Here is a 248,778-nt window from a genome sequence, read left to right on the forward strand (position 1 = left end):
TACTAAAGGATAAAAAATTAGGGTTACATTTGGAGAAAATAATAAATTGCTAAGCTGACTACATCTTGCTAGATAAGAAGTAAGTAAGAGAGTGAGTGAAGTGAAGTGATGTGAAGTGAACAAAGAGCAATAAAACTTCAGTACATAGCATCAATTAATTGCCCCCAATAAACAGACTGCCCAATAGAAAATCCTAGTCTTACTTCATTATGCTTAGTGACTCCCCTTTCTATGGCGGGAATCTTATTCGAAGCTCTAATGGTTACATTCAAAGTATGTTTACTAATTAAGTAGGTAACACAAACAGTTTAACTCTTTCATGACTGAAATGAAAACACTTGCTAAATTCCTACACAAGGAACCCCCGAAGAGGCATCATTTGCTTTTCCCAGGACATCCATGCTGGGAATTTAGCCAAGGGCCTCATTTCAAATTCTTCTCCATTGGTGGCTTCCCCACATCGTCCTCTGAAATTTTATTAATTTGACCGGGTCGATTATTGATCCTCTTGGCAGGCATTTCCAGACAATTTTTGACACAATTTGCCACATCCTTCAGAATATCCTTGGCAAATCAGATCAAGAGTTCATCTGGTGCATCTTCTTTCCCACAGCAGCCATGCAGGCGTGCATCTTCACGATGGGGTGGAAGATTGCCCCCCCCATATCTGACAACTGGCATCCAGGCTGACCCCTGCCTCTGAACATCGAGGTTCATTACAGCCAATAGCCATGGGTAGACCCATCTTCCATGTATCAATCCTCATCTAATGCAGGGGCAACACTGCAGCTTGTGGCGGTGAGTTTCACATGTTAATTATGCATTGTGTGAAGAAGTGCTTTCTTTTCTGTGTCCTGAATCCCCTGCCATCAATTGCCTTTTGTGACCCTGAATTCTGCAATCATGGCAGAGGGAGGGAAAGTTCTCTCTGTCCACTTTCTTCCCCCCATATATAATGTTATAAGCCCCATCACGGGCATATCTTGCTTCTCAGTAAACAGCAGTCTTGCCTGGGCAGAGGCAGGGCCTGGAGTATGGAAGTGGGAGACTGTGAGCCCCCTGGCTGTTCTTGCTGCCAACCAGCATGCATCAGCTGCCTCGGGATCTCTAGTACTCTGGTTTAAAGCTTCTAAAAAGGAGCCATCCACTCTTCCTTCCAAATCCTGCCTCTATATCAAGTTTATGACCAGTCCCATATTGGCACTACTACAGGAAATGTCCAGCAACAGCAACAGCCTGAGCCTTTAGCAGGAGGGGTCGGGAATGAGAATGTCACTGGGCAGAACCCTGTCAGACTCTCTCCGCAGACGGGAGCTTCCCCGCTCGCAGAAGAGCTTGCACTTTCACCCTTTCCAAAGCAGCCCCTTTTTCCAGAGCTACCTTAGGGTTCCCTTTGTGCCTCCAACCACCCAATGGGCAGGCAGTTGCCAGGCTGCGGCTCCTTCACTGGATGCTCCCAAAGCTTTGGGGAAGCACATCAGCTTTCCACACCGAGGACCCCAAAGCAGCTTGAGATGCACGAAGCGGCTCTTGGAACCCAAGTTCCACTTCCCACCCCAGCAGGAGTCAGCTGCAGCCTCCTTGGCTGCTTTCCAGCCCGGGCACAGGGAAGGTGCTCTGGGGGGAAAGAAGGGCCTGAGCAACAGTCCGAGAGGGCCGAGGGTAGAAGCTTAGCATTCAGATTAACTACAGGAGCCGTTCAAAGGGGCAGCTGGTCAAAGCTGCTTTTGGAAAAAAAGGGCCTTGAGGCATTTCAAAGGAAAAAACTTTTCTTCCAGGACAAGAAAAGGAGGAGGAAAATTAGAGTTGCCTTGACCGGACTAGCTCCAAGCAAAGTTGTTTGTTCAGAATCAAAAGTGCCCGCCCCAGTTCCAGGGCGTCTGTCTTCTGCTTCAGAGAAAAGTTCATCTCAGTTTGGTTTCCGTGTTAAAAGTGGCTGCTAGCATTCTATGGAGGCCAGGGTGCTCGTTGGGTCCTTGGCAGAGAGGGCCTGGGGCCAGCCAGGCATGAACTGGTTTTGCTGGACAGCCTGGAGGGGTCCTTCCTTCAGCACATGCAGCTGCCCCCACCCCATTCCCAGGTGGCTCTCTTCCCTGCTGAAGGGGGCAGCCGCCGGCCAGAGGCAAGCTGTTCTGCTCATACTGACCAAGGCCTGGGGAAGCCCCCTGCTGCACCTGGCCACCCTTCTGGGCTGTCCTTTCCCTCACGCCCTGTTTGGCACACAAACACATGCAGGCTGCAGATGCGGCTGTTGCTTCAGTGGGGTGTGTGGGGAGAGGGAGAGGGGTGCTTCCGGAGGTTCCGTCTCCAGCGACCCCTTTCTCCCTTGACTCATCTGCCAAATGACCCTCAAGCATCTGCCCAGAAACCTTTGGGCACAGGAGAGTATTCTGGGGCGTGCCCGAGGAGTGCGCTTGGCTCCTGTGCGGTGCTGGACGAGCCAGTTGGGCCTTGCGGTCACGACACTCCATGTGAACCAAGCGACCCTCCTCTCTGCCTGCACATCGCAAAGGCATCTTCCTTGGAATCACAGAATCAGAGGGTCGGAAGGGGCCTCCAGGGCCATCTAATCCAACCCCCTGCCCAAGGCAGGAAATGCACAACTTCCTCCCCCACCCCACCCCCCGCCAAGCTTGTCTGCTGTCCTGGACTGTCTTCACTTGGAAGGACTCCAGGATTCTTGACATACAGTTGGGAAATCACTCTTCTGACCACATTTTAGACCCATGAATGTTCTTGCGAGAAAGTGGAGCTGCTCTGCTGGCTGAGCAGGGCGGGCTGCAGCCCGGTGTCTCTGCCAGTTGCTCCATTCAGTTCTCGGGAATATGCCTCAAAGGCTGAAAAAGCATTCATCAGAGAACGAAACTATAGCATGCCTTCCCAGTGGCCCCCCTGCTCATCTCCCTGCCGCTTTTGTTTGCTTCCATAACACTCAAGTGCCACTGCAAAATGACAGTTTTGATCCCCTAACCAAAGGGGGGCCAGCCCAACAGAGATTGCTCCCTCTTCGCTGCAAAATCCAACGAGCAGCAGCTTGCGAGAGATGCTGTTTGAGTGCTCCAAAGAAGGGACATCCTTTAAATTTCCTTGAAGCAGCTGACCTGACGCACCCTTCTCCAAAACACCTGTTCATCACAGGCCTGGTGACCGATAATCCTGCCAAGAGGTGACGGGATTAGGGAGCGTTAGCTGAGCTTCTTGAAGAAGCGATGACCCCTCTGCAGGGCAGGGGAGCAGGAGGGTGGAGGCAGCCAGGAGGGGATCCTGGGGCAAGAGCAGCGTGAATTCACAGGGTCTTCTCAGGGGTGGCTCACAATAGTGACCAGGGCTGAAAACCTGGAATAAAGTCAGAAGCGGATGACGGGCTTGGCTAGGAACTGGTGGCAAAGCAGGAAGAAGCCAGGAGACGGTTTTCAGTTTGTCAGGTGCTCAGGATCACCTGTCTTATTCAATACCCCCCTGCAGCTGGAGCCAGGCAGCCGAAGCTGATGCTCTTGGGGCGGTTCTGTAATTTGAACCCGGGCTGGGAAACTGAGAACAGGAGGTGTTTGTTCCTGTTGTAATCTGGGAGCCAGCCTGACCTTGAGCAGTCCATGAATCACACAGCCTGTTTTTCTGCTTGCAGAGTCAGAGGACTGTTAGGAGAAAGGGGGGAATTAGGAGTAGCCTTGGGGACCCTATTTCTGCTTGATGCTTGTCTGTAGCCGCCAGTCCTAGCAAGGATGGCGTAAGAGCATGAAGCTGGCATCTTAGCAATAAAGAACTTTTACTCCTGAAGTGAAGTCTCTTGAGAGGTGCTTGGCATCCTTACAGAGTTAACCCTTTCATGTTTTGCTTGTTCCGTTCCTGTCTTCCTCTTTTAAAGTCACCCTGATGTCACTGAGAGCCTAAGCTGAGAGCCAGGAAGGCCCCACTTCAAGTCACAGCGCAGTCTCTAATGCTTTGAGTGAGCAAATGTTTCCGCCTCCCCCCACAGCAGAGCACCTTCCTGCCAGGCTGAGGGCTCTTTTCTCTGACTGGCTGCAAGTCTCCAGGCTGTCTGGAAGCCCCAGGTTCTCGGTGCCTGCTCCCTGAGCACCTTGAAACTGAGACCCCCAGGGAGGCTTCTGCAAGCAAAGGAGGGAATGCTGCCCTGCCAGTGCTGTGGTCTTCCCCAGCCAGCAGCCCAGTCCAGTGACACCGGCCAGCGGCCGAGATGCCTCTGGGGACCGACCCCCAGCAGGCCTTATCCGTCCCCTCTCTCTGGAGGCTTGGGGGGGAAGGAAATGGATCTTCTGCATGCAGAGCAGCGTGATGGGCCCTCTGGCTAAAAGCAGACAGGCACAGCTGCGGCCTTCTGTGGGATGCTGCCACTGGTCTCTCTACCCCCATTCTCTGTTTCAGCTTGTAGCAGTGCTACAGGCCTTCCTTTCCCAGACATGACACCAGAGGGGCTTCTAACTGAAGATGCCAGGGACCGAGAGGCAGTGTGGAGTAGTGGTTAGAGTGCTGCACAGAGGTGCGCCAGATTCATGCCCTGACTCAGTTATGAAGCTCACAAAGTGACCGTGAGCCAATCACCTCCTCTCCATCTTATCTAACAGCATGGCTGAGAGGAAAAAACCTGAAACAGTCATCTGCCCTCCCCTGTCTACAATAAGGGGATAACACTTGGCAAGCAGTTACCAGATCCTGAGCATATCATCGTCCAGCTCGCAAAGCTCAGATGCCTTCTGATTTGAGCACCGTTTCCCCTGGAAGTTGTGGTCCGGCTGGGCAGTGGGACGAGCTATGGCCCAGGTGCCATCCCCACCGCCAGCTGCCTGTAGGGCCTGGGGCACCCGTTCGTTCCTCTTTGCCCATCCCCTTTCTCATGGACTGTGAGGAGATGACGGGGCCAGACCCCTTGGCTTGGTGAGTAAATGGGAAGTTGACTCTTTCAGTCTGTGGCAGCCAACCATGTGAGTTGAGAACGGTGCGAAACACGGTGCTGAGCAGATTCTGACTGGCACACTGCGTGGGGACTGCACAGACCGCAGATGATGACTTTGGAATTCTGCGTGAGACACGAGTGCCGGAGCCCAAGCATCACTGCTATCCTTATTGTTAATAACAGACAAGGAGGTAACTTTCCATCTTTGGGACCCTGCAGAGCTTACTGGACTCACCTTTACCACTGCAACGTCCACCATCGGCCAATTATTACTACTACCACTACTACTATTAATATTCCACCTTTCCCACTGAGAACCCAGGTGGGTTACACAGTGAGACATGAGGAATCTCTGGTCTCACAGGAATCCTGCCTGGGGACTCGGACCTTTGGCAGGAGCTCTTCCCCGGAAGCTCTGCTTTCAGAGGGGAAGGGGGTTTCACAACAAGGTTTGCAGCTCCCCCCCCCCCCCCCACACCTGCCTGTTGGGCCCTTCTCTGTTAAGCCAGAGCAGCTGCGCTAGAGGAGGTCAGTGGTCCATTTAGTCCAACACCCTTTCCTACACGGTGGCCAACCAGATGCTACTGGAAGGCCCAAAAGCAGGGCCCAGAGCTCAAGGCCTTCCCCTGTTGAGGTATACTGATCATGTCTGTACTGCCCTGATGTGTCCTGAGCTCACCTGGAATTAGATTAATGGGATCACGTCGACCAATTAAGATGCTTGTCTTGATTCGGTGCCAGAGACATCTGCACCCTAATTTTGGAAGGTGCTGTTTTTCTTTCTTTCTGATGAAAAAAAGTTTCAGTGCTCGTTCTGTAATTACCGTGGGGGAGATGCCAAATCCTTTGACGGCTGGCTTGCTTCAAACCAGATTTCTTCTTCTTACGGTTCCTTTGAACAAGGAAGGCCTTGCTCGTGTCACTGCTGCGACTGCAAAAGAACGGTCCGGAGGCAGGGCAACGGCCCCAGGAGCCCCTGCTGCTACCTTCTCTCTTTTGGGGGGCGTCTGTGTTGGAACAGCCCTTGGCGCTCTGGGCCCAGCCCGTCAGCCCTTCCTGAAATCCTCAAGAGCAGCCCCCACCATTTAGGGAGGTGGGACAGGCTACTTTCAGGTCCAGACTGTCCATTTTCTTCTTGGATTGTCCAGGGGAAGAGGGTCAAAATACCAGACATATAAACGTCTGGTAATTTTGTGCCTGGAGGAGGAGCAGCTGGCCACTGGTGTCCATGTGCTGGTGGTCAGCCTGCCTGCCCAGCCTCCAGAGAGAGAAGTTGCCAGGGGGGTTGCGGGGGAGGCGTGGGGGAGGGATCTTGCCTCTCTCTTGCGTACTCCAGAGCTCTGCCTTGTCACTCCCGGGATGATGTCTTCTTTCTCTCTTTTTCTCTTTGTAGGTTGACAATAGAAAATGGATTTTTTAAAAAAATGGAGTTCAGCGGCCCTTCTTTATTTCCTGCAGAGATTTGTACTGAGCTGAGCTCATCATTCCATACAGCAGTTCAGCTGAAAGCTGCTCAGAACCAAGGGAGCACCCCCCCTGCCCACCCCCCGCGATACGGCTTTTAGGCGGCTGGCTTAGGCAAACTCCCTTCCTCAACAGACGCCGCCAGGTGCATGCCAAGTTTTCCAGCCCCACTAATTTTTAAAGATTCCAATTTTTTTTAAAGTAATCAAGGACATGCTTTTACTTGTTTGTTTTCACATAGAAACAGCCAGCGGCTGAGCAGGTGAGCCGTCCGCCTTCGCTCTGCTTTCGGCCAGGGCTCCTGACAGTTTCATGCCGACCACCTCAGTTAGGACCTCACCGGGCTGCTCTCATCAGGTAGCCTTAAGCTCTCTGAGAGTAAGAAGCAGGTAGACAAAGGGCTTTTCCACAGACAAGTAGAGCCCGTCCCCAATTGCTTGTTCTCAAAGTGACCGGCTAATCCCACCCTGCATACACCCCAACGTCAGTGTCAAATAAACCCGCAGATGCAGACCAAACACCGTGACATTTTAGATTGGTTTCTGGTCCGTGGAAGGGAACTCTTTCTTGGACTGGCTGTACCAACCGGCCTTCTGCCGCTCCCTCTCCTTTGGCCCTCCCAGCCCTTGATGGTCAAGTTCAACACTGCATCTGGCATTACTGGCCACATCGAGTGGTTGGCCACTGGCAGGACCCTCCTTCTCCCTCCCGACTGCTGGGCCACGGTACAAATATCCTGCTTTGCTCCCCTTTCAGCAGACTCTTCCTGGACTCACAGCTGTTGGATGCTCCTCTGGGAAATGTGGCCTGTCATCTCCAGGGCTTGGGGGCAACAAGATACTGTGCAGAGATGGTGCCCCCGTTCCAACAGTCCTTGGGCCTAGTCTTGCCAGCAGTGGCCCATGGGACTCCCTGCAAACAGCCCTCCTAAAGAGAGGCGACGGCAAGGGATGCAATTTCTCTGGCACGGAAAACTCCCGCGCTGCTCTCCCCCGTCCCTCCCCATGCAAGAAGCATCTGTTTCTACGAACGGAAACCAATGGAGTCTCCGAGTCGCAACTGCCACGAGTACAGCTGTGCCAGCATCAAGAGATGGGTTCCGTTTCATGATGCGCAGGAATAATACATGGGGCTATTCGGAGGGAGGGAGGGTGTGGCCTGGGTCCACAAGGGGGCCTTGCACAGCCGGCAGCCAACAGGGCTGCAGGGGAGGTCCTGGGGGGCGGGGTTCCCAGGAGACCCAGGAGCAGCCCTGCCTTGGTAGTAGCCCGGCAATTGCTTGTCCTTGTCTGAAGTGGAGGGCAGCCAACATGGCATGAAATATTAAGCGCTCTAAAACTGGCTGGGGAGACTCGGCTCCTCAAGAGGAGAGGGGGAAGAGCAGATGGCAGGCTACCGTTCCTCAGCTTCAGCCGGCACTTCTGCCTTGCAATGCCTTTCAAGGGCACCAACCTGGAAAGGGTTCCAGGATCTCCCGAATAAGCAGCACGGCACGAGGAGAGGCGTCCTCAGGCACCCTGCATTCTGCTCCCTCCTGTCTTCAGGTCTACTCACTCTTCAGGAGCAGAGGTGGGGAAGCACGTTGGGGTCGCCTAGCAACCTCTGGAGGAGGATGCATTTCCCCAAGCAAAATAACTGGCTGTAGGGGGCGGGGGCTGAACGCGTGGCTAGGGATGACCAGGGTGGAGAGGCGTGCTGCTCGAGCACCGTGCAGGCTCTGCACTCAAAGATCCCCTCCATGCCCCCACGTCAAGCATCGCAGCGAATGGACGGGCCAACCCTGTCTGGGCCCTCCTCTCATGTTTATGTCGGTGTATATATAATTACCCTGACAACGCAAATCAGACAATAAACTGAATTGCACACAAGGGTAGTCTAATCCTTCTGGCAAGCAAACGAAGCTCTTTTTCAAGCCCCGGACCGAGAGGCTTTGTCTCCTTCCTGCCAGGTTGGTTTAATGCTCCATTAGCCTGACCTTTTATCAAAAATTACTTCACTTAAATGTTCGTGTAGGGCTGAGCTCCATTGAAACAATTGTGCCAAGAAACTCAATGAAGCGGTAAAAAAATGAGCCACAAACAATGCCACCCATTATTCCCCATGATCCCAAGCTATCTCATTTTAAAGTCACAATTATTAATATTGTTATTATTTTAAAAGTCCATGGGAAACAGAATCCATAACCAATGCAATGGGTTGCAGCCTCCCCTGACCCCCGCTTCGGTTCCTAACGTGCCATCAGTTTTGATTCTTCATCACAGCTGAGCGTGCCCAGTTTGGACCGTCATGGTTTTGGGGAGCGCTGCTGGGCTGCTCGGCTTCCCCAGCGAGTGACTCCTCTTCCTTGGCTTCTCTGCGGCCCTGGCCATTGAGGGAAGCGGAGACAGAGCCCTGAGCCGATCTGCGTCCCCCGCCGCAAACATTGTGGCTGGGTGGAGAGGAGTCTTGCCCGTTCTCCCTAGGCGAGTGGGAAGCCTGCTCGCGCGGGCAGTCTTTGCTCTTTGCTACCCTCACAGGACTCCAGGGGACGTCCAATTTCAGACATGGACAGTAGACTTTTCTTTTGGACAGGCGAGACTCAGTTGCTGTTGGTCACTGAGCCACCCATGGACTGAAGGATCCACCTGTCCTGGAGGGAGGGGCTTGGACTCCCCCGAAGGTGCTGGTGGATCCTGGCCTACCACTGGAGGTTCAGGTCTCCTTCATGGCTCATAGCTTTAGCTGTTCCTGGAAAAGTGAGATCTGGCCAGTGAGCCATGTTCCAATCACATCCAGGTTAGATTACTGTAATGAGCTCTGCGTGGGGCTGCCTTTGAAAAAGGTCCAGAAATGTCAACTGGTCCAAAATGCAGAATCCAGGCTGCAGTCAGGGGGTGTTACAGAGATCGTACCACCTCAGTGCTGACAGATCTGCTTCTGGGCACAATTCAAGCTGCCTGTTCTTACCTTTAAGGCCCTACCTGGCTTTGGACCAGGGCACCTGAAGGGCTCCCTCTTCCCATACTGTCCAGCCTACCTGTGAAGATCTACCTTTCTATCCGTTGCTTTGAGTATGCGCTACGATGTACTGTCTGTTGCTGTAACTCTGATCCTACTGGGTAGTTCTAGGTTATTTAATATGTCAGGCTTAGAATTGCTTATACTCTGTTTCAGCATTTCTTCAACTCTGCGTTGGATTTCTGCTGATGTTATGTCTTTGCAAATTTGCATTTATATACCTTATTGAATTTTTAATTGAAATGCCCTTGATATTGACTGCACTAATTGCACACTACATAATCGGCCTTGGGTCTCAGTGAGAAAGGCGGACTAGAAATGACATAAGTGAATACAATAAATAAGCCCTGCTCTCTTGCCCTGCCTTCAGGGGTGAGGCCGGTGGCCACCGGGGACAGGGCTTTTCCCATGGCGGCACCTGCCCTCTGGGCGCCCCCCGCCCCCTGGAGGCTCACCTGGCACCTGCGATACCAGGTCAAAACATTTCTTTTATCCAGGCTTCCAAAGGAGGAGTTCCATCTTTTTTAGCTGGTCTTGTGATCTGCCTCTGTGTTCTGACTGCTGTATCTGCGTTTCCAGTTTGGTTGAGAGAAGTGAGAAACATTTTTGAATGGCTGGAGCTGGAGATAACTGCTTGTAGAACACTCTGGAGAAAGCTGGTCCGAAACAGGAGAATTTCCGGCTTCCTGTTGAGCGGTTCTAGGTGGCTGTGAATTCTCCTCCTGCTTCGACTTGTGGGTTCCAGTGGATCCTCCCGCCCGGGAGATGGCATCCATGCCGGCCACTTCCGTCGGTTGGATTCGAGTCTATAGAAGAGCAAGCAAGACGGTATCACTATTGGAATACCTCCCTTGACTCCAAGCCTCAGAATTATACTCCAAAGAAGAAACATTTTTGTGGACTTTATCCTCCTTGCTTACTGATTCTTGGAGGTGAAGGCGTTTATGGTTGGAATGATCTATCATAATTGTGGTTCTTGAATGTGAATGTACTTATCACCTTTTGAGGCACCTTGCGCTTTAAATATTGTTCTACAATTATGCTCTGTTTGAGGTATTAAAATAGATTTAATGCACGGCGCACTTTAAGAACGGATATACTTTTGTCGGCCGGTTGGTTTCTGTGTTCCTCAGTTCCGAGGTCTGCTTGTGGCCTGTTTTAACACCGGTTTCACTCCATGGCTGTCGTTCTTATGATTGTGGTGCTTTGGTTTCGCCCTGTGACCTGCCCTGAGCAGGTGTCTAGAGACGCGGCGTATGCGCCGTCCAAACCGACAGGCCAGGTGCCCGGGAGCAGAGGACTTGTTTGCTGTCCCGCAGAGGAAAGTCGGGAGCCTTTTCTTAAGGTGTTGGCTGGGGCTCAAATGCCCCCCAGCGCCCAGGATTCGCATGCAGAGGTCGGATTTGCTGCCCGGGGCCTGACTGTGGAGGCGGCAGCCGAAGCCCCCCGGCCGGGCCCCGCAGCGCCCCCAAGGCGAACGCCAGCGGCCAAAGGGGCTCCGGCCAAAGGGGCTCCGGCCGGCTGCCCTGGTCAGCCCCGCGAGGGGCCCTCCGCGGCCGGGGCTCGACCTCCCGCGACTTTGTCAGCGCGCAGCTCCCCTGCCCGGGGGGAGCGGTGGTCACCGGGCCGCCCTGCTGCTGCTGCTCCGGGCACGGCCTTCGCCGGCCTCTGGGATCCGCCCGCCCCGCCCGCGCCGCGCTCCGCCCTCCCAGCCGCGCTCGGAACGAGCCCAGCGCCGCCGCCGCACCGGCCCGGGGGGACGCGGCGCCTGCCCGGCGCAGGGAGGGAGGCAGGGAGGGGGGGCGGCCCCTCCGCCGGCAGCCGTTGCCTGGCCCCGCCCCGCCCTCGCGCCGCCGTGGCCCCCCCCCCCCCCCGCAGCCGCAGCCCGGCCCGGCCGCCGAGAGGGGCGCTGAGCGGCGGCGGCGGGCGCAGGGATGGCCCCCCGGGAGTAGCGGCGGCGGCGGCGGCGGCTGGGCAGGGCCGGCAGGCAGACGGGGCGCGGCGCGGCGGCGGCGGCGGCGGCGATGGGCTGAGGCGGCCGGGGCTGCGCGTCCTCGCCGGAGCGTCGCTGGCGGCCGAGCTCGCCCGCTGGCCCGCGGGGGGTCCGGGCCGGGCCGGGCCGAGCCGGGCGGGCCAAGATGGCCGACCTGGAGGCGGTTCTGGCCGACGTGAGTTACCTGATGGCCATGGAGAAGAGCAAGAGCTCCCCCGCCGCCCGCGCCAGCAAGAAGATCGCCCTGCCCGAGCCCAGGTGAGCGCGCCGCCGGCGGGGCGGGCGGGCAGGCGGACTGCCCTCGGCCGGGCGGCGGGCCCCTGCGGGCCTTGCTGCGGGGCGGGGAGCGCTCGGGTTAGCCCCCCGCCCCTGGCGGCCCCGCCGAGCCCTGGGGGAGTCCCCGCGGGACCGGCGCGCCCCTGCATGGGAACCCTTCGGGCTGCCCCCCCCCCAGATCTCGCGCCGCACAACTTGCCAGAGGAGCCCAGCGGCGCCCCCAGAAGCGCCCCCCCCCCCCGCCTGCTCAAGCGGCGCCGCTGCCCCCTTTCCCTGGGGCGCCGGTGCGTGTGTCGCGCCCGGTCCTCCGTGGCTCCGGAGTCCGCGGCGGGAGCCGGTGCGGAGGTGCGCGCGCGCGCGCGCCCCTTCGCCTGCCCTTGGGCTGGCCCCTCCGCTGCCTCTCCTTGGGCTGGCCCCGCAGCCGGGCGCCGGGCAAGAGCGGGCCTCCCGCTGGACCCCGAGCGCCAGCCTCTCTCCTCTCGAAGGGCCAGGCCTGCCCAGGAAGAGGCGAGCCCCGGCTTTCTTCCCCGGCGAAGCCACGGGCATTTTTGCCTCATCTTCTCCAGTTCTTTGGAGTAGATTTCCAGCGGACTCCTTCCACTTGCCTGCCCCCAGCATACGCTTCTGTTCTTCCTCTGGGGTAGAACAACAACCCAGTTACCCCCATCTGTGCCCTCTTACCTGTCTCACATTCCAACAAATGACTTCTTGCATCCTGTCCACGCCAATTGACCCCCCAGTGCACCTGGTGGCACGAACGGGCGAAGATGTTTTTACTGAGTTAGGTGGCAAAGATTTTCCATTTTGCTTCATTGCTGCTGCTGGCACCTGGCTGTCCGCATGGGAGCTTTTTGCATCTCTTTCTCCATTAGCAACGTTTTCATTGCATTTTTCTCCCACTGAGCCACCCAGAGGGCTTTTTGTAAAAAAAGGTAATTGCTTTAGAGCGACAGCAATTACCTGTGTTTTGAAAAAGCCCCCCAGAAAGCTCTCTGGTGGTGCCAGCTGCCAGGGGGGGAATGGAAATAAAATGGCATCAGGGGGTGCAGGACTGTTGAAAATATGCATCCTCCTGTCCGGCTGACGCACAAAGGGGCTTGGACTGTGACACATTGTAGTAAACCAGGTCTGAGAGGGAGCGTGCCGTGGGCAGAGGGAGCCTGGAAGGTCGGGGAGCATCCGCACAGCGCTCCAGTCCGGATGTAAAGGCAGAGAAGGAAGTTTGCCTGGAAGCCGCTTTCGGCCCAGCCCCTTTCTTGCAAATCCCCGTCCAGCGTTGCTTTGCCCCTCTTCTGACACCCCCCCCCTCAAGCACCCCCTCCCTGCATCGACATGACTGTGCACACCTCATACCTCTGGAAACCACCTTTGCCCCCCCTGTGCTGCTCCCTCTGTGTGTGGGGCCGCCTGTCTGAGGGCCCCCTGCTTCTCCTGGGATGCCCACTGGACATCCTGCCCCGGTCTCTCTCTTTCTCCGACGGCAGCTGCATTGGGTGGCAGCGTGGAATGCTGCGGGTGTGGCCATGCCCGCACAGGCTGGCACAAACGAAGGCTTGTATTGGTGTGGATCAGGTCCCCAGACACACACACACACACACGCACACACGCACACACGCACACACGCACACACGCACTGCCTTGTTGCAGGAAGTAGCCCTGTGTGGTTTCAAACCCGTGTGGCTGCAGGAGTCCCGGGGGGTCTCGGGGGGTCTCTGTGCCCCATGCGCTGCAGCTGGCCTCCAGCTGTTTGGTTGCAGAACCTTTCTCTGCGGGGCATTCTCCGTGGGGAGCCACATGCACAGTTCCCTCCCTAACAAGGATGCTGCTGCTCCCAGCCACTCTGGCAAGGGGGAAGTGGGGTTGTGTGAAGGATATTTCCTGGACCCCAGAACAGCCAGGAGCCAGGCCACACTGGACTGGGACGCGATGCTGCCCAGACAGGACCACCCGTGGGGCTTTGAATGCGCACAGTGCCTGGTGTAAAGCGGGCTGCTCTCTGGACCAGCAGCTCTGCCTGCTCAGCACGTCCGAAATTGGTAACCTGGGTTCTGGTGGTATCTTTGGCATGGGGTGGTCGCAGCCCAGTTTAAACAGGACGTCGTGAGAGTGTGGAATCTCTTGTGGAGGTGCCAGCACCTTCTTTAACTCAGGCCTAACAAATGATGGTGGCAAAAAGTTTTGTGGGCTGTGTGGCAAAGTGGACGGTGGTTCACAAATGATGCCGCTCACCTTGAAAGTGTCACAAAGCTCTTTGTCATTTGGGTGGCAACAGACAGATACGGCTCCCCCCTGGGATGCCCATCTTCTGGGAGTCCTCTGGGATACTTGGAGCTCTAGGAGGTTCCCAGCCAGTCTTTGGGTGGGTTTGCCAGAGCTCCTGTGCCTTCCTTGGAGGCTCTCTGGCCTTGTGCTTCTTGCGTTCCTTTGGGACAGATGTTCCACTTTGTGCCCTTGGCCCGTGTTTGTGTGCCCATAGAGGGGGCAGTGAAGATGCAGTCCTTGATAGAGGGCCAGGTGGGGAGGGGAACACAGCCCCTTGTGTTTCTTGTAGTGTGAAGGGATGGGAAGTAGAGGGCCAAACAGCTGCCATGGTGAGGGCTGCAGCTTCCCCCCTGCCCCTTTAGTAGAACAGTTTTTCAGAGATAGTCAGAGGCAAGGAGGAAGGGGCGTCCTCTCCCTTGTCCAAACCCAGAACTTGTTTTCTAAGAGTATAATTTTTTTGTGGTGACCTCCCTGATACCTGTATTTCTGTTACTGCTTGCAAAAATTGTGCAGGAGTTGTGTTCACATTCTGTTGGTGCCTGTGAATGGATTGGAGCTCTAGGTGTGGCAGTCAGCCGCAGTGCTGGGCATTTGCTATAGCTGGGAAGGGAGCTACGGGGAGCAGGGAGAAATAGTGTGCGCTCAAGGTGGAAGCAAGCACTGAGAGCCAAGCTGCAAGTGACGAAGGACACTTGCCTGGCAAGTGAACAGACTCACGTGTATTCCTCCCTGTTCACTTGCCATTCACTTGCGCTCCACTTGTTCAAGTGGAGGGCAAGTGAACAGGGAGGAATACACACGAGTCTGTTCACTTGCCAGGCAAGTGTCATTCGTCACTTGCAGCTTGGCCCTGAGTCAGCAGGGGCGGCCTCCCCCCCCACACACACCTCTTCTGTGCTCAGGCTTGCCTCTCAGATTTTCTGGCTGTGCTTAGAGCGGGAGTCCCGGTGGACTTCCTGTATGTAGGCGCTGATGCCCTGAGGTGAGGCCAGGCTCTTCTAATGCAATTACAGGCAATTATCTCTTGTCCTGGGAAATGGCCCAGGAGGGTTCAGGTGCCCTGAAGACCTCAGAGGCCATCTAAAAAAATGGGGGTGGGGGGAAGCTCTCAGAACCTAACAAAGAGGAGCCTTGAGGTTGTCTTGAGAGCATTGCCTAATGTTTGAAAAGCAAGCGTTTGCATCATACAAAAATCTTCACGGCCGAGGGCACAAATCGACACAAGATTTCTCCTGTACAAGCCACAGTGTAAGGTTGTGCAGGAGAGCTGTGCCTCTCCCACCTACCGGGATTCTGGCCCTTACCTCCAGCACTGCCTCTTGCTGGTGTGTGACTGTCCTTACGGTGACGTGGCTTGTGCTGTGGTCTGTGCGGGCAGGGGAAGACTCAGCATGGCCAAAAGGATGCTGCACTGACCATGTCAGTGTGTCTTTCTCCTGTTGCTGTTGAACCAAAGTGTCAGATATCTTAAATCTAGAGGTGCTTGAAGGGTCCAGAGAGTACCTGCTCATCTCTCCTTTCTGAATCACTGTGTTTTGGGGGGGTAGGCCGCGATTGCCCCTTACACTCCTACTAGTCTTCCCCTTTGAGACACACTGGACTTAAGGATCTACATGAGGGAAGTATTGTCCTGTCTCAGGGACATCTAAGCAAGATTTGATCGTCGTTCTAGAGAAAGGAGAAGGACGTGGACGCTGGGTGGCAAAGAGGAGGGGAACAGGCCGGAACTTCATATCTGAATCCCTCTCTTTCAACTTGTTACTGCCCCTAATAGGAATGTTGGGAGGTTTATTTGGGTCAATGTTCCCTGTGAATTTTGAGAAGATGAGTTTTTAAGGGCCGACAGCAGTTTTGCAACTTTTGTCACGAGGCTGGGAATTACGGCTGAAGGCGCCGTCTGCCGAAGCCCAAAGGAAGCGTTGAGGCATCTGTGGCTGAGAACTTAAGAAGGTTAGATAATGTAATTGAGCCCCAAGGGGGAGAAGAAATCAGGCTAGTGGCCAGCGCTTCCATCCCAGTGACTGAGAAATCCAAAAGTCCTGGGGAATCGCAGAGATCCTCTTTAGACTGAGATGTGATTTAAAAGCATTGGCTTAACTTGGAACTCTGTATGTCAGTAGATGGGGGTCCAAGAGGGATTCTTAGCTTGCTTTTGTCTTGTGGTCCAGCAGACCAGCTTATCTTTTGCTTCAACTGCTGTGATCCTCGTCCTAGTACATGGCTTATTCAGTGTTTCATCCTAGCGATTGAACGGGCTGATGCTGTGAAATGTGCTTTGAGTCTCAGTAAGAAAAGTCGGTTATAAATACATAAAATAAATGCCATTTTTGTTAAGACTGGATGACTAAAACTGCTCATCTTAGTAAATGAACACCCTGGCTTATGGGATTGGCTTTCGAGGTCTGTGTGGCACAGAACTGAGGCTGCTACACTTACTGTTGAGGGAAGCAAATAAGGGACTGAGGGAATTCAGGCTTTTTTGCCCTGAAGTTCTCGGTGAGAAAGGCAGACAACAAAAGCACCTTTGTTGCCTCTTGCTCAGCATCTTGACAGCTCCCCTTAAGATGGTTAGGAGGAGAATTGCTGTTGTTTTTGCTCCAGTAGCAATAGTCAGGTTGGAAAAGGAATTCAGAATTGAATTCTTATGGGACAAAACTGTTGTCATTCATTCATTCATTCATTCATTCATTCATAGTTTGTCTTTGTAGATTACACAGTGCAAATGAATACAATATAATCATCCGCTAGGACTTTGCTGAGCAAACTATGATAGGATCCACAGTTAGGACATTCAGTGAACAGATACAATAGGGCACAGCCCAACACAGAGATGAAACCTTTCTGAACCACAGCATAACTAATTAACATGACACCTTTAGCAATGTGGAAACTACCCAGTAGGAGCATATCTACATCAGCAGACAGTACCCAGTAGCTTAGTCTGCAGCCCCTCTCTCTTATCAAGGCCCCCCTCTCAGCTGTTTCTTATGACACAGCCCTATAATGTGAATAGAAATCCCTCCTGAATAATAATTCGGTTTTGCATAGTTTGCAGCATGCCAGGAGACTGGGAGCCCCCTCCCTTTTCACCAGCATTTCTGGGAAACTTGCTAGCAGCATCATTCCGCGCCCCCCCCCCTGCGCCCCTAATATTGAGTGGACTTTATGAGACTAATTAACTGGAATGAGAGTGTCAGAAGGCTTTCCCTCGGGACGTGTTAATCGAGAGCAAATGATTCCGCCCGTCTCTCTCATTCCGTTCATAAGAGCATCTGAAGAGCCCGGCTGGGCCAGGCCATCAGCGTCCACCTGCTTAAGCATCTCGCTTCACCCAGCGGCCAACCAGTTGCTCGGCAGGGCCAGCAACGGGGCGTAGAGGTCCGTTGCCTGTGAAGCCCTCCCCTGAGGCTGCCTCTTGGCCCTGCTCTGCAGAGGTCCGCTGCCTGTGAATGTAGAACTTCCCTTTAGTCACCGTGGCTAGTCGTCGCTGATGGACCATGAATCTGTTTAATCACATTTTAAGCTTCCATTTTAAAATCACATTTAAAAAACATTTTAAAATTCCACCTCTTCATCACCGGTTGTGTAAAGAAGTCTTCCCTTTTGTCCCTCCGGAATCTACCGCCCCTCCGCTCCATTGGGTGATCTCGAGTTCTGGTGTTATGGGAGAGGGAGAAAACGTCCTCTCTGGCCCGCCCCTCTGCCCCAGGCATAGTTTTATGTGCCTCCGCCGTGTCCCCCCTTCCTTGACTTCTTCCCAGACTGAGAAGTCCCAGACGCTTTAGCCTTTCCTCATAGGAAAGATGTGCCAGCCGCCTAATCAGCTTGGTTGCCATCGTCTATGTTTTGTCCAGCTCCGCATTGTCCTTTTTGGGAGACGGAGTCCAGAACGGCACCCAGCATTCCCAGTGAGGCCGCGCCAGAGATCTATCCAGGGGCATTATAATACTGGCGGTTTTGTTTTCGACCCCTTTCCTAATAATCCTGAGCACACTGGATTGGCATTTAATTGAGCTATCTGCTATGACCTCAGGGTCTCTTCCTCACTCTCAGCAAGTTCAGACCCCGTTAGCGTATACTTGGAAGTCTGGATTTTTGTTCCCGTTCCAGGCTGTTTTGCTGGTCAGCGTGGTCCAGAGGCTGAGCTCAGCCTACATGGGGGAGAGATTGAGATTCGAATTGTAGCCTTGCTGTGCTGGTGGGGTGGGCGTTAGCAGGCATGTGTTGGTTGGCCCGGGTGGTGCTCGGCTTGGTTGGGTGCTCAGACTCGCTCTTGAGCACTCTCTGCTGAGCCCATTTTTACATGTCTGCCCTTTGTGAGCGGGTGGTGCCGGGAGGGGCAGCTATAATGACGTGTCAGAGAACTGGTTCTGTATGGCCGCCAGTGTGCTTTTAATGGCCAGTTCCTGGGCTGGTGGGTCAGTAGCGACGTCTGTTAGAAGGCCAGTCTCTTTTGCAAGGCTGTGTCTTATACCTCAACAGGCTCTGCCTGCGGCATCCAAGGCAGCGGCGCCATGCGAGCTCTGTGTTGGCGGGTGCTGGGTTCAGCTGAGCCAGAAGGCAGGGCAAGGCCTTTGCAGGGCCTTCCCATGGGCAGGTCCTTGGGAATTTCCCCCTCTTCCGGGGCTGTGTAGCTGATGTTTCCTGGGCAGAAGACTGTTGGGAGAGGCCTGAACCTCAGGCAGGCCTGTGGAGCCACGCCCCAGCCTTTTGGCCGGATTGAGCTGTCCATGCAACTTTGAGTACCTCATGTGTTGCGCTGTGCATGATGGACGGTGGCTCAGTGGAGCCTCAGCCGCTTTGCTCGCTCTGTGGTGTGTCTTGGGGGGCCCTTTCCGTCTCTCTCCCTGTCTTCCTTGGATTGCATTGCTCTTCCTCTCCTGTGCTGTCAATAATTTTTGCTCATGCTCCCTTTATTGCCAGTACTGTAAGGAGCCTGATCCTGTGCCTTCAGGGTCAGTAAGCAGACTGACAAAGCCTGACTGTGTGGCCTAAGGGGCCTTCTTTTTAATATCCTGCCCTTGGAAGGCACCCGTGCTGCTTCCCTGATCCAGCCTTGATGTGTTCCCTCCTCCCGCTTGCCTTTTCCAGTCTGTGGCAGAGCTCTGCTTTTCAGAGTGTTTATTCACTCCAAAAGGGGACATTATTCCAGATATGATGTGTAGCTGCAACGGGTGTGCTAGCATTCACATCCCGTTTCTGATATCCTTCTTCCTGGCAGTTCTCAGAATGAAAGATACATCCCCAGCGTGTATCAGGCATGTTCTTTGGGCATACGCTTGGATTGAATAAACACGAGTTTTGTAGATACGGCATAACAGGATTATCTGACTACTTTGTAACTCGAGGCACTGTCACTCTACATCTATAAGCACTGGTCACCTTCTTACTGTTATTGTTATTTATTGCATACAAGCATCTAGCACTTATTGCAGTATTCCACTTTACTATTGTGATCTTGTGACCTATATTGCTATTGTTTATTGATTGATTGTATGTGACGTCCTCTGAGTTCTGTATTGTTATTTTGGCAGTCATTGTGTATGTAAAATGAATATATGAAGTTGAAGATACTGATTAACTATATGAGAAGTCTTTCATTGATATTTATTAGATAGTAATTGCTTCATTTAGTTAGCTGGTCACGGTGCATTGTGCTTTCTTCTCCTGATTCGTCCGTGATTCTCTGTTTTCTGCTTGAGCCTCTCTGTTCAGGCAAGAACATTAATGCAGCCTAGCCGTGGACATCCGTGCTCTGGTGGTTAGATTACAGCAATGTGCTTAGAGTGGGGCTGCCCTTGAGAACCGTTCACAAACTTTCGTTAGTTCCAGGTGGAGCTGGTTGGCCGCATAGAATACTCGTGCTTCAAGGCCTGCGTTGGCTGCCTCTCCATTTTCAGAGGCAATTCAAGGTGCTGGTTTTAACCTATAAAGCCCGCACGTGCTCGCGATGAGGGCACCTGAGGGACCGCTTGCTCCCGCGGGGGCCCTTCTGTGACGAGGGGCTGGGCTTTCCCAGTGATTGCCTCTGGCTTGGGAATTGCCTCCTCCTTTCCCCTGGCGGGGGGTGGGGCGCTTTGGTGGGTCTGTTTTGGCTCCAGGCAAAGACTTTTCTGTGCCAAATGGCTTTCCGTTTATTCGTGTCCCTGTTTGGTTACTTCCTATCCATTTCTTTGTGGCTTTTAAAAAATCTTCTTTGTTTTATTGTTTTCCTGTTGCTGGTTGATTCTTATTTTGGAGTCTATTATTGTTATATTCTGTTTTAGTTTGTTGTTAATTGTAAACCACCAACACTACAACCGGAGAGGTCGTATAACCATTTCAGTTTTTGTAAAAGACCGCAAGGATGCCCAGCCTCCCTCTGCTTCATCTCCTAGTCTGGGCTGAATGAATTCTTTGGCTGAGCAGGAACTGGTCCCTTTGTTTTATAATTTACCTCAGTTCTCCCCTGCCATTCTCCTGATGGGAACCCGAAGAAGCGTCTCTGTCCTTCTCTTTCCTCTCAGCAACCTTGTGAGGTAGGCTAGGCCAAAAGCGTGTGACTGGCCCACGGTCACCCAGCAAGCTTCCATGGCAACGTGAGGATTTCATCCGGGGACTCCTGGTCCCAGTCCAGTATCCTGACCACTGCCCCATACTGGCTCTCGGTACCATCTCCCTGATCTCCACCAGTGGAATTTTCTGGCACTGTCACTCTGTGTTGCAGCAGCCCTTATTTCCTGGGGAAGGCACAGGTCATCCTATGGCAGTAGTGGAAAATCAAATGACCCTGAGGCATCGTTAGCATTTGAGGAACAGCCCCACAGTCTCTCAGGGTCTCACGGGCTTTTCCCCATCATGCAACATTTCCTAGTAGCGCTTGTGGACTCGGTTGAGCATGGGGCTTTCTACAGGTCTGCACGGATCTTTGGCATCTTTGCTGTGGATTCATAGCACTGATTCCAGCAGCCTGCACATGTGGCTCACTGGATCTATAACTGGCCATGCAGTGGCTCAGCCAGGGCACAGATGTGGAGAGCAAATGGTAGCAGCCTTCATTTACTCTAGCAAACGGAGGATGCCTCCATGCAGCTAGTAGGGAAGACTCCTCTCTCTCTGTCCTCATTTCATGGGCTCTTCTGTCTCCCAGGCATGCTGCAGTTGCAAAAACGCATTTAGCCCAATTCCAAATCTTTTCGGATCACCTGCTATTTTTTGGGAGGTGGAATATCAAACCTTGCCAAGCTGGTACTACTTGGCCCCAAGGAGACGATTGGCATTACCCTGGCATTTAAGAAGGGCCACAAAAACCAAGCACTGATGCAACCCCTTCTGCCCTCCCCCTCAAGATCTGCCCAGGTTCACAGCATCAGCATTGCTGTCAGGTGGCCATCTAGCCTCTGCTTAAAAATCTCCAAAGGAGGAGAGCCCACCACCTCCTGAGGAAGCCTGTTCCACTGAGGGACCGCTCGAACTGTCAGGAAGTTCTTCCTAATATTTAGCCTAATATTTTTTTATTTAATTTCAACCCATCAGTTCTGATCCGACCTTCTGGGACAGTGGAAAACAACTCCGCGCCATCCTCTATATGGCAGCCCTTCAAGTACTTGAAGATGGTTATCGTATCACCTCTCAGTCGTCTCCTCTCCCGGCTAAAGATACTGAGCTCCTTCAGTCTTTCCTCACAGGTCTCGGTCTCCAGACCCCTCACTGTCTTCATTGCCCTCCTCTGGACACGTTCCAGCTTGTCTATATCCTTCTTAAATTGTGATGCCCAAAACTGAACACGTTATTCTAGGTGGGGTCTAGCCAGAGCAGAGTAGAGCGATGCCATCACTTCTCGAGATCTGGATGCTGTACTTCCGTGGATACAGCCCAAAACCGCATTTGCCTTTTTAGGTACCACGTCACTCTGCTCACTGATGCTTGCTTCTTATAATTGAAAAACAGGGGGATCCCCAAAGTCAATTCCCTTAATGGGAAGAAGAGAGGCTTGTGGAGCATTTTTTACTCATATCCCTGATCCATCTAGCTGGCCATGCAAGTCGACAGACTCTCTGTGTGGGTGGTGTTCAGACTGCTGCCCTATGTGTGTGTGTGTGGGGGGGTGCTTGAAGGATGGGGGGGAAGCTGGTCCCAGTCCCTTGTGAACCCAGCCTGCCCCCTCCCGTAGCTCTCCAGCCTGGATTCTCTTCCTTGGGTGCGTCAAAGCGCCTGTAGGAAGCATGGTGGAATTTTGCAACTTTCTGTTTGTATACTCATTTTTACCCAGCGATGGGCAGTAAAGATGGCTCTCCTTTCCCATTCTGTCCTTACAACAGCCCTGTGGGGTAGGTGAGGCCAAGAGAGAGTGGCTGCTTACACCCTCTTTCTGTTGCAGATATGAATCGGAATCCACCCCTGTGGGGCCTGAGGGGCTTTGCAGTGGCTCAGACTTGGCCTGGGAGTTCCCTGACTGACGGTGTCTTCATGTCTTGAGCAACAGGCAGCAAGAAGTAATCTCTTTGCCCTGCTTTCTCTTTCAGCATCCGCAGTGTGATGCAAAAGTATTTGGAGGAAAGAGGAGAATTAACCTTTGACAAGATTTTCAATCAGAAGATTGGTAAGTTGCCTCATTGGTGATCAGAACTGCACATCAAAAACCAGCGTTTCTCAACTGCGTGTGGTAATCTGGGGGGCAGTTTTTTTCTTGGTGGAAAACTGTCCTCCGCTCATCCCCTGCCTAACCCTGAGCCTGCACACTAAATGCCTCCAGTGCCAGCTGGGCTTTCTCGCCCAAGGCCCGTTTCAGCTCCTGTTTTGTGCCCCAGACTTTGGGGCTTGTTGCCCTAAATGGACAGAGTGGACCTCTAATGTGGGGAGCCCTGTGGGACCGCCTGCCTGCGTTTTGGGCAGTGCCGGAGTTCTCGTGTGGGTGGTGCAGCGGGTGAATTTGTGGCTTTGTCTCTTGGGTTGACAGCAGAAGGGTGGAAGAGTCTCGCCCACTCTGTACTCAGCCTTAACTGTTGGAGCGGGTTGGGTTGAGCAGGTTCCCAAGCAGGGTGAGATGGCCGGAGATGTCCTTCGTTGTTGCCCTGTCTCAGTAGTATGTATTTATTAAGGACAATGATTTGTTGCCTCTGCAGACACCTCTTTGAGGCAGCTGGTAGGATCTCTTTTTCCTCCGGACAGCCGTTCCTGCCAGTGGCGCTCAAGGCATCTGGGCGAGGGGTGGGCAGGAATCTCCCAGCCTGCTCTCTGGGCGTGGGTCCATAGGCAGAGCGCAGATCCGGTGTTCCCCTGGGAGGCCCTCCAAGTGCGGTAGAGGCACACACACGAAAGCCCCATAAATGACACTGCCTCACCTTTTTTTACCTGGCCCTTTGAACAGTGATGCTGCAGGAATTCAGCTCCTGGGTGTATTGACATCGCAGACTAGTTTAATGATCCTCTTTATCGAAGGGACATTTTGTCTGCATGGCTTGGGGGGATGTGGCCATGGAGAATTTTCAGCCTCTTTAAACTGTAACTCCGAGGATTCAGCTCATGAAAATTAAATGGGTATGTCATAGATCAGGCCTTTTCTGTGGTGGCACCCCAGTCACGGAGCTCCCTCCCTTGTGTCACCTTGAGGGGCCTGGGAAAAATTTGTCCTGTTTAGCCCAGTCACTTGTAGTCAAGCAGGGGAAGAGTGTGGGGGTGGGCACTCCATCTTTTTCTAACTTTTTATTGTTTGTGTTGTAATGCAACTGCTTTTCCTTGGTTGTTTGTTGCTGCTCTTTGGTGTGGCTTTACATTCGTTTTTCTCTTTTGGAATTTACTTTGAATACCTCTTGGGGCAGAAAGGTGGCATAAAACTAGAAAAAAAAACCCATACTGTTTGGCATTAATGTCTGCGTAATGCAGATATACTGTCATCTCTCTGCTGTGGTCTCAGTAAAGGGCCAGCATTCAGCACGGCAGTGGGTGTCCAGGAGGATGGGGGGGCACCAGGGTGTGTCAGGACAGTTTAGCGGAGGTAGCTACGGGGCGTGTCTGGGGACACGTGACCTGTTCGTCTTGCATGTTCCCTGGAATGGTTGTGTTCCAGCTTTCAGTCATGATTACTGCTTGCAAATATTTTGGCATCATCATTCCCAATATCCAAAAAGCAAATGGGAACAGTAATAAATCAGGTTGCATTTGCACACAGAACATTGCAATTAGTTCCCCCCTCCCCCGGAAACCTTTTCCCTAGCTCGCTAATGGATTGTTTGAACTGCTTGCCTGACGTGTGTGTTGGAGAATGAGTCCTGTCAATGCGGTGCGCTTGCTGGTGTGCCGATCTCCCTGATGCGTCGTACCCCCTGCATAATGCGCTGTTGCCTAGCATTGTTCAAATACACACAAGTGCAGCTTCCAACACTGCCACCAAATAAAGAGTTGTTTCAGCTGCAAAGGCCAAATGGCACGTGAGGGTTTTGCACTGAAGGAGCCTCTTCCCCGTCCTTCCTCTGAAACACCTGCCAGGAGAGAGCAGGACAGGGCAGGACAGTCCCTTGTTTGGGCATGGTGTGATGGGGAGGAGTGACCGCCTCCTTAAAGCACTGTGCAAAGAGTCGAGAATGGGGCACCTGGAGCATGAGGAATTAGCGGCCCGCAGGTGCCCTGTCTTGAGCTTGGGGCACATCAACCTGTGTCCCCAGCCGTGCCCAGGCTTCGAATTCCCACGTCAGAGAGAGAGAAGCAGCCCAGGGGTTTCAGTCTGGCAGCCACATTCCCTCCATTCCTCCTCCCTGGCTAACGAGCAAAGACATAGAACCATAGAATCACACAGGGTTGGAAGGGACCTCTAGGGTCATCTAGTCCAACCCCCTGCAAAATGCAGGAAATTCCCAAATGCCTTCCAGCCTGTCTTCGGACTTTGCGAGAAAGACGGACTATAAGTAACATAAATAAGGAAGGGATACGGGCAAGTTTCTGTGCCACGCTCTGATGGCAACTTTGGCTACACCCCCCGTTGCTGTCTGTAAGTGTGGAGGTGCCGTTTCCTTCGGCCCAGAGCAAGCGGCTTCCTCTGACTTGGAGGGGAAACACAACAAGAGATTTCTCTTGGCGCAGGGAACTCTCTTTGGACTCCTCCTGCTCTTTTTACTGCAGGGCGGGCTAGATAACGCAGGGCCTTACACGACGAGCAGAGAGGAGCCAGGCTTCACGGGGACTGGCAGGGCAAGAAAATGTCTGCACTCCTTCCTTGCCCTGGCCTGTGGCCTTCGGGGCAAGGGGGCCATGCAGCACTGGGCAGCTGCCGCTGTCCTGGCACCAAGGGCCTGTCGACCCTGCGGGTTCTCTTTAGCAGGCGGGAAGGAATGAATTGAGGAGGAGAATTTTTAAAAAATTTTAAATACAAACTTTATTCCAAAAACTAAATTGTAACAATCCAACAACTTATATACAATATTAGAGTACAATGCTGAAAGGTTGTATGATAAACATTATACATATACATTAATAACACCGGATGTTACATCATTAGAGGAGGAGAATGTTGATCAGCCAGCCAGTGTGGCTTTGTGGCTGCACTGCTGGGCTTGCACAGGGTGTGTGTGTATGTGTGTGGGGGGGGGGTTCCCTGCTCCCTGTGTGGTCTTGGGCTGGCCTGTGGTCTCTTAGCTTGGGAGGCTACAAGGAGACAATCCCACGGCTACTGCCTGGATCTGCTAAAATGATCTGCCCCCAGAGCCAGATGGATCTGAATGGCTTTCTGATGGCTGGGGTGGGCTCCCCGCAAGCCTTGCTCAGGATGTACCTTCATTTCCATGCGAGATCAATGCTCTAGTGGCTGTGAGCCACAAACAGTGTCCCTGCAGGGTGAGGGCAGCGCCCGCATTTTCCAGCTTGGCAAGGGAGCAGCCCAGCGGCAAAATGGTAGGCCACACGTGGGGCCTGTTTGCTCCCCCCCCCCCCCCCCAGGAAACTTCTTTCTGGGACCTAAGAGCAACTGCACTGGATCAGCCTGATGGTCCTTGCAGCTGAACATCTTGTCTGGCAACAGCCCGTGCTTTGCACAGAGGAGGTCTCGAGTTCAGCTCCCACCATTTCCAGTGAAAGGGATTCAGGGCAAAATCTCCCTTGAGACCCTTGAGAGCTCGGCTGCCAGTCAGAGTAGACCGTACTGAGCGACACGGATGTGTGGGCCAACAGAGGCTCAAGGGGATGTTCCCCAAAGGGCATGGAGGACAAAGCTTCCCCATTGTTCCCGACCCCCCCCCCCGACAAACAGGGAGTTTAACTGGCTGAGGATGTAGGATAAGTATTCTTTGCTTTAAAAAAAAATACCCAGTCCATAGCAGTGATGGTCAGTGTGCACTGTTTCACAACCTAAGCTGCTCTTTAGAAAAGGAAGTAAATATTACTATTTGGACTGAGAGCCAAATTTGAGGGGTGTCTGGGAATCTGGGATGTTTCCCCCCACACCTGGCACAAGTCTCCTTGTATCCGAGGATGTCTTTTGGATTGGGGCCTCTGTGTGCTGGAATGAGGTGAGCACCAGGGCTAGGTTGCCAGTCCCCCTTCCCCTTCTGGCAGGAGGGGAGGAACCTGGCACTTTCCGGGGTGCTCTTCTTGTGCGTGTGCGATGACGTCACTTCCCCAAGTGATGTCCTCGTGCCTTTGGTAGCGCAGCTGCTGTGCGCTGGCCCAGGAGATTTGTGCCTCCTGGGCCCATTCCCCCAGCCAGGTGAGGGCCATCAGGGGGCAGAGGATGGGAGCAGTGGATCGCCCACCCCCACCGGGGGACTGGCAGCCCTAGAGGGGTCTGTCTTCTGTCTGGTGGGGGACACCAGTAAGGTAGAGCTTCCCCTCTTGGATCTGGCTGCATTTGCCTGTTGGGCCCAGTAACTCAGCACGTGTGACAGCTGTGCCTCGGGTTGCCTTTGGAAGTATAAGCAACACCCACGCAAGCTGAAGGAGGGACATTTGCCTGCAGAGCCAGGGCTAAAAGTGGGGCCTTTAAAAAATAACCCACCCCGATTGCTCCTGGGAGTTTTGTCTCCATTAATTCACAAGCTTCCTGTGTTTTTAAGAACAAAAATTAATCTCTGCCTCTTTTTATTTTTGTTCCACTACAGTCATAATGGGATTTAAGCAGTTTGCTGTATCTCCATATCCCACGTTGCTAGAGAGAGTCAACAAGTTGTGTTTTCAGATGTCAGACGTGGTACTTTCGAGGGCTTTTAGATTTCCTGGAAATGGCTAATCCCTTGTTAGAGCAGCAGATGGGATGAGATGCGTGCCGCTCTCTGGAGTTCTCTGAATGCTGCACTTTGTTTTTTCAGAGGCAGCATATCCACGTGCTGGGGGTCCGCTTCTGGACGCACCTGATTCAGGAATTAATTGCACACACCACATGAGTTGCTTTGGCCTGTGCCTTTGAGGTGCCCGTCTGTTCTGTTGCTGAACATTCGGAGCTTTGCTAAGTGAGGTGGAGATGCTGAGAGGGGTGGAGAGGCAGGTCTGAAATGCCGTGCTGTGGGTAGAGATACAAAGGCCTGGGAAAATTTGGTGTGTGTGTTTTCCTGTTTTGTCCAAGGCCTTTTTTTTCAACTTTTCCAATCGAAAAATTGGAAATTTGGGGGTTTACTGAAAAGAAATGTGTATAGAATATTTTCTCTTTTAGAGTGCGTGAAATGCTTTTAAAGATAAGGTGAGCATGATGTAGACATATACAGCTCTTAAATCCAAGATGCATTTCTGCACCTAGAAGGTATGAAAGAGTAGAGAAGCTTGTTTCAATTCGTGCAAACCTCAAGTTTTCCAAAGAGCTGATACTAATTAGAGAGTTGAGGTGCTGATACTTTTATTTTTTAATATGGCTAATTTTGTACATAGTTAAAATGCTGTAATGTGTATGCTGTTAATACACTATTGAATAGTTCAGTGCTTTAATGTTACGAAGTTTAAATACATATCAAAATATGTTATTAGTTTCATTGTGAGCGTGAACTCTTTTTTGACCAAATCATAAATTTTGTGTTATTTACTGCAAATCTTGTGTTTTCTGACTCCTATTTTTTCTACTTTTCAGAAAGCAAAAATTAAGATACATGTGCTAAGGTAGCAATAGGGTGCATCAGCTAGCAGTCAATATGTTTGCCATGTTGCTTGTAGAAAACAAAGGCATTTATAACTTAAATTCCATAAATATGTCAAATATTGCAATTCTATCTGCTAAGTAGGTTATAAATGATGCATTTTATGTTGTTAAAACAGTGGAATTAGTTTAGGTTTGAAAAGACAATAATAATTGCAAATGTTTTAATTTCTCTCCAAATTTCTAGGGATTTTTTTTTCTTGGAGAAAAAACGTTTTTTCCCTGTGGCTTCAAAATTCTGGAAATTTTGTATCTGTAGTTCTGTAACTCACGGTGCTTTTGCTCCCAAAACTCTTGTCCTGGAGCCACGGAGTCCTTGCCAGCGGCCCGGGGCCAGTCCTGTCTACATTGCCCCCCCCATTGGAGAACGTGTCAAATGGTCTTCTCCTGACTCCAACCCCTGGTCCGCCTTGCTTGGCATGTGGCACTGTCTCTGCCGGTGGACTGTGGCTCTCAGGCCAAGAGAGGGGTTTCTTGGTGGCTGTTTCCCCCGAGATCCTTCAACAGGGGCTTGAACCCAGAGCTCTTGGTGTGAAGCGCAGGCATTCGGTCTCTGAGCAGTGGCACCCGCACTCCTTCGGCAGGGTGCACAGCAGCCTCCCAGGAAAAGCGCTGGGAGACTCGGCTACCTTCTCCCTTCCCGGGCAGTGCTCTGCGGAGGGCAGAGGTCACGCACTGCTCGTCTCCTCCTAGGTCAACAGCCTCTCTCTGCTTCCCAGGGGGATTAGCTGGCAGGGCTCTCGTGTTCTGCCAGTCACGGTCTGGGTTTGGTTTAGGTTCACCTTCCTCTCCACTGGGCCCGAAGCCGGGAGCTGCGTTCTGCAGAAACAAGTTGACCGCGTTGCTGCCTGCATGGTGGGGTATCCCAACAGGCCTTGCGGGGAAAGGAGCCCTTAGGCTGCAGCAGAGTTTTTGCTCACTGCTCACCAGGAAGTTTGGGGAATGGGGCCAGGAATACAGTAACGACCCGCCTATCATGGGGGAGACTTAACAGGGTCTTTCCTGATTTTCTGCTGTCTTTGTCGCGGTACCAGGCGGTGGTTTGAACAGGAGCACCTTGTGGATTAGGTGTGGTGAGCCCCTGAGCCCCACGATTAGAGAAGTGAAAATTCTGGATATTATGAAGCCCTGGAAGAAAGAAAAAGTGACCCCCCCCCCCCCTGGTCCCCCGTTGGGAAAAAATGGAAATTTTGGGAAAAATCAAAGCACATGCAATGCTGTTACTTACTTTATTCAACCTAAACTGCCTTTACTGGTTTAACTATATAAAATACGTCATTTCTAACTTAGCATGTAAAATTGTACTATTTGGCATATTTATGGCATTTAAAAGTTTAAACATCTTTTTTTATTTTCTGTAAGAAAAAAGTGAAACTATAAGAGAGTTGCAAGCTGCGCATCCTAGGCTACTATAGCACAGGTATCTTTAATTTTTGCCATCTGAGAGACAGGAAAAAATAAAAACATTGAAGGTAAAAACCCAATTTCTGTAGAAAAGTGTATTATTTGGACAGAAACTAAATCACAATAGATAGGACTACCAGCATGTTAGAATATTTAGCTGAACCATATAATAATTATAATAATAACAGCAACATTTGATTTATATACTGCCCTTCAGGACGACTTAACAGCCACTCAGAGCGGTTTACAAAGTATGTCATTATTATCTCCACAACAACAAACACCCTGTGAGGTGGGTGGGGCTGAGAGAGCTCTGAGAGAGCTGTGACTGGCCCAAGGTCACCCAGCTGGCTTCAAGCGGAGGAGTGGGGAATCAAACCCGGCTCTCCAGATTAGAGGCCTGCGCTCCTAACCACTACACCAAACTGGTGTATAACATTGAAAACACTGAATTCTTTAATAATATATTTATTATTGCCAAAATTATTTATATTTAAACAAAAAATACACCCTCTGCAGTTTATTTCCCCCCGTGTTCCCTCAAATCTCTCAGTTTGAGAAAGTCCTCAGACTCTTTCAGGCTGTACATTTGGACAGCATGGAGTGCTGCGTAAGGCAAGATTTTGCTCGCTCAGAAAGAGTGAGAAAAAAGAGTGAGGGGGGAAAATCAATTTCATAGGAGGTTTTTTTCCCCTGGTGTTCCCCAATTTTTTCAAGTTTTCTGATGGAAAAATTGAAAACAATATCTTGGGGGGAGGGGAACCCCCCCCCCTGCATGTTGCCACCTTTTGCTTGGGCCTTCACACCTCTGCTCGCAGCCCCAGGTGGATCGACTGCCAGAGGTCCCCCTTAATCTCTGGCTGAGCAGAGAGTTCTGGCCTTTTGCAAGATCTGGTTGCTGCCTTGTGTGTCTGTGTAAAGTGCCATCAAGTCGCAACTGACTCCTGGTGGCCACATCAAGGCAAGTGGGGAGCGGAGGTGGCTTGCCGTTCCTCTGCAGAGCAACTCAGGTCTTCCTTGGTGGTCTCCCATCCAAGGTCAAGCGATACTGGCTGGCGCAGTTCACAGTGTATTAAAAGAGACTACGAGGCTCTGGGCAGGAAGGGGAAGGATCTGGGAGCACCAGTTGGGGTTTCATCACCACCTCCTGTTGAGAGCTGCGGCGTAGGAAGAGAGCAGAATACTGGAGATAAATGACGGGCTATGCAGATCGTGTCGTCAGGAAAGGTTTGGTTTCCTGGACCACGGACGATGCTTTTGGGATGAAGTGCTTCTCTTGGGAGATGGTTTGCACCTCACCAGGGTAGGGAAAAATGTGTTTGGCAGGAGCCTAGCAAATCTGAGAAGGAGGGCTTTAAACAAAATGCTGTGGAGAAGGGAGAAAAATCCCCCCCCCCAACTAGTATGATACCAATTACTGGTGATAAGTGCGCTAATGATCAGCGGGTAAGGACAAATATGAAGCACTCCAGGCACATAAACCACAGACTCCGATGTCTCTACACTCATGCACAAAGTATGGGAAACAAACAAAAGGAACTTTAGGTCTCAATTCAGGAAGGGAACTATGACCTAATAGGTATTACTGAAACTTTGTGGGATGAGACACACGGTGGGAATATTAGGATTGCAGGGTACAACTTGTTTAAAGGGAATAGACCAATGAGGAAGGGTGGGAGAGTATTTTTATTCATTATGTCATTTATAGTCCGCCTTTTTCACTCAGACTCAAGCTGGATTACATATTGTGAGATTAGTAGAATCAGTAGCAAGGACATTTTCATACGGTATCAAGGATGTTTCCAAACAGCGTCAAGGACATTTCCATAAACAATGTCATAGGGTTTTACAAAGACATAGAATTAGCAAGGGTCCAATATGGGGTTGAAGCAATGTTGAAACAGAACATAATCAGTTCTAGGACTGTCATTAGAAGCACAAGTAGTATGTAGGAGTACAAATTTAAAGCAACAGATAATATATAAGGCAACATGATGGTAGCACTATATGTCAAGGATGTATATACTTGTGAGGAAATACTTGAATTTGAGCCTGAAAGGTCAATTGAGAGCCTCTGGGTAAAAATAAAAGGAGTAAGAAATAATAGTGATATAATGGTGGGGGTCTGCTACAGACCACCAGCCCAAGCAGAGGGCTTGAATGAGACACTCCTAGACCAGATTACAAAATTTTCAAAGAGATGGGACATAGTCATCCTAGATTTCAATTACGCTGCTTTCTGCTGGAAGACAAAATCTGCAAGAAACATGTCTAATAAATTCCTGACTTCTCTTGCTAATAACTTCATCTTCCAGAAAGTAGGGATGGAAACAAGGGGATCTGCTATTTTGGACTTGATTCTCACCAACAGGGAAGAACTGGTTGATGAGGCAAAAGTAGTGGGCAGCCTGGGTAGTCGTGACCATGTGATTTTGGAGTTTAGGATCTTGGTTAAGGGAAAAGCTGAACATAGACATATAGGTTGGATTTTTAAAAAGCTAATTTTAACAAGCTCAAAGTCATGCTTGGGAGGAGGAAGGCATTCACAATGGGTGGGAGTTTCTTAAAAGCGAGATATTGAAGGCACAATCACAAACTATTCCAATGAGAAAGCAAATTGGGAGGTATCTAAAGAAGCCGGGGGGGGGGGGGCTCCAGAAACAGCTTTCTAAAGTTCTGAAAATTAAAAAAAACACATTTAAGAAATGGAAGGAAGGCTGTCTTACCAAGGATGAATCTAAACAACTTGCCGGTGCTTGCATAGGGAGTCTTAGAAAGGCTAAAGCTCAATATGAGCTTAGGTTAGCGAGAGGTGCTAAAAAACCAAAAAGGGGATCTTGGGTTCTGTTTGGAGCAGGGAAAAGGATAAGGAAGCGTTAGGCCCACAGAGGGGAGAGGAAAGCGAGATTTTAACAGGTGATAAAGAGAGGGCAGAACGGCTCAATTCCTACCTTGCCTCGGTCTTCACTTGTAAGGGGACCTGTGCTCACCTGGCAAAAAGGGAACTCGTGAGGAAGACGTGAAATTGCTGCCTAGGATAGACATAGGGGTGGTACATAAACACCTAGCCTCTTTAAATGAAATCATGTCCTCAGGACCAGATGAATCGCACCCCAGGGCACTACAGGAACTTGCTGATACAGTTGTGGAGCTGCTGTCCATCACCTTTGAGAATTCTTGGAGTACAGGTGAGGTGCCAGAAGACGGGAGGTGGGCAAATGTAATATCCCCATCTTCAAGAAGGGGGAAAAGGAGGAGCCAGGTGGCCTGTCAGCTTGAGGTCCGTCCCTGGAAGGGTCCTGAACAAATCATCAGTCAGTCCTTGAGCATTTAGAAAAGACAGCTGTGATGACTAAGAGCCAGCAAGGGTTCCTCAAGGAGGAGTCGTGTCAGATTAACCTTCTCTCCTTTGTTGAGAGAGTTACCGCTTTGGCGGATCAGGGGAATGCTGTGGACATCGTTTATCTCAATTTCAGTCAGGCTTTTGATAAGGTTCCACCTGATACTCTCGTTGACAAGTTGGTAACCTGTGGTTTGGATCCTGTTAGGTGGATGAATATCTAGCTGATGGATCAAACCCAACGAGTGCTTGTAAAGGGTTCCTCCAGTGACAAGTGGAGTGCCTCAGGGATGTGTCCTGGGCCCTGTGACATTTTTATAAATGACTTGGATGAAGGCGTAGAGGGGCATGCTCATTAAATTTGCAGATGGTACTTAATTAGGAGGGGTTGCAAACAGTAGAAGGCAGAAGCAAGATTCGAGGTGATCTTGGCAGGGTGGGAAACTGGGCTAAAAACTAACAACATGAATTTCGAGAGAGAGAAATGTACAATTCTGCATTTAGGTGGGAAAAATCGAAGGCACGCTTATAGGATGAGGGAGTAGTACACGTGAAAAGGATCTAGAGGTCTTAGTAGATCCTACACTGAACGTGAGTCAGCACTGTGATGCTGCAGCTAAAAAGGCAAACCCAGTTAACCCCAGCAGGCAGGCCGTGGCTGAAGACTTTTGCTGCTCGTTACAGAACTCGAGGCAGTTTACAATATAAACAGGACAGACATAAAAATAATCAAAAACACAGTTTAAAACCATAATTTAAAACTACTAGTACATTAAAAAAACAACAACCTGGGTATCAGTGTCCGGGGGCACCACCCGGGGAAGGCCTCAGGCTCTGTGCTCTGTCCATTTGGCCCCTCCTGGACACCTGGCTGGCTGGCTGCTGTGTAGAAGAGGACGCTGGACTCGTCCGGCAGGGTCTTCTCATGTTCTTCTTGTCCTGTGGTCGTGTTTACCAAGAGCAGGCCTCGCTCTGCTTCTGACGATACCTTGGATTTGTGGGTTTTCCGGGCTGTGTTGCCGTGGTCTTGGCATTGTAGTTCCTGACGTTTCGCCAGCAGCTGTGGCTGGCATCTTCAGAGGTGTAGCACCAAAAGACAGAGATCTCTCAGTGTCACAGTGAGAGACACTGTGAGAGACACTGTGACACTGAGAGAGCTCTGTCTTTTGGTGCTACACCTCTGAAGATGCCAGCCACAGCTGCTGGCGAAACGTCAGGAACTACAATGCCAAGACCACGGCGACACAGCCCGGAAAACCCACAACAACCATCGTTCTCCGGCCGTGAAAGCCTTCGACAATATACCGTGGATTTGTTCAGAACGAAGCAGCCGTCGCTAGACAAGAGGGCCCCAGGGAAAGGTTTTTGCAATCTTGGAGTCAGTCAAACAAGCAGGTGAACATGCGAGGCCTGCCTATGTTTGCCTGGCATACGAGGTGACTGTAGAGCCAGATAGAAATGTGTAAATTTTTGGCTTGGATGTTTTTGTAAGGGGTGGACAAATAGATGCCGTTTCCTTTCGTGTCGTTGTCCAGGTTTTTGACCTGAAATCAGTCAGTTTGAAATGAGTCCGTTAATGGTTTGTTTTATTCGCTTTCACATTGCATGGGTAAATAGCACTTGTCATCTATAACTCTGATGCATAATGATCGTTGCTAGGCATGGGAAGAGTGTGCTGGACCCTGTGGGTCTGTTCGGCTGCTGGTGGCCATTTCCCCTTGTCACAAGGTGGGGGGGGGGGAATGTCACTGTTGAACACGGATTATGATGCAGAGGAAGCTCCGATGGGCTTTGGCTGTCCAGGGTCTCAGGTGGAGGAGGTCTTTCACATCACATCACCTGCCACCTGATCCTTTCCCCCTGGAGATGCTGGGAACTGAACCTAGGAGCTTCTAAATGCAAAGCAGAGGCTCTGTCACGGAGCCATGGCCTCCCCCTTCCGCCGTTAGATCAGATCCAAGGGATGCAACACACTGTTGGAAACTGTGCACATTTTGTGGGGTGGGGGTGGAATTCAGCACGAGGAACAACAGATGGCTCAGAAATAAAGACATGATTCAGTTCGTACCTGGAAGAAGCAACATTGAAATGGGGATTTTTGACTCATTCTAGCCAGCGTGCAAGATTCCACTGCATCTCTAGTTTTGTCTGGGATGGATCGTTTAACTTGTTACTGCTGGAGTATTCATTCACTAGGGCCATTTCAGTGAATTGTACACTTACTATTTACTTACCAGGTTTTCTGCTGTTCAAAGACTTCTGCCTAACTGACATTGAAGAAGGGGTCCCGCAGCTGAAGTTTTATGAAGAGGTAAGGGGCGTTCCCTGGTGGTCAAGCAGTGAGAGTTCTCATTGTTTGCAGGGGCAGGGCAGTTTGGCGGTGTGTGTGTGTGTGTGTGGGGGGGTTCCCTTGCTTTTGTTTGTTTTCAGATCCACCTCTATGAATTCCCAGAAAGGGATACCCTTCGTTCTTATTGCTGTGGAAATGGCTGTAAATCCTAGGAGAGGAAAGGCAAAGGGGTTGCGTTTACTGAGGGTTATGTATGACAAAAAAAATGACCCATTCTGGGTCCCTTCCCCATTGGAAACCTTCAAGTCCACTCAGTGCAGACCTTGGAATAAGCATGGAATCAAATGTGCCTGAACTCCATGAAGAAATGGCAACCACAACAATTGTTGTTGATGAAGAAATGACATCCCTGGTCCCTCTTGTCATCTTTTAAAGATAATTATTTACAGAGGTGTTGAGTGGCATCTTTAGATTAGGATTCAGGGTGCACCTGGGGTGGTTTGGGTAACTGGCATGTGAAATAATAACAACTGCGCTTATATACCACTCTTCTAGACAGATTAGTGCCTCACCCAGAGCGGTGAACAAGTTAGTGTTATTATTATCCCCGCAATACAGCTGGGGAGCTGGGGCTGAGAGGAGTGGCTTGCCCAAGGCCGCCTACTGAGCTCATGGCAGTAGTGGGATTCGAACCAGTAGAGTGCTGATTCACAGCCAAACCACTTAGCCACTGTGCTACAGCAGCTCCCATGCAAGAATCTTGTTAAAACTTCACAGCCTGTTTTCCTCCCTAAAATAAGCAGAGAATCCCATTATGAAAAATGTGATCGGATTAACAGATTGTCAGCTGTGGCAAGGCTCCACACTCGAGGAATCTCATTTGTTGCTTCACGAGTCACGATCAAACACTTACTGGGAATGATTCAGTGGCGGCTGTCAAATGTGTGTGTTGTAAGCTCTTAGGTAACTTGCAAGTTCTAATTTTGGCATTTAAGAAGGTTCTTTGCCAGGCAGCCTTGTGTGGGAAGGGGAGCCAAGAGTCTCCTTTGAATGCCGAGCTCGCAAGGTGCCCCACTGGGAGGGCAAAATACATTCTGGAGGGCTGCTGCAGGCCTCATGGCTTCCCAGGGAATGGCAGCTGCCACTCTGCGCCTTGCTTGCCAGAGAGGAGAGGCAACAGAGTGCTTAAGGTGTGACGCTTCGGAAGAAAGGGTGGGCGTGTGTGTGGTGGTCGTGGGGGTGAATATGCCTGGCCTGTGGATGCAGTTCATACCAGCCCTGAGTCCCAAGAGGAAGCATCCCGATAGCAGTGCCGGGGCACAAAGAAGCAAATGGAAACAAGCGTTTCCCCCAGACTTCTGACAGATGAATTAAAATTGGAGGACACTTCACTCTCATGCCCCAGGCAGCTTACTTTTAGCGTGTGTTGGAGTAAGAATGTTTTATTCTCTGTGCGATTGACAGGGATGAGGCCAGAGCAGCAGCTCACGCAGAGATATGACAGGCAGCCTCCTTGTGGTGGGAGGAGGGGGAGATGATTCTGCATCGAGAGCGAACCAATCATCTGGGATGACTGACTAATCCAGTTGCAACAGATGCAGGGCAACTGGGCAGAATTATATGCCCACATCAGAGGCAGATTGGGAAGAGTCAAGCCGAGATGCATGCATCATGCAGAGACACAGTGGGCAGCCTCTTCCATGAACGTAGTAGGAGCTTTGCACTGGCAGGAGACTTGGAGATAACTTATTTCTCACAGCATTTCTGTGTTAAGAACTGCAGAGAGGTGCGTTATTGCCAACTGAGTCTGAGAATGCTGTGGTAAATGATTAACGTAGATGGCCTGCATCTCCATGGCACGTGGTATCTCCTGAGCCGTCAGTTTCTGCTGGCTTCCCGCCCCCCCCCCCCCCCCGCCCTTGTGCCAGTGCTGCTGTGGACCCGTGTGCATGCAGATGTCTCTTTTCCATGGCAACTGATGAGAGCAATTGGTGGAGGAAGCGGAGTCGAGTCGGTTAAGTGGAAAAAGCTGATTGCAGGCGGTGACCCCCCCCCCTCCCCGGCACTCTCCGGCATTAGGGACGTTCCTGTGGCTGTTCTCAGAGTGGCCCAGAGTCTGCTAGGCAGGGATCTGAGCGGGCCGGGGGCTGGCCTTGGGCGCAACGAAGGACTTGGGGGGGGGGCTGTCAACTGCAGAAATCAGAGCTGACCCCCTGTGCTCTGGGAGAATGCCCTCACGAGAGGGGAGGGGCCTTTGATAGCATATCTGGATGTACAGCTGATCTCCTGTTGCTGCAGGTCAACATTTCTGTAGCTTTGGGAAGGGCTGAGCACGTGGAGCCAAATTTTTACTTGGCTCAGCTAGCGTGAAAATGCAGGGCACAGACTTCTGAACCGCACAGAACTCTGCCAGGCTGCAAAAGATACCTTTGTGCCAGGGCATGTTATTCAGCCCGCTGCCTAGTGGCAGCAGTCGCTTCGTGGCTGAAAGGCTCAACTTCAAAATCTGGCGTCTGTGTTTGGGCCAAGAACCGGGATGTGTGAATTCTGTGTGTTTGTGTTGGTACTTTGGGGCGTCTGGCTGAGAGGATGTGGTTTCTCCCACAAATGGATTGCTAGTAAAGTCTGAAACGGAGACATTCCGGATAAGACGTAAGCCCCAGGAGAGAAGGCAGCCCTGCACACGGCAGCCCCCGGGCTCCCCCCCCCCCCCGCCCCAAAGCGATTGCCTTTTCACGCTTGAATCAGATTCAGAAATGGGGCGGGGGGGGGGCTTGCAGGGCAGCCGGGAATGCTTCTTTGCTGGCAGGACACAAACTGTGCCTAACAGGATGTCGGTAATAGTACAGCTTCTCTTCACAATCTTTGCAAGTGGGTCACCATTGTTCCCAGTTGGCTGGTGTGGGTTAGTCCAGGGCCCCTGCGCAGGCAGAATCTGAACCCCAGACCCACTGCTGATGATCTTTTTCTTGGGTGCTGGATGTGTCTCACCATGACTTCTGTAGCGTAATATTCTTTGGGATTTGGGGAGGCGGTTGGGAGTTGGGGCTTGTGTGTGTGTGTGTGTGTAAGGTGCAGTTAAGTTGCAGCCAACTTGCGGTGACTCCTCTTGGGGTTTTCCACACAAGAGACATTCGGAGGTGCTTTGCCATCATCACCTCCTCCTGCACAGCAAACCCAGTCTCGACTGGTGGACTCCCCTCCAAGTACCATCCAGGGCTGGCCCTGCTTAGCTTCCAAGATCAGATGAGATCCGCCTAGCCTGGGCCAGCCAGGTCAGGGCAAACGGGGCTTGGCAGAGCGGAAATCGGGATTTGGACTTCAGCGCTGTGCCCCGTGGCCCCGATCTCTGGCACTCTGTTTCTGCAGCCGCTTGGCCAGAAATCTGTAAGGGAGGAGAAGTGGCCAAAAGCCATTAAAGGGAGAGCGTTTGTGCCTTGCAGATTAAGGAGTACGAAAAGCTGGACTCGGAGGACGAACGCCTCAGCAGGAGTCGGCAGATCTACGACTCGTATGTCATGAAGGAGCTGCTGTCTTGCTCACACGTAAGTAGCCCAGACCGTCTGGGACGCGGAAGGAAGCAGAGCTCGAAGCCGGACCCAGGCCCGGACCAGTGCTCCAAGGCCAGGAGGCCGGTGGCTGCTCCGTAATCCTCCTTGTTCTGCTTCACCCCCACTCTGGAGCCTCTCCCAGGCCGAGAGGAATCCTGTTTAAAATGCCGCTTTGCCAGAGGAGTCTGGAATGCCAGAGAAAATATCCCGTTGGTTCACTGTGGCGGCCTCACCCAGGGGAGTAGTGCCTTCTTGGGCTCCAGCCACGATGCCCACGGGGAGCCTTGTAAGCGGACATTTGCGTTTGGCCTCGGCCGGGAATGACAGCTTGCAGCCTCCTGGCTCTTCTGAGGGCGAGGCCAGGGCGGCCGCAACTAACTCCCACCCCTCTTGAAGAGCCTTTGGCCATTTTTCGAAAAATGCCCTTTTCCCCACAGTAGAAAAGAGCAAGAGTCCAGTAGCACCTATAAGACTGACACAAGTCGTGGGAGGGGATGAGCCAGCTGTGCCTGAAGAAGTGAGCTGTGGCTTTCGAAAGCTCACACCTTCCCACACGTCCTGTGAGGTTTCTTAGTGCTGCTGGGCTCTTGCTCTTTTCTACCGCCGCAGACAGACCAACACCAGCTCTCCATCTCGGTTTTTCTCCACAGCCTTTCTCGAAGCAAACTGTGGATCACGTGCAAGCGCACCTCGCCAAGAAGCAAGTCCCGCCAAACCTTTTCCAGGTGACTTGAGAGGGCCGCGATCAGGATATCCAAACCCTTGAGTGATGATAACCCTGCAGGAGGCTGACGGTCACGCAGAGGGCGGGTTGGAGCGGATCAGGAGAGATGGGCTCTTCGTGTTTGCAGGAGGAGGCAGCGGCCCTGGAGAGTGTCTTAGAGGCGGCCAGTCATTAATCCTGAAGCGATTTGGCACCTCTGTGGGCCAAGCTACAAGTGACGAATGACAATTGAATGGCAAGTGAACAGACTCACAACCTTGCAGAAGAATGGTAAACAAAGAAGTTGGAACAAAAAAAAAGTGAATTAAATATAACTCCAAACGTGATACAAATGAATGAAACACTGCTATATAATTTAATTCCACGAATGAATGTGCAGAAGTATGATTACAAACATCAATGGTGAGGTTCAGCATATAAATACCATACCCCTATATATATACACATACACAATAAGCTCACGCGTATTCAAGTATGTTAGTATGTTTTATCTCCATGTAGATAGAACCAGAACCAGATGCATTGTGGGATATATTCACACACAGCACTTCCATCAGTGTAGCTGACAAATCCCAAATACCTGTCCCTGCACAAAACAGACCTAACATGAAAAAAAGGAGAAAGACTTTTTTAAAAAAAATTGTCTAGATATTTCATGGGGAACAAAACTAATTAAAAATGTAAAATACATATGATTATAGTAAATAAAAATTACTCACACATTTTATTTAAAAAGTCGTGGAGTAAATGCATTCAGTTCTTCCCACAAAACAGCTTAAAGTGCAGTGTGAGCCACCCATCCAGATGAAAGAGTTTTCCTTTGCGCATAGATCTGAAATGCACCTAAAAATAATGCTCAATAAATCCAACTGTTAAATACAAAGTGGACATAAAAGTTGTCATAAACAATTGTGCTTTGTGTTCTGCTGTGTTTTGTTTGCATGTTCCTGACAGGAGATTCACGGGCAAATGAACATCCTCTGATCTCTGTGACGTGCCCCCATCGGATTCAAAGTTTTTGCGTGGGAGGACTGGAATACATTCGTTCCACAATCGTATATAACACCCTTATGCCCACTTTGTGCATTGACCGGCACTTCGTATTTAATAGTTGTATTTATGGAGTGCATCACATGAGATTATACCAGAGAGGAAGTCCATAGATCAAAGCGCATTTGGTTCTACACATATGGTGATAAACGTACAATAATGCCTGTATATTTGGAAAGTGTTTATTTTAACATATAATGGCATCGTAGTGATATGTTGAACCACATTGTTATTGTTTGTATTATTATTTGGTTAAATTTTTGTACCAGTTCCTTATTGATTTGTACAACATTTGGAGCAATATTTATTTTTGTTAGTTGTAGATTTTCTGGGCTGTATGGCCGCGGTCTTGGCGTACAGCCTGGAAAAGACCACGGCCATACAGCCCGGAAAATCTACAACAACTAACGTTCTCCGGCCATGAAAGCCTTCGACAATTTATTTTTTTTGTCTCAACCTTTTCAGTCACTCTTCTTTTGTTGAGTTGTGTTTCTTTCCTCCTTTTTTTTTCTTTGCAGAATATGTTCCCTTTAGGTACTTCCATCTGTTACTGACAGTCTTAAAACCCAAACTAGAATTAATGTTCAATGCCTGCTACTTGATTTGCTAAAATCGTGATTTTAAAATATTCATGCCTGAGTGTGGATCAGATTTTCTAAAATGGTCCAAAATGTATTTCCACCCCGCTGAAAATCAGTATGCCTTTATAGATAAAAGGATGCTTTGCAGCTGATGTGCTCACTCTGTGAGGGGCTTGAGGGGGGGGGGGATGGAATTCAGGTGTGTCTCTTCACACCTGGATGTGAAAGCTGGGCCGTCATCTGGCTTGACTCAGTGGTGCTTACGTTGACCTGATTGTTTCTTGTGTTTTCTTCCCTAGCCCTACATAGAGGAAATTTGTCAGAGCCTCCGAGGGAGCACTTTCCAGACATTTCTGGAGAGGTACCTGGGGAGGGCCATGCATTCTGTCTGGTAGCCTTGCTTGGGTGGGAGGGGGGGTCTTTCTGGCTTCGGCAGATTCTACCTTGGAATGGGTAGTGGGAAGGCACAGAGGCAGCCTGGGCTAAACAAGGGTTTGGGTGGAAGGCATCCAGGGCTTGGAACCTGCTGATCGACCTGGAGGTGCGACTCGAGGAGCCAGTCCGGAAAGAGTTAGCTTAGTTTAGTTTATTCGGTGTTTAACCCGCCCTCCCCACAAGTGGGCTCAGGACGGGGTACAACAGTCATAAAATACAATTACATAGCAGATTCTACGATAAAATCCAGCAATTAAAATCATATATACACAAAAACCTGATATAGTTGGCTACACATTCCTGCCCCCAGCATACAAAGAGGTGGTAGGCAGACACACGAGCTGTACTCAAATACTGGAGACCTGTGGGAGGCTCAATGATGGTCCTGGCGCTGGCCTCAGCCATAAGCCTGGTGGGACATCTCCATCTTGCAGGCCCGCCAAAATGATACAAGATCCCGGGAGGCCCGAGTGTCCTCAGACAGAGAGTTCCACCAGGTTGGGGCCAGGACCGAAAAGGCCCTGGCCCTGGTCGAGGCCGAATGACCAAAAGAGGCCTGGTAGTGTGCTTGGATTTGCCAGCTCTCCCCATCTAACGTGGAGGCAGTGGACTTGCACACCTCTCCTTCCTGATCTGATCTCCTTTTGAAGGCTTCGACTCCCCCAGGGATTGCTGTTGGCTTTCCTTGGGGCAGATCAGAGCGCATCCCACAGCAGAGGACTTTTCAAAGCAACGCCCTGCACATTTGCAGCCTTCCCCCATTGGTTTTATTTACCTGTGACACTGGATTTCAGGGAAAGGTCTGTGGCTCAATGGCGGAGTGTCTGCCTCGCGTGCAGGAGGCCCCGGGTTCGGTCCCTGGCGGCATCTCCCACCAGAAGCTCTCGGGAGCTGGCAAAGTCTTCTCTGCCGCTTGAGGCTCTGGAGAGCAGCTGCCAGTCAGAGGAAGCTGCCCGGGTCTGATTCAGAGCGGCTCACAAAACCTCTCTTTTTGAGAGGGAAATGTGCAGAGCAGCGATAAGCAAACCAGTCGCTTAGTCAATGCAGCCGAGAGAGATCTGAGTGCACTGCAGCTGGGATGTCATGCTACATAATAAGCAAGGAAGCGGCGGCAGAGAAGGCCTGGCAGATCTCTCCGCAGGGAGGATTCCAGAAGGCTGCAACAGAGCAGGCCAGGCCCAGGGCCAAAGCAGACCTGCTTGTTTTTGAAGAGTGCCCGGAAAACAAACTCCCCCCCTCCCCCAATGCTGTTTTGATACAGGAAAATGGCACGCAGAGCCCTTCCTCCCCCCGGGGTGGCGTTCTGAGCCCAAATGCCCGCCCCTTCATTTTTAATAATCCGGCCCCGCAGCTGCTGTGTGGGGGAGAACCTGGGCCCAGCTCTTTATGAACAATCTCGTCTCCTTTGGCCCTCGGTGTCCCAGAGCAGGCCCCTGCTGCCCACTGGAGGTTGAGGTACCTTTGCTTACCCTGAGGTGGTTCGAGTGCTCCGATCTGAGGCCAGAGGTCAGTGCCTCTGTTCCTGGCTCTACTTGCTTGCATGAAAAATGACGTCCCCTGATGCCGTGCAAAACATGGGAACCTTTGAACCATTATATATGAGAAGAGAGGTGATAATACACGCTCTCCCCTGGCTTTATTGCCCTACCTTGGGGATGAACAATTAATCGTAGGCGTTCCACTAAAAGCCTGTTCCCCTGTTACATCCATTAGCACGAATGTTACTCCTTAATTATTTCAGAGTTCTGTGAAATGTAGAGTTTAATTATTTTTCTTCAGATGTACTTGGGAGTTTTTTTTTAACATGCTGCAAATGAGAGGCTTACAGAAATGAGAAATATTAAGTCATGTTTACTGGAATATTGCCTGGTGCCTTATCTAATTGCTGTCATCGAGAAATCATACCGAAGAACAGTCTTTAATTAACACCTGCTCGCTGAAGATTTGCTGATCAACAGAGCTTTATTAAGCATTAAAAATGGAGCTTTAGCACCACATAAATCACCTGGTGTGCAGTTTTTATTTCCATTACCATGGTGCACTGTACAGTCTGTGCTCCCCTCCCCTTTTTTTTTGCTCTTGTTTTTCAGTGATAAGTTTACTCGGTTTTGTCAGTGGAAGAATGTGGAACTGAATATTCATGTAAGTGCAGCAGGGAATGGGACACATTTCTAAGAGGAGCATGAGCAGAAGAACCCTGCTGGCCAGTCCCCTTGGTTGGTTCTGGGATTTTTGCAGCAAATACTGAGGTCGGCGGGTCTCGGCCTGATTCAGGAAGACAATTTCTTCCATTCGTCAACAAGAGTGCAGGCTGGGATTGCTTGACCCAGATCAGTTCCACCGTAACTGTTAACGGATCTGGAATTTGCACTCTGGTTTTGTAAATTTAAAACCAGTCACCGAACTCCACAGTGCTTGGGAAGTGGTGTGAAGCGGCCCATGCAAGCATGCAATCAACACCGCCCCCCCCCTCCTCCCCGGGTCGCCATTTCAAAGGACTTCTTTTTCTGTGATCTCTTTCCGGGCAAAGAAGGTTCTTTGCTTGGGGTTCTCTTTCCGAGCATCAAAGATGTTGGGACCTGAGCCTCCTTATCCAGGGGCCTTTCCCCCTCCTGTACTGAATTTTGTGATTCCTTCTCAGGGGGAGGGCAGGGCACATCACATGCTCAGAGGCACTCTTGCTTCTCGTCTTCCAGGTGAGATCCGTGTCTGTCACAGGTGGTTCTGGGGCTGGGCCCAGTCCAAACTAAGCCCCGTTCTGTGCTCAGGGCATTGGGGACATGTCCTGCAATTAAAGGAGTTTTTGCACCACTGGAGTTTGCTCTGATTCTCCTAAAACAGTTTGGAGAGGCAGTTTTCTTTCCAGTGGCTTCTGCCGATTTCCTCGTTTTCAGCCTACGTTTCTGTGTTGCAAGGAGTCAGATGCCACTTCTTCCTTGAGTTAACCCCAAGCGTTAGTTCTGGTACTTTCCGCTGAATTTGGCATGGCCCTGGGTCCCCATTGCGACTCAGCACCTGTAACTGGAATGGGCTGCTCTTCTCCCCACACACTCCCTTTTGCCAGAGGGAACTCGACAGAGCAGACCCCTCTGTGCTGCAAAGCGCCAAGCACCTTGACTGCATTCTGTGAACAGGAAGACCGACTTAATGTGTATGTGTGTGTGTGGGGGGGGGGACATGTCAGTCATCAGCTGATGTGGTTTCCATGCCATTCTTTTCCATTGCAGCTGACCATGAATGACTTCAGCGTGCATCGGATCATTGGCCGCGGAGGCTTTGGAGAAGTGTATGGCTGCCGGAAAGCAGACACGGGGAAAATGCAAGTACTTGTTTGTATTTTGATGGAGAGTGGCCTTAATGCGTCTGAGCCAAATCCCAGAGAAGCAGAGCAGTCAGCCCAAGGAGAAGTATTTATTGTCCGGGGTCTGAGGCCCAGCCCCCGGACTTACCAGGAGGAGAGGATGGGAGACAGCCGGGAGGCAGCTGTCCAGCCACCCCAACTGACACCCCGGTCCAAAACCCGACAGCAACAGAGGGAGGGAGAGAAGCACCAAAGCCACAGAGGGTCAGACAGAGCAGGTGGAAGCCAGCTGGCCCCACCCTCTGGTGGGAAGCTAAGAGCCCAGACAGGGAGGGTGGGGACAGCCAGGAGGGGACTGTACCAAAGGGAGAGGGGACAGCCAGCCAGCAGACAGACAGACAGCAACCTTATGGCAGGGGAAGAAAGGCAGCAGAAGCAGCACAGGGCCACGCCCCAACCTGCAAGCAGGGTGGAAGGGAAGAGCAAGGGCCAGGTGAGGCTGGGATCAAGGCAGCCTCAGGTCAGACTGCCTGAGGCAATCAGCAAAGAGAGCCCGGCAGCCAGAAAAGGAGGTGCAGGTGTGGCTGGCCCAAGCAGCCAGCAGAGCGATGCCAGGTGTGGCTGCCTAGCACAGCCTGGGCCTTGGCTAAAGTGCCGGGGGAGGGGGTTGGCAGGTGGAGCCAGGAACAGGTGAAGGGATATAAAGGAAGTTCTCTCACAAGGTGTGATGGTGCGTTAGGAGCACTGAGGAGGAGAGAACGAGAGTGATGGAAGGAGGAAGAGCGAGCGAGAGAGAGGAAGGAGGGAAAGAAAAATGAGCAAGGAGGAGGCGAGGAGGGTGAAGGCTTTGGGAAGCTGGAGGCAGGAGGAAGCAGCCGGGAGTCAGCCAGGTTGAGCAGGCCTGCGAGTGGGTTGAGAGGGAGTGAGGGTGAGGTATACCCCCCCCATTCCACGGAGCGAGGCCCTGCACCGTCCCTGACGGCTTTCTGGAGTCAAAGTCAGGTGCACCGGTGTACAGCACCACTGTGCTGGTGGAGGAACCAGACATTTATTAGTCCCAGTTCCCCGAGGGTTGGAGGAAGAGCATCTCGAGTTGGAAAGCACACCTGTTCTGCATGGGAACCTCCGGCCCGCTGAGAGATGCCCAGAACTGGGATCCCTTGCTGTGCCCTGCCAAGGTGGCCCAGGTTCCCAAGGGCCTGCCTGCTGGCCTAGCATTCGAGGCTCAACTGGGGCTCACAGCTTGAGCTCTGAAGGGGAAAGCAGGTTGTGTTCAGAAAGACTGCTGAGGGACTGTTATACAACAATAACAGGTTTGGGGTGGGGGTGCCGGGAATCTCTATTAAAGCGCCTTCGTCCACCACGCATTTTTCCAGGTATGCAATGAAGTGTTTAGATAAGAAGAGGATAAAGATGAAGCAGGGAGAAACGCTGGCCTTGAATGAAAGGATCATGCTGTCCCTTGTCAGCACTGGCGTAAGTATTCAGCGGCCTTGGCCACCCCCTGGGGAGCGCAGCGTGAACTGAGATGATTTCACACAAGCAGGGACCGACTGCCTCCAGGTGAGGAATGCTGGTGGCTTCGCCGTGGCTGTGTGGATGCTCGCCTGTGTGTGCAGAACGGCAGTTAGCAGAGCCAGAAGTATTGTTGAAGGCTTTCACGGCCGGAGAACGATGGTTGTTGTGGGTTTTCCGGGCTGACCACGGCAATACAGCCCGGAAAACCCACAACAACCAGAGCCAGAAGTGCTTGCAGAGTGGCCCTGACTGGGTTTTCTGTAGAAAGCCTCATTCGGAGCGGAGCCTTCATCAGGCCGCCTTGTAAGACATTGCTTCAAAATGTTCCTGTGTCCCCAAACCCAGGAGTTTGCAGTGTGATGTAGCGTGAGTGAGGTGGGGCCAGTTTTCTCTCTCTGTCTCACCAACTTTGGAGTGTTGTTGTGAAGATAAAGGGGAGGCCAGGGATGCGATACAACTGCCCTGAGTCCTTGGAGGGAGGAAAGGAAGGGAGAAAAATGGAGTCAGAGAGAGAGGTCTGCGTGACTCTTTATGGCTTGCTTGTCTAATTGTTATTTTTTTCCTGTGAGTGGCTTTGGGGCTTCGGTTCGGAGAAAAGCAAGATAGAAGCATTTAAATAAATGAAACCCACAGCAGTGTGCAAATTGTTTTGTACATTCACATAGATATTATATTAAATTCCTATGATGTTACATTAAATCCATTATTTTGTTGGAATATTGGAGCTGGTGGTGCTTTGCAAGGCTTTTTGCTCTGGGCTTCAGCTCCTCTCCCCTGCGCAGCTGCCTTGCAGGTAACGCTTGTGAGAAGGGGTTTCAGTCCCACCACAGACTCTGGGGCCCCCCTGAGAGTCAATGTAGGTTGTGAATAAGGCGCCGTTTCAAAGCGTAAGAATTGCATGCCTGTATTAAGCCTCGGCAGCCGTTGTTGCAGTGGAAAATGCTGCCGAAATGATGGGCTGGAGGGCTACCAGAGACGTGGCACTCTCGGTCTGCTCCACAGTTGTGACGCAGCACAGAGCAAATTGCGAGAGTTACGGATGTAGATCATCCTCTCCCCTCCCCGGCCCAACCAGGGTAGATTAGGAAAGAGATGTTGAAGCGGCAGAACCTCCAGAAAGCAGCTCTTGTTGCCGTGGGTATGTGGGGTGCTGGCAGTGAAGGTGCATTTTTGGTATGGAAGACAGTTCTGTCCCAAATGGAACCAAAAGGGGAATGGAAGACAGGGGCTTTCGGCTCCAGAGGGGACAAAGGGAAAGCCAAGCCCTCCCAGCCATTTCAGCCTGGGCTTCCTTTGCGAACGCTTCCTGAAATAAGGATGTTCAAGCCTCCTCCCTCTGTGCCAGAGGTGGTGTGCCGTAGTAGTGGCGCAGGGCTCGTGTGCTTGGAAAGACAGCCAGAGGACCAGGGGCCAGGGATGGCGACTGCCCAGCCACACGGGCCAGGGTGGGAGAGCTCCTTGCTTCTCGATGGGGCGCCAGCTGTGGTGCTTCCACGCCCCGGGTGGCTGAAGCTGGTTCCTGGGGCTGCAGTGCCCGGGGCTGAGCTCCCCTTCCAACTTTTCATTCCCAGCCTCTGGAACTTCTCTGAACCAGCGGAGCAGAAGACCAGGCCCTGGGCTCGCCCAGCAGTGCTTTTTCACAGTGGCACCTCCCCACCGGAGAGGGGGGTGGACTGTGCAGCAGATCAGTGGAGGGGGCTGAGGCGCCATCGTTCAGGAAGAGGGCTCTTTTGTCAGCTGCAGCAACGTGGGGCAAAATTTGCCCTCCCCACCCCAGGCCCCGCGGTGGGGAGAGAAGCCTTTGTATTCTGGATCCAGGGGCCAAGGGGACTGCTTTGCGCGACTGAGTCGCTGATCCTCAAAAGAGGCCTCCTGAGCTGGGAGACTCCAGTGCCCTGTTGGGCTCACAGGGCTGGTGTGGGCGGCTTTTGAACCCCCGTCATGGCAGGTTCTCCTGTTGATCCGCGCCACCCACCCATTCTGTGAAGGTGACTCCACAAGAGATTCTTGGATGCTCAAAACATCATAAATGTTGGGGGGTGGGGTGAAACCGTGTTATTGTCAACACATACAAGCCCCCCCCCCCGGTCCCTCCCCTCAAGAGGTTCTGTGCCCACGGGGTGCCAGCTGAGCCCGGCCAACTCCATACCTACTGCTGAGAGACACCCGTGAGTGTTCCAGAGAAATGTGGGGTGGTGCCTTTTGTTCAGATTTCATGTGAGGCGCATCATGTCTGTTTGCGCCTGTGGTGGGGTGGGGGGCTGGATCAGTTGGTCTGGCAAGTGGTCTCGGTGGCTTATTGTGCCTTGTAGCTCTGGTCTTTCCTGGCAAATAAATGGGGCTGCCCGTCTCTCCTGGGATGGATTCGCTGCAGTGAAGGGCTTTGTGGAAGCCAGGGCTGGGCTGGGCTGGGCTGGGCTTGGCTGGGCAGCGGTTTTTCTGCTCTGGGGAAGAGGTGATAGTTGGGCTGCACAAGACTCTTCCCAGACAAAGTCAGAGTCCTGATTTTTTTCTGTGGCGTGTTGGTTTTCACAAGCAGAAAGTGTGTGACATATTTGGTCTTGTGAGTAAAGCGCAGAATTGTGTCCATTTTCCACCTCACAAGTGACAAGTACCAGTGATGACCTTGAGGGGGGGCAGGGGGGCCTGGGCAGCCTTCTCCGCCTCTTGCCTCATGAGAACTCTTTGCCTTTGTCTCCCCCCAGGACTGTCCTTTCATAGTGTGCATGACTTACGCCTTCCACACCCCGGACAAGCTGTGCTTCATTCTGGACTTGATGAATGGTAAGGGGGGGGGCGGTTGGGGCTGGAACAAGCAGTCAGCTGGTGGCTTCTGCTGAGGCAGTGACCTCCCCGTCTTCTTCAGTGCCTCAACGTTGTTATACTAGTAAACGTGCAGGCTGGAGGCTACTTTGCCCAAGTGGGAGCTTTGGGGCCCCGTTGCAGAGACCGGGACCGTCAGACCCCAGCAGCAGCACCCACCCACCCCTTTGAAGGAAAGCATGAGGAACTCTGAGGTGCCAATGAGGCGAGTGAGCCATGCTGGCGCTGTGGTGGACTGGAGCCGACTGATTTCTCCTTTCTGAGTTTAATTGCTGGAGCTGACTGGCCTCAACGCGACCTCCTCCTGTGCAGTGGACTAGATGAGGGCAGGAGGCCAGGCTCGAATAATTGGCCCCAGATTTGGCCCGTGGTGGGAGCTGATGTTGCCTGGAGAGGCCCCTGAAGGCTGAGCATGCTCAGGCCCTGCAGGATCCTGACCTCAGGCCACGAGAGTCCCCGTTCAAGCGCCAGAGCCCAAGCGAGAAAGCAAGACGTGCTCAGCCGCTTCGGCAGGGAGGGCGTTGCTTTGAGATCGGAGGGCCCGCTGGGCTGCCTGCCTGCCTGTGGTGACGGCAGTGGCCGTGATCTAATTGCTCGTTCTAGCATTGAAAAACAATTAGTTGGCATTGTTTTCTTTTTCACTAATTAAAACAACGCAGACTTGATTTCTGGCTCTGCAGCATCTGGGGGACCTTCTAAGCAGGACTGGGACTGAGCACGACTTTTAGGAGCGGCTGCGGGGCTCAGCGCTTGGGTAGCTCCCTGACAAAGCAGCAGCAGGATGAATCCTGCCAGCCTGCCCCCGTTTGTGCTGTTGAGGAGAGTCGGGCCTCGCCCTCCCGTTTTCAGCCAAGCGCCTGGGGCTGCCTGCAGTTGTCTACCACAGCACAATAAAGTGACTTAGCCAACCTGAAAAGGGCAAGAGAGCAAAAATCAAAATGGCAGCAGTGCAAAACAGCATCTCACCTCCGTGCCAAAAGCCCTCCCAACAAGCAGGTGTGGAAAGCTAGGAAGGGGCCAGATGAGCTTCTGGTTGCCAGGAGTTCCATAGGCTGGAGGCGGCAGCCCTGCCGTAGGGGTCTGCTGGCCTCGCTTTGGAGAGCGTTGACTCACAGGACAGATCTTGACGCTTAGTCGGTGCACATGGACAAAGGCAGTCTTTCAGAGTCACGGAAAGGAGTCAGGTCGCAGCACTCAGGATTTTGTTTTTCAGCTTGAGAAGCGAACCACTTTTTGCAAAACCTCGGCCTTTGCGCTGCTGAGGAAAAGCTCTTGGAAGCAGAGGGTGTAACTGCTGTCGTGTGGTTCATTCAGAACATGGGCCGTGCACGGGGAAGCTCCCCGCAAATGTCCTTGGTGACCTTGGGCCAGCAGCATTCTCTGCTGTGGCAAAAGAGAGAGTGGATCGGACTGCCCTGCCGCCTGACAGCTCCGTGAGGATGCTTGCTGAGCAGTTTGAAAACATTATTGTTACTGTTGTCATCTAGATGCAGTATGTTGCATGGCCGCAGGATCCATTGGGGCATTGGGAACAAGGATCGGAGGGGAGTTAGAAGTGCTCCCGAAGGATAGTTCTCCTTCCTGGCTCTTGAGCATGTGAAGAGTCACACCATGGATGATCAGGGGTCCAGAGACTGAGCCCTATGAGGAAAGGCTAAGGGCCTTGGGGATGTTTAGTTTGGAGAAGAGGAGATTGGGGGGGGGGACACATGATTGCTCTCTTTAAATATTTGAAAGGCTGTCATTTGGAGGAGGGCAAGGAGCTGTTCCAGTTGGCAGCAGAGGGTAAGACCCGAAACAATGGGCTTAAGTTACAGGCACAAAGGTACCGGCTGGATATTAGGAAGAACTTTTTCACGGTCAGAGTAGTTCAAAAGTGGAATCAGCTGCCTAGGGAGGTGGTGAGCTCCCCCTCACTGGCAGTTTTCAAGAAGAGGCTGGATGAATACTTGTCAGAGATGCTTTAGGCTGATCCTGCACTGGGCAGGGGGCTGGACTAGAAGGTCTGCATGGCCCCTTCCAACTCTTCTGTGATTCTGTGACCATTGGCCCACGTAGCCTAGTATTGCTTGCCCTGGAAGTGGCTCTGCAGGGGCTCCCCTGGCTGCTGCTGACCTCCTGCTTGTCCACTGGGGTCTGAGCCTGGGGCCTTCTGGCATGCACGGGGTCTGCTCTGCTGCTGAGCTTTGGCATCTTCCTGTTTGCTCCCAGGCGGTGATCTGCATTACCATCTCTCACAGCACGGGGTGTTTTCGGAGAAGGAGATGCGTTTTTATGCTGCTGAGATCATCCTCGGCCTGGAGCACATGCACAACCGCTTTGTGGTCTACAGAGATTTGAAGGTAAGGCTGGTTGCCCGAGAGAGCCAGCTGCCTCCGGAGTGCCGGGGCGGTCATAGATGAGAGATGCTGATTGCAGAATGGCCTGGGGAAGGGGGTGGAGAGATGGAGTTTCCTGTTCCTGAGCTGAGCAGACCAGTGAAACTGACGGGTGAGGCCAAGTGTGAAGGAAGGCCATGTTCCTTCTGGTTGGCCACCAGGAGGTTGGAAAAAATCTTCTGCCTCCAGAGAGCAAGTCCCGCTTGCCCTCTGGAGGGTGCCAAAAGCCCACTGGTATCCACTCACTGCCATCAACGACCCTGAGAGTATCTCCACTACTCAGTGGAGTCATACATCTGGAGCTCTGGAGCTGAATTGCTGTTTAAAGGCTCCTCCTAGTTGCTGCGCCTCCTGCTGCCCTTCTGCAAGCAGGCACAAAGGGGCCCCATTGCAATTCTTCATGCTGTAGCTATGGCGCTGCAGGGATGGTGGGTGACCCTGCTGCCCCTCCCCTTACCACACTTCAGACAGCAAGACCAAAGAGGTGTGGGCTGTTTCCAGAGAGCAGACTGAGAGCATTCAAAAATAAAGAAGTTTAATAAATGAACAAAAGAATAAACGTGGTCTGTTCAAATTTTGGGGTTAAGTAAGGGGCAAAAGAAAAGGGGGAAACACACCTTCCCCTTTTCCTGCACAAAGTACTTCGCAAAGGGTGTTTAATTAGGGTAGCATAGCTTTTCTGGTAATTGCAGTAGTTTAAAGTTTATCATTACCTTAGTTCTCATGGTTGGGTCTTTCCTTCATTATCCCTTGCTGTGGGGACAAGATAAGAGCCCCTCAGGAAAAGCGTAGTCCATCATGGCTTCTGCCCCAAAGGGAAGAGCAGTCCTTCCGTGTGTCCTGGGAATTTACAATCTACTCTAGGGCAGTCCTTCTCACCTGGGGGTCATCTGGATCTTCTTGCCCCCAAGAGGAAGATTTTACTTTCTAGCCATTTGGCTCTTTGCAGTCTCTGTCTCTTTGGGATGTGACCTGGCAGCAGCGAGGCAGTGAGCTCTTGTTCTGCTTCGGCCAGACTCATTATTAGCCCAACCAAGAGCTGCTGTCGGCTGGGGGCTGAAGGAGTGGCTCTCAGCTGAGGAGGAATGCTATTTGCTGCCCTCTTGGCCAGGCATGTCGCCTTCCTGGGGCTGGATGGCTCCTCCTCCAGCCCCTCCCTTCTGTCAGCCATCATTTGGCAGCACGTGGACAGAGCAACCGCAGTAAAGGAAATCTTGGGGTGAATCCTTGACTGGAGGCCATTTCTCTACACAGAATGATTTACCGTTCATTGCCAGTGGGCCCTGTAACTCTTGTGATGGGGGTCTGTCTTCTTGTGGCTGCTTACCACAAAGGGCCCAAGTTGTACTCCCCAGGCAGATTGTGTTCTGAAGGGGGGGTGGGGCATGGAGCATGGTGGAGGGGGAAGGGCTGCTGTGCTGCTCCTAGAGGATAAGGCATGCACATCCCAAAAATGATGAGCTGAAGTTGGCAGGGAAGTACGCAAGCTTTGGGATTTCACAGAGTTGTGCCTCTCACTTGTAAAGTGCTGGATCTTGCCAAGTGGCAGTTTCTTAAGAGGCCCCTGATGTATCCACAGAAGAGAGGGTCTTTGGGAATTAGCGAGGCAGGTCCATGTCTTTCTCTTTTTTCCGACCAAGTGGGGTAACTGTTAGACTTACCCCATTGGTGAAACATTTCTTTGTTTCAGTTGCAAAATAACAGGTGCTTCTTGGTGTGCTTCTAGCCGGCAAATATCCTCTTGGATGAGCATGGCCATGTGAGGATATCTGACCTGGGCCTGGCCTGTGATTTCTCCAAGAAAAAGCCTCATGCCAGCGTGTGAGTATCCTGCCTGTGCTATTAAGCTCTGGCAGGCTGCAGGTGTTCTAGAGGCTGTACGCCACGGCAGCCCTGTGTACTCTGAGCCCATTTGCATCCTTGGTCTAATTCTGGATCACTTATTCTGCCCTTTTTGGTATTCTGCTAGGGGCATACAGGGCCCTGGAGTCGCATGCCAACTACCAGAAACCTGTCTTTGCCACCCATTTGGATTCTGAGAGTTGCCTGTACCTTTCCAAGCACAGCCAGGAGCTGGGCAGGAAGCGAACACTGCCATTTGCTCCCTGTGCTTGGGTCTTTGCATGAAGACCAGAAACGCACGGAGAAAGGCTTGCTTGCTGGGGCCTCAGTGCTGGGGCCACACCCCACTGGGACAAGCCAGCACTGAGGACTGCAGAAAGGCTTTGTTTTAATTGCTCAGATTTCTTGCCAGAGTCGGTTCCAGAGGTTCACAGTTTTGTGTCATTGCCCCCTCCTGTCTCCCCCCAGGCTCCAGGCCTGCTTTCTCAGCCTGGCTCCTCCTTCAGTCCTTTGAGCTCTTGCCCTGGCTGCCATACCCAGCCGGCAAGGTCTAGCTGTGAGGTAGCAGGTCAGCCCAGATCGTGGGGGGTGGGTGGGTATTTGCTGCCCTCTTGGCCAGGAATGTCACCTTCCTTGTCCCCAGAAGGCCAGGCTCTCTCTGGAGGATCAAGCCCTGAAACCTGGCTGGCTCTTCTCCTTCCCAGCTTCCAGTTGCTTCTCTGCCCACCTCCTTCAGCTGGGCCCCCCCTTTCCTTTGAACCTCTCCCAGTTCCTGCCCCACCCCCTGTGGTTACTCCTGAGCAGGCCTTTTCTCCCCAGGGGGACTTTACTCTACAGAGCTGGTTGTCTTTCCTTCCACCTGCTCCTCCTTTTTCTCCTGAGGTTCAGGTACCTGACCTGCTCCACCCCTTCTTCCCTAGGGGTAGGGTGCCCAGGGATGGGACACCTCCTCATGTAACAAAAGTCTTCTCAGATAAGGCACTAAAGAACTGGGAATTTTATCATCAAAGTGACCTTCCCCTTGTTGCAGAAAAACGGTTGTCGTTACCTTTGGGGATCATGGATGTGTGTTTGGGTTTGGACTGACCCCCAAGGCTGGAACATCTGCTTGGAAAGGAATTCCTGAAGAGTGTTGACCTGCAGGGCCCTCGCTAACCCTCCTGTCTGTCTGAGCCCGAGCTGGGGATCGGGGTAGCCCTCTCTGGTCTGCTCTCTTTCCTTTGCTCTCCTCAAACGCTGGTGCTTCAGGGTGCTGATGTGTCCTGTTCTGCCTCCTTGCGCAGGGGCACCCATGGGTACATGGCCCCTGAGGTGCTGCAGAAAGGGACGGCCTATGACAGCAGCGCTGACTGGTTCTCCTTGGGCTGTATGCTGTTCAAGCTTCTCCGAGGGTGAGTACTGCCAGAGAATGTGTCACCAGGGGAGGGGGAGAGAAGGGGCTGCTTCCAGATGTGCCTTTTCCACATGTCACAGACTCCAGATAACTGAGGCTCTTCTCTGCCCCAAGTGAAAATTGGGAGACATGCTTCATTCTTGCAGCTGAAAAGGTTTACTTTTAGAATGAGTAAGCCTGCCTTTAGGGGGGCCCAGCCCCATGTTTCACAGGAGTCAGGGGGCTGGATGTGCCTCTAAATGGGAAGGATGCTAACACAGAACCAGTGACTCAGGAAGAGATGCAACAGGCAGCTTCCTCTTAGACCAGGGCGTTTTGCTGAGCGTTAGCAGGGACTGAATAACTCGGTTACTCCTGATGTGGAAAGCAGCCTCTTTTGTGGGCGGCACACTGGGCTCCCAGGGACCCAGGATGAGCCCCACTCTTTCTCCCCATTCTCTCTCACTCCGGGAAGTCCTGAGCTAACAGGATCCGAAATGCTTCCAGCCGCGTGAACGTTTCCTTTTACCCTCTTCAGGCACAGCCCTTTCAGACAGCACAAAACCAAAGACAAGCACGAGATCGACCGCATGACACTGACTGTGGTAAGGGCGTCGTGCCTCGCGCCTCCCCTGGGTGCTTTGCCACGGTCCCCGTCCTTCCCTTTTGTGCTTTCGGATCAGATGCATTTTGGCCAAATATGTCTCTAATGTGGAGGGATTGCTTGCACTTTGTGCCTTTCCTTCTTGTTCTGCGTGCAAAAATGCTTTGCCTCGCTGATTCCTGCTAGCATTGTTCAAGGTGGGACTGTACCAGTCCTCATATCAACCTAAATGGTAGGAGAGCGACAGAGGGGTGGCTGTCGCTGCAAGTGGGAATTTGGCTGCTGTAGCTTAGCAGTTAAGTGGTTGGGCTGCAAATCAGCACTCTGCTGGTTTGACTCCCACGACTGCCATGAGATCTGCAGGTGGCCTTGGGGAAGCCCCTCCTCTCAGGCTCAGCTCCCCAGCTGTACTGTGGGGATAATAACAACACTGACCTTGTTCACCACTCTGAGTGGGCACTGATCTGTCTCGTAGAGCAGTATATAAACACAGTTATTATTATTAGTGCCCAGCTGGCATGGGCAAGCCACTCCTCTCAGCCCCAGCTCCCCAGCTGTATTGTGGGGATAAAGATAGCATGACCTTCTTCACTGCTCTGAGTGGGGTACTCATCTGTCCAGAAGGGCTGTATATAAGCACAGTTATTATTTATATTTTATTCATTTATTTATTTATTGAATTTTTATACCGCTTCACTTCAGTTAAGAGCTCGAAGCGGTTCACAACAATTACAATGGTTAAAAACAGTACAAAAATATAATATTCAATACAATCACAATAAAACAGGCTAATGCAAATAATTAAAAACCACTTTAGCCCCAACCCCAGCCTATAAAACCCTGCAAATAACATAAAAATTGCAGGTAGATAAAAATATACGAGAGTCCATATAGCGTAGCAATGATAGATAGTCTTGGACTGGGGTCTGGGAGACAGGTCAGATGCCCACTCTGCGGTGGGAGCTCACTGGGTGATCCTGGGCCAGCCACCACGGCAGCCGGGCCCATCTCACCTGGTGGTGGGGAGACGAGCTGCGGCTCCCTGAGCTCTGTGATGGGAGGCAGGATGAAAATCTGACAGGAAGAGGCCGCAAGTCCCCCAGAAGAGGCGGGATGCCCGTTCTGTGCCAGTGCTTCCGAGACAGCATCTGTGCCGTCATGCACATCCCGAGCTGGTGCTGCCCTCGACTGCTGAGGATAGTGTTGGTTGTGTGGGATGTGGATGTGTGCAGAGGGGGGGGGGTCCTCGCAGTAGCGTTGTTGTGGGGAGGGAATTCGTCCTTCTGAATTCACTTCCTTGGATGGAGCCTCTTATTCTCTCTTGTTCTTCTTGGAAGTGCAGTCAGCGCACACATCTGTAACGTCAGCCTCTGCAGTTGCTTTAGGTTACACACAACAAGGTGGGGGGCAAGCAGTAGGGAAGGAAGGCTGGGAAAGACGTGGCCCGCCTCTGAGCATCAACAGAGTGAAATACTTTGATTGTGCAGAACCTCCCTTCCTGCCCCTCTCTCTCGCTTTGAATCTCTCTTTCATCAAAATGGAATTGATTTGAAACAGACTCAAAATTCCTGAAAAGAGGGAAAGAAGAAGGTTGTTGGATTTCAGGGAGAAACGGAGTACTGGGTAGAGGAAGTAAGTTGATTTTTCTTAACAATGCTGTGTCTCAATCCTGGTGTCTCCCCCAGAATGTGGAGTTGCCAGATTCATTTTCTCCGGAGCTGAAGTCCCTTCTGGAAGGCCTCCTGCAGCGAGAGGTTGGCGCACGCCTCGGCTGTCAGGGTGGCAGGTGAGCCGAGGAGGAGGAGGAGGAGGAGGAGGAGGAGAGCGCTTTCCCTTCTTTCCAAAGTGTTTCTTCCTTCTGCCTCCTTCTGCCCCAGAAGGAGTTGGAGTTCTGTGGAGCGCCCCTTCCCAGCCCAGCCTGGGTTTATTAACCTTGTGCTCCTGCTGTTTCCTTCTGTGAGCTGAGTCCGCAGAGTATTTAATCACAGTTTTATGGCTGAATCGAGTCCCATTTCAATTCTCTTCTGCAGTGCACAAGAAGTGAAGCAGCATTCTTTTTTCAAAGGGGTGGACTGGCAACATGTCTATTTGCAAAAGGTGAGCAGCAGCACTCGAGGATAGTTCTGGCTCTGGATAAATTAGTTCATCGGCCGACTGCGGGGCCTGGAACGGGGAGGGAGGGGCTGACCTGTCCTGAGGCACCTTTTAAAACGAGGTTGCAGAGAGCCGAGTTCAAAGGTGTACGTGACAGTTGGGCAGCTTTGTCTTACCTCCTTGGTCTGCGGTTCCCAGCAGTTCCCATGTCCGCCTTCTCTGCTTCAGCCCAGCCCAAGGTGAGGGCTTTGCATGTGGAAGGCCACAGGTTCTGCCCTTGGCCAAGAGAGCCACTGCCAGAAAGCAGGCTGCCCTGGGCAAGGTGGCCTGGTGGTCTGGCTTGGCAGAAGGGGGGGGGGGGGTCCCTACTCCAGTGGGAGGGGCCGTGCTTTGGGTGCAGAAGGTCCCAGCTAAGGAGTCTCAGGTTGCAGGTGCCAGGAAAGGCCTCCCTCTGCTGGTCAGAGGGGGCAGTTCTTGGCTAGAGGGACCGGGCACTTGGCTCAGCAATCACCCGGGCAGAGGTGTTTAGCGTTCCCGCCCCCCTCCCAGGCTGCTTAATCCGTGGCTTCTCCTTAGCACTCTGCCTCCTTCAGTTGCCCCCCCCCCCCCGCAGTGTGTTCCTGCCCTCTGCCCCAGTCCAGAGAAGCTGCTCTTCCTGTCCATGTCCTACTTATGACATCTTCCCCACAGCAGGTGCGGTAAATCAAATAAATAAATACATAAATAAATAAATTGATGATGATGATGATGATGATGATAATAAATCTGCTGACCTTCCCTTGGTTGGGCAGAGAGGCCAATGTTGTGAGCAGCAAGGCGACAGGCAGGCTTTAGCCTCCATGTTAAGACGGAAGCCAGTGGGAAAGGATGGGGGGGAAGAGATTTCATTCTGGCTCGGCACAGAGATACGGTTCAGGTGGATGTGATTTGCCTTGCGAGGGGCGCAGAAATTGGGTGTGAAGGGTGGCCGTCTCTTTGGCCTGCCTGTGAGTGACGCTGTGGCCCTTCCTTTAACAGTACACGCCCCCCTTGATTCCTCCCCGAGGAGAAGTGAACGCGGCCGACGCTTTTGACATTGGCTCATTCGATGAAGAAGACACCAAAGGCATCAAGGTCCGCAGGGACAGTGAACTTCCGCCTTTGGCTCCTGCTCCCGGGGTCCGGCCTCCCTCCAGTGGCATCCTGTGCGCCCGGCTTGGCTCTTCCAGCGGGGGGCGGGAGGGGCGCTGAGCTGCCTCCCCCTTTTCAAACTGCCAAGCCTCGCAGGCTCCATGGTCCCGAATGGCTTGTCAGGGAGGAGTGGGAGGGGTGGTGGGTGGGGGCCAGTGAGGTGAGATTGGCTTAGTGGAGGGACTAGCAGCAAGTCCGCCCGCATGGATCCCTCCTGCGCCCTGGACTCCCTGCGTGCTCCTTGGCCAGACCTGCCCGCCCCCCCGTGTCAGCAGAAGCAGTGGTAGGAGCATCGCCCCGGTTGCTGTGTGCCCCCCCCCCCCGGATGTGTGCCCTCGAAGGCTGCCGTGCCACTGCGACAGTCGGGTGGGGTGGGGGAAGACGTTTGTTAAGACCAGCGCAGCGGCTGGTGAGGCTCAGCACCGTCTAGCCCGGAGATCTTCCCTTGTTTTCTCACCCAATGCAGCGCAACCTCTGAGTAGGCAGGTCAGCCCACAGCCGACCCTCCGCAGGACTGGCGCAACTGGCGCCTCCACCCACCCTGCGTGTGACTTCTCTTTCTGCTTCCTTGGCCAGTTGCTGGATAGCGACCAAGAACTGTACAAAAACTTCCCCCTGGTTATCTCGGAGCGCTGGCAGCAAGAGGTGGCAGAGACCGTTTACGACGCTGTGAATGCCGACACGGACAAGACCGAAGCCAGGAAGCGAGCGAAGAACAAGCAGCTGGGGCACGAGGAAGGTAATGGGGAGGGGCGGGCCCCGTTGTGTGATTTTGCGGCGCGAGGGGCTGCGTTTTGTGGTGGGCAGGGGAGGGCGTGCTCTGGGGAAACAGGGAGGTTCCAGCAGGAGGTGCCCTTCGGAGCGTTCACGGTGGTTGCTTTGAGCCTTCGTGTTGCAGCTTAATTTCTCGGAGGAGAGCTGCCCGGAAGCATTCCCTGCCTTGCTCCAGATGTGTGAGCGTGGGCCGGTGTCCCAGGGCCCTGTTCACCTTGACCCCTGGTCTGGGAGTTGTTTGTGATCCTCAAGCATCTCTAACCCCCCTCCCCGCCCCTGTTGCCTTTGTTCCTCAGGTCAGCCTTCTCTCTCTTGTCCCTGCTTGCTACTGTGTGTTAATTTTCCCTCGTCTCCCTCTGTCGGGCCCCTCCCCAGTGTCGACCTGTAGGGGGCAACCCCTTTGTGGGGACCTTCTTCTGCCTGTAGGACGTCAAGGGAGCTTTTTCGATCACCACCTCTAACTACTATTAATGCTTTTTTATCGCCAAAGATTATGCTCTGGGGAAGGACTGCATTGTGCATGGCTACATGCTGAAGCTGGGGAACCCCTTCTTGACGCAGTGGCAACGGCGCTATTTTTACCTCTTCCCAAACCGGCTGGAATGGCGAGGAGAAGGCGAGTCGCGGGTAAATGTGCCTGCATGGGAGACGCGGGCCTTGGGAGCAGCTCCTGGGTGCTCTTGAAGTGGGTGGGAGTCCTGCCCGCCTCTTCCTGCTTCAGCTGGCCCCCGTGGACAGAGATGTTCCCTGCCAGAGTAGGGACAGAAGGCGTGAGGGTGCGGTGGAGCATGTGAGAGTCTGTAACGGTTTCGTTTTCCCATTTAGCACTCCTGGCGCGCTTATGCAAAAAAGCACAGACTGGTAAGGCAGTGGAAGTTCTACTGTAGTCATCCCAAACTGCGTGCCACATGAGAACTGTTGGTTTTCCACAAGCAATAAAAGATCAGAGGGTCCCGAGACCCCAGTAAGAGAGGAGGCTGCCTGCAGTGCCTCTGATAGCCCCTCCCGGGAGCAGGGAATTCTGCCATGCTGCTCCATTGGATGTGATCGGATCGTCCCACTGCTGCAAACACACAACTTGGTGACCACAGAAAAATGGGGCGGGCTCTTTTGAGCACCGATCCTTCTTATTCTTTCTCCTCCCCTTCAAATGAGCTTCTCCTGGCTAGAAGAGCAGAGGGGGAGGGTCCTCCGTGTTTGCTTTGGAAAAGAAGTGTGCCGGCACTGGGCATCTGGGAAACCCTCCAAGAGCAGCTGTGGGCGAGGGACTTCAGGCTGCTTGTGGGAGATCCCAGCCATGTCCATGCGCGTGCTGATGTCCCTTGCTGCAGTTTGGGAAGGGGCTGCTCTTTCCCTCATGCTTTTTACTGCTTACCTTCATACAGATTACCTTCTCTCAAGCCCCCTCCTGCCAGCTCCCATAGATACCACACCACCTTTGTGATTCCCTTGTTTGTAGCAAAGAGACACCCCCCCCCCCACTGCATTTCGGGCGAGAACTAAGCAGCAAACGCTTCAGCTGCCGCTGCTTTTAGGAAGAGAAATGAGACTCTGCTGTGCAGCAAACTAGAGTACGAGCAGCTCAGCCCCAGGAGGGAGGAGGGAGGCCGGGGGGGGCAGGGGCGGGCAAAGGCCCAGCCGTCCGGTTCCCCCGCAGCATCGGGGCTGCCTCTGGCTTCTTTCCCAGAACAGGCAGCCCAGACCCCCTCCACCCTGAATCGCCTCTGTTTGTTTCATGCTCTGCACATGTATTTGGGGGGGGGGGCGGCCGGCTAGTGTGCGTGAACAGCCTCCAAAAAACTATTAGAGCAAAACCGGACGTGCTTCCCACACGTGGCAACTGTTCAGCGGAGGCTGCTGCTGTATTCCAGTTTCAAAAACGTTCTCCTGTCCTGTAGTGATGGTATCCTGTTGTGTGCGTTGTGCTGTGGTGTGACATCAACCATGCAACCCTGAGCAGAGTCACTCCAGTCGAAGCCCACTGAAACCAGGGGGCTCAGACTGGAGTCACTCTGCAGCGTCTCCTCGAGCCCCTCCTTCCGTGGCGGCTGCGGCTCCTCCCCCTCCTCCACATGCTCTCCGCCGAGCAGGATGGCCGAGGAGACTTGTCGGTCTCCAGCCGGCTTGGCTCGTAGGCTCTGCGTCGGCCCGCCGGCTGAGTCTCTTTTTCTCCCTTAGCAAAATCTGCTGACGATGGAGCAGATCCTGTCGGTGGAAGAGGCCCACATCAAGGACAAGAAGTGCATCTTGCTCAGGATTAAAGGAGGGAAGCAGTTTGTGCTGCAGTGCGAGGTAACTGCAGCTTGACGGGCGCAGGAGTTCGGGAGGTGGGCGGAGGCCGAAGCCCTGGACTGCCTCGTCATTATATGATGCTTATATGGCTGGGATTCCAAAGCCCAACAAAGACCAAACTCGGAGGGCAGATTTTCACCACCCTCCTGGCTTTCCGCAAACAATGCCAAACTGAATGATTCAAAAAGGCCTTTTTTCCTCAGCTAAGAGGGTGGTATTGTAGGAAAGGGGTCCCCAATGTTACGCTAATGAGTTAGAAACCATAGATTTCACCATTATGTTACCTTACATATTATCTGTTGCTTTAAATATGTACTCCTATAGACTACCTGTGCTTTATGTTGCTCAGTGTAAGTCCTAGAATTGATTACGTTCTGTTTCAGCAATTCCTCAACCCCATACTGGATCCTTGCTAATACTATATCTTTGTAAACTTATATTCTTTTACCCCATGACATGGTTTATGGAAACGTTCTTGACACTGTATGGAAATGCCTGCCCTTGTCCTTGTACTAATCTCACCCTATGTAATCCGCCTTGAGTCTCAGTGAGAAAGGCGGAATATAAATGACGTAAATAAATAAACAAATGTCTCTGATGAATGCAGGTTCTAAGATATTAACTGGTTAATAGATTGGAAAGGGTTATTGCAGCCCTGCTACACAGAGATCAAGTAGGATGTATACTAGGTTGGCACGGTTCTGATCCTCTTAGGCTGGTCACTGATTTAATTGGTTTAAATAGTGAGAGATCTGATCAAGTTGCTATTCTCTCACTCACGCTGAAAAAGCTTTTGACAAAATACACCGGAAATTTATTTTTGCTGCATTGACTAAAGTTGGTTTTTGCCCCTGCATTTTTAAAAATTGATTAGAATTCTTAATTCCTCTCCCAAATCCAGTGTGCATAATTTCCGTGCTGTTTTCTCTTGAGAGGGGTCCGAGACACGGCTGTCCTCTTTCTCCTCTTAATTTTCACCTGTGTTTGGAGCTGTTGGCTTGTGCTAACTTTTTGGAGTTTAAAATTATTCTTTTAGGCAGATGATCTTTTATTTGTTTATTTTGGAACCTCGGTCTTTCAGTCCTGTATTAAAGAATGGGTTTAATACTTTTGGAGCACTATCTGGTTATTTGGTCAATTGAACAAAATCTGAGCTGATGCCATTGGGAGACAATTTATTACGGAGTGTGTTTGCTGAGGGACATTTTCGATGGCGTCCAGGTATCATTACTTCCCTCGGAATATTCTTTCTAAGAGGTCTAAAGTATATGATCATGCTCCATTTCAGGGAATGGGTTGTTAATATATCTTTGGATTTGGACAGATGGGCAACTTTAACTCTGACATTATGAGGTAAAGAAAATACACTCAAAACGAACATTATGCCTTGCATTATATATGTTTTTTGTGCAATTCCTTTTCATATACCTTGTAGCTATATTCATAAAATTAATACTTTATTTTGGAAATGTATGTGGGGTTTCTTGTCGCCTTGGATTTTTTAAAAAGAGGGTGCAACTTCCAGTTAAGAAAGGCGGCTTTGGCTTTCCTGGGCCGTTTCCAGATGGCTTACCTGCACCCAGTACGTTGCGCCACGTTGCGGGGAAAACGCGAAATATCGTGTTTTCTCGTGCGAGTTCATGCTAAAATGGATCCTGCTACAGTTAGAGAACAACGGCGCATAATGTCACAGCAGTATCATTTTCACATGCCTAATTAACATTATGGGTCAATCCCGATCTAAAAACTAGGAGTAAATCTTTTCTGTGGAAGGCTTGGACAATAGGGGATTTTTACTTTGAATCAATTGAAATGCTGTGTGTCATTTTCTCAGCTTGAGATCTAGAGATGACTTTCGCTGAATGGCAATATTTACAACTGCAACACTTGTTGGTATCTAAATATGGCCCTGCAGCACCGAATGTTTCAGAGTTTCTTGCAGTTCTGAAAAATCTCATTGAATCAGTGCAGAAAATGAAACCTGAAATATTTGTTTATAAATATTTGATGTTAGTTACTAAATGTGATATGCAGAGTAGACATGGGCACGAACCCCCCAGAAAACGAACCATGGGGTTCGTGGTTCGTGGCGTTTTCACAAACCAGGAACCAGGAACTCCACAAACGGGCAAGTTCACGAACCAGTTCGTGGTTCGTGGGGTTTAAATTGCCCTTTCCGGCCACTTAGCAGCGGCAGGGAAAGGGGCATTGGATAGTTCAAAGGGCCCTTTAAACTACCAGTTGGCAGGCAGCCCGGGGGTGGGGGAGGGGGATTCCCCCCTGCCAGCTGATAGTTTAAAGGGAGCTGCTTGCAAGCAGCAGTGCCCTTTAAACAGCCCAAAGCCCACAAACCCCACCCCAGCCCCAGCCCCCCACTTACCTTGGCTCTGCTGCTGGGATGGTGGTGTGGCATTTAAACCCCAGTGGCAGGGAAAGGGGCATTTGATAGTTTAAAAGGCCCTTTCCTGCTGCTTGCAAGTGGCAGGGCCCTTTAAACTATCAGCTGGCAGAGTTCTAAACTATTTGCCTGTTTCCTAGAGTCTGACCAATGGCCAATGAAATGGACTTTTCTGTGCTCTTACTGTAGTTAAAAGACTTTATATTACAGCATTGGAGAGATAAATGCCCACCTCCCGTTATTCAGTGGATTGAAGACCTTCTAAACTTATCAACATTATAATAGATCAGAGGAGTTAGCCGTGTTAGTCTGTAGTTGCAAAATAGTAAAAAGTCCAGTAGCACCTTTAAGACTAACCAACTTCATTGAGGCATAAACTTTCAAGAACCACAGCTCTCTTCGTCAGATGCATTGTCAGCTTTCGAGAAACACATCTCTCTTTGTCAGATGCAATCTGATGAAGAGAGCTGTGGTTCTCGAAAGCTTATGCCTCAATAAAGTAGGTTAGTCTTAAAGAAGCTACTGGACTTTTTACTATTTTGCAACATTATAGTGTAGGGTATACAGACATCAGTTGCATATGGATTTATTTATTTGATATTTGATGACCTTTCATAGAAGCTTACGTGTAGGCCTGCCATCATGGTTATGTTTTTTGTTGTTATTTGTTTATGTATGTAAAAAATAAAGTAAGATTCTTGGGGTAGCTCAGATTTCTGCTGTTGTAAAATTAAGACGTAGTCAGACAAAACCCAGGTCCTCTGTCAGTACAGTTGATTTTCTGTGTTTTTTTTTCCAGAGTGACCCCGAGTTTGTACAGTGGAAGAAGGAGCTGACAGAGGCCTTCACGGAAGCTCAGAGGCTGCTACGTCGAGCGCCAAAGTTTCTGAATAAATCTCGTTCCGCGGTGGTGGAGCTGTCTAAGCCGCCTCTGAGCCACAGGAACAGCAATGGCCTTTAGGACCCAGGCGAAAAAAGAGACAGCATTCGGAGTGCTCGCTTGGATGCCTCTCGCTTTGTTCCTTCTGCAGTCTCTGAAGCAGGGTGCTCTATGGCAGCAGAAGCATTGGTGCTTTAGTGCACAGGCTGGTGCCAGGAATCCACTTCCAGGAGTCACAGGCGGCTGATCCGGTGGCCACAGAGTGGATGGATGGAGGGCATTTTGCATGCCCCCTGGCAGTTTTATGCAATGTGCACTCTTGCTAAAACTGCTGAAGGAAGGCGTTGCTGCTTTACAATAAACCCGTTCAGGTGCGCACGCTTAGACCTGCCCGTGGAAACAGTGACCACTCGATTTCAGACTGCATTTTTACATCTAGTAGGCAGTTGGCAGGACAGGAGATTTTCAAGGCTGGCTGTCTCGGGCTGTCTCCAGCCTTCTCGGGGGGGGGGGGGGTCTTTTCAGACCCCTGGTTGTATTCTGCTGGCCCTCAGCAGCATGTCCCCCCCTCTCCCCCTTCATGCTCACCCACTCAGCTGATGAACTTTAGTGTCTGTGGTTTGAAATGTCGCTGCTGCTGCTTCATGGAGAAAATGCCGAATTCTGAGTAGTTAGTTGCACTTTTTGCTGCTCTCCGCCCTCGTTTTTGCTTCCCTCACACACGCACAGGAGTCTCCCTGCTACGCCAAAGGACTGAAATGGCTGGGTGTTCAGACTGCATTCAGGTCTGGCTGCGTTTGTGTGAGTTTTTCTTTTCCCCCAGGATTGGAACGCCACCGCCCATTCATGGGATCACGTGAAAACACTTGCAAGACGCGGCCCTTGGCTCTCCTCTTCCTTTTGTGCAAACATGTCTCGATCCCTTTTCACCAAGTAGGTTTTGACTGGGGAGGAGGATTTTCCTGCAGGATGTGATGCAGAGCAAGCCCCCCCTCTCTGAGCTTGGCAAGGGGGCATGTTGTGCGTATGTGAAGTCTGAGCCCGGTTCTTCCTTCTCACTCACTCCTCCTCGGTTTCTGTGGCCCAGAGAGTTTGAGAATGGCTTCCTTCCAGGAGCAGCAAGGAAAGATCCCCCGGGCCAGGGTCTCCTTTTGGATGTCCCTCCCTGGGCTTGGGGGAGAGTGGGTGCTCCTGGGTTGGAGTGGGGGGAGCCTGAGCAGCGCAGGCATGGCCACTTCCATCCCAACCTCCCTCCTTGTGGGCAACATTTTAATTTTGTATTGCTAGCTTAGGTTTGGCAAATTGCACTTGGAGAAATTATCTTTGTGAAGATTATTCTGTTGAAGGACATTCCAGGTTTCGCTTTTGGTTGCAGGCCCCGCTGCTTTGAGCCAAGCGTTTATCCTTCGAACGCAGGAGCTCCAGTGCACACGTGAGGGATCCCTGCTTTCCTGGGGATCTCCTGGCATGCGGGGCCAAGCAACAGATCCGCGCGCACACGTTCCTTTCGTTGCACAGAGCTGCCGCTTCTGCAGAAATGAATGAAGGGCGCACCTGAGCTCTGCACAGCAGGCACTGCTGAGAGACTAAAGGGTTCTGGTTTTCTTCTTGCAGCCCAAGTGTTCAGGTGTCAGCTGAGCAGCCTGAGCAGCCTGGATCTGTTATATGATGAATAACAAAATCCGTAGATGGTGTTTGAACAACCTGTCTCTCCTTGGGATCTAGCCTCGCTTCCTCTTCTTTGAGCCCCTTTCTTGCGAGCTCAGCTAAGAGGGTCCAGTGGACAAATCCCCACCAAACCCTCAGCCTGTGCCGGGCCTCTTCTTGTCCTTGTGTCTCACTGGAACCAGCCGCGTCCGCACGGTTAGAGTTTCCCACTGCCAATACACGATTCCTTTGAGACAGTGCATACCTTCCACCCCCTCTGAGCACAGGGGCAGCTGCCCTGTGGGTGTGCCCTCCTCCCTTGCACCTGAGAGTTACGGTTGTGTATTTTTTGGGTGTGTGGGTGTGTGAGAGAGTTCATGTTTTTTAGTTGTGTTGATTTTAACTTAGCATTGTTTTATAAACATCCTGGTTTAATAGCCACATTTCTGAAAGTCTGAGAAGCCTGCCTTTTTATAAAGAGGGGGGATGCTTCTACATTTAGAAGAAACCAAGCATGGCTTTCTGTAGTGGATGAACTTTTATGGAGAATGCGTTAATTTGAAAAAGAGACTGGGCAGACACTTGAATGGACTGTGTTTCTGTACGCAATGACCTCATTTTTTTGTAAACATTTGAGTAAGCTATTCTTTAAAATAGCCTGGGTTTAGATTTAAGTATTGTTTCAGAGGCAGCTAAAATACATGGTGGTGTAGAAATATTTCTTGTTCCCACTTTTGGTGAATTGTCAATAGGAATATAAATTAATATGGATGTTTATATATTTAATTTCAAACGTGTTACCTTCTAGGAGGGTATGACGGTTTATCTGAGGCTTGTGCTGACTCTTTTATCTGTGTCTCAGTTCAACTTCTGTGTGTTTATCCAAGGAAAGGACTCTTCCCCTGCTCCAGCCTGAAGGTTGTGTTGACTGAGCTTAATCTGGACTTCGCTGACTTCAGTGGGATTTGAGTGCTGCTAACTTTTCTCTGGAGCAGGCGTGAAAGTTAGGAGGGAGATGAATGGCTGTTAAAAGACAAGAAAAATATATTTGGTGAAAACAAAGAATGACACACAGAAAGATTTTAGTGATGCCTGCTACTGCAATTTCTTGATTGTTAAATTGGGCTCAAAGAAAATGGTAGGAATTCTTTGTATTTCAGGGTAGAGAAGGTCTTTCATATACGGCTATGACTGACCTGGACAGACGCGAGGAAGAGAAACGTCTGGTAGTTTTGTTCACATTGCAGTGTCCTTTTAGCACATTGTTACTGTCCCATTTTTAAGAAGAAAAGACACTCAGAAGAGGCACCAACCACAGGGCGGAATAAGTTTGTTATTTAACCTGCAATATTTCCAAGTCAGGAATCCGAGACCATTTTAGAAAGGAAGTCATTCCTAAATGTACTTTAAAGCACAAAGTTGCAAGAGCTTCAGGTGGTTCTGAACGTATGTTGCAATAATGACGAATAGCATTTTACTACTTCTGTCTGTTTTGTTCTGTGTTCGCTGCCTGCAATGGTTTGTCACTGGAGGAACCTTCATGCTGGTTGCTGGTTGCTGGCTCTGAAGGAGCCTTTCTAGGCAAGACTGCAGACTTCAGGCCAGGCTAAAGGGAGCCAAAAAGATGGCCGAGGCTTGTGAGACTGAGCTCTGGGCCGGTGTGAGGAGGGAGCTGTGTGCCCTGCATGTCCCCGGCATTCTCCCCTCTGCCTGATAATCTCTATGGACGAAGGATGGCAGGTGCCCCTCCCCCGGTCCAGCAAAGGTGTGATGACAGTGCAGGGCGGCCTCAGACGGGCACACAAGACCAGCCTCTGGCCCCGTCCACCCCGGCAGCTGCGCAGGTGGGCAGGGCCTTTTTTCTCAGTCTCTTAACTCTCCTGTGCATGCAAAAAGCTTTTCTAAATTTGAGTGTCATACAAGTGCCATGCCATGCTTGTGCAAAATCATTTGAGAGGAAAGTTCTTCATATCTTTGTATGTCTTTGGCACAGCAGGCAGCGTCTGTGCAAGAATACAGGGCTTGCCCAATACGGGGTTTTGTTGAAAATTGGCAGCATCAAAGCGCAAATCAGCTGCATTTGTCTGTGAACATATCATTTGAATCTGGTGCTAGTGGTTTGGTCTGCAACCTGCAAAGTCTGTAGCACTTAAGTAGGACTGAGACACCACGTTAACAAACCAGTTTAGGAAACGGTGAGCGTGAGCATTTACAAGGGCCTCCTCCAGCAGCTGGGAATGGATGAATCCGTAGGTGTGTGAACTGCAGTCTATAATTTATATTTTCTTCATACAACACAATCTTGATGGAGCAATGTCTTGGAATCCGTACCATTTGGAGCTATGGCATAATTCTTATTCTTAAGAGAGACAATATTTTGAATTGTGCTGTAGACAGTATAGAATTCTCTTTGATGTTGATAAGAGGAAGAAGCTGATGGCCATATACATTTTTAAAAACCTTGAAGTATATTCACTACTAAATTTTTAGTATTGTACAAAAATGGGGAAAATGTATCTAAGTATATTGAGAAATGTATGTATATCCAAAACGTCTGCTGCGATTCATAAGAATTTTCTTTTTATTGTTGGTTGCCTGCTGACATTATATCCCATGATGTAAATATTATGTAGTTAGGCACTACTGAATATTTGGCTGTGTTAATACATTTGTTACATTGAATTTTTTTAAAAAATTGTTTTAAATTAATATTCACAGCTTTATTTTTTTTCATCGTATAAGGTTTACTTTAATCTACAGAAGTCTCAGAGCCCCAAGAATTCTGTTTTAACAAGAGATTTATGTTATTTATTTTAAATCCACACGTTTGTTCAATTTATTTGAAGTTCTATACAATTTCTTTTCTCGTGTCTGTGTGTTATTTAAGCGACATCAAGTCCTTTTCAGGCTGGAACCAGGAGCTTTATTCTTGTTTCCACAAATTTAATTTCAGAAACCCAAGCTTACTGTTCTATCTCTAATAAAAGAAACTGAGAGAGCCCTGTTGTTTGCCTTTGCCTTGTTAAGAAATGGACAAGTGTTAAAAGGGGGCTGTTCGCATGTGCAAAGAAACAAGGTGCCATAAAAACTAGGTCACTGATTGCAAAGGAGCCTTTCTGGCTGTTAAATCAAAAAGAGTCCAGTAGCACCTTTAAGACTAACCAATTTTATTGTAGCATAAGCTTTCGAGAATCAAGTTCTCTTCGTCAGATGCATGATACAGAGACTTTTGACTAGTCTCTGTATCATGCATCTGACGAAGAGAACTTGATTCTCGAAAGCTTATGCTACAATAAAATTGGTTAGTCTTAAAGGTGCTACTGGACTCTTTTTGATTTTGCTACCACAGACTAACACGGCTAACTCCTCTGCATTTCTGGCTGTTGAGGTTCTTTCCCAGGTACCACGACCACCAAACTTCCTTTCTGGCACTAATTTGCATTGTCAGGGTGGAGTTAGTTGTATGTTGCAGATTTGCTGTGGGGGCTCAAGCTCACCTCCCGTTCCTGGTGAAGGGCAAAACTGCAGGGGATCAGCCAAGAAAAGCACCACGCGCTTGTTACACCCAAGCTGGTGTTTCTGGCCCAATGAAAGGAACCACACAGAAAGAGGTCCCGTGAGAAGAATCGCTCATAGTCTATTCCAATAAACGGAGGAGCGTTGATCAATGAGAGTGGAAAAGCCCCTCAGAGCTCAAGTGCTCTTCAGGGTTTCAAAGCCATTGCACAAACTTTTATCACCTTTGGTTCATTAGCAGAAATTATACATTCAATAAGTTATTGGTCAAGTTAGTTGCGTGTGCATACGACCTAGCGTCATTCCATTGGTTTGGAATAATTAAGGGTTGTCCCGTTACTACTTGCAAAAGTTGTTTATCATTTCAAAGAACAAACAGTCCTTTTCTGGCACCTGTAGTATCAATAAGGTAACTATCTGGTAGCTGTGTGTCATCCCCAAAGCCTTCATCTGACGAAGAGAGCTGTGATTCTCGAAAGCTTATGCTACAATAAAGTTGGTTAGTCTTAAAGGTGCTACTGGACTCTTTTCTATTTTGCTACTACAGACTAACACGGCTAACTTCTCTGTTTCTATTTCTGTTGCCTTCCTCAAGAGCTGTGGCTCTCAAAAGCTTATGTTACAAATAAGTTGGTTAGTCAGTAGAAATAAATACCTTAAGTCTGTATCTGACCCTTTCAGGCTGTCTGAGACGCCTCTTGGCTTTCTGGCTCTCTGGGAACTCTTGCTTTTTTTATGGCCCTGGCTAGTGACATCCTGAGACTTGTATCCTCCTCCTGCCAGAAGTCCCACCATATCCTGGTAAGAGAGAGTGCTAATTGCATGATGACTTAAAAAATCCTGCTGTTTTCCTCTTTTTTATTGTGTAAGATCTGGCCTGATGAAGAGTTCTGGGGGATTTGAAAGCTTGTACACTTGTGCCATTGGGTTGGTCCCTAAAGAAGGTATTATGTGGGTTGTGTTCTTGGATTTTTGGTTTCTGGAAAGCATGAGTGGAAATCTCATTGGAAGAAACCTGAAATGTGCCAGTAGGGAGGTAGCTACTAGGAACTGTTGTGTTCCTTTTCATTTGAGCGATGGAAGAGCTGCTTAGCACTGAAGATAGAAGGCAGTTGCTGATGCCATCTTCTGGGGACCTTAAAGGTAAAGCACCTAGTCATTACTGACCCATGGGGGGGGGCATCGCATCACGACGTTTTCCTGGCAGAGTTTTAGTTAAGGGGTGGTTTGCCATTGCCTTCCCCAGGAAACCGGGTACTCATTTTACCGACCTCGGAAGGATGGAAGGCTGAGTCAACCTTGAGCCAGCTACCTGAACCCAGCTTCCGCCGGGATCAAACTCAGGTCATGAGCAGAGCTTGGGCTGCAGTACTGCAGCTTACCACTCTGCACCACGGGGACCTTGCAGAATGTTAATAAACATTGGCAGTCCTTAATTCTGTTTTTTAGCTTTGATTTTATTCATTTTATTATTAACTTTTATATCGTACGCTGCCTTGAGTTCCTGCAAGATAGAAAGGCAGCTAATAAATGTTTTCAATAAATACCTTCCCGCTGGAGATTCAATCTGTCTGCCCTCAGAAGAAGCCCACAAAAGAGCTGATGTGCTTGCTGTATCCACTCCCTCCTTGGTTAAGACAAGTTTGGGTCTCTAAAGTATACCAGTAGATGAGGTTCATTCCTGGAGAGGGCTGGGGGGGGGGGGGTTGGCTATAATGTTGAATGGTGGCCCTTTCTGAGAAAGGCGGGTGGAGAAACGCCATTCTGGTTGTGGAATGAACTTTCTACGGGCTGCAGAGGGAAGGGGCCAGCTCGAGTGGAATGTGATTGGAGGGAGAGCGAGTCAGTTGATGGAGGGGAGTTGGAAGTGGACCCTTGGTGGCTGGAGAGGGGAGGGGGAGATCTAGTGTTACCCCAGGGACCCAAGGATCGTGCCTGCCCTACGCAACATCGAATTAGGGCATGGGGGGGGGGAGAGTAGGGGTTTCTGTTTAGGTTTTATTAGTCCTTCTGTTCACTGTATATTGGCCTGTGTATAGTTAGAAGTTCAATAAATGAGTTTTGGAATTTATGAAGGAAGAAAGCTGTTCTGTTCCACGCAGTCCCCCAACCGCTTGGGCCCACTAGCAGAGGAGGGGGGTTAGGCGGCTGTCCGGCCTAACCAGGACCCCCTACAGGGACAGTGGTGGCAGCAACGACCCGGAGACAGGGAAGGGAGATGGCACCTCCAGGTGCTGGGCTAGGCAAGGGAGGGGTAGGCAGAGCGGGTTCTACCAGTGAAGGGAGAGGCCCCGTTTTGCCACAAGGAGCAAGGACAGATTCTAGCGCTGGGTTTGACTGGGCTGCCCTTGTTCTTTCCCAGGCCCCATCCGACCTACCGCTGCCCCACTGGAACCCCCGGCCCTCTTTGTTTCTGCCCATATGTGCCCCTTTCCACATTCCTCTGGACACATCCTTTCGAATGTGGCAGTGGTGGCAAGAGAGGCCCTTCTCTGGCCTGCATGGCCACAACTCCCAAACCTTTTGGTCTTCCACCATTACTGCTGCCGCTGCCTTCCTACCTCAACGCGGTAGCTGAGGAACAAGCAATGGAGTGTCCTCATCGGTGAACTCAGAGATCTCATTAAGAGGCCTGCTGGGGACCTTTGGGCTGCTGTGTTTTCATCTCACAGAAGGATGATGTTTTAAAGCAGGAGAGGTGCTGTGGCTTGGGGGGGGGGGGGTGCGCAGCGCACCAGCTTTGTATGCAGGAGGTCCAAGATTTGCTTGTTTAGGATATTTCTCTGCCACGGTTCAGAATCCAATGTTCAGCCCCCGGCATCTCCATCTGAAAGGCCCAGGGCTGTGGAAGGCCTCTGCTACTTGAGACCCTGAGAGCTGCTGCCAGCAGACTAGACTTCCCTTAAGAGACCAAAGGTCTCTCAAGCCTCAAATGCCTGAAGAGAAATGGGGTTGCGTGGTGTGCCAAGGGCATCATATCAGGCCCCAAAACGAAGGCGTGTACAAGCCAAGAGAGAACATGAAATACCAACTCCCCCCCCCCCGCCGAGGCATGATGTCGGGGTGGACACCTGCCAGTTCAGCTGGTCTTTCCTTGACAGTTATTCACTCCTCCCAAAGCAAACAACACCTCAGTTTTTCAGGCTGTCCAGTAAGTAGCAAAGGTTCTTTCTTGGAAGGATAAGAAAAGGGAACCAGAATATTGAAAGCATTGCCTTCTCATGAGGAAGGTGCGAAGGGGCTTGACTCCTGGGTTTTTTCCCCGGTGTTCTGGTAGGGACCTCATCATAGCGGGATATTCTAGAACTTTTCGTTTTGTGGGCTTCCTGCTCCCTGTGGAGAGATGACGCTGTGCTATTTTTAAGGCTGTGGGGTCACTGCCTTATCTGAGGTGATGATCTCAATATATGAATGGCAGAGCTGAGCAGGGGGGCTGGCCATGAATCAGGATGAGGGACAACCAGCGCTGCTAAGAGGTGCCTCGTAATGTTCTCTGGCCAGCCCTTCAAAATCCTCAAACTCTGGGCTGCTGTGATGGTGGCAACCAGCATACATGTTCGTAGACAATTGCCTGTGATTCTCTTGGATTTCCCGCACGGTGTCTCTTTTTCCAGACATGCATTATCCTGTGGGGCTTTCTTCAGGTGATGCTATGGGGAAACCTCCAAGCTCTTCTGAGTTGTAAAGCTCCTGGCTTTGTGTTCCAAGGAATGGTTGTAAAAATTAAAGACAACACGTAACTCCCAATCCTGAGGTGAGTATGTGTAAGAGAATTCTGTGGCCAGAGGGTGATATTTACAGGGTGGGCGTCAGCGCTGAAAGTGGCATAAGGGGGGGGGGGTGTCAATGTTTGTAGGTTCCAGAAGTAGCCTATGAAGCACCTCCCCAGGAGGCATGTTCTGGGGAAAGGGTGTCCAGGAGGAGCAAAGGGTAAGTCGCTATGGTTGCCTTCTGTGGCTGCCAACCAACGTCGTGGCATCCTCCTTGAACACAACTGAAAACAGGAGGGACAATATGTGGGAATTTAGCAAGTGTTTTCATTCCAGTCATGAAAGAGTTAAACTGTTTGTGTTACCTACTTAATTAGTAAACATACTTTGAATGTAACCATTAGAGCTTCGAATAAGATTCCTGCCATAGAAAGGGGAGTCACTAAGCATAATGAAGTAAGACTAGGATTTTCTATTGGGCAGTTAGTTCATTGGGGGCAATTAATTGATGCTATATACTGAAGTTTTATTGCTCTTTGTTCACTTACTTACTTACTCTCTTCTTCTACTTCACTTCTTCATCTTGACTCTAAGTCACTTATCTAGCAAGATGTAGTCAACTTAGCAATTTATTATTTTCTCCAAATGTAACCCTAATTTTTACCCTTTAGTAAAGTAATTTTACAGAGCTACACTGGAGTGTGTGTTTGTCAATCTATTCTTATTACTTCCAATGCGCAATCTTTGCACAAACTCTGCTATATTTTCCTACACAATACCAGGCCCCTGAAGGCTCATGCATCGGTGTGGTGGGCAGGGACTTTACAGAAGTGAGAGTGTTAAAACTACTTCTAGAGCCTGAGTGAGGCATGTGAGGGAGAGGGCGGTTGTGGATGTCAGATCTTGAGGTCTGACTGGAAATCTGTGGTGGTTTTCTCCTTAGGGTCCTCTTACGTGTTAGGTGGAGGATCCCTAGTGAGATCTCCCAATGTGAACTTCAAAAGCAACTGGTAGGATCAGGGCTGTGGCATGGGGGGGGGGGGCGGCTACCTGCATTGTACCTGCCTCCCCCCTACACTAGGACTAATGATAGAGGGGAGTGACTTTTAAGGGAGGGGGTTTTCTTAAAAAAAAAACCACTTGTCCCAGCGATGTGGCCTCGGTCCGGCTCCTCCTCTCCCTGCCCCTACTTTTGACATTTAACCCAGGTGTCCAGGAGATCCCAGTGCAACACTATTGTTGCCAGGGCCTGATCCTGACGGTGTGATGCGCAATACCCTTTGGGGTTTCAAGCTTAGGAATGCTGTTGATGTTTTTCATCACAATTTGCATGCGCTGATTTTCACGTGCTCCTGGTGTATTTCGTCTGTGTTTCAGATTATGTATTGCCTTGTTGATATGATACTTTTATGTACATATTTGGCTCCCTAAAGACCAAGCTATATGATTTGGAAGATGCAGGAACGGGTGTCTTGAGCATTTTTAATTGGTAGCTGGTGCCCGCCTGGGTTGGGAGGAGGGAGAGGGACCCATAATGAAGCTGTGGCACCTACCCCACACACCTGATTTCTGACTTCAGCCCTACCTCTGGTTGCCATTGGTGCCATTGAGGTCAGAAAACAGCCTGCAAGGAAAGGGTTAAACCCCCTCCCTGCAGGGCCTTGATTCCAATTGCAGCTGCAGTTTTAAAATGCCTGGAAGTTCCCACAGCTCTGGCCAGTTTTGAACACTTTAACGCTGTTTTTTTTTTGCACTGTATCAGCTTGCTTTCCAGTACAGTGGAATGCCAGACTGGGAATGTGACATGCAAGTCCAGTAGGAATGGCCAACTGGCTTAGGCCTTTGCCCTCTAGGTGTGACACATCTGGGTCTTTGGCCCAGAGTAGCCAGCAGAACCTGGACGCTTGTGCACATGGGTGTAACACATGGCTTTGGGGTTGCCAGCAGACTGGGAAAAGCCCAGCCCTGCCCTCTTGTGCACAGGAAGCAGCAGGTAACGTTTCTGATAGCTGCAACTTGTGGGTCACACTGCCACTGAAGGCCCAGGAACAGGGACTGGTCAGAGCGCTGGCAGGCTGGCCCGGTTCGTTCGGCAAAAAGGCCCTTGCTGAAACTGCCCAGCCGTGTTGCGGAAGCCGCAGGCGAGAGATTGGCAGGAGCAGGTGTCCTTCCCCCTTGAGAGCATGGTGGTTTTGCTACACAGGCAGAAAAGCAGAAGGGGGGGGGTGAAGAGCAGAGCTGGGCGGGGGAGGTGGCACCAAGGGGGCGGAGGTGAGGGGGGGCAGCCGCCCTCTTCCAAAACGAAACTTCAAGGCGCGGCTTGGCCTGATGGGCCATGAAAAGCAATGGCAAGATTGGCAATATTGGACTGTTTGCGGGCAATGTCTGAACAAGAGATCCATGGGGGCAGGGGCCAAACAAGTCCTGAGCTTGGGGGTGGCCATGCACAAGCCCCAAAATCTCATCCCCATCTCCCAAATAGCAGGGGGGGGACCCCGCTGCTGCCGAATGAGAGGACTCAGCCATGGGTCAAGAGCCAAGGGCCCCCAGCTCCCACCAGGAAGCCCCTGGCCCTCAGTGAACCTGCCCACCCAGGAGTTGGAGCTGTTATCTTTTTATCTTAAGACCAACAAATAATTTTTTGCATTTATTGTTGTAAGCCACTTCCAGCCCTCAGCAGGGAAAAACCTGGACAGAAATATCTGACGAAATCAATCTATGATATGGCCTGCCTTCCAGGATTGTTGTAAGGAGTTGTGAAGCTGTGTATGAGAACTGCTTTGAGCTTGTCGGCTAAGGGTTGGCCACATGCCAAGCGGTACTTGTTTTCCAAAAACCACCTTTGAATGGGATGCAATATCTCCTGGATATGTTACTCAGGAGAAGGTGAGGGAGGGGGACTGCGAACCAAAGTTTGTAATGACATGTGAGCGCCCGGTTGCCATCGGTGGGACATTTGGATGTACCGCCCCCCCCCCCGCCCCCCTTAGGAGGCTCAAGGGCCACCATTCTGGCTCCTAGATGAGCTTCTCACGGTTCAGGAGTGGATGGTTTGAACTGTGCGTGTCTTTGGCGGACTTTCCATGCTTCCAAATGGGTTCCCCTCCTTTTGGGAGAGAGGCCCAGAGAGAGAGCAGGAAGGCGATTCCTAAAACGCGGGCAAGAGCCGAGGGAACGGGCGAGAGGCGTGACGGCGTGTTCGGGAGGAGCTGAGCAAAAGCTTCCCGTGCTTTGAACGGCCCCGGCTTTCCTGGAAGGAAACGGGTTTCGCGGGTGAACTGCCACCGGGCTGGAGGGTGACATTCCTGGGCGGAGGGGCCACTAAGCCAGACAGCTGCCTCCGCCCGGGAGATCGTGGCAACGGCCCTTTGCACCTGTCGGCTGCCCAGGGGAGGCGTCCAAGGCAGGGGTCGGGGGGATGTGTGGTGCGTGCCGGTGCTGCCCCTTGAGATGTGCCCAAAGGAGGCCCCCCTTGCCCTGCCCTGCCCTCGGCCCCGCTGACTGGCTGCCTCGCTGGCCCGGCCGGGCCCGCTCCATTTCGGCCCGGAGGTGGGGCGGTATTTTTAGCTCCGGCGTGCCTCCTCCTCGCCTCAGCTGCTGCCCCGGGGTGGGGGAGCGGAGCGGCAGAGGCCTCCTCGCCGCCTCCCGCGTCCTCTCGGCTTGTCCTGCTGGGAGCCGGCAGCTGCTCCTAGAGCTGGGGGTGCCTGTGCAGGAAGGCCCCCGTCCCGCCGCCGCAGCGCTGCTAATAGAGAAGGTAGAGAAGCCTGTGGCTGGGGGGGGGGGGGCTGGGGGCTTCCCGGGAAGTGATTTGGAAGGGACTTTGGAGCAAGGGGCTTCTCTGGGATCCAAAATGTCCGGCGTTGGGCGTGGAGCTATTTTTAGCCAGGAGGGCTACAGGAGCCGGGATCGATCCCTCGCCACCCGCGCCTGCCTGCGCTGCTAGAGAACAATGTGGGGGCGGGCAAGGGGTCTTTTCCGGCTGGCTCGCCTGTTCCCCGGGAGCTTAGGGCCCCTTCTTCGGCCCCTTCGGGCCTTGAGGAAAGACGGGGGCCAACTCCCAGAAGGGGCCCCTCAGGTGGCTTTCCTGGCTCCTTGGCAGAGGGGGCGTCCTTCCACCCCCCCCCCCCGCCCGCCCTCCCGCAAGGGAGTTCACGCGGAACAGGGTCAGACCTGGAGGAAGGGAGGGGGATCGGGAGAAGCCACGCGGCTGCCCCGAGTCCGAGGCCCTGGGGAGAGGGGGCGGGGGATGTCCTTTAACTACATTTGTAAGAAACCTTTCGGGGAGGGGGCAGAAGGGAAGTCTGTCTAGCGTTTCTTGACTGTCAGTAGTACACTTGGGGAGTGCTGCCGTGAGCGTTTTGTGTGGAAAGCGGGGGATAAGAGTTGTAGAAATGAAGCATCGATAAAAACTGATCCTCTGAGCTCACAAAAGAAACATTTCTTGAGAATTAATTCGTTGGGGCAACTAATGTACTCTGAGCTGTGCCGGCTGTGTGCTCCGTTAAGTTGTGCTGCTTCGCCCCTCAGTGTTTGACACACACACAACACACACACACACACACCCCGAATTCCCAAGATGTCATTTCCAGACCACAGGGGCAAAAAGGGAACGGAGTCTTCCTTTTACCAGCCGGATTTTTCCCAGCTGCCTTGCCTGTCACTCGTAAAATTCTCTCGATAATTCCCCAGTTCACCTGATAATCTGACCCTCTTCTTTCCTCAAGGCCGCTGGTGAGTGACACCCCCCCCCTTGGGTGGCTGAGTGCCTGATTCTGGTTTTCGGGGTTTGCGTGGTGGAGAACCTTTGAGCAACTGACCCTGTTTATCAGGTGAGAGCCTCCCTGGTGATCATATACCCCTTGGAGAGTGCAGGATGGCGCCCAGAAGAGGGAAGTGGCTGTGAATTGGCGTGGCCACAAACATTCTCTCGACAGCACAAAGTGTGAGATCTGACACACTCAGAACCTGAAAACCTGACTTTTAAAGTTATGTTTCTAACCCTTTTTAAAAGAGAGAGCCTGGAACTGTGGGTGCTGCCTTGCTCCTGGATGAGGCTCCTGTCTGCGCTTGTACGTCCATAGAGATGTGGGCGGGGGGGAGGGCAGAGGCTGCCTGGAAAATTGCTAGCAGTGGTGGAAGCCAGGGCTGGGTGAGGTGCCTTGCGGACATGATGTTTTGTGAAGCCATGGGTGAAGCCTTGGGCTGGGTTTTCCTAGGGCAAAGTCCTGCACATCGCCAGACTTCATGGCAGCCCTTGCCTCTCTGGCTGCTGTGGAGGCAGCGGAGCCCAGTGAACTGCTGTGCCTCCTCAGGAGGATTAACCCATAGGACAGCTAGAGTAGATTTTATGTTCTTTATTGGGGGAACGCTAGTTCCAGAGTATTAGACCCCATGGCTTGCATGCAGTGTCCCTCAGACTTCCCTATTCAGCTTGATCTCCCCAAAGGGTGGCGGGCTGGGAAAGAGAGAGGCCTTGGTGAGCGGGAAGCATTTCTGGCTCCCACCTGCTCCTGTTTGCACAAGACAAACGCTGCTTTAAAAGGACCTTTGCTGGGTTTTTGAGCTGATTAGCAGCCATGCCCAATCTTTGTAATGTGCACCTGAGGCCCAGATCGGTGTGGGGGTGGGTGGGAAGGAGGGCACCCCAGGAGTGGTGACTGCCATCGGGGCCTTCTTGGTGGTGATGCCCTGTCTACAAAACGCCTCCCCAGAGCCACTCTGATGCTGGCTCTCTGGGACTTAACAGTGGATGATTGACCTTTCCGGGTTTTGATGCTACTGCCATAATTGTTGGTTTTAGTGTTCGTTTGGCATATATTTAATTATCCTTATTTTAGTGATTTTCTTTTCTGTGATTTTGGTTAACCATTGAATTGCTTTTAGTAGAAATGCAGGATTGTGGCCTTATCATCAGCTCCCATCTTTTCTGCATCTCTGTGAATAGAGGCCGTCAGTCTGCAGTGCATTTTCAGGTTTCCGCCTATCCATTTTCCCCATTGAGTTGAACGTATGTGAGAGCGGCTGCTTTCCATTGTCCCCTCTCCCTGGTCGTGGGAGGTTCTGGGCACCACAGCCGTTCCGGTCTCCTCCCTCCTGCTTCCCGGGCTTCCTGGCGAAGGGATTGTCTGGGGTGCACCCTTCTCTAATCGTCGGGTGGGCCTAGTGCCCAGTCCCCGGGTCTTTGCAGCACTGCTCCTGCCCCAGGGCTGTTTCCTTGCCTGCAGGGGAGTGGGAGGCTGAGAAGCTTTAGCAGGGGGTCCCTGAGGGATCCTGCCTCAAAACACGGGCGGGGGGGGCGGGGTTGTACCTCTCTCATGGCCAGTAGTTCCCCCGCTTAAGGGCTCGTCAGTGTAGCCAAGGCTGCACCCCCAGAGAGGTTTTCTTCCAGCTTGGCTTCTGAACCGCAGTGGTTTTGCTCCTGAGCATCACCTGCTTCCAGACTTTCCCTGCCCTTGGAATGTTCTTTCTCCAGCCAGATTTGGTACAATCTTCTGAGAAAGAATGTAGCGTAAGGGATTTAGCAAGCCATCTAGGGGTGTGTGTGTGAGCGTTTTAGAAGGTCCCATCCACATGGGCACCAGGTTCCTTGCTGCCACCCCCACATCTGCCGTTTTCCATCAGCACCCCCCCCTTGGTAGGAGGCCGATTGTGTCGTGCCTGTGCACATGTCTGTACCTGTTCAAACATCAGGCAGAATGAGAATAAAAAGAAAAGTGAAAGCAGGCAGCCCTTTTCCCTTAAACTCTATAGATCCAGAGAACTTAGCTGTGTTAGTCTGTAGTTGCAAAATGGTTGCCAAAAATGCATCTGACAAAGAGAGCTGTGGTTCTCAAAAGCTTATGCCTCAACAAACTTGGTTAGTCTTAAAGGTGCTACCAAACTCTATACTTATTCTAGCGATGTTGTTGCTAGGATAACTTTTGAAGTTCTCCTTTGCCTTAGTTCTCAGAGTTTTCTCCCATTGCTCCTCAACACCTGGTCAAGATGGAGCCCCTTGATAAAGATTTAGTCCTTCACTGACCCCCTTGCGGAGAGCTGTATGACAAGAGAGCTCCTTCCTTGCATCTTCCCGTGGGAGCCCACCCCCCTCTGGAGTTATTCTCACTTCTCGATCCAGAGGAAGGGGAAACACTCTACCTGTTTGGCTTTTGCAGTCTCTGGGGCAGTCGACTGTGGCGCTAGGTGGTAACGCTTTTGTCTTTCCTTTGGCCATGGCCGTTGGCATCCGTGAGCCCTAAAGACCTCTGTGCTTTGTTGCTTGATGGATCACCCCTCCAACCCCCTCCTTTCTGCCAGTGACGCGTTTGCAGATGGGTTCCCATAGGCAGAGTGGGGTGAAATCTAGTCTGGAGGGCATTTTCCCACAACGTCTTAAACACGTCAAGTGCATTCATTAACAGGGCAGCAATGATCTCCCACATGCACAAAGTTGCATAAAAGGTGATGAGCAAAGAGCCAGTGATCCAAAGCCATGCCGGTGGGGCTGAAGAAGGTCTGAATGCCCCCCTAGGAAGGAAAGGTAACTGGAGAATCCCAGGGGCTAGCTGGGGCAGGAAAAGCCCCCAGTCCCCTCAAGGTTTGGAAGGTGTTCGTACAAGCAGGTTGGACAGACAGAGGGAGGATGGGTCTATTGCGGGTCCTTAGCCCCGGTGGCCAGGTGGGACCTCCAGGTCCAGAGGCAGAGCCCTTCCAGTGGTTGGGTGCTGGGGAGCAGCTGGCAGCTGAGAGCACGTGGGCTGCCCTGCAGCACCGGACTGGCCGCTGCCAGGAACAGGAGGCTGGACTCGGTGGGCTGTTGGGCCGACCCGGCAGGGCTGCTCCTGTGTCCTTAAGACAGTGACTGGGAAGTACCAATGGGAGGTAGTTCCAGTAAACCATTCAAGGTGTCATTTATTCATTGCTGGGGGCGGTGGCGGTGGGGGGGGCGATTTCTAGCTGCTATCGCAATGTCAAAAGCTTCTTTCTGTATTCCTGGCATTCCTTGCTTCTCTTCATAAAGGTAAGAGACTGCAGGTGCCCCCTCTGTGTTATTTGACCCCCTGTCACAAACCCTTGTCTTGGCTCTTCCTTCAGGCCCTGTGGTGCTGTTGGGAGTGGCAGGCCTGCTGAAACAGCTGGCGCGTCTGATCCTGGCAAGACTGGGGGTGGGTGGGGGGGGGGAGGTTGGGTTGCTGCAGCCAAATGGTGGACCATTTGGTGGGCCAGGTTAACTCATGTGGGTGCGTCACGGGATGTCTCACAAGAGAATGTGAGCAAGGACTTGTAGCCAAACTCTTTTAGTCTGAGTTTAATCAAACTCTGGTTCTACAGAGAGCCATGCTGGAATGAAGCTTGGATGCCTCCCTCCCTTTGCCCCTCTTTTTGCCTACGTGTAATGGCCTTGCAACATTAGCAATACAGCTGCAGATAGCCAGTTTGGTGTAGTGGACAAGAGTGGCAGGACTCTAATGTGGAGAGCTGGATTCCCCACTCTTCTGCTTGAAGCCAGCTGGGTGACCTTGGGTCAGTCACAGCTCTCTCAGAGCTCTCTCAGCCCCACCCACCTCACAGGGTGTTTTGTTGTGGGGACAATAATAACACACTTCGTAAACCGCTCTGAGTGAGTGTTAAGTTGTCCTGAAGGGTGGTGTATATATAGGTTAAAAAGGTAAAGGTAGTCCCCTGTGCAAGCACCGAGTCATTACTGACCCATGGGGGGACGTCGCATTATGACGTTTTCCTGGTAGAGTTTTAGTTATGGAGTGGTTTTCCATTGCCTTCCCCAGTCATCTGCACTTTACCCCCAGGAACCTGGGTACTCATTTTACAGACCTCGGAAGGATGGAAGGCTGAGTCAACCTTGAGCCAGCTACCTGAACCCGGCTTCCGCCGGGATCAAACTCAGGTCGTGAGCAGAGCTTGAACTGCAGTGCTGCAGCTTACCACTCTGCGCCACAGGGCTCCTGTGATGTTGTTATTATTATAGTGGGAGACAGGGATTTCCTGGGTGCCATGCTTGACAACAGGAGGTGGCCTCCAGAGTGTCTGGATGTTGTGGCTTGGATGCCACAGTACTCCTCTTATTGTCTCCCAAATGTGCCCCTCTTGGTATGCAAAAACAAGAGGTGCCAAAAGAGTGTCAAGTGTAACACTTAGCAGACCATAATGTCCGCCAATCTTCTGAAATTGTCTGAATAGATGTGTTTGCATTTTTGTAGAAGTAACTTGATACTCTAACCTGCTTTTCTGATGGCTTGTTTGTAAGACGGTATATAAGCTAGTGGGCATGCTCTGCAGGGTGTGCAGGGTCAGAGATATATAACAACAACAATAACAACAACAACAACATTCGATTTATATACCGCCATTCAGGACAACTTAATGCCCACTCAGAGCGGTTTACAAAGTATGCTATTATTATCTCCACAACAATCACCCTGTGAGGTGGGTGGGGCTGAGAGAGCTCCAGAGAGCTGTGACAGGCTTCAAGTGGAGGAGTGGGGAATCAAACCCGGCTCTCCAGATTAGAGTCCCGCACTCTTAACCCCTACACCAAACTGGCTGTGCACTAGTTTATTTGGGTCTTTTTACTCTAATAAACTCCTTTTACTTTGCCAGCATTTTTGCCTTGGTTAATTGGGGTGCTGAAGCCCTGTTTTGGGGCCTCCCTCTATTGGGATACTGGTGAGCCCCCTCTCAGTGCTCTCATGTGCTGACTCTCCAGGATGCATTGAGTCATTCTGTGGTGACTTTGCACATGGGAAGAAGCCATTCTTGGCCTGGTTCATTTGTCAGGTGTCCCAGATGAAACAATATGCAGAGAGAGATTCAGGAAGATGCCAGCCACAGCTGCTGGCGAAACGTCAGGAACTACAGGAAACGTCAGGAATCCACAACAACCAAGATTCAGGGCTGTTTGTCCTGTTCAACTGAAAAGCTGCCTCTGGGGCCAGCCAGTTTCAGTGGAGGAACCATGTGGGGGCCCCTCAACCCTTGCCTGGGCTGTCCTGCCTTCTGCTCAAATTCTCCTTCACTGCGCTGCTTTCCCGTGGCACAGGGAAAAGATGCAGGATCCCCACCTCTTCTGATGTGTCAGGGCCTTGCGGAACTACCTTTCCCAGGGTGCCCTTCAGCACGTTGGCTGTTGCAGAAGAGGAGAGGCAGGCAGAGGGGCACTCTGACCACTCTTCTGCCTACCTGCCTGGTAGCTGCCCAGGCACTGCGCTGTGCCCCAGGAGAAGGGCCCTTCTTCTCCAGTTCAGGTGTGCTGCCCAGACAATGGAGCAATGCCTTCACGCTAGAGATGAGTGTGACAAACTACTGGTGTCTCTTGGGCCTTGGGTGTGGCTGGCTTCTCTCCCTGGGGCTTGAGGTCTGTAGGCAGGCAATTTGTTTTTCAGGGAGCTGAAGGCAACTGGGAAGAGGGGGTGTTGCTTGTGGTGTAGCTGTTGCAGTTGCTCAGGGAGTTCCTTCTGGTGATGGTGGGAATCACAAAGCTTTTGTGAGGCTCCAGCCGGAGCTTTAACTACCCCTCAGGTGGCTGTGCTCGGGAGCCCTCCCAGTGCGTCTGGCTGCCCTCTGAAATGGCGTTGTCTTCATCTGGTCCACCAGCTCTCTTTGTAGGCAGGAGGACAGAGAGGAGCACAGTCACAGGAAGGGACACGCTGCACTTGTGGGGAGTGCCCCTTTGTGATGCTTGGTGGCCTCCCTTGCGGTTCTCAAGGGTCTGCAGCTCCGTGGACAGGCATGGGCTGGCCACTGTGGCCCCAGTGACGGGGCCGCTTCCGGAGGCCTTGGTGTGAGAAGGGCTTCCCAGGGCCCTTCTGGGGGGCCTTTGGTATGACCAGCTCCTGGAGTTTGGGCCGTTTGCTTGGTGTGAGCCTCTTACTTATCTCTGGGCCCTTGAGCCCTTGATAACACCACCAGGCCTGTCACTGGCTGGTCTTTGCCCAAATAAGTCTTTGAGGGCACATGGAAAATATTTGAGCCGTCCCCCCCCCCCCCTGTGTGTGTGCATTGCTCAACCTGCCTGGAAGGCAAACAAGACACAGAGTTTCTGTATGAAGGCTCAGGGCTCCTGTCAATTGGAGAGCTGTGAGTGGCTGGGGGGGGGGGGTTGTGGGTGTGCTCTGCTCCCTTCAGCAAATCGGAGCTTGGGAGCGCCCCAGCAGCAGGTGGGCCTTGATGGTTTGGGGTGTCCCCCACAGTTCCTTGACTGAACATGTGAGATGGACTTTGATTGGGTTGGATCACTGATCCACGGAGCCAGAGTTGCCTCTGGTCTGGAGCAGCCCTCCAAGGTCCTTTGCAGCACAGACACCCTGAGATGCCAGGGCTGAACTTGGCACCTTCTGCATCCTGCTGAGGAGCCTCTGCCCTCCTCCACATACTGCTGGGCCCCTGTGGGTGCCCTGTGGTTCCCAGAGAGGTGAATCCACTGATCAGTGTGGGATTCAGTTGCACCACCAAGTGAACAAGGAATATCCCCTCCCTCCCCAAAGCACGCTCCTTCTGTGTAGCCTGTATGCAGACCTGCCCTTGCCCCCTGGAGATGCCGCCTGCTTTAGAACCGGGTGGCACTCTGGCCCTTTCAAAACCGCAGCCATCCTTCTTCACGGCAGGGCTTGGCAGCTCCAGGGTGCCCCAGGAACAGCTGCAGTGCTCCAGGAAGCCAGGTGCCGTCACCCTTCCTCCTCTGTCCTGTTCAACGTACAGTACAGTGACTTTACCGCAGAGGTATTTGTGCTGTCGAGGTGCCAGGTGGCTGCAAGCAGACGCTGAGGCCAGAGGCCCAGAATGTCACCAGGGAAAGGGCACCGGGTTGCCACTTGTGAAGTGCAGGGAGCGGATTTGCAGGCGGCTCTGGCTGGAAAGGCACGGGGGGGGGGCATTGAGGGACAGTTGTGTCTGAGGCTTTGGAAGAAAGACTGCCACCAGCTTGCAATGCTACTGCAGGGGGAGGAAGGGCTCCTACCCACCCACCCCCAGTTGTTTTCTCACGCCGACATGCGGTGGGGAGGGGGTGTCCTTATTTTTACCGCTTTGCCTTTTGAAGGGCTGTCACATGAAGGACGGAGTGCAGTTGTTTTCTGTGGCCACAGAGGGTCAGACCAGAACCAAGAGGGGGTTTAAAATGAGAGCAAAAGAGCTTTTGGCTGAACATTAGGAAGAACGTCCTGACAGAGCAGGTCCTCATTGGAACAGGCTTCCTCGGGAGGTGGTGGGCTCTCCTTCCTTGGAGGTATTTAAGAAGAGGCTAGGTGACCACTTAGTAACTATGATGATTCTACGACTCAGTATGAATTTAGGCAGATCAGGAAGGGGGCATGAAGGGGTGAGCCATTGCGTGGCTCTCAAGGCCCTTTCTTACGTGCCCAGGGGGGTAAGGCTGATTGCCACTTTGGGGTCAGGAAGGAGTTTTCCTCCAGGCCAGATTGGCTGAGGATCCTAGAGGTTTTTTGCCTTCCTCTGGGCATGGAGCAGGGGTCACTGGGGGAGTGGGTGGGGAGATCGCTGTGAATGTCGCTAGCTGACCCTTGGGATCCCTTCCAGCTCTGTTTTCTATAGGTCTAGTTGTTCGACAAGAAGAAATCCCCCTAAATGCTTCTCCCTCCCAGATGATCTTTCTCCTTTGAATCTCTCTGATTGTGAAATTTGGTGTTTCTCAAAATGGACAGAGGCCATAGCCAGCTGCACAGGGCTGCAGGGGACTCCAGACTCAAAGCTGCACAACAGCATAACGCTCAGTACGCAGATAATAGTTCAACATGACTTAATGCTGCGAAGGCCCCTCTCCCTTGGAAACCTAGGGGACCCACCCCACCCCTGAGGGGTTTAGGGGACATGGTTGGCTTTGAGGTTTAAACCTTCCCCTCAGTGGCGAGATATTCGCAGGGTGGCGAGTGGGAAGGCTTTGGGTCACTGCTGTGAGGTAAGTTTTGAACTCGGCACAAAGAGTACAGAGCTCGCTGAAGCAGGAGGCTTGATCAAACAAAGAAAACGGTTTAATAGAGGTTGTGTGGTGGATTTTCTTTAAAGCAGAAGTTCCCTGGTCTGCTCATCGCCAGAGACAGGCCTCACGACTCTGTCCGCTCCCAGAGGTGGAGTTCAACCGCTCTGCCACGTGGCCAGGTAGGGCTGCGCAGAAAATCGGCTGCCCCTTTGCCGAGGCCTTCCTGTGCCTTCACTCTTGCGGAGGCAGGGCAGCAGCCAGCCCAGCCCAGCCCAGCCCAGCTCCTCTTCGCTCCCTCTTCCTCCCCTCACATCCCCCCCCCCCAATGGTCACTGATGCTGGAGCAGCACCGAAGGCTCAGGGGCGAAGCCGCTGAGTGGACGTCTCCCCTCTCAGGGCGGGACAACCCCCCCAAGTTGGTGACCCCAGTCCAGAAGCTCCTTGGAGAGAGGGGAGCTCTCCACCAGAGCAGGCCAGGCATGGTGGTCCGCTTGCTCGGAGGGCTTTCTCCCTCCCTCGGAAGGCGCCCTGGATGGAAGCCGTGCTGAAGGGGGGCCTGGGTCTAGGCTGGACAGGGGGTGGCTACCCGGAGGATTCTGGGGCCTTCCGAGAACAGCCTGGTGTGTGCACAGGCAGGGGAGGGGACGGGCCCGGGCACTCGGGAGTTCTGGGCTGAATTCCCAGCCCCAACTTCCAGGTGGTGCTTTTAGTGACAGCCCAGGGGCCTCCTCTGTGCTATTTGGCAAGAATTGCCCTTCCAAACCTCAGCCACTGGGGCAGGGGAGTTCCTCCGCTTCTGCTTTTTGTCCCGTGTGTTGTGCCCACCCCCCTGAGCAGAGCAATTCTCCATCCGAATCTCATGCTTGTCTTGGATTTTAACAGCCCTCCCTTGTCTTGGATCTCCTGAGGCTATCATACTTTGGTCACATCATGAGAAGACAAAATTGTATTGTCGAAGGCTTTCACGGCTGGAAAACGATGGTTGTTGTGGGTTTTCCGGGCTGTATGGCCGTGGCCTTGGCATTGTAGTTCCTGACGTTTCGCCAGCAGCTGTGGCTGGCATCTTCAGAGGTGTGACACTGAGAGATCTCCGTCTTTTGGTGCTACACCTCTGAAGATGCCAGCCACAGCTGCTGGCGAAACGTCAGGAACTACAATGCCAAGACCACGGCAACACAGCCCGGAAAACCCACAACAAGCATAGAAGACAAAATTCTCTGGAAAAGTCAATAATGCTAGGAAAAGTGGAAGGCAGCAGGAAAAGAGGAAGACCTTAAACAAGATGGCTGGACTCAACAAAAGAAGTCACATCCTCCAGTTTGCAGGATCTGAGCAAGGCTGTTAATGATAGGCAGTTTTGGAGGCCTTTCATTCATAGGGTCACCGTACGTTAGAAGCAACTTGCCCACATGCACACCCTTGTCTTGAAGGGACGAGCTGTGGTTTGGGGCGAGGGTATCGGAACAGAGTTGTGTGCTCGGGTGTCCTGTCTCCCCGCCCCCACCCCATGCCCGTCTCCTGCTGGGGGTCTGTCTGTACCCCCCGGTGGAGAAATCATGCCCTGGAGGAATCCTGCAGTGCCACCCTAACGGAGTGAACTCTCCCAAGCCCCCGTGATGTGCAGGGGCCGACTGCATTTGTAGATGTCTCAACTGAAATGCTTTTCTCTCTGTCTGCTCCTGCCACAGGCCGACGTCCCACGTCTCCCTTCCTTGAGTCCTCCTGCCTCAGCCACTCTCACTGCCACAGCATGGCCATCTCCTCACGCCTGGCCCTGTGGGAGCAGAAGGAAAGTGACGTCCCTCTTCGTTCACGTGGCTGGCATGGCATGGCATGGCATGGCATGGCATGTAGAGTGATGGGCGCCCCTGGCATGAACCTCAGCGCTCCTTAAGAGGGGGACTTGTCCAGTTGCAAAGCGATGCCACAGATAATGCTCTCGAACATCTCCTTGCATGGTTAATTTCTTTTTGAGCGTAGCATTTTCCCTATAAAATCTTTCTGGTGTTGGCTCCTTCTTGTAAACTTCTCTGCTTTAACTTGTCCTCCTGCATTTGTCTGTCCCTGCCCCCCCTCTCCAGAAATGAAGATGTTTGAAAGGGGGGGGCAGCTGCTCGTGGTGCTCACACTCCTGTTTTCAGTCCTCCAGTGAGCTGGGTTGGGAGGGGTATTGTCGTCGTGCTGCGACCTGCACAGCCCCTTTGACCAGAGCTGACCATGGGCGGGGGGGGGGGAGGTGAGGTGAGGTGTGCGGCATGAGAAGCGAAGCCTCTCTCAAAGCCTCTCCCAGCCTTTTCATAGCTGCGCTTTCCAGTCAATGCTTCCCAGCATTTGTATGTGCAAATTCCTCCCAAGCCTTTCATTGAGAGGGATGAAAGGTCAGTGGTGCTGTGGGCTGATGTGGGCTGTTCGTGTGGCCTGGCTCCCGTGCAGCCGCTTCCATAACCAGATCTTTGTTTGTGTAAACAGATCAGGGAAGAGGACCGCAGCCCCCCACCAACCTCCCCACCCCCTCTCTTTTCGGTCATTCCCGGGGGCTTCATCAAACAGCTGGTGCGGGAAACAGAAAAGGAGTCCAAAGAAGCAAAACTGAAAGACAGAATTACATTAAACACTAAGGAAGACGTAAGTAGTAAGACAGCCAGCGGCTTGACCTCTTCTTTTATCGGCACAGCCCCGGCCAGAACTGCAGCTCAGCAGGCTGCAGGGAGCTCCATGTGAGCACCGATACCGTACCAATGGGGTCCAGTTTTCAGCTGGGATCCACATGTGCACACGAGGCCTCTGCTTTGCTACCTCTGAGTGGCCCTATTTTGCAGGATCCTGCTCTCTCCTCTCTGTTTTGCGTCACCTGCCCAAACATGCGTCCAGGACCATTGAATCCCACCCTTACCCCAAGGAGGTGCACAGGCAGAAAAAGGCCTTTTCCAGCCTGGGCAGCCTGGAGGTTCTGGCAGGGACCCTCCTGCAGGAAAGCAGGTGCACGGAGCCACCGTCTGTCTCCCGAGTGAACTGTCCAGCTCCATCCCCGCCTGGCTTCAGTCGGGGCCCCCAGGCAATTCCCTGCGCCCTGCACTGCGTCTTTCTGCCCTTGAAGCCCCGTCTCTAGCCAAAGTTGTGATTTCAGCCACTGAAGCTGTTCATCAGCGGAGAGCACTGCTGGTTTGCTAGTCAAAGCCTATTAATGTCCTTGCCATTCATTCTGTTTGCTGGTGAGGCAAATTAGCTTAAAAACAAAACCATTCCAAGCCATGCATGCAAGGGCAGCGCGTAACACTTTGCACTCATTCATATCGATGGGACATCACATTCTTTGCAAGGGCAAATGAATAGAATCAGTGGCTGTAAATGAAAACAATTGACTGTGTTTGCACAATTATTCCCAGCCTGGAGAGTTTAATAATGCAAGCGAAAGCACACAGCTGGTTGGATCCCACAGATCCATTCCACGACTGGTAGCACTTTCCCTCGGTGCACGGAGCTGTGTCTTGTCGGCTCTTGCTAAAGAGATGGCTCCTTCCCCCTGGGGAAAATGCTGTTCATACTGGAATGGATCTTCAGGGTCCACCAACCCATTGTCCAAAAAAAGTCAATATTACCACCAAATAATATTTCAGCTGCAAAACTCTCATAGAAAACTTGGGAGTGAATAAATATGGAACCACCCATGCAAAATACAACTGATGTCATCGCTCAGAGGCAGCAATTCTGTTTCTAAGATGTATATCCCACCCACTGGCCAACTAAATTCACAATGGTAAATGATTATGTATAACGCATGTCCTAGTAACCTGCCATAACGTAGTGTATATGGAACTGCCCTTGGAAGTGGTTTGGAATAGTATACTTGGTCCAGAATGCAGCTGTCACGCCAGTTTCTTGTGCTAACCACGTTTAAGGCCAGTCTTGTGTAAGTACCGTGGTTACTAGTATGCTTCCCGGCTGAAATGCTGGTGCTGGTCTTGCATTTAAATCCTGTCACCGTTTTGGCCCAGGATGCTCGAGAGTGTGTGCGCTCCCTCATGCACTGTCGTGTTGGCTCAGATCTGCCACTGATAATCTTCTGGTGGTCCTTCCCATCCAATATTAAGCTGGTGGCCATGCCAGGCAGGCGTTCTTGGTGCTGGCCTCACTCCTGGGGGAACGAGCTTCTTGCCTCAAGGAGATACGGGGACTAAAGAAAACCTCCCAGTTCAGAGGCAGAAAACCTCTGCACACCAGAACTGGGAGGCAGTATCGGGGGCGCCTTCGCTTGTGTGCCCTTCTTGCTGGCCCTCCAGAGTCGCTGGTTGTGAAACTGGCTGCTGGACGGGGTGGGCCCCTGGTCTGATCCAGCCGGGCTCTTCTCGCTTCCTTTTGAAAAAAGACTCCCTGGCGCCAGACTTTGGTGCTTTGCAGAGAGCCTTAAAGATTCGTTCATTGATTGGCTCAGGCCTGTGGTAATGGTGGTGCTTAGCTTTTATCTGTTTCACAGGGAAACACATTGATTTGCGTCTGGTAGCGCCTTAAAGACTAACAAAAATGAGTCAGAAATTTTCTAACTGAATACATAAGATTAACCGCCATATTAAATATCAATCCAAAACCATCCCCACACTCCGAGGGGCGAGATGCCGGAAGACCTCGAAGGGGAAGGTCTTCGCCAGCCTTCAGCACGTCCTGGAGGAGCTTGACTGGCAAACTGCTCCAGGAGGGAGGATGACAATTCGGGAACAGCCTCTGGGAAGGCTCTGCCAGCCGCTGACGTTTTCAAAGCAGTACAAAGGTGTTAATAGGAAGTTTGTGGGCTGACAGTCACCTTGACACATTTCCCCAGCATGAGCCTGTGCATAGGGACGGCATAGGGCAACTTTGTGCCGCTGTGGCAGGAGTGCTGAGCCCTAAACAGGCCTTGGGGAGGCCCTTTAGGCTCAGCTTGTTTCTCTTTGGGGGCCTGTGCTCTGGGATGGGTGCTGCTCGGCCACCGTGGTGCTAACGTGCCTGTGCCTTTTCTTTGCCAGCCTCCGGGGAAGCAGATTGATGGAACGGTCCAGCAGTTTGTGATCAAAGACGCCGACATTATGCAAGTGGGAAAGGATGTGGCTGGCAAGGGGGAGCTGCTGCAGGACAGGCTGAACGGCGAGAAGCCCAACGGGGGAGGCGTGGCTGAGATCCCAGAGAGGAAACCCTCGCCTTTCAAGAGGTGCAGCGCCAAGCAGCCTGTGCCGCCTGCAGCTCAGTCAGTACCAGCTGCCCCCAAGTCAGGAGAGCAAACACCCCCCAATGCCTCCCAGGCTCCCAAAGTGCCTGCTGCAGTGCAAAACAAAAACGGCATCTCAGGGGATGCCAAAGCTGGCACAGGCCCGTCACAAAACACCACAGAAATGGTGAAGAAATGCCCTCCACTTGGGAGCAAACACTTGGAAAGCCCCAAGAGAGACACTGGGATACAAAAACCCAAGGAAGAGCCCCAGAGCAGGCCAGGCAGCAAGGAGAAGGCGGCAAGGAAGGGGAAAGAGTTAGGAGACCCCCGAGAGAGGCCGGGAGAGGCTGGGGGGAAGCCGGCAGGAGCCAAGGTGAAACTAGGAATGTATGGAAAGCGGTCAGGAGAAAGGAGGGAGGATCCGGCAGCAGCAGTGAAAGGCTCAACAGAGGCGGAGAAGCAGGGCGGAAGTGGAAAAGGGCCAGAAGAAATCCAAGAGAAGCCAACCGGAGCCGGAGAAAAAGGGAAGCAAGAGTCTGCTGTGGGAGAAACTACTGGAGAACTGGAAATGGAAGTGAGGTTGGCTGAAGCCCAGGAGGCAACAGGAAGAGAACTTGGGGACGGTGCCACGTGTGAGCAGGTTAGAACGGCCCCTATGTGGCCCCCAAGCCCTCCTGGCTGGACTTGGGCTCCGTCCTTTGCAAGAGAGGGCCCGTGCTGGGACGCCCCTGTGTTTGGCCGCGGGGAAGAACACTTCGCACGTGTTCTTCATGTCTGCACGTCTGCATGCAGACAACTTTAAAAATGTGCCAAGGCAGCTCCTGTTTCCCCCTCACCTTCCTCCAAGAGGCTTTGGGCCCCTGGATGGTCGCCAGAACAGTTTGGGGCTAGGCTGAGAGAGAGAGGGGGGGGGCTGGGCCATGGTTCCCAAGCAGGGCTTTGAGCTGGGGTCTCCCCCTCACCTTTCTCTCGAATGGGGCTTCCGGAAGGTGGGGCTTGGTTTGGAGTGGAGCAGGCGGCAGCGGCAGCCTCTGGGCCGCAGGCAGTGGGTGGGTGGAGGAGCTGTCCCAGAGGGAGGCTTGCGGAGGGCGACTTGTTACTTGATGGAGCATCTTTCAGGTGCAAGCCTTGGAGGTGCCCCAGAACCCAGGGACCCGGCTGTGGGGGATAGCCAGTTTGGTGTTGTGGTTAAGAGTGCGGGACTCTAATCTGGAGAGCCGGGTTTGGTTCCCCGCTCCTCCTCTGCTCGAAGCCAGCTGGGTGCAGTGTGGGCAGAGGGAGGCTCTCTGGTTGTCCCAGCAGCACCAGTGGAGCCACTGTTAAGAGCTTGGTTCCCTCTCGCCAGTCGTCTGAGCTGCTCCATGAACCTCCAGCTCCAGGAGCAGCAGCAGGCCAAAGCTCCAGGTGTCGAGAGGTGGAGGGAGAGGGGAAGCGGGGGTGGGGCGGGGGGATCTCACAGTTCCTCCTCTGTTGGACTGTCCCTCTCCTTTCATCCCCAGGCACAGGAGAAGGACGTGTGGTACGAAGCAGAGAAGGTCTGGCTGGGCCAGAAGGGTGGATTCACTCTTGGTAAGGCTGCCTGGTTTTGCTTTGCCTTCCCTGCATAGGAGGAAGGAGGGCCCGAGAGCAGAGAGGCCCCCTCTTTTGGGGGAATGCATTGCATGTCTGTTCCAGGTTGGGAGGGGGGCAACAGAAGTGCCTCCCCCAACTGGTGGGGGAGGTGGGGGTGGCGTGGAAGGGGTGGGATGGGTGGGCAAGTGAACTGTGGTCCAGCCAGGTCCGAGAGGAGGCGCTGAGGGGTGGGAGCCAGAGCTGTAAAGCAAGGAATAGAGAGCGAGATGACACTACAGCTTGTGGCCTACTCTAGAGTAGACCTCATGTGGGAAAAAAAAGAAAGCATTGTCAATAACAGCTCTGGAGGTGGCCATCTCCTCCTCTTGATGTCATTGAAGTACCATTTTTTTAAAAAATTACGTTTTATTCAATAATTTTTCAGTTTTGCAAACATTAACAAATAAAAACATTAAACAAGTTTAAAACGCTTGAAAATGTGGTTCCTGTCTCAACAGATAGTTGTAAATATGCCAGCAAGGTAACATACATTTCATACAAACTATTTACAAATATACAGCTGTGAGTTAGTTCTAACATTCTGGTCAAAGATATGCCAGGCTTTGATAGTATTCCCTTTGGGGGGACGTTTGGTTTGTGGATACGTTGCTGGTTAGATATTACAAAGTTGGAAACTGTTGCTCCAAGAAAAGGGAGACGTGTTTTTGCTGTTCAATTTGAGCTATTTGATCTGCAGGCTTTTTGGTTATGAAGTAGTCCCACAAGCAGTCTTTCCCATTTGTGATTGTGGGCAAACCTTTTTGTTTCCAGTTAGAAGCAATAACTGATTTGGATGTTGCTAAGAGGTTGATTCTAATTCTTGGTATTGAGGGGTCTGACCAAAGATTCAACAATATGACCTCTGGTGTTTTAGGCACCACATAACCAGCAACCGTGACTGACGCACCACTTTTAAAATATTATTGCTTATTTATTAATCATTGATGATTTGTCTAGCCTGCATGGTGAGAAGAAGGGTGGGGGGCTGCAGAGGATCCCATGCTTGTTGCGCCTCGCTTTGGGCATCCCTTCAGTCAGCAACACGGAAAAGGCGCTGGCTTCTTATCCTTCTGTTTCTTTCCCCCCTTTTCTTTTTTCTTACAGCGACAGAACTGAAGCCAGATGTTGGGACTCCAGAACTACCTCAAGGGAGAGTCCGGGTTCGAGTGGAAGCAGATGGATCCGTCACTGAGGTGGATGAAGAAAACATCCAGAGGGTGGGTGACTGGCCCTCCCCCAGCTCCTGGCAGACCTTTTCTGTCCCTCATTCCTCTGAGGTGGCGATGGGTGAATTCTGCTGTGCTCAGCGCACAACTGCTTGCTTTGCTACGAGCATTCCTGTTGCCACTTGAAATGCTTGATGGGCAGTGTCCCATGTCATTCATGTGCACAAAATCTGTTCATACACATGCACATAGACACAAGTGCCTGCCATCTCCTTGCCAGTCCTCATATCAGAGGGCTCAGAGTAAATCGCTCTTTAAAGAGCCAGTTTGGTGAAGTGGTTAAGATCAACAGGACTCTAATCTGGAGAACCGGGTTTGATTCCTCACTCCTCCACTTGAGCCAGCTGGGTGACCTTGGGTCAGTCACAGCTCTCTCAGAGCTCTCTCAGCCCCACCCACCTCACAGGGTGTTTTGTTGTGGGGATAATAATAACATACTTTGTAAACTACTCTGAGTGGGCGTTAAGTTGTTTTGAAGGGCAGTATATAAATCGAATGTTATTATTATTATTATCATCCCCTGCACCTGGTATATTTCCCTTCCCAGTGGAAGGGTGAGGTTTTCTCAAAAGTGAATTTTCTTTCCATCCCTGGTGAATGATGGGAATTGTCCTGGCCTTCCCAACTGAACTGGAAGAGCAGGGGAAAGACAAGCGCCACCTCAAGTTCTAGTCACGCATCCAGAGTAGCCACCAGCCCGCAAGCGATGTCGACTGCTGCCTGCGCACAGACACGAGTTTGCTCCCAATGCTGCTCAGTTCCTCTTTGCAAGCAAGTCAACCCCTTGAGAGAAAATGAGCAGCGCCAGTTTCCAGCATGCCATAGGGAGAAGCACCCTGCCCCCACTGCTTTTGTGCCTTGCCTGGGCCCGGGGCCGGCAGCCGCACAGCGAAGGCTCCCCAACACAACCAGGCCCCTGTCTTCTAGTGGAGGAGGAGAGGTTGGAGGCAGGGTGGGACCAGGGCAAAGGCAACTTCTCTGGGGCTCACTTTGTGGCTTTTGTCTCTCCACCGTGACAGACCAATCCTTCCAGGTTCGACCATGCCGAAGACTTGGCCTCCCTGATCTCTCTGAACGAGGCGAGCACCCTCAACACGCTCCAGTGCCGGTACCAGTCGCAGCTGCTCTACACCTATGCTGGTGCCGACTTGGTGGCCATCCAGCCTTGTTCTTCCGTGGCCAGCTACTCGAAAAAGGTAAAGAGGGAGCCCCTGTTTCGGAGTGGGTTTGGGGTCCTGGAGGGGGGGGTGTCCCTGAGCAAGGGCCAAGAAAGCTCTGCAGAGTTGCCTGCAGTGGTGAGGGAAAGGCGCCTGTCCTGCTGCAATGCGGAACCGCCTGTCGCACTCGCTGAGTGGCGTTCTGGGTAGGGCGAGGGCGTCCCAGGAGCAGCTTGGGGGGGGGAGTACAGAAGTTCAGCAAACTTCTGGCTGAACCTGTTCGGCTGCCCTCAGAATTCCTCAGACGTGTTAGCCTGGGAGGAACCCGGGCATTTGCTTTGGATTTCTCTTCTGGCCAAACTTTAGTGGCCCCAGGAAGCAGTGAGAACCGGACCCAGAAGCCCGTGAACCTGGGCCTCTGAAGCTGGGAGAGGGGCAGCCCCCCTTGGGCGAGGGCTCCTGCTCACTTCAGGGTGTGTGGCTGCTCGCCTGCACCTCTGAGAGCTGCTCACCCACAGGTGCGAAGGAAGGTGCTCTTGCTTGCCCAGGAGCTCCGGAGGAAGAACTGCAGAAGTGCAAAGAGGACCGATCTGTGCCATGCTCAGCGGACTATGAGTGGAATACCGGAGCAGGGCTGTTAGCTGAAACACGGGGATGGGGGGGGGGGGTTTCCTAGCAGAGGCGTCATCTCCTCCGCATGGGCCATTCTCTTCCTAAATATTCTCACTGCGAGAGAGAGAGAGAGAGAGAGAGAGAGAGAGCGTGCCCCTGGACAGCATTTCTGTTTAATTGGTCCGAGTTTTATGCTGGGCGTTCTGGTGCTCTGTCATTTCCTAGCAAACGGTGTCCTGAAGGGCTGAGAAGCATTAAGCAACGCTTGTGTGATGGGCAAGAAAGCCACATGGCACCTCAGAGTGGGGTGGGCTCTGCCTGAGCCCCACAGCTTCTCAGAATGCCCGCCAGGTGGCATCAGAGGGTCGTCCATTTGGGAAAGGTGCTTGCAAGAAGGCTTGTCAAAACCAGGTCTTTGAGCTCCCACGCTGGTGCCCCAAGGAGGAGGCAGGCTCCTGTTTTCTAGACCATTTCTTAAAGGTGCTACAAGCCATGCTCTGTAGTTGGAATGGGACCAGTAAGCGCACTGGAGCACCCTATCGGAGTGGTTTTTGAAGAATAGTCTCCATTCAAAGATGAACATTTCTGGTTAGGAAAAAAACTATGAAAGCTGCCTGCTTCCCACAGGACGAACAGTCAGGGAGTTTTGTCTGGGAGAAAGCAGGGAATAGTTCCAAGGGTGTCACTTGTACTTGGTTTGCTTGATAGTAAAGAGTGCAGTACAGTAGCACCTTTAAGACTAACCAATTTTGTTGTAGCATAAGCTTTCAAGAATCACAGCTCTGAGAGATGCATCTGACGAAGAGAGCTGTGGTTGTCGAAAGCTTATGCCACAATAAAATTGGTTAGTCTTAAAGGTGCTCCTGGACTCTTTACTGTTTTGCAACTACAGACTAACACGGCTCACTCCTCTGGATCTCAGTTTGCTTGCTTTCTTCCCTTCCCTGGGTCTGCTGGGTTCTCCTGAGTGAGGAGGGGCTTGTGTGTGTTGTGTGTGCTGTGTGTGTTTCCCCCGCCCCTTTTCTCCTGTGGTGGCTGCATCACCTGACTTGAATTGGGGGCAGGACTTGCAGTTGTAGAGCTGTAGAAATTGCCTCACAGGAGTGAACAGGTTGAGCAAAGAGGGGATTTGAGGAGAGTGCAGGAAACTCTGGTGAACCTCTTATGTGGATCCCGGCTGAAGTAGCGGCCTGCAAAGTCTGTGCCATGGTTGTCTTCTTACCAGGGGGGTCATGGTAATGACAATTGTAGCAAGTCTAAACTGGTAGCCCTATTGGAGGAGAAGATACCAGGGGTTGAGGGACGCCTATCCACACTCCAGCTTATCAGGGAGGGTGAAGGGTGACCTTGGGTCAGTCACAGCTCTCTCAGAGCTCTCTCAGCCCCACCCACCTCACAGGGTGTTTTATTGTGGGGATAATAATAACATACTTTGTAAACCACTCTGAGTGGGTGTTAAGTTGTCCTGGAGGGCGGTATATAAAGCGAATGTTGTTGTTGTTATTGTTATGAACTGTGCGTGGCTCCCGTGGCCCTTTCTTATGTGCTCGGAGAATGCTGATTGCCACTTTGGGCTCAGGAAGGGGTTTTCCTCCAGGCCAGGCTGGCCAGGGAGCCTGGAGGTTTTTTGCCTTCCTCTGGGCACGGAGCAGGGGTCACTGGGGGAGGGGAGGGTGGGGGAGGGTAATAGCTGTGAACTTCCTGCGTTGTGCAGGGGGCTGGACTAGATGGCCGTTGGGTTCCCTTCCAGCTCTATGTTTCTATGAACTTCAGCAGGGCTTTTAATTAAGTAGCTTCTTTTCTTTATAGTGTTTTTATTAACTGGCTGAAGTTGCTGTTTGTATTGTTCATGCTGCTATCTTACTCAGCAATTTTGTTAGTATTGTTTATAAGTTGGGGACGCGTAGAAGCATTTTAAAATACTATGAGGGCTGCATCCTCATTGGGTCTGCAGCGCTGGGCTGAGGCACGCTCTCCCCGACTTATCAAATGCTGGAACAGCCGTGGTGTGCGTGCGTGCGTGCGTGCGTGTGGCCCCAAGAGCACCTTTTTGCAAAACAGACGTCTGCTGACGCTCAGGTTGCATCCTCTCTGTCTGCAGGCGTTCAGAGGCAGGCGGGACGGGATGCCTCCACACATCTTCTCTGTGGCCCAGAGGGCTTACTGGAGCCTGCTTATGCAGAGGCAGGATCAGACCATCATGCCCCTGGGCAGGAGCGGGGCTGGCAAGACCACCTGCTGCCAGCATGCCCTGGAGTACCTGGCAGCCACTGCCGGCAGTGTGGACAACCGAGTCACAGGTATCCACCGCTGTGGGGCAGCAGGCCTCAAAGCTTGTGTGGCATGTGTACGGTACAGGGGAGGTAGGGTGGGAGTCGAGGTAGCCAGAATAGCTTTTGGACTTCAGGGTGGGCGTGGGACACAGCAGAGCACGGCCCAGTGTGGCGGCTCTAGCTGGTGGGCAGCGCCAGGAGGACAGACCACAAGAACTTTGCTGCCCCTTGGCGGAGGCCATCCTCTTTGCTGACGTTGGGCTCTACTGGGGGGGGGGGGGACTCAGAAGCATCTGATCTGGATTTAGCAGCCATACCGCCCTCAGTGCTGTGCACGGGCCTCTTTGCCTCCCCCTCAGTGTTTAAGGGTGGCTCTGTTTGCAGCGCCAATGGGACCTTCTTCTCAGGCTTCAAAACAGGAACTCTGTCCTGTTGGGCCTGGATAATGATGCTCTGGGCCTCTGCATGATAGGGAAGAAGAACGGGCAGGATCCGGTGGGAAATATGTGCTCTTGTCCCAGATTTAATTTCCCATCAGGAAATGTTTCTGAGCTTCCTGACATTGCCAGGAGATGGGGCGGGTCGGTAGGGAACAGGTGTGTCTCCTTAGCACCCTGGCTCTTTTTCTGTCCCTTGCCCCACCCTGTGTGTTGGATTTTGCAGTGGAGAAGATCCAAGCCATGTTCACGGTGCTGAGAGCCTTTGGAACTGTATCCAGCAGCCACAGCCCCGCTGCCACCCGCTTCTCCATGGTCATGGCGCTGGATTTCGGTGCGACGGGACGAATAACGGCTGCTCATCTGCAGGTGATGGTGCTGCCCCAGAATCGTGTGCCAGGGTGGGGGGAGAGGACCTGGCGGGAGCCTCCCATGGGGAAAAGGGTCTTACGGGCTTTTTAAAAATGGATTAGTCTGGGGGTGTGATTTATCTGCAGTTGGATATTTTTTCTTTTGTCCTCTTCTCTTGGTAAAATGCCTTGAGCATCACTCAAAGAGAGTTTCCCAAATAAAGGAAAGCAAGGGGGGGGATGGGTGTCTCGGTGGGTTGCCAGTGGCTCTCGGTGCGTTTCCGGGCCATCCGTACAGAAAACAAAAAGGGAGCTCCTGCCCCAAGAAGCGAAACGCCTAAATGTTGCCAACGGCAGGAGAACCGCAGGGAGAGAAGAGCAGGCGGAGTGCAGGCGGAGTGTTGCTGCTGCCGCCATTTGCCCATCCAGAGGGTCTCTGTTGGTTTGGATGAAGCTGAAGGGCTTGACCCAAAGGCTTCCTGTTGGGGCTGGAGGGAAGGCAGAGCTGTGGGCAGCAAGCAGGAGGAAGTCCCGGGTGCGCCAACAAGGATCGTAATGTATTGTACTTGGACTAACTTAGGCTAGGTGAGTTTGAGGGTTTTGCAGAAATCTCCATCAGGCAACACAAAGAGTTTTGTCAAGCTTGAAAGCCCACAACACCCTAAATTGATCCAACGAAGGGGCCACACACACCACTGATTTTTTTGTTTAAAACTCCCGATTTGCTTGGGACAGCGCAACAGCGGCTAACCTGTGGGGGCCAGTATTAGGCAATCCTTGAAGCCTGGAATGAGGAAGCCCTGGGTGCGAGCCTGCTGTGGCAGCATTTACTGTTGGGCCCGTGGCACTGGAGCACATGCTCACCTCTTCCCTGTCTCTCCTCTGTCCAGACGATGCTGCTCGAGAGGGTCCGTGTGGTGCAACGGCCGGAGGGAGAGGGCAACTTCAGCGTCTTCGCTCAGATGCTGGCAGGGTTGGATTTGGATCAGAGGTACAGCCGTAAGGCAGCCGGTGTGTGGAGGGGGGGGCGGGGGCATAGTCCTTGCTGGGTGTCTTGGTGAGCAGGCAGAAGCAGCGACACCCTTTGTCAGCCAGACATATCTGAACTTTTGTGCCACAGGAAAGACTGTGACTCGGGGCAGAGCGCCTGCCTGCCATGCAGAAGGTCCCAAGTTCAGTCCCCAGAAACGTCCCCAGTTCGAAGGATCAGGTGGGAGGGGGTGAGAGAGGCCATTTTCTGACGGGGACCTGGAGGGCCACCACCAGTCCGAGGAGACAAAACTGACCCGGAGAGACCCGGGGTCCTGTTCATCCGAAGGCAGCTTCGTGTGGTCATGTGTTCAATGCTGCATCAGGCCCCAAAGTCCCTTTGATCTGAGTCCAGGGGTGGGGCAGGATGGTGGCTTGTTCCTTGTTCCCAGCATGCTGTGAACCCATGTATGCTGCTTTTATACATGGAGGTTCTACTTAGCTGTCACGATTAATATGGAGTGATGGTTCTGTCCTCCATGGAAGTGTTTGATCCTCTGCTAAGCTATCTAGGCTGGGGGCAGCAATCACCTCTCATGGCAGGGGATCCTCTTGCAGGGAGAGAGGCTCGTTTCTGTCTCCCCTGAATCTACTTCCTTTCTGTTTCTCTGGGTGACCCTGAGCTTTGGTGTGAGAGGAAAAGCTTGCTCTCTAGGAGCAGCGTGAAGCCAAGAGATCTTCTTTCTAGACCAAAAAATTCCCAGCGTTTTAGCCTACCTTCACAGAGGAGGGCCAATTGTCAGCTTCTGGGGAAGTCATCCAAAGCAGGACTGTGGTCTCTGACTGTGACGGCACTTCGCGTTGCCAGCAGAGGGGGCAGGAAAGCTACGAAACTTGTGAAGGGTGTTGTTTGAAGCCCGAGAGAGGCGGCAATTGAGGCCAGCTTGCCGTGCCTGGCACCAGAGACTCAGGGGGTGTTCTGGGGGTTGGGGCGGCTGGACATGCCGCTTTTCCTGCCTGGCCCAATCCTGGTCTGATTGAATAGGCTGATAGAAACCAATTGGTTCTCTTCAGCCCCACCCACTTTCTTTGGAAAGGTTTTGCAGTCTAGCACCAGGTGTAGGACAGATCCTGGCATCTTTGACAAGGGGAAGTTGCACACCTGTTGTGTTCTATGCTGCGTGGTGACTACAGTGTTTATGAGTGTAATGTACTGCTAATGTCGTGTGTGAATGGACTTGCACTGCTTGTGTATACAGTTCACTCTGCAGTTTTCATTCTGTTTATTATTCTTATTACTGTCATTTATAGTCTTCCTTTCTCACTGAGACTCAACGCGGAGTGCACAGTGTGAGATTAGTACATTCAGTATCAAGGACATTTCCATAAACAAAGTCATAGGGTAAATAAATACAAGTTTACAAAGACACAGCATTAGCAAGGATCCAATACAGAGTTGAAGAAATGCTGAAACAGAACATAAGCAATTCTGGGGCTGACATTAGACCACATGAAGCACGGGTAGGTCATAGGCGCACATATTTAAGACAACAGGTAGTATGTAAGGCAACACAGTGGTGAACCTTAGAGAAGTAAAACTGAAGTCCAGGGGCACCTTAAAGAGTAACAACAAAGGCAGCCCACGTGCTGGTTCCGTGGCAGTGGGACTGGAGTCCTTGGCTTTGAAATCTGAGCCACTTTTCTGTTCCCTGGGCCTGGCGACTGTCAATTATTCTTTGCTGCAGGATTCTGGTAACACTCCCATTTAAAATAAATGTGGGCATCATAAGTCTATTGGAAGATGAACCTCAAGGAGGTGAACGGAAAAGATGCCCTTTCTCCAAATGACGGATGAGTGAACTCTTCCCAGTCGGAGCTTCTGTTTTGTCGCCACTGGGACTCTCAGCTGCGGCCCACCCTTCTCGGGCACTGCTCCTCAGGGTGGAAGGGAGAGCTCCTCGGGCTGTCTTGGGATCTGGTGGTTTCATGCTGTGTTTTTTTCTCCTTTGTCTCTAGGACAACTCTACATCTACACCACGTGGTGGAGAGCAACTCTTTTGGCATCCAGCCGTGCTTGAAGGTAGAGAACATTTAAAAGCCCGTGTGGGTCTGTGCATCAGTGCGTGCCTGAGTGCCATGGAGAGGAGGCAGACCGGTGGGAGGGACGGTCTCTGCAAGCAGACACACGGGCCAAGGTGCCAAGGTGCCAGCTGCAGCAAGGGTGGGGGCGGGGTCCAGGTCTGCGGCGGGAAGGCTCGAAGACGCGCGCGGGGCCACAAGCAAGACGTGTGTGTGGCAAAGAGCGGTGCTCAGGCCTGCTCCCTGTCCAGGCAAGGCGCAGAGGAAACAGTGCGAAGAGAACTTCTGCCAACGGGGCCTTCGTGGGTGTCTGGGGGAGGGAGTCGTGCTTCGGGCCTTGTAGCTGCCCCTCTTGCTTTGTTTTTCTTCCTGAAGCCCTGGTTTTCCTGGCAGTCCATGATCCTTAGGAGGAAGTTGGTGCTCTCTTTGCTTGTTATCAGGTCTCTGGCAACAGGGAAGCCCTTTTGGGGGTCGAGGCGGAGAGCTTGGACTGGCTGCCAAGAGCGTTTGTTGCCAGTGGATGCCAGATGGCGGCTTTGCTCTGTGCCTGCTTTGAGCTGCTGGGCCTGATGCCCGCTCCAAAGTGACCTTGTCCTTTGAACAGAGGCCCTGCCAGCCCTCCTCCCGGCGGCTGCTCCCCTTTCTTTTTGTGGTCTGGCAAGGAGAAAAGGAGGAATCTAGGACAGAAGAACCACGGAAAGAGCTTCAACCTATTTTCCTGGCAAGCACGTGTCTTGTCAACCCTGGGCTACAACCACAAAAGCTTCAGGCAGTCTGTGAAGTGCAGCCTTTGAAGCCTGTCTGGAAGTGTTGTGCATGTGTCGGTGGCACCAAGCAGGCCACGGACTCTGACGCATAGAATTGGGGGGCTCCCTAGGTTTAAACAGAAGCGGGTCCTTCTCTGCGCAGAATGTTGCACCGACACTGGAGTAGTCACTTCCCTCCTAGTTAACTGTGAGCCCTGCAAGAGATGAGGGGGTGCTTAACCAGGGCACTCTGACATACTGGCCTGGATCAAGGAATGGAGTTGTCGTGGTGGAGGGAGGTCAAGAAGGAGAGACTGATCTTCCTGTTGCGCTCTGTTTGAGAACTCTCCGCATCCCCCCCCCCCCCCCGTGGAAGACACAATGTGGGCTAAAGGGATGAAGGACCCACTTCTCACAGGGCCAAAATGGTCTTCCGTGGGGCTTGGCCATGTCTGATCTCTGTTTCTTTTTATACTGCAACATTTATTTATTTAATTCTTGGAGCATTTTCTGCTACTTTCTTGTCCAGAAGGAGCCCGAGGAATTTATGAAAAAGCTTGTGAGAAGTTCCAAGTTACCAAAAAAAAAAAAAGACAAATGAACGAGAACAACCAGATCTAGACGGATCTGGGCCTGCCAATCTGACTACCACAGGACTCAAGTTGCAAACCATGGGCTAAGAGCCAAGGGCCCTTCGGCTCACACGGGAGGGCCCCTCCCAGGCCGTGAAATACTGCAGGGAGAGGAGGCAAAATAGCCAGCCCAGGTGGGCCTAAGCTGATGCCTGCCCGATCTCCATCAGCTCCTCACTCCCCTTTTTCATAACTGACGAGGCCCCTTTGCATGTCACGATGTCTGTTCCCTGCCCCCCCCCCACCACCTTGTGGGCTTTCAGCAGGTGTGTTCTGGGAGTTTCCTGCGGTGATCTTAATGCCAGACATGGGGGGCCCCATTTTTTATTGAGATTACAGCATGTGGAGAGAAGGGGCTGAAGCCTCCCTTGTGCCGTTTTTCTGTCCTCAAACCGCTCAGGGAGCTGCAGTTTGCCGCTGGGTAAACGTTCGTGTGCTGATGGCCGTGGGAGGACACAGTCACTCTCCAGGGCTGTTTCAGGTTGGGGAAATGGTGTGGAGCAGGATGAAGCCCCCCTTGGCCCCTGGGAGTGGAATTCTCTGTGTGGAAATCCAGGCATTGGATTTGGTGGTGTCTTTCTGCCCACCGCATGGACTTGACGCAGCCCAATGGCAGGCCATGTTAGGCTTCGCAGAGCAGAGAAGCAGGTGTGCCTTTCCCCTTCCACGTGCATACAGTTGCACATGAATGTGGAATTGGCCTTTCCAAGTCCTGGGAATTACAGCAGCAATTTTATCCAGCCCAGTGAAAGCATTGATCAGAACGCTCCCATTCAAAATACGTAAGTGTGGTATGAACGAGGAGCAGAACACCACATCGATGTTTGAGCATGGTGCCATCAGAGCACTGTGGCTGCAGATGTGAGAAATCTGAGACCCAATTAAGGATAGTTTTGACAAGTGGGCCTTTATTTGCTTTTGAGGACCCCCCCCCTTTTCTATGAACCCCAGATTGTTATTGCGGAAGAGAGAGCACAAAAGGAAGCATTTGCCATGCCAATGTGCGTGCGGGCGGAGGCGGCTTTCCGTTTGTCTCTACACAACTCGGCCAAGAGCCGCTCCAGGGCTCACGTGCCTCTCCCGCCTGAAGACCTTTTGCTGCCTTTCCTTCTTCTGGCCGGCCGCTGCCTGTACGTGTGCCTCACCTGCCCCCATGCTGAACCCGGCCTCTTGGCAACTTCCAGAGGACTCTAATTTCTGCTGACTTTGGCAGAAATGCCGAGAGAGTGCAGCGGCTTTTTTTGTCTTGAGAGAGCCAGCTCGGCTGGAGAGAGAATTTGAGCACAACGGCCAGGGGCTTGTGAGTCTGAGCATTGCAGAAGGTTTGTGTCCTTGAGCCTTCTCTTCTGGGCTGGCAAGGAAAGCGCACAGTCCGAGGGCAGACCAGGAAATCTCATCAGATGGGGTCGAGTGGCTCTAGTTTGGGCTTGGGATCTCTGGCCAGACTTGGCAACCCAAAGGTGAATGGGGCTCCAGCATAGCTCAAGGTCCAGCTCGGGCTTCCCAGAATGCTCCAGACCCGCTGCAGAGGAGGGCGGGTGGCCTCTTCAGCCTTGGGAGGTTCTGGCCAAATGAAAGGGAATTGCAGCGGGTGCCAAGAACGCCCTCATCTCCAGGGCTTTGTGTCTGTTCTCCCTGCTCTGCATGGCTTCTGTGCTGCTCCCATTATCCCCACCCCTCCAGTTTGGAGGAGGGAAACAGTAGGGGCGCAGTTTTTTCCTTTGGGTTTGTTTTTACTTCAAAAGGCCTAGCCTGTTAAGCAGCTTCACCTCTTTGATGCGCACCTGAATGTGGCGAGGGGGGTTGGGTATGTCAGTGAAGCTGACTGCAATACCGTCTGGAGTTTATACTTTGTAAAGAGTATTGTTGAAAAGTAAATCTCTGGTCCCTTTTGTTGTGGAACTAAGCCTTTCCCTTATACCTCTGCAATGAAAGGGGCTAGAAACTTACTTTTTTAAAAAGCTGGGAATCCAGAAAATCTGACACACATATTGTTATAATGTTATACTGATATGATGATATATACTTGTCAATTTACCCTAACCTGGATAGGCCAGGTGAGCCTGATCTCGTCAGATCTCAGAAGCTAAGCAGGGTTGGCCTTGGTTAGTAATTGAATGGGAGACTTCCAACAAAGACCAGGGTTGCAGAGGCAGGCAATGGCAAACCACCTCTGTTAGTCTCTTGCCATGAAAACCCCACCAGGGGTTGCCATAAGCCAGCTGTGACTTGAGGGCACTCTCCACCCCTACCACTTGCCAATTTTTAAAAAAACGAAAAAGCCCCCATGGCTTTGGCAGGGTGGGGGGTGGTTGTTGCTGGCGAACTGGGCGGGGAAACGGCAAGGGGACTCGCCCCTGGGAAGCCCGAGTCTTGCCACTACCTTGGATTGGCAGCAACAGCAGCAACAGGGACCCACCCAAGCCCGACCCGTATGGGAACCATCCCAGTTTCTTGCAGGAGAAAAAGCGGAAGGGGTTTCTTTATGCCAGATTTCCCCCATCCTTCTCCAGGGAGTTCAGGGCAGTAGGCACCACCATTCTGCATCTTCCATTTTTATCCTCACAGCACTTACTTGAGGTAGGTTTGGTTGCCAAAGTATGGCTGACCCAGTGAGCTTTATGGCAGGAAGGGAGTTTGAACCAAGCTCTCCCAGCTCTTTAACCACTACTCCACCCTATCTCTCCCCAAGGACTGAACCTGCCTCCTCATTTGAGTGGCTTTAGTCCCTTCCTTTGTGGGCAGGGTGTCCTCGCCAACAAATGGGTCTAACCTATTTCTTCTGTCATTGAGAATCATTGAGAATCATTACCTGTTCTGTGTGTTGGTCGTGGCAGAGTGAGGAAGTGGCGATTGCTCTCTTTATAGAAAGGTGGTCACTAGAAGGGTGGGGCCGTGGCGCAGCAGCAGAGCCCCCGGTTGGCATGCAGAAGGGCCCCGGCCCCGGCCGCATCTCCAGCCAAATAAGGATCAGGCAGTGGGAGATGGGAAAGGGCTTCCTCTGCCAGAGACCCCGGAGAGGCGCTGCCAGGCAGAGCGGGCAAGACTGACCTGGATGGAGCAAAGGGGGGCCTGACTCAGTAGGGGGCAGCTTCCGATGTTCCGTTCTGGTGCACAACATGTTGCAGTCCTCGCTGGACACTTTCACAGGGTGGTTTGCCAAAAGCTCCTCGGTCTCTTGCATTGCTTTCTGCTCAGAGGCTTCTGAAGCCTCCTTCCTTCTTCCAAAACTTCCCTCCTGAAGCTCTGACCATCCATCCATTCCCCCCTCTGTTGCTGCCTCTCCTTGCAGGGCGAAGAGAAGCAGAAGGCAGCAGCGGCATTTTCTCAGCTCCAAGCTGCCATGGAGACCCTTGGAATCATGGCGGAGGAGCAGAAAGCCGTTTGGCGAGTCTTGGCTGGTATTTACCACCTGGGAGTTGCAGGAGCATGCAAAGGTAAGGCAGGCAGCGTGGGCCTTTTGTGGCTCACTGGCTGTTTTGTAGGACAGAGCACGGGGATGGTTCTGCCAGCTGTTTCAGAGGAGACCAGGAGAAATTGCCCGTGTTGCAGGTCTCCGAGCTGTGGCTGCTGTTGTGTCAATGAAGGTAAACCATCTGTCCAATTCCGTGAGCCTTGGCTCATCAGTTTGGACCCTCTTCCTTTTTGCCTGCTCCTATAGGAACAACAAATATGTAGGTGTAGGCTCCATTTGGCAAGAATGCAAATATTGGGTGGAGAATCCACGTTTGCTTGGGAGGCAGTGGTCCTCTCACCCCAGACTGACTCCTCCAGCCCCACCCTCAAAGGCGGAGGGGAGAGTTTTCCCCCGGCCCCCTCTGGCATTGCCTTCCTCTCCGCCAGGTACAGTGCAGAAGAAAGAGCCTTGCTGCCTGTGGCTGCTGCTCTCCTTGGGGGTGGGAAGCGCGACGGCACTTGTTGGTCGGAGGGCGGCGAAGGAAACCTCAAGGGCAGCCCCAGCCGGGGCTCCGCAGAGCCGCCACTCCTCCGCTCATGCCGGCTCTTCCCTCCAGGGCTTGGGGCCTCCCCAGCCGCAAGAGGAAGGCTCCCTGCCCCAGGGGAGAGCACCAGCCCAGCCTCCACCTTGGTCCAAGGGCTGGGAGGGACATCTCGGCAAAAGGCCGCTGTCTGAGGCCTAGAGTGAGGTGTGTGCCGTGTGTGTGTGTGTGAAGCCTTGCCCTCCCACTGAGTTTTGGATTGTGCTCGTTCAGGGGTTTGATAGCATTTTAGGAGGGCAGTGGACAGGGCAGAGCCAGAGCCCCCTGGCAGGGTCCCCTTCCTCCACCGAGGTGGCTCACCCCAGTTTTTATTTTCTTTTGATTTTGCTTTGGTGGTTCTGTGTCTGAATTCTAGCCGAGAAACATGGAGATTATGTTTCTGAAGGCTTTATTAAAATGAGCAGAGAGACGGACTCTGATGTCCCTCATGAATTATTTTACAGACGTTCTGGGACTTACTCGAATGACAGCGCCTGGTGATTTACGCACTCTTGTTTCAAAGGGCTTAGGGGCCAGGTGACGCAGGATTGGCTGGGAGGCATTTATTAATGTCCCCACAGCATGTCCCAGCACGGCTTATGGTAATTTCTCCCATTAATCAATTATTAATTATTTAAAAATTTGGGAAGCAGTCTCCCCTGGAGAAGACTTGTGTCTTCCCAGTGCAGCCGTCCTGTTTTTTCAGCATTGCCTGACTCTTGAAGAGTACACTTTGCATTGTGACTGTGAAATGGATGGGGATTTTTGGAAGAGGCCTGTCATTTAGGATGGCTTTCTACTCTTTTCTGGGTCTCATTCTGTTCACCTCTCTCAGTGGCTTAAAAATTGATTCCTAAAAGGAAAGTGGAGCTGACCCCACCCCCATCCCAGAAGCTGATTTTCTTCCCAGATGTCTGGTACCAGTTGTGATTGCACAAGGGCATGCCTGGATTGTCAGAATGTTCATTGCTGTAGCCAGGGCTTTTTTCCAGCTGGACCGCGGTGGAACGGAGTTCCGGCACCTCTTGAAAATGGTCACACGGCTGGTGGCCCCGCCCCCTGATCTCCAGACAGAGGGGAGTTGAGATTGGCCTCCACGCTGCTCAGCAATCTAAACTCTCCTCTGTCTGGAGATCAGGGGGCGGGGCCACCCAATGAGTTCCACCACCTCTTTTTCCAGAAAAAAAACCCTGGCTGTAACTATCACAGGTTAGCCTGGTCCTTTGAAGCTTTTTGCACTAGGGACTCTCTGTGAACAGAGCAGTGGCTTTCATGGGCAAAGAACCGCCCGTTCCAGGAGATTACCGCTAACAGGTCTGTTCCCATCCCGTGGATGTTTCGGGTGCAATAGCAAAATGGTCGGCCTTTGACTTCTGGTCCCAAGGCGCGCCGAGCAACCTTTCTTGAAAGGGAGGGCAGGGCCCCCTCCTGAGCAAAATGCAATGAATCCTCCTGAGCCACTGAAGGAGAGGCTTTCCCGTGCCCTTGTGTGGCTCCTGTGGAGTGGAAGAACGTCAGGACATCTCTTTGCCCAGTTGCTGGAGGCTTTTGCAGGGATGTTGGCACTCCTGGGCAGCTGCTGGGGCTGGAGAATTCTTGATGCAGCCCTGTAAGGATGTATAAAGGGATGGGTACGAGGTTGCATGGGGCAGGCCCACCTGGGAGACGGGACAAACACGGATGGTGCCTCTTCCTCCACTGTCCCTCATCCTTTGCTCCGGCCAGAACCTGTGGATGGGGCAGGAAACCAGAGGAATCGCCTGTTTAAAAATGGCTGAAAGCACAGGAGTGGGTGGCAGCTGCGTGTGTTCTTGGACGAGGGCGCCATTCTCTGCGTGCTGAACTGCAAGGGAAGTTCCACCTGCTTACGCGCAGAGGCATGCTCCGTGTTTTACGCAAAGGTGCTCCATCTTTTACGCAATCTGTGTTCTGCGGAAAGGACAGTGGTGGAGAGATTGCTGTGCTAAAGAGGGAGGCTTCCTGGAGGCTGGTGATGACGTCTAGCCGAGTACAGTAATTGGGGTGTCAGTCAGTGCAGAAATTAGGGCACCTGGCAGGATCCAGCAGGCCTCGGTTACCCCATTTCCTGAGAGCAGCGCTGCCTCAGCTCTCCCTCACGGGCAGGCAGAGAGGCCCTGGGACGTCTTTTCCCGCTCCTCAGAGGCGCAGTGACCTTTTCTGTAAATGAATGGAGAAAAGGGCCTCCTTTTTCAAAGCCAGGGGCTGGGCTCTGAGCCGAAACTGACCCTCGTTTTTCCTTGCTGCTGTTTCCAAAGAGGTTGGAAGAGAAGAGAGAGGGGCTGCTTAGGAAGGGGGAGGGCAGGTGCTGCCCCCTTGCACCGGCCAGAGTTTTCCCACTGAATGAGAGGAGCGGCTTGGAGCTGCCCAGAGGAGACCTCCCCCAAAGCAGGGCAAGTTGGGACTCCATTGGGAAAGAGTTCTCTCTTGAGTTCTTCCTATGGCAGCCCCGTGCTGCCAGGCAGGAGCTGTGTGCAGTGCAGCCTGAGACTGGCTCCCAAGACTTCCACCTGAGGGGTGCTGTGAAAGGCCAGTGGCTCCTTCAAGAGGAACAACACAAGCTTTTGTTAGGCGAGGGGCCGTGCCGTGCCTGGTGGCACTTGCTGCTTGTTGACGTGACTTATCCTGAGAGCCTTGTTACAGACCGTCAGAGAGAGGCAGTCAGGAGAATGGGCTTCCTTAATGGTGCCCTTCCTCTGCTTTAGGGAGAGATACAGCGAGACGGGGGTAGTTCAGCACGCAACCTCTGAACGACGGCAACCTTAGCCCGTTAGGTTCATGTTTATCCTATCACCAGTGAGCAAAAGAGGGGTTTTTTTCTAAAAGAAGTGCAGAGAAGAGCTCTCCCCCGTGTTTTGCTCCAAGCAGAAAACTGAAAATGCAGGTTGGAGCACCAGATAGGAAAGGATGACAGAGAAGGAAGGGAGATGGATGAGCGAAGATCTTTCCAAGGAAAGACTGGGGGAGTGATTAGGTCAAAGGAACTGAAGATCTGCTAAACTAAGAGGACGGACTGACTGACTGACTGACTGACTGACTGACGGACTGACTGACTGACTGACTGACTGACTGGGGAAGGGGAAACTGAGGGGACTTCCAGTGGGGAGCTGGATGAAGAGGGGCGTGTTTGAGAAAGTGTTGGTGTGTGCACACGCGCACGCATTGTGGAAGAGAAGATTCTAGACAGAATTGAGTTAAAATTATCTATATTTAATTATTCGTCAAACAATCTCAAGGGCAAACAGTAATAAAACCTGTTTGGAGTTGGACCGGTGGGGAAAGGGGAGGGGGCTTTTATCTACGAGTTGAAACATAATCCAACGAAACAGCCAAACTGTTTCGGTCAGTTTGGCTGTTTCGTTGGATTATGTTATGATTAAGAACGGTCAGCACCCTAAATCCCGTTGTCAGCACTGAGCCGCTCTTCCTGCCTGAGCTGCTTTCCCTCCTGGAGTGGTTTTAGCAGCTGCTGTGAAGATGTTCCAAAATAAGCAGCTCAAGAAAGACGTAAACTTTGCTTGACACCAGGAGCCGAGGATTTCCTGCCTTCTGTAGTTCTCCCCAAATACTACTTTTCTTGCAAGCAAGTTGATCAGTTCCATTCATTCATTTTGCAACATTATATCCCACCTTCCGGCCCCATCAGGGCCACCAAACAAGCATGATAAAAATATATCATAAAGCCAATTAAAAAACAGAGCTAAGTATGTGTGTGTGTGTGTGTGTGTGTGTGTGTGTGTGTGTGTGTGTGTGTGTGTGTGTGTGTGTGTGTATGAACACATTAAAACATAAGGCAGGCAGGAAGGAGGAAATGCCACACAAATCAGAGAAGTCTTCACCTGCTGGTGGAAGGCAGTGATAAAATATCTAGGGGAGGGAGTTCCAGATTTTGGGTGCCACAACCGAGAAGGCCCTTCCTCAGGTTGCCACCCACCTAGTCTCGGAAGGTGGGGCATTCGGAGCAGAGCCTCCAAAGACGACTGCCTGGTCAGGTGGGTTCATGGGGGGGGGGGGAGTCTAGGTATGCTGGCCCCAAGCTTTAAAGGTCAATACTAGCAGCTTGAATTGGGTTTCTTTTTCTTATTTATTAAAAGTTTTATGCAAACCTAAAAAACTACAATTACACACATATTAACAAAACAGACAAAAACAACGAATCAATATATAAAAACATACATAATACAGAAAAAAACAAAAAACAATCTAAACTAAAAGGTTTCAGATTTTCTCCAAAACAAATATTCATTTCCTGTCAATCTACACTTTCTCTAAGTAATGATTAACAACTCTTTTTTCTAGTGTCAAAATCCCTTAATCCATAAATCATCAAATTGTTGTTATCTGTTTCGTATAAATAGTCTATGAAGGGTTTCCATTCATCAACAAATGAACTTAATTGACTTTTTTCTAATCAGTGAAGTAAGCTTTGCCATCTCAGCATTTTATATAAATTATTTTCATGGCCAAGACTTTTGAGGCAGAGTGCAGAAAAAATGCATGGTAAAAATACATCCTTGAAAAACTTTTAAAATCAAAAATAACAATCCCCTCTCAACGGGGTTGCCTCTTCTGGGCTGGGAGATTTGGGGGGAAACCTGGGGAGGGCAGGGCCTGTGGAGGAGGGGGGGCCCTCAGCGGAATATAACGCTGCAGAGTCCACCCTCCGAAGCAGCCATTTTCTCCAGGGGAACCGATCACTGTGATCGGGTGATCAGTTGTAAACCTGAGAGGTCCCCAGGCCCCACCCTCAGGCTGGCAACCGATCTCCTAAACTCAGTAATTCTGTACAACAGGCAAGCAATAAAAACTGCGGTTGAGCAATGAAAACTACAGCATAACATTTTAACAGCCGCTCAGAATAACTTCAGCAGCAGATAATTTTTTTAAAAGTTTGCAGCCAGCAAAGAAGCATAACCTTATGTAGCAGGTGAGATCAATCAGTGCCACGAGGTCATGAAACCTAAGAGGTATTTAAAAACACGGGCCCCTTCAGAGGTGGCGCCTTGTGCCTCTGGAGTGCCCTCCCCCTTGAGGTGCAGCTGGTGGCACCTGTGCCGCTCCCTTTCAGGCGCCAGGCAAAACGAGGGTTTTTTAATCTTTTTAGGTGGTTTATGGTCCACTTTGGGTCTGAAGTCTGTTTTATGGATGTCTTTATGCTGTTTTTATGTCTGTGGCAGCATTGTTTTGGTTTTATATTGGTAATTGAGAAGGATTTATGGAGTTTTTACTTGTTAGCTGCCTGAAGCGTTTAAAAGGCTGCAGAGAGCTGCTTTAGCTCAAAGCAAAATCCAAACCCAGACAGCTGTCCTTTATTCAGATGAGATGCAATGACACAAAACAGCGTGCGAGCATTTGAGTTCCCTAGCTTCTCCAAGCTGGGCAGCCCTGTTAGTCTGCCTGTGGCAGTAGAAAAGACCAAGAGTCCAGTAGCACCTGTAAGACTAACAAGATTCGTGGTATGGGATGAGCTTTTGTGAGTCACAGCTGTAGCTGAAGAAGTGACCTGTGACTCACGAAAGCTCATACCCTACCATAAATGTTGTTAGTCTTACAGGTGCTACTGGACTCTTGCCCTTTTCTACTGCTAGATTCTCCAGAAAGCTTCCTGTGCTCTTCTTCCAGAAGGACTGCCTCTGCTCTCCTCTCCTCCCGAGGGGACCGCATCCGGGAGAGCTGGAGGCACTGATGGGATTTCTCTGCTGCTGCCCTTTAAAACTGCCAGCGATAGATTTGCTGCATTTTGGCATATAAAAATATGACTCCTGCAGCGTGAAATCGAAGGCGCTGCTCAGAGGTGAAATGAAATCTAATTGCAGCAATCAGTTTATTTCTGCTCTCTGTCTCTTTTATGAATGGCTTCCATCAAGTGGCAGCTAATTAGCTCTGTTGCCTTTCACCTGCACAACCATTCATTGGGAGCGAACCCCCCCCCCCTTCCGTGTTTGAAAGGCATCTGCAGGCCATGTGGCCCTGGGGTCCAGCATTTCTCCTCCTGCTTCTCTCTCCGGAGAGCACCGTGAGCAGCAGCCCCCCCCCCAATTCCACCCCCATAAAGTGCAATGAAAACTAAGCGCTAAACTAGATGTGCAGGTCTTTTTAAGAGTTGAGTCGGGAAACTCAGGTCCTCAGCAGCCACACAGCAGCTGCAGGGAATGGCTTTTTGAAAATAAAGGAGAGCGAAATTGGTCTTGGATCACTACCGTGGGAGGGGGGGTGGCTCCTGCCTTCTCTGCCTCAAGCCATTCTCCTGTGCGGAAACAGCACGGGGCGGAGTTATCGCCTCGTTTTGGCTGCTCCACTGTGCTGTTCCCATGCAGGAAAAGTTTTTTGTGGGGGGGAGGTAGGAGCCCTCCCTCTCTGGTGATGCTGTTCTGAGCCCAAAAAGGCTCTCTTTTATTTTTAACAGCCATTCCTCACAGCTGCTGCGTGGCTGTAGGGAACACAGACCCAGTTCTTCAAAAACCCGCGTGTCTAGTTTGGCCCTGCAGTTTGGTCTGTTTGACATCCCTTACTGCTCTCAGAGCTGTGTGCACTGGGGAGAGGAAAGGGCGGTGCCCAGGGATTTTGTGAAGGAGCGTCCTCCCGCTGTGACTGTTTAGAGCCTCTGGAACGCCTGGGGGGCAGCCGTGGGCCGTGTGGACTAGCAGCGGCCAGGTCCCGGGTATTCCTCCTCCACCACCCCCATGTGTTGGCTGCCCTCAGTGTTCCAGTTCAGATGGCAGAGCTGCTCGCCTGTCTAGCCCCAGGCCTGCCACCAGCAGCTGGGTGCTTCCCCCTCTGGGGAACGGTCTCAAGCTCAGGGGCTGCCCTGTGTCTGTGCTCTGTGTCTTCCTTGCTCGGAGCCAGCAGGTCAACTGAGCACATTTCCTGTCTCTAGGCTTACAGTAGCATGTTGGCTGGGGACAATGCTGGTTGGTCTGTGCCAGGCCCAGGGTCTGTTTCTTCAGAGCTTCCCTCTCCTCCTCCTCTTTGTTCAGTCGGCAGGAAGCAGTTCATGAGGTTCGAGTGGGCCAACAACGCTGCAGAAGTGCTGGGGTGTGAGTTCGAGGAGCTCACCACATCTGTTTTCAAGCACCACCTCAAGCGGATTATCGAGCAAGTCACGTCTGGCTCTAGGGGCCCGCTTGGCCAGGACGAGGATCAGCCAGAGGGTTTGGCACTTCTTCCTCTCTCTGTGTAAAATGTGCATGCAAGTGGCACCTGTCTGAACTGTTTGTCAGCTGGGCCCCCGTCTCTGTTCAGTCCACCGAGGCTGAGGGGCAACTCACACCACCTTTCTGCACGTGGCCAAGAGCCTGCTGCTGTAACTCCCACACTGCAAGGGGCAGCTGCCGCGTTGCCCTTTGCGGGTGCAGAGGCCACATTAGGAAAGCTTGAGATGGGGATGCGGGTAAGAAACCCGGCGTGAATCTCCAGCTCTTGGGCCTGGAAAGGAAGCAAAAAGGTTTCAGGTGGAAGAGCAAGGGCAGACGGGCAGATCCAGCCAAACCAAAGGTTTCATGCAGCCAGCCAAGAGTGGGGGCGGGTGTTACCCCCCCCCCCCCCGCTCTTGGTTCGAATCCTGAAATCTCTGTGTGAACTTAGAACTGTGCACAGCTGCACCCCCGGGGCCATTGCAAGGGATCTTCTGGGACACTTACAGTGATTGGTTGATTGACTCATGTCATTTCTAGTCCGCCTTTCTCACTGAGACTCAAGGCGGATCACACAGGGTGAGATTAGCACAGTCAGTATCAGGAACGTTTCCATAAACCATGCCATGGCGTAAATAGAGGCAGGTGCACAAAGACGCAGCATTAGCAGGAATCCAGTACAACATGGTGGTGAGGTCTCTGGTCCCTCACTCACTCACTCACTCACTCACTCACTCACTCACTCACTCACTCACTCACTCACTCACTCACTCACTCACTCACTCACTCACTCACTCACTCACTCACTCACTCACTCCTTGCATTTTCTCTCCAATGAGGACTCAAAACAGCTTCCCTCCTTCTCCTCTCCTCCATTTTATCCTCACAACAACCCCGTGAGGTAGATCAGGCTGAGTGTGTGCGCCTGGCCTGAGGTCGCCCAGCCAGCGTCCATGGCAGAGAGGGGATTTGATCCTGGATCTGACCCTCCAACCACTGCCCCACGCTGGCTCTGAGTGAGAGCCGTGTGTGTGTGTGTGTGTGTGTCCCTGTTGCTGGACCTCCTTTGTGCCCCTGGGCTGCCGGCGCTCTGTTTGTGGCTCCCTTTTTGTTTTCTCTGTGTTAGCACTTGGGTGGGGGAGGGTGGGGGAGGGGGTGCGGCAGGCACATGCCCAGCTGCCTTAGGGTGAGGAAGCTGGACTTCTCCCTCCTCCTCCTGCTTCTCTTCTGTAACCTGCCCATGTGCTGCCTGTGCCACAGCAGGCAGGCAGGCAGGCAGGCAGGCAGGCAGGCAGGCAACGGGAGTCCAAATCTTTCTGCTTTCTCTTCCAACAATCGGGGCAATCAAAGGTGTGTTTGTAACACTTCTTGTTTTGTTTTGTGCTTAAACACAAAAGGGGGGGGGCTGTTTTAAAATCCTTTTTTCTTTTCAACCCTTTCCAGAAATGAGGCTGGAAGGCAAAGTGCCCAGCCGACTTCTTCTTCTTCGCAAATGGCTCTTTGAATTGCAAATGCCGCGAGGGTTTGGGAAGCAGGGCTCTGGCGTTGCCTGCTGAGAGCTGGAACCAGCCAGCTGTTCCCTGCCAGTTCTTTGGCTGTTTCTCTCTCCCACCCCCCTCTTAATTTTTCTGCTCTGCTCCTTAGTTCTATGCACTGTGATACATCCAATGTTCACGGTCGCAATCTGCCACGAAAGAGCCCAGAAAGCAGTCTGAGAAAGGTACCGCTGATGGTTGGTTTCCTAGCAACTGGCTCAGGTTCCAAGGTTGATACTCGCTTGTAAAATGCTGGAAGAGCTGCCTGAACTACTTCCCCACACGCACTCGCACTCGCCCCCAGTCAGTATTTCCAAGTGCTCCTTTTGAGCGCCCCCCCCCCTGCCCATGGAATCAGGTTAAGGCAGAAGCAGGCGGCTGCTTTGCCAAGCAGGGATGGATGGAGGCACACCCACAGCGAGCTCAAGGGGCAAGAAAATTATGCACTAGATTGGTGGGAAGAGCTGATGAACAGATACATGGGAGTCAACTCCGATGGTTTCCATGTGGTGAGGGGCCTATGTGGTTTCGCTGTAGGTGGTGTAACTGGCTATTGATACTGAGCAGCAACAACGGGGCTTCCATGCGGCAAGTTTCGTTGCAGTGTCCCTTTCTGTAGTCCTCCAAGAGCAGCCAGCCCCATTCCCTTTGGGCCACTGGGGCTTTTCAATTTTTTAAAAAATCAGCAATTGAATATAGTTGTAGTGATATAACATTATACCAATTGTAGCACCTTAAAGACTAACTGTCTAACGGGTTCTCTGAATTCCCAGCTTTCTTTCTTTAAAACAAAAAAGTAAGTCACGGGTTCCTGTCATTGTAGAGGTATGCCTTTCCCCTTATATCTCTGTAATGGAAGGGGCTACAGACTTATTATTTAAAATATTTTTATAACGTTATATCACTATAACCCGAGTTTTTTTGTAAATAAAAAGGGTGCTAGTACTCATATATAAGGTTGTTCTGAATACCACCAATTCTCCTCTCGGGATCTTGGAGGACCCCTCTCCCTCCAAAAAAGGAGCTTGTACTCAGTACCGGTGAGAGTCACACACAAAAAGCCCTGAATATAATAATCAATTGCTGATTTGAAAAAAAACTCCTGTAGGGACAGGGAAAATCGCTGCCACGGGGGTGGGAAAATCCAAACCCCTCCCCCCCCCACACACAGGTGGCAGCCATCCAGACTTTACTGCAATCTTCCCAAGACCTCTCAGTGCAGCAGGCTTGGGAAAGACTGAAGCCAGGGAAGCCCCAGGGTTCTGTGAGTTCAAGGCCGTCTTTTCCTGGCTGGTGTGTGGCTCAGCACCTCTCCCCTCGAAAGCCGGGTGGGAAGGTGAGGTGGCAGCCCACAGGGGTTTTGCAGGAAATTTCTTGGCAGGAAGGTGAAGGCCACTAGCCTAGGATTTTTGTTTACATGCTCCCCCCCCCCTTGACACGTTTTCCACGCTGATTCCTAGCAGAACAAGGGCCAGACAGCGTGCTCTGGCGCTCTCCAGACTGTGTGGAATATAATGCAATACTTCTCCTCCGCTGCCCCGTTGTTTCTCTTCTCTGCTTTTCTTCATCTCAAGATTGGCCAGGAAATTTTTCAGTCTGATGCTAATTTGCAGGTTCCCTGCTGGAGGTGCCCAGGGCCCGATTCAGGGCCAAAATACACGATGTGTGCAACACAAGTCAGATCACGGGTACCTGCCCAGATTCATCATCGCACGTGGACAGAGCACGGCCATTTCTGATAGAGAAAATGGTGTGGGAGACAAGCTGGACGCCCCTCCCTCCAGCCGCATTGAGCAACTCAGCACGTCCAAAGCGAGCTTTAGTGATCCTGTGCGTGGCAACAGCTCGAGTATTTTGGCCCTCAGATTGGGCCCACAGGATGTGGGGACCGGGGTGGCCTGGACCGTTCCCTGCCCCTGCTTGAGAGGCCGGTGGCGGAAAGATCGGGGGGGGGGGTCTCTGGTGTCACGCCAATGTGCAATTTCACTTCTGGTGTGAAACCATGTTCAGGATGGGAGAACCGCATGAGAGAATGCTGAACCCCCCCCCTCCTTGTATGCTGCTCTGGGTCCGGGCCAAATCAAGCTCCACACGCCTCAGAGATGCGCTCCTAGCAGGGAGCTCGAAAAGCAGCCGGAGGGACGGGACGCGTCGTGTGGTTTGGCCCTGAGCCCCAGAGTTCTGCTGAGTCGTGGCTCGTGCAGGTGGCCCCTCCCCTGGTGACTGCTTCTGGCATTTCTGCCTGGATGGCAAAACCGAACTGGCAGCAGGGTGTGGGGTGGGAGCAAAGGCAGAGAGGGAATGTAACACCGCCCGTGTCCTCCTCCTCCTCTCCTCTCTCTAGGCCCCAAGATGACCGGTGTGGAGTGCGTGGAGGGGATGGCGGTAGGACTCTACGAGGAGCTCTTTGCTGCTCTTGTGTCTCTAATCAACAGGTACGAGAAGGGCTTTGCTTGAGGCACATCCCATTTGTAAACACACACGAGTTTGTCATGATCAGCTGAAGCTTTGAGCCAGTTTGGTGTAGTGGTTAAGAGCAGTGGGACTCAAATCTGGAGAGCTGGGTTTGATTCCCTACGCCTCCTCCCCCTGAAGCCAGCTGGGTGACCTTGGCTCAGTCACAGCTCTTCCAGAGCTCTCTCAGCCCCGCCCACCTCACAGGGTGATTATTATGGTGATAATAATAACACACTTTGTAAACAGCTCTGAGTGGGTAGTTATCCTGAAGGGTGGTATATAAATCAAATGTTATTATTATTATATTATTATCGAAGTAGAGGTGGCAACAGAGAGCTAGTAAGGATCAATGCTTTCCTGTCTTTGATGTCCTCCACTCGATACAAATAAAAAAGATGTATTTCAAAAGTTGGAGAACAAAGACCTCAGCTTGTTGCAGTCGAAAAGTTGCTTGCAATGGAGGAAGCAATGGATTCCCATAAGGATTTCCGCCTGGCTCCCTTGGTGATCTCCTTGGCAATAGGAATATACTGCATAGAGGCAGGAATTCAGAACTGCATTTTCCCTTCTAACCTGACATAGCCAGATAATGTCAGATCTGCATAAATCCAACTAATTAGCGGGATTATGAATCCCGGATTACACACCCCTGCCTGGCTCACCAGCACATACATCAGCCCTTGCTCATGCTCTCTCTCTCTCTCTCTCTCTCTCTTTCTCATTTTTCTCCATTTCTTCTCCCAAGAGTTCAAGGTGACACATAAGGTTCCCTTTTTCTTCGTTTTATTCTCATAAAATACACACCCTGTATGGTGTGTCTAGTACCTCTGCGTTACCATGGACATACACAAGTCTTAAAACAGTTGTGCAGAGGTGCTGTGCTGTTGCCCAGTGTGTGAACAATTTATTTATTAAGAAACCCTGCCTGCTTCCGCTCCAGACCTGCTTTGAGGCAGTTCAGAGCAACAAATGGACCCTTCCTTCTGATCCTTCTTTTAAAAAAATTGCCGTTTTGTCTTGGTCTCCCTGTGATGGAGACGTTTCCATGAGGCTTGGCGGGGACCCTGCCCGTCTCACAAGTCATCTTGTAGCCAGTAGGGCAGCCTTGTTGGCTAGCTCACAATCCAGTCCAGGTTTTACCTGCTTTCTGGTCAGAGTCCTTCCTCTTCAGAGTCCTTCCTCTTTCTTCTAGTTCAAAGACTTCCAAAGCAGTTAACATTCCTGGCATGCGGAGGCTCTGGTTAGCCAGGAGTCTTTGTGGATTAGAGCCTTCCAGTGAGAGGGGCTTTCCAGAGTAGCCCCCCCCCCCTCTTCTAGCTGCAGCTTTCAGTGTTGCCATTTGGGCTGCTTCCTGCAGTGACCTTTTTCCGAAGCGCAGCTCCCTATTGCTATCTGAGTAGCTGCAAATACAAAGGGTTTATTTTTCATTTAAAGGGGGGAAGCGGGGAGGAAATCTGTGCCTTGTTGAGAACGGAGGGTGTTTACTTATTAATAATGGATATGACTTTGCAGAATGGAAGTGAAGGTTACCTGCATGTTGAGATTAAGAAGCTGGTTGAGGGAGTCTAATTACAAGTCCCCGTCAGGCTGGCCAGCGTTTGCTTCCTAATGAAAACTTCACTGGGAGATGGAACCCGCGGTGCCAAGCGAAGGGCTTCTGAGGCTCTGCCTGTGAGATGGGAGCTGTAACCCTTTGTCCACCTTCTGTGCCTATTGGGGAAGGGACTCAAGTGTGACTGTGGTGGGGCTGTTGCTGCAGATACTGCTGGGGGGGGCTGGGGGCAGCACTTGGTCCTGAGCTCTCAGCTGCTCTTCCCCCCAGAGCTATGGCCGCTACGGAGGGAGTTATCCACGTGGTGCTCAAACGCGCACTCTTCACAGATTAGGATTTTGGGCTAGAGGCTCTGGCCATAATCGAAGCCCCTTTCTCTCTGCCCCATGTCACTCTTTCCCTGTTTCACGCTGTGCCATCGCTCCCTGTTAATGTAAAGCCTTGTTTTGTATTTTATTTATGTATACTCTGCTTTTCTCCCGATGGGGATCCATGGTGGCTTACTACATCATTCTGTGGTCCTCCATTTTATCCTCACAACAGCCCTGTGAGGTAGGGTAGGCTGAGAGTGTGTGACTGGCCTGTGGTCACCCTATGAGCTTCCATGGTGTGTGTGTGTGGGGGGGGGATTTCAACTGCGATCTCCCAGAACCTAGTCCAACACTAACCATTACATCCCACAGGCTGTCAGAGCTTCTTTCTGGCCCAAATCCAGATCTCTTCCCAAGCACTTGCCTCTCCCGGGTAGGGCTTGTGGGCCTGGCCACCCGCTCCTTCGCATCCCAGCCTCTCCTTCCGCTCGCTTGTGTCTAACAGCAGGGGCGGGTGGGTGCCGGTTCCCCCTTCCTGCTCCAATAATGACTTGAATGCTACCAACCCGATAAACAATATGCTGAGGGTTGGGTAGGTTCTTTCAAAGCAGCGGAACGAGTAAGGCATTTCTGTACTTCTAATTTAAGTCAGAAGCAGGCAACGTTTAAGAGAGCTGAAAATAGCTCTGGACTGCCAACTCGTTTTTTAAAAACAAAAGACTCACCCCCCCACACACACATACAAACACACTGTTTTTGCACATCCCTGTGGGAGAAGGCGGCTGCCAGCCTTGCTCTCTAGGGTTGTGTGTGCTGCTTGGTGTTCTCCAGAAGTGCCAAAGGGCCAGCGGTGGCGTTTTAAGTTTTCCCGCTGCAAGATTTGTTGCTGTCACAAGAATGTTGCTGCTCCCTTTCGAGCTGATGATGGGCTTGCGCTGCCCTTGGCTTCCGCTGCACTTCTGGGATCCCGGGAGACGCTGGGAGAGTTCTGGAGCAAAAGACCTGGAGCCGACCCTTGACGGCTGTCTTGCTTGTGTCCAGAGCCAGGCGGTCCCCCTGCGCCCTGCCCTCCCTCCCAGCAACCGATGGCCGTCAGGCTCTGAGCTGGCCGTCTCCCTTTGCAGTGAGGTTCTTGCTCTTGAGTCTCAGCTTGCAGTCACACACTGTGTGGCTTCTTGCTTTCTTTGGCCCAGCTGTAGGAAGCAACGGCATGACATTTTGTGGAGGGGGCCCTCATGGCTCAGGCTGAGCTTTCGTGTCCTGGGCCCCGCTAGAGCTTGCACCTGCAGTGTAAACAGCTGTTCCTTCCAAGCTCCCTTTTCATGAGTTTTCTGAAGTATTTTGGGGTACACAGGCGAAGTGAGTGATGTGTGGGGGAAGCTGAAGCTCGCTCTGATAGTTTTCTGAATACTGTTTGTGAGCTTCATGTCCTGCCTGCGAGCTTGTGGAGTAAGCCAAGGATGGCCTAAGGGCCAGGGGCTTGGGCATGCCTCTGCCTGCCTGTCTTCTCTGGGCAGAAGGGAGAGGCTGGAGAGGCTTCGACTGAGCATGTGTCCCAAAAAGGCCGGGCTGGAACTACTCATTACACAGCAGCGCCATGATAATTTCAAAGGAGCTTTTTTTTCTTTCCCATGTGCAGCTTCTGGGGCTATTTTAAGGGAGATCTTCATGACCTGGTGGGGAGGGCTTTTTAATTCTTCCTCCTGCTGAAATAGGGAGCCCCAGAGCTTCTTTACCCTCCTCCCCAGTTGGGGAAAAATGGATCCCTCTTGGGTTTTGCAGGCTTTCTCCCAATATCCCATAGTTCTTCCTGTGTTTCCTCAGGTCCTTCTCCTCCAATCATCTCTCCATGGCCTCCGTAATGGTGGTGGACACCCCTGGCTTCTGCAACCCACGGCACCAGAGGGAGGAGAGGGCCGCCACGTTTGAAGAGCTCTGTCGCAACTACACTCAGGATCGGCTGCAGATGCTCTTCTACGAGAGGACCTTTGCGTCTGCACTGAGGAGGTATCAGCAGGTGAGGCCCTGCCTGCATCGTGGACTTCTGGGCAAAGGCAAAGGCAAGGGCGCAAAATGTCTCTACCCTGCCTGGAGGCATCTTGGGTCCCTCAGCACCATTCAAAGGCATGCTCCCTGCAGCAGGAGGACAGGAGGATAAGGCGGAGAAGCATTCGGGCGGCAGCAATTTGTGTCACAAGTGTGGTTTGTTTCCAAGGGAACAGCTCACAAATAAGTAAATACAAACAGAACAGCCAAGTCTAAAAACAGAAGCTCTGGAGGAGATTCCATAGTTCAGGAGCCACTGTTGAAAAGTCCCTGTCGCCAGTCACTGTGCAGTTTTCCTTCAAAGCCGGAGGGTAATCCAGAAATACGAACTGGTGAGCAGGCAGCCCTTTCCGTATCCTGGTACCCGGCTGTCCAGGGCTAGCAGAAGGTGGCACTGGAGACAGGAACAATCCTAAGCAGGTCTGCTCAGAAGGAAGTCCCACTTTATTCAATGGAGATTACTCCCAGGAAAGTATTCTCAGGATTGCAGCCTTCGTTTGGTAAATGCAGAGTCTTCCACTTAGAATCAGATTGGCAAAGCCAAGAGCGACTCCTTTGAATAAGCAAGTGGGCCTTGCAGCCCCCTCTGGTTTTGGAGCTTGTGGGGCATTCCTAGAGCCGCCCCCCCCGCCCCCCCGCCCCCGCCCGTCTCCTGGAGTGAGGGGGAGGCCTGGGCGGAGGTGATCCAGGCTCTGGAGGGGCTGTTAGTGGAAAGATGCTGGAGGGCAAAACTTGGACCAGGAACCTTCGGAATGTCAGTAAGCCACGGAAAAGATGCAGAAGAGGGTTTCTTCTTTTATTCTTTGAAAGGGACGTGTTCGTTTGTTCTCTCACTCAAATGTGAACTCAGCTTGCTCATTAATGTTTTCTAGGAAAATATCGAGGTGGCCTTTGAGCTGCCGGATCTTTCTCCCGCAACTACAGTGGCCATTGTGGATAAAAACTCCTCCAAGGTAAAAAGGGAGGCGGGGGAAAGGAGGGAGTAGGGGCCGCCCTTTTGCTGTTGCCTTGACATCTCTTCTGGTGGCGGGAAGGGATACCCCTGTACCCAGCTCCTCCGTTGAGGGATCTTGTGTCTTCCGCAGGCCATTGCTGTGTTTGTCAGCAAGCTAAATATTTCCCATGGCGGCAAAGGCAGGGCTAAGACACAACGCTCTGATATGTCTGTGGCTGGAACAGAATGGTCACGAATCACTCCTCCCCTTGCAGCCAGCTGGGTGACCTTGGGCTAGTCACAGTTCTCTGGAGCTCTCTCAGCCCCACCCACCTCACAGGGGGATAATAATGATGTACTTTGTAAATCGCTCTGAGTGGGCATTAAGTTATCCTGAAGGGCGGTATATAAATCGGATGTTATTATTATTATTATGATTAATTGCTAATTGTAAGGAGGTGCCTTTCCTTGCTGGGACTCTCTCAGCTGCCATGCTCCCCTGTGCTTGTTCACATGGTGTATACCCAGTGTAGGAAAGGGGTGAAACACAATGAAGGGAAGTGTACACTCTCACACCGCATACAGTCTTTCAAAATAAAAGTAATCAAGTTGATCTAACTCAGCTAAGTAGCAGGTTATGTAGGTTTGTAGCAGGCTCTTTAAAACATGTACAGAGTTCCTTGTAGTGCCAAGATAGCTGAGGAGTCTTTAGTCCCTGTCCGCAGGTCTTGGGGTCTCCAGACGTTACAGTGTTCCAATGTCGGAAGGCATCAATGCAATGGGTTGAGTATCAGGCTAGGATCTGGGAGACCCAGGTTCGAATCCCCACTCTGCCATGGAGGCTTGCAGGGAGAACTTGGACCAGATACGCTCCCCCCCCCAACCCGGACAGCCCGGAAAATCCACAACAACCATCGTTCTCCGGCCGTGAAAGCCTTCGACAATACATCGAAACAATAACATAAATGAGCGTTTGTTTGATGCCCTTGAATGGCGCCCCCAGTCCCTGTGCTGCTGCATGTTGCCTACTGGCAGGGCTGACGGGCCGAGAGGTGGGATTGCTTCTTGCCAGTGGCGACGCAGGCGCTGTCCACTCGGTGCCCACAGCTCTTGCGTGACGACGGCTGAGGTGGCGGGGGCGACGGCAGTGCTTTGTTCATAGCCTGCCTTTCTCACTGTGATCCAGGTGGAAGTTCTTGCTGGGCAAGAGGGAGGAGAAGCAGTTTTTCCTCAGTGACAGAAATGCACACTGAGCGCCTTAAGAAGGCCTCCTTGTGGCAGGAGTGCTGCTTCAGGCGAGGGGTGGGCATCCGTGGAGGGGGCAGCCCGTGGTCCCGCCAGGACTCGTGGGGTTCTGGTTTCTCCCGCAGGGGAGCAGGAGCAGGACCTTTCCTGGGGGGATCTTTGGGAAGTCCCGGCGCCTCCTGTGCCCTGCAGCGCGTGGCACGTCTTCCCCTTCCCCTCCCAGGTTCACATCTCAGCTGGGGGCGCTGAGGATCCGAAGGGCCTGTTCTGGATTCTGGATGAGGAGGCCTTGCTCCACGGCTCCAGCGACAGCGGAGCGCTCGATCGCCTGTGCTCTCACTTTACGGAGGAAGGGACGCCTGAGGAAGGTAAAGCGGGAGGGGGGCTGTCTCACTCTGGGCGGGTGGGCTCGGGGCAGCGGCAGCAGCACCTCTTCACGCTTCAGAGGAGAACGGGGTTTCCGCTCCCTGATGCCAGGCCCGGGGTGTGTTGTGCAAGGCTAGCCGCCTCCGCGACGGCTCTGCTTCCGAAGGCCTCCTAAGAAAGCATAGCAGGATGCAGCCGTTCTCTGGAAAGTGAGATCGTGCCGGCCGTGCACCCCCGGTCTGCCCACATCCAGATTACTTGACTGTACCGTGGTTTGTGCTGGCGCTGCCTTCCCCAGAACGTGGCAGCCAGGCTACTGCCAAGGGCAGGATAGAGCCGGGATCACATCACTGTGGTGCTGACCAGATGGGCACTGGTTGACCATCTGCTTCCGGGCACAATTCAGAGGGCTGGGTCTTACCTTTAAGGCCCTACCTGGCTTGAGAACGTGGTGCCTGAGTGACCACCTCCTTCCATCCTGCCTAGGCTGCCAGTTACGCTCTGTCTCTCTGTGCCTTCGGAGATGAGGTGAGGTGGATGGCAACAAGAGGCAGGGCATTTCAGCAGTGGCACTTGGGCTGTGGAATGCCCTCCCCTGGGAGGCTCGCCCGGGGCCTGCTTTCCTGTCCTTTAGGAGCCAGGCTTGTCGTGGAGGCATCCCACGTTCTCAGCTGTTTTTATGGCCGGCTTCTAGAACGAGGACAGTTTTATGAATATTATTTTATTCTGCTGGGTGTTGTTCTGTGTTGGCTCTTATGCCATTGTTTTGTGTTCATGGCTCATTAGAGATGATTTTATGCTGTTGCTTTTATGAGTTTATTATAATGTTTTTACTTCAGGTGTCTGGAGAGACAGCATGTCTATTTTTAAAATGCTAATTATTACTTTGGCTGTGGTCAGGGCTTTTTTGCAGCTGGAACGCGGTGGAACGGAGTTCCGGCACCTCTTGAAAACGGTCACATGGCTGGTGGCCCCGCCCCCTGATCTCCAGGCAATCTGAACTCCCCTCTGTCTGGAGATCAGGGGGCGGGGCCACCAGCCATGTGACCATTTTCATCGAGGGCTATTTAAACTTTAAAAAACTCCCCCCTTGTTCCAGGTGACCCAAAGTGATGCCATTGTGTGGTCCTGGGAGTGTGCGTGCACTTTGCGCACGCGCATGTGGTACCAGGGGCACTACCTCCCGCCAAGAGTTGCCCCCTGTGCTGGCAACCCACTGAGTTCCACCACCTCTTTTCCCAGAAAAAAAGGCCCTGGCTGTGGTTCAGTGTCTCGTGGCAGTGGCTTCTGTGCAAGACTGGAAAGAGAGGGTGGTGCTTGTAAGCTTTGCAAACTTCAGACATTCGGCTTCCCTGGGTCTTTTAAATGGTGCTTGAAAAAGGCTGGTGGATACAAACTTTGCATTTTGCAGGAGAGGTAGTTAATGGAGAATTGTCAGTGGCAGCCCCCTGGGGAACGTGGTGGCCCCCTAACCTGTTCTACAGCCTGACCTGGTTGATGCTGAGGCAGGTGGTCCTGAAGGAATCATGATTTTTTCAGCAGCGCTTTCCCTACCGCCTGCCGCTGCCCACCGTCTGCTCCCCTCCCCTTGTGTCCACTCATGGTGCTGGTGCCTCCTCCTTGCAGAACCAGGGTCCCTCCGCAAGTGTGAGCAGCCACTGCAGTTCGAGATCTCCCACCAGCTTGGCCAAGACCCCGTCCGTTATGATGCCTCCGGTTGGGTGGCTAAAGCCAAGTGGAACCTCTCGGCACAGAACGCAATCCAGATTCTGCAGCAGTCAAAAATGTAAGTGTTGCCGGGGCAGAGAATTTTGTGTCGGATGCCAGGCCAGGATGGGAATTGCAGGATCGAGGGTGGCCCAGATGAGCATTTGTGGGTTCGCAGCTCACTGCATCAATGATGCAGGACCAGCAGGGGGGAGAGAAGATGAGCAAGCTGGCCTCTTCCCCAAGCTGCCCACGCGCTTACTGTTGACAATTTAGGTGGCACTTTTAGCTTGCCAAGTGCATAACAATCTGTGTGATGATCTGCTGCACAACAACCCTGCAAGGTGGGCTGCTGTGTTCCCCTTTAAGAAACAGGTCAAAAGAGTGTGAGCGGACTGAGGCCACACCTGGATCCTGCAGCGGTGATTGGCCCCAGGGCTTCCTGTTCTCCATCAAGGCTGCAGCTACAGCCTTGCACCGGTGCCCCTGTTGCCCCCAGCTGCCCCTTTTCCGGGGGATGCTGCTTGTGCATGTGCTTGTGCATGGCATAATAAGGAAATGGACTGGTGTGTGTCCACACACACATGACTGTCTCATCACACTGCAGGCTCAGCTTGTTCACCCAGAGTGTGAAGGGAAGGTGGCATTGTGGTCTGGGGCACAGATGGCAGCCAGCAGCAGTCGGTGCTGAAGCCAGGGGATGGCTCCTAGGGTCCCGGTCAAGGGGCCGGCCTGCCCCCAGGCAGACATTTTTGTTTGGGAGTCCTGCTTTGCAAGCGGTTTCCTCCTCCGTGGCTGCCAGCTCCTCCCCCTCCTCCTCTCTGCATAGCCATCATGTGCTTTGTCAATGAGCATTCTTATGTGCTAGGAATAGCATCCCTTCCTTAATGAACAAAGAGCTTTAATTGGAATTGGAATTTGTAAAAGTTTCTCCCTGGGGCTGGAGAGCGGAGTTAAGGGAGAGGGAGGGAGCAGCTCCTTCGGAGGCAGGCTGAGCTGTCTGCGGCTCCAGCTCCTCCTCCTCCTCCCTTCCCATTAATGACTCAAAGAAGACGATGATGGAGCTAAAAACATGTTTATAGCTGTTTGGGAACCAACTGGGGGCTGTAAAGTGCAGGTGATGCCTTCCATAGCTTTTTAAAAATGGAAGAGACTCGGGAGGAGCTGCCAGCCCCGCTGCCTCAGGGTTGCTCAGCCCCCCCCCCCCGCCCCCGGCAGTTTTGGCCCAGTGGGAGTGTGCAAGGGGCCCACGTAGCACAGAGGTGCTGCCTGATCCCCTGATCCACGGACAACACGCCTACGTCTGGAAGAGGCTTGCGGTGACGAAGCCTCCCCGCTTCTCGTTTCTCTTTTCTGTCTGCAGTCCACGTGCTCCCCCCGCTCCACGGTTCCTAGGGCTGCCCCGGCAGTGGCAAGTGACGGGGTGGTTTGGGTGGAACGGCCCGTGCTCACAGAGGGGAGATCGGGGTGTGTGGGGAAAGCTTGCCCTTGCTGGAGCCCTTTGGCCTGAGCTTGCTGGGGGAGTCTGCGGACACCGAAGAGGAGAGCTCTGGCCCCCGAAGCTCCTGCCCTGGAAATCTAGTTGGTCTTTCAAGGGCTCCTGGGCCTGAGCCTTGCTCTGCCAGCGCTGTTGCTGCCTTGCTGCTGAGGCCGGGGGAGCCGGGAGCCCCGTTGGCGAGGTGCTCTCCAAACTGCCAGGAAGAGCAGGCCGTCTGCCCTCTCTGCTGCCACCAAGCTACAAAAGTGATTGCCGCAGGCTTCTGTTTGGTTGCGTCGATCCAATAGGTCCTAGGACGTGACACATTTTTGAGATAAGGAAGGAAGGAAGGCTGGGAAAGCCCTTGGCCGGCTGGTACCCTTCGAGAGCCAGTATTCCGCTCTGGCTGACTGCATTTCATAGAATCAGAGAATCATCGGGTTGGAAGGGACCTCCAGGGTCATCTAGTCCAACCCCCTGCACAATGTAGGAAATTCACTACTACCTACACACACACACCCAGTGACCCCAGCGCCATGACCAGAAGATGGCAAAACACCTCCAGGATCCCTCGCCAAAGACTGCTACGGGTATAAAAGGAGGCTTGGTCTGAGGAGGACATGGGAGCGCTTCAGGCTTATCCTGAATCCGGCCTTTCAGAAGGGCAGATCTAGGATTCGGTTTCATTTTCCCGGCCATGTTGGACGCTCCTCTCCACAGGTCCGGGAGGAAACGTCCGAGCAGCCTGACCGGGCGGTTGACTCGCGAGGGTTAAGCCCCAGGACTCCCAGTGAGGGAGACGGGGTCCGGAGCGCGGCGGGAAGATCCCCCTGAAAGCAATGCAGGGGGTAAATTGCCCGTTTGCTCCAACGGAGGCCGGCAGACTTGCGCAGCACATCGCGTGTCGCCAGGCCATGGAGAACGGCAATAAGCAGATTTAAGGTGAAAACCTGTAAGTAAGCGAATCCCTTCTGATTTCTAAGCGTATGCGAAGGATTGGTGGGAGTTGAAGCTAAGAAGGCGCAGATTTCTTCCCCTTTGTGGAGTTTCGGAACTTAGTTGGCGCCCCCCCCCCTAAGATGGCGACGAAAAAGCAGAGCCCTGCGATGAGTAAATTGGTGATGGCGATGTTACAGGGGAAGGGGGAAACCCTGGAAGAGATGGTCAGACGAGCGGTCTTTGAAGCTATGCAGCCCTTTGTAGCGAAGTTAAATGAAATGGGGCAAAAGGTTGATTCAGTGGAAAGCGAAGTGAAAACCATTAAAGAAACAGCGTCTGGAGCAGAGCAGTCTGCACGCGAGAACGCAGTACTCATGAAAGCAACAAGTAAAGAAGTGAAGCTTTTGGAGAATCAAATAATAGGATTACAAGTGGACCGTGCCCAAACGGTACTGCGTCTTCAGAATGTAAAAGAGGAGCCAAGTGAAAATTTAAAGGATTTGGTGTCGGAACTTTTGGCGTCATTCGCAAAGGCAACTAAAGAAGAGTTAAAAAGCGATATTCTGGAAGTCCGTCGGACATCTTCAAAATATGCAATGAAGCGTCAGCTGCCTCGCGAGATTATTATTGACTTTTCATCTAAGAAGACTCGGGACACCATCTTATATAATTCGTATAATGTGGACTTGGACTATCTGGGCAATAAGGTTAAGATATTGAAGGATGTTCCATTTTTGGCTCGTAAAAGAAGATTTAAATATAAAAGACTTGCGGCTTTCCTGAGGAAATGTGAAGTGAAATACAAATGGTTGTTTCCGGAAGGTATCTGGTTCAGATACAAGGATCAAACCTACAAGATTACATCGGAAGTACAGCTGAGGGACTTTTTGTTTAACCATCAGGAGTTTCAGCAAGAAGAAAGTTCAAAGCCGGAAGGGGAGAGTGGGGGGGGGGGGGAGGAGGGAACGAGCACAGCTATTGTAGCTGCGCAGAGAGAACTGAGACCGAGACGCAGGGGGCGGGGGGGGGAAGAAGACCTGATCCCGAATGTAGTCTGTATTTTATAAGATCTACCAATCTGATAGCATATTAGAAAGTTAACTTTAAAGGAAAATTGCAGTATGAAGGGAATATAAGACATGTAGATGTAGTGTGTGTTTTCTGTTTATATGTTGCTCTTCCCTTTTCCCCAGTCCCCTTTTTTCCTTTATATTTCTGTAGTTTTTTGTAGTTTTTTATGTTAGAAATTAAAAATAAAAAAAATTATATATATAAAAAAAAGAAGGGCAGATCTACATCCCAGATGGATTGACAGTATGGTGTAGTGGTTACAGTCGGATCTGGGTGGTGCAGGTTCAAATTCCTGCTCTGCCATGGAAGCTTACTGGGAGAACTTGGACCTCTCTCTCTCTCTCTCTCTCTCTCTCTCTCTCTCTCTCTCTCACCTACCTCACAGGGTGGTTAATGAGAGGATAAACCTGAGAGGGGGAGAACCAAACTCTGCTCTGAGTCTGTTGGAGGCACAATGGGATAAAACTATACCTGCAATATCAATAGTTTACACATAAAGGGGAGAACTTACGCATCAGGATTGCCCTTTTAGTACTGCGCTTCAAGGGGGCGTCTGCTCTTTTCTGCCCCCCCCCAAGTACTACAACTCTGGTCCAAATTAGCCCCACCCCATAGCTATTGCAACTTAAAATTAAAACATGAGTAATTTCATCCTCCTCTGGCCCTCCCTTGTCGTGGCTCTCTCTTGTGCTGCCTGAGTTGGCTGTGTGTGTTTTTGTGAGTGGGCACATTTCAGGGGGAAGGGCGAGGTTTGCCTTGGGCTCCTCTCCGGGACCCTGAGTGGTCTTGGAGAGTCAGGGAAGCACCTCTCTTCCCCAGCAGCAGCCGGCTGTTTGAGGGGGGTGGGTGGGTCTGCGTGTTTTGCCTGACATGCACCGTATCCCTGCCTTCCAGAGACGCTCTGAAGAAGCTGTTTTTGCAGCGGTCCAAAGTGCCCCTGGTGTGCCGGTCAGTGGCAGGACTGGACGGAAGCTCCCAGCAAACCCTACAGCGTGTTGGCTGCGTGAGGAAGACCTTCACCAGCAGCTTTGCAGCTGTGAAGAAGAGGTCCGTGTGTGCTCAGATCAAACTGCAGCTGGTGAGTGGAAGGGCTGGGACTGTCGCCCCTCTGCTAAGCTGGGGCAGGAAGTTTTTCTGCGAGCTCTTGACTGCTTTTCCGAGGGTTAGGGTTCTCTGGAGGGCGGCCTGGGCACGGGGTTTCCGCTGCCTGCTTGGAGTGTCTGTTGCGCAGTGGTGGAGTCTGGCATTCCCCTCCTGTCCCCCCCAGATTGCCACAAGCCCTTTCAGTCGGAGGGGCCTTGCCTCCCCCGGGCTTGGGATTCTGTCCCCAAACACTTGGAGGTAACAGCGGGGGGAGAAAGGGACGGAGCCTTCCTCCCCATGCTGACTTTCCCAGCTGATAACAGCCGAGGAGCCACTGTTTGCTGTGTTGTGGAAGCTTATATGTATGGAGCGCTGCATGTGAGTTTCCCCAGCCAGGCTTGATGGGCAGTCAGTCCCTACCAACTGACGAGCAAGGGCAGCACAGAGGTAGGTACAGACATGCTCCCTTGATAGGGTTGGGAAATTCCTGGCCGTATGGGGGTAGAGTTGCCAGCCCCCTGCCAGGGTGGGGCACCCCCCCCCCCACCTCTGCTTAGCTGACCAGCAGGGGAAGAAACAGGGGTCCTACTGACTCGCACAAGCTCTTCTGGGTGATGCTGTGATGTCGCAAGCAATAAGATGACATCACTTCCTGTATGTGCAGAAGAGCCTGCTATGAGCCGTTAAGTCCCTCATCTCTTCCCCATTAGCCAGCCAAGTGGTGTCAGGGGCTCCAGGCTAGCAGGAGGCAGAGGATCGCCCACCCCCCTGCAGGGGGCTGGCAACCATATCCCACCCCCAAATCTCCAGGAATTTCCCAACCTGGAGATGGCAAAGCTATCAAGGGTGCATGTCTAAGATGTACCGGCCTGGGATGAGCTCCATGGCGTGCGTGTTGATCAGTTGGTGGGGAGTGACCCAAAGTTCCTGTTCTGTTCAAGTATGTTATCCCCAAGACTCAAGAAGAAATGCACTGGGAATAGGATCCGTGCTTTACGGTCACGGTTCGAAGCGTCTTTCTTGCTTCTCCTCCCCCCTTCTGAATTACGAGAGAGAGACAGAGAATTCGAAAGCTGGACCATTTTTGTGGCATTTTGGCTGGTCCTAATAGGAGGCATCATGGCTCCAGTCAGACGTCGCCATTGGCCAAACTCGTACAGATCAGGCAGCCAGCGACCGTAAGATTTTCCTGGTCTGTATGGACCCCAAATCACGCAGAGCAAATGAGATGAGGGGCTGGATCCTGGCTTTCTTAGCTGAATAGCATCCAAGTAGTGGCTTGAAAAGCAGTTTCTTGAAAAAAAATGAGGCAAAAGTCATTTAGGAGTCCATCTCATCTTCCTCAGGGATACGTGTGTGTGTGTGTATGAGAGAGAGGGAGCATGATCCAGCCTGTGTGTTCACGTCCGGAAGAATCAATCCATAGGAGAAATCCAACTTTCCTTTTGCATTTTCATCTGCTGCTGCAGGATGCTCTTGCTAACCTAGTGAAGCGATCCCAGATCCATTTTGTTCATTGTCTCATCCCAAGAACGGATGCAGACAGGATCAAAGAGAAGACGCCGCAGCCCTCGGGGATGCCAGGGGCAGCCGGGTGGGACGTCCCAGCGCTGCGAGTCCAGCTTTCCGGGGCCCAGATCTTGGATGCTTTGCGGCTCTATAGAGCAGGTGAGGTGGGCTTACAGCTGGGGGTTTTCCATGATTTTCTAAAAGGGAATAAAAAAGCATCGCTGGGGGTCCTGCCCCCGAGAGTAGCTTTGAAATTGCCTGTACAACGCGTGCAAGGTGCCGTTCGGGACTCTACGGTTCTTGCCCAGCGAGGTTAGCATCTATGTTAGAAACGTAGCAAAGTGTTGGCTAGAGAGGTGGGTAAAACCAGGGGTTGAGGGGAGGGCAGTGTACGTAGGCCTGGAGAAGGGCTGCTGAGATTTGGGCGTGGCTTTTTCAAAAAGGGTGGGACAAGACCACGGAACGGTCTCGTTCCATTCGTGGCTATTAGTCAAGTAGCTAAAAGGAGCCTCCCCATTCAGGGGCATTTTACCTTTGCATGCCGGATGGTCTTCTGTCTTCACGCTGATGGGGGCTCCTAGGATTTTTAGCTGGCCGCTTTTGGATTAGATGGCCCAGTGGTCTGGCCCAGCGGGGCTGCTTCTCCACTTGGATAGCGGCAAGGTGGTGGATCCTGGGGCTGGCGTGGGGGATTTTTTGCGGGAGGTGGGAAGCAGGTTTTCCTCTAAAGCTGTTATTGGAAGCTTGGCTGCCCAGAGGGGAAGGAGTGGGGTCCCAGAAGAAGTGGGATTAGAGAGGGGTGAACAGGGGTGAAAATGACTTCATCTTTTTTTCTTTTTACTGATACTGTCACGGCGGGGGAGGGGTTCAAAGCAAAAGTACCACTTGGGCCACTTCCTTACCAGCCCTCTGTAGCCCAGCGGTGTCAAAGCAACTGTGCGGTGTATTGGTTAGCGTGGGACTAGGACCTGGGAGGACAAGGGCCACATCCCTGCTGTGCTGTGAAAGCTTGTGAGGTGACCTTGGGCCAGTCACGCACAGTCCTACTTCGCAGGGTTGTTGTGAGCATAAAAAGGAGAAGAGGAGAATGACATAAGCCGCTTTGGGTCCTCCCCATTGGGGAGAAAAATAGTAAAGAGTCCAGTAGCACCTTTAAGACTAACCAACTTTATTGTAGCATAAGCTTTCAAGAACCACAGCTCTCTTCATCAGATGCATCATCAGCTCTTGAGAACCAGGTCAGATGCATCATCAGCTCTCGAGAACCACAGCTCTCTTCATCAGATCTTCTGACAAAGAGAGCTGTGGCTCTCAAAAGCTTATGCTACAAAAAAGATGGTTAGACTTAAAGGTGCTACTGGACTCCTTAGTATTTTGCAACTACAGACCAACACAGCTAACTCCTCTGGATCTGTGACCGTTGGGGAGAAAGGCAGGGCATCAATGAATGAAAGCGCCAAAGAGGGGTATTCATTGCTGCCTTTTTGACCCCCCTTGAGGAGGATCGGGTGGAGAACTGGAAGATGGCTGCCTTGTCCTGCTCACTGGAGACGCTTGCTGCGCTCGTGGGCTCTTGGCCTCTGCTTGTGGCCCAGCGCAGGCCGGCTTACGTCGGGGCTGTGTGTGATGCTGACAACCTGCTTCTTTGGGGGTTGCAGAAGGGGGGGCCGTGTGGCGGTGGTCCTTTGAAGCTCCCAGAGCCTCCACCATTGGCTGCTCCACAGGTAGGGGCCAGCCATGGAGAGCTTTGCTGCCCAGCGCCTCCTTTGTGTTTTGCAGGCTACGCGGACTGCATGGCGCTGACTCAGTTCCGGCGCCGCTTCCAGATCCTGGCTCAGCCGGTGATGAAAAAATACACCTCTGCCTACGAGGCGACAGATGAGGATAAGGTGGGTGAGGGGGCGGGGGAGGCGCTTTGCAAAAGCTGTCCACTCTAGGAGGAGCAGCGCAGGGTGGGCCAGGCTGGGTGAGGCGTGAGCAGGGGCAGCTGCTTGGAGTAGGTTTTGGGTGCTTGTCAAGTAAACAGTTACGTTGCAGCCCAAACTCTTATTTGTCCGTTGGTTTTTTGTTCCACGTGATTCCAGCAACTTAGAGAGAGTAAAACCAGTGACTCTGGAAAGGGACAATCGGGTCCACATCTCAGTCTGGGGACTCCCAGACCAAGAAAAGCGGAAAAGCTGCAGTGCCTATTCACGAATGGGTTGTTTGACTGATCTCTGTGTTATAAATGTTCTAATTTCCACCTCTGCCTGTGGTGGTTTCCAGGCAGGGACAGCCTTGTTTTGTTTCCCCACTGCTGTTGTGGCTGCCAAAACAGCACCGTGGGGAGGGGGCTTCAACATGGCAAGATTTCCTGCCCCAGGCCCCCCGGAGCAGCCATCCCCCTTCTCCAGGTTTTTTAAAGAATCAGGAATATCGTTAGAATGCTATACCAATCAGCATACCAGGTTCTCTGAATTCCCATCTTTCTGTTCTTTTAAAGTAAGCCTCTAGCGGCCAGCCCCTTTCAGTGCGGAAAGATGCCTTTCCCCTTGTATCTCCACAGCAAAAGAGGCCGGAGAGCTACTTTTTAAAAATGAAAGCTGGGAATTCACAGAACCTGGTATACAGATGGCCGTAATATTATATCTCTATAACAATATTCAATTCCCAATTTTTAAAAATTATACAGGGGCAGTGAAGATGTCTGCCATGTGGGTAGGGAACATGAGCTTCTCATCCACATGGCAGCCATCCAGGCTTTACTGCAACTTCCCCCAAAACTTCACTGCAAAGCAGGTTTGAGACAGATTAGAGAAAAGTCTAGGGACCAGTCGGCTGAAGGGCCTATCTGCCCCATGGAGTAGCAAAGGACAGAGATGCCAGGGGAGCCTGCCTCTCTGCTGGCACTTGGCATCCCCCACCCCCCGCTGCCCAAGCACCATGGTAGATGCCCATGCTGAGAAGACGGAGGGCACAGCTGGCGAGGGGGGGGGAACGGGCAGACGAGGCACTTTCTGGAGGCCCTTTGCAGATGTAGGTTGAATTCTGTGACCATCAAGGAGGTGAAATCCATTGGCATGGAGGAGGCCCTGAGTCATCTTTCAAAGAGCCAACTATTATTTTTCCTGACAGCTTTACTTCTGAAATAAAAGCGAACATAAAAGGCGTCTTTAATGTAGACTTTGTCAGGAGAGAGTTCCTCTTTTGCTCGATGGGGAGCTGCTCAGCTCAGCCCGGGGAAGACTCTGTGAAGGCACCAGGGAACCGTGTGTGTGTGCGGGGGGGGGGGTGTCTTGTCCCTCCCCTGTCCTGGTGCTGCAGCCCTAATCCCTCCGCAGTCGGAAGGGCACAGCTGGATGTGGGGCGTCTTCCTGGGACTGCGCTGGGCCCTCCGCTGCAGATGTGTGTGAGAGCTGGTGGCAGGGAGGGGATATCGGTCTGTGGTGCTCAGCGCCCCTCCATTGTTTAACAGCCTCCTAGATCAGGAGTGGAGGATTCTTTTGTGCCCGAACTTGGAGTCTGGGGCTGTGCTCAGTGGCTTTGCTGGGTCTGGGCGGTGCTGAGCCTCCCCTCCCCTTTGGTTTTTTGGCATAAATACTGGCCACGAAAAGCGAGATGGATGGACTCCATAAAAGAAGCCACATCCTCCGGTTTGCAGGATCTGAGCAAGTCTGTTACTGATAGGACTTCTTGGATGTCTTTCAGTCATTGGGTCGCCATAGGTTGGAGGCAACTTGATGGCACGTAACACACGCACACTGGCCCCAAGAACAAAGTCTCTCCCCCTCCTGCCTGACAAGGCATGCCCATGTGTGCCAAGGCATTTCAGCTGCCTGCCCAAGTGCTGAATCAGTTGGGGGGGCACCCTCACCCTCTGACCCCCGACTCCCCCACCCTGCCCAACTTGACACTCGGCAGAAGGGCTTCTGTGGGCCAGCTTAGACTACTCCCTCCAGCTGGAATGTCTGTAGGGGGGGGCTGCTAGTACAAAGGAGCCTGCAAGGGGGTCCCTGCAGCCTCGTTTGGGTGAGAGCGTGGCTTATAAATGGCCGGCAGAGGCCCTTTCTGAGACTTTGATTCCTTTCTGCAGGCCCTGGAGGAGCTCTTCCAGGCTCTCGATTTGGAGAAGAAAAGCTTTGCAGTGGGTCACACTCAGGTACCAAACGAGCCACAGCCTCTCTCAGAGTCTCCCTCTACACGGCCTCTTACACGGGGCGCTCAAGGGACTTCCTTCCTGTGTGGCCTTCGGTCCAAGTGCCCCCCTGTCTCCCTAGCAGGGCACGTGTGTCCCCAAGGGGAGAACAAGTGCCGGATCTTTCCCTTGAGCAGCATCCCCGTGTCAGATGTCTTGTGCAGAGAGGCTCTTAGCTGGCCCGGTGAAAGATGGCTGGCTTTCTGGAGCTGGTGCAGGAAATGAAGGCGGCCCCTGGGAAGGAGTGACCCAGTCCCCGCCTCGGCGTCCTGTCTGTGCTTCCAGGTGTTCCTGAAGGCCGGTCTGCTCTCCAGGCTTGAGAGGCAGCGGGATAAGCTGGTGTCCCCGAGCCTGACTCTCCTCCAAGCCGCCTGCAAAGGGTTCCTCTCCCGGCAGCAGTTCAAGAGATTAAAGGTAACCCACGGCTTCTCCTGACCGCCCGGACGGGCCCAGCGCTGCGGCTGAGAGGTTACAGATCAGCAGGTTCCCGGTTCGGATCTCTCTGGACTGCAGCCCCTTCCTTGCTCCCAATGGGCAGTTACCAGTTGAGGCCTCCCTGACAGGGCTGTTGTAAAGATAACTGTGACTAAAAAGCCTTTCAGAGGCTCAGTGGTCTATTTTGAGGTATTTTGTCCTCCGCATTATTCATCGCTAATACATTGACCCTGTGTCCAATGACTTCTGTAGACCTCCAAAGTTCTCAAATGTCTCTTTTTAAAATAAAGCTCAAATGTACATGGCTGTCTGTTGTTCCCCTCACCAAGCCCCACCCTCGGCCCCTGGCACGTGAGGCCTGCGTCACACTACAGCAGTGGGTGGCTGCAGCATTTGCCCCCTAAACTGGGGAGGGCAGCTGCCTGCCTGCCTGCTTCCGCTCTAGGAAGCTGTGCTGGTTCTTCTGCTGAGTGCAGAGGGTGGCCAACGAGTCAGCGGCAATTTTTCCAGACCAGAACGAACTCCTCTCTGCCTCCCCAGGGAGCTGGCAGGTGTGCCCTCCCCTATCTTGTCCCCAAGCCAGGTAGGGCAAAGTTCCCAGGGCCGACCCGCTCTTGGGTCGCTTGCTCCCGTTGGCTTCCTCACTGGGGCTGCCCTGGGGAGGTGGTCCGGCCAGCAGATGCCAGCAGCCCTCTTTTCCTCCTTCCAGATCCAGGGTTTGGCCACTCGCTGCATCCAAAAGAACCTGGCAGCGTACCAAGTGGTGAAAGCCTGGCCCTGGTGGAAGCTGATGTGCTGTGTGAGGCCACTGCTGAGCGCCAGCCTGGAGGAAGGCCAACTCCGAGCCAAGGAGGTAGGTAACAGCAGCCCGGACGTGGCGAGGCCAGCCTCTCGGGGGCCTTCCTGGAGAGCCAGGAAGCAGAATTATACAGCCCCTGGCCCCCCCCCCAAAAAAAGTGAGGGAGGGGCACCTTCCTTCCAGATTGCCACGTGCCTTCTCAATCCATTCGTAGGGTGGAAGGCTTGGAGGAACACGGAGAGTCCCCCTATCCAACGTGAAGCTCCGTTCTTTATCCCCGAGAGATGTGGCCCCACCACCGTGCGTGGCGCTGTACAGAGTGCAAGAAGCCACATGATCAAAGGAGCGAAGGCCCCAAATGAGCAGAGGAAGGGTCTGCCCCCCCCTCACTGGCAACTCCCCAAAGGGGGTCTCTGGGGAAGGGCCCCCGGTCTTTAGGCAGAAGGCTTCAGGGGCTTTCCCGCAACGGGCTGCAGGTTCTCTGTGGGGCCCTTTGGCGCTTCAGCAGTCTGAGAGCTGGTCCCTGTAAACTGTGCTTTATTGTGTGCCCTGTTGTGTCGCTGTCTAGGGGGAAAGGGGGAAAGGGAATATTTCAGCTAAACTAACAGACACATCCTGATATATTCGCACAATGTGAATATATTCGTGCAGGGAGCCTTGCCTTCCACAAACCAAAAAGAAGAGCTCCCCACCCATAAGAGTGTGGTGTGGTGTAGTGAATGGAGCGCCTGACTAGGAGGCCCAGGTTCGAATCCCTGCCCTGCCACGGAAGCTCACTGGGGGACCTTGGGCCAGTCACGTACCCTCAGCCTAACTTGCCTCAAAGGCTTGAGGTGAGGATAAAGGCGAGGAGAATTATGTAAGCCATCTTGGGAAGAAAGAGGGAGTAGAAATAAAGTAAATCAGCAACGTGTCCACCACTGAAAATGTGACCGTGGCAAGAGTGGTCAAGGACTACTGGGCCTTGAACCCGGGAGACTGGCAGCAAGCGAGCCGTCTCCGGGGCCTTCAGAGCAGGCTGCCTGACTTTCTCTGCCCCTCTTCAGGAGGAACTTGAGGCGCTCAGGAAGAAGCTGCAGGCCTCAGACCTTTCGCGCCAGGAGCTTCAGCAGAACACAGAAGTGCTGGAAACGAAGGTAAGAATTGGAACCGCCCTTCCCCCTGCTGTGGTAAGGAGACGTTTGTTCAGATGTGGAGGCCAAAATGAGGCCCGTCTGAAGAAAGCCACGGTTGTTCAGACTGGGCCTAACTACATGACACGTCGTCGTTGGGTTTGCTGCAGTCCTGTCAGCCAGACGTCCAGGAGGACTGGACGTCTGGGCTCGGAACTCAACTCCCAGGTGTGGGAGGCTCTAGTTCCAACTGGGACTGTCAGCAGCATGTGGGGAGGGGGCGCTTTCGGCTTTCTCTCCATGCTGCTTCCTGACCTGAAACAGTCCCAGGGAGCCAACTTTCTTCAACAGTGTAAAGAGCAGCTCTCCAGGACTATTTTGGGTCAGGGAAACGGCATGTGGCTTAAGCCTCTGTCCCTGGGCATTGTAGTCCTGTCTTATCTTATCCCATTTAGGTCTTAAAGCCAATAGGCTGATCAACCAGAAAAAGCCAGCAATATAACTAAAAAGTTTTATCTATTCAATATTCATTAAAAACAAACAGCGTTTAATGGCAGCAGCCATATATTTACACACATCTAATGTTATATTAAAATCCAGGTCTGCTAACAAAGTCATTAAATGATAATTAAAAGAGCGAGCAGGCTTCTTACTCAGATGAAGATCCAGAAATTTTCTCAAATCCAAATAAATTACACAGAAAAAGAAGAAATGCTCAATAATTTCTACTGAAGACATCACAAATACAGACTCTAAATCCCTGTTCTTGGGGCCTGTAAATTGTCTATGTAAGACAGCCAGCGGAAGTGAATTCATTCTTGCAAAAGAAAAAAATCTCCAGTAACATGGCACTGTAATACTATAGAAATAATAGGGTAACTGGTATTGATTAAAGTATGAATATCCAAAGTACATGGGTGAACGTATGTACCAGTCCCCTTCCCGGAGACCATGCCATTCTTCTGCCAGAAGGTGGCTACTAACCAGATGATAAGCACCAGTATTCCCTAAGGCTAGCAAAGTCACAATCCAGATCAAGTGAGTTCAGTTTATCTATGAGCAGGTGAACCCATCCAGATTTAAAAGAATCTAATACTGACAGAGGAACTAGTGATTCCTTACTCTCTAGATTAATTGCAAGCCAATCTGCGGGACCCCCTCTCGCCGTATCAAGTGACTTCAGCTTATCTATGAGCGGATCTAAAGAATCTAATGCTGACAGAGAAACTAGTGTTTCCTTACTTTCTAGATTAATTGCAAGCCAATATTTAATAACCATTAAGCAGGCAATAAGAGAAATTGTCTTCTGCCCAGTTTCCATTAACAAGGAGAATGAGGCGATACATCTAGGACATGCTAAAATCGATCTAAGGAAATTTGTCTGAATTATATCTGGGCATGTACCCAGGCTACCAATCCTCACTGGACTAGCATACCGAAACAGTGAGGCTATTTTTGCCCAAAACGCATCCAAAGCCGCCAAAACATATTGAGCACCTGTAGTGAAAAAAATTCCTCGGAATTGCAGCTACACTCTTAGCTCCTCTCCGTATCAGGCCTCCCCATGCCTGAGAATTCAGTGCTGATTCTGGAACTCGCCACGGGGGGTGGAGGGGACATGAGGAAGCCCGGACGGGTGTGCCTTGCTTCTCTGAGTCCTCGGAAGTGTCTGGCAGGGCCTGCAGCAAGCGTTGGAGATGCGGGGGGGGGAGGGGATTGGATCCTCCTTCCCAGGATTGGGGGGCCAGGCAGCTTGGGCTGCATGCTCCTTGCTGTGGGTCACAGTCCATTTCTTTATTTCAGGCATGAACTTGACATTTGCCTTTCTTAATTCACAAGAGGGGGTGCTCTTGGCCCAGGAACGTGATGCTTTGGCCCTGGCTTCTGGATGCCAAACAATGTGATTAGAATAGATAGTGGAAGTTTAACAATTATGGGTTCTTTGCACATTTTACTGTTGGAGATGGGCTTTATTTTATTCTCCAAGAACGTGGGAGCTTTTATTGCAGATTTCTGCAAAAATGTAACTGATACAAAGTGAACCGAAGGTGCCTTTTTCTGGTTAAAAAAATGTATATTCATTTCACAAAGTTTAAGTTTCAGATTTTGCTTCTTTTTTTCCTTTGTGCTGCATTATTTGTTCCCTGCTTTAGACTTAACAGTTGCCTGCCGGTGGCGGGCAGACTCCCGGTGGTTTGCCCTGTTGCCCGCTGATTGCTGGCAATCATTGGGAAGTGACAACCACCCCCCTGGCAATCACCTGCCCCCGGCATGCTCCTAGCGCAGCGCGATGACATCACTTCCTGAAGTGACTTCATCGTGCCAGCCCTGGGTGTACGCCTGCGCTTTGCTGCAGCAATCATACCTCTGCATGAGCGCATGTGCACAAAGTGCACGCATGAGGAAATGTAAAGAGGTAAGTCCCAGGTACCCGCCTCCTGCTCGGAGGGTAGAGGGACCTTGGAACCCTGTTGGAGATGCTCCTGTGACTGCCCAGATAGTATCCCTCAATCAGAATTCATTCGTTGTCTTGGTTTGTAACAATCAGTTGTAATTTTCTGGTGGGCCAAGTGCACCAGCGGCGCCTCCTACTCCCATGCGAACTGGAGCTGCTGGTTGAGGCCCAGAGTTGTTTCCTGATTTTCCGTTACCCTCTGGGAGCCCAGTGCACATTTGGGCCTCCCAGGAAACCAAGTTCCGCACGTCTCTTGCTGGGGGTGGTAGCAGGGCTATCGGCCGCGGAATGAGACGGGCTCACAAGATGCCATCTGGAGAATGGGGAGCCCCATGCCGAAGGCAAATGCGAGGATTCGGCCTGCTGAGGTGTCAGCCAGTGGAGACTAGAGGCTGGAATCCTGCGAGCAGAGCTGGGAATGGCGGCGTGCCGGACTCAGCTCTTTGCCTAGTCCTGCCTGGTTTCGCCGAGTGCAGCAGCCTCGCGGTGGCTGAGCGGGGGAAGGCGGTGCAACTCTGGTTTGTTCTCAGGAAGAAGGTGGGGGGAGTGCCAGTCCAGGGGGGCCTGCTTGCCTGACGCTTTCTCCACTGCAATCCGAGCGAGCTCTGCCTGTGCCTGGGGTGGGGGAGCCGGGGAGAGAGGGATCAGGGGGCCCAGTGGTGGGCAGGGTTATGGTCAGGCACTACTTGTTCGCTGTGCCATGTAGTCAGACCAGTAACAGAAATTGAATTGAGCTCATTCGGTGAGTTCCTGCCGCTTGTTCTACCGGCGGGCATTCCTGGGGGTCCCTCAGTGTAGAGAAGAAGCAAAGTGTATAAGAGCGAATCTTCGTTAGCTAAAAGTGTGGTGCGCGAGCGGAGGCAAAAGGCCATGCGGCGTCAGGCATGTTCATCCAGCATCTCTGAGGAAGGGGGTGGCTGTTGGATCAGCTTACCTGTCTCCCCCTCCTTTGCCCTCCTGCCGCTGAGCTGCCTGCACAACTTGCTTGCACGGGTTCCGGGTGGGTTTCGTAATGCTGCCCAAATGAGGAGGAAAGCAATTGTGGAGCCGGCATGTTGCCTCCTTTTGTTCCCATTTTCAGGCCATTCCGTGGGAGTTAATTGACCTGTTTTCAAGCTGACACAGCTGTAGCTGCCCGGAAGGGGGGCTGCCTTCCTGTTCTGGGCCAGATCTTCCATTCTGGCACAGTGGAGTAATCTGCACTGCGTTGCAAAGAGCTTTTTCTCTAGGCCTGGCTGACAAAAGAGGGAGCTGGTCAGGACCCACTCCCTGCTTGCGTTGAACTGTGGGCCCTTCCCTGCTCCAGGGGGAAGGGGTTGGACTGGCCCACCAGGGCCTGCTGAACTGTGCAGAGAAACGTTGTGCGTGACTCCTGATGCAGTCTGCATCATGGCTCTTAATTAAGGTTCCCTCTTATTTACTCTCAGGAGCCCAGGTGCCCCTGGGTCCTGAACCCAAGACCCGAGGGCTGCCCTGCAGCAGGCCCCTGTGCACCACCCCAGAAACCTGGGCGGGAGGAAGGGACTCCTGGAGAGCCAGCAAAGGGGCCGGCCAGTGGGCCAGAGCAGAGGATACCCGACCGATGATAAAGGCTACCCGGTCAGGCTGGCTCCCCGGCCTGAGCAGCTCCTTTGTCGCCCTGCTGCTGCTCTTCGGGTCAGGTCCAGGCCTGCCTTTTGCCTCCCTGTCTGCTCCCTGCTTGACAAGAGCCACGTCTGACACACTCAGAGCTGGAGACCTGCTCCTTCATCCACAGGCAAGCCTGCAGAATCCATGTTCCTGGAGAGGCAAAGACAAAGTGTGAGAGATGGGGGGAGGGGGGCGTTGAGAGGAGCCCCCTGCGGGTCACAGGGGCCTTCCGGCAGTGGCTTGCCTTGTCTGCCCTCAGGCTTGTCTCCAGCCCCGCCAGGGTTACGGCGAGGAACAGGTGTCCCTCTTTCCCTCTGCACAAGGGGGGGGGGGGGTGCAGGGATGACTGTGGCGTTGCAAGGCAGGCCGTGGGGCTGGGGCTGTGTTCTAGGATGAGCCGTTCTGGGAGGGCCAGCGTAGCCCACCTTGTCCTTGGACGGTGAGTGGGGGTGGGTGGGCGTGGAGGAACCCAGGGAGCTGCTGCTGAGCCTGTGTGACATCACCAGACCCAGCCGTTGCAATACCACCCTCCGACCAGCCTCGAGGGGGGAGCTAAAGTGCCGCAGAAAGCGGGCCGGTTGCTCCCTCCCCCGGTAAGCTGCTGAGGTGGCGCAGAGAGTCAGGTGCCTGGGTCTGGCTTCCAGAGTTTGTGGCTCAGGTCCTGTAAGTCTTACAGACCCCCACCCCCACCCGATATGTTCTGGCTTTTGAGGCATTTGAGGGGTGGGATAAACGTCAGCCATCCTGCCAAAATAGCTTCGCCTGTGAGCGTGGCTGAATGTCACCCCAGTGGGAACTCAACCAAGGTGTGCGTAGCAGTGCTTGGCCAGCCAGACGCTGGCCTCAGTTGGACCCTCACCCCCTAGGTGGTGTACAGGCTTGTCCTTTGGTGGCCGCTTGTCTCTCGTCAGCTTTTGGGTTTTTTTTCCCCACACATTCACCTGTGTGGAAAAGTTAGTCACGGCCTTGGCAAGCAGCAGCAGCGCTTCTGTTCAGCACTTAATTAATTAACGCTGTCATTATGCTCTGAGCACCCCAGAGGCTGTCAGATTGTTTCAGGAGTCCAGGAAAGTGGAGGAAGGGATTTGCAGGGGTAGAGAGATTTGCAGCCAACAGCAGTGGCCCACAATCCTCTGTTGTGGCTGAGATGCAAGAACCCCCCCCCCCCCGGGGCCTAGGGCCTCACCTGCTTGTCTCAGAGCCAAGGAGCTTTCTGTTCTCTTGAACCTGTGGGCCAGGCTTTAACCACAGGTGTTGCCAGATGCTCCGAGCACAGGCTTTACAAGAGGCAGTGCGGGCTGCTGTGAGCTTAGAAAACACACTGTATTTGAGATCCAGAGGAGTTAGCCGTGTTAGTCTGTAGTAGCAAAAATAGAAAAGAGTCCAGTAGCACCTTTAGGACTAACCAACTTTACTGTAGCATAAGCTTTCGAGAATCACAGTTCTCTGAAGAAGATGCATCTGAAGAAGAGAACTGTGATTCTCTAAAGCTTATGCTACTGTAAAGTTGGTTAGTCCTAAAGGTGCTACTGGACTCTTTTCTATTTTTACACTGTATTTGAGGTGCCACAACTTTTGTGACAAGAAAGACCAGATTCTGCGGATCTGCATGATCCTGCAGAATGCATTTTGTGATATTTCTGTTTCCCCCATCATTTCCCAACTGTGGAGAGGGCATGCTGAAGCCGCATCTTCTGGCCACATGAGACTCTGGCCTGGAGGCTTTGGCAGGCATTGTGGGCGCTGCCAGTTTGGGGAAGGTAGAAGGGGGGGGCTGCAGGTTCTTTAATGCTCCCATCCTTGCCTGCATCCTCGGGACAGCAAGCAAGAGGACCTGAATTTGGGAGGGAGGGGCTTGGGTTCGAGGGAGAGATTTTCCGGTAACAACTCATTTGGACCCAAGCAAATTCCGAAGCAGAGCTCCTCCATCACTCCCCTGGGTGGCTCTTTGGAGGACCGTGTGATCAGTGCTGAAGCTCAGGGATGCCTGGGAAGAACTGGCCACAAATGCCCCCCCTCTTGGTGTCTTTCTTCAGATTGTGGATCTCACGACAGAGCTATCAGATGAACGCCTAAAAGGTGATGTGGCTTGCCAGGTGTTGGAAGGGGAACAGGCCGAGAGGCTGCGAGGGGCACGAGAGATCAAAGAGCTGCAGGTAAATGTCGGCGGGGAGGGTCCTGGGCAGAAGACTTCGGGGAAAGCTCCCCCCCCCAGTGCCCCCAGTGGGGCCTGGGAGGTGAGGTCTGCTGCCTCTTGCAGTTCGTGGTTGCTGCCAGTGAGCTGCTCTTCCACTTCATGCACTTCTTAATGGCGTCTTTGGAAACCACTTTTACGTTTATTTTGCTTTTTTATCTTGCCACATGGCTGCATTGTAGCCCTCAGGGTCATCTACAACGTAACATGGAGCCACAGTAATACAAGTTCATTATTAAAAAGAACCTCAAGAAATAAAAATGGCCGTAACGTCCTTCCTCTCTTCTTTAATGTAATAGCTGAGAAGTCAGGGCCAAGTGGCCCACGTGCCGACCCGAAAGAGGCCCTTTCTTGCATTCTCTTCCAAGAGGGGAGGCATGTAGGCTTATGGGCAGGGGAGGGGGTGCCGCAGCCGGTCATGGCACACAACCCTTCGAGCTTCAGAGGAAGAGATGCTTTGATCTCACACCTGTGGACGGCCATGGGGTGGGGCCACCTGGACTTCTCACAGTAACCTCCCTTCGCACCCGGAACACGTTGTGTGGGGGAGGAGGATGGTTTGGGGCAGGTAGAGGCAGGAGGGCGGCGGAGAGCTCATCTGTTCAGACTGCGAAACTGAGATGGACTCGGCAGCTTTCCCAAGGCTGCTGGCTGAGGCCCTGAGGCGCTTTAGCTTTCCTGGGCTGGTTGATGCAGTTTGGCCCTCCCTCCATGGGTAGAGCTCAAGCCAGAGGTTGCCTTTCTCAGCAGACTCTCTCAGGTGACACCATTTGTATGGGCCCTACCCTGTTGCAGTATGAGACCTCAAGCAAGACTCCTACCCAGCAGGTGAATGATGGGCAGGAGTTGGTACACACCAGTAGGCATGTGTTGGCAAGTCCTGTCTGGCCTCCTGCCCGTTTAAAGGAACACTTGTGCCATTTTGCTGCAAGAAACCTTTATCGACTAATGTTGGGCGGGGGCGGGGGGGGGCTTGAACACATGAAGGTATTTTTGGCTGAATCAGACCCTTGGTCCATCGAGGTTGGCCTTGTCTGCTCAGACGCACAGCAGCTCTCACACCACGTAACACCCGGTCCTTTTAACTGGAGACGCTGCCGGGCATTGCGCCTGGGGCCTTTTGCATGCCAAGCAGAGGCTCCACCACTGGGCCACAGCCCCTCGCCAGGCCACAGAGGCAGGTAACGGAATCAGCTGCTGCATCGAGGGCAGAACGGACCCCGAGCCCTTTCTGTTTCAGAGCAAATATGACCAGCTACAGAGGAAACTGGAGTCTGCAGAAAAACAGCTGGAGGAAATGCAGCAGGAGCTGCAGCTCCGTGACCTTGAAGCCCGAAGCTCTGGGGAAGGTAGGCAGACCATCTCTCGTCAAGGGTTCTTTCAGGTGGGTAGCCATGTCAGAGCAAGATCCAGGTTTCCTGCCCTGGAAATCGAGTTGGTCTTTAAGGTGCTCCTGGACCCGGATCTTGTTTGGGGGTGGTCTGACCCAGGAAAAGTCCCCTCCCCCCTTCTGCCTTGTGCTGCATCTCTGGCCTCCAGTTCAGGCTCGTGTGGCTTCCCGCCCAGCACAGGAGCAGTGTGGCTTCCCGCCCAGCACAGGAGCAGTGTGGCTTCCACATGGCAAATTCCCCTGCCGCCCCAGTCCCCCAGCAGTAGCCACTACCTTCCCACGCCATCAGGGCCTTTTCCGGTTTCTTCCCCCCCATGGCAGTTGAATGTTGTGTAATGTTATAGCAATCTGTGAATCAGGTTCTCTGAATTCTCCGCTTTCATTAAAATAAAAGCTTCCAGCCCTTCTTTGCAGTGATATGCCTTTCCCCTTACGTCTTTAAAACAAAAGGGGCTAGAGGCTTCTTTATTAAATAATGAAAGCTGGAAAATTAGAGAATCTGATACACAGATTATTATTCTGTTATAAGGATGATAATCAACTGCTGGGTAAAGGATCAGTGACAGGGCAGGGGAAATGGCTGCTATGTGGGCCAGACCAGGAAAATATGAACTTTCTCACCCACACAGCAACCATCCAGGCTTTACTGTGATTTTTTCCCCAAAACTTTGCAGCAAAGCAGGTGCGGGATAGATTGGAGAAAAAACGGGGGAAACTTGGGAAGTGCTTGAATGCACCCGGCTGTTGTGGGGAAACAGGGGGGAAGCCCAGTTCCCAACAGCACTGAACCCAGGGCAAATAACCCCTGTGGAGCAGGTCTTTTCCACCGCACATTGTGATCCCTGCGTGTGAGAGACCCGGCCTCTCTTCTTCAGCCGAGTGCTGGAGCCTCCACCCTCACAGCCGTGTGCTGCCCTCCTTCCAGCCTGTTTCTTCCTCTGTCACTCCAAATCGCACCATCTAACCACTTCAGGGGGTGGCATCTGTCGCCCCTTGTCATTCCGAGAGGGGAGAAGCACTGGCATGAACTTGGAGCATGTCAGTTTGTGTAAAGCCTTTGCTGCCCTGGAGGATTTGTGCTCTAGATATGTCAAGAGGACTCGGTAGCACCTGATTTCCTAGGCAGTCCTGAGATTCACGGAGTGTGCTTGTAAAACAGCTAAGGTCACTGGGAAGGTGGTGAGAGACGAGCCAAGCTTCCTCTTGCAGGTGCTGGCTGGGCGGCCCGGTGCATGAAGAAGTGCCAAAGGTTCCCCTTGGCTGGGAAATCACTCTGCCTGGGAAATAATAATATCATCACAATAACATTTGCTTTATACACCGCTCTTCAGGACAACGTATTTCCCACTCAGGGTGGTTTACAAAGTATGCCGCTATTACCCCGCAACAATCACCCTGCAAGGTGGGTGGGGCTGAGAGGGCTCTGGAAGAGCTGGGACTGTCCCAAGGTCAGGAGTAGCATGCCCACTCCCTGGACATGGCGGGCCACAGGCTGCTTTCCCTATCAAAGCAGAGATTCATGGTTCAGGTCCACACTTTGTCCGCATACCTGTGCCATTGAAAGCAGCCTCCTTCAACTGGCAGGAGGGCTTCTTGCTTGCCCTTGGCCGGTTGAACCCAGACAATACCTTTAAAGTTAGTTCGGCAGCAATGACAGGTTCAGGTCTGCCATTCTCCAAGCACCTGTTCTCCAAGATGTTTGGACCTCTCCCCCCGCCCCCCCGAGGATGGCCAGTTGCAGCTCTGGGGGAGCACTTAAGCCATGGGAGGAGAAGACCGAACACCCTCTGCCCCAGTCTTCAAAGCAGCCACTTGCCGCTGCTAATGAAACATTGAAAAGCCACGGAAGATCTTGATCGCAGGGCCAACCCAGGGTCATCATGGGGTGTTGCCCCATTCCCCTCTCCATGCCTGCTTCGTTCAGCCTAAGTGGATCCTGTGGGGCAGGATGGAGCCCTTGCAGACTCACAGGTGGTGTGGGGGTACACCTGTCTGCACATGTGGGTGGACCTGCGTTTGGGTAGCCTGGAAGGGCGCTATCATGCAACTGTTTCTGGCAGAAGGCGAATGGCAAATGCGCCTAGACTGTGCACAGACTGAGATCGGGTTTCTCCGGAAGAGGATCTCCCAGCTGGGGGAAAGGGTGGAGTCGGAGCAGAACTCCAAGCAAGAGCTGGAGCAGAAGGTGGGCCGTGGAGGCTGGGCGCTTCAGCGGGGGGGGGGCACTTGTAGAGCTCCTGGGAGGGTTTGTTTATTGCCTCTTCGCCTCCTAGAAGGGGAGGTGAAACCGACAGAGCCTCTTCAGGAGGTGAAGAGGAAATTAGCAAACCCCCTGAGGAGCCGTCTTTGCTGGCTCTGCAGAGAGGGGGAATTGGCAGAGCCTTCTGGTCTCTTTTAAAACTCAGCTTCCTGGCTAACGTTGCGACTCCCTTCACACGAGTGTCCTCATGTAATTCGTCTCTTATGGCTTAGCTCTCAGTGCCAGCCTTCCATGGAAGCATGAGTGGGGCACCTGTGCAGCAATTCAGGGGGGGTGGGATCCTCTCGAGGGGGGTGCAGCTTTTCAAGGGGAAAGACCTCTGTTTAATTCAGGGGGGGAGTGGGGGGAGGTCTGCATGAATGCTTCCAGCTGGGACTCCCAGTCTGCTTTAGGAAAGAAAGCTCCCATGAAGAGTCGTGGATAAAAGGCGAGTCACTCTGAGCAAAGGACGGGCAGAAATAACCAGCCAAGCGCACAGTACGTTGAGACACAGTGGGGCTTTGGCCATTCTGGGGGAGAGGCAAGCTTTGGCCAGAGGGGAGGCAAGCGACCCGGTTGCACTCAGCCACCCTGTCTCTGAATTACAGGCTTCATCCGTTCAATCTTCTGCTTGTTTTAAGTCACTCTTTAGCACCTTTGGCTACTTCGAATCCCCTTCTCTGCAAAGGTCTGAGGATGCAAAATCTTGTGAAAACTGCAGCCCTGACTGGCACAGGAAGAGGGGCTGTGCCTGGCGCTGAAGTCAACAGCTAGGCAGACTTCTGCTGTCTGATTGCATATGGCGCATTCAGTTCGGACGCATTTGCCTGGAAAGGCATCTTTGCGCCATACATTGATAGAATAATAGGGTTGGAAGGGTCCTCCAGGATCATCTAGTCCAACCCCCTGCACAATGCAGAAAAAGCACAACTACCTCCCCCCCACACACAGTGACCCCCCCCAGCTCCATGCCCCAGAAGACGGCAAAGCACCGTCAGGACCCCTTGCCAAACTGGCCTGGGGATAACTGCTTCCTGACCCCAAGGTGGCGATCGGCCTTACCTTGGGTGTGTTAAGAAGGGGCCACAAGAACCAAGCTCTGATGCGACCCCTTCTGCCCTCCCCCTCATGGTCTGCCCAGGCTCACAGCATCAGCATTGCTGCCAGAGGGCCACCTAGCCTCTGCTTCAAAGAAGGAGGGACAGGTTAGACATATTTGTGGCAGACAGAACTACCGTCTGTTAGCTGTGACAGCATGGTGGAACTCACATGCTGGAGGCCCTCTATCTCTGAGCGCCACTTCCCAGGCAGAGGCGTGCCACCCCCTTTCCTGTCTTGCTTGTGAGCTTCCCAGAGGCATCCGGCCGTGACTGGAAAAGGAACACGGGCCCGCCTGTGACATTTCCCACCCGAAGAGCGGCTTGGGGCCGCTAGCGCCTCTCTCGCGTGCTCTCTCACCCGGACGTTTCCCCTTGGCAGCTCAGTGAGGCGCAGAAAGCCTACGAGGGAGCCAAGCGGGGGGCGCAGCAGCTGAAGAGGAAGTGCAAGCAGTTGACCTGTGACCTGGAGGACACCCGGGTGCTGACGGAGAGCCAGCAAAGCCGCAACCACGAGCTGGAAAAGAAGCAGAAGAAGTATGGCTTGGGGGGCCTGGGGAGGGTGGGGGGGCAGGAGAAGAAGCCCTCTCGAGGCCCTGCCCAGGGCTTGCATTTGGGCCGTGGTCCTCAGCAGAGGGGGAATCTGGGAAGAGATGCTCCAGAAGCTTCCGAAAAGGAAGGAGGGGGGGGGAATCTTCCTCCCCCTTGCTTCCTCCTGCCTGCTCTGAGCCCTTCAGGTTCCGATCCATCTCAGACTTCCCTCCCCAGACCCGAGCTCTGTTCGTAATCGGCGGCAGCTTCTGTCACATGTTTTGTTAAAGACATTGAAACTCCAAGTCCGTCCGTTGGAGGCAGTGAGAGTTTTACACTGAATTTTAGATTAGAAAGGCATGAATTATAAATGGCAAGGCCATGAATTGCTTATCTAATCAAATAATTCAAATTTCCTCCCATTATTGGAAAGTATCAACTTATGCAGAAATTCTTGGAGGCTGCATGTTTGAAGATCGATATTTATCACGGCATTTTGAACAAATCGCCCTGCTGTCTTTTAGGCACCGTGCCCAAACCTTCCTTTGTAGCCAGCCTTTTAATTAAAGGCTTGAGCTTTTTAAAATGGGTTTTGCAGTCTGCTTCTAGTCTGTTTTATGAGAACCATAAGCCACTTGGGGCAGCTTCTCTGGAGAGGCAGCGCAGATACTTTCTAAATAGATCCAGATTGGTCCCACCGGACTTACGTTCTCAGTGGCCCCCACCCTCTGGGGCAAGGCTGTTTCCCAGCTTTGCTGCCCTTTTGCTGGAGGCCTCAAGTGTTTGGATTGCCCCTGGCAGGGACAGTCGAGTGCAGGCTGCACACACAATGCCAGGCAAGCTCTGCAGGGAGCAACAGCCAACCCTGCCTTTTTGGGCGCAGCTACATGATGCGTTTGCATTCATACGTTAGGCTTTTAGGTCTGGACTTAAATCCAGAAATGTGACATGCAAAGTGTCCCCTAGTTTGTGCAGCAGAATGTCTGGGCGGGGGGCGGGTCCCAGCATTCAGCTGTCCCAGGAGCACCCACTGGTTTGCCTCAGTGGCTCTTGCTGAATCATTCAGCTTTGCTCAGCCTCTGCCATAATGGCCAGTCAAGGTCCCCAGAACGTTTTAGGTCGAGTGTCCTGTGCGTGGTGGCCCCTGCGGCCCCCTTCCTTCTTCTGCTTTGAGGCTGGCCCCATCAGTGCCTCTGAGGCTTGAATCAAGAACTCAGCCTGGTGACCCGGTTGGGGCCCCATGCAAGCGGTCCCTGCAGGCATGGAAGAGCAGAGGGGAGCGTGCAGCCACGGCCCCCAAGACTGGCGGCAGGAGGAAATGTCTGACGTGGCCCAGCCCCTTGGCTTTTCTCGATTAATGAAACAAACTGGCTACTGAGGTGGTTTATAATTCTATAACAACACTCAAAACATATAAAAATGCATAGTAAATAACAGCAATAAAATATCTATCCAGATCTTAGAAGCAACTGCAGTATAAATGATGAGACAATCCAGAGCACTGAGTCATGGAAAAAATCACACAAAGGGACTATTCCAGGGGGTAGTTGGAGGTTGCGGCGCCGCTGATGGGTGAGGTTCGTGTCATGTAATACAGAGGGGGTTAAGAAGAACCCCAACAGCAAAGTCAGCAGAAGATGTGGGGGGGGGGGCAAAGGTGCACCTTAAACTGGTGCCTGAAGCTCGGCTGTGTGAGGAGGGTGCGCTGCCTACGGAGGTGCCATCCTGAAAAAGGCCCTGCTCCTGAGTCCTGACCGCAGAAGGGAAGCAGGTCCTACAAATGAAGAGGCAGGCTGGTAGGGGGCCAGGGACCCTGGTTTCAGGCATCCACTTTTGCCAGGTCCTCCTGCCTGCTGTGGGTCGGGTTCCAGTTTTTCCATCTCCAGCAATTGATCCTGGGGTCTCTCCGGGTCACGTTCCAGTGCGGGCTGCTCCTGGTGGATGGCCAATGGAATGCTCCCCCCCCCTTGCAGGTTTGACATGCAGCTGGCCCAAGCCTTGGGAGAATCTGCCTTCGAGAAAAGCCTGCGTGAGAAAGTGGCTCTGGAGAACACGAGCTTGCAGTATGAGCTGGCGAGGCTGCAGCGGAGCTTGGAGGTGACTGAGGGAGAAAGGGCACATCTGGAGTCCTGCAAGGGGTGTGTGCGTGGGAGGCAGAGTTTTGTGGGTGGTGGAGGTCAATGCGTGGCTGTTTCACTGGACTGCCCAACAGCTCCTCCGTGGATTTGGCTCAGGTGCTGTTGGGCATTCAAAAGCAAGTGTGGGTGAAATCTCCAAGATGAATTCCAAATTCAGAATCCTCACTTTTCAAAATAATTTTTAAGATCTTGCTCCTGACATTTTAGCTGGCCAAACTCTGTGCCTGGTCTTCCTTCTTTCTCATGTCCCCAGGAAAAAGAATCAGAAAATGCCAGCCTCAGCCAGCGGATCACGGTGCTGGGTTCCCGTGTGCAGGAGCTGAGCTCCCCCAGCAGCCTGGATCCCACTGCCGTGGCCGCTCTCCGGAAGAAGCTCTGGGACCTGGAGGCGAGTGCCTCTGAGCAGCAGCAGGCGCTGAGCTGCCAAGCACGCACCATCGAGCAGCTGGAACAGGTGAGGGGGCGGGGTGGGGTCAGGCCAGGCCTCCGTCTCCACTGTGAGCAGGAGTGCTAGGAGTGGGGGTCCCCCCCCCAGTCTGGGTTTCTCCTCTGCCCAGTGCACTCCCTGTCTCAGCCCCTCTGCCCTGCCCCTTACAGGGTGTGGCCAAGAGGGCAACCAGCCAGGCCTGCAAAGCTCTCTGGCCACTTGAAAGCAGTGCCCCGTGCTAAGCCCGGTTGTCTTCCTGGTTCCCCCCCCCCCCCCAGCTGCATCTGAGACTGGAACTGGAAATAGAGAGGACGAAGCAGCTGCACCAGAAGGAGCTGGAAGACAAAGAGGAGGAGCTGGAGGACGTCCGGCAGTCCTGCCAGAAAAGGGTGTGCTTTTGGGACGGGCTGCGGCTCAGTGGCCGAGCACCTGCTTGGCATGCGAAAGGTCCCCGGTTCAGTCTCCAGTAGGATTGGGCGGGAGGGATGGGAGGGACCTTCTTCCGCCCGGGACTGGGAGAGGCACTGCCAGTCAGAGGAGACAAGAGCGGCCAGGTGGGCCAAAGGGGGTCTGACTCACTGGAAGGCAGCTTCATATGCCTGTGTGGGGGGTGGCTGCACTTGGGGGTTAGTGTGGAATTCACTGGCCAAGCCACTTTTCCTACCTCGTGCTTAGGATGGCTTAAAAAAAGGGATTAGACCAGTTCCTGCTGAATAGATCTGTCAGTGACGAGAAGCTACAATAGATCAAGACGGGTGGCTGTGTTTGTCTGTTTGTAGCAGTAGAAAAGAGCAAGAGCCCAGTAGCACCTGTACGACTAACAGAATTAGTGGTAGGGTCTGAGCCTTCATGAGTCACAGCTCACTTCTTCAGATGCAGCTAGAACGTGAGTCCGTCTGTCCTTATACCTTGGGGAGTGGAGTGATTTCAGAAGCTGAATGACAATAGCAGGTGTGATGGGATAGGGTGGGGTATGTGGATGTGGAGAAATCAGCATTGGTAATGAGACAGGAAGTCTCGGTCTTGATTCAGTCCAGGTGGACGCATTGTCTTGAGCTTCATTATCAGTTACAATTCAGCAGTCTCTCTTTCTAATCTCCCTTTGAAATTCCTCTGCAGGAGAACTGCTACTTTTAGGTCAGCCACTGAATGTCCTGGAAGGTCAAAATGTCCCCCCACTGATTTTTGGATGTTTTGGTTTCTGATGTCAGACTTATGTCCATTCATTCTTTGTCGAAGGGACTGGCCAGTTTGTCCAATGGAGAGAGTGGGAGGGGCATTGCTGACACGTGATGGGGTAAATCACATGGGAGGATGAGCGGGAGTATGAACCAGAGATGGTACGGCTGATGTTGTTGGGTCCACTGATGGCGTTGCTCGGATCTATATGAGAGCAAAGTTGGCACCTTGGTTTGTTGCAGGCCTCGGTACCAGAGTCCATGATAGTTTATCATTGTGGGTGAGTAGTTTTAGGTTAGCGGGCTGTCTGTAAGCAAGAAAAGGTCCCCCCCCCCAGTGCCTGTGCGAGGGCAGTGTCACAATCCAGCCTGGGTTGTAGGTCATTGATAATGCGTTGGGCTGGCTTGAGTTGTGAGCTGCAGGTGACCACCAGCGGTTGTTTTCTGCTGTTGTTTTCTTTGGGCTTGTCTTGTAGCAAGCTGTCCCTGGGTGTCATTCCCGCCTTTCCAGTCATCTTTCCCCCCGCCCCTACCGGGGGACCTGGCAGCCCGACACCCAGAACAAGGCCAGAGGCTTCTGCCCGGCTTTAGATTTGGGAGGCTGGCTGGCTTCCAACAGAACATGGAGCCGGGTGTTGTCTCTCTTCTCCATCTCTGTCCCTCTGACTGGCAGTGCCCTCCAAGTAGCTCTCCAACGCTGGAAACGCAATGCAAAATGCTCCCCGTCCCTTCAGTGCAGTTCCAGGCCCCGGTACTTCCCCGTAGGTCAAGTGGTGCCCCCTGAGCTGCGCCGATGCTCGCTAAGGCTTGCTCCCCTCTGTGCTTGGCCTGTTTGTAGCTTCGCCAGCTGGAGATGCAGTGTGAGCAGGAGCAGGACGAGAAGCAGGCGATCCTCCGCGAGAAGCAGGACCTGGAAGGCCTCATTGCAACGCTTTGCGAGCAGGTAGGGCGGGGCTCCCATCGGCTGAGCCAGTCTGGCCGTGTCTGGGCTGGGTGGCATCAGGCAGGGGGGCGGAGTTGGGGGGGGGGTGTCACAGGGCTGAATGCTTCTCCACCCCCAAACAAAAACAAATCTTTGCATAGAGAAAGCTAACAAGGAGAAACAAGACAGGGATTCTTCCCCTCGGGGTCAAGTTTTCTACCCAACAGAGATTTTTTTTTGCCTAGAGGTTGGAACGTTCTTCCCAGCTGAGCATCTGTGGAAATGAGGCATTCCACATGTTGCGGCTGCCCGTGGCCGACCTTTCCAGTGGCCATTGCTGTTAGTGAAAGCGAGGAGCAGGAATGTGGATCATGACCCAAAAGGGGGCCAGCAAAGGGGAGTTTGCAGCTGCCCGAGTGAGGTGGGAGGACGGAGGCGGCCCACCTCTGAAGACAGGAGTGGCCAGAGCCCAGATCTGTCTTAAGGGCACGGGATTAATTTGCTGTGGCAGTGAAGCATCAGGGCAGCCGAGGAGGAGAGGGCCTGGCAGGAGCTCTGCCGCTGAGCCGTGCATTTCCAGCAGGAGCGAAGAAGCTCCGAGCGAGGGTTGGCCAAGCCCACAAACCACTAAACCACTTTTACAAGGGGGAGGAGGGAGCCATCATGCTTGGCGCTGGTTCCCCTTCAGGCAAACGAGTAGCGAGGTTTCAAGGCGGCACAGCCAAGATCTGGGTTCACTAGTGGGACCAATGGAGGAGCAGAGGAAGCCCCACTGCGGCAGGAGCCCCAGAGGGGAATATCTCCATCCCATGGGCACCTTGCTGCGCTGGAAGGAAAGCCAACTTGTCCCAGAACACGGATGCACACCAAAGTGCCACGTCAGTCCATGTAGTTGGCAGGCAGGAGGATACCCCTGGACTGCCCAGTGTGGTGTGAATCCTTGGGCCGTCCCCAAAGCAGGGCTTTGCAGAGGAGAGTGTGTTTCGGATCAGCGGGTGGAGCGCCTGCTTTGTGTATGGAAGGGCCCCGATTCAGCCACCAGCACCTCAGATCTCAGGTGCTAGGAAAGGCCGCTAGAGCAGGCAGTCTCAGGGCCCGATGATGTTTTGGAGTGGCCTCACGAGTCAGACCCACTCTGGAAGTTCTGTCCTTGGAACTTAATTTGCAGGGGTGTGGCACATGGGCAAACGGGGCTTCTGCCCTTTTCTCAGTCTGAAACGAGTGCTGCTGTTTGTCCCACTGGGCACGCACTGAGTGGTTCCACGTACACCCCAGTGGAGCAAGTCGTGGCTTCACAGGGTCATTTCCGTTTGGGGAAGTGGGGTGGGCGTCAGCCCCCTCTCTCCGTGGGCCATGGTCCCAATCCCAGTTGAACCCACGCTTGCCTGAGAACTGAGTTTTGAGCATGGAACTCCAGGTGTCTATCTAATGGAAAGTTCTTGGGGTGGCCACCGTGGTTTTGTACTGTGTGGATCGTGGGCCCTCGGTGCAAAGCCACGCTGTGATTCCCCGGGCCTGGCTTGGGGAACTCTGGCTGTCCTCAGCTCTCGCCTGATCTTGTCCAGGCCTGTTGGAATGCAGAAAGGGTGGGTGGGCTCGTTTTCCCAGGCAAGGAAGTGGGCCCACTGCTTGAAGGAAGGTTGGGTTGCTGTTCTGCTGTGGATGTGCGGCCAGCGGCACATGAAAGTGGACTCATTCCCCCCCATGCCAGATCGGTCACCGAGACTTTGACGTGGAGAAAAGGCTCCGGCGCGACCTGAAGAGGACCCACGCTCTGCTGGCTGATGTGCAGCTTCTGCTGGCCACCGCCGGGGGAGACACTGGTCCACTGGGAAGCCGAGAGGAGCTGGAGAAGCTTCGTAGCCAGGTTGGAGACCCAAGTGCAGTGACGTCCTTGTGGGCCACTCTGCAGCTGGGGAGTGGTCCAGGAGGCTTTCTGGCTCCAGGGTTTGACAGGCCTGGTGCAGTGGGCCTTCACGGGAGGCTTCCAGGAGCACAGCCAGACCCCGTGCTTGGCCCCGTCAGCCCTGCCTGGCCGTTGCCTGTTGCCTTCTCCTGGGTCTCCCTGCCTCACGGTTAACCTCAAACCTGTTGCAAGCTCTGACTCGGCTGCGGCGCCTGCTTGTGCTGCTTTGTTGGTGAATCCTTTGCGCCACTGAGAATGCTGCCTAGTAACCCCAGGGGTCCTCACCTTGCACGGTACTTTGGGCAACTCCAGCCTTTCTGACCTCTTGTGTTCCCCTGATGGTCACCCCCTGCATCTCCCTGGTAACTTTCGAGCATGGAAGCATTTTCTAGCCAATGCCCTGTTTGTGTGCCACTGATTGGTGGGGAGACACTTGGCAAGCCACATCTTACCTTGCTTTCCCTCAATGACACCGGGCAGCAGAAGGTCTTCTAAGAGCCTCTACGGCTGAAGGCGCACTTTGCCTGCAGAAGGGTCCCAGATGTGCCCTCAATGCCTTTAAGGAAAGTTTGAGGTCAGAGGTGCTGTGGAAAGCCCTTTCCTGCTGCCCAGGACCCCGGAGAGCCCTTGCCAGGCAAAAGTGGCCATTCCAGCTTAGAGACGGAGCCAGGCTCTGACTAGGCAAGGCCCTTGGGTGTTAAGAGACATACGAGGGGTCTTTAGCTGGCCTTCCCCATCATCAGATTTAGAGTGTGTGCGAGGATGGGGATGTTGCAGGAGATCAAGACGTCTGTCTGAATTTTTGTTCTCTGTAAAGCCACATGGGAGGCCAGAGCCATTCCATTAAAAATATTATTATTTGAGGGTTGCTTTTGCTGCTGCCATTCCAAAGAGCAGTAATTTGCTCTCCTGTGAATTTGCAGTGGTAAAGTGCTTGAGTTTTGTAAGGAAAGGGATCCGTGCTCCCCCCGGCTGCTTCCCATTTGAAAAGGCTGCTCATCCCCAACAGCGGGGAGAAGGGAGGGGATGGATGCCCTACTCCTGGGGTGTCAGCTCTGCCTCTTTCCCGCATCCAGGGAGAGGGTGGAAAGCAAACAAGGCTGCTATTAGGAGCAAGCCCCTAATTGGAAAGTAGTAATAATAATAATAATAACAATAATAACATTCGATTTATATACCACCTTAATGCCCACTCAGAGCGGTTTACAAAGTATGTCATTATTATCCCCACCACAAAACACCCTGTGAGGTGGGTGGGGCTGAGAGAGCTCCAGAGAGCCATAGAGTCCCACGCTCTTAACCACTACACCAAACTGGCTCTCAAGTAGACATTTCCAGCTCCCCCGTTGCAATGTGCGAGGCCGGTTCCTCCCTTGCGGGGGGGGGGGGGGCTGGGGGAGGTGCTGCTCACCTCCCGGCTTGCAAGCAGCATTACCTTGACAAGGAGAACTCAGTTCTGACTTGGCTCTGCCCCCCCACCCCTGCTATTCCACCGAGGTGGTGAAGTTGCAGATTGGGGAGTCTCGTTGTGCTTGGCGCCAACCTCTGGGTCTTAACTGTGCACACAGACATGCAGCGGTGGGGGCGGGCGGGGCTCACTGCTAAGAATTAAGATCTAAACATCCCAACCTGATCTTTGAAAATGTGCCTTCGGTGCAGACAGGAATCCTTCTTAGGAAGCATTTAGATTTTAATTAAGGCAATTAGTTAAATAGATAGTTTTCTGTCTTTATTTCCATGGCTTGTGCTAATTGCTCCCTCCTCAGTGTGTTTTCTGCCTTTCTACCCAGTTGTAATTACCAGACTTTGCTTTCAACATCTGTTGTCAGAGAAAAAAGAATTCCGAAGGCTTCCCCAGTCAGTAGCAAATCAGAGCACCGGGCTCCGGGCTTGGCTTGGCTCTTCAGCGGCGTCCGGCTTGGCCTCCGCCGTGCATTTTCTGCAAAGACTGCAGATGGCTTCTCCAGTCCACATGGGGAGGGAGTTGGGTCTGAAGGGGGGAAATGCTGGCAGTGTGTGCTTGGTGGTGGGCGGGTGACGCACCTTTCCTATGTCTGGGACATCAGCTTAGAAAAAAGGTGACGGGGGAGAGGTTTATAAAATTATGCGTGGGTGGAGAATAGTTTGCCAGCCTCCAGGTGAGGTCTGAAGATCTCCCGGATTTTCACGTACAAAAGAGATCAGCTCCCCTGGAGAAAATGGCTGCTGTGGAGGGTTAGGGTTCAACGGCATTATAACCTGCTGAGCTCCAGCTCCTCCCCAAACCTCGCCCCCCAAGGCTCCACCCCCAAAATCTCCAGGTATTTCCCAACCACAAGCTGGCAACCCCAGCAAGGAGGAGGATAGAGGGAGTGACTTGTCCCTCTTCCGCTACTGTGAAGCTCAGGACAGCTGAAAAGGAAGTATTGCTTCACTCAGCAAGTAATTAAATTATGGGATTTAGGGTTGCCAGTTCCCCTTGCCCTCCCAGCAGGAGCAGGGGGGACCTGGCACTCATCTTTTCGGATGTCTTCACGTGCGCACGCTCCCAGGGTGGTGCGATGACATCACTTCCGGGAAGTGACATCATTGTGCAGGGCCCGGAAGTGCTTCTGTGCTTTGCAGGGGGCCGATTTGGGCCACAAGGACTCCTGGGAGTGACGTTGTTGCACCCCTCCGGGAGCGCACCTGGGAGACCTGTTCCCCCACCTTTCCCCCCTGCTGGGGGTGGGGGTGGAGGATAGATGACTTTAGAAGGGGCTTGGACAGATTCATGGAGGGGAGGTCCACCAGTGGGTACTAGTCATGGAAGTAAAGGGGAACCTCGTTCTGATGGAATAAACCTTTGGATGCCAGTGCCGCAACCAGCACCAGGGGAGGCCATGGCCTCTCTGCCCGGTTTGTTGGCTGCCAATTGGCTGCTCTGGGAATGAGGTTGCTGGACTAGGCGGACAGCCCCCCCCTCACAAGCAGACACCCCTGTCGCTACCCCGTCTGTGTCTTTTGTCCTGTGTAAAAAGAAAAGGCTGTTGTCTGGGCAACCATAGCACCGCAGGGAGCCTCTGCCCCCCATCAGAGACACCGGCAGGTCTGTCCCAGCACCAGAATTTATTTTATTTTATTAGATTTATATCCCGCCCTTGCTGCGAACAGGCTCAGGGCAGCTAACATCAATAAATACAGTCTTAAAAACACATAAAACTTATCGCCATTCCCAGTAATTCAACTCCAGACGTCGTTAAAGTACAAAGGCCACTATAAAAGGCATAAGCTCAATTTCTACTGGTTCGGCTGTGGAATGGCACCCAGAGCAGGATGGAAAATGGGGTATGGCAGTCAGAAAAAAAGATGGAAGACAGATGCCAGTCCTCAACCAAAGGCCCAGCGGAACATCACCATCTTACAGGCCCTGTGGAGCTGCAACGGATCCTGCAGGGCCCAAATCTCCAACGGGAGTGCGTTCCACTGGGCTGGAGCCAAAATCAAAAAGGCCCTGGCCCTGGTCAAAGACAGGTGAACGTCCCTCGGGTCAGGGGCCACCAGTAATTGCTTGGCAGAATGCCAATTGCTTTGCTATTTGTACAGAAGCAAGCTGCCAAAGTGATTCCCCTTTTGCCCTCCCCTCTCCTCTACCCGGGCTCTACCCGGAGGCAGCGTTGGGGAAGGCGTTACCTCTGAGCCCTGTTAGCTGGGCCTGCAGGGCAGTTGTTTGGCTGCTGTATGAAACAGGTTGCAGGAAGAGGTGGGATCCCTAGCCTGATCTGGGGGGCTCTTCTGATGTTTTGTTCCTGGCTACCTACTAAAATCTGGGCTCAATTCTGGGATGTGAACTAAAGTAGGAAATAGTTGAATTATTTTACATGTTGCTACTTCTGTTTGTTCCCTCTTGCCAAATGTATAATTGAATAGAAATCATGTCCTTTCGTAAGAGTTCCTGTCCCCCCGCAGCCTTTGGCTGGACAGCTCTAATATCATGGCATGTCCACAAACATTCTAGCTTCTGTCTGAAGCAAAAGGCTCACTTACAGAATGTTGGGAAACAATGCCATTGCTGTGAGAAATGTGCAAATACCATTTGCAGAGGGGCCGGAGGGCTTGGGTGTGCTCCCCTGAGAAGGTCTGTAGGCATGTTGCATTTAATTGTGTTTGGAAGTGTAGAGGCATTCCAAGGCCTTTTCTGAATTTAAGTTTTTGGCTTCTGCTCAGAGTTGCTTATTCGGGGCTCCGATACAAGCCCGCAATCTGGGTACAACGCCAGAGGTATGGGAGAACACAGGGATTACCATGATAAATGTCTGCAACTGCCCCAAACAGTCCTGGAAAAAAATTGCCAGGAAGAGTTCTGCCAGTCCGGTGACACCAGCCTTCCTGAGCCATAAGAGCAACGGTCCGCCTTGCTCATTTCCCTCAAAAGCGACGCCGTTCTGGAGGTGCTGCCATTGCGGCAGGAACACTTCGGTAACGCTCTGCCCTGAGGGAAGCTGCTCTTGCCGCCTGGCCTAAAGAAGGGGTGAGGCTGGGAGTGGGCAGCTCCCCGCTGCTTGCCTGGCTGCCCTTCAGGAACAGATAAGTTGCTGGTTGGTTGAAAGCACCCGCTGTCCACTCGTGTGTAGGGATGCGCATTCAGATGTTTCCCATCAGAAACAGTGCCCCAAATTCCCTATTTTGTTTCACTTTGGGCATTTCTCTTGCAAAACTGATCGGGGAATTTTCTTTCAGGTGGGTAGCCACATTGGTCTGTAGCAGAGAGTAAGGTCCAGGCCCAGGCCCAGCAGCACCTTAAAGACCAACTAGATTTCCAGGGTAGGAGCTTTCGAGAGCCAGAGCTCCCTTCGACTGGGAGTTTGGGTCACTGTTTTGGATTGGACATAACTGAATGCACACCCAGAGCTATCGAGCTGGGTAGCCGTGTTAGTCTGTCTGTAGCAGTAGAAAAGAGCAAGAGTCCAGTAGCACCGATAAGACTAACTAAATTTGTGGTAGGGGATGAGGTTTCGTGAGTCACAGCTCACTTCTTCAGATACCATGAAAACCCAAGTGGGGCTTGATGCTTTGCTCAAAAGTCCTGTGGGGGGGGGACAGCTTTCAGTAGGGAGGGGGCCACTGACCTCTTGTCTGCCCTCAGTCTTTGCTGCGATTCCTCCATCTCAGCTGTTTCCCCTTCCACAGGGTACAGCTGGAAGAAGCTGAGGTGAAGTCAGGAGGGGCAGAGAACAGACCAGAGTGTGGCTAATAGCAGGCCACCTAGCTGTCCAAGAAACATTTGAGGTCCAGCAGAGTCTTCGAATCAGGGCTTCTGTTTCGGCCCAGTGTTGGACACCCCCTCCCACAGTGCTTCTGGTCATCCACATTGCCTTCTGCAGACACCGCCCTGCAGTTGGGCAAAATCAACAGCTGCCCACAGACGTGCCTTCTCTGTGGTGGCCCCACCTTAGGGAATGGCCCATCTGAAGAGGTTGGGAAAGCTCCCTCTCTCCTGGCTTCCTGCAAACTGTGCACAACTGAATTATTCAGGAGGCACTCATGCCTTTCTTAGCAGTGCCACGCGGTGTGTATCTGAAGGAGAACGTGGGCGCCAGCCCCACAGCTATTGCAAGATTTATGTTTTTCCCGCCATGGAGAGAGAACTTGCATTTCGGTTGTGGCCACTGCGGCATGTGGCCGGCTGGCCTCCCACTCCCATTTCTCCTTTTCTTGTTAAGCATAATTGTTCTTGCCCGTGGCTGAAACTGCACTACATTTGGCTCCCCTGCAGCGCCTGCCACAGCAGCTCTTTCAGCTATGACCGGGCTGGGCAGTTAATTGGCAAAGTTAGCCAACGCTTTTAAAGAGAGGCTGCCATGTCCCAAATGGAAGAGGGCTCACGGTTGGCCCGCCCTGCATGCCCCGGAGGGTTTCCAAACCAGTAAGTGATGAGTTGCCAGGACTGCCGAACTGGTTGGCTTCTTAGATGCGGTGCCTGTTCCAAGCATGGCTGGACAGGAGCCTCTGCCAGAATCCCCTGTGCGGGTCAACGGCACGCCTCCACTTGAGTTTCCATGAGAATCCGTCTGAGGAAGAGAGCTCCTGAGAGCTTGTTGGTCTCTAAGGTGCCTCTGGACCCCAATCGTGCGTGTGAACCCAGAGAGTGTCGTTCAGGGGCTGATGCCACGTTCCCACCTATCTGCTGAGTCCCTCTTTGGCACTCGAGGCCGCCTGTATTTTCCTTTTGTTTTCTGTTCATCTCAGCTGGGCTTAATTGGGCAGTTTGTTATGATTTGACAAAGGCCTTTACCAAACACTGGTTGCTCTTTTATTTTGCAAACACGGCAACCTTCCTTCACACCTGGTGGTACGAGGAGCATTGGCTCGGCTTGCCCAGAGCTGCTGGCTATTTCTCAGTACTTAGCAGAGTGCTTGTTGTTTAGACAGCAGGTGGGGAGCCTGTATGAATGAATGGTTTATTGCACAGAGACCCATGGAGCGGTGGGGGGGGGGCGGTGTTGCAAAGATTGGGCCCTTGCTAGTGGAGGCCGAGCCAGCCCTCAAGAAAAAGCAAGATTTGCTTCCCTGGCTCTATTTCCCAAGATGTCAGTAGCAGTCCTTGAAAATTGTGTGTGTGTGGGGGGGGGGGAGCATTCAGAAACAGCCTTGAGCTGGGGAGTAAACCTGCCCCCAAGGAACAGCTCCCTCCAACTGAGAGCCAGATTGCAAACTGCTCTCTTTGTTAATGAGATCCATTGAGAGTGATGCGTGCAACTATTTCTACTCACCCACACGTGTGTGCAGTGGTATGTTTGCCTGTATTTTCAATTATTATGCTGGCTGATGAGTTCTGGGGTGGGGGGTGAGATAGAGTGCAATGGATGGAGGATAAACCCTTGGATTTCTGCAGCAGCTCTGCTAAGGCCAGAAATGGCTTTTTAAGCGCCATGAAGGTGGTAAACAAGCAGGAGTCTTCTGGATGAGCCAGCTTTGAGCGCTTGGGCACCTGTGTGGAGAACATGTCCGCCAAGCAGCACCGCAGGTGGAGGCTGGCATGTATGGACTAAGAGGCTTTTGGTGCAGCCCTGGTGCACCTGCAAGCCCTGTGCCAGCTCCTTTGGTGTGCTGGAGAGGATTGCCAAGTCAGGCTCTCCAGGGGAGGAAGTTTTTCTCACATGCTGGCAGAGGATACTGAGTTCCCCTGCTGGGCCAGCCCAGGCCTGGGGCCTTTGCCGAGTGAGGCCTTTGGCTCTGTGGAAATAAGCCAGGAAGGAGACAGCTGCCACAATGCAGCCTGGAGAAAGCCCTGTCTGTGGAGCTGGAGCTGACTGTACCAATGGCCCTCCAGTCCAAGCAGATGTTCAGCCTCCGAGAGAGGCAGGGACTGGTTGGCAAGCCACGAGTGTGTGTGTGTGTGGGGGGGACACTGGAAGGCTTGTTGACTGGGAAGCCTCAGAGGGAAATATGGGGGACTTGGGAATTTGGCGAGGAACCGGTGGAACCCTCTGACACAAGAAGCTGTCAAAAAAGAGAAATAGGCGCTGTCATGGAGGTTAGTCCCAGCAACAGTTAATAGCCAAGAGGCTAACTTGAACCTCCGTGTACAATGGCGGTATGCCACTGAGTGCCAGAAAGACAAACGGTAATTCTGTCTCCACTGCTGGATTGGTTTGACTCTGCTCATATTAAAGCAGAAGAGAAGGGCCGTTGTGCAGGGTGAAGGGGGTGGAGTCCAACCAAGCTGTGGCTCAGTGCTAGGGCATGTGCTTGGCAGGTCCCAGGTAAAATCTTCGGCATCTCCAGTTATGGACCAGGTAGCAGGTGATGGGAAAGGCCTCCACCTGAAACCCCAGAGAGTTGCTGCCAGTCTGAGAAGACAACACTGACCTTGATAGACCAATGCTGTGAGTCCGTGCAGGGCAGCTTCTCATGTTACTAGTTCGGGAGTTACCGGTTGCACTGCATACCCCCCCCCCCCAATACCCCTTGGTCTCATTCTGAACATACCTAGGTGGCGTAGGTGCCTGTCCTGGGTGGCCACATGGTTTCCTGTTCCACTCAGGTTTGATGCATTGTGGGAAGAGTTTCCTCTACTGCACACGTAAAGTTAGAATCAGGCCTCTCCGTAACCTTCTTTTGCAAAATTTGTGGATAGACGTAACAGGGAAAAGCACAACCCCTCCTGTTATTCAGGTGTTTCTACAGGTGAAGAGTGCACAGGTCATTTAGGATGTCCCAGGTTTAGAAACACGCACGCACACACCTGGAAAGAGATCTTCTCCTGTTCTCATCAGTCAGCTTAAGAAGGAAGGAGAGCAGGGGGTGTGTGTGTGGAAGGGGGTGGGGGGGAGTGATATTTTTTGTGCATAAAGTTGTGTTCTGTGTGTTCAGCAAAATCCAGACTGCCAGTGAAATCCTAAGCAGAGCTACTCCAGTCTAAGCATCCAATTTCAGTGGCGTTTCTAACATACGGTGCAACGTTGCCAACTTCATGCTGTTGATCTGCTCATATATTATGCATTATTGGATGGGAATTTCAATTTGTTCCCACTTGGGAACAAATGGCATTATGCAGATTTTTTTGAAAGGAAGAGAGAGAGAGAGAGAGAAGAAAACCCACGAGAGATGCATGGATGTGTGGAAACAGCTTTGCAAAAGAGGAAGTTAACTCACAGAAAGATGCTACAGTTGGATAAAGATATAAATATAGTTGTGTTTTTAAGGATAAAGCAAGATTCTTTCTAACCCATTTAATTAGTGTGAGATTGGGCAGAGTTCGACTCCAGACAGGAACTATCTTGTGGTACAGGCAGGCAGGGATTTTTTTTCTGGGAAAAGAGGTGGAGGAGCCCAGTGGGTTGCCTGCACAGGGGGCAACTCTTGGCGGGAGGTAGTGCCCCTGGTACCACATGTGCATGCGCAAAGTGCACGCACACTCCCAGGACCGCACAATGACATCACTTTGGGTCAGCTGGAACAAGGGGGGAGTTTTTTAAAGTTTAAATTGCCCTCTGCGAAAATGGTCACGTGGCTGGTGGCCCCGCCCCCTGCTCTCCAGACAGAGGGGAGTTGAGACTGCCCTCCACACCATGGTGTGGAGAGCAATCTCAACTCCCCTCTGTCTGGAGAGCAGGGGGCGGGGCCACCAGCCATGTGACCATTTTCAATAGGTTCCGGAACTCCGTTCCCCCCGCGTTCCAGCTGAAAAAAGGCCCTGCATGCAGGGCATAACCACATAAAACCAGGAAGAGGGTAAAAGAGCTCTCCAGTATCGAGATGGCCTTTCCTTCAGGTTACTGTTTCCAGTCACAGCCCACAAGGCTTCTGCCACGCCTGCAACTAGAAGATGCTTGCTTAAGTATGGGTGTTCATGAACTTTGATGGCTGGTGGCAACTAGTAATGGACACTCTCCATTTGAACATCTGACATGCCCTGCTGGATCGGACCACGAAGGGCTGTGCCTAGGCCACCGCCCTGTTTCCAGCTGTGGCCCAAATGCCCGTGAACGGGGGAAGAGGGCCAGAGTGCTCTCCCAGGGATTGTCCCCAGGATTTGGCCCTCGGAGGCAGACGCTCTCTGGACGTGGAGATGTCATTTGAAATAGTAATGGGTTGGGGCAATTTGAATGTAACTGTGCGGCTTGTGTGGGGGGGGCTGACGGTCCTGATGTGAATGCCGAAGCAGAATATATACGTCTTTGGAAAGTGGTTAGATGATGCCATTGCTCTCAAAAGCCCTAAAACGTGCCGTCCTCCTCCATCAAAGCACAGGGAAAGCGGCTTCATCCCCTTCCCACGAGGGGCGGTTGTGCAGTCGGCTGCTGCTATTTCTGTCCGTGGTATTTGATATCACCTGGAGCCCCTTGGGAAGGAAACTTCAATTATGATATCTGAAGTGCTATGCATAAAAACCTAAGCTATTTTCAGTTTGTGCGTGGAAAGGGATTTGCCATGGCTTGCTATGCAGCTACTGAAGCCGAAACTCTCCCCTGAGACTTGCCTGCAGGACTGACAGTAAATTACAAGGTGTTTCATCACAACAGACCTGCCATAGATGCAGTGGAATCGCTTTAATAATCGTTTCTCCTGCCTTGGTAATGCTAAATGCTGCTACGGCCCGGTGGTGGAGGTTTGCACTGTATTATTCCACATGACCTGCAAGGGAACTGTTGCGGCCGCTTTCTCCAGGAGACGTCTTTCCAAGGGTTGTCCAAGACTGATTGGCCCTGAGGCCCAGGCAGTCGGTTCCTGTTGGGAAAAGCACCAGGCGTTCCTCCGGGTGATGACAGGGTGTTTTTCTGCGTGCTTCTCAAAGCATATTCTGGCAGCAGTGGCAGGGGGCATCAAGGACAGCCTTGTGGCTAGGAAAGGCTCCTTTTCCCAGCAGCTCTGCCTGAAAGGCCTCTTTTCCCTGATGGAAGCTGAGAGGGCCCACCAGAAAAGGGCCTGGGGGCCACGGGAGGACAGCTGAAGGCCCAGTTCTGGTCAGCCTGTGGCTGGGGCTGGGCTTCCCTGTTCCCAAGCCTCAAATCTGCATTGGTTGAAGGTTCAAATTCTTCCCGTTATGGAAAACTCCCTGCAGTGAGAAAAGCAGTATCTCAGGGAGAAGGCCAGATAGAATAATTTCATTTCCCCTGCCATGCTAGTTTCCTTAGTGCCCAGAGAGGTGTGCTTGTTTATGAAGGAGGGGGAAACAGAGGTCAGCCTGTCTGAGCTGTGGGCCGAGCTTGAGTGACAGCCTCAACAGGGCTTGGAGGTTGCAAGGAGGGACCCTCTACCTCCCCCTCTTTGGCTTTTCTGGGATGCCCCCCGCTCCCTTGCTGAAGCTTTGAGCCAGTTTGGTGTAGTGGTTAAGAGCTGCAGAACTCTAATCTGGAATGCTGGGTTTGATTCCCCACTCTTCCGCTTGAAGCCAGCTGGGTGGCCTGAGGTCAGTCACAGCTCTCTCCGTGCTCTCTCAGCCCCACCCACCTCACAGGGTGATTCTTGTAGGGATAATAACAACGCACCCTGTAAACTGCTCTGAGTGGGCGTATAAATTGTCCTGGAGGGCAGTGTGTGTTCGAATGTTATTGTTGCACATGATGGGGAAGGAGCTGAGAGCAAAGCCCCTTGTTGTGAGATGTCGTGTCTTGTGCTGATCTGCAAGCTGCAATTCATGCTGTGAGGAAAGGAGACCAGTGGCAAACTCTGCCCCATGAATTGCTGTAATCTTCCCAAATTACATGGAATTTGCGTCATTTGGCAAACGAGTGAGACCAGATCTGCCAGGCAACTGGCAGGAGGAAGTTGGCGGCTGGCTCGAGAGGCCCGGCCTGGGCATGCAGCACGGAAGCAGTGGCTTTTTTTCCTTCCAAGGATTTGTACCAAGGGGGGCATGGAAGTGTTCGGGGAAAGAGGCCAGCCCCCGCCCCTATGCTCACAGAGTCCCCACGCGCGCGCGCGTGTGTGTTGCAGACACAAGCCGTGTTTTTGGCCCTCCTAGGGAGGCTGTGTTGGAAAACATGTCTCTAGAGGGATGTGACTAACCAGGCCAAATGGTGACGTGCCGCAATAGTTGGCGGCGTTCTGGGAGCAGGGGGGGGGACTTCGAGGCGAGGTGGGCTTTGTGCAGTCAGTGGGGTGTGATGGCGTTAACTGCTTCCTTCTGCTCTTTGCAGTGGGAGGAAAGCGAGGCCAGGCGTGCTGCGGCCCAGGAGTCCCACGAGGCGCTGGCTCGGGAGCTGGAGAGCAGGCACGCGGAGCTGGAGGCCGTCGCCCGGAACAAGAACTTGGTGCGTGCCCTGCGGGGCTAGGAGGGCTTAGCCAGTTCGGGGGACGGGGAGCCTTGCAGCGCTCAGGATGGAAAATCCAAACAGCTGGAGAACGTGGGTCCCGATCCAGGGACTGGTCTCCCGCACGAGCGAGGCAAATGCAGAGGTGGAAAGAGTAATCCATTTCCTGGGGTGTTTTTCCCAGCTTTAAATGGCCCTTAGGATTTGCAGGGGTTTATCTTCTTGTGGGGGGACATCCTGGTGACATCAGGCAGTGGGCTTGTTTACTCCAGCAAGGTGACTTTCCAGGAGGTCATTTGAAGACCTGGCAGGGGAGACACCATGATCGCCAAAATGGGGAAATGGCACCATGGGAAAGGGTTGCTCCCCTCCCCTCCCCACCACAGCTTATTTACAAATTTCACCTACTGGGAAGAGCTGTTTTAGGGCCTCAGGGGTTGGCCCTAATAGGACCTTTCTTCAGCAGCCAGGCCTAGAGCTTGTTGCAGAAATTCACTGCAGCGTCTGTGCCTAAGAAGTGTCTTGGAGCCCAGCTCTTCTGCCTCCTTCCGAGACTGGTGGGATTTGCAAGGATTCTGCCACACCCTATGGTGGTGGTTGTGAATTCGTTTCCACACCTAATTTCTGAAGCGTGTGTGGTTCTGTTCTGCCCCAGGTTGATGAACAGTTGTATCAGCTGCAGCACGAAAGAGCTGATCTCCTGAAGCGCATCGAAGAGGACCAGGAAGACCTGAACGAGCTGATGGACAAACACAAGACCCTGATCGCTCAGGTAAAGGGGCGGGGGGACACAAGCCCCAAGAAAGCTTGGCCAGCATCTCAGGAGAGATGGGCAGGTGCGCCTTCCCTCTCTGGGAAGTTGCCACTGCCTCTTGGGCAGCCACTCCTCCCTACGCTCAGCTGCCAGCCTCATGAAGCCATGGGTCAATTAACACACGTGTGGCACAGAGGGGCACTGAAGTCCTCTCACTCACCTGTGCGGTTGGTGGACTCCAGAAAGACCGCAAGGCTCCAGAAAGACACTCCCCCAAACATGTGCTGCTGATAGCCAAACTCTCCACCACCGCCGTGTATTTTTCGAGCTCTCCTCCGTTTTCGCAGTCTGCAACAGACATTGCCCAGATCCAAGAGTTACAGGCGCAGCTGGATGAGGTGAAGACGCAGAAGCACAGCCTGCACGAGAAAGTAAGCCCACTCCCAATTTTGCAGTGTCTGTAATATTCAAAACTGCAGAAATTCTGACCTTTGGTTCTTGGTACTGAGATCTCCCAGGGCAACAGCTTAATTAATTAATTAATTTATAGCCCATTTACCTGCCTGCTGCTCGAGGCAGTTTTGTACTTGCCGTTGGTGGCCTGGCTTGAGGACAAGAGTTGTCCTCCACAGCCGGCCTCGTTACATCTGCCCTGCCTCCCTGCTCCCCTATAGACCACTGGAGGTCTTTTGCAGGTTTCTTTTTAATAATAATAATAATAACATTCGATTTATGTACTGCCCTTCAGGATGACTTAACACCCACTCAGAGCAGTTTACAAAGTATGTTGTTATTATCCCCACAACAATCACCCTGTGAGGTGGGGAGCTCAGAGGCCAGTCTGAATCAGGGATGTGCTTTTAGTAGCTTCCCCGTTTAATTTAGTCTTCTGTAAGACTTTTCCCTGCGCGTCCATTTTTGTAACACATTTTTTAAAAATTTCATTGGGAAATTCCTTCCCAGTGGAGCTGCCCCTCCTTCAAAGGCAGTCACGCTTCCTGCTTGCTGAGTAGGTAGAGGCAGGTCCTTGCCTACCGCATATCATTGTAGGGGGGGCCTCATGCCCATAGACAGCCAACAGACAGCCTGTGAGTGAGGGGAGTGTATCCCTTTCCCCCTCCTGCCTGCTAGCCCCCCCTCCATTTCATTCCTCATTTCTCTCCCAGCCAAACTCTCTGATGGGGAGAAAAATACTGAAAGCAATGAATGACAGCCAGGCCAAGTGGCCGAGGAGGAGGCTGGGCTTCTGTTCTGCAGCCTTCTCCCCACCTCCAGCTTTTTTTCTGTCTCTCTTTCGTTCCTGGGTTGCCCCGAGTACCAGCTTGTATCAGGGGCATGGTGTGTGTAGAGGGCAGAAGGCCTATTGCTGCCACCCCATGGCCAGTCCTTAAACATACCCAGATGTCTGGGCGCCATCCTACTGGCTGACCTCTTGTACCTGGACGGGTCTGGTCCAGTCCAGGGTGAGTGTGGCTTTTGCCTCGATCCGTCCCTTCCCCAGTCTTCCCACGCTGTATAGGTGGATTTCTTCTTTTTGTTGTTGTTTTATGAGATCAATATAAATGGATGTTATAGCTTTGAACTGTGATCCACTTGAAAGCCCATAACTTCAAAATGCAGAACTTAAACTGTAGGAAGGAGATCAAGTGGCAGGAAGGCCTGATAGGTGCCCTCTTTTTCTGGACTCAGCTGCAGGCGGCTCAGACCCGGTTGGCCTACTTGGAACAGTCGATGGTGGAGCGGTCCATTGTCAGTCGCCAGGAGGCCGTGATCTGTGACCTGGAAAACAAGATGGAATTCCAGAGGGTTCAGATCAAGCGCTTTGAGGTGCTGGTTTCTTGCACTTGCTGAAATGGGGTGTGTGTGTGTGTGTGTGTGAGCCGCTGTCAGCTGAGTACTGGTGCCGCAGGAGGCATCAACGGTCCCAACGAGGAGGGGTAAAAAGAGCTGGGAGTGGTGGAGAGTGCCCTTCAAGTTATAATTGGCTTATGGCGACCCTTGGTGGGTTTTCATGGCAAGCGACTAACAGAGGTGGTTGGCCATCGCCTTCCTCTGCAGCCCTGGTCTTCATCCAACAACTAACCAAGGCTGACCTTGCTTAGCTTCTGAGATCTGATGAGATCTTGCTTACCTGGGCTATCCAGGGCAGGGCCCAAAAGATATCAGACAATAACTATACTGCTGGTTTCACGGAGGCTTTGAGAACTGCAGTTCAGTGATGGGAGGCCACGTATCCCTATCAGAGAATCACAACACCTTCATCAGATGACAGTTGCCCCCATTCTTTGGGAAGAAGCTGAGGCAGTCAGACACCAGGACCCTTCTGTGGTCTAGCCATAGCCTTTGAATCCCCCTCCCCAAGTCTCCGGCTTGTCCTGCCTCGCTTGGCCCTGTGATGACCCCCTGCCGCTCTGCCTTGCTTTTTGCCACTGATCCTCTGGCTGCTGCCCTGCAGTGTGCCTACAAAACAGTCGTGCTGACAGCTGTGTTTGTTGCAGTCTGGTGAGCCCCTAATATGCCTGCTTGAAAGATGGGTGGGGTTGGGGGAATGCAGCAGCTCAGGACAGAGGGAGGAAGTTGCTGTGCACTGGGACGGATATGGGCCATTTTGATAGAAAGCTGCTGGTTTCCTGGGCATTGATTCCCACTGCTGCAGCGGGTCGAGCTCTGACTGTTTTTCCTTCACTGACAAATCTGGCCATGGAGACCGAAGACAGTGGCCTCCGCCCCTTCTGCGTGGGGCTTGGAACTTGGGCTCAGTCGTCTGTCCTCCTGCGAGGACAAGGGGCTCAGAGCGCAGGGTTCCCCTTCCCCGGTAGCTGTGAGGAGCTGCAGCAGAGGTTATTTTGCTTCATTGGTTCCGGTTTTGCCCGCTATGGAGCTGGATGAAGCACTGGATGGGGATGGCCAAAGATGTTGGGAATGCATTGGATGGACCCCGTAGTGGTGCCCCAAAGCATGGCTCTTGAGGCGGGCCATCCCACTCTGCCCCAGGACAATGGCACCAACGCCCGAACTACCAGCGCCTCCCGCTCCTGAGATTTTGCCGGTTGTTGCTCACGCAGGCAAGACTTGGCAGTCAGAAGGGCTAGAAACCTTCCTTTTAAAATAGAAATGAAAACTGCTTTTCTCAGGGAGCCGAGTTCCGTGCCGTCTCCTGCGCTTGGGCAGAGCTGCGGACTGGACTCAGGGCTGCTGGGTCCAGCACCTCCTCAGCTTGCGGTGGGTCTCTCTGTAGATGCTGGTTCTTCGTCTTCGGGACAGCGTCATCAAGGTGGGGGAGGAGGTGGAGAAAGCGAAGGAAGCGGAAGTGCGAGAAAAGGAGAATGCCCGCTACTACCAGCTTCGGATGGAGGAGATGAAGGCAGACCTGACGGAGCTGGCACAGAGGGAGCTGGAAGCCAATCGCAGGAGAGTGGAGCTGGTAAGGGGCGATGGCGAGGGACAGGCTGGGGTCCTGGGCTACCCGGGGGACTTGCAGCAGCAGCAGCAGCAGCAGCAGCAGCAGAAGGTAGATGGAGCCAGGGAAAGGCATAGGAAAGCTAGTCTAGAAAAGGGCTGGCAAGCAAGCTTGTACATGCTGCAGTCCTTCAGTATTCCAAGCAACACTTAGAATTAAGAAAAGTGTTGATGGCCTCTGAGTGCCCCGAGCCATACTGTCAGGTCAGGACCAACTTTTAAAGGCATATAAACGCCCCCCTATTTTTATTTATTTATTTATTTCCATTGTTTATAGTCCATCTTTCTCACTGAGACTCAAAGCGGATTACACAGTGTAAATCAATATGTTCCACAGCTGGGATGTTCAATAAACAATGTAGTTGAGCATATAAATGCAAACTGGCAAAACTTTAAAACAAGCATCCAGAGGAGTTAGCCATGTTAGTCTGTAGTAGCAAAATAGTAAAGAGTCCAGTAGCACCTTTAAGACTAACCACCTTTACTGTGGCATAAGCTTTCGAGAGCCACAGCCACAATAAAGTTGGTTAGTCTTAAAGGTGCTACTAGTCTCTTTACTATTTTAAAACTAGCAGAAACTCAGTACAGAGCTAAACAGAGCGTAAGCAATCCGAAGACTGACATATTAAACAAACCACCCAGTAGGATCATACTTACAGCAACAGACAGTATACAGTAGCAAAGTCTGTGGTTCTTATACCTTTACTGATGCATCCCTTTGAGACAGCTTCCTTCCTTCCTTCCAGGGCAGCCCTCTTATCTGTGTAAGAAAGCCTTTTGAATAATTGTTTGTGGAAAGCCAGGCGGGTGGGGCTTTTCCTGCCCTCTTCAGACAGGCTGTTCCATAGGGTCAGAGCATCACTGAAGCAGACAAACCTACATGAATGCTACCGCTGTCTTGGTTCCCCTACCCCATCCTCTCAACAAGTCAGCACAAGCCCTGCAACGTTTCTCGCACCTCTAATGACCCCGTGGCTTGGATTTTAGTGGGGGTTTGAAGGGGAGTTGGGTGGCACATGACATATGGCTATGTGAAGCTGTCTTCTGTTGCGTCAGCCCCTCGGTTCATTGAGCTCCGTCTTGTCAGTGGTCAGAGTGAAAGACTAGGATCTTGGAGAACATGTTTACCCATAACCATTTAACTACAGCAGTCAGGCCCCGGTTTAGGGCCTCAGCTGCATCACCAGGCGATGTGGATAAAGGGGCATAGAACTGGGTGTCCTCCGCATATGTATGACGGTCTGCTCCAGTTCCACGGATGGTTTCTTCTATGGGAGTTTGAATAGTATGGGGGATAAGATGGAACCCGCAAGGCAAATCCCACCGTGATGGCGCTCGGTCTTCAGCAGCAATCCTCTGAGGGCCCAAGTAGTTGAGGCGGCATCCTCACTGCTGGACAAGGATGCCTTCACATCTGGTTTGGCCCTGAGATTTGCCCGTAAGGAATCGTTTAAACCAATCCAAGGCAGAACCCCGAACCCCAACTTCTGTTTCCGGAAGTCTGAACCGGGTGGAGTGTCGAATGCTGCTAAGAAATCCAGTAGGAGCAGCAGAGAGCAGAGAGGCAGGGCCCTTGTTGTCCACGTCCAGACAGAGCCCACTGACGGAGGCCACAGCCCAGCCTGCAGCTGGACTCAAAGGGGTCTTGGGCTGAAGGTCATCCAGGAAGACCCGGAGTTGTTCTGCCGCTGCTCCTTCTGTTGTCTTCTTGCCGAGGAAGGGCAAGTTAGAGGCCAGGCGATCACTGCGCGCATCACTCTTCCCCAGGGGTGGTTTTGTAAGGAGCCACAAAGACTGAAAACTGGAGGCCTCCCTCCGCCCCCAACACCAGATCTCCTTGCGCAGCCTGCCGTTTTGGCCTTCCGGTGATCAGCATGTTGCGCAACAGCGTTGCTCTTGACAGGAGAGACGTTCTTGCTAATTGCAGAAGTGCGATCACAAGCCTGCCTAGGGTGGCTCTGCACTTTCCCGCCTTGGCTTCTCGCCTGCACGCTTTAATGGCTTCTCAGCTTTGGCTGCAAGTTGACAGAAGAAGCAGAGGGCCGTTTCGTACTCCTGGAAAGGGCCGCCCCCCCTCCCCGCCTCCCAGCCACCAGAAGAAACGAACAAGCTCCGGTGTTCTTGTGCGGGAAGGCAGGGGGGAGAAAGTGACACAAGGCGCCTGCTGAGTGTTCGCTTGCTCATTGGCAGGAAAGCTTATTTTCCCAGGTGATTCACATTTGGTACGAACGTAATTCTGTATCGAGCCCGTCCTTCAGCCTGGCAGCAAAGAACCAGCACTGACGGGCGGGCTGGGCCCGTTCCAATGGCTGCCTTTGCGCAAAGAGGGGGCAACTAGCGGAAGTTTCGTCTCATCTCACCTGAGCTCTTTGGTTGCTTCAGAACAGGCAGCAAGAGGTGCTGTTTACCGTTTAATAACAGGTTGGATCGTCCAGATCTGTTCTTTGAGCCTCTTTCTCCCACAGAAAGTGCCATTCTTAGCACCAGGGCCCTGTGGCCTCTAACCCAGGAACCCCCGAGGCTGAGTGCTGGGGCAAGCGCCTCGCAACGGTCTTGAGCTCACCTTAGAACAGGCACACACTCCAGTGTAGCTCTGTAAGAATGCTTTACTAAAGGATAAAAATAGGGTTACATTGGAGAAAAATAATAAATTGCTAAACCAACTACATCTTGCTAGAAAAGTGATTGAGACAAAGAGAAATAAAACTTCAGTATACAGCATCACTTAATTGCCCCCCCCCCCACCAATAAACAGGTTGTCCAATAGAAAACCCCCTAATTCTACTTCATTATGCTTAGAGACTCCCATTTCTATGGTGGGGATCCAGATTCGAGGCCTAAGTGGTTACATGCAAGTAAGTTTACTAATGAAGTAACACAAAACGGTTTCACTCTTTCATGACTGAAACGGAAACACTTGCTAAAATCCCCACAATGAGGCCCAGCCCCCCCAAAAAAGCAGTAATCACTGCCTGTCCTCTCTCCTCAGGAAGGGCAGGGCATTTCGGTCCCCCCTTCCCCAGAGGGTTGGACCGCTCCCCCCAAACCTCCTCCTGTTTGTTGGCCCTCCAGACTAACTGAATGGCCACTGTCAGAGACAGGAAGCTGGACTAGATGGGCACCCACGAGACACCCCTGCCTCTGCCCCATCTCTGTCATCTTTCCTGTATAAAACAAAAAGACTACTGGCTGGTGCCCCAGATATGGGTATCTGAAGAGGGGGGCTCTGGCGCCTTAAAGCTCTCACCCTGAAAACCTCCTTAGTCTCAAACCGCTGGACTCAAGTCCGGGGCTGCTCTAGTGCAGACTAATATAGCGACCGACCTAAAACCGTATTGCGTCTGGGACCCTTGCTGATCAGCCGAGGTCCCTACGGCTTTTGTGCCAAGAATGGGGAGGAGGGAGGGTTCTGCCACTCGGCAGAGACACTGGCAAGTCCGCCCACTGCCGTCTCAGCCCAAGCACCAGAATGCCGGTCTTGTAGCTGCTCATGCAAAAGAAAGCTGCCAACGCGACTCATCGTTTCCTCTCCTCTCTGCATGGCCTCCCTGGAACTAGATGTCCATTTTCTTGTTGCGCAAACCGGCTCTAGTTCTGGCACTTTGCCAGAGTGTTTCTCCTATACTGGTTGGAAGGCAGAAGATGATGTGCGTGACCGGTGGCCGAAAGCAGGATTTGCTGGGGGGGGGGGCAAGGATGTGTTTCTGAGGTGAGGGCAGTACCTTTAGAAAGGAGATGCCAGTGGGGGTGGGGGTGGGGGGAGCCCCAAGAGTGGCCAGTCGCACATCTTTGCCAGGACCCCCTGAGGCGGGAACCCCCCCATTTGCACTTCCAGGAGGTTCTTCCCCCCCCCCCCTCCTTTCCCAGCCCGGAGGTAGATTTGTGCAACTCCCACCTCAGCAACAGCATTAAATTGCCTTTCCTACTGAAAATAACTGCCTCCACACTTAACTTACCAGGTTTTCAAACAATCTGACATGCCTTGTAATAATCCTTGCCTAACATCTCCTGCATACAAAGTAGGCCTGTCTGAGCAGCATCAGCTTCCATTTCAGGACTAATTCTCTGTTTCCAGACCTTCTTTAAAAATAGCCTTTTGTGTCTCCAGGAAAGCTGGAGATCTCAAGAGTATTTGTGGTGGTGTCATTATGAGCATAGAAACATACCTTATGTAAAGAACTCAGCACTGAACCTCTGGCCACAAAAAGAAAAATATTCTCTGTCTTGGACTTTGTGAGCGCTCTGCATGTTTTTCCACAAGCAAAGTCCACACAGGCTTGACTGTCAGTCTGTCTCGTAGGGAGCTCATGACGTCCCGATCAGTGTAGGACTCTGACCACTTTCCCCAGTGGATGTTATGGCTGGGCACATAAGGATAGCGCTGTCCAAAAGTAATCTCACAAGCAAGCGTTTCCCCCCTGAGTCCGGACCATGTGGTGTCAGCCATGGGATCCCACAATGAAGGAAACAGGGAAGGTCCCTATTAGGAAAGCAAATTAGGCTGAGGGTAAAGGAGCTGCCCCGTCGATCCGATCCGGACTTTGTTGTGCACAATGTATGCAGACCGCCCCCCTTCACTCAGGAGATGAGGCTGGGGGCCAGACCAGGGCCGTTGCCAGATGGCTTACCTGCACCCGGAACGTCACGCCACGTTGCGGGGAAAACGCGAAATATCGCGTTTTCTCGCGTGAGTTTTGCGCAACGTCGCGTGATGTCGCGCAAAACGTGGTGCGACGTTCCGGGTGCAGGTAAGCCATCTGGAAACGGCCCAGGACTGGGTGGCAAATGAGAGAGGCCAGTCTTTCAGGTGGCTGCGTGGCTGTGAGCTTTGCCTCTTGTAGCCCCCTGCAAGCCACACCCACACAGGGCAGGTACACCTTCCGTGTTGCACAAGCCTCAGGGTCCCTCCCCCACCCCCAATTCTTGTGTGTTTCACTCTCCAGTCCTGCTTCCATCCACCCAGAGCCCAGACACCTGAATCTCTTTGACAGCTTGCAAACATCACAGCCTTCAGCTTCCACCAGGAGGCTGTAACTCAGAGATCCCCCCCACACACACACACTATTTATGAGCGCCATGAAAAAGTGGCAGGCTGGCATATGTGGGCATCTGCAGCAGAGAACAGGAATTGTTTCGCTAATGAAAGCCCTGGAGATTGCATTGTTTGTTAATGTTTTCCAGATTTGGAAAATTGCTTGTGAGCCTTTTATATTTTGCATTGAATCATGACAGAAGGTGGTGGCAAAATTTCCGGATCTTGCCAAATGGTTTCTCCCTTGTTGTTGGCATGCCAGTGTTCTCAGATGTCAGGGAGAAGCAGAGGGAGGGGAGGCTCCTGAGAAAGACCCCCGACAGTGAAGGGCAACGAACGGTATTTTATCTTTGGGGATGGGAGGGGGGCGGCATGGGGAAGAATTGGTTTAATAGCTTGCCTTTATCATGGTGTTGAAAGGACTGAGTTTGTTTGCAATCAATAGGTTGTTTTCCTTCCCTCTTTCTCGCTTACAAATTGCCCATTACAGCTACCCTTCTCTGTTAAGCAGGGTGCCCTTCCTGAGAGATGCAGCCTCTCCCTGCCAGCATCAAGTGGCTCGAGCTTTCTCTGGAGGTGTTCTTTACACAGACATTTTAACTCTTCTCTGGCCATTGTTCAAGTAGCTCTTGCCCACCCTGTTTCAGGCTGCTGGGGCCCCAGGCTTGGCAGGTGGGCTCCAGCCCTTGCATAGAACTTATTCATTTATTTATTTATTTATGTGGCTTATTTATAGTCAGCCTTTCGCGCTGCGACTCAAGGCGGATCACACAGTGAGAGTCAATACGGTCAACAGGACGTTCAATCAGCAATGCAGGAGGGTGTGGGCTGCAGAAACCTGGGAACAAGCAGAAATCCAGTACAGAACTGAAACAATGGTGAAACACAATGGAAGCAATTTGATGTGACATAATAACTGCAGTAACAGACAGTGCACAGTAGTATAGGTGCAGACCCTGTCCCTTTATCGAAGCAGTGTGGTGCAGGGGTTAAGAGCACGGGACTCTAACCTGGAGATTTGATTCCCCACTCCTCCCCTTGAAGCCAGCTGGGTGAGTCACAGCTCTTTCAGAGCTCTCTCAGCCCCACCCACCTCACAGGATGTTTTGTTGTGGGGATAATAATGACATACTTTGTAAACCGCTCTGAGTGGGCGTTAAGTTGTCCTGAAGGGCGGTATATAAATAGAATGTTGTTGTTGTTGTTGTTGTTGTTGTTAATATCTCCATACACACGGTCCTGTTACTTGTGTTAAAAAGCCTTCCTGAATGATTCAGGTGTGCACAGTTGGCAGGAGGTTCGGAGAGTGGGAGCTTTCCTGACCTCTTCAGGCAAACCGTTCCATCAGGTGGGGGCCGCTACAGAGAATGCACGTGTACAGGCCGCAGTTGATTTTGCCCCTGTGCAGGGTGCAGGGTGGCACCTGCAGAAGAGCATGTTCAGGTGAAGGAAGCTGCTGTGGTGCAGCCTAGGGAGAGGGGTGCTCTCGCTGCTATGGGGGGGGGGGCGGCGCTGAGGCTGCCTCTGTGTTCCCCTGCGTCTCCCTCTCCCCAAATGACCTTTCACTTCTCCTGCAAAATCAGGTTATTAGCAGAACACTGCAGCTCAGATATTGTCAGGAGCTAGGGGGAGCCTGCATACCACTCCCCTTCTGCAGTCACTCCGTTGGCTGCCTACCAGTTCCTGGGCTCAGTTCAAGGTCTTGGCCATCACATGCAAAGCCCTTGGTGGCCGTGGTCCCTCCTAAGTGCAGGGCCGTGCTCCATCAGGGCTGCCTGCCCCCGGCCATGAGCCCACGGTCATGCGTGATGAAAGAAACCCACATGGCGGCGTGATGTTCTTGTGTTTGGTGCTTCTCCGCTTGTGCAAGTAGCTGCCATTGAACTGAAGCACAGACAGGGACAGAGAGAAAGGCAAGAAGCTCTGGTTTTCCCCAAAAGGTACCAGAGGGAGATATCGAGGGCGGGGGGAGCCCCCCGTGGAGGGAGTGTCCCTAGGGCTGCAGGCCGAGAACTGTTCTGCTAGTTCGCCTGCCCCAGTGCTGAAATCCTGCATGGGTGGGCGGTTGCCCAGCTGAGAGGGGGCTTTTGTGCCCAAGTGGTGTTCTCCTGGCAAAGGCTCCCTCTTGACTGGCTCTTTCCAAATGTGGCTTTTACTGCAGGCCTGTGGCACACGCCCTGACTCCCTCAGGATCTCTGGTGTGTGTTGCCGTGTGCAAAGCTGGCCCGCGGGGCTTTGGCCAGATCTCTCAGGGCGCCAGCTCGTGTTTTTCCCAATGATGGATGGATACACATCCCTTTGCTAGTTGGGTTATGGAAGGGGACTCTATTTGTGGAAAGCCAAAGCTGGGCCTCTCTCCCCCCAAACCTTCGAGGGCTTGGGCATCGTCAGGAGCCTGCCGGGATCATTTCCCAAGCCGTGTTGCTCTTCTCTGCCACCCAGAGTCTAGCATCTTTTCCCTTAATGGCTGACGATCCCTGCCAACCGGGATCTTCCGTTCCTTCCTGTGCTCGGTGACTGGCTGGGATCCCCAGACCCGTGTGCACTTCATCACTCTCTGGGTCACCACGGAGAGGGCGATTGCCCAGCTAGTGGCTTCCGTGGTCTGGGAGTTGAGGGTTAGAAACATCGAAACATGGAGCTGGAAGGAACTCTGGTAGCATCCAGACCACATTTTGCCAACTTGTCAACAAGAGTGTCACGTGGCACCTTTACCCAAATCCTTTCTGTGCACCTTCTGTGTCTACGTTGGTTTCAAGGGGAGGGAGGGACTGAAATCCACTTCGGAACCTGTTTGGGTTTTTTTTTTGGAACACAGAATACAGAAAAAATTGAATGAACGTATAAAACCTAGGAATGAAGAAGCGCCCCCCCCGCCCCCCCCAACCAGTTCCCTTGGTGGCGCATGCAAATAGAAGCCATTGCATAAATTAGCATCTTGTTGTATAAAAGGGCCCATTGTGAAGAACTGAATGCTGGATTGCCTGTTCTGGTGCTTTTAAATAATAATGAATCCCTTTCCTTTGTCAAGTGAAAGCTCTTGTAAGAGAGTGCTCTCTAAGTGCTTGAAACCATGCACGGCCCTTCAAACGTGCCCCCACCTGCCTGCAGAGAGCCAGGCCCGTCCCTCCGCTTCCTTTGGGAGGGGGCTGCTGCCTTCGCTCCCCTTGTTGCGCCTCCATCTGCCCTGGTCTAAAGGAAAATGAGGCCAGTTCCACAGAAGTGCGTGGAGCAAATCCCTCCCCCACCACGTGCCTGCCTTCCTCTTTCCCTCCCGCTCTCCATGGGACTGAAGCGGAGTGGATCAAGGAAGAAGGTGCAGAGGTGGAGAGAGTTGCTCCCTCCCCATCTTAATTCCCGGCCTCAGTTGCCTGTTGTGACAGTTCCGCCTCCCTCCCAGCGTCCCTGAGTTGAATCTGGGCTTTAGTTCTTTTTGTGCCTTCTGCTCCTTCTGTGGAGTCTCCAATCTGCTCCCTGCCCTTCTGGGTTTGTTGGCTCTTCAACCTGCCAGCATTTTTTTGCAGCCTGCCTGACTGCAATGTTTGATTGGGGGGAGCTCATGCTTTCCAGCGGGCAGAGTAGACCCGTGAGCCGGACCCTTTCCTTCGCAAGGCCCTGCAGCTTCTCTCTCGTGGCACTCGTGCCCGGAAAAGGCCACGATGCTCAGGCACCAGTGCTCAGGTGGGGCACGGCTAGGGCTGGGCAGAGGGGGCAGCTCATCCCGTCCCATCCACACCTCTGAAGCCACGTTACGGAGCTGAACACTAACCCCGAACTCTTGTCTCACTAGGAGAAGCAGGTGGGGGAGCTTTCTGCAGTGAGGCAGACGCTGCAGGCAGACCTCGAGACCTCCATCCGGCGCATTGCGGACTTGCAGGCCGCTCTGGAGGAAGTGCAGTCAAGTGATGAAAGTGACACAGAGAGGTGAGCGTGCTTTCGTGGGGCGAGGTGGGGTGGGGGTCTGCCGCCCTGAGCTTCAGCACCTGCCCCAGGTTTCCTTCTCTTTAAGCTGCCTTAGAAGCCCTCTGGTCACCATCTGGGATTGTCCAGCTGGCCTTGGCAACATGGCTACAAGTGCTTGGTGCTGAAAAGTCAGGTTGCCAACTCCTGAACTACACAAGAAAGCTGGGCCCAGGCCAGGATCTGGTCGATGGAACCCAACATAGGTGAAAAGATGGAGCCCAGTGGATGAGAGGGAGGTCAATGCGAGCGTTATCCAACTAAGATTTAGAGCAACTCCTCCCCCAAGGTGTGTGTGTGTGGGGGGGGGAGTGACAGAGTGCCTTGCCTCTTTTTCTGGAAACTGTCCTGAAAACAAACAAAAAGGAGGGCATGTTTCTAGTTTGTTAGCAACCTTACCAAAACTGCACCCGTCCCATGCCAGAAAAGGTGCATTGGGAGAAGGAGAGCATGGCTCTTGCAGGTGCTTCTGCCTTTTCCTGGTGCAAAATCTGCCCTGCATCTGCAAGTGATGACAAGAGAGGAAAGACCAACCCCACCCCCACCCGCTCAGCCGCTCCTCTCCTCCTGAGAGTCATGAAGCTGTGAGGGATGTGGGGGAGCCAGCAGCCCAGGCCAGCAGGCAGGGAAGGACGAGGGCAAGACGCTTGGGGTGCCGTTCTTTGCGGGCTGCACTGGCGGACTAACCCTTGCTTCTCCACCAGATCTGTGCCGTCGAGTCACAAGCCACTTATGGCAACCCCAACCAGGGCTTTTTAAGGCAAGTGAGAAGCAGAGGGGGTTTGCCGTGGCCTTCCTCTGCAGAGTCTTCCTTGCTGGTTCCCTGTCCAAGTACTGACCCTGCTTGGCTTCCGAGATCTGACAAGATTGGGCTGTGCCAGGCTGCCCTCCCTCCCAAGATCACCATAGTGGACCTGGTTTTATAAACACAGGCCAGAACTTCCCTTTCCTAGCCCTGGTTCTCTGCCCCACTCACATACATACCTCCTTTTGGACACACAGAACCTTAGATGTGGTGAAGTTGGACCCAGGCGTTTCCTTGTGGAGGACTTGGGGAATAAGGGTGCAACCGGTCACCATATCTGGGCTGGGTGAGACTGACTGGGCAGTCCTGAGGATCTTGTTTTTCCCCATTAAGTTTGCAGCTTGGCTTTTTTGCTTGAGTGACCTGGGCCTTGTGCTAGAGAGGGCAGGCGGACAGCAATCTGATTCTGCATTTCCAAGGGGGGGTGTTGATCTATTTTGCTAATTTTATTTATCTATCTGCATATCCAACAAAGACCAGGGTGCAGAGGCAGGCAATGGCAAACCACCTCTGTTAGCCTCTTGCCATGAAAACCCCACCAGGGGTCGCCATAAGTCTGCTGTGACTTGATGGCACTCTCCACCACCACCGCTACCTTGGATAGCATTAATGTTTGAAGGACTTCCCTGTTGATAGAGGCAAAAACCTGCCAGCCCGGATTCCCCCTCGGGATGGCTTGAAGGCGAATCAAGCCTCTTCTGGAGTCTTGAGGAATCCGTTCCTGGGGCAGCCTCGTATCAATAGCTGAGCTGTTGCTGTCACTCTCTCAGAAGATATCCCTGCTGTTGTTGCTTGACATGCCACTGAGCATGTGCAGAGTGCCACTCCCTCCCTACGGAGCACTCTGATTTACTCTGCAGTCATCTGAGATTGGGAGGCAGAACCTTACGGGGCAGAGGCTCCCAAAAAGACTTGGAGAGTGCCTAGCCCTTGAAAACTGGCTCCCTCGTGGCTGGTCTTTGATATCCCTTCCCAACCCAGTCCTGCTCAAGCAGTTGGAATGGCTTTTGATGAGCAAAATCAAAGTCAGGAGCACTCCCTCTTTCCCCTCCCCAGCAGTCTTCTCCCGGGGGACCCATCTGGGACCGTCTTCACAGTCATTAGTCAGTCTGACAGCTTCAGAGCATGTATCTTTTCTGCTGGCGGCCCCTAGATAAGGACCGTGCTGGGGATATTTAATGAGAGGCTCCTGGAAACGAATGGCTCCCGGCTTGCAGGGGTGGGTGTGCCTTGGACCTGCAGAAGGCCCTGAGGCAGAAGCTGTGACCCGACGGCCTCCGGAGCGAAGACGCAGGGAAGTGTGTCTCAAAGCAGTCTGTGCCTGGGGCCGCCCCTCACTGCATCCTCGGTCCAGCTCCAGCTACTGCCACACAGCATAAGAGGACAGAGCATGTTGGTGTACTGTAGTGGCTAGGGTGACGGACTAGGATCTGGGTGGCCCGGGTTCGATTCCCCACTCTGCCACAAACCTACCTCACTGGATTTGTTGTTAGGAAAAAATGGAGAGGAGAAGAGAACGATGTATGCCACTTGGGGTCCCTGTTGGGGAGAAAGGCGGGGTATAAATGAAATAAAATTAATTGGAAAAGTGGAGCTGTCCATAGTTCCGTACAAACAGAGGCTCTGCTGTTCATGGCAAAACAAGTGCTGGCTGGCAGCCGAGAGAATTAATTGTGCTGCTCTTCAGCAGTGGATGTGCGGGCACAGTCCCAAGAGCTGGCTTCAGAGGAAAAGCCTGCCCCATTAAAATGTTTTGAGCTGCGTTGCCTCTTGCCAGCCCCAATTTCATACCAGCATTCCCGTTTCTCCATGCCAGTTTCATCCTCTCCCTTCTTCCTATACGAAACGAATAAAAAGAGGTAAACAGAAGTAGGCATATCCCCAAACATGAAAGCATGGCGTGGTTACAAAGCGAACTTCCTCCATAACGCCAAACATTCCTCTTTGCCCTGCCCATGATGATTAAGTTTAAAGCGCCCCCCAGAAATTCTTCCGCTGCTCTGCAGGAATAAGGCCCTGTGCTGGCAGCGAAGGAGTCCTTTTCCACGGCCACGGGTTTATTTGTTTGTTTACATCATTCACCTGTCTCTCTGGGCTCAAGGCAAATCAGAGGTCACTCGGCAAGACAGTTAAATCAACAGGAATGGGGCATCCACTAAGCAGTGCAATAGGATTTGGTTAGGGTTTGAAGTTGCACCTTTCCAGGCAGCCGCAAACCTTCCAACCATTTGTGGAGCTGTGATGGATGGTAAGGCAGTCCGACCCCAAGGAAGAAGTCTCCGTGAGGCCAAACAGATGAGGAAGAAATGCAAATCCTGGCCCCAGCCCCAAGCCACGCAGGGGCCGGCTTATGGTGGTGTTTAATCGTGAAGCACCAATAAAGAGTGACGCCCCCTTCCCTTTTCTTATAGTGTCCAGACAGCTCGAGAATCGCTCAGCTCAAAGCAAGAGACGTAAGTGAACTGGAGGGGCCCTGGCTAGTGTGGGACTAGAGAACTGGCAGCCATGCAATGCTTGCTTGCTGGATGGAATGCTGTACATTGGGAAGGGAGATGGTGCAGGGAGGGCCTTGGATGAGATACTGGGGGATTTCTGAGGGGTTTAGGCGGGTGGCCATCTTGGTCTGCAGTAGAACAGCAGGAGTCCAGTGGCACCTTAGAGACCAACAAGGTTTTCGGAGTGTAAGCTTCTGAGAGTCAAAGTCCCTTCTTCAGATATGAGCAGGAATGGAGATCCCTGAGCGTTCCTATCCCAGCAAAGAAAGATGTCATGATATGAAGGTTCCGTGGTCCACTGCAGCCTGACCAAGGCAGAAAGGAGCATCTGTAGTGAGATCCGAATCCCGAGAGTCTGTTCAGCCCAGAGGGGGGGGGGGGGGCCTTGTTCGGCACCTGTGAATGGACTCCGTTTCAGCAGTCCCATGTTGTGATCCTCCCTTGAAGTTTCTCTGTTTGAGGACAGCTGCTTTTAGGACAGCAGTGGAATGTCCTACAAGATTAAAATGTTCTCCCACTGGTTTTTGAGTGTTGTGATTTTGAATGTCAGATTTATGGCCATTTATTCTTTTGCGAAGGGACTAACCTGTGTGACCAGTGTAGAGAGTGGAAGGGCGTTTTGATAGCTGATATAACACTGGAAGATGAACATAGTGGAGGAACCTAAAAGAGTATCGCCGGTGCCATGAGGTCCAGCGATTGTGCTGTCGGAGTAAATATGGGGACAGAATTGGCATCTTGGTTTATTGCAGGCCCTGATCCCAGAGTCTGCACCAGTGCTGGGAAGTATGTTATGAGTGAGAAGTTGTTGAACCAGGGCTTGTGTGTGTGTGTGTTGTGAACTTTAAAAAAAGTGGGTGCCCTGATTCCATTTTTCTGTATACAGTTATTGATATTCATTCTTGGCAATACAGGTATTTATGAAAAATGAAATCCTGTTCTCAAGTCATGGCTGACTTATGGCAAACCCTTTACACAATAAATTTATTCCCCTGGAGAGATTCCCTTGGGGTGATAAATAGTGGGGTGCGAGGGTATGGAAGATGGAGGCAGGATCCAGTCCCCAGACTAGTATCTGGGTCGCCGTGGGTCACTGCAAAAGGGTGGCCCTGTGAGCCTGTTGTAGCAAAATGGAAGCGAAGTCCAGGGACAGCTTAAAGACTCACAACATTCAGACTGATTTCCACATTTTGGAGGAAGTGAGCTGTGACTCACGCAAGGTCATCTTGTAATAGATGTTCGCCCGGCTGGTGCCACTGGACTTTGGTTTTGTTTAACCTTGGGTCAGCTATTTTCTCTCAGGATAAAAAAGGGGAGAGGCGAACCACATGCCCTGCTCCAAGGTCCCTCAAGGCAGGGCAGGATAAATGTGTGATGGCTAAAGCTAGCCAAGGCCCAGCACACGCCAAGCTGTGGCTCTGCTGCGCCTGCTGCTGAAGGGAGGCTTTCTGGGCTCTGTTTGCAGGGAGAGCCAGCTCAGTCTGGGGTCCACGTGGAGCATAAACCTGGAGCCGGAAGGAAGTGTCCAGTCATGGTCGGGTTCGGCATCTGGCTGGTCCTCTGCATCAGGCGCGAGTCTGGCCGGATCCCTCTTGAGACAGCCTGCAGACAGCCGCAGCGCGCAGAGCCTGAGGTGAGAGGGGCTGCCTCTGGGGGGGGGGGGGGCTGTGAGCGGGGACGTCTCCTGAGGCAAGGGCAGCATGCATTGCCACACGCTTGAATTGCACAATGGGGAGGGATGTTGGGCCCTGGTGGAGTCGCATCCTGCTGAGGGCGAAGAACGGTTGCCTGGTAATGATCTGTGATTTGGAGACGGCACCTGCTTTGCGCCCTCCTGGTCCCGAGTTCCGCCCCAGCCATCACCAGGTGAGCTCTGTTTGGCGTTTGCGTTTCCCCTACCTGAGGCCTTGGAGCACCGCTGGGCGTCAGAGGAGGCTGCGCACCCAGCCCTTCCCTGCTGCAGCTTCTGGTACTGGGTGTCAGTTGGGCCTTTGATTTTCAGTTCGGGATGCTCTGGCCAGGTGAATTTGCTTTTTTGCATTCAGGGTGGCTGTACCTCGTGGTCTCACAGAGCTCACAGGCGCCGTCCAGTTTCTTCTGCGTGTCCGCTCACTCTCCCGTCCCCCTGCACCTCCTCTTGGGCATTTGGCGCACACTCAGCCAAGCCGCCACGTGCTCTCTGCCTCTTCCTTGGGGGCAGGGGGTGTCATTCTTCTCTTCCTGCCAGTGCCACCCCAGGGAAGAAATCCCATTTCAGGTCTGGACCTTGGCATGGCAATCCCCAGTGAGAAACTGAGCCAAGTCCTACCTGAGGGGCAAACCGGAAGCAGAACTCCGTAGCTTCCCCGCCCAGGGTGCCTCTCCTGGAACTGCCTGGCAGGCTGGCCTCTGCCTGCTGGATGCTTGGTCGTGCACAGGGCTTGGGTGAGCTGTGCACTTCCCGCCCTCACGCTGCGGCCTTAGCGGATGCAAGGGACTGTGCGGCCTCATGCAGGGAGCGTAAGCTGTGCTGGCTACGTCTGATCAGAGCCAAGACCCAGAAGCAAATGGGTAGGACAGGGAATAAGTTCTGATGCTCGGGGTGGTGTAAGGGCATTTCCGGTGTTTTCCCTGGTCAGGCTCCCCTTTCAAGCCAATCCTTCCCCTTGTTTTGTTTTTGCCGACTGCATGCAGGCAGCCCGGACCCCAGCTGAGCAGCGGCCGCTCTCCCCGCGCACACTCACCAGCTGCACCGAGAGCCTGCACAGAGCTTCCCATCAGACCGGGCTGACTTTGGGGCACTCCTCCATCGCTTTTGCCCTCATATTTGATGGAAGTTTTCTGACGATCTTCCATGGCAGAAAGTGGGGGGGGGGGGTTCAAATTCGCTCTCCCAGGTATTAGTCCGGTCAGTGCCCGGTAGTGATTTGAATGTCAGGGGAAGATCTGGGAGGCCCGGGTTGGAATCCCCAGCCTGCCACGGAAGCTTGCTGGGTGACCCATTGCCACTCAACCGAACTCATAACACACTTAGCCTAGGAGCCCCATGAGACATTGCGTTTTTGAAAGAATCGGGTCCAGGTTCGGCACACGCGACTCCCTCTCCCCATGACTGCTTTGCAGCCGCAGGAAGAGTGAGCCCGCTCCCTGGAACCCGGACTCAGCTTTTAAAAAACGTAGCGTCTCATTTGGCCCCAACGCACAGGGCTGTTGTGAGCATTGAATGGAGGGGAGGAGGAGGAGGAGGAGGATGCAAGCTACTTGGTGTCTGCACTGGGGAGAAAGGCAGGGCATAAACCGAGTCAAGATATATCTAGCCTCTGCACCTCACTGGCTCTTGGTCCGCTCTGCCCTGAGAGGCAGCCACCCTCCGGGGTCTCGGGCAGAGAGCACTTTCCTGCCTCCTGTGACCTGAGGGGTCCTTTTCCCTGGGCATTCTGAGGACTGACCCTGGGACCTTCGGCATGCAAACCAGCACCCCACCTCAGAGCTGAAGGCACTTCCGTTGCTTAGGGCCACCCCAAAGGTAGCTCTAGAGAAGCTACTCTCTTTCTGACCTCCTTGCTTGGTAATAATGGGTGCAGGTCTACATTACAGGGCTGCTTGTAGTGTTTGAAGTGGCATTGGGTGCTTTGTATGCATCGTCAAGGTGATCTGCTGTACCATTAGGGTTCTTTCCCTACACATTCTGCCTCAGGAACTGGCGGGGTGAGTGTGTGTGTGTGGCTCCTGGCAAGTCGTCCGGCCCGCCTCCTCTTTCCAATTCCTGCAGTTCTGTAGGAAAAAAACCACTGCAGTCCGTAGGGCACAAATCTGACCCTGCTTTGGAAACGGAGGTTTAAGAAATCTCCACATATTTGGCATTTCAGATTCTTTAAAGAGCGCCAAAGCAGTGGCATTTGCTCACAATCCAGGTCACTTGCTGGTATTTCGCTCCTGCAAAGGTTTGCAGGTCTTTTGAGAGCAAACAGCCGGAGGATTCGCCGCCGTCTCCTATTCCTCAGGGAGCGTCTCTGCGCAGGGCCCCCCCTGGGAATGGGGGCGGGGGGGGGGGGCGGCAGCAACAGATTTGCCCCTTCGAGGAGCAACTGGCTCAGTCCACACAAATTGTGTGTCACAAATGCATGTACGGGAGCCCTGGCAGTCCCCCTCTTCTGGTAAAAAATTTTAAGCTGTCGCCCGAGAGGCCGTCCCTTGCCCCAGGCAGCAACTAGAATAGTTAATGCCCGCTACTTTCAGATGTTCAAAGTGCTTCACATTCATTGTGTTGTTGTGCTCTTGGCAAACATTCTGATGTTATAGTTGGGGGGGGGGGCTGAGTCTGAGAGGGAGGGGTTTGCCTAAGGTCACCTAATGGGAGAGGAAAGACTTGAACTGGAGACTTCCCGGGCCAGTTACTTCCTTCACCGCCCCTCCCCCCAGCTCCGGCCCACCTGGCAGAGGCACCTTTATCACTGGCTTTGGCGAACATGGCTCTGGACCGGGAAACTTGAACCAGGGTGTGAGGGGGAGATGGGCGGGAGATGGGCAGTCGGTGGGGGGGGAGGCCCAGCTGGCTGCTAAAAATTGCCCAAGAGCTGCTTTTCATTTTCTTTCTCGAAAAAAATTACCATTACAGCTGCTTTCCTGTACCACATTTTGTACGGCCCCAAATCCAAGGCGGTTTCTACCCAAGTTATTTGCCCCGGGTTCCATGCTGTTGGGAAGCAGGGGGGGGGGTTCCTGCTTCCCCACAGCATTGCAGCGCATTTGTGCCCCTCTTGGGGTTCTCCCAGCTTTCCCCCCCACACACACACACACACCCATTCTTTCCCAAGCCTGCTTTGCTACAAAGTTTTGGGAACAATTATAGCAAAGCCTGGATGGGTGGCACCCGTGCACAGGTCGGGGGGGGGGGAGTTCAGGCTTCCCTGTCCGCATGGCAGACGTTTCCCCCACAGCACTGACAGCCTCCCTCTGCCACGTGGGGACTTTTGATCCGTTACTGGACATCATGACATCACTGTAACATGCGAACAGTGCGTGTAACGGGGTCTCTGGATTCCCAGCGTTTGTTTTTTAAGCTAAGTGTATCTCTTTCTGGAGATATAATGAAAGAGACCAGAGGCTCTTAAAAAAATGCAAGCTGGGAATCCAGTGGATTTGGTGTGCAGCTTGCTATAACGTCATTGCTGATTGGCTATCGTCCCAATGAGCCAGGAGGGGGCGGGTGGCCACGGCCGGGGCAGGGGATCCTGCCACGTAGACACCCCATTGCCGCGGTACTGTATTGGCTGCTGGGGCAGCAACTACACAGACTGGATCCCCTCTGGAAAACACTCACGTGTGGGGTGCTGCTGAGAGGTAGGTTAAGTGTGGCTGCTGCGGGAGGTGGGATTTAATGGGAGGAGACTCACCCTGACCCCGTGTTACGAGGTTGCGCCCGTCAGAACAGAAGAGTGTTTGCTGGCTGTTGCTCTTGTTTGTCGTCTAAGCAAAAAATAATTTTGGCTCCATGCCAGGAGTGCGTGCGTAGGCAGGACTCGCAAGCATTTCTGCTGGGTGTATCCCAGAACTTTGCTATGCCAATGAAATCTGAACAGTTCTGTGGGTCTTGAAAGTTTGCATAATGCACAGAATATTAAAGCATTTTTAAAAGGTCCTCATTGGCTAAAGAGCTTAGCAAAAGCCTGCATGGTCCCCTATCCTGTAGTGTATTTTGTTTTTCCCCAATGCAGTTTGCAGCTTGACTTATTTGCTTGAGTTACCTGTGCATTGTGCTAGAGAGAACAGGTGGGCAGCAAAGCAAAAACTTTTCTGGGAATGACTGGGAAAGGAATGTGTCTGATACCAGTGGACATTTCATTAAACTGGGTTCACATGTGGAAGGGGGGCTTGCCCTGGGCTAAAGAAGTAGAAAAGTGGCCCAGCAGAAACGCATTTTGTAACTGAAGATGTTGCTGGGGCTTGAACATGGGATCTTCTGTATGCAAAGCCGATGGCCCTACCCTCCATCATAGTTTAAAAATTCCTGGCATTTTGTGACTAGCTTCCACAGCAGCCATTTTCTGGTGATGCTGACGACCCTTTCTCAACATTCCAGAATTGCTCACAGGTTTGAAGATATTGCTGGAGACATGTAGGGCATGTTTGCTGTATTTGTTTAAACGTGCCTGATTTTGGCCACAATTAATATGCTATATGCTATAATGTGTGTGGTGATGGCTCACTCTCGATCTCCAAGTGATGACAGTTTCAGTGCAGATAATACACTTTATTTTCTTTAATACTAGATTTGTGTTTTCTTCAATACTAGATTTGTGTTTTCTGTTTTCTGTTTTTGGCTATCATTTTTTGCTACCTCTGATACATGTGCTAAGGTAGCAAAGCGTGTTGCAGTTTGCAATTCTCTTTCACGCACACTCACACAAACTGGATTAATTTGCAACATTACTGGTAGAAAACTAAGTCATTTAAGTTTCATAAACATGCTAAGTAGGAAAATTTTATACAGTAAGTTATAAATTATGCATTTTATGATGCTCACTGTTAGAGAGACTGAAGAGGAAAGAAAGGGGGCAGCAGAAATAGGCTCTTTAATTATGGAGGAAAGTCCCGTGTGTGGAGATCATAGACTGTTGTGACATTAGTGGGCAGCAGACTCGAAAGCCAAGCGCTCTGCGTTCCATCGAGGGGACAGCAGCAAGCATCTCAAGGGACTGGTGCCAGAAAGGTGGAACAGGCTGCATGGTGGGCGATGCGGATATTGAAGGGCAAAGCATCAGACCCAGGAAGGTGGCTGCCATGAGATGGGACGAGCCACAAGTCAGGACGAAAGTCTGCACCTCAAAGCACCCCACTTGAAGCAAGACAGAGATGCCCTAGGTTGTGTTCTCCGGGGATCATTGATGAGAGACTCCTGCCTGGGGAGGCTTCACACCTGTCCTGCGCCTGGGTGGATGGCCTCCTCAGGTGTTGATTACTTGGCTGGCTGGCCTGGGAGGGAGCTTGGAGCCCGGAACACCAGGCTGGTTGATCCAGAGCTGAAGCTCTGCCAAGCGCAGCCTAAATAAGCTGAGGGGTGATCTGGCTCAGCGGCTTCTGCCCGCAGGTGTCAGCAGGTCTTGGGACTGAGAGCCTTGCTACAAGTGACATTTTACACGTGAAGGATAAAGGATCGTTTTCGCAAGTCTTTCTGGGAACTGAAGTTCCTCTCCCCGACCCCTTTTCCTTCTGTTCCTTCCCCTCGCTGCCTGAAGAGACAGAGAAAGCCTGCGGCAACAGCAACTTTTGCAAATCGTTCCTCCAGCCACAAGCCTGCTCTCAACGATCTTTGGGGCAGGCAGCTGCAACTTTCTCAGCTTTCTCCGGAGCATTCCTCCCCCTGCCCCCCAGCAAGACGATTTGCAAAAGCTGATGTTGCCGTAGGCTCTCTCTGTCTCTTCAGGCAGCCATTCTAACAAAGAGGGGAAGGAACAAAAAGGAAAAGGGGTGGGGGAGAGGGACTTCAGTTCCCAGAAAGACTTGCGAAAATGATCCTTTATCCTTCACGTGTAAAATGTCACTTGTAGCAAGGCTCTGAGTCTCGGCGGTGCCCTGGCCATGGTCCTGCAAAGCAGCAGCACGGTCAGAGTTCTGACCCGCGCCGGCGGAGAGACGGTGCGCTGCCATCTCTGTGCTGCTTCCGCCCTGCTCCTTTGCTGAGGTTGCTGGAGGGGCTATCAGCCCTGGCTCCTATCCTGTCTGGTGGGGCCTCAGTGGTGGTCTCCGAGGCAGGGGGCAGGGGCTCACTCGTAGGCTCTGGCAGAGCGGCCCCTGATGCTGCGGGTGTGTGGTTCGCTGGCGCCTCTCCCGCACCAGGCCTGCCCTGGCCCCACTGATCCTCGGGGCTTTTCCTCTGAGCCCTCCAGGTCTGTGTCACTGGCCTGGTCAGAGATCTGGCCAGAGAGGGTCAGGACGACACCAGATGCTCATCCTGCTCTGAGGATGGGGTGCGGGCTGTAGGCTGAGAATTTTTAAGGGAAGGAAAACTGGAGAAGATGTAAAAGAGATCGAAGGAGGGTAGCTGGGGGCCCCGTTGTTCCTGGACACAGGCTGTCCGCAAGGCCCCTGGCCTCCTGTGCGTATTTGGTCTGACCGAAGCTGTACTCCCACCCTGCTTACATGGAACTGCCGTTCTTCAGGTCCTGGAGTGCATTCATTCTGCATGGCTGGCCACGCACGTGCCGTGCAAAACTTGAACCCCCCCCCCTCCCCGGCCCCAACGTGTGCACATGATATGAGCAAGACCTGCTGCTGTGCTCTCTGCCGTGGGGAATGGTTCAGGCAGGCAGCAGAAGTCTTTGGGGGCCCTCCCTGCCTGTGGGGGTGTTCTAAATTAACTGGTGCACCTGGAGGGCCTGGCTGCAGACCCCGAGGTAGTGGCTGCGGCTGTGCCCTGCACATTCGTTTGAGCTGAGGTGTGGCAACATGTGCAGGGAGTGGTGAAGGAAGGGTCTGGCAGTCACAAAGGGCCTGGGTGAGCCGGAGAACTCAGGGGAGAAGAGGGGGGAGGCTGGGGGAGGGAGCTGCCTGGAGGGAGCGGATGGAGGATGAGGGCAGGGTCCAGCAGAACCAAGTGAAGGCTCAAAGGCTGAGGAGAAGGAAGGGGGCAGTGAGGGTTGGGAAGGAGGAACGTTGGGCTGATTGGAGCTCAGTTCCTGTTGGATGCCTGCCCTCTGGTTGGATTGCCAGAGGGCCCCCTCACACACACACACGCACGCACACACGAGTGCCTGTTTCCATGTGGCTCACCTCCCCCCCCCCCCCCGCCCTGTCCTGGAATCCCACCTCTCCTCTTTTTGTCCCTGGCCATGCCCTGTGCTTCAATTCAAGTACAGATATTATTGCATAAATGATTTCAACGAGCATAAGCATAATCACCCTAATTACTGTGTAATCTTCACTAATTACTGTTGTATGTCATTTGCTTTGGTGTAGATTGCACACTACAAAATTCCATTTGGCTTAAGGACGCCTTCGGAGTCTCCTATTGGATCTTAGCTTGCCGTTTTTTACTTGGGAAGTGGGGGGCGACCCAAATTCCTGGTTTTATGTAGAGACCGAGGACAGCATCTTATTGCTTGGTGGTGAATGGCCGGCCAGGGACGCCTTTCCACTGGAGTGGCTGAAACGAGGACGGTGACTTGCCCATTTCCAGTGGATCCCAGCTGCTGGTTCTCTAGATCTTGGCCCGCTTCCTGGGTTGCTGGAATTCCAGCAAAGACCTCTTGTTGTGATAGACTTGAGAGACGTTCCCTTATGTGCTTCCCTTGAGTCCACAGAACCTGAGTTTGTTCTAGGTGACTGTCCAAGAGGTACAGCCAGAGCTGCTCTTCACCTGAAGGCTTTTTGAAGCCTTTCCTCCTTCTGTTACTCCTTCTCTGCAGACCCTGGAATATGAGGCTGCTCCTCTTGGAGCTTCTGGTCCCGAGTCTGCTGCGCAGGACGCTTCTGCTCAGGGAGTCTGCCTTTGCAAAGCAGAGCTGAACTGCATAAGTGATGGCCAATTTACACCACGCTGCTCAGGCTCCAGGGCTGTTGTTTTGGAAAGAAAAGGGGGGGGTCATCCCTTCCCAGTTAAGAATGAAGCCTGTTTTTGATTTTTAAAAAAGCGGGGGGGGGGCATGCTGGGGAAAGGATGCTGAGGGATGGATGAAGCTGTTAATAATCCTGACAGCTGCCACAAGCATTTCCTAATTGCTCAAGCCAATTTGTATCTCTGTCGTCTCCCAAACAGCCCTGTAAAGTAGGCCAGTATGATGGTCTCCATGTCACAGAAGAGAGAGAGGTCCAGGGGGTGGGATCCCCTCCTGGGAAGCACTCGGGCGCATTCCCTTTTTAAAAGGTTGGCTGTTACTTACGCGGCTTTTGTTTGTTGGGGAAGCAGGCTGCTCTCTCTTCTTTCTCTTCTCGCCTCCGTTCAGAGATCGAGTTAACACCAAACCCATCAGTGCTGATGCAGAGGAGCATCTAAGAAGGGGCGGGGGGGACTGAAGGAAGACGCAACCTTTTCGGTGAATCGGAAGGAGGGATCCTTCCCAGCACTGCCAGAGTGTCCGGCAAAGACCATGAGCAGATTTAGCTGCGCCCCAGGGCTCTCCCAGGTCCCTCTCACATCCCTTTGTGCAGTCTGCATGGATCCCCCCCACCCCCCCACCCAGAGCTTGGAGCTCTGAGGAGTTCGAGCTCCTGCTCGGGTCCTTTGCTCCGGCTCAGGGCAGGGCAGTGCCAGCTTGCTCCTTTCCTACCAGATGGCTGGAAGCGCCTCTTTCCCCTCCTTTGCTCAGTGATGTTGCTTCCATGCGGCTGGGCAACTTCCAAGCTGCGCATGGGGGTGTGTGGCCATCTGTGCCGGGCCAGGACTCCAGGCAGCAGCACCACGGTGCGCCCAGGGAGAGCTGCCTCACCTCGGGCCCAGGGTGCCTCCCCTCCTCCAGTTCTTGCTCCCGGGGGCTGAGGGCCTTCTTGCTGAGGGCGTCCTGCTCGTTCCCTTGCCACCATCCTGCCACTGCTGTAGAAGTGCTTCCCTCCCTGCTCGGTTTTCCCAGCCCCTTCCTGAGGTGGACCCTCTCCCCAGAGGCAGAGATGCCACAAGAGGTTTCTGTGTGCAAATTTTGTTCCAGGTCAGCCGAATCTGGTCTCCGTGTGCCCAGCATTGTCTGCCAGACTAGAGACTGGCATAAAGTTGCTATGGAAACGGCATCCTTTCTCCCTAGCCAGAAGGATTGGTTATTGTCAAGGCTAAATCTTTAACAACTGCGTTTGTCAAAGGAGGAAAAAATGCCCCTGCCCTCACATAGGAGCATAGTTTCATGGCAGAGGCTTGGCTGTAGCCCTTCTCCATTGGGTAGCTAAAAAGCCAGGGGGTGGGTTGAAGCCTGGCCACCGTGAGTGGTACAACACAGGCCTCGGGGTCTCGGGAGCCAGCAGAGGCATCCTGCCTTTCGTCCTCTGCCAAGACAGAAGGCCTGGCCCTCCAGCTCCGGCCAGTTTTTGCCAGCCAAGATCTGAACCCAGCTGGGGCTGCAGGGCCAGCAAGGTTGGTTCGGCCCCCTGAGCCAGGCTTTCCCAGACAAAGATGAGGTCCAAGGGCTCTTTCAGCCTTCCTCCCCCTGTACTGAACATGAAGGCATGGGAGGACCTCTCCCCTTTTATCTCTCTTGTATGCATGAAGGCAAGATGGGAGCTGAGAATTCTGCTGAATTCATGCTAAAAAGGGGCCTTCGGCTGTGTGTGACATTCTCGGTGGGAGCAGGGGCTACGCTGGGGATTGAGAAAAGGCCTCGGAGAGCTGAGCAGAGCTCTGAGCCCTGCGGAGGCTGTGAGGCAGACGTGAAGGACAGCTCTCCACTGGCATGCTTGCCTCTGTGCAGTGACTGTGCCACTTACATGCTCAAGGCACCCAGGGACTGCTTTCTGTACTCCTAGTAACACGCCAAGCTCACTGGCTTCACAACTGCACAGAGCAGCCGCAGATGTTCGGGAGATTTCCTTCTCCCCTCCAGGACTCGCTGGCTTAGGCAGCTTCCCTTTTGCTCATGGCAAAGTTGTGCAGACACAGGGCTGTAGAACATTTAAAACATGTATGCGTATCACTCAAGGTGGCTTACCTAAAAATGCAATAAAATGTACAGCCATAATTAAGCTGGTAAATAAATCATGGACGGGGCAGCAGCAGTGCCAGTTTGACTGTGTTCTTGGAAATGCGGCTCTGATTCCCAGCTATTTTAATTCCTTCAGCCTTTTATTATTAGTTTAATCATGTTCAGAAATTATATTACTCAAAACAGAGTGAAGTAGCTGCATATACCAGAAGATGTTTCTAACTTAATATTTAAATTAAATATTTATACTTAATATGACAATTGTGCGTGCATGTTTTTAAGTCCAGGCGAGGTGCTCTTTTGCACATATGCTGTGCTCTCTCTCTCTCTCTGTCTCTCAGTGCTGTCTTTTACCTGTTGTTGCAGAATAAACAAGGATCGTGCCCGGAGCCCTCCAGCGTTGTCGTCATTAAGTGTTAAAAGATGGGAATATGGAAAAAATGCAGGGGAAGAAGGTCTGGGCAAAGCCACAAGCCCTTCCATTGGAGCTCAGAGATGGGAATATGGGAAGCTCGTTTCCAGAGAGGAGTCTGACATGCCCAAAAAATTAGGATCTGGATCTCCACCCGTGATGAGAAAGAGGTTGTCTCCAGCAGCATCTGCAGAAGAAAAACTGCCAAGTCCTGTATCCCCATCGGTGATTAGAAGGATGTCTCCTTCAACTGATGGCAAGTTGTTACGCTCTTCTTCTGCACTTTCTGAATATGTTGAAGAACTGCGGAGACAGAGACTGAAAGACAAAGAACCAGGGGCCTTGGCATCGGATGAGGCTTCCTCCTTGCCCATTTACCAAACTACCGGGGCCTCATCCCTGAGAAGATACAGGACTTTGAAGGATGACGATGATGATTTCCCAGTGAAACCAGACCAACTGGGTGAACCTGCTGCAGCTGGTCTGATTCGGTCCTCCAGCTTGAGAAGCATTTCCTCCGAAGGCTTGACGCGAACAACCCCCTCGCCCGTTCTGAAGAGGCCCTCCAGGTTCGGTTCCTATGACTCCCTTGTTCAGAACAGAGGTGATGTACACGCAGAAGTCGGTTCGCCAGCCCCGGGAGGAGAAACGTTCAGTCCATCAAGGTATAAGCCATGGAGAAGTTGCCTGGCAGCATCGCTAGAAGGAACCATGGCTACTGCCCCAGCCACAGATCCTCTGGTGTTTCAGAGCAAGAGATTTGGTGATGCCCCGAGCGAAGCGAAGGAAAGCAACCCGTTCTCTTGGGAAATACCAACTTTAAGCTATGAAAGAAAGACAAATGTTGAATACGATGACATCCTCCCAGCCATCCGGAAGACCCAGTCCACAAGCAGCTTGTCCCGAGGCCCCAAAGGAAGGAAGGAAGGCCACAGGCCCATGAGTGTCCATTTTGAAGACCAGGTCTCCGCGGATCGCACTTCCTTCTCTGAGAGCCCTTTGTCCCCAAGTCTAAGACCCAAAGAGGACCCTGGAGACCTCTCCGATTCCTCCTCGTCTTCTGGCTCTGTTGTTTCTTTCAAAAGCGCCGACAGCATCAAGAGCCGGCCAGGAGTGCAGCGGTTAGAGGGGGAAGGCTGTGTTGAGAAAGCCAACTCCACGAGCACCAGAGATGGCGGGCGGTCTGAGGCTGACGGGAAGGATGACGACGTGAACAGCATCATGATGAAATACCTGGGGAAAGAGTAAGGTAAGGCGCTGGTGCTTTGGCACGTGGGTGTGTTCAGGAGGTCCGTTGCTGTCACCAAGTGGCACCGGCTGCGAAGGTTCAGGTCTCCTCCTGAAAGTGTGGCAACTTATTCAAAGTGTGCTGGCTGTGCTTTCTTTCCACCTCGCCCTCACTCTGGCTGCAAAAGCACAGCTGGCTAACTCCATGCACTATCGTTAGGCGTTGAAGGCAGCCCCGCTGCTGAGCCTTCAGCATCCGCTGGGTACAACCTCTGCTTGGACCTTTTTATTCCTGAGAGGTCACACAACCCCTGCCCACTCCAAACAACGTTCAGATCCCAGACCGTCTGGGCCTGCGTGTCCCAAAGAGTTGCCTGGACAGCCCTCCGTTGGAGGCCCTGAGGACTAAAGAAGAGCCGGTCGCTGGAGCCCACCCAGCAGAGCCTAGCAGTGGGACAGATTTAGGTGGGTAGCCATGCTGGCCTGCAGTAGAACAGCAGGATTTGAGTCCGGCGGCACCTTAGAGACCAGCAAGGCTTGCAGGGTCTGAGCTTTCTCTTACCTGAAGAAGGGAGCTCTGACTCTTGAAAGCTCACACCCTGAACATCTTGTGGGTCTCTAAGATGCCCCTGGGCTCCAATCTAGCAGTTCCGATCTGGGCACAGCCAGGGAGGTGGGCAGGCACCAGAAGTCTTTGGCAGCATGCCGTTGTCGTGAGGTTAGCACCAACACATGCCTGTGGGAGTCTCCCAATTTTGGACTCTGGCCCTGCTGGCCTGTGGCCTGGATTAAGTGCTGAAAGTATTTTCTGTCTTGCTCGCTATGATGAGTGTGTCCTTTGCCCTTCAAGGCAGGGCCAGCGTGTGGAGGGCAGAGCTGACTTGTGTCCCTCGGGGCATGAGAAGCAGATCCTCCGGAAAGGATGATGGCAAAGACAGAGCGATGCCTCTTTAGCACACCAGTGGGGCTGTAGATCGAAGGTCTTACGGCACTGCCCTCAGGCCACTTCCTCCCTGCTGGGCTGTCACAGGCTTTAAAACAAACCAGGAGCTGACCTGTCTTGTGCCCCACCCATGCACCAGGGGCATGGAGAGAGGAGGCAGCAGGGACTTCACGGGCTGGAGCAGGATTCGAGTCCAGGGGCACCTTAGAGGCCAAGGAGATTTTTCAGGGTGTAAGCTTTTGAGAGTCAGAGCTCCCTTCTGCAGACACCAGGCTGCAGAACTCCCTCCAAACCTGAGCAAGACGGTGGCTTGCTTTGTGATGTTTGCTTTTGCCTTTGTATTTCCATGTCTCTGCAATCCCGGCACATCTGTTTGAAGAGGTATTTTTATCTTGATGCTTTTGGTTTCTGTAAGAAGAAACCCCTCTGCTTCTGCCTCCTATAGGCTGGTGTTGGCTCCAAATCCTCAGTAACTTGGCCACGTAGGCACTTAGGATTTAGTGCCCTGAACCAGCTTCGCTGCCTTAATGAACCCCCATCGCTGCAGTTAAGTGCTTAAACCAAATTAAGACGCTTTCGATGATGAAGCTGCCTTGGGACTGAGTGAGTTTGCTGAAGCAACCTCAACAGCCTTGGATGTGTTAATAAAACATGTCTTTCTAGGGCACGCCATCTGTGCAACCGAGGTGGCCCAGGGTCTTTGTTCAAATCAGTCATGGGGAACTGGAGTGTGGGGGCAGAGAGATTGGGCGGCACTTGGAGCCCCAAAAACCATTTTCCAAGCCCAGAAACACGGGAAGGGATATTAAAGACGCCAGAACCGCCGAACCCCGGCAGGCGCTTTTCACAAACAGAAAATGCAGGCTCCCCACTCAGGTGCACCTTTTGCAATCCATGCACCCGCGAGTCTTCGGAAGGCCCCAAGCCTGGAGGGGGAAGGGAAGCAGGAGGTGCCCCAAGATGCTTCTGGGGAGCTGTCAGGCATCGGGGGGCCGCGAGGACCGCTCTGCTTGGAAACTGGCCTCTGCCAGGGCAAGCCCTTCTCTCTCAGCAATGGGGGGGAGAATAATAGCCACCTACCTTGCCGGGTGGCTTAAGGAATGCCGCAAGATCACGTGTGAAATGCTTTAACCCTTCCCCAAGTATTGCCACACATTTGTCATTCTCGGCATACGGTGAAAACCCATGCGGTTTAGCGAAGGTAGGACTGGGGCGGGGGGAGTTGCTTCTCGTGACTGTTGCTTCTTGTGACGAAGGCAGGAGAGTGTGGCGGGTGTGGGGTCGTGTTTGCAGTCCTTTGAGATGCCTGACAGCCCACGCCTCAAACTCCACCAGGGCTGGAGGGCAGGCTGCCACCAGGGCTGGAGGGCAGGCTGCTTAAGGAATGCCGCAAGATCACGTGTGAAATGCTTTAACCCTTCCCCAAGTATTGCCACACATTTGTCATTCTCGGCATACGGTGAAAACCCATGCGGTTTAGCGAAGGTAGGACTGGGGGGGGGGTGGAGTTGCTTCTTGTGACGAAGGCAGGAGAGTGTGGCGGGTGTGGGGTCGTGTTTGCCGTCCTTTGAGATGCCTGACAGCCCACGCCTTCAGCTCCACCCAGGCTGGAGGGCAGGCTGCCAGATGAGGGGCATCCGGGTTCCGCTCCTCGCTGTCACGGCTTCTGCTTAGCTTGCTAGCAAGTGAGCCAATTAAGAAACAAGATCAGAGCAGCTCTACTTCAGCAAATGCTTAATCGATCCGCCAATCGGGTGGCCTTTCTAGGGGCTCTGAGCTGATGAGCGAGCACACCTTCTCCTTCCGTCACCAGGGCCTTGTGGAAATGGTCGGGCCAAAGTCAAAGTCATCCGGTCAATCTGGACTTCAGAGACAAAGTGATGGGAGGTGGGGGGGGGGGAGATCTTCTTTAAAATTGAAGGGTATCCCTCCCCCAGGATGGAAACATGACACCCTCGAAGAAAGTCCATGTCCGAATTTCCAGGCTCTGCATTTCTTTCTTTTCATCCAGGCACTTCAACAAGAAGTGGCATCAAAGATGGATCCATTTGGACCACTCTCAACCTCAGGCAGTGGTTTCTCCTCCCTTGGCCCTGTCTGTGTTTCCAACCCGAACGCTCAAAGATGTGTGAGAGACAGAAGTTGTTTGTGGAGCTCTCTGTGACTTATACAAAATAAAACATTGGCTTATTTGAGATGGGGCCTCCCCCCCTTCTTTCCAATATGGTGTAACAGGTCAGACTAAACAGCCTTTGTGGAGCCCCCTGCTCTGAACATCACATTAGGGTCCCTCTTTTTTACTCCTGCATTCCCAAACTGGTGCTAGGTGCTGTACGGAGCACAAAAGAAACACAGGGTCACCACCCAGAAGGCGTGAAACCGTACTAGAGAGAGAAGCAGTGAAGGACGGTGCGTTGTGTGTGTGTGTGAGAGAGAGAGAGAGAGAGAGAGAGAGAGGTGGTAGTGAAGAGAAGTCCCTGCTGGTTTGGGCTCTGGGGGGGCTGGGAGGGGGCTGGTTGGCAGCTGTTCTGCTCCTGAGCAGCGGCAGAGATCTGTTGTGTCCGTTTTATATGGCTACTTTTTCCCTCCCTTTGTGGCTCCATACACATAAACACACACACACACACACAAATCTGACTCTGTCACAAGATCAATCCATCGTCCCAACGCATCAGATAATCACCAGCCAGATTTCGTACAAGCGTGGCCACGGAGCCCACTGTGGGCAGCAGGCAGAAGCACGGCTTGCTGGGAGGGGCTTTGTCAGCCTGGGGGAAACCCTCTGTCCTGCTTGGGGTGGGAAAGCTGTGGCCGCAGGCATGGGCTGGGGAGGGAAATGCGTGCTCAGGATTTAGCTCTTGCCTGCCTGCCTGCCTCTGTCTGCCACAGCCACCCTTTGCTGTGTTCCTCTCAAGTCTCAGTGCTGCTGCCGCCTCCTGCAGTGGGGGGGGGGAAGACTTTTTCTGTGGGGTGTGAGAAACGGAGCCTGCCCAGCGTGACCAGGAGCTGGGGCAAATGCAGCCAGTCCAAGGGGTGCTGACCTACGGAAGTGGAGCTGCCTAATAACACTCTGAAGTGGTGCGTCGCATCTGCCATCGGCTTAGTTCTGCAGCCTCGGGGGGGGGGGGGGTGGTATCCAAATTGTTCGGCTTTTAAAGCTGAGCAGGCACTCGCTGCCTTAAATCTGTCTGGGACACTAAATAGAGAAGCGGAGATTCTATGCAGTTCACCGAGCTTTTCTTGTTACGTTGGAAGAGGCCAACTTGCATGAACCCCAAACAAGCCACAGTCAGATGAATTATTCAGCCATAGCTCAAACGCTCACTGCCTCGGGGGCCATTCCACGCCACCAAGGTTGTCTTCGTGCAAGGAGCAAATGCGCCTGGGCCTAGGTGCAGGGTGCCGCATGTGAGCTGGCTGCTTCACAGATGTAGCAGCAACAACCTGTCAGTCAATGCAGCACTTGTGCCTGGAATCTTGCAACCGACCTAGTTGTGTGGGCAGGCTGCAAATGCCACGACAGGAAAGGCAAGCAGGAGAATCAGTGTGGCCTTGGGACGTCTGTCTCCACAGGGGCTGAGGCCTCTTTGATCCCCACACAGCCTCTGTATCTGTGAAGAAGCGGCAGTGAATGTCCACCCACAAACAGGACCTATTCCTGCACTCATTGGGCCAGAGTGATTTTGGCCTCCCCCCAAATGGCCAATTTTGCATTTGTCCCCTTCACATTCATGTGGGTGGCTTATGCCAAATGAAAGGAAGCAAAGAGAAGATGGCCTGGGCAAGATGTCTGCGTTTCTCCCGGGTCACTGCCAAAGCGAACACAGACCGGACTCTGTGTCCTCTCCTGAGTGCCTCCAGCCAGTTGTCCAAGAGCTCGGCAACCTACACAGCATCTTGTTGAAACTGAGCCGCTGCTTTCTGGGCAAAAGAGTGCTGCATGCTGCAGGGGGCTAAACGGGGGCTTCTGCCCACGCAGCCACATGGACCGGATGGCAGCCCACTTCAGGGCGATGCTGAGCATTCACACAGCCCCGCTAATGAGTTCTCATTATAACAATAATACTTTGTAAACTGCTCTGAGTGGGTGGTCATTTGTCCTGAAGGGTGGCATATAAATCGAATGTTGTTGTTGTTGTTTATTTATTTATTTAGCCTCAGACATTACATTTACCTCAGGCCCTAGATTCTGAGCTGGGGGTGAGCACGGCCCCCCTGCCTATTGGCATGGCCTCAGCTGGCACCGCCGACACCCTCTGCATTGCCTCCAGATAAACCATTTCTGGCTCTCTTCGTGGGGTGCAGGCTCAAGGGGGCCCCTGGCTGCCAGAGAAGCTGACCCTGGAAGTGCTGGGGGGAACTGCCCCCCCCCAATTGCATCTGGGAGTTCTTGCAAAAGCCCCCGTCACAAGTAGCGATGAGACTCATTACAGTAATTGATCCCCTCCCTTAGATGGGAGCGCTGGGACGATCGGATCGAACCTTAAATAGCTCCTGCTGCTTTCTCTGGCAACACAGGCTGTTACATAAAGCAAGAAAGGTTGTGATGAAACAGCGCTCGATCGCAGGGCGAAAGGGGGAAATGAGGCATGAGGGTGGCTTTGGGTGATGATAAGCTGAGGCCAAGCTGTATCTGCACAGGGGTTCCTGTTAGGCGCTCATTGCTGCTACAAATGCAGGCGTTTTTACAGTGGCAATGGAGTCTTCGTGTGGCCTGGGGGACGCCTTGCACCCTCAGCCACCCCACCACCATCCACGCCACCTGTGGGGATTCTTCAGGCTTCTGAAAAACTCAATAATTGCTGCATCACCAGAATATTGTAGCTATATGTCACCTAGTGACCCTTTCTAAAGTTCCTCTGGGGGCATAGGGAGGGCCGGCGAAGGACAACGGTGATGTGGATGGAGCCTCCAAACATAAGCACCTTCTCACCCACCTGGCGTGCAAACGTGCTTTGACTGCAGTCTTTCCAAAAGATCATCTCAAAAGGGGTTGGGGGAACTTTGCAGCCAAAACGGGGGGTGGGGGAGAAGCAGGGAGAGAGCAGCACGAGGGACCCTGGGGCCCAGAAGCAGCCCTGCCGCCGGCTGACCTCCTCTGCACAGCATCACAACAAGGAACCTCAAGATGCTGGCTTGGAACATCTTTTGTTTTTTAAAACAAACTTTTTTTGCAGGTACCTTTTAATCCCATCCTTCTGCCAAGGAACTCAGGATGGTCCACGTTATTCAACTCTCTTCTGTTTTATCCTCACAACAGCCCTGTAAAGTAGGCTGGGCTAAGAGAGAGCGTAAGGGCTGCCTGGAGATTTGGTGGTAGCGTCTAGGGGGGGCAGACTTTTGGAGAGGGGCTGGAGCTCTGCAGATATGCAATGCCCGAGAGTCCATCCTCCAAGGCTGCCCTTTCCTCCAGGGAAGTGATCTCTGTAGTCTGGGTATCAGTTATCAGTCCGGGAGACCTGCAGGCTGGCTGAAGATGGGCGCCTGCAACCTCTGTCGAGTCCTCCAGGCCCCCCTGGTTTACGGAAGTTCATCAATGAACGCGCTGGTTTCTGAGCCCGGGGAGGGCTGCAGCCCCCTCCACCGCTCAGGGAAAGGAGCCGAGCGTGTGCCGTGTGCCGCTTCCAGGCCTTGTGCCTTTCAAAGCGTCCCCAGAGGGGAAACGGCTCTTTGTGCCGGCAGGATCCAGATGGCCTCCCTTTCAAGGGGCAGGCAGCCAATCACCCCAGCTCTCCTCTTCCTCTAGGCCGGAGAAGGACAGGCTCGTTTCCTCTGCTGCTGGGACTGGGAAGCCATTTCTCTCTACGGGCGCCAGGCCTCTCATCTCTCTCCTGTGTCATTAGTTGTGCTGAGAGTCGGGCTCTTTGCCATCTTATTTTGAGAGCTCCTCTTTTGTCTCCCTCAAGACAGACACCTTCTGCCCCTTGACTGCTGAAGACCCTGCTGCAGTGGGTGCCTGTTGGGCAGAGTGGCACCTGGCTCAGAGCCAGTTGGCAGGGAAAGCAATCTTGGTGTGATTAATAGTGGTCCCCCAAACCCATTGCTGCGACATCTAACCTAGCCTGTGCTCAGAAAGGTAGACGCTCCGGAGGAAGGAAGAGCCACTCCATCAGGCTGAAAAGGGGCCAGCGGCCTTTGGGAGCCTGCCAGATTTCTAATTAACACCATTAGGGAACAGGCTCCTCTGCACCATTAGTGGCCCCATTTCTTAAAAGCGCTCCAGAACGGATTGGAAGTCAGGCTAGACGAGTTTCCAGCCAATTCATTCTGAAGGGACAGGGAATCTTTAGACGACCCCTTCGTTCCCATCCATTCATAGACTGAGCTGAGTTCGCAGAGGTGAGTCCACACAGTTCAGATTTGCAAAGACAAAGAAGGATAATGCCCTGCAGGTGTGAAACGGTTGCTCAGATGCCACAGGGAAAGTGGCCATACGCCCCTTCGCATCACTTCGACCCTAGCACTGATCGATGGAGCCAGTTCGCAGAGTCCGTGTTCGCCTTAGCAAGCAGGGTCTCTTTTACGTGTGAATCAGCAGGTCTAGGGCACGCCACCGAATCTAGAGTCAATTGAAGAGCACCTCGACTACATTTTCTGGACAAAAGGACAAAGACGCCAATCATGTCATATTAACATCTCCCTGTAAACCGTAGAGGGGACGATGGGTGATGGCCACCACCCCCTCTCTGGGCCTGGCTCCCATGTTCACTGCAGTCTGTTTTCTTCCAGCAGGTCAGACACAAGCAGCTCCTGGCTGTGCTGATCAGCCTTCTCTAAACAGAGGGGGAGAGAGCGTGAACCAAGCAAGGACAGCGGGCCCAGCAGTACTGGCGCTGCCCTCCGGCACGTGGGCCACCCTGCTTGGGTAGCTTCTCTTCTTATGGGTTCTATGGGGCTTAGGAAGCAAACTTTCACACCATTAATAAAATACAACTGTTTTTTAAAAACTAAACTCGTAAGTGCAACCATACGGAAAACTTTAAATCAACAATGTCTTTGAAAAGGTAAAACAGTTCAACATCCCATGAAGTGGTGAGTCCTTTTTCACTCATTCGAAGCAACTGTAGCCCAGGCTTCTGCCCTCTTGTTGGGGAATTACCACCCTACAAAAATAATACAGTCCCAGTAACACCAACCAAACACAATACACAAACGCCACTTTAAGTCATGTTGTTTACAGACAACATTTGATTACCTTACTCAAGGTGATAAGAGCATATCAATTATTATTAAGCTCCCCAGCAACCAGCCTCCGCCTCCCCAGCCTGCCTCTAGCTATTGACTCCACCCTGCTGGGCTAAACCAATGACCTCAGAGGGCTTACGCTTGGAAAGGGCGCTTTCCTCCAGCCCAGGTCCCCTGGCCGCACACCAGCTGGGCACTACCTGTGGCTGCCACGTAAAAGTGAGCAGCTGACGGGCATCAGGGAAGGATTAATCCCGCACGGTTTTGTACCCCACATCGATTTTCCTAGGGTTGCCACCTCTGGGCTGGGAAATTCCTGGAGATCTGTGGGTGGAGCCAGGGGAAGGAGGCGTTTAGAGAGGGGCGGGTGCTCAGCAGCACTGAGAGGCCCTAGAGGCCATCCTCCAAAGGAGCCATTTGCTCCAGGGGGGAGGATTTCTGCAGTCCAGGGAGGCCCTGGCCCCACCTGGAGGCGGCAACCCTTCTTGCTCCAGAGTCATATCCCCACTGGGACCAAAGGAACCTGGTGTAGCCAAGGCCTCCTGCTTAAGGGGGCCACTCTCACAGGAGGCTCCCTCAGAGCCCCTGTGGCTGCTGGTGCCAGAGGGAAGCGGGTCCAAGAGGCCTCTGCCTGTCTCTCGGCTTGGGAGAAAGCAGCCGAGGGGCATTTTTTGGATCACCACAATGGGAAGATGTCTGGGGCTTGGGAGGTAGCAGGGTGGGAAGATGGCTTTCCTCGGCAAGTAGCAAGATTTGGGATCTTCCCTGGCTGTGGGAGATTTGCTTTCTTTCCCCCTTCTGTCTGCATTTGACAAGATGCCACGCCATGCCCATCAGCTATAACTGAGTCAAAAGTGAGTTGTCGGACAACTCGAGGCATCCTGCCCCTTCAGTGCGCCTTTGGAGAAGATGGAGATGCAACTGGGTCAGTCTTCAGTACGGGCAACGCAGCTGTGGCAGGCGCCCTTCACCCAGCCCTGCCCAGCCAGTCACCTGCACAGGGCCCTTCCAGGAGACCCATCTCCTGGACGGTTTCTTATCTGCCAACAGAAACCCCCTGGGAAGGGAACCCAAAGGTAAGGGGGAAAGCGAACGCACAAGGCCCTCAGAAACAAGAGAACGGCCCCCTTGCCTTCTCCTCCAAGGACAGGGTGAAACTTGCAAACTGGCCACTTTCTAACTTTAGGCAAAGCGTCCATTGGAGGTGCTCTGAGAGCGTGACCATAAGGGATCTCTTCAGAGCCAGATGTGTCTGCCAAGGATGCGAGCCACAAGCAGGAATTTGGCGGTCATTTGCAACTTTCTCCCTTTCCCTGCGCCCCTCTTGAGCTGTCTGATGTCTTCTAGGAGGGTTTTCTTGCCAATAAGGCAACCCCTGCCCCCTTGCCCATCTGCTGCATCAGAAACTCAGGCAGCTGGAGATTTCAATAACAAATTGACCAGATGTGATATGACTTGAACCCGATGCCTGGTTCCAGCTAAGTTCCTGAGGGGTGGGGGGCTTGCTCAGCTGATGTGGCTTTAAGAGGAGTTTGTCCTGAGAAAGGCAAATGCAAGAGGGTTCCAGAGGTGGTCGTACCTTTCCTGGTATCATATTTTGTCTCTTGTGTGAACAATTCAGCTGAAGCCTACAAGGACCCCCCGCCTTCCTCCTTCCACTGGAAACCAGAGCAAAACTGCAGCCATGGCCGGGGGAGAGGCAAGGGCCCTGGGCAGTAGAAAGCACAAGTTAATCTGTTCGAATGTGTCTTGCTTCAGAAAGAACAAGAACCCTCTGGAAAATCAGCTGACCCGTCTGCTGCCACAGAGCAACACTTTTAAACAAAACAGCCGCCAAAGCACAGGTGGCCGGATCAGTCCCTCCTCTACAACGCAGGAGCAGCAGGTCCATCCGGTGCCAGGCACAAAGCCTCCGTGGTCCACGTGCCCCCACCACGGAGCATCCCACGGGCTGCAGGAGCTGTGATGAGCTCAGATCGCCCCCAGGCCTAATTCGGAAAGGAATCAAGGGGAAGAATGAGCCAAAGAACACTAAAAAGGGAGTTGTGTGTGTGTATGTGGGGGGGGGGTGGATTCTGCCCACCCCAAAGGAACTGCTTCCGCTAGGAATCTAAAGCAACAGCTTCCCGCTGCAGCCTTCTGTCCTCCTAAGAGGTTAGGGATGAGAGGGTTAGTGGCCATTAAGGTCATTTCAGGCACCAGAGACCTTTCCTCCCACCCTTGGAGAGAAGCGCTCCTCTGCCCCCTCTGCAACTGGGCAGAAGGCCTCCCGTCAAAGAAGCCCCGGGGTGGGTGTGTGCAGTAATGAGGCATAGGCCCTGCGTTCAGCCAAGCCGGGCCTCTTTCAGGTGGTTGCCTGGCAACCCAGGTCCGGTGCCAACCCATTGCCTTGTGGCTGCTGGCAGCGTGACTGGAGCATCCCACTGTGGTGCCACCTGAAACACAATTTCCTGCTGACTCAGAAGCCCAAGGAGGGACGCGGCCGTGGCCAGAACCAGAAATGCCGACCTCTTTGCAGGGGCTGCTGAGCCCAGGAACCTGCAGAGTCCTCGGCTTCCTCCGTGCAAATCTCTGTTTCACAGCACGGCCCAGTCGGGGGGGCTCCGGCTCGCCCTCTCTGCCAAGGGGGGGGGGTGGAGGAGGTGAGCTCACAGCCAGCCGTGGACAATGAGGAAGGCCCCTGCAGTGTGTGTGTGTGCGCGTGCGTGTGTGTTTACACCCTCCTCTTTATAGCTTTATTAAGACACTGCCTGTGCTTTCAATTAGGCAAATCCCTTTTGCAATCGTAAGCACATTTCATCAGAATAAATAATGGCATTTGCTTGGCAGGATGTGATTGCAGCAAGCAATATAAACACCGCTAGGCCTATGCAGCCCCGTGACCCTCGGAGGAAAAGAAGGGGGCCAAGGCTCCCAGGTGGTGGTGCAAAGTGCCGCCAAGTTGCAGAGTTTTTGAAGCGAGACAGACAGAGGCAGTACCAGTGCCTGTGTCTGCATTGCCACACCAGCCTTGCTTCATGGCCTCCCATCCAGGAAGGGCCCTGCTTAGTTTCTGCGATCCGACCAGATCAGGCCAGCCGGGGTCATCCTGACCCCCAGGGGAAGGGGCAAAGGCCTTCCTCACTCTGGGGGGGGGGTCAGTACTGCTGCATTTCTACCAGGCTTGTCTAGCCTGCAGGCCACGCTGGACAGCTGCCTTCTCCTTCTCCTAGAGGGCTGCAGAGGCACGGAGAACAACACTCCCGAGGCGCTCAGGGCCCCTTGCATCTTCGTTACTGCTGCGCAGGGATTGGGGTGCTGACCCAAAGCCACAGTGCAGCTCAGGAGCCCCCCCCCCCATGAAAGAGGGGACCCCGAGGCACATGCTCAAGGCTGCCCTGAGAGAGAGGGAGAGAAGCTGCCCCTCCACAGTGCCCCTCCAGCCCCCTTCTCCCTCTGTCTCTTCCAACCAGGGCTTTTTTTCTGGGAAGAGAGATGGTGGAACTCAGGACCGCACAATGACCTCACTTTGGGTCAGCTGGAACAAGGGGGGAGTTTTTTAAAGATTAAATCGCCCTCGGCGAAAATGGTCACATGGCCGGCGGCCCCGTCCCCTGATCTCCAGGCAGAGGGGAGTTTAGATCGCCCTCTGCGCCGCTCCAGTGACGTGGAGGGCAATCTAAACTCCCCTCTCTCTGGAGATCAGGGGGCGGGGCCACCGGCCATGTGACCATTTTGAAGAGGTGCTGGAACTCTGTTCTACCGCATTCCCACTGAAAAAAGGCCCTGCTTCCAACACTGAAAGGGTGCTTTCTTTTCATGCGACGAAAGCAGCGGTAGTAATAAGAATCTGAGAGCACATCACACGATGTCCCCTCATGAGATAAGTTAACTGCCAGGTTCAGCAGGCCCCACACCGCCGTTGTTCAGGGGGTGGATTCCTTGCCCCCAACGTGAAAACAAAGCCGTGTGAATTCACAGGGGGGAGGGGGTGGGGGTGGGTTTCGAAAGAAGGTTGTTCTCTGAACCCCCCAAGCAACTCTGACCTGCTGCAGTTTGGCACCTGAGACAGAGCAGGGAAATGCCCTTGGCCTGCTCCCTCCTGGGCAAGGGACCCCCCCTTCGCTGGCTGCTGGCCGGGCCAGGCTCTTACCTGCCTCAGCCAGTCTCCCGTGTACAGAATTCTCCCGGCCTGCGATCTGTGCGAGCGGCTGTTGCTGCTGCCTGCGCCCTCGGCAGTTCGGGAGGACACCCACCTCATTTCTCTCTCTCTCTCTCTCTCTCTCTCTCTCGCCTTCCACTCGTACATCCCCCGTTTACAGAAACCTGTTGTTAGAAATGCTCACAGCCGCCCAGATTTTTATAAAAATAGCAATAAATAGCAGTCTTCTCTTTCCTATCAGCAACGTGTAGGAGCTTCAGCTGGGGAAGTTTAGATTTCAGTTTGGGTGCCCTGGTGTGTGGGTGTGTCTGTGTGTCACGCTTTGCGGGAGGAAAGGAGTGGAGTAGTTCTCTGGCCTCAGCCAGCAGGATGAGGCCTTGGCCTCCAAGGCCATTCCATCTTGTGTCTCACTGGCCCCAAGATCCTGACCTGGCAGGGCCCCCTTCGATCATTCCCTCTCCTGTGGGGCTGGAGTGGTGGCAGCGGTGGGGGGGGGCTGAGGGTGGGGAACGGCATGAACGAAGGACTAGAAATTTCAGCTGGGGGTTCAAGGTAGTCACCCAGTTATAGGACTGCACTCACTCAAGGCAGGAGTGACCCTGAGCATGTGCAGAATGCTCTAACTGAAACATAGGAGCATATTCCACGACGTGGCTGCCTGCCAGGGGAGAGCCCCCCCCAGCATTCACCAAGAGTGGGGGGCACAGAGACAGCGCAAGCGGGTGGCAATGGGCAGGCAATGAAGTGCTGGGGACAGAAGCCGAATTCCTCCCTGGGAGGCTGTGGCTCTCATGCAGGTCATTTCGGGTGGGTGGCCATGTTGGTCCGCAGTAGAAAAGCAGGGCCTGAGCCCAGGGGCACCGCGGAGACCAGCAAGGTTTCCAGGGTGGGAGAGTCGGAGCTCCCTTCTTCAGATAAAGGAATGCTGCAACTGAAGAAGGGAGCTTTGACTCTTCCACCCTGGAAATCTTGCTGGTCTCCGTGGTGCCCCTGGGCTCAGAGCCTGCTGGGGCTTTCCTTTCCTCTGAGGGCCCCCCCCCCCTTTCATGCAGTGTTCTAGGCAGGCGATTGAAGGATTCTTTATCCTTGCAGATGGAGGAACCATGAAGAGCTCCGGGACCCTGGACGAGCTCACCGCTGGAGATCAAGTTCACCAAGAGCAAGCCTGAGACCCACACAGATTTTTCTCCGTGTCAGCAACTCTAGTCGCGCATCTTCTCTTTTTCTTTCCACTGAACGTCGTTGCTGCTGATATCATGAACGACCTGGTTTTTTCGGGCTAAAAACTCTGCTTTTTCAAAAACCCAGAGGAAAAAACTTCCAGGCTTTGCATTATTGGCACGATCTCATCCATGGGTCCAGGAGGGAAGGTACAACTTGTGCTTGAATGAAACTCGCCCCCCTTTGCCCCCTCCTGATGTATTTTCACAATGAACGGCCAGGGTGTCCTTTCTGACACCAACAAAGCTGAGATTTTTGGCGGGGCGAAATGCAGGCAACATCATAACACTGTTACTACATACTCAATACATGGGCAAGTGTTTTTCTCTGCATTAAAAAGTTCCTGACGTTCTCTCTCCATCCCCCAAGCAACGGGGGCAATTAGTCTTTTCAGTGTAGATGTGCAGATGACCATAATGGGACAGCCGGTGCCTTCCAGGCATTGCATTATTCTTGAGTGGTGCTAGGCATGCATACATAACCGTAGGTAAGTGGAGAATCATGGCTGCGGCACGAAAATAGCGGAGGAGGGGAAATTCAATCTGCATCAAACCACTGCCCAAAAGGGTGAGGTTCCCTTGTGCCACCTGTGTGGAATCTCTGTTGCCAGGGCCAACTGGACAGGCAACATGAACACCTGCGGAATCAGCCGTGGAAAGGTTCTGAAAAGCACTAGAAACGCTCTGGCTGTGTCACTGCCCCAAGCCAGGCTCACCCATCACGGCCTCAGCCTCTTCTGCCACCAACTCACCTCGGCCAGGTTCAAGCTGGTCGGGGGGGGGGGCAGCGCTGGCCCAGGAAGCGAGACTGGTCCGGGGTCACCTCCCCTGGGGGGCAAGCCAAGCCCTTACGGTGAATCGGGCCCATCTTATTATGCTCCTGGCGCCAGGCAGTTCCTCGGGTGGCAGTGAGGTGCTGCTCTCTTGCTCACCGTGTCACCCCACCCTTCCTTCCTCCAAGGGCTCGGGGTGGTCTTCATTGCAGCCCCTCCTTTAGTTTGCCTGCACAGCAACCCTGTGAGGTGGGTCAAGCCTAAAGGAAGTAACTGGCCCAGAGTTCACCCAGAGTTTCCTGGCTGAGTGGGAATTTGGTCTCTCCAGTCCTAACCTCATTCTCTGGAGATTGGGTCGTTCTGAATTTGTTGTTTTAGGAAAGGCCAGGGTGTGTCTCTTTCGTTTTCTTTCTTTTTTTAAAAAACAAACAGCTGCAGTTCCCAAGCAGGCTCCCTCCGGCCTTGTCTCCTGCACATTTTGCCCATTGCTGCTGTTCAGGCACAAGCCTGGGACGCTCACTGCATTGCTCAGAGGTGGGGGGGGGAGCATTTGCATGCAACCCCACCAGGCCCGCAGGTGCTCTGATGGTTGCCTTTGAACCGTTTGTTCCGCGGCATAATGGGCTTGCGGAGTGCTTAGCCAGAGGCCGCGTTCTGCAAGGCAGCTAAAAATAAACCAGCACTCATGACTTGCAAGCCTCCAGTTCACTACTTCCCAGCCCCCATCAAGGGTAGGGTTGCCAACTCTGGGCTGGGCAATTCCTGGAGATTGGGGAGCAGAGCCTGTGGAGAGGGGAGTTTGGGGAGGGGGCGGTGCTCAGCAGAGTGTGACGCCATAGAGTCCACCCTCCAAAGCTGCCCTTTTCTCCAGGGGAATTGGCCTCTCTCTCCTGGAGATCCGTCGTCATTCCAGGAGAGCTGCAGGTACAGCCCGGAGGTTGCTAGTCCTCATTGGGAGAGACGGGGGCTGTCGGGAGCTGGGCTGCTCCTTGCACTGCTTTCCCGTGGCTCCCCCTCCCCAGCAAGCCCGTGGACTGAAGCACACGTCTCCCGCAGGCAGCCACGCACCCCCCAGCGTGCGCACCTCTCCACACCGGAGTGTCAGTGCCCGGGCCTTTTCCACGACGTGCTCCGCAGGGGTCAGGGGCGTTCCAGCTCCAGCTCCACTCCAGCTTCTGGATCCAGTCCTTCAAGAGCAGCGCATTGGCCAGCCACAAATTGTGGCACCAGAGCCCCCGCTGCACGTGTCCTGCGCCACCCTCCTTAGCTGGTGCTACACGGTGCCCCCGTTGCCCCCCTAACACCTCCCCCTGGGATGCGGCCGCTTGCCCTGGGCTTTTTTCTGTCTTCGGTAGTTTTACACAAAGACAGAGAGAGAGAGACACACACACGCCATTTTTGCTGCCTGCCAGTAAAGAAAGACAACTGATTTGCTGTGTAATAAAGAAATAATATGTTGGTGTAACTGAGATGGATCAGTTAAAAAAATTAATCACGGCGTAATTACAGGAACACGGTGTAAAGGAAACACTCGGAGCCCAGCTTGGCCAGAAGCCTCCCTCAGCTGAGCTTCCCGGCCGTGGGCGTGCCCCCCCCATACTCCCCCTCCTTTTCAAAGGGAGTCGGGGGGGGGAGCAGCACCTAATGAATTGCTGCACTGAACGTCCTGATCGGGCGGCTGCTGCCTTCATCCAAAATTACGCTTGCCTCCCACTCGGAAGAAATGCCATGGGTCTCTCCCCCCCCCCCCACACACCCCATGACTGATAGAGAGAACATTTGCAACATCCTTTGATTGCCTCCCCCACAACCCAACCAGCTTCACTTTCCTGAGGTGACATGGCCAGTGCAGCTTCTGGGGCGGGGGGGGGGGGGCAGAAGGCTGTGTAAGCTGGAATTCCTCCTCCCCTTTATGAGAGTTTTTTCAGATGAGGATCCCACAGAGATAATCTAGCTGCATCAAAGCTGAGCAGAGGGCCAGGGCTGGCGGAAGCGGAGATCCTGAACGGGTGCCCCGTCCTGCTATACCTGAGACTGCAGACCTGCCTTCTCCAAGCCATGTCCCCTGGTCTGGCCTCTCAAAGAGCATCTTTCCCCCGACAGGGCCGGCCCAAGGGTTTGGGTGCCCAGGCCAAGCGATGATTTTGACCTCCTGCCTCACCCCGCACTCAATAGAGAGAAAAGTGGAATGTCTAGAATGAGTGTTTTGCTCACCAGGCATTCAAAATGAAAAGTGTGAAAAATAAAAACCAGTCAGCTCTTTAGAAGCCCTCGATGTTCCATTATGGCACAGTCAAAAGACATGGAGATTCTAGAAGCCCATTCAAGCCGAGCTCTGGCCCTTCGTGCCAGTCGAAGAGGCTCCGCTTGTCCTCCTTGGTCCCCTCATAATCTGACACCCTCGGCAATTGCTGAGGTTTGCCGATGGTCGGGCTGGCCCTGCCCTTGAGAACAGCGGTATGTGGGAACCCCACCACACTAAAAGCCCAAGACACTTGAGCAAGTACGCACTCTTCCATCTTGTGTGATTTTAATTATTATAAGCTGCAATGCATTTCTCTAGCTCTTGTGATGCAAAGGTTCTTGCCAAATAACCACCCCTGGGCCAGCCAGGTGTCCGAGTTTCATTCAGCTGGCTCCAGTTCCGGCCAGAACTGCTAAGGCCAAGCAAGGCTGATCCGGGCAGGCAACGTGCAAGCAGCGGCTGGCTAATTCCCACTGGGCAAATGGAAGGGGCCGGCAGATGCCAGCAGGCCCCACGTACGCCTCCGCGAAGGCTCTGTCAGTTTCACCCCCCCCCTTCTGGGAGACCAAGAGGAAATAAACACACACACGAACACACACCCAGGAGCGATCTCTGCCAGCTCTAGAGAGGTGAAATTGACAAAGCCTGCCTCTCTGTCTTTTAAAATTCAGGCTCCCTGCTAACCTTGTGTCTCCCTCCTTATGAAAGAGGTCTCTTGTAGAGAAACCGACAGACAAACTCACTTGCCTTGGGCGGGGGAAGGAGCTCCGTGATGGACTGGGGGTGTCGGCTGCAGGCATTTGGGGAAGGGGGGGATTCCTGGAGGTCTCATTTACTAGGTGTGTTTTAAATATGGATTTGTAAGTCACCGTCAGCCACAAAGGAAAGGTGGGGTGTAGATAAATAAATGCCATGGCAGCAACAGGGCTCAGGCTGAGGCATGCTTGCCAGGGGTAAAATTAGTTGATTTAAGTAGTACTTGAGTGCCCAGTAAGTATGCTTATCTGTAGGGCTGCAGCTAGGCCACCAGTTCACCCAGCCCCTGGGTGCTGTAGGAGAGAGAGGTCTGGCCTGCTCCTGTGCTAGGTGCTGTAGGAGGGAGAGGTCTGGCCTGCTCCTGTGCTGGGTGCTGTAGGGGAGAGAGGTCTGGCCTGCTCCTGTGCTGGGTGCTGTAGGAGGGAGACGTCTGGCCTGCTCCTGTGCTGGGTGCTGTAGGGGAGAGATGTCTGGCCTGCTCCTGTGCTAGGTGCTGTAGGGGAGAGAGGTCTGGCCTGCTCCTGTGCTGGGTGCTGTAGGAGAGAGAGGTCTGGCCTGCTCCTGTGCTGGGTGCTGTAGGGGAGAGAGGTCTGGCCTGCTCCTGTGCTGGGTGCTGTAGGGGAGGGACGTCTGGCCTGCTCCTGTGCTGGGTGCTGTAGGAGGGAGAGGTCTGGCCTGCTCCTGTGCTGGGTGCTGTAGGGGAGAGAGGTCTGGCCTGCTCCTGTGCTGGGTGCTGTAGGGGAGGGACGTCTGGCCTGCTCCTGTGCTGGGTGCTGTAGGAGGGAGAGGTCTGGCCTGCTCCTGTGCTGGGTGCTGTAGGAGAGAGAGGTCTGGCCTGCTCCTGTGCTGGGTGCTGTAGGAGGGAGAGGTCTGGCCTGCTCCTGTGCTGGGTGCTGTAGGGGAGAGACGTCTGGCCTGCTCCTGTGCTGGGTGCTGTAGGAGGGAGAGGTCTGGCCTGCTCCTGTGCTGGGTGCTGTAGGGGAGAGAGGTCTGGCCTGCTCCTGTGCTGGGTGCTGTAGGGGAGAGACGTCTGGCCTGCTCCTGTGATGTGTTGACTGCCAGACCTGCAGGCGAGGCTCCTCCCAGCCAGGAGGCACAAATGTCTGGATCAGCTGGTGTCTGTGCTGAAAGGTGCAGGAGCAGGTACTGTTTGAAATGTGGCAACCCTCACATGCAGCTTATGCAAATATCTTTCGTCCAGGTTAACTTTGGGCTGATAGGAAGCTGCCTCGAGATGTTATCATTTTCTTATGAATAGCATGGTATTTTTTTATAGTTTTTAAATGTATGCGATAATCTCTGTCAGCTAGCCACCTTAAATATCTGGCAAAGCAGAGTGGAGGTTTAAAAAAAATCAGTAAAGTGTTTTAAAAGAACCAACGCAGCCTCGTGAATTGCAGCCCCGCTTCTTAATTAACGGAAGCTGGGAAAGATCCCAAGGAGCGCTCCATCTACCAGGTGCTCGTCTCGATTCACACTCCAGCCCCTCCTTCGGGGATCAAAAAAGTGGCTTGTCAGTTTTCATCTTCTGAAGGAGGCTGTGACTGAAGCCTCTTGCTGTGGACAAATCTTCCCTTGGTATCCCCCCTTCTGGCGGGTGAGGAGGAGGATCTTTTGCAATGGGCCCCCCTGCTCTTCTTTGCAGAGCCTGTAGGAAATTACCTGTCTTTTGTTCATGCGCTACGCAACATACCTTGGTGTAATGAGACCATCTATCACTGTCCTTTCGTGAAATAAAAGCGGGGAGGCTTAGTGGGGGGGGGGTGAAGGGAAAGGGGGCTCTGTATGCATCAGCTTCACTGGAAGGGGAGGGATCCTGCCGGACCTGTTCCCAAAGGCTTGTAACTGGCCGGCCTTTTTGCAGTAGGGACAACGACGGTGAGCTCCTAGATCTAGCTTTGGATCTCTTCAGACCCTGGACTGCAAATTTAGGCTGTGTAATAACAGCCTTGGCAAAAAGACTCCCTTTTGCCTTTACATGTGAAAGTCACGCTTCTCTCTGGGCTGAGCTGGTGAGTGAGTGAGCCCCATGTGTGGTACAGAACAATCCCGTCGCCAGGGAAGGCGTACCATCCGTGCTGGGAAATCAGCCGGTGAACTCGAATGGTGGGCGTTACGTGTGCACGTGGAGAGGTCACCCTTCAAAGGACAGAAGAGTAGGGCTGGAGCTCCTCAAGGAGTTTCCCCTCCAGTCCCTCCAGACGAGCCCAAAGCCCAAATCAAACATATTCTTTGGACAGGATTTACCAGTGACCTCCAGAATTCACTGCCCTCAGATGTTGTGACGGCCACTGCCTTAAGTGGATATAAGGCTATAAAGTCCAAGCAAAGGGAGGGAAGTTGTGGTTTGCTTTGCATGTACGGAGCCCCGGGGTCACTCCCTGGCTTCTCCCGCTGAAGGCCCTCATCAGATGCCAGGAAAGGCCCCGGAGAGCCGCTGCAGGCCAGAGGAGGCGACCCGGAGCCATATTAGCCAGTCCCAACGGCCTGACTCTGGATACGGCAGCTGCAGATGGTTTTTTTATGATGAGGGAGCTTATTACTGCTGGTTCTCAACGAACTGGATATTGATGTTTTTATATTGTTTTATGTTACCATCTTTTTGTTTTTTATATTGTGGTTGTAATCCACTCTGAGCCCACTTGCGGGGCAAGCAGAAGTCTGATTAAGTACATTAAACCGCTGTTTCTCTTTGCACTGCCTCCTTCCACACATGGGGGTACTGGGGTTGCCAACTCAGGGTTGGGAAATTCTTGGAGATTTGGGGCTGGAGCCTGGAGTGGGGAGGGTAATCGGGTGCTCGGGATCACCTGTCGTCTTTGGTGCCCCTGCGGCGAAGGCTGAGGCTGCTGGAGTGATTCTGGCCCTGGGGTGAGAAACTGAGGACGGGACGCGGTTGTTGATGCCCGCTGTAATCTCTCCTGAGTCCGGGAGCCTGCCTGGCCCTGAGAAGTCTATGAATCCCAGGGCTTGTTTTTTCGCTTTTAGGGTTCGAGGGCTGCCAGGAGGAAGAGGGGGGTTAGAAGCAGCCGGGCGAGCCTTGATCTGCTTCAGGCTTCTGTGCTTCTTCAGCCAGTCCTAGCAAGGGTGGCGTAAGAGCACGGAACTGGCATCTTATCAATAGAGAACTTTAGCTCCTGCAGTGAAGCCTCTTGAGAGGTGCCTGGCATCCTTGCAGATTGCTAGGACTCTTTGAACCCTCGGACCTGAGTCACCGCAGACTCCTAACTCTGAGCCATGGCTGCTGAGGGAGGCAAGGGGACGGGTGCTGCAGAGCCGGCCGAGGGAAGCCTTAAAGATCCCGCCAAAGAGCCAAAGAGTGTGGGCCCAGTGCAGGAGTGTTGGCTGCAGATACCGCCACGACCGAGGGAAGCTTGGAAGGCCCCACGGACAAGCTGGGGTCCAAGGAAGAAGAGTCTTCAGGAGAGCCACTGAACGATCCCAGCGGAGGAGAGGAACCAGGGGGAAGGGGAGCAGCCTCCGTTGATGGAGTGGCCGAGTTGCGGGATGAGATGGGGGAGCTAAGGAACGATGTGTGTATGTTCACGGAAAATCCCACTCACGTGTATGTGTTCATGGAAACTGTTCAACGGCAGCTGCTAGTGGCCGTCCTGCCTGGACAACTGGGAGCCCAGCAGCCTGCCCTGCCAGGCAGGCAAGGAGCATCCACACCACCAGGTCAAGCCACCCAAGGGCCACAAGACCAACTGCCCGGCCATCCCCCAGACGGGCAAGCAGCTCCAGTGCCGGGACCCCAACCCATGCACCCAGCAGGAGCGCCAGCTGGGCTGATGCTGCACCCCCACCTCAGCCGCCGTGGAGACTACAGGAACTAGAGGCCCGCTTTGAGGGGGACCCAGAGGGGTTGGGGTACTTCCTAGTGCAAGCGGCAGAGTTCTCGAGAGAGTGGGGCTGCTGCCTTCTGCCCAGATTGCAAACTTCCAAGTTCTGCAGGGGAGAGAAATGAAGCATCTTTTCCAGAGCCCAAGAAGCAGATTCAAAGGACTCAGCGGTGAGAGCCAAAGGCTCTGCCCATTGGAAGGCCCACCAGAGCCTCTGCAAGGCCGGCAAACCAGGGACGCTTCACTGAGGCTGCAGTCGCTTTGATGCACTAATGAAGGAGGCAGTCAAGCAGCTCCCCGGGCAGACAACCGACGTGGACGGGGGCTTCGGGCTCGTGTGGAAAGAGAATCCTAGCCTTGTCAAAAAGCAGGAATCTTGTAGGAGATGTTGGGCAGCAGAAGAGGGTTTGGGCAAGACTGCTGCACCTCCACCCCCTCCCCACTGCTCTCCCTGGCTGTGGCATTCACTGTTACGGATATCTCCCCCTAAGGTCATTCATTCATTCATTCATTCATTCATTCATTCATTCATTCATTCATTCATTCATTCATTCATTCATTCATTCATTCAATTTCTAGTCTGTTCTCCCTGCAAGCAGGCCCAGAGCAGATCACGTCAGTTTAAAAATATAGAAATAAACAATTAAAACTGGTGGCATAAAAAGAGCACTTGCAGTTTCACAACCCACTCTCAGCAGTGCACATTGCCCAGGCCTGCATAGAGTCTTTTGGGCCCACGGTGGCCAGTGGCAAACAACAAATAAAAAGAACAAAGGCTGGGGGGGAGGATGTTCCCCTGCCCCAGTAGGAGGCCAGAGAGGAGGCCTGTTTGCCTCAACCACCCACAGCCTGGCGGAACATCTCCATCTTACAGGCCTGGCGGAACGATAACAGGTCCTGCTGGTCTCAGACGGAGAGTTCCACCAGGTTGGGGCCAGGGCCAAAAAGGCGAGGTGGACCTCCTTGGGGCCAGGGACCACCAGCAGGCGTTTTTCTGCCGAACGGAGCACCCTCCAGGGAATATGGGGTGAGAGGCAGTCCTGCAGGTACACTGGTCCCAGTCCGCTAAGGGCTTTAAAGGTCAGAACCAGAACCTTGAACCTGTTCTCAACTGTTCTCTGCTAGCATACAGCGCCAATTGTGAGTCCCGTCACCTCCACAGTAGAGCTCTCTTCCAAGGAAACATACCTCAGAGTACAACATTCCCTCTTCCCACTCCCCACCCCAGAATGACTCCTGGGTCTTGTTTTTGGGGAGAAGCCGCGCCTTGCATAATTGCATTGCCTGCAGCCAGAACACTGGAATGCATAAAGTCTGCCTCTGGAACTCCCAGACACAAGAATTTCCCGGAGGAGATGGTGTGACTAGATGACCGGGGTGGGGGTGGGGTGGGGATATGTATGACCATCAGCTCTCGGGAAGGGATTAGGCAGGGGAGGAGATCTTCATTTAGGGGCTTGGCCGTCTACCAAGTTTAAGAAGCAAACCAGCCTGCAGGCAGGTAACGATCACAGAACAGGAGAGAGAAAAGAAGGGAGCAGGCAGGGGAGGGGGAGGCAGGCCCCACATTCATATGAAATTCCCAGGAAGCAGGGGGGTGCTGAGGCTGTGCAGCTGGCGGGTGGCGGCTGGGCTCTTCGCCCTCTTCTGAAACTGGATTATTTTTTGGGGGGTGGGGGGTGGACAGCACTCAGGGACTCTCAGAGGCCTGCAAGGACCTCCCCCACCCCCATCTCCCTTTTCAATGAACAAGAAGTGCCACTACTTGAGAGCCTCATGGCGCAATCCTAGGAAGAGTTACTCCAGTCTAAACCCACTGATTTCAATGAGCCTAGACTGGAGTAACTCTCCTTAGGATTGCACTGTCTGCGTTCCCTTTCAGGACACATCCGTAGGCCAGGATGGCCCACCTCAAAGTGGCCGCCCACACGGGGGGCTTCTGGATCCCGGCAGGCTTGTGCCAAGTTCCACCTGCTTCTTGCGCGTCTGAATGTGCTAATCAGTAATCAGGCAAAGCCACAGCATTCCTTTTCGCCAATGCCCCTTGTGGCAGGAAATGCGGCACAGAAGTTGCCCCAAGAGCCAGTGGGATGCTGCTCATGCGCTAAGAGCCTGGGGCAGACCTGACGTTCTGGTCCAAGAGACCTCAGTCCAGAGACCAGGGGGCTCCATCTCTCGGCCAAGCTCCTCACAACTGCACTGCCTCGCCTGGTCGGTGTCTGCCTTATCTCTGCTAAGAGCAGATGAGTCCTGGCTGTCATCTCATGCCGCTATGAGCAATAACACTTGTGGAGCAGCCAGCGAGGCTGCTGCTCCTTCCGCTGGGAATGTAAAGTCTCTCCCAGAAAGAGCCAGCAGCAAGACTGCTCACCTCTGCCCAAACCCGGCAGGGAAAAGGGTGCCGCTGGAATCAAAACACATTTTTGCTTTGCCTTTAAAATCCAGAGAAGTAATTCTCAGGGTCTGAAATGCAGACTTTTAAAAGATGCATACGGCCAGGGTCCTTTGGACCAAGGCTGGGCTGGTTCCCCTTTCTCACTGGGATCCAGGGTGGATTACAACTAACACGTATGATTTAAAAAAAAAAACCCTTACCAATCAGTAAGCAGAGTATGATATGATAACATGTGAATCTAACATCAAAAATTTCTAGTAAGACCAAAAACATGGTTAGGCTGGGATTGTAGAACAGGGGTGTGCCTTGCCACCCCCCCCCCCACCGAACAACACATGCAAACCTCTCTGTTCACCGCAACAAGGCAGTCAGTATAGGAAAGACTTTATCCCCAATAAAATTCACCTCCTGAGCTGGAACCGTTACACCACATCTTTGGTCCTTCTGAAAGTACGCCCTCCTGAGCCATTCTTATTGGGCTTCTATTTATGTAACTTGTCAATTTTGCCATCACTGCATATCCTGCCATCTTGTCTTCCCAGATTTCCCTGGCTGGGCATTCATCTTCATTTCAAATGTCACTCTTGCTGCCATCAGCAAATATCTGAATAATTCATGAGATGTTTTATCAATATTTTCTGGTATTATTCCCAACAGCATAGTCTGGAGTTTCATGGCAAAATTGAATTTTAAGATTTTTTGCGTCTCAGCATGTGTGTCTTTCCAATTTTTTTTACTTTTTTTGCATGTCCACCACATACGCTAAAAGGAGCCACCTGCTTCTTTGCATTTCCAGCATGACCCCACATATTTCTTATCCATTTTCTCAAAGTCTTTTGGTGTGATGTACCATTTGAAAAACGTCTTATACCAGTTTTCCCTTAGAGTTTGGCTTGCGGTGAACTTTATGCCCTTTGTCCAAAGATTCTCCCACTGTTGAAATATTATTTCTTCTCCAAAATTTTGCGTCCATTTTATCACGCAAATTTTAACTTGTTCTGTTTCCCTCCTGAGCAATTCTGTTGTGCAGATTTTGCAGAACGATAGACCTGCAGGGGCCTTCCAGGTAGCCTCAGGTAGACCATTCCACAATGAAGAAGCCACCGTTGAGAACGCGTGTGAAGGAGCAGTTGCCACCTTTACCCATTTGCAGGGCGAGGCCTTCGGAAAGTTTTGCGTGGCGCTACGGCAGAGGAACATGGCAAGAGGGGCGGCCCTGCAGCTGTTCCTGCAGCTAAGCGGGTCCAGTGGCATTGATGGCTTTTAGGTGACACCGTATCATCTTGTTTATTTACTTATAATATTTGTATTATTTATTTATTTATTTTTCTCACTGACACTCAAGGTGGATCACACAGTGTGTATCAATATGATCAACGGCTGGGACATTCCATAAACATCCATCGGGTATGATTTGCAGACATTTGAAAACAATCTGATACGGAGCTGAAACAATCTTGAAACAAAGCATAAGCGACTTGATGTGACATATTCAGCAGTGCAGAAACTGCTTCTGCCTCCGAACACCTTCACAGCATGGCATGAACTACTGTGTTGAAGGCAGCAGGTAGATCCAGGAGGAGCCACCAGGAAGCGTGGGCTTGATCAGCTGGAGCCACCAGAACCGTCTCCATCTCATAGGTCGGCCTAAAACCAGACTGAAAAGAGACCGGAATTGAACCCTGGTCTGTAACCAATGGAATGTCTGCAGATCCCTCTGGCTGACTGAGGCTGGTAGCAGCCAAGAGGCAGAATTCTGGACCAACCGTAATTTTCAAGTTGTCTTTAAGGGCAGACCCATGTAAAGTGCATTACAGTAGTGCAGCCTCGAGGTAACCATAGCATGGATCCATATGTCCAGGTCAGCTGAGTCAAGGTAAGGGGCCGTCTTCTAGAGGGGGAAGCACGCTTTTTTGGCAGCGGCATCAGATTGCAACCAGGATGGATTGAGTATCGTCTCTAGGCTCTTAACGGCAGCAGTGGAAGTCAGCTGGACCCCCTCAAAAGTGGGGATCCCCATGCCCTTCTGGAGGCCACCCGGCAGGGCCAGCAGCACGGTCTCTGTCCCATGGCCCAGCCTGAAGCCAGGCCGAAAGGCGTCTCAGGCAGAGGATTGGTCCCGGAAGGCCTGGAGTTGCTCTGCAACCGCCTTTCCCGTCATTTTGCCCAGGAGGGGCAAATCAGGGACTGGGTGGCCACTGGCCCCGTCATTCCTCTCTAAGGATGGTTTTCAAAGCAGTGAACACGACTTCTGTTTCAGGGCCCAAAGAAAGGCGCCCAGAGTCAGTGACTGGTTTAGGATGGACGCTGGGGACTCACGGATGTGCTCCTGGCACGGGTTCAGTAACCGGGGTGGGCAAGGATTTGAAGGGCAAATTGTGGCCTTCACAGATCCCAGGATCCCATCAGCATTCATCACAGTAAGCAGATCAAGGCAATCTATAAAGGGGCTGGGCGTTAGGATGGACGTTTCTAGAGTCTCCGGTGCATTAGAATCAACACCCAGATCAGAGCATGTCTGAGAGGTTTTCTTAGCAAAGAACTTTGCAAAACTGTCACAACATCTAATTGTCAGTTCCTGGGACTTTATATACCTCTCATTGCTTTCTGCTCTAGAAATTTATAATAATTTAATTTTAATTATAAATGTGGTAACTTATGGACTTCACGGCTGCAAATGTAGCAATTGTCACTTGCTGAAATGGTTTTAAAAATTCATGGAGGAGACATCTCGCCATGGAATTTGCCCCGACGGCTGAAGGAAGCCTCCCCGCTCAGAGGAAGAGAGATTCTGAATACAGATTACCAGAATGGGGGTGGAGGGGGGGGGGCACAGAAGGAAGATTTTACTTTCCTACCCAGCTTATGACAACTCCTTCCCCAAAAGCTTGGTTTCCGTTCCTCCCCAGGTCAGAAACAGGCAGAATGTTGCTCTTTGCTGACCTGATCAGACATCCGTCCTGGTGAAGAGCAGGCTGGATCAAGCCCTGGGAAGACACGGAGCTTTTGCCGTGCTGAAGCCGGGAAGAAAAGCCACTCAGTGACTTACTTACTTTTTTAAAAAAAACATGAGAGAAAAGAATTCCGAGTCCCTGATAGACACGTTGTTAAAACAGTGAAATGAGGGATCAATTGCTAACTTTAAAAAAAACACCCTCTGTTGGTGCAGAAGGGAAAGCAGGAGCTGGGAAGAACCGGGCGGAGGAACCACAGAGCAGCGTTCTGTGCGGAAGCCCATCGCAGCCGTGCCCAGCACAAGGAAAATTCCGGGTCAGGGGAGGGGGCGTGGCTCAGTGGTACGCAGAGGGTCCCAGGCTCCACGTGAACGAGCTCTGCTGGAGACCCTGGAGAGCCCAGAGAAGACTGCACAACACGGACCTCGGCGGATCAATGGCCCGGCTCAGTACAAGGCGACTCCACGTGGCCACCTGTGCCTTCCCCCCTTCCCAGTTGTGCAGCCCAAAGAAATGTGAGTGTGTGGAGCTGTGTACTGGGTCCCCTTGCTCAGCACTGATCTGGGGCTGCCCCTCCCCGACTTGGGGGTCCTTTCCAAGGTCCCTTCTTTGTTCTTCAGCACTTGAGTCCTCCTGATGGGAGGTTTACTCGGGACGGGCCTCGTTACAAGAAACTGCCCTAGATTAGAACAATCAAGGTGGCTTGTTTTCTTCGCCTTTCCAGGACAGGTCCATGTCTTTTTAATTGCCAGTACTTGTCGTGATGGGGTTGCCATGGGAACTGTGGTTTCAGAGTGGTCCTCTTTGTTCTGCAGCCCTAGAGGCAAGGCGATGTTGGAAGCAGCCCCCCCCCCCCGGTATCAGAGACGGCCACGCCCCTGTGCCTCCCCCTCCCATCCTTGGCTAGGCTGATGCCAGAGAAGCATCATTCATTAAGATGTGGAAGAAGACGGAGAGGTTTTTGCAAGGCCCAGAAGGGTTTTTTCCCCTTGAGGTGATGGAACAAATTTGAAATAAGGACCTCTCTATTTATTTAGGGTTTTAAAAAACCCCTCCCTGCAGTAGCTGATACAAATGCTTGTCACTTGCAGTAGCGAAGGCAGTTCCTTCGCCGCCTCCATCAGTTTCTTGTTCACGGAAAATCTCCTTCATATTTATGAGCCTCAAATGGGCACAGCGACAACCTGTCTCATTAAACAGGGAGATTTACAACTCATGATAATAGGAACAGACCCCAGCAGAGCCTCAGGGCAATTCCTGTTCGGATCCAGGCCCCGGGAAACAGTCTGTCCCAGTTCTGACTGCCCTCCTCTGCGGCGGAATGACCGGAGCGCTGCCAGAGCTGCTTTTTAAAAAGACCGCACAAAGAGCAGCGTTGGGTCTGGAAAGAGCTCAGCCAGCCTGAAGGTGGGGAAATGCCGCAGCACCAGTCTCATTGGGCTGGGGGGGGGGGCACATTGGCGACGGCTTGTAGGTCTGGAAGACCTCAGCTGGGAACGCAGAAAGGGCACTTGGAGCCCCGGGATGACAGTAGAGGAGGGCCAGGCGCCATCCCGGACTGGACAGGAAACTGCAGGACTAGTCAGTCCACTGGCCCTGTGCACCTGAAGCCAGGGGCTGAAGACTTTGCTACAGGACCGGTCTTGGGGGCACAGATTCTGCAGGCACGCAGGTTGTATGATACATGCAGAGGAGCATTATAATTAGTGCCTGACTTGCAGGATGGCTGGGCTTCTGGGTGCTAAATTGAGGGTGTGTGTGTGTGTGGGGGGGGTGCACAATCAAAGAGAGGGTATGAAATCTCCTTCCCCGTGAGGGCTACTGCATCGCCTGGAAGGACAGAACATCAGCCCTTTTCCTGCCTTGAGCTGATCACCTCAAAGGGGAGGGGTGTTTGCCACCATTGTCCCCCTCCCCGCACACTGCTGTGAACTTCTGCTTGCTCTCAGCCCCAGACTCCACTGAAGAGAGTTCCATCTCGGCCTTTTGTTCCTGCGTAATAAAGTCAATGTGCCAATTCTTCCACTAGAAGATCCCCAGCAGGTAGAAATATTGCTGCCGTTGGGCCAGCGAAGCAGGAGCCGGAGGCTGTAGCCGTTTTCTGACAGCGGGTCTGAAATGCAAAAGCACCTTGTTGAGTTTTACAGTTCTCTTTGTCAGGTGCACCTGACGAAGAGAGCTGTGGTTCTCCAAAGCTTATGCTACAATAAAGTTGGTTAATCTTAAAGGTGCTACTGGACTCTACTATTTTATCTTAAAGGTGCTGCTGGACTACAGACTAACACGGCAAACTCCGGATTGTTGAGTTTTGTTCTCTCTGGGAAGAGCATGAGAGCCGGGCGAGCCCCTGACAGGTGGCTTGAGGCTTCAAGTTCACCAATAACAACAACAACAACAACAACAACATTCTATTTACATACCGCCCTTCAGAATGACTTAACACCCACTCAGAGCGGTTTACAAAGTATGTTACTATTATCCCCACAATAAAACACCCTGTGAGGTAGGTGAGGCTGAGAGAGCTCTGACAGAGCTGTGACTGACTCAAGGTCACCCAGCTGGCTTCAAGTGGAGGAGGGGGGAATCAAACCCGGTTCTCCAGATTAGAGTCCCGCACTCTTAACCACTGCACCAAAAACTGGCTCTCAAATTCAAGAATTTGAATTTTTCATCTATGTGTATTTGCTTGTCACTGGATTGTGAGAAGTGTGCTGCTAGTTTGTGTTTTAATGAGTTGCACAGGAGAAAGGAATTGGAGGCCCCATCACAAGTGGGACAGGACAGGTCCTTCTCCTTGCTAAAGAAGAACAACATATAGAGGGCAAATTTTTCCTAACACTGCTGTGTTATTTTGAGGGTTAACTTAATCTTCTCGCATTCTCAGATGGCCAAAATGTAGATTGTGCCTCGGTTGCTGAGATCTTTCTTCGGGAAGCGAGATGGGGAAGTCTTGCTTTGGAAAGGGTCACAGAATCTTGTTTTTAAAACTAGGACTGCACTGCTTGGGAAGAAGCAGGACTGCAAAGAATCCTGGGACTGAACCAGCTAGTTTAAATAGTCCTGCCTTGGTGGGTAGGACTGGCACTCGAGCAGGCAGGAACACATTCGGAAAGCTTTCAAGACAATAAGAAGCAACCTCTGGAACGTGCAGGCTGAAAAGTGGTGCTGTAACCCCTGAAGATTGTAAGCTGGTAACTATTTGTGCAAATGTATCCCCTCTCCCCAGAGCCCAGGCTCTGCCGAGACCACAACAGTAAAAATCAGTCAAAGCAGGGCTGCCACTGCAGAGGGGGAATCAATCAATCAATCAAAAGTATTTAAATTGGCTGGAATTGTGCTCTCATTAATCAATCCACAGATTAAAACTTTTTAAAATGATATAAATACGAAGTGAGGTTGGGAAACAGCACTGTCTTCAAAGAGGCATTCTGTCATAGAATCATAGAATCATAGAGTTGGAAGGGGACATACAGACCATCTAGTCCAACCCCCTGCCCAGTGCAGGATCAGCCTAAAGCATCTCTGACACGTATTCATCCAGCCTCTTCTTGAAAACTGCCAGTGAGGGGGAGCTCACCACCTCCCTAGCTTTCCGAATGTCCTGTGTGTAAGAAAGTGGCTGGCATACCCACAAGCTAAAAACAAAGTTTGCTTTATTTATTTATTTTTATTTATTATTTTTGTTCATGTGTATACAGTTTAATCAACTAGAACTCATGTGATTATTTGGTTAAGGTTTCTTTTATCCAGTGACTGCCCTAAGCATTCGGTTCATCTGGCCTCCGCTGCGTATTGTTCTTGTGGCAGAAAACCCAACTCAAATTGGCTGAGCTGGTGTGACGTCATGGAAAGCGGATGCTTTCAGTGGCAATTAGTGTCTATTTGGCTGGGAGTTCAGCTTCACTCACACCCCTAAGAGAGTAACTGCTGAGTGTAGCAGGCTGAGAACTGAGAGGGGAGAAGGACAGAAGGGGAGGGCCAGGAAAACTACGAACAAAGGTGCGGAAGCCAAATGCTGGTGACAGAGAAAGCACTGCCTGCCTGTAGAGTTGCCAACCTGCAGAGATCTCAAGGAATAACAGTTGCTCTCTAGGTGACAGAAATCAGTTTCCCTGGAAAAAATGGCTGCTTTGGAGGAGGGACAGTCTGGCGTTACACTCTGCTGATGTCCCTCTGTGCCCCAAGCCTCCTCTTTCCCAAGCTCTGCCCCCAAATCCCCAGGAACATTCCATCACAGAGTTGGCAACCCTAGCTGCCTGTATCAGGCAAGCAGGAAGTGCTAAGGCCCCGAGGGAGGGAGTGGGCTGGGAGCTTCTGCTACAGTGAGCCCCCCCCTCGCCTTGTGGACTCTGAATCCCAAAGACGGAGCAAGGAAGCCCTGCGATGCTCCCTCAAAGGGCAACTCTGCAGTGGGAAGGAGTTGCTGCTTGAGATACTTGAATCAATGAGGGGGGCCCTTTGCCGGGAGGCCGCAGCCATCTTTGTTTCCCCTGACAAGGCTGAGAACTAGTAGAGACTGGTAGTCCTCTGCTCAGCCTTGGAGACCCCCTGCCTGTGGCCTTGGGGGGCAAAGGGAGATGTGGGTGGGCTGGAAAAGGATTTGGGTGTCACAACGATGACCTGGAACAGGGAGAGCGGGCTGAATCCTGGCCAACAGAGGCCAAACCAGCAGCTACCAGGGAAGGCAGGCTGGGCGTCCCAGGAATCCCCTGGACACCTCTGCTTCCTCCACTTGGGTGCTATCGAGGCCAGTGAATGGGCTAAGTGGAAGCAGGAGAAGGAACAGCCCCCCCCAAACTCTTTTTCCTCTGCAAATATTTACCAGGAGTCTCTGAACCCTTCCCAATATTTCTCTGCTAAGGGCAGGCGATGGGTTAATGGCGCATACTAAACAGCCAACGAGGCAGTCAAAGATCCACATTTGGTGGGCAGCAAAAGACATCTCCCTTTGTCAAGAGGCTTCTGTGCTTTTCCACCCCAATGCCCACCACTTGCTGCTCGCCCCCCCCCCGAGTGCCAATCACATCCTCCCCCTCTGCCATGCTGCGCCAGACCTTGGCTCTCAGTGCCAGTTCTGCTCTGGATTTATGCAAGGAAGCTGGACTTCTTTCCCCAGCCCAAGTGCTTGGCTGCTGGGAAATCCATTTTAAGAAGCCGAAGAACGATGCCGAGGAGTTTTTAAAAAGATTAGATGGAATGGAAACTAGGGACTGGACATGGGCTGGGCAGGACTGCAGGGGTCTCTTCAGGCTCCAGCCCAGCCACTCAGCCATTTCAAATATCCAGAATCGCTGAGGGTCCTGACTCTGCCTTGGCATGAGGAGCCCAGAGCCTGGATTCGCTTTTGCTGTCCTTTCCTTAAAGGGCTGGGGGGAGAATGCCTCTGCACCCAGCACACTACGGCACTGTTCTGCCTTGGCCCTGTAAAACTGGATATGGGGCTCAGGGGCGGAGGGAGAGGGAGAGAGGGGAGGCACATAGAAATGCGTAAAAGTATGAATGGAGACTAAGCAGGCATTCCCTCCCACCCTCCCCAGAACAGAATTTGGCTTCACCCTCTAGTATAAAAGGGAGTATTTTCCCATGAAGCATAACTAGCTCTGGGTCTGATGGTTGTTGTGGATTTTCCGGGCTGTATCGCTGTGGTCTTGGCATTGTAGTTCCTGATGTTTTGCCAGCAGCTGTGACTGGCATCTTCAGAGGTGTGGCACTGAAAGACAGAGATCTCTCAGTGTCAAACTCTGGGTCTGTCGTTTGTTCTTAGCCACCACTACGATCATATCCTGGAACCTCCATGTTTGCAGCCCTGTTCCTCAGGCGGCAGAGGCTGCCCTTCCCTTTGGAAGCTTCCTGGGGGGGGTGCTGGAAATAGAAGCCCGGCTGGATGGCTCCGCCTCCTGGATCTGCTCTTCCAGGGCTGCCCTGCCTCTTTCTCTGTCCCCTTTTAATGGCCCAGAACAGGCAGGTGTCTGGAACAGCCCTCGGGGTGAAAGAAAGCCGGGGTGGGGGGCTGGGGGTGGGAAGGCAGCTCCCAGCAACTGCAGGTGAAAACTCTCATGGCCAGAGCACAGCCGCTGGTGGGCAGTGGGGAGAGGGCAGCCCCTTTCTTAAGGCACCTGAATGCCAAGAGGCTCCTCCCCAGAGCCCCATTGGCCCAGTCTCTGGCTGCGGAGGCCCCCTTGGCTTTCAAGTCGATATAAAGTAGCTTTCCCCATGCGTCTCGTTTGTCTATTGTGTACTTCTAGCCATTGTCTGTGGACAAAATCCTTTGGCTCGTGGTCTCTGTTGCCTATATCATGCCCCTGCTGACGTCGTATGAGTGGGTAACCCCAGGCAACTCAGTGAGCAGGAAGGGTTTGGGCGTTCTCTTCCTGGCACCCCCATTGCAGGCTCACCCCCGCCTTGTGCCAGTTGAAGGGGAGAGGCTCGTGGAGGATCGGCCTACCAGTGGCTGAAGGGAGCCTTCATACCGAGAGGCAGACAACCTCTGAATCCCAGCGCCAGGAGGCAGCATGAGAGAAAGGACTTGGCTGCTATGCCCTGTTCTTGGCCCGCTAGCGTAACCGGTTGGCCACTGTGCAAGACGAGTTGCTGGACTGGATGGACCACGGGTCCAATCCAGCAGGGCGCTTCTTATATTCTTATATTCTTACATTCCATGTACATTTTAATATTATTTATGAGAACCTACAACACTACACGCACAGTGCAAACAAATATACAAAGCTAACTGCAAAAGTAGAGAATGGAAACCATTGGGGAAAATGTAATGAGCATAAAAGGAAAGGCTCCAAGGAGCTCGCACTCCTCCCTGGCAGGCTGTGGGTTTGAATGTGGGGTCCCCGTGGTCCATCCTCTGTTCCACCCTGGCCTCTGACTGCAGGGCCGATGCTCCTCTAGCCTTGCGCAGACATCTGGGGTTGGCATCTGGCTGCAGCGCCACGCCACCTGTCTCCTGGAGAATGCCACCCTGGGGTGAGGGGGAGCCAGGAGGGCACGTTCCTTGGCTTAACATACCCACAACAGTGATGGGGAAAATGAGGTCAGGCAACAGGTGAAGCAGGCCCTGGCATCCCATCACCCTTCTTCGAGCGCTGCCAGGGCCCACAGCCCACTGCAAAGGACAATGCAGAAAGGCTCTGCCCCTCAGAGCTTCCAGTCTGAGCTCCAACCACTAGGGAGAAGAGGGAAATGGACGGGGCAGAACCGGCGTTTGTTCCAGGCACCCATGCTCGGAATTAGTTTCAGTCGGGGATTAACCATAAAAGTCGATCAGCAGAAGTGGAGGTCAAAGCACAGGCCAAGGCAGGAGCCACCTTCTCCGAGTCAGACTGTTGGCTGCTGCTCCGGGTCAGCCTGGAGCCCTCCGACCGGCCGTGCCACCCACCCCAGGTCTCAAGAATGGGAGGGGGCTTTCCCCTCAGCCCCTGCCTCGTCCTTTCGGGGACTGGAGCGGGGACCTCTGCATGCAGAGCAGACGCCTGACCACTGAAGCGGCTCCCCCAGAACAAGCGGTCTTAATGGGTCACCGGAAGGCCAGGAAGGAAAGCGCCCCCGGCTCTTCTCGGGGCTTCAATTCCAGGCCCTTTGGAAGCCCCTATTGCCCCACCAAGAGGTGCGTTCCAGCACACGCCTTGCCAGAGAAAGTGAAGCAGGGGCCTTAATATGATCAGGACGGGAAGCAGAAGTCACTGGGGCGGCTCAGCCGAAGAGCCTCTGCTTCGCCTCCCGAAGGGCCCGGGTTCTGCTGCTGGCGCCTCCCGTTCTTAAAAAAGGACCAGGCAGCAGGTGATGAGAAAGACCTCCCTCCGCGACCCCTGAGGGCCCCTGCCAGGCTGAGCAGGCACGGGAAGCCCTGAGCGGCTGAGGGGCTGAGGCCGTGCTGCGTAAGGCGGCGCCCTGTGTGTGCGCGCTGGGATGCAGCAAAGGAGCTCTAAGGGCCAGGCCCGGAGCCAGTGCAAGTTACGAACGGAAGATTCTGTCATGAGGGTATTTCAGACGCTTTGAGGGAGGGAGGGAGGGAGGGAGGGGGTGTTCTCCCCTCCCCCAAATGCACGCAGCCAGGAGGAGAAGGGGGGCCCAGAGACCCTTCCAGTGGGTATGAAATCTATAAACAGTTCTGTCAAAAACGTACAAACACCAGATTTGATTTCTTGTCAGGCGTTTTACTCTTGAATCGATAAAGCCATCAAGCCTTGAAAGACACGCGGCGACGGAGCGGAGCCCTAAAAACCGAAGCTCCAGACTGCAGATTCCCCGTGGGGGGAAATAAGAGGTGTCACCGGAGAAGGAAGGGAAAGAAGAAGACCAGAGACGAGTGCGCGCGCGCGCGCGTGCGTGTGCGGGGTGGAACCAGGAGCTCCGAGGCCAAAAGAAAGGGGTGGGTTGGAGGGTTCTATTCTCGGCTGGGCTGGTGAAAGCCGGCCACCCCACGGCAGAAGGAGGCAAGCAGGGGGACACTTGGGGACCTGGTTGCAATCCAGCTGAGGGCCGGGTGGACAGTGCAGCAGAGGGGCAGGGGGAGCCCCTTGGGACTCCCTGACATTCAACCCGGTTGTTCCAATGTAGCCAGAAGTACAACAGGGCTGGCAACAGCCCAGGGTAGGCAAAGAGGTCTGGCTCTGCCGCAGTGGGGGCCTCTCAAGGGGTCAAGCAGGTTTCCTTGGAGGCAACTACTTGGAAGGAAGCATGGGCCACCCCTCCCCTCCCCCGCCCCGAGTGAGAGAGCGCACGTTTCGACGACAGGAGTGTGCGCATTGCAGGCACAAGGCCCCGGGTCACGGGTATCTGGGCTGGGAGACCTTGGAGAGCAAAGCAAGATCTCGTGGGGGCGGGCGATTCAGCCTCCAATCTGCTTAAGGAAGTCGGGTTTCAAATCTCCATCAGAACCGGCACACACACACACACACACGCGGCACTGCCACTCGACTGGGCTGCTGAGCAGGGAGAGTGCTGTGGACCAAGGCACCCAGCGAGCTTCCGTCACAGAGCGGGGAACTGAACCTGATAGCCGCAGGTCTGAGCCTGACACTCTGACCGCTACACCACACCGCTCTCAAATCTTGAAGTGTATAACTGGGCAGTGTGTGTGGATGTAGGGGCTCTGTGACTGCTGAGTCCACCCTGCCCATCTCCATGGTTCCAGCTGAGACCCTGGGGCCAGCAGAGGCCTCAGGTGCAGAGTGCGGAGGGGCCGGACTCCACCTGGGTCCCCCCCCCGCCTCTTCTCTGAAGTCTGGAGAATAACTGGAGTCTCCTCCTTGACTGTTTGGGCCCTTATATGGGCCAGATTTAATCACCCCTCCCCCAACAGCTTGCCCTGCCCTCCTGCCCTGGCCTCCCCTGTGCCTGAGAGTCCAGCTGGCCTGGCCCAGCTGCCAGCAGCTCCTTAAAGGGGCCACGTGGTGATGTGGAGGAGCGGTGTGGTTGGCAGCCCCAAGGTCGAGGCTGGGACCACGCCCACCTGCAGTGGCCTAGGTAGGTCTGGGAGAAAGGCTGACCTTGGACAAAACGTTTGAAACCAATAGCCCCTCCCAGATTGCACATCCCCAGCAGCTGGTAATTGGAGGTATGTTGCCCCCAGATATGACTGTTCCACTTACTTAGCTGTAATAGCTTGATTTAAACTCTGCTTCTCCTTGCTTGGAAAGATCGTCCATTCAATCTGTGTTGAAGACCATCCGCGGCTGTCCACACACTGGGCCAGGCACACGATGAGCCCCTCCCTCCGTGAATCTCAAAGGCGCAGCAGGTCCTGGAAATCCTACAGCCCATCTGCCTTGAGGATATTCTACTCGCCCAGAGAGCCACTGCCAGTCTGTCCTCGTTGAACCAAGGGTCTGACTCATCACAAGGCAGTTTCATGTGCCCATGAGTCCCGCAAGTGTCATAGCCCCAGGACACTGCCGAGATGCCTGCCTGGAAGAGTGTCAGAGCTGTGGCTAGATAATGTCCCTACTCCAGACTACCTTCTGCAATCAGACAACAGTCCATTGTTTCCAAAGGGTTTTTACTGAAGAATTAGTTCATTATAGTCCACTGGCCTGAATACAATATTCAGGATGGTACATATGCATTGTTACCAATGACAGGCAAAGCATGAGGTACAAAGTAACAGAGCCCAGCAGCTTTTCTGCAGAAAAAGAACCAGCGAGAGTTTGATTGGGTTTGTATGTCAAGGGAACGCTCAGGACAGGCGCCTCGAAGCCTCCCTCTGTTGGGGTTTCTCCCCCCAACCCCATCTAAAAAAGTTTTTTTTAAAAAAAAATCAGTTATTTGGCTATTCTCTCTTTCAAACTTGCCCAAAATGTGTGCCGTCCCTTGGTTACTGTGGCACTGATGTTCATCGGCTACTTAGATGCCAAGCAAATTAGAACCATAAAAACGTTTAAAAACTGTTATTTCCCCTGGGAAGATGGTTCAGAGGCAGAGGTGGGATGGAGGGCTTGCAATTCCCCTGGCCAGGGTTCCTTGGCACGCGAGCTGGGCTGTTGGCTTCACCTACCGGAAGAAGGGCTGTGAAATATCTGGTGCCCTGGCTATTGGTTTTCTGTCTACAGTTGTTGTCCTTTTGCCGGCTGTCTCTCTTCTCCTGCCTGAAGCAATGGATGCAGAGCCCTGCAAGGAGAAGAGCCTGAACTGGTGCCTGCAGGACTCCCTGTGGCCCCGAGCTTTGGGTGAGGTGGCTCACAACGGCTCCGCTTATAATTTCCTCCTGCTGCCTATGCTGCCTGTAAGTCCTGGGGAGACGAGAGGTGGAGAGAGGAGGACTGGCTCCCCCCCCCTCCACCATCCACATCACCTGCCCACGAGCTGCCAGGTGAGATGCCAGCGTAGCCCTGGGCCCAGCCTCCGTTTTCCTTTTGCTCAAAAAGTGCAAAAGCTGGACGCCACCTCCTGATCCATTGCCGAGCATAAAGGCGGGACACTTCTGCAGACACCCAAGCGCAAGGGAATTCCCGCTCCGAGTTCCGAAGAGAGCCCTGCTGCCTCTCCTTTGACTCATCGTTTGCATCAACAGCCTCCATGATGCCGCTTTGTGATGACTGTTGCTGAGGAAACCAAAATCAGCACAATTGGGGTGGGTTTTTTTGACAGAGGGAAAAACCCAACCAACCAGGTAATGCAGGGTTATTAGACAGCAGCACAAACAGGGCTGAGATTATGATCATTGTCTGAGCCTGACGTGTGTGTGTGTGGGGGGGGGGGGTTCACGTTCACTGCATCATCAGGTGCATTGAGGGATATTTTCCCCCTCGATGCCCCTGAAGACTGGAAGAACAGGCCTCACTGTCCCTGCACAGGGAAAGCCCTTCCACTCACACCAGAGTGCCGACTGTCATGCCCCTGCCCCAGTCATAGGTGGGGAGGCAGGAGCTGAGTGGATCACAGTCCCATCCAGTTGGAAGGGACCCCCGTCTAGTCCACAGTGCAGGACATCCACAGCCACCTCCCCCCGCCCAATGCCCAGAGGAAGGGAAAAAACCTCCAGAAGCCCCAGCCAGCCTGGGCTGGAGGGAAATCCCTTCCTGACCCCCAAATGGTGACCAGCATTGCCCTGGGCATGTAAGAAAGGGCCGCGAGAGCCTCGCACAGGTTCACCCCTTCACTCCGGCTCTCTCCTGATCTGTGTACATTCATATTGAGTCATAGGCTCATCATCGCTGCCGGGGCCAATACCTCCAAAGGAGGAGAGCCCACCACCTCCCGAGGAAGCCTGTTCCGCAGAGGGACCGTTGAATTTTGCCCTTGTGGACCAGGAGAGGGGACGAGAGAAGGTATCCTGTATTGCCACTTGCACAGCATTCTGAGAGAGGCAATGCAAGGTATATTCATTCATTCATTCATTCATTCATTCATTCATTCATTCATTCATTCATTCATTCATTCATTCACTCACTTGTGAAATTTGTGTTCCAACTTTCTGCCCCGTTATGGCCAGCAAGGCAGCTAACGATTATAATTTAAAAAACAAAACCAAAGCACATATGTAAAGGCACAGAGAAACGGCAATTAAAATGCAGGGCAGGAAGGAGGGGTCATTGAAAGGATGCCAGACGAAAAGAAGCAGGAGGGGACAAGGCCGCCTCCCTTGCCGGGAGAGTTTCAGGGTTTGGGCGCCGCGGCTGAGACGGCCCTCTCCCGGGGGGCCACCTGCCTCACCTCGGAAGGCAGGGCACCCGAAGCAGAGCCTCCGAAGACGAGTGCCGTGGTCAAGTAGGCCCATGAGGGAGCAGGTACGTGTCTCGCAGACATGTTGGTCTCAAACCACAGAGGGCTTTAAAGGTCCGCACCAGCTCCTTGGATTGTCTGTAAAAAGACTGGGAGCCAGTGAAGATGGGCAAAGACTGGAATGGCATGGCCCTGCCACCCACTGCACTCGACACCCTGACTGCAGCATTCTGCACCAATTGACATTTGCAAATATTTCTCAAGGGCAGCCCCAGGTAGAGTTCATGGCAATAATCTCCTCTAGGTTTAACCAGGGCACACGGCCCAGCAGCCAGAAAGGCGGCAGCTGGCTAACCAGGGGAAGTTTTAAAAGGCACCCCTGGCTGCAGCCCACTTGCCCAGCAGTAGGCCTACTCCAAGGGCCCCCCAGGCTACAGACCTGTCCCTTCAAGGGCAGTGCAGCAGCCCCGTCCAGAGCTGGGGGGGGGCACTTTAAATCCCAGCGGGATGGCCAGTCCCATTGAGAGGCTCTCTCTGCTAACTGGGAAAAGGAAAGCAAGAGAGGGAGGGGGCAGGCTGAGCTGGGGGCCAGCAAAGGAAGCGCCTGCTCTGCCCTTACTGCACAGGCCGCTGCCTCGGGGGTTCTCACGGACAGCCCCGCTGCTTCCCAACCCGCCCCGAGTTGCCTGGGGGAGTCGGAAGGCCCGGGCTCAGAGGGCCGCGGGCTCAGGCTCGCTCCCTGCTTGTGGGGCTCTGAGTTTCCATCGGAACATGCACGGGCGAGGGACGGGGGGCAGGGAGGCAGGGTCCCCGGGGCAGGCTCTGCCCCGAAGGCTGGGAGCGACTCCGGCAGCCCGCCTCGGGACCTGGGAGGCCGCGGGAGAGGCGGGCGGAGAGCGAGGCGGGAGAGGCTCTCGCGAGGGCAGCGGCACTCTGCACGCGCACAGGGGCGCTCTTGGCCGGGCTTCTCCGGCGCCAGCGGAGCTTCCCGGGCGCCCGTTCGAGCCGGCGCTGTCCCGGGGGGGCGGGGCCTGGCCGGGGGCGGGGCTTCTGCCGGGCAGCGTCACCGGCCCTCCCCTCGGCTGGGCTCCGCTCGCCGCGCCGCCTCCTTCCCGCCGTCTCTCCTCCTCGCTGGGCTCCAGATCGGCTTCGCCACGGAAGCGCCGCCGCCGCTGCCGCCGCCGCCGCGCCCGGCTGGGAGAGGCAGCAAGGCGAGGCGGCCAGGGCGGCAGCTGGGAGCACCATGCCGGGGCCCCGCGGGCTGGCCCTGCTCGGCTGCCTCCTCCTCCTCCTCCTCCTCCTCCTCCGGGAGAGCCACGCGGCCGGGCGCCTCCCAGGTAGGACTCCGCTCGCTCGGGGCGCCGCGGGAGGGGGGCCGGGGGGCCGGGGGGGCCCAGCCGCCGCGCGGTTGCTGGCCCCGTCCTCTGGGCGGCCTCCCAGCGAGCCGGGGGCGAGGCCGGCCTCCGGGGCCAACTTGGCGGGCGGGCGGGCGGCGGAGCAGCAAGCGCGCGCGGGCCGGAGTCGGGCCACTTCCGCGGCAGCTCCGGTCTGTCTTGCCCGCTGCCCCGCCGGGGCTCTTCGGAGCGAGGGCGGCGGCGAGAGGCGGCCGCCTCCTTTCAGCACCACCGCGCTGGACAGCTCCGCGGCGGGCGGGTGGCGCTGCAGGCTTCGGCCGCGGGGCTCCCCTGGCGCGCAAGGGCGCAACCCGGAGGCAAAACTCCGCGCGGGCCGGCAGGATCGGGACCCGCTGCGGCCCCTCGCTTGGGCGGCTCAGCCCTCTCTGCGGCGTCGCCGGGAGCTCCGTGCCCGCCTTGCGAAGCGCTCCCGGCGCTGCCCCCCGGAGGGCTCCAGGAGTCCCGCCCTCCTCTCCCGGCGCCCGGGTGCCTCGGCTGGGAAGCGCTCGGGGCGGGACGGGGGCCGAGCTCTGATTCGCGGCGGGGAGAGAGGAGGCCGCCGCGGCGCAGCTCCGGGGGGAGAGGCTTGGGCTCGTGCCCGCTGCGGAGCCGCACCTTTCCGAAGGAGAAGCGTGACAACCCCCGCGCCTCTGTGCCTGCGCCCTGGGGCCGTGCGGCGGCGGCCAGGTCGCTCCACTCCGACGCCCGTTCGTGCCAAGGACGCGTGTTTTCCCCTGCAAGCAGCCGTGGAGGCTGTTCTTGGGTCGGGAAGCGCGCTTGGCAGGGCTCCTCGAGGGAGATCGGGAAGGGCCAGCCAAAGCCAGCTCTCCGCCCCAGGATTTCTCTCGGTGTTTCTCTTCCGCAACACGGCGAACAGCACAGATGACACCCCCTCGGTGGACAAAACCAGTTCAGAGCAGGGCTGGGTCTTTCCGGATCCCTGGCAGGTGGATCCCTGGCGTTCCGCTTGAGGATGCTAATTGGTCCTCCCCCACCAGGAATTGAACGTTCCCGCCAGTTGGGAACCAGCTTTGCAACTCCCCCCCCCATGGTCAGAGGCGTGCAAACAGTCGGGGGGGGGGGTCGTGCTCGTTCTGAGATGTCCCGTCGCTCCTTCTTTCTCTTCGGCACGAGGGCCTGTCCCGTGGATGTTAAAAGTCCGCACTTCCTCCGCCTCCTTCCTTAAGCGGGTCTCGCTAGAAATCCTCCGTCCTCTTATCTGAATCTCCTGGGCTTTGTTAGGAGACTGAATGAGAAAATAATTGATTGTCCAAATGATTCCTGCAAATTGCAGCAGAAGCCACTGGGGCTGGCACGAGGCGGGAGAGTGAGGGAGGGAGCGCCGGTCTCTGAGTCAGCCGACATCCGCCCCTTATTAGCCAGCCCCTGACTCCGCTCATATTTATCAGAAAAATCAAGAGAGACAGCCTGTTCTCAACACAGGGGTTGCTTCCTTGACTGCTCCCCAGTCTATATTTTTTAAAAAATCTTGCGTATGCAAAACCAGTAGAAGAGCCCTGACATTCTGTCTTTCTACAAGCAGGGAGACTTATTGTGAGGAAGCATTCCAAGGACCAGTCTGTAGCCTGAATAGGGAAAGCTACACCACACCAGTCTGTTGATTGCATTAGCTGCCACCCCACCCCACCCCCCCACCCCGCCTGTTCTTATGTTTTATGAATGGTATCCCTAGACAACTCTGGCTTTGCAGATAGGACATATTGACTGACCACAGAACCACTACATAAACTCCTGAGGGCAGGGGAAGCACACACACACACGCACGCACACAAACACACACTTCAGGGCTTCTGGGAATCTTGCTTTTCCACTCAGCCAGCAGGCCGTGCGTTGCTCACTGGCCAAGGCGTTCTCCCGCTGGGCCAGGCCCTTTGCAAGCGCTGTTAGGCAAGCTCTCCAGATGCCCGTTCAAACACCTGCAGCTCTGGAGGATGAAAGCAAAGACTCAAGTGGCCACAGCTCGACCCGTGGCAACACAAGACAGGCACTCATGTCATTGTGCAGAGAGTGTTTGTTCGGTGGGCTCTCCCACTCGTGGCTTCAGCCAAACAGATTGCTGACAGCAAGAAGGCCAGCTGGCTTCCCTGTCACTTGACAGAGTGTGTGTCTTTGGCACCTGTGTGTGTGTGTGTGAGAGAGAGAGAGAGAGAGCAAGAGGCTGCTCTTCTGTGGTGGAAGCTGCCAGGGTTTCTCACTGGTATGTATCACCAGCTCTTATAGTCAGTCAATGCTGCGCCTTCCTGTGGCCAGCCCACCCTTCCAACAGACTCTGAACAAACATGACGTGTCATATTGTGGGCTCAGGTCTGAGCCAGATTGGGAAGGTGCCGCTGCCTTGCTGTTGCAGTCTGAGGGCTGATGCTGAGGTCAGGTTGACTGCTGGCTCTGTGTGGGCATTGAGGCTTTGCAGGATGTGTGCCTTGGCCCCTGCCTTGGAAACCTGGAGTTATTTCGCCTTGGTCACCACACTGGGGCAAACCTCTCTCTGCTGGTGCTTGACTGCGGCTCTGGGTTCCTGGGGAGGCTCTACTGGGGCTGCTGCACAGCCAGTGGAGCATCTCACACACAGCACAGCCTTCTGCTGTGCCCCCCCCCCCCCATTTGTCCCACCAGCCAGTAGTGTCTCCTGACTGGCCACAGGCTCTCAAAATCCCAGGCAATGGTCTGTTTCCAGGGACCCTTAATCTGGAGGTGCACATGGAAGAACCAGAGGTCTTCCTCAGGCAAGCAGGTGCCCAGGCCCCGAGATTGGGCCCTGGCAGGCTAAAGGAAGCTTCAGGACCTGGCTTCTGGAGAGAAGGTAGTTGGTGCATGTGTACATAGGGGGCAGGGAGCAACTGCTTCTCCCCAGTTCCAGTTATGCCTCCCCCATTACTCAAACACGAGAGGCAGTGTGGTGTAGTGGCTAGGGTATTGTACTAGGATCTGGGAGACCTGGCTTTGAATCCCTGCTCTGCCACGGGAGCTTGTTGGGGGCCTTGGGGCCATGTACACACTCAGCCTCACCTACTGTTAATGGAAAATCTCTTAAAGGTATTCTGCGTTCAGATTATGTTTCCCAATAGCCATCACCCACGTTTAATCAAGACACCAAGAACCTGTGATCCATAAAGAATTAATGAGCTTTATTTTCAATAAAACCCAGATGCAGTGCCATGTTCTGACACATGCATAAAGCTCAGCCATAGCAGAGAATCTTATATACTTTCCAAAGTTAATTGTTTTCAGAAAAGAGATAAAATTGTTATACAAAACTCGATACAAACAATTCTTCAGGAGACATGGCACCAATACAGGCCCGATTGACAAGATAGTAAACTCTTTCTCTAATAGAAACATGCTGCGTGTCTAGTGCCACCCAGGAATCTTGGGCGTCTTCCTGAGAGGGGGCTTATCCAAGCTATATCCTTGAGTACAAAGTCAGAACAAGAGGGATACTGGCCTTGCAATAATAGGGCTCTCTAACCCTCCGTAACCAGAGTGGAGGGAGGATTCTGCCGACAAGAAAACACTTTTGCCTTCTGTGCGACAGGTCAGCTCCAACAAATGCTCATACCCAGGCCTTTTAGAATAGGGGTCATCGACATTCCCTAGAATTCCCATAGAAATCCCCCTCACAGGGTTGTACTGAGGATAAAATGGAGGCAACGTCTCACTGGGCAGCCTCTCCACATGGATCAGAAACACTGTTTTCTGTGACTGACGGCTGCTGGAACAGATCGAGATGGGTAGCCACGTGAGTCTGTCTGAAGCAGCAGAAAAGAGCAAGAGTCCAGTAGCACCAATAAGACTAACGAGGTTTGTGGTAGGGTGCGAGCTTTCGCGAGCCACAGCTCACTTCTTCAGAGCTTTCGTGAGCCATAGTTTACTTCTTCGTGTGGCTCTCAAAAGCTTTTGTTAGTCTTATAGGTGCTACTGGACTCTTGCTCTTTTCTGTTGCTGGAACAGGAATCGCTTTTCATAGGCCATAGAGGCTCTTCCAAGTTTGTGTGGAGGGCTCAGTCCCTACCTTGAAAAACGTAGTCGAGAGCCATCATGGTCTGCTGGCCCTGGGCCTTGGGCAGCATTATTTATACTCCATCTTTCTTGCCGAGAACCAAGGCAGATCACACAACATCAGCCACAATAGGATGACATTCAATAAGCAATGTGAGAGCTGGGGCTGCAAAAATTCAAAACGAGTAAAAACCTGGAAAAAAAGATGAAACAGAGCCAAGTATTAACACAGCCTATTAAATAATAATTAAATAATAGTGCCATAATTACATAATAGGATAACACATATGGCAGCAGGTAGTACGTATTGTGCACTTTAGTAGATTGTCGAAGGCTTTCACGGCCGGAGAACGATGGTTGTTGTGGGTTTTCCGGGCTGTATTGCCATAGTCTTGGCATTGTGGTTCCTGACGTTTCACCAGCAGCTGTGGCTGGCATCTTCAGAGGTGTAGCACCAAAAGACGGAGATCTCTCCGTGTCACAGTGTGGAAAAGATGTTGGCAGGTCATTTGGAAAAGAGTTCACAGCCCCTTTTGCTGGATTAAAGCATCTTCCGGAACCACTCCGTTACGATACAGCCCTGTTGCCTTGGTAAAAGGCCCTCCGGAGTAACCCAGTTTTACACAGTTTGCAGAAGCCCGGAGACTGGGAGCCTTTCGAGCCTCCTCAGGCAGGCCTTTGCACAACTAGGAGACACAACAGAGATTGCACAAGTAGAGGCAGCTGCTGATCTTGCCCATTTGCAGGGGGGCTCCTGCAGAAGGCCCTGCTCAGGTGAGTGAAGCTGTTGTGGAGGAGCATCGCAAGCGAGGGAGTTCTGCAGGAATGTCGGCCCAAGGCCATTAAGCGTTTTAGTAAAGAGCCCAGTAGCACTTCTAAGACTAACCAACTTTATTGTAGCATAAGCTTTTGAGAACCACAGCTCTCTTCATCAGGTGCATCATCAGAAAGCTGATGATGTGTCTGACGAAGAGAGATGTGGTTCTCAAAAGCTTATGTTACAATAAAGTTGGTTCATCTTAAAGGTGCTACTGAACTCTTTTCTATTTTGCTACTACAGACTAACACGGCCAACTCCTCTGGATCTATTGAGCATTTTGTAGCTGAGAATCAGAACCTTGAAGCAATCCCAGTTTTAGGTGGGTAGCTGTGTTGATCTACAGTAGAAGCACAACATCAGACACTCTCGAAAGCGTACACCCTGGAAAGCTTGCTGGTTGTTAAGGAGCTGCCGGACTCAAATAATGAAACGGCGAGGAGTGTTGCCTGGGGGTTTGGCTGCAAGTGGAGGGCACCAGCTCCTCTCCTCTGCAGCCATCAAGGGAGGCTGTGGGCCTTCTGAACAGGGCTGGCTGATGGCCAGTGAACGGAGGTGATATGGTTGCCAATCCATAGAGGGAAAGGCGGTGGAGGGGCTGGAGTTGCACACCTTCTGAAGGATGAGGTGCACATCTTGGGGAATGGAGGACTAGCAGATACCTCCCTGCAGGTCTTGTCTGTCGCGTGTACGCCCTTGCATTGATCTGCACTGGCTTGCCAGCTATGTCCTCCCTGGAAAAAGTGAGAATTGGCCACAGCTGTCCGTGCTGTGCTCACATCCGGTCTTGAATGCTGCGTTGTACTCTCCGTGGGGCTGTTTTTGAAGACTGCCTGAAAACGTCAGTTTGTGCAGAATGCAGCAGAAGGGCTGATGATGAATGCCTCTGCCTAGGAACTTATCTTGCCAGACTCTGAAGAGCAGCAGTGGCTGCCAGTTTGATCCCGAGCATTTCCCTGGGGCTCAGGACAGTGTCCACCCAGTCAGCCAGCCTAAATATTAAGATCCGCATCAGAGACCCCAGGGATCGTGTGCCCCTCTCTACTGAGGGGGGTGGCCATACGGGGCAGGGCCTCCTCTTGGACGGCCGCCCTTCTGTGCAGTTCCTTCCCCACCATCATCTGCCCTGTGCCTTCTTTGCTAAGCTTTAGTCTTTGGATATTCAACTCCCTCTCTTTTCACTTCCACATATAAACTGACTGGGTTTTATTTGCACTAAACAGAATCATTTTAATCTGTTTATTTGTCTCATTTTTGCTGCTAACCTGAATCATTTGTAATTTTATATGCTGACATTTCCCTTGTTTTAGGGTTGTTTATTGCTACTGCTTTTATTGGTTGTTATGGATTATGACATGCAATTGATTCCATTTTATCTTTGAGTGTAGTTTTGAGAGCGTTTTGGTTATGGTGCTATATACAGAGAACTTTACTGACTAACGTCTCCCCCCCCCCCATGCAAGGGTGATTGCTTTGGATTGCTAATGGCTAGTTTGCAGAAAGGCAACGGCTTTGCATATGAGCAAGCATTCCTCTGCTGTCTGTTTTGCTTTTTAAAAGGAAAATATTCCTCTCTGTCCTGGTGGTGCTCACACAAATCCCTTTAAGCAACAAGAAGAAAACCTGGAAGTGTTTGGGGAGTGGAGAAGAGCAGGTGGTAGAAAAGGGCACAGGCAGCAACCAAGCAGGTTCCTAGAGGTGGGACTGTAGATACGAAAGAGGAGGTTCCTGTTCGCCCTTCATACGGGGCAGAGCCTTCTCACGGGATGTGCGCGTGCGTGTGTGGTGCCATGGCTTCCTCGGGAAGGCAAAACTGGCATCATTTCCATTGGTGAACTCCTGGAACTCAACATTCCCGTTCCTCTCCCACTTCCTCCTGCTCTTCCTCAAGAGTTCTGCTAGCCAGAGCTGCTGCTGTAGAATCCGTAGTTAGGGAACCCAAAAAGGTGGTGGGCGATTAATAGCGAGACCAAAGCAGCGTTTGGCACACAGGGAGGACAAAATGTGCACGCATGTCTGACTCTGAAAGAGAAGGCAGGAAGTCTTAACATGCATGTTCAGTTGCCCACATCTGCTCTCACAATGGCAGCGAGTGCACGGAGCTGGAGGGGGACAGTCGCCTTCCAGCGTGGTTGGCAGTTGATCTGAGCACCTGATGCAAGCAGCACTGGAATCTGCACTGGCAGGTCCGCAGGGTCTGAGGTGGTCTGTGCAGCACGAGAGGACGTCTTCAGACCTGTGGCTATGGGGGGCCTGGGGGAGGATGCTCAGTTCTTGATGCGATGGATGGGGTGGTGCAGTGGCTAGAGCCTCTGCCTCAGGCTGGGGAGGTCAGGGTTCAGGGTGGGTATCCAAGCAGCAGTGGAGGACTGTGGGCCAGCCATACCTCACAGGATGCGATGGAGGAGGGGAGATCTAGGCTTCCTTCTTGTGCAGTTTCAGAGACGGCTGGGATACTTTGTCCTGTACTTGTCCATTGACTCGTAGAAAGGAAAACATATTTATGTATTTACGGTATTTATAGTCCGCCTTTCTCACTGAGACTCAAGGTGAATTACACAGTGTGGGTTAGTACAGTCAGTTTCAAGGACACTTCAATAAGCAATGCCATAGGGTACAGAAATGTGAATTTGCAAAGACATAACATCAGCTGAAATCCAATACAGCGTGGAACAAATGCTGAACCAGAACATCAGCAATTCTAAGCCTGACATACTAAACAACAACGAACTACCCAGTAGGGTCATACTTAAAGCAGCAGACAGTACATCGTAGCACATGGCAGTAAAGTCTCTGGTCCCTGTCTCTTCACTGATGCATCTCTTTGAGAGCACTTCCTCCTCTCTGAGTAAGGAGCCCTCTTGAATCATTCTGTTTTGCACCATTTGAGGGAGGCCAGGAGAGGGGGAGTTTTCCTGATCTCTTCTGGTAGACCATTCCATAACGGGGCGGGGGGGGGGGGGCGGGGGGCACCACAGAAGAAGCCTGTGTGCAGGCAGGTGTTGATTTTGGCCACGTGCAGGGGGGCATCTGCAGAAGGCCCTGTTCCGATGAGCGAAGCTGCCGTGGCAGAACACGGGGGCAGACAGTCCTGTACAGAGGTTGGGCCATGTGGTAACCAATACCTTGAACTGAGCCCCATAAGTGATAGGTTGCCAGTGGAGTGACTGTGGAATGGGAATAATATTCACCCTCTTCTTAGTTCTCTAGTTCTGCACCATCTGGAGTCCGAGTCTCCAAGTCAACTTAGCAAGGAGACCTGTGTACAGCACATCAAAGTAGTCAAGGATCACTGTGACCAGTCCGACAGCATAGTTCCAGGTGGCCAGATCGGCCATGTCAGTGGCTGGCCCTCACCTGCAGGAGTCCTGGCCATGCACAAGCCATCGTCATAATGAGGCAAAAAAAGGGAGAGAGTCACGGAGTAACATGCATGAAATGACAGAGAGCAAAGAGCGCTCTTTGCCTTGGAGGGGGCACCTTCTGATGGGACCGTGGAGGGCTGGGCTGGGCCTCTTGCCTGCAGAGATCAAATGCACACACGGAGGGTTTCCTTGTAAGGCCTGCCCTGTGTGGAAACCTGCCTCTGACCCGCTGAGAGAGCCTTTGGCCCCCAGGAGAGATCTGAGATGGAGCTCCACAGCATCAAATGCAATTATCTCCAAAGGGGCCTCGCCATGACACAGGAGCGTGCAATCAGCTCAGAGAGAGCTAATGTTCATTTTCCAGTTCCTCCCTGCTGCCCATTATGGTGCCATCTATGCGAGAGCAAATGCCGTGACTCTTTGGGAGTCTATTAAATGGAGCGCTCAAGACCAAGGCTTTCAGAGGGCAGGGCTTAATAACTGGGGAAAGGAGACAAGAAAAAGAAGAACGCTTGCAATCGAATCCAGATGGTTTTTGGTTTCCAGGTTCATGAACCTCTTTCAAGGACTCCCAGAGCCAAAGGTGCAGGACGGGGAGCGAATGCGGCCCCTTTGACGTGGCTGTCACATGACTATGGCAAGGAAAAATGGGCTGCTCACACAGAGGGACACTAAAACGGCCACACCCGCTGGGTGAGTCCAGACTCCGGCCTCTAGGCCTACAGGAGGAAACCAGCCCTGATCTGAGGGCCAAAGTCCTTTCCAGGGCAGCAGGTCAGGTCTCAGCAAAGGGGCACTGGGCGGGGAGTCAGCCTGGTCCGCCACCTCTGAAGTCCTGAAGTGGAACCGCAACTGCTGTCCCCATCTCTGTGGCTGGCTGTGCGGGCAAGAAGAGAGTCTCCTGCAGGTCTCAGGGGGGAACAAAGAGTTGACCCCACTGACTGGGGCTTGCGGCAGTCTCCTGCTGCCTGGCGGCTGGGGGGCACAGCGCCATCAGGAGTGAAGCCTGACTTCCTTTTGCTCTTTTTCAATCCACCTGCATCCCAGGGGGAGACGGAGGGAGGGAGAGTCCTACTCCACTCCCTCCAGTGTAGTCAAAATCTGAGGTGAGGAGAGAGCTGCGGTGGGGGAAACGGGGTGGGGTGGGGGGAGAAGGGAGCGATGACTCCTGAGGTCCATAACAGCTCAGGGAAGGGGCAGTCGCCAGAAGAGCAGCTG

General features: G+C 52.9%; 2 protein-coding genes across 5 annotated transcripts; both read left to right on the forward strand.

Annotated features, from left to right (window-relative positions):
- The first annotated feature begins 38,470 nt into the window (after positions 1–38,470).
- On the forward strand, positions 38,471–65,358 carry GRK3 (G protein-coupled receptor kinase 3). The gene is made up of 18 exons (XM_054996926.1): positions 38,471–38,572; positions 39,229–39,303; positions 41,233–41,294; positions 43,459–43,510; positions 44,596–44,687; positions 46,046–46,145; positions 48,893–48,971; positions 51,222–51,352; positions 53,115–53,209; positions 54,514–54,621; positions 55,141–55,207; positions 56,892–56,992; positions 57,237–57,303; positions 58,318–58,413; positions 59,047–59,209; positions 59,735–59,871; positions 61,423–61,536; positions 64,734–65,358. The coding sequence occupies exons 1-18, from the start codon at positions 38,546–38,548 to the stop codon at positions 64,893–64,895; spliced, it is 1,728 nt and encodes a 575-aa protein (XP_054852901.1). The 5' UTR covers positions 38,471–38,545; the 3' UTR covers positions 64,896–65,358.
- An 8,126-nt stretch (positions 65,359–73,484) lies between these two features.
- MYO18B (myosin XVIIIB) lies at positions 73,485–202,480 on the forward strand. 4 transcript variants are annotated; one of them, XM_054996169.1, is made up of 44 exons: positions 73,485–73,731; positions 88,307–88,405; positions 89,086–89,243; positions 91,619–92,440; positions 93,300–93,369; positions 94,516–94,628; positions 95,657–95,833; positions 98,508–98,706; positions 99,343–99,485; positions 100,357–100,457; positions 102,452–102,515; positions 107,185–107,329; positions 114,865–115,038; positions 118,900–118,990; positions 122,700–122,892; positions 123,794–123,874; positions 125,324–125,468; positions 127,093–127,252; positions 131,555–131,738; positions 133,213–133,411; positions 135,032–135,141; positions 137,325–137,390; positions 137,712–137,840; positions 138,571–138,714; positions 139,707–139,796; positions 145,893–146,012; positions 147,291–147,399; positions 149,501–149,625; positions 151,159–151,313; positions 153,281–153,404; positions 153,699–153,899; positions 154,151–154,261; positions 155,889–155,993; positions 157,684–157,839; positions 169,482–169,595; positions 170,251–170,367; positions 170,697–170,780; positions 172,039–172,176; positions 173,588–173,773; positions 182,631–182,764; positions 186,017–186,058; positions 187,566–187,733; positions 198,070–199,364; positions 202,297–202,480. In XM_054996169.1, the coding sequence occupies exons 2-43, from the start codon at positions 88,369–88,371 to the stop codon at positions 199,361–199,363; spliced, it is 7,278 nt and encodes a 2,425-aa protein (XP_054852144.1). In that variant the 5' UTR covers positions 73,485–73,731; positions 88,307–88,368; the 3' UTR covers position 199,364; positions 202,297–202,480. The 4 variants fall into 4 exon arrangements, with proteins under 4 accessions (XP_054852144.1, XP_054852142.1, XP_054852143.1 ...); XM_054996167.1 differs by lacking the exon at positions 73,485–73,731 and adding an exon at positions 77,338–77,441; XM_054996168.1 differs by lacking the exon at positions 73,485–73,731 and adding an exon at positions 78,416–78,516.
- The last annotated feature ends 46,298 nt before the right edge of the window (positions 202,481–248,778 follow it).

This window comes from Eublepharis macularius, chromosome 13 (assembly GCF_028583425.1).
Source record: "Eublepharis macularius isolate TG4126 chromosome 13, MPM_Emac_v1.0, whole genome shotgun sequence".
Classification (NCBI taxonomy): Eukaryota; Metazoa; Chordata; class Lepidosauria; order Squamata; family Eublepharidae; genus Eublepharis; species Eublepharis macularius.

Coding starts and splice junctions, on each gene's coding strand:
- GRK3 (XM_054996926.1), top strand. CDS start 38,546: ATGAAGGAGCTGCTGTCTTGCTCACAC. Junction 56,993..57,236: donor CTCGGCTGTCAGGGTGGCAG/GTGAGCCGAGGA, acceptor TCTCTTCTGCAG/TGCACAAGAAGTGAAGCAGC. Junction 59,872..61,422: donor GAGGAGAAGGCGAGTCGCGG/GTAAATGTGCCT, acceptor TTTCTCCCTTAG/CAAAATCTGCTGACGATGGA.
- MYO18B (XM_054996169.1), top strand. CDS start 88,369: ATGGCCATCTCCTCACGCCTGGCCCTGTGGGAGCAGA. Junction 107,330..114,864: donor AGTTGCAGGAGCATGCAAAG/GTAAGGCAGGCA, acceptor CTCTTTGTTCAG/TCGGCAGGAAGCAGTTCATG. Junction 170,781..172,038: donor AGCACAGCCTGCACGAGAAA/GTAAGCCCACTC, acceptor TTCTGGACTCAG/CTGCAGGCGGCTCAGACCCG.